This window comes from Caretta caretta, chromosome 6 (assembly GCF_965140235.1).
Source record: "Caretta caretta isolate rCarCar2 chromosome 6, rCarCar1.hap1, whole genome shotgun sequence".
Classification (NCBI taxonomy): Eukaryota; Metazoa; Chordata; order Testudines; family Cheloniidae; genus Caretta; species Caretta caretta.
The window spans coordinates 64228958-64512198 of record NC_134211.1 but is presented as its reverse complement, the minus strand read 5'-3'; the positions used below and the strand labels follow the sequence as shown (position 1 = coordinate 64512198).

The window sequence follows — 283241 nt, the reverse complement described above, 5'->3', positions numbered from 1 at the left end:
GTAGGGCAGAGATCACAGTCAATGACCCCCGTTCCCCACCCTCCAACAGAGGAGAAGATTATTCTGTCTCTTATTGGGCATCTGTCAGTCACTACTATCTCTGAATCTCCATGGCTTTCTGATCACATGGTCATTTCTTGTTCTCTGAACAGTTCCTTCTGTGCCACTGAGATGGAGCCACCAGCTGGAGCCTGTGTATATTTTTCTTTGTTAATAACTGGGTGGGCTTTTGTGTTTCTTCTACCAATGCTGCAGCCCTGTCAGTAGCATTCCGGATGTTCTCAAGAAGCATACAGCTAGTGTCCTCCCTGCTTTTGTTTATCTGCTGTTCCTCCTTTGGGACTGAACTCCAAGTGTGGTTATAATGTATGACCTTGGGGCAGATAGAATAGCTATTACTTTCTGTTTAGAAGCCAACGTTCTCTCTCACGTGCTATGGAGGTACCTGTCTGGCATTCTTATGATAATTCTTCTGTTCTATCTTTCTGCTATAGAACTATATTGCAAGCCTTTTTTCAGGAAGCTTGTTAGATGTTGGCAAGATTTCGTCCTTCTTCCCATGAATCCTTGAACTGATGACTCTAATAAAGCATTGTGAGGGTGTGATGATTCTCTAACAATACCAAGCAAGGAGCCCTGGAATGCCCAAAGGCTTTTCCCCACTCAAATTTTTGCAGTTTGTACTCCAATATTGTTAGCAATGTTGGGAACTTTAGTCTGGACAGGGTATCAGCTGCAGTCATCACTGTAATTACCATATCAATTAGATCTTCTCTGATCTAGTAAGAAAAGAATGACACAAGCCAGGTCATTTTTTCTGTAGTCAATGCATATCGTTAGCTATAGTTATGAAAACTATATGCATGGGACAACAGCGTAAGAAAGGGAAAAATACATGCAGATGCAGTAAGGAAAAGGGGAAATTAATAAGACCTGTAATGGAAGGTAATGCTCTAAGGAAGATATAAGCCTGTTCACAGTTTAAGATTTTTAAAGAAAATAATCCTCCAGCTCCATTTTCATGACACAGTTTATGAGCACAAAATCCCCTGCACAACCCATGTTTATATATACAGCATACATAGTGTATGTAAATGGTAGACTGTCTGTAACTTGAAGCCTTTGAATCATAATTTGAGGACTTCGGTAACTCAGCCAGAGGTTAGGGGTCTATTACAGGAATGGGTGGGTGAGGTTCTGAGGCCTGCAATGTGCAGCAGGTCAGACTAGATGATCATGATGGTCCCTTCTGACCTTAAATTGTATGAGTCTATATCAATATAATTATTGGAATATGCACCACAGCTAGCAGCAGGTTAAATGGCTGCAGTAATTATTTGGAAAAGGGATGAATATTTGGCAAATTAAATAGATGTGAGGTTCAGAACTCAAAAGACATATGGTATTTGTGGCCGGGTATAGACACAGTGCACAAATACAGTGTGCACTTCTGTAGCAGCTTTCATCTAAGGATCTCAACATGCTTTACAGATATTATCCCATTAAGGCCCCCAGTGTCTTTGTGGGGGAAGATGACTTCGGGGATTTCCAATGGTAAACACAGAGCTTTTCACTGAGCTCACTGGTTCAAATCCATTGACAGCGACGAAAATTATGAGCAGATCGACATTAGCATTCTGTATGTTAGATGCTGGGGAGCTGGTGTGATGGGTTCGGTCACAGAGACCCCTTTGGGGCTGTCACCTGACGTGCTGAGCCCATTTTCCCTGTCAGCTTGGGACTCCAGAACCCTGTTTTGTTGAGCCAGATATGCAAGCCTGCTGCAACACAGACCCAGGGTCTGAACCACATTCCCAAAGTTGCAGGCTTTAACTGAAAACCACTCAGCAGGTAATCCTGTCTCCAGCACCGAGACGCTCAGCTCCCAATGGGATCCAAACCCCAAATAAATCTGTTTTACTGTGTATAAATCTTATACAGGGTAAACTCCTAAATTGTCCGCCCTCTATAACACAGATAGAGAGATATACACAGCTGTTTCCTCCCGCAGGTATTAATCACTTACTCTGGGTTCAATAATAAATAAAAGTGATTTTATTAAGAATAAAAAGTAGGATTTAAGTGGTTCCAAGTAATAACAGACAGAACAAAGTAAGTCATCAAGTAAAGTAAAATAAAACAAAACATGCAAGTCTAAACCTAATACATTTAGAAACTGAATACAGGTAAATCTCACCCTCAGAGATGTTCCAATAAGCTTCTTTCACAGACTAGACTCCTTTCTAGTCTGGGCCCAATCCTTTCCCCTGGTACAGTTCTTGTTAGTTCCAGCTCAGGTGGTAACTCGAGGATTTCTCATGACTGGCAGCCCCCCTTGTTCTGCTCCACCCCCTTTTATATCTTTGGCCCAAGGCAGGAATCCTTTGTCTCTCTCTGGATTCCCACCCCTCCTTCTAAATGGAAAAGCACCAGGTTTAAAATGTATTCCAGTATCATATGACATGTCCTGTGAGACTTCATTAGCCACTTCAGGTACACAGGAAGGCTTGCAGGTAAACAGAGCCATTTACAGCCAATTATCCTAGTGAATGGGTGTCATCAAGATTCTAAACCACACTTTGCATAATTACAATAGGACCTCAGAGTTAACTTCATATTTCTAGCTTCAGATACAAGAATCATACATTCATACAAATAGGATGAACACACTCAGTGGATTTTAAGCTTTGTAATGATACCTTACAAGAGACCTTTTGCATAAAGCATATTCTAGTTACATTATAGTCACACTCATAAGCATATTTCGACAAACATATAGAGTGCAATGTCACACCATTGTCCTATACCATGAAAATATTCTGCATTTAAAATAAATTATGGTTAAACAATAAGAACATTCAAGCAGCAAAACTATCATCTTGTTTTAATGCTACGTCTGACAAATTCACAAAGGCCAGTGTGAAAGCAGACACTGTGTCTGTAAGTCAGGCCCTTCTATCTGTCTTTTTTTCAACTATGTGCTTTTGAATCTTTAGCCTGCATTGCCCAGAATTTTTTCAGAGTTACTTGGTGTTACTTCAGTATGTACTTTGTTCTGTGGTTTCATATTGTTCTAAAGCAAGAAGAATTTCAAGGAATTCTCCTAGCACCATTTATTGTAAACCTAGTAGCAACCCATTCATATTTCATAAGTAATTCAAGCCTTGCAATTCTGCATTCGTGTAGGGAGTGTACTCTCTGTGCATATACTTTAGAATTGTGCTTGTGGGGGACTGGTAATGGGAGATGGAGCTTCTCGCTATTTGGGTGCCAGTTCAAATACAGCACCTAGTGGTAGCGTCCAAAAGGTTGTTACGATCTGATAGCTTTTCAGCAGCCTCTGAAATGAGTTGAGAGTTGTCTGGTGCTTAATGGCAGGTGTATACACAAAAATCTACCACCTGTCTGACATTAATTGGCTTCCTTGCTGTGAGTCTCAGTAGACTGCCCAAGGATCTACATGGGCCACAAAGCCAAAGTTCCCTTTTGTTCCTAGGGGTGGTCCTTTCAAGTCAGAGTTTAGGTACATTTGCTAAACAGCTAAGGTGAGGCTTGCACTGCCACTGCTCATGCTGTACCTATTCTGTGGGTAGAGGACTTCAGTCTCCAGGGCTATCAAACCTATATCTTTTATATACTGAGCTGTTTAGAGCAGACACTGTCTTTTTTATTATATATATGAACAGTGCCTAGCACAATGGTGCCTGACTCCCGGCTGGGATTGCTAGGAACTACCATAATAGAAAAAAACAATAATAATTGTACCAGGAACAAAAATAATTAAATAACATGCAAATAACAGCACCATGAAGAGTGCCAGTTTTTATCTAGTTATTTATTTAGATTTAAAAAAATACAAAAAGTTGTCTGTCTTTTTATTATTCTAGGTAATCAGGGCTTGCTCATCATGGAGCTACTGCCCTTCCAAGAGTACACCAGAATTCTAGTGGTAGTTGATCTCCTGATGAAGATGGCACATTTTATACCATGTCGCGGCCTCCCCACCGCTCAGGAAATAGCCTGTCTATTCGAAGACAACATCTTTCACCTTCATGGGTTGTCCACAAGCATAGTATACAACTGGGAGTCCCTGTTCATTTCTTGCTTTTTGTGGGAATTTCTGCATCTTTTGGGCATCAAACCTTGTATCTCAACTGTTGAGTGAATCAATCAATTTCTGAAGCAGGACCTACGCTGCTTACTAAACTACCAGGATGATTGGCTGGAACACATTCCCCACACCGAATTTGCCTACAACTACACACATGCCCTGAATCAACAGACGCTTTTCTTCATGAATTATGGGCTCCACTCTTGGTATCACCTCAAAATCTTTCTCAACATTCACCAAGTGCACAGAGCTGCTGGAACCATTTTTATAGCGGGGGTGCTGAGAGCCATTGACTCAAACTGTAAACTCTGTATATAATGGAAACCACTTCAAGCCAGGGGGTGCAGCTGCACGCCTAGTTCCAGCACCTATGCAAGTGCATCAAGGACTCAAACACCAGTTAGAAGAGGCTAAGACAACATACAAATGCCATGCTGACACTCACCATCAGATGACCCCTAACTTCATGGTAAATGACAAGGTTTGGCTTGTGCATCCGTGAAGCTGGACCACAAGTACTAAGGCCATTTGCAATCACAGAACGACATAACTCAGTAATATTTTGATTGCAGCTGCCAGAATCCCTTAAGAGCCACCCTGTGTTCCACATCTCTCTCGAAATCTTTTGTTGAAAATCCCTTCCCACACTGCTCTACTCCTTCCCTGCCAATAACCATGCAGGACCAAGAGGAATACATGATCCAGCAGATTCTGGACTCCTGCCGAGTCCAGGGAAGACTCCAATATCTGATTGACTGGGATGGCTATGGCCTGGAGGAGCGGCCATGAGAACATGTGAAACACGCTCATGTCCAGAACCTCCTGCTTGCCTTCCATCGGGCCTACCCCAAGAAACCCAGCCCAAGTGCTCCTGAAGAGCAACCCCGAAAGGAGAGGGGTGCTGTCAGGGCGAGACCAGCTAGGATCAGCTGCTGGCCTACTTCTTGAATAACATCTCTATAAAGAGCCCCACTGCACTGCCTTGGAATTGACAGAGAAGCCTCAGCACCTCATTGGCTGTTTGTTTAGCAGCCCTGCTTACAGTCCTGGCATCCACAGGAGATCAATGACTGCTGAATGTGAACCACACCCACAGCTGTGCTTGCCCAGCTCTTGCTTTCAGCCCTTGCTCTAGCCTACTTCCAGTCCTTGGTCCTGCCTGGTTCCTGTCTTGCTCCTGCCTTGTTCTTGAACCTTCTCCTGCTCCACCTGCCACCCACACAGGCTTCTGACTTCTGGGTTTGATCCTCGGCTCCACCTCTGGCTTATGATTCTGGTTTACCCTACGTCTCTGACATTTAGCTTCTGTCCCTGTGGTACTGACCCTCAGCTCATTCCTGGACTCTAACCACCCTGGACCCAGCTCTAACCTGTAGGTTGAACTCTCATTTCAACCATTAGGTCTGACTGCCTATGGCCTGGTTGTCTATAGAAATATGATCTAGATTAAATTACTATAATATAGGTGTACATCTGGTTGAAAGACTGTACTCAAAGAGCAGTTATCAGTCTTAGAATTGAAGGACTGGAAGGGACCTCGAGAAGTCATCTAGTCCAGTCCCCTGCACTAATGGCAGGACTAAGTATTATCTAGACCATCCCTGACAGGTCTTTGTCTAACCTCCTCTTAAAAATCTCCAATTATGGAGATTCCACAATCTCCCTAGGCAATTTGATACACTGCTTAACTACCCTGACAAGAAGTTTCAATCTTCTCTCATAGGTCATGTTTTCTAGACCTTTGAATCATTTTTGTTGCTCTTCTCTGGACTTTCTCCAGTTAGTCCACATTTTTCCTGAAATGTGGCATCCAGAACCGGACACAATACTCTATTTGAGGCCTAATCAGTGCGGAGTAGAGCGGAAGAATTACTTCTCACGTCTTGTTTACATCACTCCTGCTAATACATCCCAGAATTATGTTTGGGTTTTTTTTTGCAACAGTGTTATATTGTTGACTCATATTTAGCTTGCGATCCACGATGATCTCCAGACCTCTTTCCACAGTACTCCTCCCTAGGCAGTCATTTCCCATTTTTTTATGTAACTGATTGTTCCTTCCTAAGTGGAGTACTTTGCATTTGTCCTTATTGAATTTCATCCTATTTACTTCAGACCATTTCTCCAGTTTGTCCAGATCCTTTTGAATTTTAATCCTATCCTCCAAAACACTTGCAACCCCTCCCAGTATGGTATCATCCACAATTTTTAAGTGTACTCTCTATGTCATTATCTAAATAAATGATGAAGATGTTGAATAGAACCAGAACCAGACCCAGAACTGATCCCTGGGGGACTCCACTCATTATGGCCTTCCAGCTTGACTGTGAACCACTGATAAGTGATAACTACTCTCTGGGAATGGTTTTTACACCAGTTATGCAGCCACTATATCGTAGTTCCATGTAGGTTTTATTTCCCTAGTTTGTTTATGGTTCGCTGTCAAACTGGGAGGACCCACAGGGGTTTGTCCTGGGTCCAGTATTATTCAATATTTTCATTAATTATCTGGATGATGGAGTATACACTTATAAAATTTGCTGACAACTTCATGATGAGAGGGGTTGCAAGCATTTGGAGGACAGGATTAGAATTCAAAATCATCTTCATAAATTGCAGAATTAGTCTTCAAATCAGTAAGATGAAATTCAATAAGGACAAATGCAAAGTACTGCAATTAGGAATGAACAATCACTTCCACACATACCGAATGGGGACTAACTGGCTAGGCAGCAACAGCTCTCCCTTGAGAACTAGCTTTGTCTTTCCTTTTTCATGCTGTCATATTTTATCTTCTTGAAGTACAGCTGGCTACCCTGTTTATGGCCCAAAGGAACTTACAATGTATCTGTAGCCACCTTCATGTTTAGCATGGAGATGTGGCCCACATCCTGCACTAGCCATTACAGTGTTGCCAGTTCTCACCATTTTATCCCAAGTGTTGTGATGCATAGTGTTTTTCTTAAAGCCCCAGCTCTGGGAATCACGCTGTTATGTGAGAATCCCAGCTTTGTGTTTTGGAAAAAGGATGTTTCTACCCTGTGTGTTGGTGGTGATTCAAGAACAAGAACGTGATACAAGAACACCACCAGCAGCAGGCAAACAGTAAGAACCTCCTTTTGTTAATTTTAGAAAACCTTGTGATGTGTGAGCCAATCTGGGATTTTTTTTTTTTTTTTTTGGATCCTGATTCATGAATGCTCAGGGGTGACAACACTCAGAGCCTCCTCCGCTGCCCCGGGGTCCTGCGTCCCCATGGCCCAGGCCGTATTAACCAGGGGAATTGCTCCATGGGATGCCAACTAGCCCCTGGCTTGGTGGACCCGCCCCCCTGCAGGAAGGCTGGGGCTGCTGGGAAGGAAAATGACCCTGTAGCGCGCCCAGCAGCCGGGCCCAGACGCCTCAGCACCCTCTAGCTTCGACTAGGGCTGAGGCCCCCTGGAGTCCTCCACCTTCCCTCCCCCGCGCCTGTGGCCGTTGCCGCTCTAGTCCTTCTCTCTATGGTTTCCTGCACTTCCTGCTCTCTGTGGTTTCCTGCGCGAGGGCAAACCCCGCGCTGGGCGGAAGTGCGCCGTGCTGGGGATCATGGCGGCGGTGGATATCCGAGGTACCGGCTCCCGCTCTCTGTTGATGGGACTGGAAAGCGACGTGAACGTGCCGGCGGGCCGTGTGCGCGGGGACGGGGGTTCTAACGCTGCAGGCTCCCTGCCCGGCCGCCGAGGCCATGGCGGCTGGGAGCTCTTCGCCGACGATGCGGGCGTACACTTTAGAGACGGCCCCTGATGTCCCGGGCGATTCGGCACATCCAGACCCAGGGCTCATCTATAAAGTACAAACCGCAGGGCAGCCGCTGGGCTTAAACGGCCCCTCCCCTTAAAAACCGCCCCCGGGGGGCCGACCCTGTTACCAGCCCCCAGCCCCATGCACCGACCCGTCTGGGGTGGCTGGAGCTGGCTGGTTAAGGGTTAATCTCCTTGGCCTTGGCGGCTCCTCTCCGCCCTGCTGGGGCTGGCTGGGGGAGCAGGTGGCGGGAGACGGGCGCTGTGCTGTGAGCACCCCCGGCCCCCTCGCCGGCCTGCCGGACAAGAGACTCCGCAGCACAGGATCTCTGTGGCATGTCTGTGCTGCTAGCTCCTGAAACGCCGCCTGTCACCCTTCCTGCCGTTACAGAGCTCGCAGGCAGAGCCCCGCTGCTCTCCCCTGACTGTTACTTCTGCAGGTCCGCGGTGATGGTTGCCGCGCGGCATGTTGTTATGTGCCTTGGTACTGGCATGTCGTCCAGGGAAACAAGCTGCAAGCCTGTGACCGGTGGCAATGAGAGACCTGCGTGATCTCTGTATCGTTGTCATCTCAAAGTTCTTTAAATCTCAGAAGACACTGAATCCCCCTCTCCACAAAATAAATAACTACATAGAGATGTAACAGTCCAGAAGCTCCTTTTCTCCCTTTCTCTGCATGTTACATCTTGATGCTCTTAGCATGGGGTTACTTTGCGTATAGTCATACCTTCTTGGAATACTGCCTTTCTGCAATCTGTAATACTAACCTTTGATTATATACTGACTTTTTACTGCAGGGGATCCCAGAATGACTTACAAGCTGTAGGCCTGGTTTTGTGGTAGGTTTTGTGGTAGGCCCTGTGCAAACAAGACTTCCACTGAGGTCAGTGGGAATCTTGCCTATCTAGGGACTGCAGGATTGTGCCCTAATTAAATGCAGAAATCACTCCACTAATTGCTGAATTTTAGCCAACTCTCTGTGATGTGGAGACTGGCAGACAAGCAATGCATGTCACCCTGCAACAGTGGGAAACAAGAAATTATGGGTTTACCCATGAGGCAAATGTACTCTAATTGAAAATGCAATGGAAAAAAGCAGACAGGACCGCTAAATGACTCACATGGCAAGCTGCTTGGTACTTGATGTGATTAAGCTGTTGTATTTCTGAAGTGCCCTATTACTTTGGTAGAAAAGCATTGTATTATTTGAGAAGGCTTGCCTTTGGAAAGAACCAATGAATGATATTAGATTAAGCTAAAGAGTGCTTGTATTTAGAATGTCTCCCTATTTGTTGAAGCTGTCCCATCCTAGCTACAACAAAAGTTGAGAGAAAAAAGAAGGTGGAACAGGATGGTGGAGGAGCAGTGAGAGCTGAAACCCCCACCCAGAAGTAGAGCTTCCCTGAATCTGTGAAGAGAGAGGAGCAGAATCTATTCTGAATTATGCTGTAGACTATCTTCATGAAGATCCGATTTTCCCTTTCACTGTTTATATATTGATGGGTGCTATAATGCCTGTCAGATTTAGTTCAGCGGATGAAGGATGGAGGGAATCTCAGTATTTCAAACCTGTGTGTTAGATCGATATACCATTCTTTTTGGCTTCTTTCCATTTCGTGACACAGTTCTGGAGCAGTGAAAAATACTCAGTATAGGACTTGTTGCCTGTCATTAAAGTTTTCCAAACATTCTGAGCTGACACCTCTGCTTGCATTATCTTCAACTTTAAAGTACTCATCTCTGTATATAGACTCATCAAATTTAAATCACAAGTGTTGAATCATGAATAGGGAATAATTGGCTAGGCAGCAGTACTGCAGAAAAGGATCTGGGAATGATAGGGATCACAAATTGAATATGAGTCAGCAGAGTGCTGTTGTGAAAAAAAGGCAATGTGATTGTGGGATGTGTTAACAGAAGTATCATATATAGACACAGGAGGTAATTATTCCACTCTGCTTGACGCTATTGAGGCTTCAGCTGGAGTACTGTGCCTAGTTTTGTGCAACACACTTTAAGAAAGATATGAACAATTTGGAAAGAGTCCAGAGGAGAGCAAGAAAAATGATAAGAGGTTTAGAGAGCCATGACCTCTGAGGAAAGATTGAAAGAATTGGGCCTGTTGAGTCTAGCGAAGAGAAGACTGAGGGGGACATGAGAACCTTCTTCAAATATAGAAAAGTATGTTATAAAGAGGATGGTGATCAGTTGTTCTCATTGTCCTCCAAGAGTAGTGCAAGAAATAATTGGCTTAGTCTGCAGCAAGGGAGATTTAGGATGGATAGTAGGGAAAAGTTTCTAACTATAAGGATAGTTAAGCATTGGAACAGTTACCTAGAGAGGTGGTGGAATCCCTATCATTCAAGGTTTCTGATAACAGGTTGGACAAATATCTGTCAGGATGGTTTAGGATGCCTCAGCATGGAAGGAGGGACTCTTGACTGCATCGCTACTAGCAAGCTGTCACAGTACTTGGATGAGATCAGCCCATGAATGAAGAACAGCTGGCTGAAGCTCAACTTGAGCAAAACAGAGGTCATGCTGGTGGACAGAAGAAAGTATTTTGAAGAATTTGCAGCCATGGTTCCGTCTCCCTTTGGTTGAGGGGTCACATTCTCACAGTTAGTCACTTCAGTCTGTAGTCTAGGAGTACTCTTGGATTCCTCACTGATGCTCACTTCTTACATAGCAACAGCCATGAGTAATGCTTTTTACCATTTCTGGCTGGCTAGGAGACTCTGTCCCATCCATACAGATGAAGACCTGGCCTTTGTCATGTCTTTGTCACTTCTTGGCTGAGCTGCAGCAATGCAATATACCTGGGCATGAAGCCTTTAGTATTTAGGAAACTCCAACTAGTACAAAACGCTGCAGCACATCTCTTCAGCTATCACGAGCACATCACACCTGTCCTCTGGCTCTCTACACTAACTTCCAATAGAATTTTGAATCAAGTTCAAGGTCCTCAGTCCTTATTTTCAAAGCACTCCATTGCCTGGGGCCAGGGTACCTAAAAACCATCTAAAACTCCAGGACAGATACTGTGGTCAACAATTTCGCTCCCCTGGCTTGATGGACCTGTCTACAATAAGAGTAAAACTCATCTGTGCAGGAGAGAGAACCTTCTCTGGGTGTGGTCCAGGACTGTGGAATGAACTCCCCCAGAAACTAAGGACTATCATAAATCTCACCTCTTTCTGCTCCACATGCAAGTGGCATTTATTTATTTTTAAAAACAACCTATGAAAACAAGACACTTCATTGCAAATGCTTCTCCCTGTGGAGAGAGGATGAGAGAACAAACAACTGACCGATGTGTAATCACAGTCATATTGCTTAATACACTATTGCAAGGTGCTCAGATACTGCAGTGATAAATGTGGTATAAAAACCTATATAGAATAGATTGACGTGCTTTCCAGTCCTACATTTCTATGATTCCATTAAAACAAGAAAGGGAGCGTGAGTAACGTTTGCGAAACTTATCTCACTTCAGTATATTACTTGTATTATAGTAGTGCAGAAAGTTCAATAAAGTGCAGGGGCCCATTGTAGTGAGTGCTGTGCAAACATAGACTACAAGACAGTGCCTGCCTAAAGAGCATGCAGAGTAATTAAAAACAGGATGCACCATGTGGAGAAAAGCACACAGATGGCCAGTGAGGGTAATAAGAGTCTATGGTTACTTAGACTAGAAATGTTAATAATTGTTCAAGTTTCTTGGGATACTGATGAACAAGAGTTTTTAAGAGTGTGGTAGAGGTGGGTGTAGGGAAGGAATTTGGAGGAGTCAGCAGAGGCTTAATAAATTGGTTCAGAGTGGGTGTTCCTGGGATATGGGTCAGTGTGGAAGAAAGTGCAGAGATGCTGGTGATTGTGGCCGGTATTGTTGACAGTGTGGTGAGGTCATGACACAACAGGTAAAATAGCATAACGGATAAAAAGGAGAAGCTAGGTTGTGAAAGGACCTTGAGGGTCAAGATTAGAAGTTTGTGTTTGAAGTCATGGAAAAATGGGAGCCAGTGGAATGACTGACTGGGGTGACAAGGCCAAATGGTGGGCTGGACAGATGATCTTAACAGTAGTTTGAATGGATCTGGATGAGGCAACATGAATATCAGGAAAGCCAGGGAGGAGGATGCAGTAATTGAGGGGGGGGGGGAAAGGGGCCTGGATGAGAATATTAATGCTGTGGATAGGGAGAACAGGATGGATCTTGATAATGTATGGAGGAAGAAGTGGTAAAATTTAGATTAAGTCTAGAAGGAGGGTGGAGTTGAAGACAAACTTCAGGTTACAGGGCTGGGTCACTAGGAAAACTGGTGATGGTGACAGAGAAAGTGGTGGAGGGGAGGGTTTTGGAAGTGAGATGAGGATCTCTCTTTTTTATCTTATTGTACCGCCATGGACTTCTGTGTCCCTTAGTTTTGAGTCTCTGTCTCACATTAAACTTCAAAGGTAGATTGAGAGGAATGGTACAGCCATTTGTTGGTTGAGATGAGGATATTCCTCAAACTCTATTTAAATGCATTGAATAAGATGCCTTTTTTGAAAAGACTGGGAATTGTCGTACATTTTTTTACACACACAAAAATGAAGATGTTCCCTTCTGAAGAGGAACAATTGATATATGGTATCAGGGTTGCTTTTTCCTAGAGGATGGCCTCTTGCATGTTATAAAAGCAATAATAAATGGACGACTCAGAAGTAATGGCCAGTAATAGTCTGGTCTGGAGTTGGAACTTTACATTCAGCTTTATGGCATATTTACTCTGAAGTTCCAGTCCTACCTGGGAGAAACTTCTGCAGAAATACAGTCGTCATTCTGGCACAAATGAGATTTTTTTCATGCTTCCTGAAAACCTAGATGAGCAGGTGTCATGCCAAGAATATGAATACTGAGAGGTTTGGGTACCTTATTTTCATTGAGATAAAGGCCTTGGCATATATATTTGGAAAGTATCTAGCATATTGTGGGTGCTACTGCAATATAAATAATAAAATACCTTTAGTACTGGAGGATCTCCTATGTTTATGATGAGGGGAGAGAGTAGTATATGTGAAATAACATGAAAACCTCATTTTTCCATTTTATGTAAGAACTAGACTAGTAGCTCTGAGATTGACAATGCAAAAATGAATTATTCATTTATGTTGTGTTAACCATGGTTTGCTGAGCTCCTAGGTTCACTTCATAAAAGATTCATAATATATTCAATGACATTTTGGATTTGAATCTTTCATTCCTTGTACATTCAAAACTTCAGCTGAAGTAAAACATCTACAAGGGAATGACTATAATTAGAGCTTTGGGTTTGCAAATAATGCAGTAGTCCCATTACATTCATAGGTTTCAATCCTGCATGCAGTTTTCAGTCACTTTTCCATCCATGCGATCTTTCTTTTTTCAGTGTAAAAATTGATGCCTTATCATTGTGTTTCCTACTCTCCCAGGAGTGGAGATTATTACGACTGTGGCTTAAAATTATTGAATTTCTAGACCCTTTAAATTTCATACAGCCATGGGAGGAGAGTCTAGTAAATGTTAGCACATTTATCACTTGACTACGGCATCTACTACTACTATCTCCACAACTTTGTTTGGTCTGGCATTTAATGCTGGCTGCCGCTTACTTATTAGGTTTTCTTTCACTTTCATAGTGAAGATCATGCTTAGTTTGCCCATTCCACTTGGCAAATGCTGCTGTTCTTAATCTAAACCATGTACAGTATGACCATAAGTGCGAGTGCTAATAATTTTTTCCCTACTGGCATTCCGAAGAAATAAAGGTGTCTGTGTATCTTCCATATCTTCATGTAATAGCCAACGGAAGAAATAAATTAAAAAAAAATTGATTTTTGTGGTCAAAATTTTGAATTTTAGGAAAAAAAAAATTTCATGAAAACCTTTTTTTTGACGTGTTCTAATTAGTAGGTCCTTAATTGGTAAGAATCCCTAACCGTACTGACTGTTTTGGTGCTAATTTTAATTTTTTCTTTCCAGATAACCTCCTGGGAATTTCCTGGGTTGACAGTTCCTGGATTCCTATATTAAACAATGGAAGTGTGTTAGACTATTTCTCAGAGCGAAGTAACCCATTCTATGACCGAACATGTAACAACGAAGTAGTCAAAATGCAACGGCTGACCTTGGACCACTTGCAGTAAGTTACTGTAAGGAACGCTGAGTAAACCTGAAAAATTGCTTTCTGGGTTGGTGATTTTCAACTTGTCCACTAAAGGGTGTCACCAACAGCTGAATTGAAGAGTGCAGGGAAAGTTGTGATCCTGCTTCTGTTGTTCCCTGTCTCTGTTCTTCTTTTGAGGTTGATTTACGCAGCCACTTGCAGCCGGGTCCTATCCTCTTTCAGATGCCAGAAGCAATTTATATTCTCCTAGTTCCTGTGGTGCCACCTGTGAAGCATTATAGATAGGATTTTGGGTACACCTGAGATTGCAGGTCTACAGAAATGTCAAAAAAGCCAGTTAGCTAGAAAGCTAATTTTTTGTGTGTGTGTGCAGAGAAGCTACCGACCAGGATAAAAACAGTGACAATGTTTGGGGACTATGACTCAGCCTAATTTTGTAATCAGATGAAGAGGATTAATTTCATGTCTCTTCAATGGGATCTACTGTAGTTGGACACTTAGAGCTTTGCCACAGAATTGTGTATAAGAGTCTACATTCCTGCCACATTGAATTAGGTGTGATAATTAAAACAGATACCGCACCATGGGAAGATTCAGGATGAGAAGTATGACTTTTAATTTGGGCCCGAGGGGAAATGAATGGGTAGGCCGTTCTAATTACCAGTGGCCATTTATCAACATCACAGCATGCAACTGGCTTTCTTTGATGTGGGGCCCTGGCAGGAGAGGGGCACGTGGAACTGCAGGCAGAAGTGAGGTGCATTGACAGAACTATTTGGGGACCTAGAAATAGGCTAGTGTGGGACAATGTAGATCACACTAAATGTTCATTGGTAAAGTTGTGTGCATCTGGTATTGGAGGGGAGGAGCCTTCACATCATCTGAATACATTCTGGTCAGTGCTGTTAGCCTGTCACTTCCATATGTAAACAACATCTGTAACTATAAGTTCCATTTTTCTTCCATTTGTTTCTTCTTCTGCCAGTAAGCTACCTATTTGCCAAGAGGTTGACTCCAGGATTTTTTAATGCACTGTGAGCACAAGGCTAGGTTTTGCTATTTATCTTGGAAAATCCTAATGCAAGAGCTTGTGACCCATCAAGGGGTGACCTTCGGGCCCTGTGATTGTTGTTTTGGTGGGCTTTCACATCCTATATCTTTAACTTTCAGATGAATGGTGTTACTTATTCTGGTCACTTGTCTTTTAGCCAAATGATTGGAGTGGAATATATCCTCCTTCATGCTCAAGAGCCCATCCTCTTCATAATTCGAAAGCAGCAAAGACAGTCTCCTACACAAGGTAAGGGCTCACACAGCTTTTCCCTTTAATGACAATGTTGGTGATTGTCTGCTCTGTGTGTTCACAACAGCAGGGGATTGCCCTCTGGTGGCAAAATACTAATAGTGCAATGAGAAAGTGCTGCTTTTGCAGTAAATTTTGCCAGGAGCAATTGGTAGTTGTTAGCATGCATGCTATGTCCTATATTTATGATATGCTGTACATAAGGTTTTCAGTTTAATTAGTTAAACATAATACTAATTTTTTGCTTGCCTGGGGCTGATTAGTGCAAATTAAATTTCATGCTAATCATTCTGAGTGATTATCATACAATTTGGAAATCTCTGATTTGTTAGTCTCTAAGGTGCCACAAGTACTCCTGTTCTTTTTGCGGATACAGACTAACACGGCTGCTACTCTGAAACCACTTATTAGGGTAAGGGGAACATTCACATTGCTCTTTGCATAATGCCATTTTTATTCTACAGCCTTGCCACTTTGTACTGTGAGCTTCTCAGACTGCACATGTTAAATAGGGTCTTCTAGTAAATACATGACTGGGAGACCTCCCAGGAAAGAAACTGGTGATTCAGTAGGTGATATTTCACCCTGAGTCATTAGTGAACCAAAGCACCCCAGTATATTAGAGGGTGCTGAGGTAGTGTAGATGCCATTATCTGATTAGACATAAAATCAAAGTTCTAACTCTTTGCGGTCATTAAAGATTCCATGGCACTTTAAGTGAGAGTAGAGATATTTCCACTGTGCCATGTCTAAGTTCCAGTTGGGATAACTACATTCTGTCTCCCTATTATATACAGTTGGATTCAGTATTCTTCATATCTTATCCTAAATGGACTTGTAGTGTTCATGTGAGCTGTTAATAAGTTTTTGCATCTCAGATCAGGATGAACTGTGTTCTGTATTTACTGTACATAAGCTGTAAAGCTCTTTGGGATCTTTTAGAATAAATGATAATGTAGTAATGTAAGGTTTTATTTTTGTTCTAATGAGAAAGGGCTTTTGTAATGGATTCATACCTTTCTATTGCTGCTCCTAATTTGCTTGGTTTCTGGCAGTGGCCTTAGTGTATTGTATTCATATTGGAAAAGAGCACCTGACTGCTTCTTAGATTAGATTGAATTTAAAATCTAAATTGAACCTAGATCTCTTGGTGTTGAAGGTGTGTGCCATAACCCAATGTATCACTTCACTGCCTCTGTTGTTCCTTAATATCCAACCTTTTAAAATCTGGAGTGGAGTTATGGCTTTTACAGTATAAACATTCAGACTTCAGCTGTGTAATTTGATCATTCATTGTAGGGAGCTTAGAAGAGAATGATTTAATAATACTCTTTTCAGTTTGTGCAAGATTTCATCGTTATATTGCTTAGTTCCCTGCCTTGGATGTTATCCATATTTTTGTAGCCTGGCACAGATTTTAGGATCTTAAAGGCAGATTAGCTAAAGAAGAGAGTCCTACCCTTCCCTGTGCTTATGAGTTTCAGAATAGGTAATCAGTATTCTCATGGGATTGCAGAAGCATCAGTTTCTTACTTTCCACTTTTAAAAGTACCTTGTCAAAGTATTTTAGGCCCAGAGTTTGATCTTTGTTAAAATGGTTATAATCTGGTGGATGATGTCCTCTTGATTCTAAATATTGTTTAAGGAGAAATATCAGTTGCTAATTTATTTGTAGTGGTGTTGTAGCTGTATTGGTCCCAGGATATGAATGAGACGAGGTGGATGAGTTAATATCTTTTATTGGACCAACTTCTGTAGGTGAACGAGACAACCTTTCTAGCTAAACCATGCCAGACCTGAAGAAAATCTCTGTGTAGCTGAAAAGCTTGTCTCTTTCACCTACAGAAGTCAGTCCAATAAAATATATTGCCTCATCCACCTTGTCTCTCTCAGTTGCTTTGTTAGAAACACAAGCATTGCTGCCCTGGGACAGGCTAATGAAACATCAAATCTGGAACTCTGGCTAAAAAAAAAAATCATACAGCTGACTATGGTGAGGAGTTCTTCCTGACCTCATTAGGTGGTCAGTTTGTGCCCTGAAGCATGAGAACAGAGAGTCCTTATAATTGTATCCTAGTTACTGAACCTACAAATGCTATTCTTACTCCTAGGTCTAATTCTTTAAGGAAACATTTTGTGCTATTTACCTCAGTTATATCCGACAGTAGGAATTCCATAGGTTAAGTGATACTCTTGCTGCATCTGTTGTCACAATGGGACTATGACAGCAGCTATCTGAGCTAGCATTGTCCTCCTTATCGTTGTGCCTGTACCAAGTACTCCAGAGAAGGAGCCCACCATAAGTTCCTCCTTCCTCTCTAAACTAGGTCTGTGCACTGATCATCTCCCTCCTCCCAGAACCATCTCTCACTTCACAAACCAGCTGAGAGCATGTGATAACCCTCGTCTCCCAAACTGATTCAGATTCTTCGCACTGGCTCTGGGGCAGTAGGTGATAATCAAAAACAAACAGAAATTTGTTATAATGGAGTCAGGGATTGAACTCCCTCCCTGTTAGAATGTAGCTTTATCACTGATCCCAGTGCTACAGAGGCTACTGGGTGGAGTGCACTTTCATCATCAACAAGAGTAAAAAGCAGGAATAATAGAGATCACAATGCTAGAGCGGATGGAAATAGCTGACCAGCACACAGTAACGTTGCACTGCGAAGGACACCAATGCAAACCTGTAAACTTATGAAAAGTGCAATTTTGTCTTTAACACCTATGTAGACCAATCAGAGCTGCAGTTTCTAAGATTCTTGCATCTTAAACTACGTGACATTTATTTAACCCTGTCAGAATTAGAACCTCTGGCCACGGAGAAGTGTTTATTTCAATCCTGATTCTTGGACCACTGAATTGTCTTTTCTCCTGATCTAACAGGGAAATTCTGCACAATATTTCTTTAAGGCAGGCCCCTTTCATTTATTTGCTTGCTGCTGTAACTTCAGAAGCCGTCATGGATGGGGGAGAATGAAAGGCAAAAGAACAACTTTAGAGACCCATTGTTGCAGCCGTATGGTTCCAGGGAAAGGGATGAACTTTCATGTTTGTCTTCTTGGTACCATACAGGATGGTAAGTTCTGAATTTCTCCCAGTCAGAAGAGCTGTGGGAAGCCAAAAGAAGCAGCTGTAAAGAAATGTGCTGCTTTTGTACTTTAAGCAAAAAAGCATTTCATTTTCTAATGTTTTGGGAAGAGAAAACTAGAGATCTACATTCACTTTTATTTCCTACTGTTTTTTCATTAGAGTTGTGAACATAAGAACTGCCATACTGGGTCAGACCAATGGTCCGTGTAGCCCAGTATCCTGTGTTCCGACAGTGCCAATGCCAGGTGCTTCAGAGTGAATGAACAGAACAGGCAATTGAGTGATCCATCCCCTGTCATCCATTCCCAGCTTCTGGCAGTCAGAGGCTAGGGACACCCAGAGCATGGGGTTGCATCCCAGATCATCTTGGCTAATGGCCACTGATGGACCTCCAGGAACTTATTTAATTCTTTTTTTGAACACTGTTATAGTTTTGGCCTTCACAATATCCCCTGGCAACGGGTTCCACAGGTTGACTGTGTTGTGTGAAAAAGTACTTCCTTATATTTGTTTTAAACCTGCTGCCTATTAATTTCATTTGGTGACCCCTGGTTCTTGTGTTATGTGAAGGAGTAAATAACACTTCCTTATTCACTTTCTCCACACCAGTCCTGATTTTATAGACTCTATCATAGCCCGCCTTAGTCATCCCTTTTCCAAGATGAAAAGTCGCAGATTTTTAATCTCTCCTCAGATGGAAGCTGTTCCATACCCTTAATCTTTTTTGTTGCCCTTCTCTGTACCTTTTCCAATTCTGATACCGTTTTTGAGATGTAGTGACCAGAACTGCACATAGTATTCAAGGTGTGGGTATGCCATGAATTTATATAGTGGCATTATGATGTTTTCTCTCTTATTATCTATCTCTTTCCAAATGGTTCCTAACATTGTTAGCTTTTTTGACTGCTGCTGCACACTGAACAGATGTTTTCAGAAAACTATCCATGATGACTCCAAGATCTCTTGAGTGATAAAAGTTAATTTAGATCCCATCATTTTGTTGGGATTGTTTTTTCCAACGTACATTACTTTGTATTTTTCAACATGTAATTTTGTCTGCCATTTTGTTGCAGCTATGGGCTAGGGGTAAACATTCACCTGTGATGGAATAGCAATGGGGGAAATGGAGCAATTGAGAGGGTGAGTTGCTGTCCTGTTGCTTCCTCCAAATTAGCACCTGAGCAAACAGCTCAGTATGACATCTGCATAGAGATACTGAGGAGGAGCTGCTGCCCCATTTTTTGCCCCTAAGAACTTCGGGGCAACAGCCTGATCCCTGCCCAACTGTCCTGAACCCTCAATGATCTGTTACCTTGAGTGAGTGACCAGGGTTCATATAGCAAGGGCACCAGCTGAGTCCTGGGGTTCCAGAGTAATTATAAGTGTTGAGAAAGATGGAGGAGCTCGAACAAACACAGGCAAGGGTCAGGGCTTTGGGAGGATTGACTCTCATGTCATCACTGCGACTATGACACTGTGCTAAGGCTGATAACATTGTTTAAAGGTAGTTGAGCTGTCTGGGCTCATCTACATGAGGTGGGCAGGGGATAACCTGCAGCTTTTTGATGCATGTCAAGTAACGTGCAGTAGTCAAGTTGCACCAATAGTGTGCCCTCTCCCAGTGTGCATCATTGTATACACACAGCGGCGGCTTGGGCATTCTCAGAGGTTATCTCATGGTCCTTTGATTCGCTGCTGAGCAGTGTGCATTCTGGGATTTTTTGCACAGGGATGCATAAGCAAAAAATGTTTTAAATGCCATGTTTCCTTTGTCTCCACTCCATACTTCCTTTCTGGGAAGGTTAGCACCATTTGCAAATTGGTGTCGGCCAGCGTGGGCCCAACAATGCTTCATGCTGGCCACTGCAAATCAATAGAGGCTGCTTGGGCTGTATTTCAGCACTCTGTGCTGGATGAATTTGCCTTTGGACTCTGCCCACCGTACCATTTAGCGGGTGATGTGGCAGCACTGGAACTTCAGCGGCGGAGGAAGCGGAATGGGAATGAGGAAGCAGAGGCACTGAGTAACTGATTATACAGGAATTATGCCAGTTCCTGGAGCAGCTTCACACCATGCAGTGTGGTTTCTGGGCTCAGGAAACCTGCATGGGTTGGTGGGAAACAGCTGCTCTGAAGACCTGGGATGACCAACCATGATGCGAGGGTATCAGGATTGGGGGAGGCAACCATTTTGGAGATCTTGGCTGAACTGAACTTGGAGCGGTAGCGTGCCAGCATGCAATACCCCATACCCATGAACAAGCAGGTTGCCATTGGTATCTGGAAGCTGGCCAACCCAAATGCTCCCGGTCAGTGGCCAACCAATTAGGTGTAAGGAGACTGACTGTTGGGGCCATTGTCATATGGGTATGTGATGCCATATATAAGGTGCTGTTGCACAGGGTTATAAAGCTTGGTAATGCTTAGGAGATTATCAATGGCTTTGCATGCATTGGGTTCCCAGAGCATATTGGAGCAATTGATGGGGAGCCATGTGCTTATTATTTGTGCATCCCACGTCTTTCTCTCCCCCACCCCAGATAATAATTTATAAACAGAAAGGAATATTTCTCAGTGGTGCTCCAAAGGCTGGTTGATCACATTGTCAGGTTTATGGACATAAATACAGAATGGTGTGGAAGGGTTCACGAGCTAGGCTCTTTCGGAACTCAGCTCTGTTTACGTTAATGAAGAAAAGACCATTCGCTCTCAGGATCACTATGGACATTAATGGTGCAGACATTGCTCTAGTTATCCTGGGAGTCCCAGCTGATCTTCAGCTTCCCCTGGTTAATGAAATGATTCACAGGCTGCCTGGATAGAAGGAAGGAACTGTTTAACTACTGCCTCAGGGTGGAGTGGAGTATGCATTTGGCTGTTTGAAAGGAAGGTGGTGCTGTTTGTGGAATAGATTGGAAGCAGCTGGGAAAAAAAGTCCCCTAACCTAGCAGCATGTTGTATTTTGCATAATATTTGTGAGAGTAAGGGAGAAAACCTTAACAATGGGTGGGAGGCTGAGGTGCAGAGACTTGTTTACTGGTTTGAGCAGCCAGCCAGGTGTCCAATACAAAATGGAAACAGCTGGGCAATATTGTCAGAGATGCCATTTGCTCTCATTTGGAATCCTAGGCCTGAAATTATGCAGCTGTATACCCAGTTGTTAACCCGTACCCACTCCCTCTAGAATGGATTGTGAGCAAGTCAGTGTTGTTCATGGCTGGTGGAGGTGCAATGTTGTGCCACTCCTCATTTTACCCTGTGTTTTTGCCTAGTTACTTTTGTAAAACCTTATGAATTCTATAAAACAATTTATTTCTGTATTAAATACTCTTAACTTCTTATGGATGAATTTTTCAGAGTTTTTGTTATTAAGCAATGTAGTATGTAACAAGCCAAAATAAAGGTTGAATTGAAATGATAATGAAAACGTTTAATTATGAAACAATATATTAAACAACAATTTATTGTCTAATAACTACAAGAAACCTTTAGTTAAAACAATAGTCAAACAACGTATCACGGTGCAGTGCAGGGCAAAAAACATGGGGCATGAAGTCATAAGTGAGTGTATGTCTTGCCTCTGCCTCTTCTTGTTTGTGGCCCTTCTGGAGTTGAATGGTGAGGCTTGATGTTACCAGGGGTGTTAGAGGGCTCAAAAGACCTGGGCTCCTAGGTGCAGCTATTCTCAGTACCCTGCCTTGGCTCTGTGAACGGAATGGCCCGTGGAAGCACTGCTCTGGGGAGTACAACAGGGAGGTGTTGCTTGTGTTTCCAGTATCCTGTATTGTCCAGGAGCTGCGGAACATAGCTGGGTCCCGGAACACTGCAGTGTCTGCTAACCTTGCGCGGCAGTGGAGCGGTTTGGCTTTGTACTGCCTCCAGGAGTTGCTGCTGCATTTCCTTGTCTTTTTTTTTAATGCTGTCTTTGGCCATGGCTGTGCTATCTCTGGCAACTGCCATCTCCTTTGGACTCTGCCAACCCTACCACTGAGCAGGTGGTGTGGCAGCAGCGGGAACTTCTGCAGCAGAGGAAGTGGGATGAGGATGTCCTTTGCAATTCCCATGATTTCTCTGTTTCCCTCTACACCTTCCAATTGTGCCTCCATCCTTCTGTTATTTTCAGGGTTTTTTGAGAGTCTGCAGTGATGTCCACAAACATTTGTCACAAGTTTTCTGTTTCCTCCACCTCAGGTTTGTGAGCTGCTCAGCCATTGATAAGGGCAGTGGCAGGTGCCATGCCTGTGAGTGTTTGTTCAAATTCTGGAGAGGCTGAGATAGCATTTTTTATATGCATTTTTGACTTTACCTCCCTGAGATTCTTACCATCTCTGAGGTTCCCCCAAGAGCGGGAAGTGGTGTGTGCATTTGGGTTTTTGTCTGTGCGGGATGTGCTGTTTGGCTTTGCTGTTGTGCCTTCGAGGGTGTATTGGCGTGGGTTGGGGTGGAGGGAGCAGTGTTGCAAATTTATGTTCCCAGTATGGTTTTGCAGCTTTGGTGTGCCTTGGAGGTGCCTATATGGTGTCAGAGGGATTAGCAGGGGGCATCTGGGGGTGAGCTGGATAGTAATGCCCCCTACGTCCTGTTTAAGGATAGCTTAACTCTGGGATGACTTTACACTGAGGTGAGTGACTAGGAAGCAGAAAATGCCCTTATTCAAAAAGGCAAAGAGCAGAACAGCAAAATACACAATGCAGATATTCACCAAGATGGTCCTCCGAGTGGAAGGGAATTGTGAACTACTCCTGTGGGGTAACCATGAAGCTGTTCCTCATTAGTGTCCAGACAAATGTGGAGCAATTTCTCAGTCATAGATTTTGCTTTATCTCCCCTGCAGACATGGTGAAAGTGAAGAGAAAAACAGGGTTCTGCAATGATTGTCTGAAACATTCACTGTTATCAGTCGTTATCTATGGGTACGTCTGCAGTGCAACACCCCTTATCCTTCCCCCTCCTCACCCCAGAGGAGCAAGTCTCAAAGCTTGGGTCAAATTGATTTGGGTTCACAGGGCTCAAGCTACAGGGCTAAAAATAGCCGCGTAGATGTTCCCACTCAGGCTGGAGCCCAAGCTCTGAAACCGAGCAAAGGGGGAGGGTCCCGGAGCCTAAGCTCCAGCCTGAACTCAAACGTCTACACTGCTATTTTTAGCCCCGCAGGTTGAGCCCTGCAAGCCAGAGTCAGTTGACCCAAGCTCTGAGACTTGCTGCTATGGGGTGTTTTGTTGTAGTGTAGAGGCACCCTGGGTGAGCCTGTGAAAAGGCATTAAGAGCTTTGTATCTCTACTGTAAAGGTTTTGTACTGTAATGTATTACAGAGCTTTTTTTACCTCAGCAGGAGCTGTGGTCTTTGTAACTTTATGGGTCTGCAGTGTCCATGTCTACCTCATGTAAACTGAGAATACGAACCAAATTTCTTTTCCCGTAACCAGTGTCTCAATAAACTTCTGAATTTTGCACAAAATACCATTTTCATTATTCAGTTCTGCCGCAGAAGGGGGCAGGGTAGAGGCTGCGGCTGTGCCATGCGGCTGGCCACCACTGTGAACTAGCTAACGGGGTTTTTGGGAGGAGTGGGGTGTTTGCTGGGTGAGGGAAAGGAAAACAAAAATAGGTAAATGGGCATGTGCACTCTATGGCGTGGGCCTAAAAATGGCCACTAGCCGGAGCTTTAGCATGAGACAGAGGCTGGTTGCCCAGCTGGAGCAGCCACCATTTTGGAAATGTGTATGGGGATGCTGAATGGACATCGTGGGGGGAGAAAGGAGGGCAGGTGGGGAGCCTCAGACTTGGAAAGGCTCCTAGCTCACATCTGCCTACAGTGCCTCTGGTCATGGGGCACCCAGAACAGAAGGTAGCATGGCAGTACAGCACAATTGTAAAGAGAGATACTTCCATGCTGAGATTCCCTCTGTAAGATCTGCCTCCTCAGTCCTGGCCTGAGTTGCTGCCTGGGACTTGGGGTTGGTTGCTGCAGGGTAGGAATCAGGCCCACCTTCTACCTGGTCGGTTTCAGGGTCCTGAGTCCTAAAAAGATCCTGGCTTTCCCAGGAAATCTCTACACTGGCCTCCTCATGCTCATCCTCTGATGAGCCCTGCTTGTTGCTCTCGGGAGAGAGGGGAGTGGCAGCAGACTTCACAACTTTCCTAGGTTTGGTGGTTATGTAGATGTTTAAAATCCTGTCCAACTCCTCAAAAAAATGGACAGGTTATATGTCTCCTGCCAGATGTTTTCCTGGCATCCCTGGTTTTAACACAAGTCCTCCTGAGCTCTTTGTTCCTTATCTGGCATTGGTTGGCATCCCAGTAATGATCCCTTTGGGACATCTGCTTAGCAATGTTCACAACGAGATCTTTATTCCAGTGGCTGGCCATAAGAGCTTTTAGCATCAATGCTTCTCCCCAGATGGCCATGAGATCCAGGGTATCAGCATGGCTTCAGGCAGCTCCTTCAGGCATATTGTAGGACTTCTGGAGTAATATCACAGTAATTGTGATATTCTCAAATCCAGGGAAATGGGCAAAATTTGGCCCTATACCAGCTTTAAATGGGGGAAGGGAAATCTGGTTAACTTGACACCAGAGCAGGAGAGGGCACACAGGTAAACAGACAGATCAGTGACGGTCGCCTGCAAAGCAGTGTGGGATAGCTGTTGGAGGACTGCCAAAGCAGTGCTCAGCAGCATTACGTGCACACAAACAATACACCAAACTAACTCTATTTGCAGCAAAGTTAGTGCACTTTGCAAGAGAACTCCAGAGTTTGAGATAAATGCAGAGTTAGTGTGCTATAATAGATTGTCTTGTGTATGCAAGCATTTTCAAACTGGATTATCTTGACTTAATCCGGTTTAAACCTCCTGTGTAGACAAGCCTTGTGCAACTTCAACTTCAAAAAACTTCAAAGAAACCTTGTTCGACAGTCAGGTTAAAGAATGCTGTTCAGACCCTGAAGGGATCACCTCCAACCTGGTTTAGCTGTAGTGGACAGGGCTTTGCAAGGTTTGTCGCAGAACTATATTAGTTGGGCCTCCCAGGAAAACCCACAGTACAAGGCCTGATTCCAAAAAGGTAAGTGTTTGCAGAGTGTGACATTTTCAAGCAGTAATGCTGGAAAGGTCTGAGTGAAAGTTAGGAATGATTGGTTTCCATGTTGTAGCTTATTGTTTGGTTTACTGGAATGGCAAAGGACATTTGAACTGCTTCCAGGAGTGCTAGTCTGAGTGCTCTCATGTGATACTAAAAACAGTTTAACTTTCTGTTAGTTGTGTTTGTGACAGTGGAACAGGAATATAAACTGATGCTTCCTTGTTATAAAATGGGCTTAATATTTGCCCTACTTCACAGGTATAGTGTGAGGCTTAACTAATTTTTGTAAAGTGCTTTGCTATACTTGGAGGAAAAGCTTGAAAGTTCAAATTATCCTGACCAGGTGAAACAAGTAAAAAACAAGTCCACTATGTGACCCGTGAAATTAAACAATTTTGTCCCTTGCTTACCCAGAGCTCTGCTTATTGACTAAACTGATACTATGTTCCTTATTTACAGTCATCCCATTAGCTGATTACTATATTATTGCTGGAGTGATTTATCAGGCACCTGATTTGGGATCTGTCATAAATTCCAGAGTGGTAAGTGTTTCTACTATGCATTTAGTTGATATAAAACAATTATCAGTTCATATCTGCTTTTATTTTACATTGTTCCCCCAACCCAATTCAAGAAATTTCTTCCCTGTTTTCTTCCATTTTGGGAAAACGAGATGTGTGTTAAATTTATTAATCTTATTTGGGTTATTGCTGATTATGTACTATATATATTGTATTACTTCTTAAACCTACCTTTGTACTTTTGAATAATTTAAGCACTATACCCAGATGTACAGACACTCCTTTCTTAATCTATGTATTATATAATTTTAACATTAGCGTTAATAAAATAAGATGACTAATCCAGTTTTTTATAACTACAATTCATTAAACCCTCTTCTTCCCTGCCCGGTCCTTCTCACTCCCCTTTCTTTCAATGTCTCTCCTCCCTTACTTTTTCTTTCCATTTAGCAGATCCCCTCTGAATTAACCTTCCCCTCACCAAAAAATAAATAAATTGTGGAACTAACATGCTGTTTGCTGCCATCGCATTGATTGCTCTGCTTTGCTTGTGTGTTCTACCCTTTCCCCTACCCTGTATCTGTTTTTTCTGTTTAGACTGTAAGTTCTTCAGGGCAGGGACGTCTACTACTTTGTGTGTGTACAGCACTTAGCACACTGGGGCCCCGTTCTTGGTTGGTTCTTAGTCACTAGTGTAATAATCTATTACTAGTAAAAATTACACTTTATACCGAGTACTCTACATTAGCAATGAAAGTGAAATGTTCCCAGAAGAGTATAGTGTGCCTTAATAGCTCTGACAGGCTGTTAGGGATGGAATAATCTTAATGGTTGAAAAAGGAGAGAGATTAAATTTTAAAATACTCAAAGGGACAATGTCAGGCTTAAAATTGCTAAAGAAATCTTTTAATCTAAGTTCCTAATTTAACTGAAAGATGTTAAAATGGAATTTGCATTTCACTATTGGTGCTGTTGGCACTTTTACGATCTTGGATACTAAAACTAAAATGGTCATTTTCACTTTCTGCTTTTCATGCCCTAGTATAAGTCTGCAAAACTTGTGTTGGATAGAAATATTTTTGAAAACTGTTTTCAAAGAATACAAAAATCACAAAAATATTTCTGTTCACACTAGGTTTTATAAAAGTCTGTCTTATAAACAAAATCTAAATGTTATTTCAAATAGCAACTGTAAAATAATTGCCTGATGGAGGGAAAAGCTACTTTAATGGTAAAACTACATTCCATAGTAGTTCACAAACTTGATTAGCTTTTTACCAACATACAGTGTTTTTTCATGTTCTACTCTATCAGTCACTATTTAGGTAATAGTATCTAGGCATAGACTTGGCTGTTCGTTTGTATTATATATTACTCTGTTAAATTCCAGAACATTTTCTTATGTTGACTTCTTCTGAAAGCTCACTGCAGTGCATGGAATTCAGTCTGCTTTTGATGAAGCCATGTCATACTGCCGATATCACCCTTCGAAAGGCTACTGGTGGCATTTCAAAGACCAGGAGGAACGAGGTATGATTTCTGGGCCCTCAGTGCATTAAGCAATTCTCCTTTTCTTTGGACTTAATACTTAAATTTTTAGCCAAAGTTTACTTTAGCATCCATAACTCCTATAACCAGTGTTCCCTCTAATTTTTCCCATGCATGTGCGGAATGAATTTTGTTATGTGCACCAGTATGGAGGTGATATGTGACTCTGGCTGGGGGTGTGGGCTCTGGGGTGGGGTCGGTGATGAGGGACTCATGGTTGGGGCAGAGGGTTGAGGACTCCGGCTTGGGGTCCGGGCTGTGGGGTGAGGCCACAGATGAGGGGTTTGGGGTGCAGGCTGCCCTGGGGCTATGGTGGGGAGAGAGGACTCCCCCCAGCTCTCTCTCCCTGCAGCAGCACCTGGGCTGGGGGGGAGAGGTGCCTCTCCTGACTGTGGCAGGTCCAGGGCTGCGGCCACAGGATAGCCACCTTGCCCCTGTCTGTGGCAGGTCCGGGCTGGGTTTGGGCCAGGGCACCTCTTCCCCCTCCATGGCAGGTCCGGGGCTAGGCTGGGTTGGAGCTGGGGCAAGGGTGCCTCTCTCTAGTCTGCAGTGGGGCCAAGCAGGGTTGGGGCAGGGGCACCTCTCCCCTGTCCGTGGCAGGGCCGGGCTGGGTTGGGGCCAGGCAAGGGGTGCCTCTGCCCAAGCAGATTTGGGGCTGGGTTGGGGTCGGGGGAGTGGCGCCTCTCCCCCGGCCGCAGCAGGTTGGGCTGGGGGGAGCCGGGGACGGGGAGAGGCATCTCTCCCCACCATGGCAGGTCTGGGGATGGGGGGGAGAAACATCTCTCCCTGCCGCAGCCCTGAGAAGAGAGAGAAGTGTGGGGAGGGGTAAAAGAAGTGAAGGAAAAGGTTAGGGGCAACACAGCAATGGTGTGGGCTTGAGGCCTAGCGTTGGCACCTGTAATTATTTAGAGGCACCATGCTAGGACTTCTGTGAGACTGGGAGGAAGTCTGCTTCACTCCCCTGCATCAACAGGGGTAAAAGTTGGGGCCTGGAGTAGGATAGAGAACGTTAAGCCCTGTATCAACAGGGCAAGCGAGTATTGAGCCCAAGGAGCGTTGACAGACATGTTTTGTTTTGTGGTTGGACTTTAATTTGGCCAGAGAGTGAAACCGTTATATCAGACGGGAGACTGAAGACTGAATTACCCTACTATAAGAGAGAAGACTGCAGTCCAAAGGGGAAATAGAGATAAACAGCAGGGGGGAAACTGAGGAATGGCCACACCCAGTGCCAGAAAGGACAACCCTCTACAGGAACGAAGAGCAGATAAAAGAGAACTAGAACTTCCATCATTTGATGTGATGTTGCATTTCAGCCTCTGTATATGATTTGCAGATAAAGCCAAACCAAAAGCCAAGAAGAAGGAAGAACCAAGCTCTATTTTCCAGAGGCAGCGAGTGGATGCTTTGCTTCTAGACCTGAGACAAAAATTTCCACCCAGATTTGTTCAGGTAATATAGTCATTTGTGTCTGCAGTGTTACTTCAGCATTAACATCAGGGCTCCTCAGGTGGACAACTTGTGGGACTTCACTGTACTTGGTGGAACGGTAGCATTGGTTGGAGTAGGAACTTTGAAAACAACAGGTTCTCTTAATGCAGAATGAAGAGGAAGATTCCATAGCATAGGTGAAGGAGTTACCCAAAATGTGCGCCGTAGCCTTGCAAAATTGCCATGAAAATTTACCAACCCAAGTGGATCAGGGTTTATCTCATCAGATGTCAAACCCTGCTGGCAACTCAGTTTTCCCATTACCACAGCCAAACAAAACTGACACAACTGATGTTTTGTATTTACTGTCACCTTCTGGGGACTGGTTTGTTGTAACATAAAACAGCTCAACCAGAAATTCTCAGCCCTCTTCTAGAGGCTCACTAGTTCATTATGCTCAGCAGTCCCTATTAAGAGCGTTGCTCCTGCCCCTCACTGCAGGTAGCTCCAGTCTGGCCTTTTTCTCTCGCTGCTTTGGAGGACTTCTTGGATCACCTGCGGAAGCTTTCCTTCAGGGCTCTCTTGCTGTCCCTGGCCCTCTCCCTGGGATGTAAGGAAAGTCTCTGCGTAGTAGGAACTCACACAACCTCCCTGCTCCTTTGTCTCTCCCTTAACTCGGCAAGCTCATTGAACTCAGGCTGTCCCTATTATCTCCCAGCATGCTCCAATCATGAACCCCCAACTCAATGCATTCATTCGGGGAGGTGGATTTAGCCTGGCACGAGAGCAGTGAGCCCCAATCCCCTTACAGGGCCAGCTCCCCCTGTGATACCAAGTTAAAAATCTACTCACCCACTCTTTACCAAAATGTCTGATGAGGAAAGAACTAACAAATGCAATTTATTTGCCTGTGGGGGAAAAAAATACTCTCCTGGACAAGTAGAACTTCTGCAGAGCTGGCATTGTGTATACAATTGCTGATTTAAAGAGACATGGTAAACATTTCATGAAAGCTGGTGATTCAATAGTTGGCATTCTTCCTGCTGAGTTAGTATTGAACCAGTGTCTCAGCAGCGTGGTGGAAGCCCTGCACTGGTGGAGGAAACTACCCTTGCTTGGATTAAATGTAAAGTAGGGGTCCTTCTAGTCAGTTTTTTTGGAAGGTAAACATTGTTAGCCCCACCAGGCTGACCAAATTCCATTGTGAATAAATACACGCCCCACATATTTGTAGTGAATTCTTCTTCTCTTCCTATCCTAAGTTGTCATTGCCACATTCCACTTCAGAAGTGGCTGCATTTTATCCATTGGTGAAGTCATTCCTGTAAGGAACTGTGGGATTTTTTGTGATGAAATGCCCTATAGCAGCAGTTCTCAACCGCAGATTGCATGCGGCCCAATTAGCACACAGCTGTGTGCTAAAAAATTGAAAAATTGCTGCTCTGGTCTGGCAGGGGGTGAGGCTGGCTCAGGGGGAGACAGCGTCTGCCAGTCTGCTGGAGCGCTCCTGCCAGCAGGGGGCTGGTGAGTGCTACAGGGGGGCAGAGGGCAATAGAGTGGATCTCTTGGCAGGTTTGTGGGATTGGGTTCTGGGCAGTGAGGTGGTGGGGGGCGCTGGAAACGAGGGGCTTATGGGGGTGCTCCAGCACCCCCAGGTTTTAGGTGGGGCTCCGTTCCTGGCCCTCTACCGGGGGTCCCGGCTGCCTGGCCCTGGACGGGGTCTGAGTCCTGGCTGCCAGGTGGTGGGTCCCGGGGTGCTGGCTGCCTGGCTCCAGGTCCCAGCTGCCGGCTGCCTGGCCCCACGCGGCGGCGTCCAGGTCCCAGCTGCCGGCTGCCTGGCCCCACGCGGCGGGGTGCCAGGTCCAGGGTCCTGGGATGCCGGCTTCTGGGTCTGGGATCCCGGCTGCCCGGCCCCACATGGCAAAGTCTGGGGTCTGACTGCCAGTTCCCGTGCCCAGGGCTCTACTCTCTGGAGGGTCTCTGGGCAGGGGGCACTGGGAATAGGGTACTGTGGGAGTTTTTAGAGGGGGTGTGCTATGGTTCTCAGCCTGTGGCTCACGTAACACAATGTGGCCCACATATGCAGCCCACTATGATAAATAGGTTGAGAATCACTGATCTATACAGATATAAGGACACACTATTAAATACAATAGTTCAGGCCCAAAATTTGACCTATTGTTAAAATAGTTAGGTGGGGAATCATCCTTTGGATTCTACATACCTGTTTATTCCCCTTCTTAAGCCCACCACTTAGTCACCAAGAAATTACAAAAAAGACAGTGTTTCTGTAAGACCTAAAAATAAAATCATTTGACATCAACAGAGAAAGGCATTCTGTAAGTGCACGGTCTCTTGCAAAAGGTAGATAAGTATCCCCTGCACTGAGGGATAAACTGATGTGCAGAGAAGTCAAATAACTTGTCCAATGTCAAACAGCAAGACAGAGTGAGTCAGGGATGGAAGATATGTTCTGTCTCACAGTCTGTTGTTCTAACTACTAGATGTGATGCCTCCCATAGTCAGTATTTAGCACTATTGTGCTTCACCTGTTGTCCCTGCAAAAGCAGATTCTGAACAATATTCCCAAAGCTGTTCGGAAATAATATTATTGAGGCACAAACTACTAAGGAAATGCGCAGCACAAATTGACTTTCCTGACTCAATAAAATATATTTAAATGTCCGAGGCTGTGGGTGAGCTGTTGCCATTATGCACTCTGGTATTTTGCCTACAGTTGCTGCAATGGCTAGTTTCTAACTACTGTAATTGTTATAAAACATTCTGGAATACTTTGAGGAAGGCAAGCACTGGATTAGACCAGATTCTAATCTACTTCCAAATTCAAATACCTTCTGACACCGTGGGAGAAAAATAAATGTTTGCTCAGTGGGAAAGAACTGCATTGGTAGGGAAGTGCATTTCAAATTCTTAAAGTGGTATTGAAATAGAATAATACTTTCATGGAACCTGTCATCGGAAGGTCTAAGTATTTTACAAAAATTAATTACACCATTCATGTTAGGCAGGTAATAGGATACACAGGAATCACTTCAACCATAACTGAAATATAGCCACCTCTGGAGTGGGATGCAACTCAGTTGCAGCAATGTTGTGCAACATTTTACATCAAGAAATGAAAAATATTGACCCTGCCCATTGTTTTAGTGGTTTATCTGATCAGATCATTGCAAAGAGTAACAAGACTGCAAGCAAATAAATAAAATTACCAAAAATAATTAATTACAGTCATAGTCAAGGCTTGAGCAGAGAGAGAGCATAATTCATGTGGGATGTCCTATGAAACATTCATAACAGCTATCAAATCCCCCCTCATTCTTTTCTTCTGTCCTGCAGAAGAGAAGAATGAGGGGGGATTTGATAGCTGCTTTCAACTACCTGAGAGGTGGTTCCAGAGAAGATGGTTCTAGACTATTCTCAGTGGTAGAAGAGGACAGGACAAGGAGTAATGGTCTCAAGTTGCAGTGGGGGAGGTTTAGGTTGGATATTAGGAAAAACTTTTTCACTAGGAGGGTGGTGAAACACTGGAATGCGTTACCTAGGGAGGTGGTAGAATCTCCTTCCTTAGAAGTTTTTAAGGTCAGGCTTGACAAAGCCCTGGCTGGGATGATTTAATTGGGGATTGGTCCTGCTTTGAGCAGGGGGTTGGCCTAGATGACCTCCTGAGGTCCCTTCCAACCCTGATATTCTATGATTCTATGAAACTACCTGCAAAGCCCCAAATATTAGCTAACTGCATGAGTCAAAAGAGTAGCTCTAGATTCAAATGGTCTGAACTCATTTTCTGTTCTTTACAAAATTTGATTCTCTTTTGCACTGGTGGATATGCAGACATCTTGAGCCATATTTTACAGCCAAGGAAAACAGGCATTAATGACTTGAAAGGGATAAGGTTCTTTGCATGACTGGAGAATAAAACATTTAATTTTTGTGTGCTGTTAATTTTCCATATGGATTAGAATTTAATTAGTGCTTCTGGAAGGCTTGCTCGTCACTCTTCTCTTGTTTGACATCGCCATGATGTTCCGATTCATGTGAGGCCTTTCCTCATTGATATCCCTCAGAAGCCCTCTTGCTGAAAGTATTCTACAGCAAAAGATGATATTTTAGTCAGTGCTAGCAAAGGATGATAATAACAAAGCTCCAGTTCATCTGACTTTCTTTTCTTCTTTTTTGATAGCAAAAGCCTGGAGAAAAGCCCATCGCAGGTAAGAGATCTCACATATTACAAGATTTTTAAAAGGAGCCCAAATCCAGGTGTGATATAGGTTCAGTTGTGAGGCTGAACTAACTAATGGGCTTGCTGCTGCTGAAATTGTTGGGAGTTTTGTCATTGACTAATATGAGAGCAAAATCAGGCTCAATATGGGCCTAATTTTTCTAGGTGCCGGATGGGACTTCACCTCTGTGCTTAGGCTGTATGATGTCCCATCCCACCCCTTGCCTTCTGGAGACTGTCCCCTGTGCAAGAGGCCCCACCCCTCTAAGGGAGCTGCTGAGCCAAGAGGCCCCAAATCAGGAGATGCTCTTGGGGAGACCAATGGCCAGGTTGATTCTGCATCTTGGTGATTTTGCATCAGGGCCATTGCAGGAGGGCTGCAAGCTAGGGCACCTCAAGGACTGCCTGAGGGGGTTGTGCTGGTGTTCGGCAACCTCAGAATAGGGAAACTGCAAGGTTTCTCCTCCCAGTCCCTGTACCGTGGCAGCCATGAATCTAGCCCTGAATGTCTCCTGCACAAGTATTGACTGGCTTCTATTCTCTTAAACTCCATTATCTTTTCAAAACAACCTGAAAAGAATTTGAAAAGAAATGTAAAACCCTTAATGCTGAGTTATAATTTATTTGATGGTTTGTTTTTTATTAAGTGGATCAGATCAAGAAGGAGCCAGAACCAGCCCCTGAAGCTATAAAGCCCGAGGAGAAGGAGACTGTAAAGAATGCCCAACAGAGTGCTGGCACTAAAGGGCCCCCAGAGAAACGGATGAGACTCCAGTGAAGGGATGGACAGTTCCATATCTCGATGATTCAACGTCTGGAGAAGAGTTTGCAAGTGACTCCTACTCCCCCTTATCTGTATTCGCACGTTCAGGATTGTGACACTGCAGGATTTAAAGCCCCTTGCAACAGCTTCTTCTCTCAGCAGAAACCTATTTAAAAAGCTGCCAATGGAAAGACTTGAGCTGCACCGGGAGGGGATTTTTCAGCCTTCTCCCCATTTTGGATGTTAGCTTCTGGCTGAATTTCACATGAATGCGTTTTGCAACTTCCTTGTAAAACTCCCCTTTTTTTTTTTTATGTCCTCGGGTAATTGTGTGTTCTATGTAAAAAGTTGAACTTTTTAATAAAAAGTTGAATTCTTGGTACACCAACATTTGGCTGTTGAAGTGCCTTTCTTGCTTACTCTCTTGATTACTTAGGAAATGGCTACTGAATATGCTGTGTGTGCTGGTAGTGGATTTCACTTGAATGTCAGGGTATACCATGATATTATGCATGTTAACCTTTCTTGAGGAAGGTGAGTGTTTCCTATGGCATTAAAGGATTTACGCTGCCTGCTATAAACTGCTGTGCCTGTTAGAATGCTGGGATATAGATCAAAAAAGTTGGGTAACTGGCAGGGCTGAATCCATGTAATTGGCAGTCAACCTTTAGTTTGCTCTCATTCTTTTAAAATATTTTTTGCCTTCATACTTACCATGCCATCCCATTTCACTTAAAGAAAAAGAATCACTGGCCTGTGTGTCTCATTTGTTTGGATAGAGCTGTCCTTGAAATCGCTTGCCCTTCTTGGTCTTTACTTAAGATTGTTTTAATTTATTGGATCACTCTAGCTGTTTTCTGAGAGGAAAAAGATTTTCCAACTTCTTTTCTCCTTCCTAGTCTTCTTACAGTGTAGTTGACAAGATACTAAACAGCAGAAGAGCAAGGACAAGTGCCCTAAATAATGGACAAAGTTTAAATGTCTCTCATGCAAGCTAGAGTGTGCTTGGATGGGCTGTAGTGTCAGACTCCCTGTCATAAGTATAAAGGAAAGGGTAGCAACCTGTATACAGTACTATAAAATCCCTCCTGGCCAGAGGCACAATATCCTTTTACCTGTAAAGGGTTAAGAAGCTCAGGTAACCTGGCTGGCAGCTGACCAAAAGGACCAATAAGGGGACAAGATACTTTCAGATCTGGGTGGGGAAAGATTTTTGTCTGTCTGTTCTGTGTGCTTGCCGGAGAGAGATCAAGAAAGCAAGCAATCCAATTCCATTAGAATTAGTAAGTACTAGCAAGGAAATGCGTTAGTTTACTTCTGTTTTGGCTTGATTTTTCTCTGTGCTGAGAGGAAGGTGCATTCCTGGTTTTCTTTTTGTAACTTTAAAGTTTTTGCCCAGAGGGAAATTCGCTGTGTTTTAAATCTGATTGCCCTGTGAGATTAGCTTCCCTTCTAATTTTACAGAGGTGCTGCTTTTACCGTTTTTCTTTCTAATAAAGTTCTGTTTCTTTTAAGAGCCTGACTGATTTCTCTATGGCCCTAAAACCCAGGGGTTTGGGTCGGTGATCACTTTGTAACCAATTGGTTAGGATATTATTCTCAAGCCTCCCCAGGAAAGGGGGTGTAAGGGCTTGGGGCAGCCGCGGAGCCAGGTGGAGGGAACGGGGAGCGATCCAAAAAAAAGGCACCACCCGCTGTGGCGCTTTTACTCACCCAGCGGCTCTCCAGCAGCAGGCTCTCACTCGCGCCGGGTGTCTTCCGCACTGGAGGTGCCGCCAAAGACCCGGAGCGAGTGAAGGTCCCACCGCCAAGGTGCCGCCGAAGACCCGGAGCGCCGCCGGGTGAATAAAAGTGCTGCTGCAGGGGAAAATTTAAAAGGCGCCAAGACATTGACAAGGCGCCACTTGTGCTCAGTGGGGGAGTGGCTGCTCCCCCGCTCCCCCCCTAGCTACGCCACTGGCTTGGGGGGGATATTTTGGGGGAATAGGAACTCCATGTGGTCCTTTCCCTGATTCTTTGTTAAATCATTTGGTGATGGCAGCGTACCCTCCAAGGGCAAAGAGTTTGTGCCTGGGGTAAGTTTTACCCTAAGCTGGTAGAAATAAGCTTAGGGGGTCTTTCATGTGGGTCCCCACATCTGTACCCTAGAATTCAGAGTAGGGAGGGAACCCTGACACACTCTCTCTCAGCTCTAGACTATCAGAGGCATGGGACGCTGTCAGTAACTGATGATCAGTTTTGATTGGGTAGCAGTGAAATAATGGAAAATATTTAGGATCATATGACACTGTCTTGACCTATATGATTTTGTCTGGTTAATCTAAGGTTTTAATATTCAATATGTTAGGATGGGGTGGGCAAACTTTTTGGCCTGAGGGCCAAATTTGGGTTGTGAAACTTTATGGAGGGCCAGGTAGGGAAGGCTGTGCCTCCCCAAACAGCCTGGACCCCACCCCCTCCCACTTCCTGCCCCCTGACTGCCCCCCTCAGAACCACTGACTCATCCAACCAGCTTCTTGTCCCTTGACCACCCCCCAGGACCCCACCCCCTATCCAACCTCACTGTCCCCTGACTGCCCCGACCCCTATCCACAGCCCCACCCCCTGACAGGCCCCCCAGGACTCCCACCTCCTATCCAGCCATCCCCTGACTGCCCCCCGCCCCGAACCTCCGCCCCATCCAACTGTCCCCTGCTCCCTGTCCCCTGACTGCCCCCCTGGGACTCCCTACCCCTTACCCAACCCCCCACCACCACCTCGCTGCTCAGAGCAGCAGGAGCTCGCAGCCATGCCACTGCCCTGCCCGGCAGGAGCGGCAGGCCAGAGCGTTGGCAGTGCATTGTGCTGAGGCTGGGGGGAAGGGGGGACAGCAGGGGAGGGGCAGGACGGTCCCGTGGGCCGTACTTTGCCCACCTCTGTGTTAGGATATATAGGGAAATATAGTTGCATTGTTGATATATCTATAGATATAAAATTGGCATGTTGATGTAGTGGTAGTTGGGAAAAATTCATTGCTATCTTAACTCCATTCAACCTGGGTTGAGTTTAGACTGTTACACTTCCTAACAATCTTTTTTCTTTAACATATGGATACTTCAAACTAGCATGAGCTTCTAATTAAAATGATAGAACTAATGCTAAAGAGGAGAGAAAGGTTTGTTATTCCTTAGTGTATTGGAAACATAGTTTGGAGACTTTTGTTAAATGGGTTGACATACCTAAAGAAGTGAATGCAGTTAACCTAATTCAACAACAGAAGGATTTGTGGTTCTTTTTCATGTACTGGAAGATTTACTTTGGATAGTGGGATGCTTAGAAGTCACAGTAGAATTTATTCCACTTTGATGCAATCTTCTGTCTATTCACTACGTGTCTTCCAGCTTCTGCAACAGGTGAACAGGGCTCTTAGAGAAAGACTCCTTCTCTACACAAACCTGATCCATCCCCCAAGTTACTACATTCTGTGCACAGAGTCCAGGGTCCTGTGGGAAAAAAAAATGTAATCGTGGAATACTGTGTGCACATGGGTGACTGAATGAGGGTCGCACAAGCAATCTAAATTCTGGCATCTCCTAAGTTTTGAGTGCTTGACTTTGCAAACTTAATGCTCTTTTAACATAGGGTTTGGGATATTTTTGTAACTAAGTGTTTTTAAAGATAAACTGAACACTCCAAAATGTGATCATGTGGATTCATACTGACACCCCCCCCCACCAGTTCATCGGCAGGGTAAGAACTGTTAGATCCACTGCATGGATCCCCGCCAGTTCATCCCAGCCCCAAACTCCTATCATCAGGCTTCTCATCCCAGTTCCAGGTCTCTTCCCTCACCCTGACTCCTTGTCAGATCTCTCTCCTTCCCTTACCCCACTGATTCCTGTTCCCAGCCTCCCTCCCGTTCAACTCCCAGTTTCCCATTTCCCACTCCCCACTAAAACTGCTTGTCCAAATCCACTTCCCCTGCCCAGATCTAGCTCTTGTCCTCTGCATTTGAGTCAGGCAGTTTCCTCCCTGGTGTCAGCATGAGGAACAATGAAAGCACAGGAGAGAGTTGCCCTGTTTTCAAGTTTCAGTGCCCAGACCTGGCTAGCCTAGCCCACAGCAGCAGTGGCAGTAAAAATCCTGCTGATCTCCCAGCAGTCCTGGGCTAGAGCATACTTGGTACAGACAATATTTGGGGAATCTAGCTGAGTAGCTCTAGGAAGTCTCTAATGAGCATGTGTGAACTGTGATTTTTTCAAGAGTTTATAGCTTTGCAAATTTTCATGGGGGTGGCAAAAGGCTTAGCCCTGACAAAGGTCCCCTCCCTACCAAATTTCATATCCATATTTCAAAGCAAGGGGACACTACAGCTATTTTGAAAAAGGTTGCCAGATTTTTTCAATGTAGGCAAAATCTATTTTTCTCTAACCGTATTGGAAAGAAATGAATTGTGGGCTGAAATTTTCCAAAATTACAGCTCAAACAGTTAAAGTTTGGCACAATTATAAGCAGCTGGAAACAGGGTTTTGTAATGGGAAGTGCCAGACAACCTTAAGCAGTGTTACTAACCTTGCCTATAATAAAGGAGCCAAAATTTAGAAAGAGAAATAATCCAACGAAGGTCCTGGAGAAGACCACTAAAAGTTGTTACAGACTTAAAGCCTGCATCCTGCTGAGAAGTGCTGAGCATCTTCAACTCCTCTCTGAAACCAGTGGGAAATCAATAGTCAACACCTCACAGAAGCAAATCATAAATACTACCGTGAGCTGGGCAAGCTAGCTGTGATTATGTACCAAGATAATCCATCATTTAATTAAAACGATGGGAACAAATTTGAAATACACAAGAGGGAGGCACTTTATATGTAGAACAGATGATGGCATGGTAGGGTCACAAGTTTGGCTAGACTGTATTATGGCTTCTGGCAATAAAGTCTAAACAGCACAGTAAGCCCTTCTGTATTCTATTTACACTTTATATTTTTGTCCTACTCCCATCTTCCTTTCCCATTTTCCCACTTCAAAATACATTACTTACTATGGAAACTATATAATTAGTATGGGTGGAGCTTACTGACAACCACGAACTCAGAATACAGTTCATTTTATATCATGGTTTGGGATGTAGATTGTGAATATTAATGGCGTTTGATTTTTCCTCCCTCTGTGTGGTATAAATAAATGTATATTCTATCTTCTATCTAGATTTATCACATTCCTCTTATTTATCTATTTGGTTTGGTTCTACTATAGACAGATTGCTTTTGGCAGCTTTTGCATCCCATCATATAATGTAAATCTTTGTATTTACATACAAATATTTGTATCAATGTTAAACAAATTACAGTAAATTTTTAAGGCTTTTATATTCATTGCCAGGACCCAAAGATTGTGAGGTTATGGTTTGGCTTGAAAGCTGTACTGTAACATATGGTCCAGTAAAAGCCATCCTGTAATACTGGGGAATTGTCCTATGAATGACTGCCCTGTTTGCCTGCTGCAATATAAGTAAGTTAGGATGAGGGCTGGTATAGCTGTTAAGCTACTGTGGGCTTGCTTGATCTCCAGTGGAAAAACAGCCCTCTTAATGAAAACAAAATTAACAGGCAAGAGTGGGTCAGTTTTCATCATGGCTAAAGGTTACCTCAAGATTACCTACTATGTATCATTGATTAATGATCTGGAAGAGAGGTAAGCAGTGAAGTACCAAACTCTGCAGATGACACAAGCTTATTTGTTAGGACCAGAGAGGACTATGAGGAACTTCAGAGAAACATAATCAAGCTAGGTGTATGGGCAACATACTGGGAAATGAAATTCAGTGTTGATAAATACAAATAAAGCACATTAGAGGGCGGGAACTAACTCATACACACAGCAAGGATCTAAATTAACTATAAACTGAGAAAAGGAAGCTGGGGATCACTGTAGACAGCCTAATGTACAGCTGCAGTCAAAAAGGATGTTCAGCTCCATAAGAAATGGGATAGAGAACAGTACTGAAAAATCATAATGCCATCATATAAATTATGTGCCTCATCTGGAATAGCATGTGCAGTACTGGTCACCCTCTGAAAAAGGAAGTAGAGGGAGCTCAAAGAAGAGAAATAAAAATTATTAGGGGCCTGGAAAAACTCTTATGGGAAGTGACATTAAAAACACCAGGATTGTTTACCTTAGAAAGCAGATGAATAAGAAGGGACTTGACAAAAGTATATAAAATAATGACTGGAATAGAGAAGATAAATCAGAAGCTTCTGTTCTCAGTCTTATAACACAAGAACAAAGTGACAATAAAAGCAGTCACATTCAAAATGAATTATTTAACCTCATACTGCAGGGTTTAACACGATCTCTAATGTAGAGATCTGGCAGAAACCTAAAAGTGGGGGGGAGGCAGGCAGACTACCCCACATTTGCCTACCATGGGGTTCGTATAACTTCCTCTGAAGTAACTGGTACTGGCCACTTTCAAAAGGATACCAGACTAGAAGGAAATCTGGTCCAATCCAGTATAGTAATTCCTATGTCACAGTTTAATAACTAAAGGCACTTGCTACCTGGGTGACATGTTCTCCCGTAACAGTATTTGTAGTCCCATTTACCCAAGAAACAAAGCACAGGGTGGAGCCCTAAATTAAAACTGAGTGTCATTACAGCTGCTTTTATCTTGTATTTTCTTTTTCCTAGCCATGCTTGGCTGCCATTCTGTTTCTTTACTTCTGGGTAGGAGTGGGATGTATGTAGCCACTTTGAAAAATGTGACATGGGGGAGTACTAATACAGTAATTGTATTTCCAACCCTTTTCATTTGCCCTGGAGTATCCCTTCGGTGACCCATCCAAGTTCATGCCTGGAGTGAGTGGGCAGCCTAATTTACAGTGCCAGCATCTAAGCTCCTGCGGGGCCGATTAATGATTTTAATTTACAAGCCTGGTAATACTGGGAGTTAGATTACATGTCCATTTTGTGAAAATGGTCCCTTTTTAAGAACGTTCAGTCTGTAAAACAAAAGTGTACTTTATATTAAAGCAGAAGAGAGCTTCCATTTCCACCAGTGAGCGCTTTAATTTCTTAGCCAATGACTTCCAGAAGCCAGGTTTACTTGTCAAGATTCTAATGAAATGTTTTCAAACCCTATTACTCTCATTCAAGTGATCCCCCAAAATTATTTTACCAACCAAATTCGCTTTCCATAGGTTTCTCAAGTGACATTAGATCAGATAGTGCAGTTAAACTCCAAGTAATGTACTTTCAAATAACTATGTAGAATTGTCTCTATTCTTTTGTCAGTAATGATATTTTTAGTGTGAGATTCTAAAGTTTATCTTTATATGGTATTTAAACGTACCTATCAGTGTGGTGTTTAAGCAGTGGTGAGCTGGAGCTGGTTGTTAAATTTAGAAGCCCTTTTAGAACTGGTTGTTCCGCGAGGGACAACAGGTTCAACACAGCCCTGGAGCACCGAAGGGGAAAATTTGGTGGATGCAGAGCACCCACTGGCAGCTCCCTGCCCCATGCCCCGCCCCAGCTCACCTCCGCCTCCTCCCTTGAATGTGCCGCTCCACTCTGTTTCTCCGCCCCCCCAGGCTTCCTGCGAATCAGCTGTTCCCAGGGGAAGCTGGGGCAGGCTGAGAAGCAGGCCACGGCTTCCCACTCAGGCCCAGGGAGGCGGAGGTGAGCTGGGGCAGGGGGGTGTGAGGAGGGCCGCCCACGCTGCAGCAGGTAACCAAGGGTTGGGGGCGCGCAGAGGAATCGCTCCTTGCCCCAGCTCACTTCTGCCACCCTCGGCCTGAGCAGGAAGCCACCACCTGCTTCTCAGCCCTCCCAGGCTTCCCGCCGAACAGCTGATTTGCGGGAAGCCGGGGGAGGAGGCGGAGAAGTAGAGCGGGGCAGTGTGTTCAGGGGAGGAGGCGGAGCAGAGGTGAGGTGAGCTGGGGCTGGGTGGGGAGCTGCTGGTGGATGCTCTGCACCCACCAAATTTCCCCCATGGGTGCTCCAGCCCCAGAGCACCCAGGGAGTCAGCGCCTAAGGTGCCACTTTTGATGTGATCAGTGGGGGAGCGGCCACTCTCCCTGCCCCTTAGCTACACTCCCCTGCCCCTAGGAGCCAGAGGGACCTGCCAGATGCTTCCTGGGAGCTGCCCCAGGTAAGCATCTCCAGGACTCCCCACCTCGCCCCCCGGCAGGTGCCTCTGGCTCTTAGGGGTGGGGTGAGCACCCACTACAGTGGCCCACGAGACCCTCCTGCCCAGTTCTGGGGGCAATCAGGGGACGGGGAGGGGAGTGGATGGGGCAGGGGTCCTGGGGGGGCATCAAGGAACCCAGGGGGTTGGATGGGGCAGGAGTCCCAGGGGGCAGGCAATGACCCCCTCGTGGCATGAGGAGGGAACCCATTGTTAAGATTTTGGCAGCTCATCACTGTGTTTAAGTACCAGAATGTAAGATCCTTGAGCCTGCATTCAATATTTCTAATGTCACAAAGTGTTAGAGAAATGAGCAAGTAGCTCCAGAATTTGTGTTGTGAGTCACCATGTATGTTTTGCATGAAAGATGAGAGAGCTATATAGTGGAATCTATGATCCCTGTTTGTGTCCACTGTGCTCTTAGATAATGACAATTCAGATTTAAGATTGGCTTTCCAAATCTTTCTTCACATAATAGTTATTTTGGTGGCTAAGCAATATGAAATTGAAGGTTAGTGTATTAACTGAGAGTCTGAGCATCAGTGTGTCTTACTGAATATATCATAAAATGGGGGGAATCCTCTTTACAGACACTACTGTGATAAGGCTAATGGATTCTGAGGTGCAGCTGAAATAAAAATAGATAATGGAGGCTGCATATTTTTCTTTTTCCCAACACTTCTAGGAATCCTCTAGGAGCCGCTATTTCCTCTTCATCACACTCACATACAACATATCTTAGCAACCTTCCCTTCTAGGCAAGGAAACTTAGGCGCCCACTGCCTCCACAGCCTGTTCACTATCAAAGCAGGTTGCTTAAAACCAGGTGTAAGCTCCCCCTCTCTCTTCCCCCAAACAAACTCAATCCCAGGAAGGGTAACATTTGTGTGTCTGCTTCTCACATTGATCACTACTGGAAAGCCAGATCTACAAAAACAGTTGTTAACCCTATTTCCATGCATGCAGTGTCCCCATTAAATGAAACTGATGAAGGTTTCCAGTATTTGAAGGGAAAACAGAAAAGGTTTACCTCCTGCCCCCCAAAACTGAAATACAAGTGGATGGATAGTTTTGGGAGGACAGATGAAAATATAATCAGTTTTGGTATTAAAATAAAAAAGTGAGCCTTCCCTAAATAGACAGTTGGTGTCTGAACAAGATCTTTGATGTGATATTGACTCTGTTCTTCTCATATATATAGATTTCCTAAGAAGCATATTCTACACCCATGGCTTCCTTCAAGATCCCCAAATAAGACCACCTTTTCCTGATATGCTATGGCATCAAGATAGGGTAAGGGTGAAATTATTTTGCTGCCTATGGAAACATTTATAAATAGACTTCACAGTAAAACTGCTGCTCCAATCTATTTACTGAGCTTATCATGATGTGGCTGACAGATGTGTCTTAAAGGGGAAATGTGTTCTTTTTTTTAAATTCTCTGTAACTTTAAATCTTTAAATCATGATTTGAGGACTTCAGTAACTCAGCCAGAGGTAAGGGGTCTATTTCAGGAGTGGATGGGTGAGGTTCTGTGGCCTGCAATGTGTAGGAGGTCAGACTAGGTCCTTTCTAATCTTAAAGTCTATGAGTCTGTAATCTAAACACAATTATGTAATCTCTTTGATATGACCTTGATCTACAGTAAATGCTCAGCACAATAACATCATGAACTATTATTCACCTACAAATGGATCAGTACCAACAATTTAATAGCTATGAGTTCAACAGCTGAACTAATCTTCTCTTGAGTTATATGTAGACTTATATATCAAAGTGAGGCAGAAAGTAATCACAAAAAGAAAAGGAGTACTTGTGGCACCTTAGAGACTAACCAATTTATTTGAGCATGAGCTTTCGTGAGCTACAGCTCACTTCATCAGATGTATACCGTGGAAACTGCAGCAGACTTTATATACACACAGAGAATATGAAACAATACCTCCTCCCACCCCACTGGTACCCGCACATGGTACCCGCATGGCCCCACAGTATGCCAACATTTTTATGGCTGATTTAGAACAACGCTTCCTCAGCTCTCGTCCCCTAAAGCCCCTACTCTACTTGCGCTATATTGATGACATCTTCATCATCTGGACCCATGGAAAAGAAGCCCTTGAGGAATTCCACTATGATTTCAACAATTTCCATCCCACCACCAACCTCAGCCTGGTCCAGTCCACACAAGAGATCCACTTCCTGGACACTACAGTGCTAATAAACAATGGCCACATAAACACCACCCTATACCGGAAACCTACTGACCGCTATTCCTACCTGCATGCCTCCAGCTTTCACCCTGACCACACCACACGATCCATCGTCTACAGCCAAGCTCTGCGATACAACCGCATTTGCTCCAACCCCTCAGACAGAGACAAACACCTACAAGATCTCTGTCAAGCTTTCTTACAACTACAATACCCACCTGCAGAAGTAAAGAAACAGATTGATAGAGCCAGAAGAGTTCCCAGAAGTTACCTACTACAGGACAGGCCTAACAAAGAAAACAACAGAACGCCACTAGCGGTCACCTTCAGCCCCCAACTAAAACCCCTCCAACGCATTATTAAGGATCTACAACCTATCCTAAAGGATGACCCAACACTCTCACAAGTCTTGGGAGACAGGCCAGTCCTTGCCTACAGACAGCCCCGCAACCTGAAGCAAATACTCACCAACAACCACATACCACACAACAGAACCACTAACCCAGGAACTTATCCTTGCAACAAAGCCCGTTGCCAATTGTGCCCACATATCTATTCAGGGGACACCATCACAGGGCCTAATAACATCAGCCACACTATCAGAGGCTCGTTCACCTGCACATCCACCAATGTGATATATGCCATCATGTGCCAGCAATGCCCCTCTGCCATGTACATTGGTCAAACTGGACAGTCTCTACGTAAAAGAATAAATGGACACAAATCAGATGTCAAGAATTATAACATTCATAAACCAGTCGGAGAACACTTCAATCTCTCTGGTCACGCAATCACAGACATGAAGGTCGCTATCTTAAAACAAAAAAACTTCAAATCCAGACTCCAGCGAGAAACTGCTGAATTGGAATTCATTTGCAAATTGGATACTATTAATTTAGGCTTAAATAGAGACTGGGAGTGGCTAAGTCATTATGCAAGGTAGCCTATTTCCTCTTGTTTTTTCCTACCCGCCCCCCCAGATGTTCTGGTTTAACTTGGATTTAAACTTGGAGAGTGGTCAGTTTAGATGAGCTATTACCAGCAGGAGAGTGAGTTTGTGTGTGTATGGGGGTGGGGGGGAGGTGAGAAAACCTGGATCTATGCAGGAAATAGCCCGACTTAATTATGTAAAGAGTTGTCACTTTGGATGGGCTAGCACCAGCAGGAGAGTGAATTTGTGTGGGGGGGTGGAGGGTGAGAAAACCTGGATTTGTGCTGGAAATGGCCCACCTGATGATCACTTTAGATAAGCTATTACCAGCAGGACAGTGGGGTGGGAGGAGGTATTGTTTCATATTCTCTGTGTGTATATAAAGTCTGCTGCAGTTTCCACGGTATACATCTGATGAAGTGAGCTGTAGCTCACGAAAGCTCATGCTCAAATAAATTGGTTAGTCTCTAAGGTGCCACAAGTACTCCTTTTCTTTTTGCGAATACAGACTAACACGGCTGTTCCTCTGAAACCTGTCAGAAAGTAATCAGTAACATTTGCAGGTGATGCATCCCACCAATTTGGCAGAGGGCTTTACCAGGGATTACTCCTGAGGGCACGTACGCAGAATTCATGTACCCCACAGATTTCTTTGCTTCCCCACAAAAAAATGACTTCTGATGGGGAAGCAAAGGAAAAGGCACAAGAGCAGTCATGCGCCAATCCCCAGCAGTGCTGACTGGTTTGTTTGGGCCCCCAGAGCAGCTGTTAATGATGTAAATCATCACCGGGGAGGAGGTGCTGGGCAGTCATGTGTGAGAGAGAAAGAGATACATTCTGTCCCTCTCACTCGCTATTGTGGCACACTTTGTATGGAGGGGAAGGGCTTTGGGGTGTTTCTGAGGAGGTAAGTGTGGGGCAAGCTCTGTTCCCCTCAGAGCAGAATGTAGCAGCTTGTCTGCTTAGTGAATTGTTCCCATTGTTTTTCTGAATTCCCCCAGGAGTATACAACAGATATAAAAGTTTTAAGGCTCCTTTACATTGCCAGAGTGGCATAAAGGACAGTATGGCCTAATAAATGCTTATGGGGCTCTAGTGATTAGAACTGGTCTAAATTTTTGGACTGAAAAAAATTCCTGTGAAAAGGTACTCCATGACCTTTCTGGAGATGGTCAGTAGCCAATATAAACTGTAAGTTTGATTCCCCAGCCCTTACTTGCTCTTCAGTTGCCTATGATGTAACATTGAGCATATGGCTGCATATATTTGTTGACTAATAACGAGAAATAAAGGGTCAAACCTAGCTACATTACTATTAGGCAAGAGGGTTTGGGGATTTCCTCCAATGCTCCCCACTCCCATTCTCCATTCATTGTATTGTAGTTTAAATAAATTACCAAAATAACTGAAACCAGAGTAATTATATTGCATTATTTTGACAAATAAAATATACAGAACACTGCAGAATTTTAAAATATTGTGTGCAAAATTTTTAATTTTTTGATGCAGAATTCCCCCAGGAGTAAGGGACTCTTTGATAACCTAATGCGAGGCCTAACCTAGCAGACGGATGCATTTAAAAAGAGTACTAGAGATATTGCCCTTCAGTCGAGGTTATATAATAGCACTTTGCTATTACAGCTACTGTGGCCTATATTACATTTACTCCAGAATACATAATCTGACCTAATTCTCAATTCTGATGTACAAAATGGGTAGTGGTGGAACATCAATTAAGGTACTGGAACCTCAGTAGAAGTGGAGAGGGTCCATCCCCTGCGCCTCCTCTCCCCCTGAGGCCCTGGCCAGGCCAGAAGTCAGAGCTGGGCAGTGGTGGGAGCCCCCCAAGGGAACCAAAGCCACTGTGGATAGCCCCGGACCCTCCACCTGCACTAGGGGGGTGCCAGGATCACCAAGAGCAGCCCACAGTCCGTATCCTTTCCCCACCCCATTGTGGCAAGGATAAGGGCTAAGGCCCACCTCAGCCCCCTCTCCCCCCCTTTCTAATTGCTGGTAACTGGACCCCCAAGGTCCCACCTCTTCCCCCGCAAGGCCTGACCCCTGCTCCACCTCTTCCCTCCAGGCCCCGCCTCCTTCTCCACCTCTTCTTCCCAAGGACTTGTCTCCATCTCTGGCTCCTCTCCACCTGCCCTAGGGTGACTATATGTCCTGTTTTGGCTGGGACAGTCCCTTTTTTAAACCCTGTTGCAGCCATCCCAACTTTTTTTTGGCAAAAGTGGGCATTTGTCCTATTTTGCTCTTGCCAACTGATCATCAGTTGGCAAGAGCAAACTGGACAAATGCATAGTTTTGCCAAAAAAGTGGGGTATGACCCCTAGCGGGGCATCGAGAAACATGCTGGGAGGGGGGGCGACAGGCAACGCCACCCCTGCGTGTGACGGAGGGTTTGGGAGAGTGCCTTGGGCTGGTCCTGCATGTGGGCGGGTGGCAGGGGGGCTCAGGCCAGCCCCACATGCGGGCAGGCGGCAGGAGGGCCTTGGGCCCGCCCTCCGGGCGGTAGGGGGTCCTTGGACTGGGCAGGAGGCAGGGAGAGCAGGGGGTTTCAGGTCAGCCACTTGTGCTGTCCCATTTTCCATTTGGGAAAATATGGTCACCCTACCCTACCCTTCTTCACTTGCTGGATTGTATCAAGGAGCCTGCCTGCAGGTAGGAGGCAGCCCCGGCTGAGCAGTGGCTGGTGCTGGTTAATGACCTGGTGCCTCACCTCGCCCCATCATAACCAGACTTTTGGTTCAGGTGCCATTTAGGATTGCCAGGGTTCCAGTGCCCTGAGCCAATGAAATGTGAAATTCTATAGAAAAAAGGTCTTGAAAGGTAGATTTTTGAGGGTTCTCTCACCTTCAACAATGTTATGTGAAATTCCAAAACTGCAAATAAATCAGAGAGAGCAAGCGCGCACACGTGTGTGTGTGTATGGTTCATTAGTAGCAACCACTACAGTTAGTCCAAAGGAGTATCAGGTGTAGATATGGATACATGCATGGGTGGCGGGTATCAGAGGCAAGGATAGGCTGTGCCTTCCCAAACAGCCTAGCGTAGCCCTGCCCACACTCCACCCCCAGGTCAGGCCCCCTCCTGAGGTTTACCGAGCACTGGCTGCTCTGCCTTGGCTGGCCCAGGCTTGCTGGGGCTAGCAGGCCTGCAGGAGTCAGGGCAGCTGGTGCTGGGGCCATGCCGCTGGGAGCACTGCTGCCCGGAGCTGGCTGTGCTGCCCAACCACCTGTAACACAGGGGTCCAGGAGCACTGCTGCCTGGCACACCGGGGCTGGGCACGACATCTGACCGCCCAGAGCACTGGGGGCTGGGAGAGCTGCTGCCCGGAGCACTGGGCCTGGCCGCACCGCCCGGAGCACTGGCACTGGGGCCTCACCCTGTGGCCACCTGGCGCGCTGGGGACCACGGTGGGGGAGCTCTGGGCTCCTGTGGGGGAAGACAGAAGGGGGGGCAGATGGGCACAAGGGGAGGGGCCGGGAGCTAGCCTCCCCCAACAGCTGGGTCACCGGCTGCCCATGGATACATCCATGTATGAAGATGTTGGTGCATTGCTGAAGCATCCGTATGTATATGGTGCAGCCCTAGTGTCCAGTTAATGCCTGGTTTAAAACAATTGACCATACTGGAGTTACAGGAGGCATTAATTTAGTCCACTAGGTTTTATAGGTGCTGGCTTGAAGCAGAGATCATCATATAGAGGGTTTACAGTTTGGTTCAGGCTCTCAGCAACCCCGCTATACAAACTGTTCCAGCCCCGCTGCTAGGTTTCTCAGGATCATCTTTTTTCTGTCGCCTGGGGGTGTCGTGTGCTGTCAAGAGCAGCCTCAAGCCCAGGACTGAGCTGGCGGGCCGGCCTAGCCCGCCCGTGCTTGCTGGAATGGGCGGCTGTTATTTAATGGCTATTTTTATTGGGGGTGGGGGGACGGACCTTTTTCAAACTGCAAATTGCTCCAGCCCCACCAGTGCCGTTTGCGTCTCTACCCGGGCTGCGGGGGTGCGAGCGACGCTGAGGGGCAGAGACAAGGGAGGCGAAGCCGGCTTTGAGGCTTGTTGCTAGCAGGGGCTGTTGATGAAAGCGAGGCCAGACCCTAGCTCCATGACAACGGGGTGGGGGCAGGGGCGTGCCTAGCCCCACCCGCCCGTGCTTTGCCCTCGCCACGCTCCGCGGCCCCCGGCGCTCTTGCCCCGGCTTCAAACGACGCCCTCCTGGTTCTCACCCTCACAATGGGGCGCGCGCGCAGGGGGCGTGGCCCGGCCCCGCAGCCGCTTCCCTGACGAGGCGGGGCCACAGCCGCCCAACGGTGCGATGGGGGCGGGCGGCCCCTGGCTGGTGCTGCTGGGCTTGGGGAGCCTGGTGGGTGGCGCGGTCGGCTCGACCCCACCCGGCGGCCGTGGCAACGCCTCCTACGCAGTGATCGTGCCGCGGCTGCTGGCGCCCCGCGCCGGGCAGGAGCCGCGGGAGGTCTCCTACCTGCTGGAGGTGGAGGGGCGGGGCCGCGTCGTGCACCTGAGGCAGAAACGGCTCTTCGTGCCCGAGCACTTCACCCTCTTCACCTACCGGCCGGGCGGGGCCCTCCAGCGGGACCAGCCCTTCCTGCGCCGCGACTGCTTTTACCGCGGCTACGTGCAGGGCAGCCCCGCCTCCCTGGCCGCCCTCAGCACCTGCTCGGGCGGGCTCCGCGGCCTGCTGCGCACGGCGCAGGCCAGTTACGAAATCGAGCCGGTGCCGGACTCCGCCACCTTCCAGCACGTGTTGCACCGGGTGGAGGAGGGGGCCACCGGCCTGCGGTGCGCCTTAACCGACCAGGAGCTGCAGCGCCAGGCAGCCTTGATCCCTGGCCTAAGGGGCCTGTTGGCCAAGGAAGTGTCCCAGGGCGACTGGTGGACGCATACCCGCTACGTGGAACTCGTCTTCGTGGTGGAGAATGAACGATTCGTCAAGTCAGGCAGCAACGAAACCAAAATCCTGCAGCAAATGCTGGACATAATCAATATAGGAGACACCATGTATGATCCGATGGGCGTGCGCTTGTTCCTTGTGGGGCTGGAGATCTGGACACAAAACAACCGTATCCCAATTAATAGTAGTGTAGGTGTGATGCTTGACAGTTTTAACAACTGGAGAAGAGTGGACCTGTATGACCGGCTGCGCCATGATGTAGCTCACTTACTCACATATCAAGGGTATGGAATAACCCTTGGGTTAGCATATATAGGAACTGTGTGTTCTCATCATTGGGCGTCAGCCGTTCTTTCTTTCAGGGCTCTTGGATTGTATTCTTTTTCCATTGTTTTTACTCATGAGTTGGGCCATAACCTCGGCATGATACATGATGATCGTTATTGTAAATGTAAACGCAAGGCCTGCATTATGGCTGCGACCCACAGCGTCACTGATCTGTTCAGTAACTGCAGTTATAACAACTATTTCAATTTCATGACTGGCGGTGCACAATGTCTGCTTGATCCTCCAGCACCGGGGAAAGTTTATACACGCAAATACTGTGGCAACAAGGTGGTGGAAAGTGAAGAGCAGTGTGACTGTGGCTCAAAATTTAATTGTGAAGAGGATCCTTGTTGCCAACCCGATTGTACATTGAGTGCAGGTGCAGCTTGTGCTTTTGGAGAATGCTGTGAAGACTGTCAGATACTTCCAGCAGGAACACTGTGTAGAAAAAGTACTACTGAGTGTGACCTTCCTGAATATTGCAATGGGACTTCACAGTGGTGCCAGAAGGATTTATATGTGCAAGATGGAGCCCCTTGCAAGGATGATGCCTACTGCTATCATGGAAACTGCTCTAGCCATGATCAACAGTGCAAAATGATTTTTGGTAAAAAAGCAAAGGTTGCTCCATTAGTTTGTTTCAGAAAATTGAATACTCAAGGTGACCGTTTTGGCAACTGTGGTCTTAAGAGTGATACTACTAAATATAAGAAATGTCAAGGAGAAGATATCTTATGTGGTAGGGTCCAATGTGAAAATATGAAAAGTGTACCATCTTTGGAGAACCATAGTACCGTACTTCAAACTCCAGTTGATAATAACTGGTGCTGGGGTACAGACTATCATCATGGGATGGATATAGCTGATATTGGAGCAGTGAGAGATGGCACATCTTGTGGTCCTGACAAGATTTGTGTTAACACAAGTTGTGTCACTGTGTCACTCCTGAATTATGACTGTAATATAACAAAGTGCCATAAAAGAGGAATATGCAACAGTCATAAAAACTGTCATTGTAATTATGGCTGGGCACCTCCAGACTGTCAACATAAAGGATATGGAGGGAGCATTGACAGTGGACCACCACCTAGGAAGGCCTTCTGGGGCAGTGCTATCGGAATACCAATATTCCTTGCTGTTACTGCTGCTGTTGGGATTGGGCTTTGTGTATATTATAAAGCTGTACTAATGCGATGGCTTAGAAGATCAGTGGCCAGATTCCGCCCAACACAGCAAGCAGATGCTTCCAGTGGGGGAAAGGGAATCCCCAGTAGCTCACATGAGACAACTGCTACTGTGTCAAAACCTGTGGTAGAGTCCACGGAGAATGCATGGGATTTTTTGTAATGTTAAATAATGTATAAACAATATATTTACCTCTTTTAAGAATAAATTCAGTCTGTAAGCATTGATACAGCCTTTTAAAATTGTGTCTTGAAGGACTTGGTCTCTGCCTAAGCTCAGGGAGTTAGGAAAATACTAGGAGTATCTATATAGCCCCTTTCATCTCCATGCTCTACAAACAAACTCTCACAATGCCTTGTGAGGTACGAAAGTATCCCTATTTTACTGATAGGTAAACAGACATAGCTGTGGTAAAGTAATTTGTGCAAAGTTACGCTTTAAGAGGAGGAAATATTTTGAACACTACCACATGCAACAAAAGATCAAAGGAAAAATTCTTGCCATTTTACATTCATTCACTGAAGTGACTCACTCAGATATGGGTGGGAAGCAGGCCTTCCACTCAGATGCACGTGTGTAGGGAGAGAAGAAGGGACCATAAATCCTAACCAGGAGCAGATGCGGAGAAGGAGGAAGATCATGACTGACCAGAAGCGTGTTCTTTGAAGAGTTGGGTAGCCAGCATTCTGCAACAGGAAGTTTTACACTTCATGGGATGGGAGAGACATAACTTCCACGTTCACAGCTGATAAACTTCTGAATGTTTGGAAACTGATCAGTAGCTTAGTTGACATCAAGCTTGACATTTCACAAAAATATCCTTTTTTGGGAATGTTCCATTACCTTTTGTGTGTGTCTGGGTCAGAAGCTCTTGGTGCCTTATTTTCAATGGGAGTAACTCTTAATGAGCATGCAAAAGTATAAATGAGAGCAGAATTTGGCTCAAGGTCATTTACCCCATAGGGTCTTATAATAGTGGGGCCTGATCCCCCTAAACTCGCCACACGTAGAACTCTCACTGAATTTAACAGAATTCTATCTACCTAAGTATCTACAGGGGCCCCTTTACTACATAATGTATCCTCAGCACTGTGGTGGGGTAATGAAAGTATTGTAATCTGCATTTTACAAATAGTTAAACTGAAGCATAGAGGCCGTGATTTACCCCAGTTATACAAGCAGTCTGTAGTACCACTAGGAATAGCATCCCAGGGGTCCTATTTTTATTTGTTACTGTATTCTTTATATGACAGTAGTGTCTAGAGCCCATTTTGAAAAAATCCCTGCCACAAAGCGCTAACAATATATGTTGAAGACCAGATACAGCAAGTAGTTATAACAAATGGGGTGTGGCATGGGAGGGCTGGGGGGAGGAACAGTAATACAAACTCTTTTTTCCAAAGACTGGCTCTGTGCCCAGTTTGTAGGTATTGGAGGAGAGCTTTATTTCTTATTTTGTTTTTTGGATAAATAAACGTATCAGTAGCAGTATGCCCAGCTGTTGTTTGCTAACAGAATACTACAAACATCATAGTAGAAACCTATACTCCTGAGACCCAGTTGTGTGCTCTAACCCCTAGACATTTCTATACACTTGAGCTATCCTCAGAGTGAGCTAAATAGTGCCCTCAATTACACTATGCAACTCCACTGATGTCAATATAGTTATAGAGGTGTAAATGAGGGCATAATTTAGCCCAGAATACTTTGTTTAAAGCTAGACTTGAAATGTGAAGCAGACAGGACAAGTAGGTCTGCATTTCTGGTTTCCTTGGTTCCCTTCTCCTTACTCCTCAATATTTTGTGCTTAGAGTCACAACCCATTAAGGTCTTTCAATTAACTTGAATGGATCAGGCCTACAGAGCACATTACTCGTATCCCCATCGTGGGGAATGCACCTGGGGTTTCGTGGAACACAAAGGCTAAGACAGCAGTTATACATGTGAGCCCAACTAACCTATCTGATATTTAATAAAAATTGCGTGCAGCAAGCTATGCCATCATTTTATGGTTTGTGTTCTTGACAATACCAGGGCTTCTGTTTCCACCTCAGTTACAAGTAGCTGGATGTTTCTGGAGGCTCCTCAGAGGCATCACGCTACCACTATGTTTTTTATGATATGAAGGTGTAAGCATAATTTCTGCCCAGTCTCAACACCAAATTCTGTAGTTTCACTTTCCTGCTCTACTATAATTGAATCTAGGCTAACATTTATTTTAAAAAATGGCTGCCTAATATTAGGTCCCTTAAGTCAGCATTTAGGCACCTAAATAAATGGCCTGTTTTTTGAAAGTGCAGAATACCAAGTGTCATAAGAACCAATGGAAGCTGGGTACTAGGCACTTCTGAAAATCAGGCCGCTTATTTCGGTACTTTAATATGCACAATCGGGTGTACATTTAGGCAGCCTTTTTGGAAAATGTTGGTCCTACTCTACATTTTACTGCTTAGGATTGACACTCTTTTGTCATGAAAAGCTCAAATACAATCATTTTGTCTCGCTAGAGCAAGGCAGTAGTAACCCTGCATATTTCTGCTGTTCCTACAATCCCCTTTTGGTTTTGTGAACACTAAAATAATCCCAACCAATATCAGGGCCTGTTGTACTAAGTATTGCACATACACATAGGAAGAGACGGTCCCTGCTGCAAAGAGCTTATCAGCTGAATAAGCAAGGCAGACAAGCTGGGAGAAAGGAATTATTACCATCATACCCAGTTTGCAGATGGGGAACTGAGGCACAGAGAGATTAAGTGACTTGTCCAGTCACAAGTGGCATTAGTGGCAGAACTAGAAATTGAACCTAGGCCTACCACGAGACCATCCTGCCTCTCAATATGAATTTGTTGCATGTTAAAGGCTTCAGAGGATTTTCTCATGTGGTTTATTTCACTGGAGTTTCTTTATAGTCTCTTCTCTATGGGGAGGCCTAAAATATGCACATCAGCTGGCCAAGGTAGCCAGCTGTGATCCTAACAGCAGACATTTGCACATGGAGAATTTTTAATTCAACTTTTTTATTGGACCTGAGATAATTTAAAGTATGAATTAATTCAGTTTTCATGAGGTATTTATTTACCAGCTTGTGACTGTTGCAGAGAAGTTGCAAATGTAGGTGAGTCAGAAAAAACTCTGTCTTGCTGTGACAGGGAAGTGGATCTAACTACCACATAGAGCAGGGGTGGCCAACCTATGGCTCTGGAGCCACATGCAGCTCTTCAGAGGGTAATATGCAGTTCCTTGCATAGGCACTGACTCCAGGGCTGGAGCTACAGATGTGAACTTTCCAGTGTGCTGGGGGGAACTCACTGCTCAACCCCCTGCTCTGCCCCAGGCCCTGCCCCCACACCACCCCTTCCCCCAAGGCCACTGCCCCTTCCCCCAAGCCTGCCATGTCCTCGCTCCTCCCCCTCCCCCACAGAGCCTCCTGCACATGCAAAACAGCTGATTGTGGCAGGCAGGAGGCGCTGACTGGTGAGGCTGCTGGCAGGCAGGAAGCACTGGAGGGCGGGAGCTGATGGGGGGCTGCTGACTTATTACTGTGGCTCTTTGGCAATGTACATTGGTAAATTCTGGCTCCTTCTCAGGCTCAGATTGGCTACCCCTGACATAGAGGTTGGGAATGGGAAATTGGTGACATTGATTGGATCTTCTGAAGCAAGCACTCTCCGGGGCAACCTTTGAAAGGAATACTGATGAGAGCTGACTCATCCAATACATCAGACCATTTCCTCTTCTGGGCTCCCTGAGTCAGTGGAGATCCAACTGATTAGATCAACTTGGGAGAGGAAAACAGGGCTCTAGGTGCTGCTACTCTGCCTAAGAGCAATTTTACACCTACTTCCTTCTTTAGCATCTCTCCTTTGACCTGAATTACCCAGCCTTCAAGGAACATTCATGCCTCAACATTCCATATGATAGCTTCCCAAACAAATCTGTCACAGAGCCTTCAGGCCTCAGCATTACATCCATTAACTCCCCAGTATTGCTCTAATTAGAACCCTGCAGATGGTACATAAACAAAATATGAAACAGTAAAAGTGTTATTTACTTTTTCTTTTGCTCATTTCCTTATTGTCCCCTCTCTCATTGGAGCTGGCCAGGAGTGAGGGGGAAAAGAGAAGATTCCAGTCTCTACATTATTTCTGCAATTTTGGACAGAAACCCAAAAACGCTCTTGTCTAAAATAGGGGGATATAAATGGTATACTCTGGTTTAAATGTTTAATGGTCATGAGTTTAGGATGGTTGCAATGCACACAGGTGATAAAATTGAGTGAGTTACACAGATCGTCTCAAGTGCTGCTAACACCTTCATAGCAGACCACATGGTCACCTACTCTCCACATGCCACATATTTTGTACAAGAAAAACTATTTTAGAAGCAATTTAGAGATTTTTTTCATTGTATTTTTTGATTGTATCTGATTTTTTAATTCTGTCTCTCCACCTGTAAAGTCAGACTGTGTTAACCTCATTAGTACAACTATACAGCCTTCAGAGAGAGGGGAAAAATATAACAAATATAGTTTAGAAAGCTTGATGAGGTATCCAAAAGAGCTTTTCTGTACATAAAAATGTAATTGTAAAATCTGATATCCTGGGACCAAGTTTAACAGGAGCCACTTGCCAATTATCCTGCAAAGAGATGACCCCCAACCATGGAAACTTGCATAGACTGAGATCTTGGAGTCCATATTCATTTTCAAAATATTTAAGTATAGGTGCTTCTGTGACAACTATTTCTGATTCTCAAAAGTTTATCTCTTGCCACTCATCCCCAGTGCCATTTCATACTGTCTTCAAGCAACATTCTGAGGGGAGCACTTAATTGTAACACATTAAGGATGAATTTACTTAACTATATTAACATTTCCATGGCTTTTTTATGAGCTTCTCATTTGCATAATTATATACCTCCCTTGGGTCCACTCAAACTCCTACTGTAGTGTATTTGCACAGTGCCTAGCATAGTGGGGTCCTGGTCCATGACAGGGGCTCCTAGACAGTGCAATAATACAAATCAATAATCATTAACAATAGTGGTGATTGGCCCACAATAACAGCCTAAGTAGAACAAAATTGAATAGAGTGGTAAGATTCACAGGAGGTAGGGCCTGTGCTGCAGTGAGCTCTGATTGGGGCCTTAAGTGAAAGACAGTCCACGCCCTTTACTCTAACTGGTTGTAAGAGCTAGAGAAAAGCAAACTGAGGTCCAGATTCTGGGGCAGGGATCCACTCATATGCATTCATTTTCAGGATTTAAACCTGACTTTGAAAAGTTTCTTGTTAAAATTAAGGATGTGAGAGCTAATTTCATTTCATTTGGAGCCCATCTGAAAATTATGAGTTGTAAGTTTAGAACAGAACTTGATGTTTTTGAGGTTCAAGTTCTGAGTGGCTCTGGCACTATTGGAGTTCTGATCTGCATATTTCATTGATGTTTTTTAAATATTTCCCTGACATCCCAGAATTTTTTTAAAACAAGTATCTTTACTGTTTTTTAAAAATATCACAGGCTTCAGTTTAGATACATATTTTAAAACACATTCCCCTGGGAAAACAATGGTTCAAATTAAGACACTGAAATGTTTGTAAAGCTTGGAAAAAGTCACAAAATCTAAACCCTTTAAAAAACTTGTTTAGCCCCTTCCTGTATAAAATTGCTTAATTCATTGATTTTTGAAAAGTATACAGTAGATATATTTAAAATAATTAATGGGGTTAAAACGAATGTGTATTAGATTTGCAGGATGGGGAAGATTTGGGATAATTTACCACTAAATCCAGAGGCAGATTCATTTTTTCATTTGAAGGTAGTTTAGCTTCGGACCCTGGTATGCCTGTTCATTTACCCCCACAAAACACATGGGTGGGGGTGCTGTGGAAGGAAACCAGCCAGAATGACAGGTTTCAGAATGGCAGCCATGTTAGTCTGTATCAGCAAAATAAATGAGGAGAACTTGTGGCACCTTAGAGACGAACACATTTATTTGGGCATAAGCTTTTGTGGGCTAAAACCCACTTCATCAGTTGCATGCAGTGGAAAATACAGTAGGAAGATATATACACACACAGAACATGAAAAAATGGGTGTTGCCATCCCAACTGTAACGAGACCAATTAATTAAGGTGGGCTGTTATCAGCAGGAGAAAAAAAAAGCTTTTGTAGTGATAATCAGGATGGCCCATTTCAAACAGTTGACAAGAAAGTGTGAGTAACAGTAGTAGTGGGGGGGGGGGGGGGGATTAGCATGGGGAAATTTTTTCTCCCTAGTATTACTCACACCTTTTCAACTGTTTGAAATGGGCCATCCTGATTATCACTACAAAAGCTTTTTTTTTTCTCCTGCTGATAACAGCCCACCTTAATTAATTGGTGTCGTTACAGCTGGGATGGCAACACCCATTATTTCATGTTCTCTGTGTAGCTATATCTTCCTACTGTATTTTCCACTGCATGCATCCGATGAAGTGGGTTTTAGCCCACGAAAGCTTATGCTCAAATAAATTTGTTAGTCTCTAAGGTGTAGGGTGACCAGACAGCAAGTGTGAAAAATCAGGACAGGGGGTGGGGGGTAATAGGAGCCTATATAAGACAAAGCCCCAAATATCGGGACTGTCCCTATAAAATTGGGACATCTGGTCACCCTACTAATATGCCACAAGTACTCCTCTCTTTTTTCCCAGCAAGAATGAAAGTGAGCGGTAATTCCAGATAAGGACTACAAATCCCAGAGATCTTAGCAGGGTCTCCTCCCGCCCCGTTCAGAGGCTGATGAAACTGAAAGTGCCGCAGTAGCGGCGGCTGCTTCAGGCCCGAGAGATTCTTTCACCTTCAGCAGCTGTGCGGAGAGGAGGGGAACCAGCGGGTGGCGGGAGGCAGACAAAGAGCGTGAGCTTTAAAACAGTGCGACATGAACGGAGGAGTGGATTGTGCCCTCTCGGAGGAAGTGATCGATCTCACCAGAGGACCATCAGGTACAGAGTTAAAGATGGGGGCGGGAGGTTGGTTTGCTGGATTTGTGTACTTGTGATCTGGCGAGGAGCCTGGTCCTGTGTAACTCACTTGGCTTCACAGCTGCCAGGAGAGATCCGGCCTGAGGCCTGTATAATCCTGGCACTAGTTTCTAGTAGCAAAGTCATTTGCAAATACCTTCGGGGTGGAAGAGAAATCCAGGCAGAAGGAATCTGTCTTGTTTGGTTTTAATAATACCCACAAAACTTTGCTTTTTAAAACGTACTTGCAGCTTCTCTGGATGCTCTGGGGGAGGGGCTAATGGTGCATTGCACTTTGATTCATATGCTTATAAAGAGATTTGCTCATTGCTCAGTTATATTAGCCTTGTACAGTGGTGTTGGCTTGTACTGCAGCTGAAAAGAGTCTATAAATACAGTCCCCACAATTAAAAGGGGCTGGGGCAGGGGAAGAGAATGCAGCTGGATTTTCTTCCATGGAAATACAAGTATGGCTCTGCTTTTTTTAAAAGGAAGAACTATGGGGTACTTGAGGTTTAACCAGATACTGACTCTAAACTGCAAAAAGAAAAGGAGTACTAGTGGCACCTTAGAGACTAACCAATTTATTTGCGCATAAGCTTTTGTGAGCTAGAGCTCATTTCTCACAAAAGTTTATGCGCAAATAAATTGGTTAGTCTCTAAGGTGCCACTAGTACTCCTTTTCTTTTTACGGATACAGACTAACACGGCTGTTACTCTGAAACCTGACTGTAAACTGTAATAGGGTTCTCCTACCCCCCCCCCCCCGGAGATATATTGTTTGTTTTTATCTCCTAGAAAACAAGGCTGAAAGGGAAGCCCTGGTGTTGAGCAGGCATGTAACTGTGTATTTGTGCTACCAAGCCATTAATGAAGGGGGGAAGGGGAAGAACAATCCTAGAGCTGTAAGATAATGCAGCCAGTAGTGAAGTAGTCCTACCTTGCTTGGAGAGGTGGGAGAGATGTTGCTGTTTGTTAATTCTTGGCACTTTGGCCCTGGTTTTTAAAGGTATTTAAGTGTTCCTGTACTCAGTGTTATGCCTAACTGATTTAGGAGTCTAAATCTCATTTCCAAAAGGGATTTAGGCACTGTCAATGGGATTCCTAAATGTGTAAGTTATTGGCAAATGAGATTTTAGGCTTCTAAATCAGTTAGCACAACACTGAGTGCAGCAACAGTCAAGTGCGTTTTAAAAATTCAGGCCTTTGGCTTTGTCCAGACAAAGACCTGGTCTATGCTACACAGTTCGGTCAGTGTAAGTTGCCTTGTGTCAATCAAGCTGTGGCAGTGTCTTCACTTAAATTTGGCTCCTGCTGATCTAAGTGTCTCTCTATGCCCATTTAGTAACCGCACCTCCACAAGCAGCGTAAAGTCATGGTCGATGTAGTTAGGTCAATGCAGTGTCAATGCCTATGTCGCTTGTTATTGGCTTTCAGGAGCCATCTCACAATGCCCCACACTGAGAATACAAGCGCTCCTAGTGCGGACGTGCACTGTGGATGCAAGGAGCCAAGTGTGCACACATACAAACAATTTAATAATTGTGGTGGCAATTTTTCCACTCAAAATTGCCCACCAAACTCCTTGTGGTAACCGTACAAAATACCCTCAGACACGCTGACTGTTGGGCTTTTCTTTTTTAAAGCCTTTATTTAAAGAAATTTAATAGTATGGCTGAAGTGTCAATTGCAGACAAATTCACCCGTAACCTACTGGTAGCATAAAGAACGTGGTGAATATTGAAGCAAAACATGACTGACATTCCCACAGCAGACAAGGCCCAGAACTTTCAAAAGTGGCCCCTGCTTTTGGGAAAACAGCACGGGTTTGTCTCTTAGACGTGTGGCGCACCCCCAGCTCCTGTGGAATTCAGCTGGCTGCACAATTGCTCTGCATTTCTGAAATGGACACACTGGGCACCCAAAGTCAGTGGCCACTTCTGAAAAAGTTGGTCAGGGTGACAATGTACCACACTAGCAGCTTTGTGTTTACTGTTGCTGTTTGGTGGGTTAACTAAGTAGGTAGCTAACTGTAGTGTGGGTAGTAAGGGAAGGGACAGGGAGTAGGGTGGAGGATACAGAAAAATTAGCTTTTCTATTACAGCCCTGGGTGCTATCACTGGGTCAATCAAACTTTTTTTTTTTTCCCCTTCAGAATGATTTTTTTAATTGCATGATCAAAACTGCAGTTAGCTATGTGCCTGACTCAAACTCCTTAATCCAAAGAGTCACAAATATTGGGGGAGTCTTGACTCTGGAACTGGACTGCATGGCTCAGGGCTCATCTTTAATTAACATAAGTATGAATGAAAATCTGCCAGACCTTCAATCCATACCAATGCTGTGTATGGCTAGTGACCGGTTTTGGCTCCAGTCATCCTTTGCAGAGACTGGAACACCCACATCTGTTGCAGGTGTCAGTGTTGTTTTTCATAGTGAATCTAGTTCCAGTGAAAGGTACTGTCTTGACACCCTTGAGAGATGAAGTCTTCTAGCTATCCCTAGAACAGGTACCACATAAGTAGCAGTAGTGAAAACTTCCCTCATCTTGTCCTTCTGGTATGCTGTGATCCAAAACTGAAGTGACTGACTACAGAAGGTGGTACTTCAGTCTCTGCAGTCAACCCCTCATGAGGGGATCTGAACATTTCAAAATCTTTTTTTCTTGATTTCTCTTGGTGGTACCATCCTACAGCCATAAGAACACTTCATTGTATAGAATTGAAGGGGAACAGAGTTTAGGAAGACTATAGAAAGCAATCATAACTTCTTCATGAATATATCAGAGGGATAAATACGGGAGAGGGAGAGGAATTATTTAAGCTCCGTACCAATGTGGACACAAGAACAAATGGATATAAACTGGCCACCAAGAAGTTTAGACTTGAAATTAGATGAAGGTTTCTAACCATCAGAGGAGTGAAGTTTTGGAATAGCTTTCCAAGGGAGGTAGTGGGGGCAAAAGATCTATCTGGCTTTAAGATTAAACTCGATAAGTTTATGGAGGAGATGGTATGATGGGATAACATGGTTTTGGTAATTAAATATTCATGGTAAATATGTCCAATGGCCTGTGATGGGATATTAGATGGGGTGGGATCTGACAGGTTTCAGAGTAACAGCCGTGTTAGTCTGTATTCGCAAAAAGAAAAGGAGTACTTGTGGCACCTTAGAGACTAACCAATTTATTTGAGCATGAGCTTTCGTGAGCTACAGCTCACTTCATCGGATGCATTCCACGGTATGCATCCGATGAAGTGAGCTGTAGCTCACGAAAGCTCATGCTCAAATAAATTGGTTAGTCTCTAAGGTGCCACAAGTACTCCTTTTCTTTTTGGTGGGATCTGAGTTACTCCAGAAAATTCTTTCCTGGGTATCTGGCTGGTGAATCTTGCCCATATGCGCAGGGTTTAGCTGATTGGCATATTTGGGGTCGGGAAGGAATTTTCCTCCAGGGCAGATTGGAAGAGGCCCTGGAGGTTTTTTGCCTTCCTCTGTAGCATGGGGCACGGGTCACTTGCTGGAGGATTCTCTGCTCCTTGAAATCTTTAAACCACAATTTGAGGACTTCAATAGCTCAGGCATAGGTGAGAGATTTTTCGCAGGAGTGGGTGGGTGAGATTCTGTGGCCTGCGTTGTACAGGAGGTCAGACTAGATGATCATAATGGTCCCTTCTGAGCTAAATATCTATGAAGTTAGTTCATGAGCACCACTATTTTCTGGATTTCCTTAAAGTAGAGGAGATATATATGTTTTTTGGGATTTGATTTTTGTGTTTTTTAAATGAGAGAGAAAGGGGAAGAGGAAATCTTAGGTTTTTAAACTCCCTACTGAAGGTAGGTATGACCTGAGTCTAACAAGTTTTCACATTGACTTATGGTAACAACTTGTTGTCACTACTAACCTGTCTAATATTTCTGTCCAGGACTTTGTACTCTGCTCATAACATAATATCTAGGTACCTGACCTTGAATATGGGCAATCTGATGGTCAAAAGATGAAAGACACCATATCTCCAGCTCAATTCAAGTGTGTGAGGCTGGTGTACAGTTGTTAGGCTTCTCCTTATCCTGGTTTTGCTTCAGATGTCTTAGCACTGCTGCTTTGGTGTCAGCATCAGGGCATGATTCAACCTGCTGATCAAATTCTAACTTGCTAGATGTATGCCTTGGGGCTCATGCTGACTTGCAGTTATTCTTGTACATTAGAGAACACTCTGACCTGAATTTATTTGCTAGCACTTGGTGTCTTAGGGCCTCTGGCTCTTAGCTATGATTGTTGATCCACTTATAAGGGATAGATATTTTATAGAGTTAAATAGCAAGATAATCTGTAGGGTCCAAGGTGTCTTCATTTCCTCATAATATCAAAGCACTTATCACATAGTTGATCATTCACTTATTTGGCAAAGTTCAGGTGCCTGTACAGTTTAATCCTTCTCTAAATATGAATGTTGACTGTGCTTGCAGACTGTTAAGATGGGTACAGTTGCATCTCTGGCAAAAGTTTGTTGAATAGGAAGAAGTAGTTAAAATGGCAGAGCAGTATGTTTACACTGCTCAAAAATCACATTTTATGGAATGCCAAATTATATTCTAGATTCATCTGGCAATATTTTGCCATTTGGTGTCTTTCTTAGCCTGTAGATCAATGTCAAATTTCTCTCCTTTGAAAAGGAAGAATTGTGAAACCTGCACCTGTTATGAATACAGTAGATTCTACTTAATAGCAACCTGGATATTAACAACTTCCAGTTAATAGCAAAATTTTCTTGTGAACCAGTTCTCTTCCGTTGATTATAATGTTGATGGGATTCAGATACAATAACTTCTCACTTAACATCGTCCCGGTTAACGTTGTTTTGTTATGTTGCTGCTTGTTTAAAGTTGCGCAGTGCTCCCTTATAACGTAGTTTGGCTGCCTGCTTTATTCACTGCTTGCAGGAGTCTCTGAAAGAGCAGCCCGTCCTCGTGGGGGTTTGGAACCAGGGTGGGCCAGCAGCCCCCCATCAGCTCCTCTAATTTCCCTGTAAGTAGGTGTGTGGCTGGGCAGGCGCCAGCAGGCTATCCATTGCGGGCAGTTCAGGTGTCCCGCTGCCATGTGCTGCTCCTGCTCTCTATCTTGGAGCAGCTCCCGGGGAGCCTCCTGCTTGCTGTGCAGAGGGGAGAGGGAGGGGGCGCTGATGTCAGGGTGTCTCTCTTCCCCTGCTCCTGTACCCCATCTCCACAGAGCTGGGGGAGGGGCAGGGGACACAACAGGCTGCTGCTTTGTCTGAACATGCTGATCTACTTAAAAGGGCAGCGTACTTAAAGTGGCGTCAGCGTACTTAAAGGGGCAATATGTCTCTGTCTCACACACACAGAAAAACACACATGCATCCACTGGCACTTTAGAAAGTCAGCGCCTAGGCAGCTGTGTATATGCTGCCCAGAGGAGGGAGTGGTGCGCTCCAGCAGGATAGCATGGGTTCATCATCCCTTTCAGTTTCCGCAGGGAAGTGTTTGCAGCCACTGCCATGCATCTATTTGTTTCCTCCCTCCTGCCTGACACCATGCTGCCTTGTAGAGCGTAAGGCTACATTAACAACAACGTGTTAAGCCTTGAGGGCTCAGCTGAGAGCTAGTTCATCATTTAGCAGCAAGGCATTCCTTGGGAAATATCCCACCCTGTGACTCCTCCAGCTCAACCAAGCTTCACAATCATCATCACTGTGTACAGTATTAAATTGTTTGTTTAAAACATATACTGTATATAATGTCTTTTGTATGGCGAAAAAAATTTCCCTGGAACCTAACTCCCCTATTTATACTAATTCTTATGGGGAAATTGACTTAGCTTAACATTGTTTCGCTTAAAGTAGCACTTTTCAGGAACATAACTACAACGTTAAGTGAGGAGTTAGTGTACTGGCAACAGCATTCTACTTATTAGCAATTTTTTTTTTTTAAGAAAGGCTCCACCTACAGGCAGGTTTGTGGGGCTGAAGGCAGAGAGGGGAGTACAGGGACCACCTTGCTGCCGCCCCACAAACCTGCTTGCTGCTGATGCTCAGCTCATCCCAGCACTTCCTTCTGGGAGAGCAGGCCTGCAAACTTGCCAGCAGAGAGCTCTTACCTCCTTTTGTAGTCCCTATGCGTGGGCAGGATTGGGGAAGGGAAGCTGTGGGCAAAGGGGGATAGCTGCAGTCCAGATGCTGGAACTGCATGGTACCTCTTTCTGTCCCTGTGCTCTCCCAACTGCACCCTGCTGGGGGACTCCATAAGGAGGGAAGTACTGGGATGTGCTGAGCTCCCTCATCTAGAGAGTACATGGAGAAGTATCATGCAGCTCCATGGGCCGCCAGTGCTCCCCATTCCCTGGAAAGCCCTGGCGTTTCAGCTGCATCCCTGCTGCTGTCCTACTCACAAGCAGGCTTGTGGGGCTGCAACCAGGGAAGGCCTGTCCCAGCACTTCCTTCCCTGGCTACTGCCTCACAAACCTGCTTGCCACTTATTGGCAACTGCTGGTTAATAGCAACTTTTTGCTGGCAACTGAGGAGCTGCTAATAAGTTGAATCCACTGCACTTGTTTCTGGTCACCAAAAATATCCCTCCTCCACATTTCCCAAACTGTGTCCTCTGATAAAAATGAGTCTTCTATATTTTGCCTTGATTGCTGAAAACCTACGAAAAATCTCACTTTTTTTTTTGTTCATTAGTGTTTCTATCACTAGAATGGGATCCTCTGATGTTTCTGGTAAATCTTATCTTCCTCTCAAATTTTCTCAGTCACTGATTTTTCTCTGTTCCCAGATTACTAAGCTTCAAACAAGCTGACAAAGCATTTCCCATGGTTTTTGCCACAAAGTGTGCGGTATCTCATTCAAGTATCTTTTAAACCAGACGTTAGTGCATTAGCAACATCATTGCCTCGCTTCTCCCAAACCCTGCTAGCAATTCCATCCTCTCCCCCATTTGTCTGAAGCTGACAGGAAAGGGAACAAAGACTGGGGAATGTCAAGGCTGCCATTAGTGTTGCTGTATTTATCAGCCTGTAAGGGCACTCTCTGAACACTATGGCTCACCCCAGACCCTCTGATCTCCTATAACTGAGCTAAAAAGCCACTTCCAAGGCGGAACAAGCTAGCTTTTATTTGCCATTCTGTTCACCAGTCTCCTGTCTCCTATTCCTCTACCCAGTGCATCGAGGGAGAAAGCATCAGCCTGGTTAAGTGTGCGTCTGGGACTTGCTTTCAGACCATGCTTGGAGTAGCTTCTAAGTAACAGGATCATGTCAGAAGGAGACTGTTTTCTCCCTTTCCTCCCTCAGATGTTTGGTATATCTGCTCCTGACTTCCCAAGTTTCATGCTGCTGGATCGTCTCTCTCCTTATTTATTTACAAATATTTTGTTGCATTGTGGTACAGACTGTGCTCTAGCAGTCTATGGGGCTCCAGCCTTTGAGTTCAGTCTGTTCTTCTGGATTAGACTAAACAACAAGTCTGAATCTTCCAATGCATTTTAATCTACCACCTGGTTACAGCTAGAGTTCTGTAATCAACTCTATTTTTAACAAACAAACAAAACTCCAAACTGCCTCAATCAGGCCATAATTTCCATTTCAATTTTTTGGTGTGGTTTGTTTTGTTTTTTTTAATCCCCTAGTCCTTTGAATTGATTTCCTGTCCTGTTTCAGATTCCAGGGACAATACAAAGTGCTTGCACAGTTGCTGCTGATGCTTACATAAAATGTGAAGTGGCTAAAAAGTCTGTCAATTCAGTATGTCCTTGGGTAAAACTCTGCACTCCAATACCCTAGGGCCTGATCCAATGACTTGTAAACATTAAATCATGGTTAAATACAGGACTGTAAGTTGAGTGATCTAGGCTCAGGTAACCTCTTGGTGCCTCAGCTTCCCCATCTATAAAATGGGAATAATACTTCCTCCCTCACAAAGGTGTTGGGAGGCTTGATTCATTATTGCTTGAAGCTAGACCTACAGAAGGGTCTATTGTGAAATGTAGAGTCTTTTTGTTGAAAAACAGTTAGTTATTGATGAGAAGGTGTCCTGGGAAGTGAGGACTGGAGAAGGTACTGCTGCATTTCCCCCCCCCCCCCCCCAACTACAAGAATGTCTTATCTACTTGACATTCTCTATTTCCTGTGTGTCTCAGGATTGGGCTTTAACATCGTTGGTGGGACAGATCATCGGTACATTGCTAACGACAGTGGCATCTACGTCAGCCGGATCAAAGAAGATGGGGCTGCCGCCCTTGATGGCCGATTACAGGAGGGAGACAAAATTTTAGCGGTAAGTCACTCCCTGGGAGGCATGTGTTTGAGGGATCAGGGAGAGTTTTGGCCAACAAGGAGATGAGATGGGACATTCTGTGGATCAGAGACCATCCTCATCCTGTTTTGCCAGAAACATTCCTTGGCCTCTAGGCTTGCATAGCTACGTGATGTGCATCTCAGCGTTTTTTTTATGGTACTGATGGCCTAATTATTTCCCCCTCTCCCCCCCCCCCCCCCATTCTGGTATTTCAGTACTGTAGCTCCACTGACTTTTCTGGAGTTGCTTGTGATTTATATCTGTGTGGATGGAGAATTCATCTTTCAGTTGCTAGGTTTCTCTCCCTGGCATACTAATCAGTGTTGTTGGGATTATTAACCCCCTTTGCTCAGGAGGAGCTGGGCTTCCTATGAAGGGTTTCACTGGCTGCTTTCCTTGCCGGCACCATGGTTAAGGTGGATCAAATGTGGTCTGAAGATTTTCTTCTACTATTGTCAGTGATACGAGGTGATAGCACTTTAACAAGCAAAGAAGAACAAAGACTTCAGCTAAAATATGATGCATCATTTGTATGTTTAATGGATTTTCATTTTTTTTAATTTATGTTCCTGTTTTAGGTTTATATAAATAAACTGAGTGGCTTGTGTAAGTTGGCGCTTGATTGCTGAACCAAAGAGTGATGTATAAGTACTTTATCTTAACAGTGTAATAATTCTGGATAAGCAGTTGAAGGATGTAAATTCCGAGAAAGGGGAGGAATAGTTCAGTGAGATCCAATGGGGTATAACTAGGAGTAATGGGATGAAATTTAGCAAAAAAAAAAACTTATGCTAAGTATCAGGAAATACTTCATGATGGTGAAATCCACAAGGCTTTGAAACATTCTTCTGTGAGAAGTAGTAGCAGCCTCATTACTGTAATTATTTGAAACTGGACAGGACAAAGCACCATGGAATATATTGTAGGTAGTAATTTTGCATAGATCCCCTGGTTGGGTTGCTTACCCAGTGGGTCTTATCCATTTTTTCAAACCTTTTTTCCAATAAAAGTGTGTTATCTGTGAAAGCCAATAAAAGGGCCAAGGCATTCACTAACTGAAGATGCAGGTTTTTATTTCAGATTGCATGTTGAATTTGTTAATCAATATTCATCCATTAAGCATTAATACATCACATGCCACAGCATTTGACAGTAGATTAAGGTCACTGTATAGGGCATTCAGTGATCCAGCAAGACACCTGCTCTCAGGCCTCCAGCTCCCTAGCCATTGCCTTTCTTAAGAGAGACAGGGGTCTCCATCTCCTTCTGACCTAGGTATTTCCAGACTGCATAGTCCCCTGACTATACTGTGGTGGTCCCAGTACAAACCGGTTTCCCAAGCATTCCTGTTTGCTTTCTCTTCAGAGATGGTGGACAGTGTGACTGCCCACAGTTATAGGTACCCCACAGCTCTCTTTGTATAAGCCTACTTGATTCTCCGGATAAGAGCACTAGAGAGAGAACCTACACACATACTAATACACTTACCAGAGATCACCCCAACCCTAACATGGGCTTTGGCTGGAGCAGTCCTTCTAAACCCCACCCAAGGGATTTCCTTGTGCTTCCAAGTTCATCTACAACTCTGAACAACCCCCCGTCTTATGTGGCCTCCATAGGCCTAATCCCTCCAACCCTACCCTAAGGACTGGAGCTTTCCATGGGTCCTGTCCATTAGCTGGATCAGGAAGAAGGCCCTGAGCCAGTTTAAAACCAGGCTGTTTATCCAAAAACACTTTCTGTGTCTGTGGGTTCCTGGAGAATCCAGTTTGAACTGGTATGTGTGCATCTGTCCAGGGGGATGGCTTCAAAGGGCTAATTACAGAGGGATTACATTCATATCCCCTTCCTCCTAGAGGAGTTATGTACATTTTTCACAATAACACATACACCGTTGTATTTTTAATACACAGGACCCCAAAGATATTAAACCCCATTTAATTAGGTTTAACTTTATTGAATTAAGTTCATTCAGGACACTGCAGGAAATTGTCCGTCACAGGTACGCTAAAAGTGTGCACATTCTAAAATTGGCAAATACTAACACATCTAGTCGACTTTCTTTTTAAAACTGCATATTTATCAAATGTTTAGTGTAAATGTGTATCTTTTGTCTATGCACAAATATCCTTAAATATTTAACTCATTTTTTAAACATGGTCTATCTTGAAGGAAATTTTCCAAGAATGGATCTGTCATAAATATAAAGGGAAGGGTAACCACCTTTCTGTATACAGTGCTATAAAATCCCTCCTTGCCAGATACAAAACCCTTTCACCTGTAAAGGGTTAAGAAGCTGAGGTAACCTTGCTGGCACCTGACCCAAAATGACCAATGAGGGGACAAGATGCTTTCAAATCTGGAGGGGGGTGGAAACAAAGGGTTTAGTCTGTCTGCGTGATGCTTTTGCTGGGAACAGATCAGGAATGCAGCCTTACAACTCCTGTTAAGTTAGTAAGTAATCTAGCTAGAAAATGCATTAGATTTCCTTTTGTTTAACGGCTTGTAAAATAAGCTGTGCTGGAGGGAATGTATATTCCTGTTTTTTGTGTCTTTTTGTAACTTAAGGTTTTGCCTGGAGGGATTCTCTGTTTTGAATCTGATTACCCTGTAAGGTATTTACCCTCCTGATTTTACAGAGGTGATTCTTTTACCTTTTCTTCAATTAAAATTCTTCTTTTAAGAACCTGATTAATTTTTCATTCTTCTTAAGATCCAAGGGTTTGGGTCTGTGTTCACCTGTACCAATTGGTGAGGATTATTATCAAGCCTTCCCCAGGAAAGGAGGGTGTAGGGCTCGGGGGGGCATATTTTGGGGGAAGACGTCTCCAGGTGGTCTCTTTCCCTGTTTTTGTTTAAAACACTTGGTGGTGGCAGCATACTGTTCAAGGACAAGGCAAAGTTTGTACCTTGGGGAAGCTTTTAACCTAAGCTGGTGGGGACCTGCATGAAAGATCCCCCTATCTGTACCCTAGAGTTCAGTGTGGGGAAGGAACCCTGACAGGATCAATGAAGGATAAAACGTGAGGATCAGTCTTAGGGTAAATTAACACATTCTGTTCCAGTTCCTCTTTAAAGGTGTGGTGTTCGTGTGGTGTGGGGTTTTTTGGTTTTTTTTTCTCCCCCTTTTTTTTCTTAAGACTTTTAAGAATCACAAAAGGTGTGTGTATGTGAGAGAGAGAATATATAGCTTTAAAATACATAACTTTAAAAAAAAAAAAAAAACAAACCATGTTAGGCTGTCATTAGATTCATTCCATCATAACCTTCTGTGGTTGGTTGGTTTTTTGTTTTTTGTTTTTTCTTTTTTTGCTTCCAGATAGCTTTTGCCACATCTCTTCTCTTTGGGTTGAAATTTCTCCTGCTCCATCTCAAATCTATGTTCAGGTTATTTGCAAAGTTTGAAGAAAACAGGTTGAACTGTCTTTTCGGTTATGCCAATGTGAAGGAAACTATATTTAAAAAAAAAAAAAAGACTTTGATAACTCAGATTAGCTCTTAAATTTCATACTTGACATGGATTTACTTCTCAGTGTTGACAAGGGTTTGTGAGGAAATTGGAGTTACAGGCAGATTCAGAATGACATAGCCAGTCTGTGTTGTACTTCATTTTCAGTAGATCCAGTTCTATTAGTTCCCCTCCCCCCTCAAAATACCATAATTCCTTTGACGTTGCTCTGCTCCTCCAAAAGATTTTTAAAAATCACTTATAGTAGAACCCATTTTATTTCAAGATGTTTCAGACCACTCAGCCTCAAAAACCACTCAAGTAAATACGGGGTTGGATAAGACAGGTAAGCAAATGGCAAGTAACTTTATAGCTGGATTGGATAAATGGAATTCTATTGTATTAAGCCCCTGCCTCAACTCTTGTATATCAGAATTAGAGGTAAACCCAAGCTGCAAAAGTTCAGAACCAACTTTGAACTTAGAAAAGTTTTAGCAATGCTTTGATCTGGGGTTTCGGTTTGGGATCCTCTCTAATTAGAATATACTGAGGACCTGCTTAATTGTCCGGTAACGGAAAGTGACTTTAGTGCCCTCTTGCATTTAGAATAATTCTGACTACCTAAACACGTGGCTGTTGTTTTGTTCTGCAGTGCTGAGAGAGAACTTTTGATCTCACAGCTACTAGTTCTCCTTTTTATTCCTGTGTTTAGATTAACGGCATGGACCTGAAGAACTTGCTGCACAAGGATGCTGTGGAACTATTCAGGAATGCAGGCTACAACGTTTCTCTGAAAGTTCAACACAGGGTGTGTATTGCCAGCTCCTGGTGGTTGTCCCTGAGGCCCTGCTACCATGGCTTGGGTCAGACTGAAGGAGAGTCCTTGTAGATCCCTGTCTGCTTTGAACCTCTGGAAATTCTGCTCTGCTTTCTACAGTGTATATGGTGATAGGGGGTGGGTGGGTTAGAGAGCATTGGTTTTGTATTTATTTAATGAATGCACCTTTCTGCTAGAGTGAACATTCAAGTTAATGAACATCAGCAGTATCCACCCATCATATTTAGTGATGCTCTGGAGGGGGCTGGAAAGTGTAGTATGGTGGAGTCCTGTGATCTTTTCTTTCCCACAAGGAGTTGGAGTGGTATGGTCCTGCCCTCTTAACCAGTCATTTTAACAGGCAAAATATGTCTCACTGGACAGTCAGATGAAGTCCCAAGTTTTCTCCCACCATCTTACATCCCTTCCCCCACAGACAACATGGCACCAGAGATTAAGGTATGGGAGAAGAGGCTGGGGCCTTGTGTGACAAGTCCTGATTCAGAATACAGCTCTATAGGTAAGGAGTAAAACCCCTCTAGAGGAGGGCTGGGTTGCACAGAAATTGGTGGTTGGATACTGAGCCTTTCATGATAGGCCGCTGATTCAAATCTGGCCCAGTCACTGGTGGTGGTGACGCTACAATCCGCAGGCTGTTTAGTACCTATGTGAAAAGAGTTACTGGACTCAGTGCAGTTCTAGTGGTCAGGTGTCCATGTGATTAAAAGCCCACCATGCTTGACATTCATTGTTTCCCTTGTTGGCAGTCTCAGCTGAGAGGCAAAAGACTCTCCAAAGGGGGGAGAGAGAGAGAACGCCCTTCTTATCCCTAGCTGTCCTCTCCAGGGTAGAGGCATATTTGTAGTGTCAGGAAAGAAGCCACTGCTGCTTCTTAAACTGCACTAGTACTAGCTCTGGAGACCGAGGAATCCAAAATCCACTGCTGTCAGACTGGCACCTCAGCCATCACGAACGTTGATTTAAAGGAAGTGCTGAACCATCACTAGGGCAGCTCTTGTGAAATAGTATGTGAACGGGTCATGCTGAATGGTGGTGCGTGTACGTATGTGTACCACTACCATCTGCTGCATGGAATCTTACCTGTCCCAAGTGTGTGTTTTCTCTCTAGTGACTGGCTTACAAAGAGGATATGGAGGCATTGATACTACTCCTAGCTAATGGAGGTTTTTCTTTGACTCTAGTTGCAGAGTCACACCTTTTGGAGCAGAAGGCTTCTGCAGTCTAACCCTCCCAGGCCCCAACAGCATAACAGTATGCTGATGACCATGTCGTTGTGCGTGTTTCTAGAACCACACATTCCTCACATAAGGTTGCTGTCTGTCTTGCCGCAATTACCACTGATTCTCTTCTTTCTGTTTTAGTTGCAGCCACAGAATGGCTCAGCTGGTCACAGAGGAGATGGAGAACCAGGTGGTATTCCCCTAGCTGTCATTTTGGTGCCAGTGTTGGCCATTATGGTGGCTGCAGCGTGGGCCTTCCTGAGATATCGACAGCGGATGTGAAACATTCCCCTCTGAAGATCTCTGTGCATATATGTATAATATACACCCACACACAGCTACGTTATAATTTAAAGAGAGAGTCAACAGTTGTATCGTGGACTAATGCCAGAAAGGATTGTTGCCTCTTATAAAGCTGCTGCTGATGTTCACTATGTTCTGATTTTCTTGTGGGGTTGAGGGAGGAAGGAAATAAATGGGGAGGTGAGATTATCGTGTGTAAACAAATGTGCCATTTTCACTGATCCCATGGCATTTTTGCTATCTCCTTTCTTGCACCATGAACTTTCAAATACTTATTCTGTATTTTAAGATGTGACTTTGGGTGTGTTTTAAGAACAAAACTTTTATTTTGAGAATTTCCTTATTCTCCTCTCATTCCTCTTACAACCAATGATCCACCTCTCTGAATCAAGAATGAAGAGGAGTGTGGGGGATAGCTTATCGTTTGGGTAGGGTCGGGAGCGGGCTGGTTAAATAAATGCCTTTGAGAAATGTATACCATCGATTCTGGTTTCACAGTTAAAGTTCCCAGAGGAGCTGCTGATGTAAAACAAATTATGCAATATCAGTGAGGTGTTGTACTGGTCCTGGAAAGGCAGGAGGCCACATCAGGGAGAAGGAGAGAGGAGTAAGGATAGAAGGCTCAGGAATGAAGAACCAAAGAATTGTAACAGGAGGCTTTCAACAAAGTGCTAGGATACTGGAGAGAGACGCCCAATAGCATCAGAAATGGCCCAATGAGGGGAGAGAGAGGCCTCTAAAGTAGAGGTGAACCAACAGCATGTTTAGTCTATGGAGCTACCAGAAGCCCATCTGTCAGGTTACAGAATAATTTTTGGAGGCAGGGGGTGGGAATAGAACACTCATTTTACCCAGACTTATTGCAGCAGCTGACCTGCTATCTGCAGTGTCGTGCAGCCTGGAAGATCTTAGCATGACTTGTTCTGTGGTCTGGTCTTGGTCCATCTAAGCCATTGCTTGCTTGCTGAGGCTCTGACATGGCTGCTGGGGAGTTACACCAATGGGCGAACCAGGGGATGGAGGAGGAAGATGCAGGCATTCTGTAGCCACACTAGATTCTTCTTTTGGGGGGCAGAAGGCAGACGGGGAAGGCTTGGTAAGAAAGGTGAATTGGCAAAAAGTCATGCCTTGCCACAAAGGAGAAAAACACCCCAGTAGGCTTTGTTGAACAGGTTGCTAGTTCTATAGCAATGCTGCAGGAAAATGAGCAATACCATGCTCCTATGAGAGAGTAAAGCTGGCTGGTTTCTAGACTGAAGGAAGCCAGAGTGTCTCTATTGGGGTAGCAGGGAGGAGAATACACACAGGATGTCAGTGCTTCAAGGCACTTTAATCTTTTTGTTTTTTAAATAGGCTGTAGAACAAGCCACTTCTAGGTATTTGATGTGGCCTCTGAATTGTGCTTGTTAGGCCACAGTGCCTGGAAGAAGCGTATGTGCTAGTGTGTTTAGTGAATAAGACTGTGCAGCAGGAGAGCATCTTTTCAAAAGCTGTGATTGAATGTTATCCGCAGGATTGTAACTCCTCGCTCTGTCGGGTTTTAAACACCTCAGTGGAGTAAGACCTGTTTTTCTTGTCTCACAGAAAGAATGTATTCTTTTGCAAAAAGAAAAGTGATATGTATTATCTGCATAAATGCCAAAAATCACATATGCAATATATGTATACAAACAAGAGAAACTGAATTGATGGCCCTCTCCACTCTTTACTTCTCTCATCCCTAACCTTCTTCTGTTTTTACAGGACACTTCGTTATACAAATATTTAGAATGCCACAGTATGACTAGCTGGAGATGTTCTCCTATAGTGATTAGATGAAAGCCCATGTGCTGTAGTATTTGACATTCCCATAGCATTGTGAAGGATCCTAGAGTGCTACACCAGCTATATACATAAAGCATCCCTTACTTCCTTGCACTCTCCTCCTTGCTGTGCCTGGAGAACTTTGCCCAAGGTTCCTAAGGCGAACCTCTGCTCTTGCCAAAAGTACTGCGAGATTGATTGATTTTTATTTATTTATTTATTGGCAGCTGTATGTGCAAAGAAGATGGTTTGTGCCCACAGTTCCATGGTTGATGGCTTGATTATGCATGCAAAGCAGATAAATGTGATTATCCACAAGAAGATGCCCAACTAACTCTTTGTGTGCACAATCAAGGCTGTACATTTTGTGAGTCTAGGTCTCTACTCGAACATTTGGCCACCTGTCCATGCAGAGGAAATGGAACCTCTTGTTATAAGGTGACACTTGCTGTCAGAATAACTTGGCCGTTTTGAATTTAACAGTTCTTCAGACAAAAATGTCCACTAGTAACTGGATTGATTTTTATACAGCACCGTTTACAAGTAGAAGCTACCCATGGAAAATGAAACTAGAACATTAAAGAAGTTACAAACTCTCACCAGGAAATAGAACCCAACTTTTCATATTAGATTGAAAAAGCGACAGTTTTATGTTTGTGAAACTTGCAGAGAGCATGAATCTATCAACTGGATGTTCAGAAGTTTGGTACTTCCAAGATAGAAATGGAAAAGCAGATGGCAAACCATTGCTGGAACAGAAGAAAATATATGGCCCTGCATCATCTGAAGGTAAGATGGTGTTACAGTCCATCACTTGCAGGAATTGCAAAATAATTCTTAGTTTGACCGGCATTTGTGTCAGCAGTCAATTGCATAACAAGGATCTAGATCACTAAGGAAATAAGCAAATAAGGAGATTATGTAGAGCAAAGGAGCTCAAAGTGTGACACAATGCCCTTCCTTCTCCTCCCTGTGGCCAAATGTGATCTGTGGAGTCTGAAATATGTCCTATGACTACTCTCCAGTTGTGTATCCAATACATAGACTGGCTTATAGAGAGTAATAGGGCAAGCTGAAGTTACACCAGGCATGAATTGGACCCATGAACAGAGTGCTGTGAACCGCCAGTTCCTGTGGCAGTTGCTCTTTTTCCTTTGGCTATTTTTAGTGAATTCCACCAAAAAGCAATTTCTGTTCATAAAAGATGAAGCAACTAAAAGCAGGTATGGGGGGGTGGGTCTTTAAATATGTGCCTTTGTCAGTTAGGAGCATCTATCTGGCTCCCAGTTATCTGCTAGGGAGACCTATCCGCTTCTGAATACCCGAGGGGTATGTTTACACTGCAATTAACCTGTGGCTGGCCCATGCCAGCTGACTCAGGCTTGTGGGGCTGCTCAGTTGTGGCTCTGGGACCCTGTGAAGTGGGAGGGTCCCAGAACCTGGGCTGCAGCTCAAACATTTACACTGCAATTAAACAGCCCCTTGGCCTGAGCCCTGTGAGGCTGATTCAGCTGGCACGGGCCAGCAATGGGGGTTTGACACCCTGAGAGTCCAAGGTATACATCTTCATGTAGTAGTCAAGAACGCTGACTGACCATCCTGGAGAATAGAATTGCTTGTCTATCCCCCAAAACAATTGCAACATGGATAGTGCTTGTGCAAGCTACACCTCCACTGACCTTTGCCAGTATGTGTCAAGCCAGAACTGTGGGGGAAATCTATAAAGGGAGCGAGGCCACGAGAGGAAACTGGCTTTATTTTCTGTCAGCCCTTGCCCTCTCTGCTGAGACTGGCTTACAAAAGTCTGAAGTGGTGTCAGTTGTGTTAGGGGTGTTGTGACATGAATGCCTGTCACAGAGAACTGGGTGGAAACCAGCAACTTCTTCTATGGTTGCTTACAAATTGAAGAGGTGTGGACTACACTTAAACTGAGACTGAACAAGCGATTAGTAGGAGCAGTGAAAAAGCAGGCATGTGAAGGTCGTCTGGTATCCTCCTCTCCCCTCCCCTGCATGCGTGCAAACACACGAGGTGAGCTTCAAGACAGTGAGTGTGTGGGAAAGGGCCATGCAGAGTGAGGCACTGAGGGGAGTGTCAATGCTCATTTGATCTAAGTGAGGCACCCAAGGAGCCGATGCTGAGAGAAGGTGCCCTGTTTATGTAAATTGTAAAGAATTTTTTTTATGCTGTGTACGAGGGACTCTGGCAAACTGTAAAGAAAGTGCTGTGTGTATTGATTCAGAGTTAAAAGGGGTGACGGAAGAATACTTTCTTAAACTGTTTTAAAAACACAAGCAAGAAAGAGGAATTGATTAGGGGAAATCCAAGGGGGCACATCTAGGAGTAATGCCAAGAAACAAGGCAACAGAAAATCTAAGGTTGACTATCATGACCAACATCTCAGTAAGATATATTAGGCTCTGGAATAATCACTCCAGCTGTGGTGGAAACCTGCTGACTGGAGTCATGTGACTTCTCAGACTGGGAGTCACTTTTTCACTTCCTTTATCAGTGAACAGGAATCTTGCTTCTGCCTACCTGGCTGTCAGCTCTAACACCCCCAGCATGTCAGCCCTTGAAGCACTCTCTTTGGGGCTAGGCCAGCCTTTACTTTGCCTTGCAGGTTAACAGTAGGTGCACCCATGTCCCAAAGTCTCTTTGAAGCATTCCCCTGTGATATCCAGCTCCTGGTGCTGGCTTCTCACAGAAGTACCAGACTTCTTGTTCCCAAAGGAACAGTGTACACACCAGCTTCTGAGATTCAGCTGAAGGCTAGCACTTATCTTAACACCACAGCACTGAGTTATATTAATAGTAAAAACAAATTTATTATCAAAGTCTAGAGTCAGGAGATAGTAAAGAGATTGAAAACAAGTGGCTGCCTATAAAACAAAATCACTTTCCAGAGAGTAAACATAACTAACAGGTTAACTTTTTGTATAAAGATTATCTCACCCAAAGTCCTTTTCAGCATTTTCAATCAAGGTTGAGATTCTTTTTTTCATGAAGGTAAATGCACTGCCCATTTACTTCGTAGATGAAGGATAAGGGGGTGTAGTCTTTGTCTCTTATTACCGCCCCCCCCCCCCCCACAAGTTCATTGTACTCAGACAGGATAACCACCCATAGCTCGTTTTTTTTTTTTTGGGTGGTTTGCTAATATCTGACTTAATATGTAAATTCTTTGGTGAACAAGCATGTGCAGACCAGTATTGGGATGTTCCTGTAACCTCCCTTGCCAGCTGGCATTAAGGGCCTATTGGGTCACATCATTTAAAATGACTGCACAAAGCACTGGAGCAGGTTGCAGGACCATTTTACCTCTGCCTCTAGTGGAATAACCCCACCCCCCCCTCTCTCTGTAGAGTTGCAGCTAGCTTCCTTTAACTTCCCTCCATCCATCCAAGCATGACTGTCTGTTACTGAAGCCAGTGGAAGAGGTGACAGAATAATTTTATCTCCATCCAAACTGGAGACCGCTGCTTTCACAGAAGTGAAAGGAAACACTCTGAGCAGGTCAAGTTATTGCTCTACACATTCTTTGTCCACGTTTCTCCACTGCCTACAGGGGAATTCAGCCCTGTGCCAGCAATAAGGCTGACCACAGGACAGAGGGGAGGTGGCTTGTGCTTCCACCATTTAGGGGCAGTCTCAGCCCCAAGTGGCCTAGAGCAGCCCTCAGGGCTCTCCAAACTGGGCCTGTGCCGCAGTGCGGAAGCACTGGAACGCAGCACTGCTTCAGCCACTCCTCCTCCCACTTATATGAGCCTCCAAAAGCCCTCTGCCCCAGCACACCCTGCAGGAGAGAGGGTGTGGTGCTGGCTCAGGCCTCTTACACTGGGAATTTTCCCTGTGTCTCTGGGTAGCTGTTTTGTGGCCCCTTAGCTGGTGCAAAGGAGCTTCAGGGCCACCATCAATGGGATTCCCTGAAGGAAAATGTGCACAGGTTTATAGTTCAGACTCAAAAAGTTACCCAGGAAGCTTGATGCAGAGCTGGGAACTGATTCTCAAGGATGGTGTAGGCTGGCAGGCTGTTTTACCACCCAGGGAAAGGAAGCAAACTCCATGGCCAAGTCCTCTTTAAAAGCCCTTTCCTCTGAGCCAGGTTTATTATTTATAACAAAGGAAAGAAACAGCTCAACTGAAAAGATGCTAGTCACAATCCCCAGAAGTTTTTCCTGGTCATAAAGAGCTGAGGAGGGAAGAGGTATTCTCTCCCCTGGACCCAGCTTCCTCTGTTTTATATACCCCACCCAGCCATGTGATAGGCAGGGATCCCTTAACCCTTTCCAGGCTACTGCTTTACTTTGTCTCGTTTATATATTACTCAAAGCATAGAGCTTCTCAGATACCTCAGTTCAAATCTCTACATCATTTACCCAACTCTAGAATGGGGATAGTAACGCTCAAGGTCCTTTGTCAAGTACTTTGATATCTATAAATAAATAACCACTATTGAACTCCAAAGCACTCCAAACTCCATGTTTGTTTGTTTTGTTTTTTGTTTGTTGTATTTTTAGAAGCGGCACTTGGGGTATTAGAGCTGTGTAGCGAAAGCTAATTCTGTCTCATGGAGGATTTTGGAATTAGATTTCACTCTGATTATGAAGGGAACTCTCTAAATTTTGAATTTCTCCATTAAAGGGAATGGAGCCCTGGCTCGGGGATGGTCTGAGTGGCTGGCTGCTCCAGGGCTACATTCCCTTGAAGCCTGGGCTACCAAGGAGCTGGGTGCACAAACTGACAGCAAACCAGGCAAGGTTCTGTCAGAGCTTTTAGCAAAACTAGGAGTGGCTACAAAATGGCCCGAATAAAGCAATGCTCTGTTAGCCCTGGTCTACACTAGGACTTTAGGTCGAATTTAGCAGCGTTAAATCGATGTAAACCTGCACCCGTCCACACAATGAAGCCCTTTATTTCGACTTAAAGGGCTCTTAAAATCGATTTCCTTACTCCACCCCTGACAAGTGGATTAGCGCTTAAATCGACGTTGCCGGCTCGAATTTGGGGTACTGTGGACACAATTCGATGGTATTGGCCTCCGGGAGCTATCCCAGAGTGCTCCATTATGACCGCTCTGGACAGCACTCTCAACTCAGATGCACTGGCCAGGTAGACAGGAAAAGAACCGCGAACTTTTGAATCTCATTTCCTGTTTGGCCAGCGTGGCAAGCTGCAGGTGACCATGCAGAGCTCATCAGCATAGGTGACCATGATGGAGTCCCAGAATCGCAAAAGAGCTCCAGCATGGACCGAACGGGAGGTACGGGATCTGATCGCTGTTTGGGGAGAGGAATCCGTGCTATCAGAACTCCGTTCCAGTTTTCGAAATGCCAAAACCTTTGTCAAAATCTCCCAGGGCATGAAGGACAGAGGCCATAACAGGGACCCGAAGCAGTGCCGCGTGAAACTGAAGGAGCTGAGGCAAGCCTACCAGAAAACCAGAGAGGCGAACAGCCGCTCTGGGTCAGAGCCCCAAACATGCCGCTTCTATGATGAGCTGCATGCCATTTTAGGGGGTTCAGCCACCACTACCCCAGCCGTGTTGTTTGACTCCTTCAATGGAGATGGAGGCAATACGGAAGCAGGTTTTGGGGACGAAGAAGATGAGGAGGAGGAGGAGGTTGTAGATAGCTCACAGCAAGCAAGCGGAGAAACCGGTTTTCCCGACAGCCAGGAACTGTTTCTCACCCTAGACCTGGAGCCAGTACCCCCCGAACCCACCCAAGGCTGCCTCCTGGACCCAGCAGGCGGAGAAGGGACCTCTGGTGAGTGTACCTTTTAAAATACTATATATGGTTTAAAAGCAAGCATGTGAAAGGATTACTTTGCCCTGGCATTCGCGGTTCTCCTAGATGTAGTCCTAAAGCCTTTGCAAAAGGTTTCTGGGGAGGGCAGCCTTATTGCGTCCTTCATGGTAGGACACTTTACCACTCCAGGCCAGTAACACGTACTCGGGAATCATTGTAGAACAAAGCATTGCAGTGTATGTTTGCTGGCATTCAAACATCCATTCTTTATCTCTCTGTGTTATCCTCAGGAGAGTGAGAGATAATTCATGGTCACCTGGTTGAAATAGAGTGCTTTTCTTCAGGGGACACTCAGAGGAGCCCATTCCTGCTGGGCTGTTTGCCTGTGGCTAAACAGAAATGTTCCCCGCTGTTAGCCACAGGGAGGGGGGAAGGTTGAGGGGGGAGTCACGTGGTGGGAGGAGGCAAAATGCGACCTTGTAACGAAAGCACATGTGCAATGTATGTAATGTTAACAGCAAGGTTTACCCTGAAAGAGTGTAGCCACTGTTTTATAAAATGTGTCTTTTTAAATACCGCTGTCCCTTTTTTTTTCTCCACCAGCTGCATGTGTTTCAATGATCACAGGATCTTCTCCTTCCCAGAGGCTAGTGAAGCTTAGAAAGAAAAAAAAAAACGCACTCCTGATGAAATGTTCTCCGCGCTCATGCTGTCCTCCCACACTGACAGAGCACAGACGAATGTGTGGAGGCAAATAATGTCAGAGTGCAGGAAAGCACAGAATGACCGGGAGGAGAGGTGGCGGGCTGAAGAGAGTAAGTGGCAGGCTGAAGACAGGGCTGAAGCTCAAATGTGGCGGCAGCGTGATGAGAGGAGGCAGGATTCAATGCTGAGGCTGCTGCAGGACCAAACCAGTATGCTCCAGTGTATGGTTGAGCTGCAGCAAAGGCAGCTGGAGCACAGACTGCCACTGCAGCCCCTCTGTAACCAACCGCCCTCCTCCCCAAGTTCCATAGCCTCCACACCCAGGCGCCCAAGAACGCGGTGGGGGGGCCTCCGGCCAACCAGCCACTCCACCACAGAGGATTGCCCAAAAAAAAGGCGGCTGTCATTCAATAAATTTTAAAGTTGTAAACTTTTAAAGTGCTGTGTGGCATTTTCCTTCCCTCCTCCACCACCCCTCCTGGGCTACCTTGGTAGTCATCCCCCTATTTGTGTGATGAATGCATGAATGTGAAGCAACAATGACTTTATTGCCTCTGCAAGCGGTGATTGAAGGGAGGAGGGGCGGGTGGTTAGCTTACAGGGAAGTAGAGTGAACCAAGGGGCGGGGGGTTTCATCAAGGAGAAACAAACAGAACTTTCACACCGTAGCCTGGCCAGTCATGAAACTGGTTTTCAAAGCTTCTCTGATGCGTACCGCGCCCTCCTGTGCTCTTCTAACCGCCCTGGTGTCTGGCTGCGCGTAACCAGCAGCCAGGCGACTTGCCTCAACCTCCCACCCCGCCATAAACGTCTCCCCCTTACTCTCACAGATATTGTGGAGCACACAGCAAGCAGTAATAACAGTGGGAATATTGGTTTCGCTGAGGTCTAAGCGAGTCAGTAAACTGCGCCAGCGCGCCTTTAAACATCCAAATGCACATTCTACCACCATTCTGCACTTGCTCAGCCTGTAGTTGAACAGCTCCTGACTACTGTCCAGGCTGCCTGTGTACGGCTTCATGAGCCATGGCATTAAGGGGTAGGCTGGGTCCCCAAGGATACATATAGGCATTTCAACATCCCCAACAGTTATTTTCTGGTCTGGGAATAAAGTCCCTTCCTGCAGCTTTTGAAACAGACCAGAGTTCCTGAAGATGCGAGCATCATGCACCTTTCCCGGCCATCCCACGTTGATGTTGGTGAAACGTCCCTTGTGATCCACCAGTGCTTGCAGCACTATTGAAAAGTACCCCTTGCGGTTTATGTACTCGCCGGCTTGGTGCTCCGGTGCCAAGATAGGGATATGGGTTCCATCTATAGCCCCACCACAGTTAGGGAATCCCATTGCAGCAAAGCCATCCACTATGACCTGCACATTTCCCAGGGTCACTACCCTTGATATCAGCAGATCTTTGATTGCGTTGGCTACTTGCATCACAGCAGCCCCCACAGTAGATTTGCCCACTCCAAATTGATTCCCAACTGACCGGTAGCTGTCTGGCGTTGCAAGCTTCCACAGGGCTATCGCCACTCGCTTCCCAACTGTGAGGGCTGCTCTCATCTTGATATTCATGCGCCTCAGGGCAGGGGAAAGCAAGTCACAAAGTTCTATGAAAGTGCCCTTACACATGCGGAAGTTTCGCAGCCACTGGGAATCATCCCAGACCTGCAACACTATGCGGTCCCACCAGTCTGTGCTTGTTTCCCGAGCCCAGAATCGGCGTTCCACAGCATGAACCTGCCCCATTAGCACCATGATGCATGCATTGGCAGGGCCCATGCTTTCAGAGAAATCTGTGTCCATGTCCTGATCACTCACGTGACCGCACTGACGTCGCCTCCTCGCCCGGTATCGCTTTGCCAGGTTCTGGTGCTACATATACTGCTGGATAATGCGTGTGGTGTTTAATGTGCTCCTAATTGCCAAAGTGAGCTGAGCGGCCTCCATGCTTGCCTTGGTATGGCGTCCGCACAGAAAAAAGGCGCGGAACGATTGTCTGCCGTTGCTCTGACAGAGGGAGGGGCGACTGACGACACGGCTTACAGGGTTGGCTTCAGGGAGCTAAAATCAACAAAGGGGGTGTCTTTACATCAAGGAGTATTTCAGGCAGGACTTCACAGAGGGTTCCAATAAGAAATGGTGCACCTAAGTTATCGTTCTTATTGGAACAAGGAGGTTAGCCTGGCCTCTGATTGATACATGGCTAGATTTACCTCGCTGCACCTTCTCTGTGAGTGACTGCAGTGTGACCTAGAGGAATGAGTCCCCTAGACAGGGGAGGAGGCAAATGAGTACAAAACAAATCTGGTCTATTTCTTGTTTTGACCCATTCCATCTATCTTTTACATCTTTGGCTGGCAGTAGACGGTGCAGAAGGACTGCATGCCATCCACATCTCATGGCTGCTCGGCAGAAGATGGTACAGTACGACTGCTAGCCATCCTCATCTCTTGCCTGCCTGGCAGAAGATGGTACAATATGACTACTAGCAATCCTCATCTCTTGCCTGCCTGGCAGAAGATGGTACAGTACGACTGCTAGCAGTCCGTGTCGCCTGCCCGCTCACCATAAGACAGTTCAATAGGACTGACAGCAGGACTAAAGAGAATGACCTGGTCAAGTCACTCCAAATTTAGTCCCTGCGCCCATGTCTGCCCAGGCGCTCCCAGCCGACGTGGCCAGGAGCACCTCGGACACGACGAGGACGACTACCAGTCGTATTGCACCGTCTGCTGCCAGAAGGCAATGGGTTGCTGCTACTGTGCAGCAAAGCCGTACCGCGTCTGCCAGCACCCAGGAGACATAGGGTGACAGTTACCTGAGCGGGCTCCATGCTTGCCGTGGTATGGCGTCTGCACAGGTAACTCAGGAAGAAAGGCGCGAAATGATTGTCTGCCCTTGCTTTCACGGAGGGAGGGAGGGAGGGAAGGGGGGCCTGACGATACGTACCCAGAACCACCCGCGACAATGTTTTAGCCCCATCAGGCATTGGGATCTCAACCCAGAATTCCAATGGGCAGCGGAGACTGCGGGAACTGTGGGATAGCTACCCACAGTGCAACGCTCCAGAAGTCGACTCTAGCCTCGGTACTGTGGAAGCGCTCCGCCGAGTTAATGCACTTAATGCACTTAGAGCATTTTCTGTGGGGACACACACACTCGAATATATAAAACCGATTTCTAAAAAACCGACTTCTATAAATTCGACCTTATTCCGTAGTGTAGACATACCCTTAGAAATTTTCTGTTCACCTTTAGTAATCAAGGTTCAGTGGCTTGGAGGGGATGCACTATGGCTTTGGAACCAAGAAATCTGGACTGTAGATTCAGCTCTGAGGTTTACTCGGGGTTTATTTTCCGCACTTTTTACCAACACTTAAAAGTGAAGCTAGATTGTGCATGTATAGCAAAGTTTTGTGTAGAGACCACATATATTTTTGTCAAGCTGTGCAGGGATCATGATTAGCTTAGGCCCTGCTGCTCATGCCTGTGATTGTTTGTTACTCTGGTGACCTGTTCATCCAGTGGTGTGTAGGTTGTCCTTTTTCATTTGTTTGTTTTTTTTAAGTATATGTTTACTGATCCTCACTAAATAAAAAAACAAGATGAACAGATAAACTTTGAAATCCCAACACAAACTTGGCTTCAAAAGCCAGTTAAGGTTGGTAAGTCACTTTTGCCAGGATAGCTTATTCCAATACAGAACCACACAACACTATAAAAGAAACAGAAATGATGTAGACAAATGCAAGTCATACATACAATTATATTATAAGCTGATGTGTTACACTTTTCCTGTTAACCTACTTGTGATATAACTGAAAGCCCTTGCATGGGTGTAATTTATAAAGTTATATATGGAAAAGTCTAAAAATTGGGCAGTAACAGACTGCAGATCTCAGGGATGACTGAAGCGGTGATATTCTAAACAAAAAGAGCTCTCCACCATGCTCAGGGCTGTTTTCTTCACTTCAGGCTGACTCCATGGATGTTCCAAGCTTCATAGTGACACATAGACCAAATCCTGGAATGTTCTTATATAGCGTCTCATGAAATAGCAATTGATAAATAGGATATATCAAGGGTTACCATAGTCGCTTAAGACAATATTTAGATAGTATAAAGCAAGCCCCATAATTGGTGAGACAGTTGTGCTGTGATAAAATATAAATTTCTTGATGAGCATAAAAGCTAGGAAAGGAATAAATTAAGGACATCAGATTTTAAGTGATTGAGTTTTGTAAATAATGCTTGCGACGGATTCGGTCAGAGACCCCCTTGGGACTGCCACCTGATGTGCTGAGACTAACTCTGAGCCCTTTTCTTGGCCAGTTTGGGCCTCCAGAACCCTGCCTTGCTGAGCCAGACACACCAGTCTGCTCCAACACAGACCCAAGGTCTGAACCACACACCCCAAAGCTGCGGACTTAACTGAAAACAGCTTAAGAAGTGCTCCTGTCTCCAGCACCCAGATACCCAGCTCCCAATGGGGTCCAAACCCCAAATAAATCCATTTTACTCTGTATAAAGCTTATACAAGGTAAACTCATAAATTGTCCACCCTCTATAACACTGATAGAGAGATATGCACAGCTGTTTGTTCCTCCAGGTATTGATTACTTACTTTGGGTTAATTAATAAGCAAAAAGATTTTATTTAAGTATAAAAAGTAGGATTTAAATGGTTCCAAGTAATAACAGACAGAACAAAGTAAGTTACCGAGAAAAATGAAACAAAACACGCAAGTCTAAGCCTAATACATTAAGGAACTGAACACAGTAAATCTCACCCTCTGAGATGTTCCAATAGTCTTCTTTCACAGACTAGACTCCTTCCTAGGCTGGGCCCAGTCCTTTCCCCTGGTACAGCCCTTGTTCCAGGTCAGGTGGTAGCGAGGGGATTTCCTCACGACTGCCAGCCCCTTTGTTCTGTACCACCCCCTTATATAGCTTTGGCAGAAGGTGGGAATATTGTGTCTCTCCGGGTCCCCGCCCCACCTAAATAGAAAAGCTTCAGGTTTTAGATGGATTCCAGTACCAGGTGACGTGGTCATGTATCCTGTGAGACCCGAAGCCTTCATTCTTCCTGGCCTGACTCACAGGAGGGCTTGCAAGTAAACAGAGCCATTTGTCATTATGCAAGGCACTGCATTTAGCCGTATGGAGTGGAAATCTATCAACTGCATGAAAAAACTTGTACAGATACAGACAGACATCATCTTCCTTTCCAAATGCAAACAGATGGACATAGTACCAAAAGGACTGAAGGTAAAAAAAATCCATTACAATCTACATACCACACAGACTATGCTGACAGCTTGTGCCACACGCTCTCAAAGAAACTGCAGAACGACCTGATCAACATCCTCTACAGCAAACAGGGAAAGATAAAGAATGAGCTCTCAAAAATGGATACTCTCATAAAATAACAACCTTCCACACAAACTTCCTCGTGGCTGGACTTTACTAAAACTAGACAAGCCATTTACAACACACACTTTGCTTCTCTACAAAAGAAAAAGGATTCTAAACTACTACATGCCACAAGGGGCCACAGCAATGGTTCCCTCAACCCACCCAGCAATATTGTTAACCTATCCAACTATACTCTTAGCCCAGCAGAAGCAGCTGTCCTATCTCAGGACCTCTCCTTCTGCCCCTCCACCCCCACGAACGTGATACAGTTCTGTGGTGACCTAGAATCCTGTTTTCGACTCAAGGAATATTTCCAAGACACCTCTGAACAACATACTAATCCACAGAGACCTCCCTACCAACACTACAAAAAGAAGGATTCTAGGTGGACTCCTCCTGAAGGTCAAGACAGCAGACTGGACTTCTACATAGAGTGCTTCCGCCGACGTGCACGGGCTGAAATTGTGGAAAAGCAGCATCACTTGCCCCATAACCTCAGCCGTGCAGAACACAATGCCATCCACAGCCTCAGAAACAACTCTGACATCATAATCAAAAAGGCTGACAAAGGAGGTGCTGTTGTCATCATGAATAGGTCGGAATATGAACAAGAGGCTGCTCGGCAGCTCTCCAACACCACTTTCTACAGGCCATTACCCTCTGATCCCACTGAGAGTTACCAAAAGAAACTACAGCATTTGCTCAAGAAACTCCCTGAAAAAGCACAAGATCAAATCCGCACAGACACACCCCTGGAACCCCGACCTGGGATATTCTATCTACTACCCAAGATCCATAAACCTGGAAATCCTGGGCACCCCATCATCTCAGGCATTGGCACCCCGACAGCAGGATTGTCTGGCTATGTAGACTCCCTCCTCAGGCCCTACGCTACCAGCACTCCCAGCTACCTTTGAGACACCACTGACTTCCTGAGGAAACTACAATCCATTGGTGATCTTCCTGATAACACCATCCTGGCCACTATGGATGTAGAAGCCCTCTGCACCAACATTCCACACAAAGATGGACTACAAGCCATCAAGAACACTATCCCCAATAATGTCACGGCTAACCTGGTGGCTGAACTTTGTGACTTTGTCCTTACCCATAACTATTTTACATTTGGGGACCATGTATACCTTCAGATCAGCGGCACTGCTATGGGTACCCGCATGGCCCCACAGTATGCCAACATTTTTATGGCTGACTTAGAACAACGCTTCCTCAGCTCTCGTCCCCTAACGCCCCTACTCTACTTGCGCTGTATTGATGACATCTTCATCATCTGGACCCATGGAAAAGAAGCCCTTGAGGAATTCCACCATGATTTCAACAATTTCCATCCCACCATCAACCTCAGCCTGGTCCAGTCCACACAAGAGATCCACTTCCTGGACACTACAGTGCTAATAAACAATGGTCACATAAACACCACCCTATACTGGAAACCTACTGATCGCTATTCCTACCTACATGCCTCCAGCTTTCACCCTGACCACACCACACGATCCATTGTCTACAGCCAAGCTCTGCGATACAACCGCATTTGCTCCAACCCCTCAGACAGAGACAAACACCTACAAGATCTCTATCAAGCATTCTTACAACTACAGTACCCACCTGTGGAAGTGAAGAAACAGATTGATAGAGCCAGAAGTCACCTACTACAGGACAGGCCTAACAAAGAAAATAACAGAACGCCACTAGTCGTCACCTTCAGCCCCCAACTAAAACCCCCCCAATGCATTATTAAGGATCTACAACCTATCCTGAAGGATGACCCAACACCCTCACAAATCTTGGGAGACAGGCCAGTCCTTGCCTACAGACAGCCCCCCAACCTGAAGCAAATACTCACCAGCAACCACATACCACACAACAGAACCACTAACCCAGGAACCTATCCTTGCAACAAAGCCCGTTGCCAACTGTGCCCACATATCTATTCAGGGGACACCATCACAGGGCCTAATAACATCAGCCACACTATCAGAGGCTCGTTCACCTGCACATCCACCAATGTGATATATGCCATCATGTGCCAGCAATGCCCCTCTGCCATGTACATTGGTCAGACTGGACAGTCTCTACGTAAAAGAATAAATGGACACAAATCAGATGTCAAGAATTATAACATTCATAAACCAGTCGGAGAACACTTCAATCTCTCTGGTCACGCGATTAGACATGAAAGTTGTGATATTACAACAGAAAAACTTCAAAACCAGACTCCAGCGAGAGACTGTTGAATTGGAATTCATTTGCAAATTGGATACAATTAACTTAGGTTACCTTGCATAATGACTTGGCCACTCCCAGTCTCTATTCAAGCCTATTTCCCCTTGTTTTTTCCTACCCCCCCCCCGACGTTCTTGTTAAACTGGATTTGTGCTAGAAATGGCCCAACTTGATTATCATACACATTGTAAGGAGAGTGATCACTTTAGATAAGCTGTTACCAGCAGGAGAGTGGGGTGGGGGGAGAGAAACTTTTGTAGTGGTAAACACCCATTTGTTTTCATGGTTTGTGTGTATAAAAAGATCTTGTGTACTTTCCACAGTACAGATAAAGTGCATCGGATAAAGAGAGCTGTAGCTCACGAAAGCTTATGCTCAAATAAATTGGTTAGTCTCTAAGGTGCCACAAGTACTCCTTTTTCTATTTGCAACAAATTGTCCCAGTTGATGGGAGCCATCAAGATTCCAAACCACCTTAATGGCCCACGCTTTGCATAATTACAATAAGACCTCAGTTATTTCGTATTTCTAGTTTGATACAAGAATGATACATTTATACAAACAGGATGAACACATTATAAGCTTTGTAATGATACCTTACAAGAGACCTTTTGCATGAAGCATATTCCAGATATATTATATTCACTCATTAGCATATTTTAATAAAATCATATGGAATGCAACATCACAATGCTACCTTGTTTTCATTTATCAACTTTACCTGTGTGTGTGTGTGTGTTTGTTAAGGTCTATGTTGTGGAAAGAAATCTAGACATGAAAACGCCTCTTAGTTTTCTAGGCAATCCTCTGCTAATTGAACCATTATTCTCTACTGGGAAGGCTAATAGAGAGTATATCCGGCTGTAGGACCCTAAACAATCTGCTCCAGAGGTAGTTTCTATTCTGAGAGAGAGTCAGAAGTTTAACATCAGACCCTGTGGGCGGCTGCTGCTATGTAAGGGCATATCTATACTAAAAAGGGGTGTGGTTCCCAGCTGGAGGAGACATAACCACCCTAGCTCTCATCAAGCTAGTGGACTAAAAATAGTGGAGCCATGGTGGTGTGAGTGACTTGCTGCCCTGAGTACATGACAAGAATGGGGGCGGGTGAGTCTTCCAGCTGTCTGTTACTCTGCTAAACATTCTTTCCCCTGCCTAATATGTGTGCTTGACCTACATTTTTTTCACTATGTTATAAAAGCAGTTGCCTTTGGAAAGCTGCTGCTGTTTTTGTTACTTGTCAGCAGATCATGATTTTCATTCATTCAGCTCTGTTCCCCCAGTGGGTTAGAGGCCGATCAAATGAAGGTGGTGGATTCCCAACCCATACTCTCAATAGGCTGCCAAACTTGTTGTCTCTAGTTTCTTCCTTTTTAGTCTTCCCCTTTGGAATGTACAAATGGGTTTGGCACTCTCTGCTTTCACGCGAGCTAGGCTACATTTAGCTTTAATCAGTTATTAAATGACCACTTGAAAGGCATGAGTTCAGTGCAGCTGCACTCTGGGGCTAGGTCTACACTAAAACATTTTGCCAGCACAGCTGTGTCAGGAGGGATGTGGAAAAAAAACTGCTTTCCAGCCAACACAGCTATGCTGGCAAAGCCATCGTGGATTTGCTGCTTATTCCGGCAAAAGAGCCTTTTGCCAGTATATGCTCAGTCTCCACTAGCATAGCTGTGCTGGTACAGCGTTTGTAGTTTAGATTAGCCCCTAGTCCATTTAGGACCAAGCCTGAGGCTACTTGATCATTATTAGACAATCAGTCTTCTCTGGAAGGCCTCATCCTTATTATAAACTTATACAGGGTGGTGGCAGAGATCCACTTTCCCTGGGCTAGGTGGCTGCCAAGGCATGGAATGTTTTAGGCCACAGCCCCAGAGAAGTCATGGTCATGTGTTTGATGCCGCCTGACTAGTGCTCTGGTGATGGGCCTGGGGCGAGTTCAGTGGCTTTGGGTAAAGATGATGGATCCAAGTAGTATGGAGGAAGTGGGGCTTTAGAAAGGCGACTGCCCTGCTGCTTTCTTCTACCACCTGCAGGACTGCGGTAAGGGCTATCCAGTGTTCTTGGATATTTGCCAGTTTTTATATGTTAGAGGATGAAAACCAAATAGTGAGAACCATGGAATTCAACAGGCTTATAACTGAGCGGAGTTTGAGATATACCAGAAACGATAAAGTGGCAGCTGCTGCTAACTGCCCCTAGGCCTCCTGAGACCAGCCTCCTGATGGTTACTGACCTTGGAGAAATTGGGGAGGAGTATAAGTAGCTCTTATTTGCACCAGCCGTGGCTGCTGGTCCTGGGATTCCTGCGAGTCGCCAACATCTGCTTTGCGAGATGTGGAGAAAGGCCTAAGTACCTGTGTCCACTTCTTCCAGCCTAATCATTGAAGTGGAAATGATGTGCAGGAAGTGAGGGTAAGGGGAAATGACAAGTATTTTGAAAAGTTTCAGAGTAGCAGCCGTGTTAGTCTGTATTCGCAAAAAGAAAAGGAGTACTTGTGGCACCTTAGAGACTAACCAATTTATTTGAGCATAAGAAAGGATATCTTTGTAAACATTTGATCCTCCACTTCCTTTCACCTTGAATAATCACTTACAGCAGTGCAGAATGTATAACTCAAGCCAGTCAAAAGGGCAGTATTTTCAAATACCCACTTTCAGATGTAAATCAGCATGTAAGGTATAAGGCAATGAAGAGTAGGACTTGCACCGGGCAGGTTAGCAACTCTTTTAGGTAGGATAATTGAGATATTAGGAAATCTGGCATTCAGCAGTTGTGAGTATTGGGGATTACAAGAAGGAACTGAAGATCACGTTAAAGAAATTCCTATCTTAACTGATGAAATAGTTATGAAACATATAACTTCAGTACAAAGAATATTTTGGATCCCAAAACAGCAAGATTAATTAGTAGGGTATCAGCAATGCAAAATAATTTTACACATTAATTATGTCTCATAATGTTGTAGGGAAGTGTTCCCCCCCATATGGTGAAAAGAGGGAGAATTAAAAAAATTGTATTTTCAGGGCATTGTGTCCATCTTTCTAAATGTGCAAATGCAACACAAAATAGAGACTGTTATGGGGAACTCATTGAAAAAGGAATGTAATTTAATTGATATTCCATGACCATAATGGTTGATGTCTTTTACTATGCAAATTTACACTCAAGCTGTGACAGTAAATGTGATATCTTCTTTGATTTTGATGAAAAAAAGCAATGTTTAGATCTAAGATGCTCTGAGGCTAGATCCTGTGGTTTAGCCAAGATCTGGGCAAAGGAACAATTTGGGATGGGAAAACAAAGGTCCCTAGTGTAATTAGAGCAGCCTTCAGACTGCTCTATTTATGCTGTGCTGCTTCACTGAGATCAGGGGCATACAGTAGCATCCTGGTCCTGCCACTTTTACTAGCCCTACTCCCTGTGGCAGAGGCGGTGATACAGGAGCTGCTAAGGTGGTCCTGCACTTATGCTGCTCAGTTCCATAGGGTATATAGCTGCTTTGCACCAACAAACCTACATAAAACAGTGTGTCTGAGAGTCCGGCCCTTGATCTTCAAGAAGAAGAGGGGAGAGTACCTTTTTACTCTTGCAGAATTAGTACAAAATTCAAATCTGCCACAGCTGAATGATTGTGTCCTTTTTCCTCTCTGAGTTTGTATTTTCTCTAGATGCTATGTCAATCTTGTGATTTAATTAGCGGTGATGGATGAAAATTCTTTGTTTAAATTATTTTAAGGGATATGATCAAATTGTACACTTCTTCCCACTAACTTTAATTAAATCGGAATGGAGTTGAATCTGTTTATAGTGAAATGATATCTTGTGAGGGTCCATGATCTCCCTTGTATCTTTCTTCTAATGTGTAAATATTTTAAAAATCCATTAACATGAGATATGAGAGCACCATACAGTTGAGTTAGATCAAAAACTCAATTCTGAAGTTGCCCCCTGAAACTAGAAGGTAAAAATCATAGACTCACTCTCCCGCAGCGCATACACTCTCTCCCCCCACCCCTGCTCCTTGTCACACACTTGCTCCTCCCTCCACTTCAGTTGAAAAGCGGCTGGCAATCTAGTAGGATGCCCATGGAACAATGGGATTGAGAAACCTGCATCATGTGATGCTATACCTGCCCCATGAGGCATTGCAAACCCTTCGCACCCTGTAGCTAGTTTCATAGTGGGATAGCTACCCACAGCGCACTGCTGTCTGTGCCTATGCAAGAGCTGCTAGTGTGGGTGCACTCTGCCAAGTGTGGACACGCACCAGCACTTTAAGTAAAACGCTTTAATTTAAATGGCATAACTTTTGGTGACAAAACTCTGCAGTGTAGATTAAACAATCTGAATGAAATTATGTTGCTCAGCCATATTATGATATGCTGACAGCTGTTATTGTTGGAGGAGCCGTTTCCTAAATGCTAGCTAGCACAGGTGCTTGCTTTCTCCTGGTCCCTGGGGTGCTCAACCCCCTGCCCCCCACTTTGTCCCAGGTCTCACCCCCTTTCCCCCAAGTCCCCACCCCGTGGCTTCCTGGCCAGTTTTGCCCCCTCCCCTGAGTGGGCCCCATCCCTGCTCCTCCCTCCCCCTCCCAGTGCCTCCTGTATGCCACGGAACAGCTGATGGGAATGGGTGGTAGGTGCTGGGAGGGAGGGGGAAAACTGGCTGCTGGTGAGTGTTAAGCACCCTCTAATTTTTTTCCGTGGCTGCTCCAGGGCTGGAGCACCCATGAAGTCGGTGCCTATGGTGGCTCATGCAATTAAGGGCTATCATTTGAAGGCCCTTTTCTTTAGCCACAGGTTTTCACAATGCAAAGTGTTCAGTAGTGGAAGATCATTGCCATTCATTCACAGCTGCCAATACCCATTGCAATGAAAGGGACACAAGTGACGGGTCACTAAGCCAGCATGCAGCGATGAGCTCTGTTGTTTTCCATTGGCCTAGCTGATTCATATGAAGTAATGCAACTCTATCTAAAAGAATGGACAGATGATGCAAGAATAAGTGAGACCGAAGTGTTTGAGTATCTTATCATTCATATATCTGCAGCTTTGCATCAAAATTCTCTTTCCTCTTCTCACCCAGCCTCCACTATGGCAGTTAGGCTGTATCTATACTGCAGAGAGTATACCAGTCAATATGCTGGAGCTTAGATGCAGCCTGCTCTGACAGAAGGAGTTTTTCCATCAGTGTAGGAACACCACCTCCCCCCTTCCCCCACCCAAATTAGCTATGTTGACGTTCTTCTATACTGGGGTTAATCAACACAGCTGTGTCAGTCAGGGAGGAGGGCTTTTTACACCCATGACTGAAGTAGTTATGTCAACCTAACTTTTAAGTGTAGATCAGCCTAAGATACCATGGTGATGGGCCTATTAGAAATAGCCAGTTGGCAACACCGTGGTGAAAATCCACTGGTCTCTAAGCTCTTTTATTTTCAGGGGAGGGAGGATTCCTCTCTGTCCCCCTTCCCTCAGAATTTAAACAAATTTTAAATAAAATTTCTCCCCCTCTGAAGGGCCTGTATTGGGCTGATCAACCTCTCAGGCAGAAGAGGACTAGCTGTGGCAATTCTCTCAGTAGGAACTGCTGGAGAGGACAACTGCAAAATAGAGATTTGGGTTCAAACTCTGCCCAAGTTCAGGTATATTTGGATCCAGGGTTTTGGTCAAACCCATCACTAAACTGAATAAAAACTTTAAAAAACTAAATAATGCTTCCAAACTGTAGCCTGGAAAAAAAAAAGTTTTTGACCAAAACTATTTGGTAAATTTCTGTCAATTTGCAAATAGTTTGTTGACTTCCAATTGCATTTTTGGCAAATTAATTGTTTGTCCAAAAAATGTCTCCCAACTGATTTGGAGGTTTCTTGTGTCAGGCAGGACACTGGAAACTCTACTTCTGGGCAATCACAATAAAAAGCTGATCAAGTAGCCCTTTAGAAGCTGCACCAAGAGAACCTATGCCCAAGAGGACAGAGATTTAAACGTGTCCTTCTAGAGCCCATCTCTGGGGTGGGAACCCTACCACAATAGCAAGTATTATGTATTGAATCTGGGGAACATCTTCAGGCAAGTTCTACAGTACGAAATTTCTGCTAGATACTTGCAGGTCATTCTCATTAACAACGTAGGCTTTAAGAAGACTCCTGAGGGGCCAAGAACTTATGTTGTCTGCTGAAGCCAAATTATGAAATACATCAGACACCATGGGCTTCTCCATTTCATTTCCCCAATGAGGAAAACAAACCCTAGATTTTTCAGGCTTTGGAGGCACAAATTGGCCATAGAGTCAAACCAGAGTATTGCTACTAGATAGGCTAGCTACAGAGAGCTGTTCTCCAGTGAGACTAACCAATTTATTTGAGCATGAGTTTTCGTGAGCTACAGCTCATCCGATGAAGTGAGCTGTAGCTCACGAAAGCTCATGCTCAAATAAATTGGTTAGTCTCTAAGGTGCCACAAGTACTCCTTTTCTTTTTGCGAATACAGACTAACACGGCTGTTACTCTGAAACCTGTTCTCCAGTGTTTCAGGAAACACAGCCATCCTTCAAAGTGACTCTTGGTTACAGCCCATTGCTATTAAAAATACAAAGCTGTATTGTGTTCAGAAAGTTAAGGGGGAAGCTTATTCAAACCTGTTGGATATTTAAACAGCAGTGTCCCCATTAGAGAGAGTTAGTGGTTGAAATGGCTAAGCAATCATTTCAAGAAGGCTATAGACTTAACAGAAGGGAAAATTAAGTCTTTAACTGGAAAACCTGTTAAGAGACTTGTATATTTTTAGCTTGCCTGCAGTTTGAGTGGTGTAGGTACGTAAGCCAAATTGTTACCTGTCCCTTTCTTGCTGTGCTCCAATTTCTATTGACTTTCAAGTTAACTGATTGCTCAATAATGAAACTGAATGGAACAACTGAGCTGTGGATGCTCATTTTAGAGTTGATGTTTAGCAATACAGAAAATAGTTTTCTGGTGATTGGTGGAGTTGGCTTCTGAATCCTGAACATTAGTTTTGTTTAATAACTAGGCAAAGTCATTGCCAAATTGCTCACTTAAAGCAAGTGTGATGGTGGCGAAAGTTTGTTTCAGGGAGGGGAAAAGCCTTCTCTCTCTCTCTCATTCTAAAACAAATTCTATTTAAAAAAGGGAGACACTGTGGTATATGTTGCTATGACACTGAAAGGAACATAGGATTTGCTATACTGGATGAGACCAGTCGTTCAACAGTGACTAGTACCTGATGCTTCAGACGAAGATTCAGGGTCCCCTGCTGTAGGTAGCTGTGGGATAATCTTCCTCAGGGATGTTTCCTCCTACTCCCCAAAAGGTAGAGGTTGTTTTATGCTCTGAAGCATGAGGGCCCTACTACAGATCCTCTAAGTCTTTTCCAGGATTGACCTACATAACTTTGTGTCATCTGCAAATTTTGCTACCTCAGTGCTCATCCCCTCTTCCAGATCATTAATTAATACATTAAATGCCACTTGACCTGATGTGGAAAGTTGAGGCACCCCACTATTAGCTTTTTTCCATGATGACAATTAACCATTTATTTCTATTCTTTGTTTTCTGTCCTTAGACGGTTTCTGATCCATGATGATACTTTGCCTCTGGCATCATAACTAACTACTTAGTAACATTAGTAGTCTCTTATGAGGGAATTTGTCCAAGACCTTCTAAAAATCTAAATAAATTATATCAACCAGTTCTCCTTTATTCATTGTTTTTTATTGAGACAGTCAAAGAATTGTAATAGATTAGAGAGGCATGATTTTCCTGTGCAGAAGCTGTGCAGGTTAGACCCTTTTCTATCATGATCTAAGTGTTTTATAAGTCTATTTTTAATTACCAGTTCGACCAGTTTATTAGGAAGATAAGTCAGGCTCATTGGCCTGCAGTTCCCCAAATCACTTCTAGTGCCTTTTTAAAATAATGGGTACATTTTCTACTCTCCAAGCCTCTTGAACAATAGATGATTTTAATGAGATTGCATATTTCTACTAGCAGCTCAGCCACTTCATACTTGAGTTCCTTCTGAAATCTTGGATGTATAAAATCTGGGCCTGCTGACTTGTTGCTTTTTAAATGATCAGTTCATTCCAGTACCTTCTTTTTTGGTAGCTCAATCTCTGATAGTACTGTCTCTCTGTTGTTGAGCTTGATGTTAGCTAAACTTATCATGTCTCATGAAATGAAATATCTTCTCCTGGTTGAGAGTGCTGGTCTCTCCCCCTATGAAGATCTGCTCCCGCTTGAGATTTGTGATCCCTTCTTCTCTCCCTGAATGCCTCCACTTGCTGGGAATCCTCTTCTGCCTGCTTTTGGTTGAAGTACTGAAGGAGGAGAACCTATAATGTCAGGAACTATATTTTTCATTGACATTTTATTGTATGTCAGGAGTAAGATCAAAAAAGTCCCCCTCTGAAAGTCAGCGTGTTTCTTTTTAAGGGACTCTTTTGAGCGGCTGGCAGTGATCACAGTGTGAGATCACAGATCGGTTTTGTGTGACTCTGTCAGCCTCTTGCAACTGTATTGCAGTCAAAGACATCCTTTTATAATTGACAGTGCCTGCAAAAGCCCAGTAAAATGCAATCTAATAATCTCACAAAGAAGGGAGTGGAATAACTCCCATCTTAATAGCTTGTGCTTTGCCTACACAGGTGTCAAGGTTCCTTTCCCACTCTGAACTCTATGACACAGATGTGGGGACCTGCATGAAAGACCCCCTAAGCTTATTCTTACCAGCTTAGATTAAAAACTTCCCCAAGGTACAAACTTTGCCTTGTCCTTGAACCATACGCTGCCACCACCAAGCGTTTTAAACAAAAAACAGGGAAAGAGACCACTTGGAGACGTCTTCCCCCAAAATATCCCCCCAAGCCCTACACCCCCCTTTCCTGGGGAAGGCTTGATAATAATCCTCACCAATTGGTACAGGTGAGCACAGACCCAAACCTTTGGATCTTAAGAACAATGAAAAATCAATCAGGTTCTTAAAAGAAGAATTTTAATTAAAGAAAAGGTAAAAATCACCTCTGTAAAATCAGGAGGGTAAATACCTTACAGGGTAATCAGATTCAAAACAGAGAATCCCTTCAGGCAAAACCTTAAGTTACAAAAAGACACAAAAACAGGAATATACATTCCCTCCAGCACAGCTTATTTTACAATTTTATTTTATTTTATATATTTTTATTTATTTTATTGGGGCCGGCGATTTAAAAGGGCCCGGGGCTCCGGATGCCGCTGCCACTATGGCAGCAGCGGCGTCCGGAGCCCCGGGCCCTTTAAATCAACATGGGAGCCCTGGGCGGCGCGGGCCAGCCGGACTGGAAGGGCTGGCCGGGGGACGCTGACCCCCCCAGCCCTGCCCCTTCCACCCAAGGTCCCGCCCCTTCCGGGGGCCAGAGCCACCCCGTACCGGTAAGTGGCCTCAGTTACTTTCACCCCTGCCTCTAGGCAAAACCTTAAGTTACAAAAACAGGAATATACATTCCCTTCCGCACATCTTATTTTACCAGCCGTTAAACAAAAGGAAATCTAACGCATTTCTAGCTAGATTACTTACTAACTTAACAGGAGTTGTGAGGCTGCATTTCTGATCTGTTCCCGGCAAAAGCATCACACAGACAGACCAAAGCCTTTGTTCCCCGCCTCCAGATTGGAAAGAAACTTGTCCCCTCATTGGCCATTTTAGGTCAGGTGCCAGTGAGGTTACCTTAGCTTCTTAACCCTTTACAGGTGAAAGGATTTTGCCTCTGGCCAGGAGGGGTTTTATAGCACTGTATACAGAAAGGTGAGGTTACCCTTCCCTTTATATTTATGACAACAGGTAATTTAAAAAAGCCATAATAATACCGTAGCAAAAGGGGTCTGGAACCCATTACAGGTACTGTAATCTGTTATGAACACAGAGCATGAAGTAATTGGGGCCAATCTGGTTATCTCCCCTATCTTAAGATTGTTCCATTATCGTCCCCAGTGCAAGGGAGGAGAGTATTTAAAGATAGTGGCATATAAAATCCTTTTATCCACAGAATGTCCTCTCGTATTCCTTGACTCAATCTATCCCTCTTTCAAATATCAAAAGTCGTGGTCATGGGAAGGCTGGAGGAAAATAAGCAGCTGGTAACCTTCCTAATGGGCAGGAATGCACGCTGAAGTCTCCATTGAATTCAGCAGCGCTGTGGAAGCTTGCACTCGAATGGATAACATTTGTGTAGAGTACAGTTTGAGCTTATAGTGTAGCTGGATTTAATGATGTGAGATATTACTCATGCTAAATTCTCTATCAGCGCCAAACAGTGTGGTGCATATACACCAGGACTAGTTTTTAAATGGGCTTCACTCATTCTTAAAAAATCATGTCCAAGCAAAGACATTGATAGAGACGGGCCTGAGCTGCAAAATTTAGGCATAAGTACCAATGGGGGTTTGGGGATTCTAGTTGGCTCACACATAAAGTGAGGCCATAATTGTAAAACTTGGATCTGGATTCAGGTCCAGTTTGTAAAACTTAGATCTGGGTCAGGATTTCAGACTTCCCAAGAACTGAGGGGAGTTTGGATATGAATATATTTGTTTCAGGGCTTGGTTGCAAACTCTCCTCCATTTCGGTTGCTTTGGGATTCTGTGCCAAACCCAGGACCCTCTCTAGATATAACAGCTGGTTTTTCAGAAGGCAAGCTGCATTATGTTATAACACATCTGTTAGTGTAACTACTGAGAGCATCTTCGTTTTGGATTGATCGCAATTTTGTTGTGTATATATAATGTTTTACAGACAGTAAGCTAATATAGTGGAAATATTTGGTATCCTGTCAAGATGTTTTCAGCCCCAAATTTAGGTTTTGTTAAAATGAACAGGATCTGAGAAAAGTTATTCATGATGTAATTTTACTAACTTTGATAGAAAGAATGAGGCCTTATATGATTTTGTGAGTATGGCACAATCCAAAAATCTGATCCTAATCCCAATTTTTGCCTGAAATGTAGGGGAAGTTTGGATCTGGATTTGAATCCAAACTCTCTTGTTTGGCTTTATCTGTCTAATAGTCTTGAAGGAGACCCTGAATCCAAATACCTCCACATTTGGGGAATTTCAGATCTGAACTTCAAGGCCTTCTCTAATTATTGACAAGATTTTAATGAAATAAAAAAAACAAAGCTGCATGACTACAATAACTTGAATTAACTCCTAGACTACTTAGTAGTGATGTTAGTCAGCTGAGATCTATGCTGGACGTGAAATGCTTTGAGTTCTCCGTTTTCATACAGGGTGAGTGGGATGGGAGCCATTTTTTCCCCTTCTTTTTTAGTAAAAGTTAAGTTTGGAGGAATACTAATTAAAGACCACAATTTCAGACTCTGTCTGAAAGCACAGCCTGCAGCAGAGCCAATCTCTGCCTCCGAGCCTGATTGGCTACAGGACCCGAATGACTGGAAGAGTCAGCAGACCAGCTCTTAAGTCCAGCAGCAGAGGCGATTCAGCAGCTGCTTGAAGCATTTGCCCATGACTGGGATAGCGCTGTCTCCTATGCCTGCTTATTCCAACCTCTCCTCTGTGTTGCCTCACTCCAGGTAACCCAGGTCTGACCCTCAGCTGTGAATCCTGACTTTGGCTCTGATGCTGGTTCAGGCTCTAGTACCTGACTACCAACTCCTGCTCCAACCATTGGGCATGACTCCTGCTCTAACCAGTGGGCATGACCATCCACATCCTAGTCACGGGTTGATGTTTGCCTTGCCTCTATTTGCATGCACACAATTTACATGTAAAGCTGGCTTGCATCTGCAAAGAGCAGGTGCACACAGTATAAAAATAGTAACACATCTGTGCACCAGTTGCAATTTGTACCTGCAACCTCCATTTGTCTGAGAATTGTTCCAATCAAGGTATTAGCATGGGCACAATGTGGGAGCAAGAGAGCGTGGGGGTATAGGCATGTGTGCACATAGAGTTTTGCAGTTGCACCAGTGGAAGCTGCAGGACATGGATTTAACCCTAAAGCCATATTCATGCTGCAGTTAGACCCATGATTTGTGTAACTGCTTGTGGACATGACCAGCTTAACTGGCTTCCAGTTATATGGCTTGGTTTGTGTCAACAGAACAGCTCTTCTGCCATCACAACACCTAGTACTCTGCCTAATTGTATTTTTTTAAGAATACATTCTGGGCAGCTTTCCCGGAGTGCCCCAGGAGCTCTTGTCAGCAGTAAGGGCTATGGGCATTTTAGCAGGCTCCTTCCGCCTCTGATCAGAGGACTCCTTACTCCAAACCCATAATCCCCCCTGCTGCAGGAGTCACAGTGGCCATCTTTTAGCAGGCTCCTTCCGCCTCTGATCAGAGGACTTCTTACTCCAAACCCATAATCCCCCCTGCTGCAGGAGTCACATCTGGTATCATGGATCCTTCCTGTCACTGCAGGTTGTCTCCAGCTTATCGATTTTCATGCTTGACAGTCTGGAAGCAGAGCAGGGCAGAAAAGGTAACAGCCTTCAGAGCACTCTGAGGTGAGACCTGAAAAGGAGATTGAAGTTTGTGCCTGATTCAACCTGAACTGTGAGAAGTCCAGACTCTGGGCCTGGCCAAGTTCCCTCCACTCGTGGGACAAAGTTGGGGTTGTCTGGGGACCAGTGTGCAATCAGTGAAGCTTTTACCAAGTGGGGTTTCCTTGGTTTTCTATAGAAAGAGCTGTTACCATACAACAGGGGGGATAAACATTTCAAAATAATTAATAACATTTTTAAATTGCACAAACTGGTCCAAAAAGCTGGGTCAAAGTGCAGCTATGCTGCTTGCCTACAGCTGATGGGTCCCAATTGGTGGTGGTTCTCACTGCGCTCAAAGTACCTACAGGAAGCAGGTTTGTGATTTTGGGGCTGGTAAGAGCCACCAGTTTGGGACATGAGGAAATAGAAATCATTGCTATTGCACAGGGGGTGCTGGTGACAGGAGATAGGGCTAGAATGCAGCCTTGCATCTGTGGCCTTGGACCAAATGGTGCCAATGTCTCCAACGCCACTTGCATTGTATAAGCTGGGAACAAATGGTCATGCTGCTAACACCCCAGCCAAATTACCTAAATACATTAATTGACTGTATAACAGTGTCCTTATAGATTTTGAATACTCTGTTTGTATGAGCCGTAATGAGGAAATGGGTCATATGCATTTGTAGGATTGAAGGGCCCTAATTTATCATCCTTGTTGGCGGAAAGGTGAAGGATTAAGTGGGTAACAGTGAGAACTCCCTCTTGCTCCTTGGGAGTATTCCTCCAAGTTAAGGTTGAGTCACGTTGTGGTGCTACTGTGGAAGGGAAGCTTGCAGAGTTGTTGCTTGGTCTGTGGACTTCCTTTTATGCAGCTATCACTCCAGCTTCTTTCCTGGCAACTGAATTCACATTTAGTAATTAACACCCAGAAACTTTTAATACGTGAATTATATCCTATTTTCTTGATTTGCAAAGCCTTATTATTACCCATGCCAGAGGTGCTATGAACTTGTACATTACATCAAAGCTTCAGTCTACCAGCAAAACAATCATGTTTTTTTTCCACGGCTGTAAATGTGGCACAAAAAAGTCCCTTCAAAAACGAACAAAAAAATAAACAAACAAAACTAGCAAGTGGTCTTCGCTGTAGGTAAGATCGTTTCAGACAAAGTCAGTAAGAAGAATTTACAAAAATATCTTTAAATCCTGCTCCATGCTTCAAAAGGATTTGGTAAGTAACTCCAGTGCTGTTGGTTAACTCAGGGTATAGACTCTTTTCCCCCGCGCGTTAAAGGGGTCTGAAAAAGTAGGTGGTTCTACTGCTTTCGATAAAAATGAAAGCGACCTCAGTTCTGTCCCCAGCTCTGAGATTAGTTCTGCCCCCTCAGCCTTCCCTCTGCTCCTCCTGCAGCCCCTAGGGCTCTTCGTTCCCTTTTCCCAGCCCCAGGGGCTGGGGCTGCAGCAGGGTGCCCTGGGAGACACAGAGGTTCTCTGCTGTCTCTGTTCCTCACAGGAGGGGAGGAGGGAGCTGTTGTGCTCTTTCTGCTCCCCCCACCCCTCCTGTGAGAATGGTGTGGGCTCCTAAAGGGATGCGGGGAGAGCTCTGCCTGCCTCCTGCAGCAGCCCTGATTGGCTGCTTTCCCCCACTGCTCCACCTCTTTGGGAAGAGCAGCCAGTTGGGGTTTTCCCTCAGACAAGGCCAGAATGTGCACCCCTCAGTGACTTGGACTAGAGTCATATAAATGTTACTTGCTGGTCTGTGACCCCTTTTGACCCGGCGCTTTTTGAGCACGACCTTTCCCAATATCCTTTTCCACAAATATACAGGCTGGTGGTGATCCAGCTTTTCATAGTGGGAGCAGTGCCATTGCAATTACCCAGGTGCCATGGAGAGCCGTGGCTGAGACTGGTTAACTGAAGGAGTGTTCAAAGTAATTAAGAGGCACTGAGGACATGACCCTATTTCTGATAACAGGGGGTTTCAGGGAACTGCTGTTTAGAAAATCAAGGTTGTATTAATCAAGTGACATTGATTTGCTTTGATATGATGTTATGCAATGTACAGTACCATAATTGTAGCCTGAGTAGGATCACTTTATGATTGCAATGAGGAGCTGATTGAGGGAACAGAAGTCTAGAAAAAGCAAATCACGCAAAAACGTTTTAAAAATATGAAATGTGCAGAATACTGTGGATTTTAGGGGTGGAATGTGAATTTGTGTAACCCAACATAACCCAATCTGCTCAGCATCACTCAGCTAACAGATCATCTCCTGGTGTACAAAAATCACATTTGAAAAATAAACACCCTAAGCGAAGAAAGATGGTGGCATAGGATGCAGTCTTTAGTCTTATGTTTTGCCTCCAAGGGTAGGTATTCAATGATTTCTGGGTGGGGAGTCTTTTGTGAGTTGTTTTAAAAGAAATGTATTAAAGGAGTATATGTGCCCGAGATTTCAGTGATCAGGAGCTTGATGTTGCAAGGTGCTCAGTACCTCCTGACAGATGGTGAGTGTTCTCAGCTCCCTCTGAGGGGTCCTCAGTACTTTGCAGAATTGGACCCCTGAGGCATCTTGGGCCTGATCTTAGACTCATAGACTGTAAGGTCAGAAGGGACCATCATGATCATCTAGTCTGACCTCCTGCACCTTGCAGGCCACAGAACTTCACCCACCCACTCCTGTAATAGACCCCTAACTTTTGTCTGCCCCAAATGATTTAAAGACTTGTACTACTGTAGTCAGTGTTGGTTTTGTCATTCACTTTGAGTACTGCAAGATTGGGCCTTTAAATTTAAAAAGAAAATAAAGATCAGGGGCTACAATCAAGTAGAAAAAAGATAGTTAAAAATGTTACTATTTCATAGGGTTGCCAACCCTCCAGGATTGGCATGGAGTCTCCTGGAATTGACATTGATCTCCCAGTGACTATTGAAAGCAATACGAGAAATTTTAATAGGATATTTTAAGAAAATATTACGTCATGTTGGGGGGGGGGGGGGAGGGATCTCCCGGAACAGCTTCAGTCAGAGTTGGCAACCCTACTATTTTCATTATTAAATACTTTAAAGCTATAGATATAAAAATAAGTATGAATATAATTTATTTAAAAAAACCCAAAGCATAAGTAAACTAAGCACCTTAACTATAAATAAGTGCTTATGCACTAGAAGCATGCTTCCATCTGATATGACATTTATTTTTTACTCCTGAGGAGACAGGTGATGAATCACTCATGATTTTTCCCCTTGTGAGGTACGTATAAGTCTCCTCATGAGTGAACGTAAATGTTACAGACTACTGTGTTGGAACAAGATACAAGTATTTTGTCTGGTGGGTATGGCTGATTCAGGAAATAGGCCTGTATGTGGTACACACACACAAAATCTACTCTGCTCCTTTTAACGCATCAGTTCCTTGGGTCCCAGTCCTACAGGGGGAGTGGCTAAATATCCTCATCTCTCATTGAGATCCAGGGTGTTTACTTGGGGGTTAGAAGTGGACACCCTACATTTGGCTCTCTGTCAGCAAACTGAGGTAGAAAAACACCTTTCTCGTTTCACCTCCAAAGGTTCAGAGGCACAATGTGAGCTGTTAGAATTCAGCTGCCCCAGGCAAAGGGTTTGTGAATATCCCCTGCTCTAGGACCAAAGGGGAAAGAGATTCTTAAAAGAGATGGCTACAGAAATGAGCATGTATCATTATCACCATAATTAAAACTCTAGGTGTGGAGTGTGGTGGCTTTAGTGTTTCATGATTACAATGGGGAACTGATAGAAATGGTAAGCTTCCCCATGTCTCTTAAGCCATGCAACTCCAGTCTCTTCTTCTGTGTCTGATCTGGCCCTCTGAAGGCTGATTTTTCACCCACAACTTAACACCCACAACTCTAATGAAAGTCAGTGGGAACTGTGGGGGATCAGCATCTCTGAAAAGCAGGCCCATCTTGACTACTCATTTGGGACTGAGCTTTCAAAATCACAAAGTAAATTATGTGAGTAGGCCCACTGATTTTTCAATGGGATTAAGTATGAGAGTAAAGTTACTTGTGGGTGTATGTGTGTGTTTTTTGTAGGATTTGGCATCTTTTGTACCTTTAATGTATCCACTAGTTTTTTGTTAAGAACACCAAACTCACTTCATTCATCCTCATAACAAAAAGCTAGTCCATTAGCCTACAGTGCCATCTAGCCTCCTTGTCTTCTCATCTTTTGGAAATTTCGTAAGTGTGGTATGAATATTTGGGAAGAAACATCTGATGATATTCATGGGGCCATTTCTTTCTTAATGAAAATATATTTATTAGTGCTAGTAAAAAAAATGTTTTATCAATATTTTGAAAAATGTTGACGCTCTATTAGCTGGTTGAAAAACAGGAAAAAAAGTGAGAAATTTACTTCAAAACTTTGAAATTTCTTGAGGAGCTCCTGTAATTCTCAAACTCCACAAATCTGAGCAAACTATAAGGAAGAAAGCGGACAAGGTGTATGACTATTTTATATTTCCAGTATGATTAATTCCTAAGTGCTTTACAAATGTGATAGGAATCACATCAGAAGCATCCGTCTCTGGAGTGGAATGGTGCAGTTGTTAGTAGCATACAACCATATTTCATAGCTCTTCATAACAAAAAAAAGCAGAATAATATCATATGTGAGTTAAAGTGAAGGGAGAATGTAGGGTGGGGGGTCCAAGATTAAAACTGTCAGATGACCCAGATTAGCATCCCTACTCTTGGGGGGGGGCGGCAAGTGCCACAAATCTTTTAATAAGTGGCCAGAAAAAAAGTGGGTCAAATACGGTGAAACAATCCACTTCTCTTCAATGCACTTATTTACAGTTCCAACGTGTCAGAATTAACTTTCACGTACCAATTAACAACATGTACATTTAATCAAGGATCCTTAATTTTCTGCAGTCCTGTGGGAACAGACATACACCTTTTCATCTTGTCTTCATTAGCCATAATGCTCCTCCATTCAGAATAGACAGAAATTAGCACACAGCCCTTTTCTGAACAGCTGCAAATGAAGGCTAAACCTGGCAGGGGGGCTGCGTCATATTTTGATGTAAACAAAATAGATAGGAACAGAAATCATGTGCGCACTGCCGCAGGCCCTCTCTGTTCTGTGGACTGTCTTCCAATTAGTTTTATATTGCAAAGTAACACTGCAAAATGATCTCATGAAAAACCGGATTGTATGAGACAGTGTTACTAGGACTCTTATACAAATTTCAGCTTCCATTATAGTGGTATCCACTAATGAGTATAGACAGATATGCTATGTACACCTGGGCACACAATTTTAACTTCCTGAGGACAATTCTTCCTTTGTTCCTCATCAGGGTCCTCTGCTGGATCTGTTCCTCCTGTCTAACTCTTCCTCCTGTATTAGTGGTCTTTCTGTATGGAAGCAAATCTAGCTGGTGTACTTTGGGTTGGCAGAGAACATCTATCATACAATCAATGTATGCATTTGCAAATTATTAGCTATACACCTGTCCACTATCACTGATTATACGTAGGCATCTATTAGAATTTCCATTATAAACCCTAGATGGCTCACTGGATTAATACAAAAGCCATTCAAAATTCTTGTAAAGCCAGACTAGTGCTGTATGCCCTGAGAGATGCTGTGAATCAATTCAAGGAGCTAGAAAATGAAAGCATAATCTCATTTGTTGCCCCTAGGGAATGAGCTGCATGCTTTCTGTGGGTAACTAATCAGAAGGTGAGGTACTTGTTTTGGGGGGAGATTAAACGAGGGCTGCCACTTTGTAAATATGGATCAGTATCTCATTCCCTAAAATTAAAGTGGTTTTTGTTTGTTTGTTGTTTTTTTGTTTGTTTGGGGTTTTTTGGGGTAAAATTGGAGGAAATATATGCACCAATTGCCTTTGACACAGGTTTACCAGCAGGTGGTGTTGGATAGGATATTTTAGCAGTCTTTAGTACATTGAAAGGCTTTTCTACAGTTTCTCTGTAGAGTGGCTAGTGCATCAACAGGGGTTCAATACATTATTGACCAAAGTCTGCAGCAGTTCAAAGATTTTTCATGTTATCTGAATGATATAACAGCTTTGTAGAAATCCATGGAAGGGCAATTGCGTAAATTGGAAAATAATCATTCAGACTAGGCTATGGGATGGTGTCACAGGGCTTCTCTGTCATTACCCTGTGTACTTCACTGCCTGGCCAGTTCATGTGGCAGCATGGTCACAAACACAAACCAGTTTGTTATCTTTCACCAAGGTGTGTATTCTTTTCTTACAAAGTAACACAGTATAATGCAGATTTAGGGCAGAAGGTTTTCCTCCAGCCTTTACTTGTCAGCCCAAACTCATTCTCTGAGCTTCCTTCAGAACTATCCCCTTTGCTGCCTATTCCTTTCACTTAGAGTCTCACAATTACCTGGTTAGCCCAGTGATTACCACCCAGGTGCTCATAATACCCCAAGGGAAAAGTTAACTCTGCCATCTGGGACCTGCAGACTTCTTTAGGCTGCAGCAATGTCAGGTGATCAGGGTGCTGCTGATCATGCCCTGTTAAGAAAGGTGAAGTAAATTGTATTATCTTGAAAAAATGAATTTGGACACCAATATGATTGTCAAGAAACTTATTCACTGAAGGGGAAAAAAATGGAGCTAGCATGCTACCTACCAATCTTACTGGACTGCAGCATTTCCTTGCAAAATGCTAAAGAAAAAAATCATTTTATGCTTGCCTGTGCTGGTAAAACCTCTTTCTCATACGTAAAAAATGAAAGTTAGGAATGGTCATGAGAATGCAAAACAGCATTTAATTCCACTAAAATGTTATCATCTGCACTCATGTTTTATGCAGAGATTGCAAAAGAGACTTTAGATGTAGTATTTGGACTAATGAAATTCTATTAATACAGCATAATACCTGAACACACATCCTTATATTTCTTGACTCAAGTCTTGGTATTTTTTTCTAGAAGCTACTAGACAGTAGCAATAGTGTATGATTTTGTTTCCATATCGCTATGATGTTGATTTAATAAATTAAGTGTCCTGTCTTCTGGAGAAAACACTGGTCTTTAAAATTACAGGGAAGGAGGATAAGGAGGAATTTGCTAATAAAGGAAAGTTTAGCTTGGCCTGATTCTATGCTCAGAAGAAGAAAGTGGGAAACATGTAGAGAGTCAAGTATAGCAGATGCTAGCTAAGCAGGTGGGAGACTGGTAAATCTGCAGAGATCAAAGGGACAGTGTTAATTTGAGAAGCTTCAAACACAAAGTCTCTGAAAAGGGGAAAGGATGGTTTTGTGGGTTTGGCACTGGGCTAGGACTGAAGAGATCTCTGTTAATTTGCTGCCTGTGCCACAGGCTCTGTATGACCTTAGGTGGATTACTTAACCCCTCAGCTCCACATCTGAAAAACAGGAAGAATACTTCCTTTCTCCCAGCCTTTGTTTGTCTTAGACTACCTTTACTTTACTACTTAGCTTTACTAGCAGGAACTGTCTCTTCCTGTGTATTTGTGCAGGGCCCTTTACAATGAGGACCTGATCTTTTCTGGGGCCTCTGGGTGCTTATCCGAAGAAGCAAGTGGTGAAAGACCCTCTAGAAATACTAAAAATATATCTGCTCAGTCCAGGGGTGGGCAAACTTTTTGGCCCGAAGGCCACATCTGGGTGGGGAAATTGTATGCAGGGCCAGGGCAGGGGGTTGGGGTGTGGGAGGGAGTGCAGGGTGTAGGAGGGGGTGTGGTGTGCAGGAAGGGGCTCAGGGCAAGGGATTGGAGCAGAGAAGGGGTGTGGGGTATATGAGGGGGCTCAGGGAAGGGGTTTTGGGTGCAGGAGGGGTGCAGAGTTCAGGAGGAGGCTCAGGGCAGGGTGTGGACTGTGGGAGAGGGCTCAGGGCAGGGGGTTGGGGTGCAGGAGGGCTGTGGGGTGCAACAGGGGGCTCAGGGAGCTGGGGTGCAGGAGGGGTGTGGCAGGGGGCTCAGGGCAGGGGGTACAGGGTGTGGCAGGGGGCTCAGGGCAAGGGGTTGGGGTGCAGGAGGGGTGTGGGATGCAGCAGGGGGCTCAGGGCAGGGAGTTTGGATGCTGGAGGGGTGTGGGGTACAGGAGGGGTTCGGGCTCTGGCCCAGTGCCGCTTACCTAAAGTGGCTCTGGGGTGGCAGTGGCGCTCACCGGGGCCAGGACAGGCTCATTGCATGCCTGCCCTGACCCCACGCCATGCCATGCCGCTCACCACATCCCTGCACGGTCCTGGGGGCGGGGAGGGGCACAGTGCTCCACACACTGCCCTTGTCAAGCCTCCAGATACCTCCCCTGAAGCTCCCATTGGCCATGGTTCTCCATTCCCAGCCAATGGGAGCTGCGCGGGGCAGTGTTTGGAGGCAAGGGCTCAGCCTCTGTGATATGTAGTGTGAATTATTGTTACCATGCAGTCTCTTTATCCATGAATTGTGATGGCTCCTTTGAAACCATTACAGTTTGTGCTGTGAATTCATAATAATTATAATATAAATTATATAAATATACATTATAATAATTCATAATAATAAGCTGTATGTAATTTTGGTGTTCAGGAGTGGGTGTTAATACAAAGGTTCAGCATTTATATGTCTATTTTCAGATTCAAAAAAATCACTGAGACCCCTTTTCATTTGGAGATATATATCTATTGATTTACAGCAACCTTATTACAATGCTGTGTTACAAATGAAAAGATAAAAGCCCAAACCTTGAAATCAGGAACCTGTATCTGGAATTAAAAAACAAAACGGAAACATCAAAGTCTGGAACTACTCAGTGCAGGTTTCAACCAGTGCTTAAGTTGTGATGAAAGAGGTGCTGGGGCTCAAGCAATTTTTTTACATTGATAACTGACACGGCAAGCCCAGAGGTGCCTGGGCTATGAGCTGCCAAGCTTAGAGGTGCCCTGCAAAGCCCTGGCACAAATTAATTCTGCCCTCTTATCCTCAACCACTGTCCTTCATTTAACTTTAAGCCACAAAATGTATCCCGGATAAAACCCTGCAAATTGACCCATAAACTGTGAAACCATCCAATAATAAAAGGCTGGGGACCTTTTTGGTATAGACCAGAGGCCACAACGTTTTACATATTGCCTTTCACAATGGTCTAGACAAACCATCCCAGTCCTTGGCTGGATATCCCACTCCCATTCACCCTTCCAATATTGGTCAGAAACCCCGTACTCAAGATTCAGGTCAGAGATCAACTAGCTCCGTAAGAGATATATGGTTGCACAATGGGAGGTGAATATAAACATCTCTTAAATAATCACAGTGAAGCCTGTAACACTCCAAGGGCCAGTCTACAGAGCTCAAGCACTGATCTATGAGGTGATTTACTACTGTAGATGGAATAAGTGAAACACAACATTTTGCTCCTTCACAAACACTGCAACCTTCCTCAGGAATCTGATGAAATGTTGCCTCCAGTTTTTAAACTCTATTTCATGCTGCTTTTAAAAAAATAGAATCCTGGCTAATGTACTTAGAATGGAATAATAATGACAGTTGTATGTAGGCAAGAGTATTACGTGGAATCCAAAATGACAAGTTGTCAAAAATAGTCATGGACAACTGAGAGGTGCACCTGACATGGTTATAAGACACATTAATGGTGGCTTGGTGGAACAGATGTAGAAAATTACTGAAGGCATCTTTTGCTACTGGTAACTGAGACACTATTATCTTCTCTGGATCTATGCATAAAGTCTCCCACAATGTTATGTTGTCCCTTTAGTTCCCAATGAAATAGCACACAAGTTTTTATAGTGTGCTGTAGTGCCATCTGGAAGGAACCTGAGGAAGACATCAAGTGAGCCAAATATTATTGTTCCTCTTCTCTCATCTACACTGTTAATCATATTAATAGGTAATTACTGAAGTTCATTGTCTGATTCTTGGGAGACAGGCCAGTCCTTGCCTACAGACAGCCCCCCAACCTGAAGCAAATACTCACCAACAACCACATACCACACAACAGAACCACTAACCCAGGAACTTATCCTTGCAACAAAGCCCGTTGCCAACTGTGCCCACATATCTATTCAGGGGACACCATCACAGGGCCTAATAACATCAGCCACACTATCAGAGGCTCGTTCACCTGCACATCCACCAATGTGATATATGCCATCATGTGCCAGCAATGCCCCTCTGCCATTTACATTGGTCAAACTGGACAGTCTCTACGTAAAAGAATAAATGGACACAAATCAGATGTCAAGAATTATAACATTCATAAACCAGTCGGAGAACACTTCAATCTCTCTGGTCACGCAATCACAGACATGAAGGTCGCTATCTTAAAACAAAAAAACTTCAAATCCAGACTCCAGCGAGAAACTGCTGAATTGGAATTCATTTGCAAATTGGATACTATTAATTTAGGCTTAAATAGAGACTGGGAGTGGCTAAGTCATTATGCAAGGTAGCCTATTTCCCCTTGTTTTTTCCTACCCCCCCCCCCGATGTTCTGGTTTAACTTGGATTTAAACTTGGAGAGTGGTCAGTTTGGATGAGCTATTACCAGCAGGAGAGTGAGTTTGTGTGTGTATGAGGGTGGGGGTGTGTGTGAGAAAACCTGGATTTGTGCTGGAAATGGCCCACCTTGATTATCATGCACATTGTAGGGAGAGTGGTCACTTTGGATGAGCTATTACCAGCAGGATAGTGAGTTTGTGTGTGTGGTTTTTGGGAGGGGGGTGAGGGGGTGAGAGAACCTGGATTTGTGCAGGAAATGGCCCAACTTGAATATCATGCATATTGTGTAAAGAGTTGTCACTTTGGATGGGCTATCACCAGGAGGAGAGTGAATTTGTGTGGGGGGGTGGAGGGTGAGAAAACCTGGATTTGTGCTGGAAATGGCCCAACCTGATGATCACTTTAGATAAGCTATTACCAGCAGGACAGTGGGGTGGGAGGAGGTATTGTTTCATATTCTCTGTGTGTATACAAAGTCTGCTGCAGTTTCCACGGTATGCATCCGATGAAGTGAGCTGTAGCTCACGAAGCTTATGCTCAAATAAATTGGTTAGTCTCTAAGGTGCCACAAGTACTCCTTTTCTTTTTGTCTGATTCTTGTTTTTCTAAAGAATTTGTTAGATGTTGAGATTGATTATTGTTTATTAATAACACCTTGGACTTCTTTGATATTCATGAATGGATAGTGCTATAGCAGTTTATAAATACTGTTTCAGTTTCAAGATACAGAAACTGAACCACAAAGTCAAATTGGCAAACTTGGCTGACTAAAGTTAAACACATAAATACAATTTTCCTGTTGGGGTATATCTACACTGCAATAATAGAGTGGAGGCACAGCTGAACTGCCTGGGTCACTTGACTTGGGCTGCAGGGCTATAAAATTGCAGTGTAAAATTGCTGGAGCCCAGCTCTGGGACCCTCCCCTCTCCTGGTGTCTAGGGCCCAGGCTCCAGCCCAAGCCTGAAAGTCTACACTTATTACTGGGAGAATTCTGTGCCACTGCACATGTGCAGAATTGATGTCCCCTGCAGATTTTTTCCCCCTGCAGAAAATAGATTCTGACAGGGAGGCACTGCAATTATATCTTTCAACCACCAGGGGCTGCTGTGGCACCAGGACAGAGGGCAGCCAGCCAAGGAGAGGGAGGGGGCAGTGGCTGTCTTCTCACACTGCCCTGGCACAGGATATGGCATGGGAGGGAAGATGGACAGAGCAGAGTACATGGGGCTGCTGGGGAGTCACCTAGACTGGGATTCAGAAGGGCTAGTGGGGGGACAGACTGGGGCAGGAGCTCAGGAGTTAGTGGGGTGACAGTATTGAGCCAGAGGCTGAATGGGAGTGGGGGTGCAGAGACACATGAGGATGGGGAGAGGAGAGGTGACTGAGTGGGGGTGCAGGGACACATGGGGATGGCTGAGTGTGGGTGAAGGGGTACACGGTGACAGGAACAGATGTGCCTGACTGAATGGGAGAGGCCAGGGTCTGCATGGGGAAAGAACCCCAACTGCCTAACAATCCCTACCCCCAAAAAAACTATTCCATATCTCTCCCACACCCAACAACCTCCAGGTTCACTCCCAGGCTCCTTCCCAGCAATTACCCCTCTCCCTCAGCTCCTCTGTTACCCCGACTCTCCTAAGTCTTTGCACTACTCCTGAGGGGTGCAGGAAATATGTTTCTGTATTGTAGTTTAAATGAATTATTACTCAGAGTTCTGTATTAATATGCCTAGTAAGGAATCTATTTATCAAAAAAACATTTCCTGAATCTTTTTTGTTGTCTGTATTGTTACAGACATACTTGCTTACAGGCATTTTGAAATAAATTACCAAAATTGAAAATCGTGTGATTATATTGTGTTATTTTAGCCAATAAAATATGCAGAATTTTAAAAGATTGTATACGGATATAGGGGGGCAGCTACCCCATTCCAGTAAAGAGGGGTTAAAAGCAGTCCTGGAGAGGGCTACGGCTGGGAAGAAGAGTGAAAGCGGCTGAGGGAGTGTCTGACCACAGCTGTGGCTGGCCCAATCAGGGCCCAGCTGACCCTGATAAAAGGAGCTGCAGGGCTAGGTTGTAGGAGTTTTACTCTAACTCTAGCGTGAGAAGGGCTAGCTGCCTGGGAGCAAGGTATCTAGAGCAGAGCAGAGCAGAGCAGAGCAGGAGAAGGGTAAAAGGGAGCTAGGGAGCTCCAGCCTGGTAAAACCCCATTTTGCAGACCTTGTTGAAGGCCTACAGAAGTACTGGGGCTGCAGAGATAGAGCCTGGGGATAGGACTTGCTGCCTTTGCCTAACCCCTTATCAATGATGAGTAGCCATTACACTGCAGTCTGCCACAGTGAGCGGGGGCTAGATGATGACTGGCGGTAGCCACTGAGGCAAGGTGGGTATAGAGGGTTGGGGGTTCCCCTGGGAGGGGAGACCCAGAGTGTGAGGGTCCTGCTGGGGAAGAACCCCAAGGTAAAGGGCACTGGGGTCAGTGGCAGGTGAGACACCAGCCTGCAGAGGGCATTCTGGGATGGAATCCTGATAATTCTCTGGATAACCAGCAGGAGGTGCTGTACCGGTGAGTCTCAACCTCACTACGACAGAATTTAATGTTTTGTCGGAGAATTTCTTGCAGGAGTACACACGGCAATTTTATAGCCCCACAGCCGAAGTACCATGAGCCCGAATCACCTGACCTTGATCAGCCATGCATTGTTTATTGCAGTGTAGATGTACCCTTCATGTAGTATGGGAACTCTGGCTGCTCGGCAACTCTGAAACTTGGGTATTCTTTATTTGCCTAGGTGCCTAACTATGAATTTATGTATCTAACTTTAGGCACATTTGTTTGAAAATTCTGGTATAAATTATTTGCTTGAGGTCAACCAGGCACAAACCCAGATCTCTTGAGACCCAGTCTCAAAGGTCCTATCCATGAGTTTTACTATCTCTTCATATAATACACACTATTCATCTAAATCTTAATGCATTCAATGGGCCCAAATCAGACTCTGGTTTTAGTGAGCACAATTCTATTGATTTCAGTGTTAATTTGAATTCAACCTGAAGTCAATGGACTTGCATCCATTAATGACTCCTTCTTGGACCAGCTAGTCCTGGAACCCACAAGGGGAGAGGCAATTCTTGATTTAGTTCTAAGTGGCAGGTGAATATCGCTGAACTGCTTGGTAATAATAGTGTAATTAAATTTATCTTCCTTGTGAAGGGGAAAATAGCAAAGAAACCCATCCCAGTAACATTTTACTTCAAAAAGGGGAACTACACAAAAAGGAGGAGGCTAGTTAAATGGAAATTAAAAGAAACCGTCATAGGAGTGAGATGATGGCAAGCTGCATAGAAACTTTTAAAAATCACCCTACTAGTCTCAAACTAAATGTATTCCAGAAATAAAGAACAAAACAAACCCCAAAATGCCACCATGTCTAAACAACAGAGTAAAAAATGTGGCTAGAGACAAAAAGACATCCTTTAAAAAATATGAAGTCAAATCCTGAGGAAAATAGAAAGGAGCATAAAGTCTGGCAGGTCAAGTGTAAAAGTATAATTAAGCAGGCCTAAAAAGAATTTGAAAAGCAACTAGCAAAAGACAAAAACTAACAGTAAATTATTTTTAAGTACCTCGTTTGGCTGGTTTCCTGCCTCTAAGTAGTGGGGATACTGGATGCTCCAGATGCTAAAGGACTACTCAAGGAAGACAAGAACATAGTGGAGAAGCTAAATAAATTCACTGTAGAAGATGTGAGGGAGATTCCTACATTTGAACCATTCTTTTTAGGTGACAACTCTGAGGAACTGTCCAGACTGAGGTGCTAATAGAGGAGGTTTTGTAACAAATTGATAAATTAAACAGTAATACATAACCAGGATCAGATGGTATTCACTCAAGAATTCTGAAGGAACTCAAATATGAAATTGCAGAACTACTAACTGTGTTACGTAACCTATTGCTTAAATCACCTCTGTACCAGATGACTGGTGGATAGCTAATGCAACACTATTTAAAAAAAAAAAAAAAGCTCCAGAAGCAATCCTGGCAATTTATAGGCCAGTAAGCCTAACTTCAGTACCAGACAAATTGGATGAAACTATAGTAAAGAACAGAATTGTGAGACATATAGATGAACATAATTTGTTGGGAAAGAGCCAACATGGTTTTTGCAAAGGGAAATCATGCCTCACCAACCTATTTGAATTCTTTGAATAAAACATGGGAACAAGGGTGATCCTGTGGATATAGTGTACTTGGATATTCAGAAAGCATTTGACAAGGTTACTTACCAAAGGCTCTTAAGCAAAGTAGGCAGATATGGGATAGAGGGAAGGTCCTCTCGTGGATCAATAACTGGTTAAAAGATAGGAAACAAAGGGTCATTTTTTACAGCAGTGAGAGGTTAATAGTGGTGTTCCCTTGGGGTCTGTACTGTGACCAGTCCTATTCAGCATATTCATAAATAATCTAGAAAAAGGGGGGGAAAGAGTGAGGTGGCAAAGTTTGCAGTGATACAAAATTATTCAAGACTGTTAAGTCCAAAACTGACTGTGAAGAGTTACAAAGGGATCTCACAAAACTGGGTGACTGGGCAACAAAATGGCAGATGAAATTCAGTGTTGATAAATGTGAAGTAATGTACATTGGAAAACATGATCTCAACTATACTTACAAAATGATGGGATCTAAATTAGCAATTACCACTCAAGAAAGAGATCTCGCTGTCAATGGAGATAGTTCTCTGAAGACATCCACTCAATGTCCAGCAGCCATCAAAAATACTAACACTGTTAGGAACCATTAGAAAAGGGATAGATAAGAGGGGGAAAATATCATGTCACTATATATATATCCATGGTACACCCACACCTTGAATACTATGAGCAGTTCTGGTCACCTCATCTTAAAATATATATTAGAATTAGAAAAAAAGTACAGGGAAGGACAACGATTATGAGTGGGGGTATGGAACAGCTTCCATATGGAGGAGAGATTAGAAAGACTGGGACTGTTCAGCTTGGAAAAGCGATAACTAAGTGGCATATGATAGAGGTCTAAAAAATCATGAATGGTGTGGAGAAAGTGAATAAGGAAGTGTTATTTACTCCTTCCCATGACATAAGAACCAGAGGTCACCCAATGAAATTAATAGGCAACAGGTTTAAAACAAACATAAGGAAGCACCTCTTCACAGTGCACAGTCAATCTGTAGAACTCATTGCCAGGGGATGTTGTAAAGGTCAAAAGTATAACTGGATTAAAAAAAATTAGATAAGTTCCTGGAGGATAAGTCCATCAATGGCTATTAGCCAAGACTGTCAGGGATGCAACCCATGCTCTGGGTGTCCCTAAGCCTCTGCCTGCCAGAAGCTCGAACTGGATGCCAGGGGATGTGGGTCACCTGATAAATTGCCCTGTTCTGTTCATTCCCTCTGACGCATCTGGCACTGACCACTGTCTGAAGACAGGATACTGGGCTAAATGGACCATTGATCTGACCCATTATGCCCATTCTTATGTTCTAATTTAAATCAAGCCCAAAATTAGCCCACATTGATTCCCATTAAAGTCACAAACACCTTCTGTTTGTTAGTAAGATGTTTTAGTACAACTGGAAAAAAAACACAAGGAAATGAAACAATAATAACTGTTTGAAGTCATTTTACGGAACTGATCTCAACTTACAAATGCAGGAAACTCAGTTCTGAGACTGGTTTCAGAGTGGTAGCCATGTTAGTCTGTATCAGCAAAAACAATGAGGAGTCCTTGTGGCACCTTAGAGACTAAGACATTTATTTGGACATAAGCTTTCATGAGCTAGAACCCACTTCATCAGATGCATGGAGTGAAAATACAGGAGCAAGTATAAATATATGAAAGGATGTGGGTTGCTTTACCAAGTGTGAGGTCAATCTAATGAGTTAATTCAATTAACAGCAGGATACCAAGGGAGGAAAAATAACTTTTGAAGTAGTAAGAGAGTGGTCCCTTACAGACAGTTGACAGAAGGTGTGAGTAACAGTAGGGAGAAATTAGTATTGGGGAAATTAAGTTTAGGTTTTGTAATGAGCCAACCACTCCCAGTCTCTGTTCAGGCCTAATCTGATGGTATCCAGTTTGCAAATTAATTCCAGTTCTGCAGCTTCACATTGGAGTCTGTTTTTGAAGGTTTTTTTGTTGAAGAATTGCCACTTTCAGGTCTGTTGTTGAGTGACCAGAGAGATTGAAGTGTTCTCCTAACATTCATTGTATCTCAGTACTACAAAGGTCTGTAAATAGCAAATAACCTTTCAATTATATTTGTTCACTAAAGGCAACCACATGAGATTAAGGATGGACTTTTAGCTTTAAATCTGACACCCCGCACTTCCCGTTTTTCTGACCCTTAATCTAATTTAAAAATAGAACCATTGGTTTAATTTAATTACAAGATTTTTAAAATCTAAATTATTATCTTTAGAAATGTCTTTAGGATAAAAATGAATCAAAGATTGCAAACCATGATCAATTTACTTTAAATCAATTTTAGTATTTCTAATAACCCATCTCTGTAATATGGCCTGCTCCAAAGTCTTTTCATTGACTTCAGTGGACTTCGATTCAGGCTCCGTCTGAGCAGCAGATATTGTGTATCAGATTATTTTATTAAGTAATATAGTATAGTGTGTAGATAAGCTATGTTACAAGGTGATGAGCCCATTTAAGAGGAAATGGGACCAGCCCCTTCTGTGCCATAAAATTAGCTCCTTCCCAACCTGAGGGGGTGGGGCTAAGAGGGATCAGTTGATGCTTTAATGGGCCTTAAAAAAGGACTCAGGGAATTCACTCTGGGAACAGAAAGATAGTGAGTAGGCATGCTGGTTCCTGTGGAAGGCTTTGAGGTGGGGTCCTGGTAATCTAGGAGAGCCAGTCTGATGCTGGGTGTTTGATACCAGAAGAAGGGGACATACTCAAAGGTAGCCCAGAAAGGGGCTGAGAACAGTGTGGTTTTAAGAACTGTTTTGTTTCTGGGACCTTCTTAGTGGAATCTTGCAACCCCTGCCAGGGTTAAGTTTGGTTGATGTGGGTGGAGGGCTAAGACACATGTCTAGCACTAATCTTTGTGTGGAGTTCATTAAAGAGCCCTGAACAAGAGGCACCCTAAGGAAGGGTGCTTACAGCCCATGAAGGGGTGCTTGAGTAGCAGGTGTCTTGTTACACTGAAACACTCAAGTTGTGTGATCCCAAGGACCTGTTGCCAGTTTAGCAGGAGTGTGATGGCTGCTTTTTGGGCCCTATCTCTTGTGAGGTTGAGTAAATAATTCTATTTGGAGCTTAGGATACGCAATAACTAGCAGGATAGAATCTTTAACTTTCATTGCATGATATTTAAAAATTTAAAGGTAAAGGGGAAATCCAATTCCAAGCTCTCAAACCAAGAATCGGAACTCAAGGAAGATATGAATGGGGGAAGGAATCTCTCCCCCCCCCCCCATGGAGTAGCTGCTACGGCAGTCCAGAGGATGCAGTAGGCCTGTGGGGTGTTTGAGTGCCAAAGGATGCAGATAAATGCCTACTGGGATTTTCAAAAGTGCCTAGACTCCCATTGAAATAAATCTGGACTCTGATTTGCCCTTTCTGAATGGAGTGAAGACTTCTGCAGAGCAGCAGGTCGTCTGACTCTAGGCCTTCCTGTGCTCTGATACACAGGAAGCTTTTATGGATTAAAGGGTATCCGTCCTCCATCTGCCCTGCCCTTTCTTGCACAGCAGAGGTGCATGGGTTCTTCTGCTAGGAGACTCTTTGAAGTGTAGAGGCAGGACCAGGATTTGTCCCTAAAGGCTCACAACTCTATTTGCTTGTACTTGTATCTTTCTAGAGGGATGACTAGAAATTGCTTGTTGGCTGAGAGTTTACAACTCATCAACTCTGGCCTCACCTCTACAGTCTCAGCCAGAGGGTGGCAACAGGTACATTTTAGGAATCTGCCTTTAGGCTGCACTCTTGAGTTCTTGTGCTATAGTAAAGCTGATTATATTTTAAAAAGTCCTTACTGCAGCAGTAACAGGAGCAGAAAACAGCACCAACAATACCCCCGTGATGTAAATTATCCTACCCAGAGGGAAAACGGTGGGGACTTTAAAAGCAAGGCTGCTGGTGTTGCTAGTACAGGCCAGTACTTCAAACTATCGGAAGTGTTCTGTCCTCCCTTGACAAGCTGGAACGTTGTTGATTTCCTTGCAAGCACTGGGGTACTTGTGTGAAATTGATAAGCTCAGCAGTCCTTAAACACACACTGAAAATACAACACTTCCCCTTTAAAATACAGTCTGGAAAAGGTGTTAAACATTAGGCACCTCTACTGAACCCCGTTTAACACAGAATTTGTGAAAGTTTCACCTCGAAAGAGAATAATGAAGGGTGGTTAAAAGATTTTAAAAGCAAATTATTTTTTCACCCCCCCCTTTCCCTAACACACACCGGGTTACTAATTAATGGCATAATGAACCATCTAGGCAGGCAGGTGCAGTACTTTGACTCCCAGGCCATCAGCACTGGGGATATTGTCACCCCAAGAGACCTTCTCGTTTATTGAGTGTTTCCCATGCGGCGGAGGAAAGCATTCAGCTGTTGCCTGTGGAGGGCCGGGGAATGCTGGGCTTTGCTGATGTAACGGGCTCCCTGCACTTTTCATTCAGATCTGGTTGGCTGCAAGCTGGCAGAGAGCCTGAGCGACGCCTCCAACTCCGATGAGGTCATCCCAGCTCCCTTTTTTGGCTACTACAGGCAAGGTCTGCGCTGCCTCAGCATTAAGGTCAGCTCGCTGCTCCCCCGGGAAAACTGATGCCTCTACGAAGCCCCCTGCCGCCCTTCCCCCAAGCCCAGCCCCCGCGATTCCCTTAAAGCCGGAGCCGGAGGGGATTGACCGCAGTGGATGTTCTCGTTTGCTCGGATTTGAATGCTGTTTGCGAGTCGGTTGCAAGAAATCGCGGAGCTGGTAGTGCCCGGCGCCCGCCTAACTAGGGCCAGGACTGAGGCAACTCCCGAGCTCGCTCAGCCCGCTCCTCAATTCGTATCCACCCCACCCCATCCCCGGGCGGGGATGCATCGGCCGCGCAGGGAGCGGCGCGGGCTCCATCAGCTCTCGGTCCCCGGAGACTGGCCCCTGCGGGACAAGCGGCTCCCGAAGTAGGGGTTGCAGCTCGCCCCACGCTCTGAGTGGCGGGAAGAGCAAGGGTTTCCCGCGCTGGGCGCGCTCCAGCCCGCCCTTCAGCACTCGCGCAGCTCCCTGCACGCCGGGCCGGAGACAAACTCCTACGGATGCGGTGGCAGAGTAACTCCAGGGCTCGCTGAGCAGCCCAGTGGCTGGCCTGGCCTGCGGCGCGTCCCTCTCCTCACCCGAGAGCCGGGCGGGAGCCGGAATCCCGCCGCAGCTCCCTGCCGCGGCTTCCGATGCCCTTTCGGCTCCGCAAGGCTTCCCCGCCCGCGGCCCCAGAAGAGACCCAGAGAGAAACTTCAGCACCCGGACAGCTGCCCTCGAGACGCGGGGACAGCAGCACCGCGGCGGGCTCCGCTCCCCGGCCCCGCCGGTGCGTCAAGCCAAGCCCGTCCCGGGTTTCGCTCCCCGCCTTTGGGAGCGGGGACCCCGGGAGGGTGAGGGCAGCGACCTGGACCTGGTTCCACCCGCGCCAGCACAGCGATGGGGAGCTGACCTTCCTCCGCCGGCCGCGCGGCTCCGCATTCGGGTGCTGCATGTCAATGCCTTCTTCGGCCGGGAGTCTTCGTCTCTTCCGCTAGTTCAACCCCCCTCTCCCCGCAAATTTTCTGGAGAAAGGGGGGCTGATATCTGTGCAAAGAGCCTGCCCTGTCTGTCGTCTGGATTGGCAGTGCCAAGGCTGGAGGGTGCCTGGGCAGTGTATTGTACCAATGCAGCAACCCCGGTGAGCTGCAGCGTTAGAAAGAAACCCAGGATTGACGCTGCTGTTGGGGGGTGAAAAAACACACACCCCCAACTTTGGCATCCGGGAAAAGCGTGTCTCTGCCCCCCTCCCCACCCCCCAGGCAAGCTTCTCTCTTCGGCGGCCATAGAAAGAAATTTCCCCTCCTATGTAGCTGAGGGTAAAAGCGTACCCGGGGGGCAGCGCCACATCTGGCAGGGATTTGAGGGTTAAAATCCAGTGTCCGCCGCAATCAACAATGGCAAATGAACCGGTGATTCTGAATGTTTATGACATGGTGAGTATGAAACGATATTAAGTTTGGGGGTGGGGGTGAGGGAGGGATGACAGCGTGCGATTGGTTGCAGAAAGACTAAGATGAGGAACGGGGCATCTAGACCTGGAGAGGCTGAATTTTCCAAGCTTGTCTTGTTCTGGATGACGGGGGTGGTGCTGGCTCTGGCTTTTTTTGCAGCACATCACAGCAGATTAACAGTAAAACTGTGCTGGATTTTCTGCAGATTAGGGAAATTGACTTTTCAATTTACGAAGCCCCAGCTAGAGAGAGAGGCGATCGCCTCTCCTATTCCTAGAACTAGATGCCCTTGACTTTCAAGGCTATCAAGCATCAGGCTGGAGAGAGAGCCCTGGGGGGAGGAAAAACAGTTTACAAAATATTCCTTTAATGTTGTTAAAACTAACAACCCAAATCCGAATCTCACATGTTTAGAACGGTTGAACAGAGGCTGTCATTAGGAAAAGGCTTGAAGAAATGACCTGAGTAATTTTTTTTTAAGGTGAATAGTAATTGCTTGAGTAATAAGCAATTTTAACTGATAAAGCTTCGGCAAGGGGGCATAGGAAGTGAAGTATTCTGCACTCCATGATCATGCCTGGGAATGTTCTCTTAAAGTTCACAGCATATTTAACAGCTCTCCTTACCATCCCTTTGTGGCAGAGGGAGGGAATTATTTGTGTAAAATCAATAAACAAAGCAGAAATCTCAAATACAACCTGTGCTACAACTCAAAACCATAAGAGGGCTTTGAAGAAACCATTTTATTTATGGTTCCCCCATACACTCATGAGAGTTGTATGCAGCTCCCTCTTAAATGATTGGCATTGAGTAGCATGCAGAGTGGGGACATTTTGATGGGGAAGCATTTCACTTGATTTGTCCTTTATAAGCCAAGAATGTGAAATTCCATCAGTCCCACAATTTTTAATCAACTTTCTGTGGAAAATACCACTTTATTAGGCCCAACATCTGACTTGATCATAACTATCCAATCCCACATTTTAAGAATTTATGGCATGATCCTTCATTTTAACTCCATACAGTGGTAATTAACACTAACTTTTAACAGAGTCCATGGAACATATAACACTCATATGCCAAATGAATTATGATGAGGAGATTCATAATGAATGCCAAAAATAGTAATAATGGAACACTTTAAATGAAGTGTTGGCATTTACAGCAAAGATTAAGTGATTCTCTGTCAGCTGGGAAGCCTTAAAGTACTCCTGTTGGGGGAGAAAAGTGCTATTTAAACTGTAACACCTAGATCTAAGGACACAGAGGAATCCAGCTAGACTACCTTGGCATATACAATACTGAGCCTCACCTGAAGGCTCTCTCTGTTTTATGAACCACGCTGACATAAATTCATTTATTTTGGAATGCACTCTGCTGTAATCTATGTTTAACTGGTTGGCAGCCCAAAACAGTGCCTTATTTGTGAGACTGTAGTAGGCATCATTCTATCTAATGCCTTGGAAAGGTGATGTGTCAGAGGATGGTTCATTCCAGAAAGATTCAGACCAACACCACCTCCATTTGGTTCCTTCATTTTTTTTTAGTAAGTGAATTCCCTGAGAAGGGTGTCAGCTTGACATCCCTGCAGGGTGAATTCTGCTGATTCTCCTTCCCAATGCTACAGCATGGGCAGCAGTGTAAGGTTTCCTTTGGTGCCCCATTCTCAGTATGCCTCAAACCTGAGCTGAAAGGATCGCCTCCAAAGGTGAGGGGAACCCAGTTTCCATGGCCCATTCAGTCCTTGATTGTTCTCCTGTGATTGTCACCAAAGATGATGCCTATTAAGGGCTTTTTTTTTCTCCACCAGTTTTGCATTGTGGTGTATATATATGCCTGTCCACAGGGAATTGGGTTGAGGCCACAAATTTAATTCAGACTGAACAAGTTCTGATCTCCACCAAACTGTGAAAGTCTCCATACCTCATTGTTAATCCCCTGGGTTACCCCTAATTTAATGACTTTACATACAAACCATTCTGATTTCATATTCCAACTGTTTGCCTTATTACTGAGTCGCATACAATTCAGTTTCTATATTATAACTGCTGGGGCTACATTCTTTTGACTGGTGCTATGATTTTAATGCCATACAGCATGGGATATGGCCATGCAGTTCATTCCATTGTGGTGGTAAGTTATGGTGCAGCAGGGAAACAATTGCACACATAAATAACTGTTTTAAAATTGGCATTAATAAAAGGGAGGGGAAAGGCAGCTGCGGATAACAATTAACTATAATTTAAAGCTCTGCTTTCCTGACAAAGAACATGACCCCGGTATGGCATCAGGGAGCACTTTAGCTACAGGAAAGCTTAGCTTTGGGGCAAAAGTTCAATTAAGAACCCCCTGTGCAGATATGAAATATCCACTTTGTGCAGTCTTGAGTATTGAACAATTATGGCCATTTATCTCTTACCCATTGTATATATACAGGGTGTCTTTGGAAAGTAATGCTGGTATTTAATGAGGTGCTTTGCCAAATAGCTGCAGTGTGTAGCTACGTTTAGAAGCCTTATTTTTTTTCCAGCACAAAATAATTGAGCAAACATTGTTCAGTGTTTCCAAGTACTCAACTTACTATCAATAAAAGCAATTCTATCCACCTACAATATGGATGGGGATTGTATTATATTTTGTCTCTGCCTAAAGAGCACAAAAAATAGGAGGATGGAGAATGTACCTATTGAGACAGAAAACTTTAAAAATAGAATAGGTGGGCTGTTGACGTAGTGATTTAAAAACATGAATCTAAAGTGATTGCATGGCTCAGCGCCTGGTCATGGGGTTCAGAACCTTTTAACCTCCACATGCCCAGTTTGAATCTGTTTGAGAGTGTAGTTGATGGATACATGAAATGAGTTGGTTTGTGCAAGTTCTGAAGGGGTTGGCTGCTGCCTAGATAGTACTGCTCCTTTAAAAGGGTAAATCAGGGCACCTTTCAGATTCAGATGGGGAGAAAAAAAAATAAACTGTGTAGTGCAGCCCAAACATTAGTGAGATTATAAAATAACTTGGTTCAACCAGTCCATCTCTGGGTCTATTGACTGTCTGGGAATTTCCTTTAATTATTTGTGGTTTATTTTGGGATGATCACCTAAATCAACATAACTAACTTTTAATAAAGATCAAGATACTAAATCAAAGATGTAAGATTGCAAATATTTTAAAGTGTTTAACTCTAACAGGTTAACTACATTGACATGCCAAAGCATTTCTCTAAAGAATAGTCAGTTTTGCACAGACTAAGGTCATCAGACAATCTCATAATGTTTTCAGTCAGTTACAGGGCACATGTCTGCTTTTAAGTTAACAGCTGTTCATGTATATCATTGCTCTCTTGCTTTATCTTTAAAATTGTCATGATTCTCCACTGCCTTGCACCGTGTGTCTAGCAGAAAAATGCTACCAATCTCGCCTGATGGCATTTGGTACCCACTGTGCCCTGGTGTCAATGATTCACCATTGCACTGCACCTGGTGTAATCAGGCCTGGTGGCTGCAGTAAATGTAGAGCTGTAACACTTGATCTCTGTATTTCCTGAGAGCGGGCCTGAGTTTCCTCTCAGTTACACTAGTGCCATTCCACCAATTTCACTGGAGTTACTCCTGATTCTCATGGGAGTAAATGAGAATCCAGTGTGTTCTAGGCAAACTTGATCTTACATTTTCCCCATAATCAGAACCTTCAAAATGGTAGCCAGAATGTAATTATTTCACTTTGGGGACCAATTGGCTTCTTTGCATTTTCCAGATATCCTTTAATCAATTGTAATCCAAGTGGCTGATAGTCAATTGATAACAAGGGGCTGACACTGAAAATCTATGCATAGGTCTCTCATTTGCTTAGCTGATTATAGAATGACAGTGTCTTTTATCGATGTTCTTATATGGCACCCATCACTTTATTTGAGTGGCTCATGAAATTGCAAAGCGAACACACACGTTTTTTCTCTCCACTTCAGTCAGCCAGGCCTAGGTGCATGTGTGTGTGTGTGTATGTATGTATATGTATATGTGTGTGTGTGTATGTATGTATATGTATATGTGTGTGTGTGTGTGTGTATATATATATATATATATGTGTGTGTGTGTATATGTGTATATAATATTTGTGGTATTCTTGTGGGAAGCCAGCACTGAAGAAGGGATTGCATATTGCTCTGAAGATGCTGAGGTTTGTGGTCATCCTCATCTTTTCCAGGAGTGAGTTCCAGCGTCACAGGTCAGTTGCCAAGAAAGCTCTGTCTTCTGTACATATGAATCTCACTCTTGTGTTCCATTGTTCCCATGAAACGCAGCTGTTGTGGGAAGTCATGATTGTGCAGGGTGAGGCAGTTTGTCAGGTTAGACTTGAAGATGAGAGCCAAAACTATGAGTGATGTGGTATTCAAAGGAAAGATAGTTAAGAGATTAACTCTGGGGTGATGTCGTCTCCATGTCCTGTGTTACTGAGTAAGGAGCTGCTGTTCTATACCAGTTGCCGCATTTTTAAGGTTGTTGGTTTCATATGTAGGTACAAAAAAATGCAGCAATCAATTCTAGAGGTCACAAATGCATCAACAACTCTGGCTAAATCTGAATTTGACACCATCGGGTGCAGTCTCCTGGCCAGCTGCAGGTGGAAAAAGGCATTTTTTCACAGCTATGGCTATTTGTGTCTTCAGAAGCCCTGAAGGGTGCAGGTGGAGACTGAGGGTGTAGACTGTCTAAATAATCTGAAGGCAGATGCCTCCAGTGGAGGATGATAGTTCTTTCCACACTACTCTTACCATTTTAGTCTTTCCACCATTCAATTACAGCCAGATATTCTTCATGGATTTGCATTGGATAAAATGATAGAATGGAACTAGACATCCCTCTTCTCTCGTATATTTGAGGGAGGAAATCAATCAAGGAAAGTAAAGAGAAAGCAATGTAACTGCGTCCCTTAGTTCAAGTAGAAGGAATCAAAAGCATGTTGGGTATCTGATCTAAACCTTACAATAATAAACCAATTAGAAGGCTAAAAGAGTAAGTGGCATGGTCTGTGTTAATGAGTCCAACAGCAAAATGTGTCCCTTTATGCAAAATAAATGGATTTTTGTTGTTTTAGCAACTGCCAGGAAATGTGCCAGCTATCAATGTAACAATCTGTTTTGTCAACAGGGTGACAAGTTAACTACCTGTCCATGGTATATCCAGTTATACATATATCTTCTAGCTGACTGCCATAAGCTTGTACACCAGCTTTTTAATTTCTTGCAACCGTTCAGCTTGTTTGGACACACGCGAGCTAGATCCACAAAAGGATTTAGGCACCTAACTACCACGTTAGGCCTAAATCCAAAAGTTAGATCCTCATACCACCCTGCTCCCACCACCCAACCCAAGAGGTGCTTAAATTTCTGCCAGTGGGCATGTGCAAAGCCATCTCAGTCCTGATGCCCAGCACCTAATCCCTGGCAGAATACTCAAACTAGGTGTTACCTCTACCTATATCACCAGAACTTGCACTAAACAATGGTTAGAGCACTCACCCAGAATGTGGGCGAGCCAGGTTCCAATCCTCACTCTGTCTGATGTGGAACAGGGACTTGATCCCAAGTATTCCACACCCTAGGAGAGCACCCTAACCCCTGGGCCATAGATTGTGTAAGTCAGCATAGCTCCATAGAGCAATGGGGTTGCATCAATTTATCCCAGCTAAGGCTCTGATCCCATATCTCTTTGATGGGAAAAAGAGAACTCAACTCTGAACTTCCCCAAAGTTTGGGGTGTTTGGATTTGGCATGTTAGAGAGGGAGGGGTTCAGGTAGGGATTCAGATCCAGGGGTTTGATTTTGGCTCATGTGTAATGTAGAACTTGTATGAAACACACACAACCTGAGCATCTGGCCCACAAAGTTGAGCTCCAGATGCAAAATTCAGGCCTGGGTTTATGGTTTGGATCTCCCTCTTATAGTTTCATTTATATCAGCATCTGGGAAGGTAGAGATTCTTTGAACATATGAGACAAATCCATGAAAGCAAGACGGACTTGCTCATACTCCATTCAGTCCTTAGCTTCTGTGCTATTCAGCAACTGGTAGTATTCTGCAGAATGGTCACCTGCCCACTAGCAACTGAACTGAAGCCACCAACTCATTGCCGATGGGCCCTGAAAATCATCGGATCTATCTCTTAATATGGCGATGTATGGTATATCTGGGTATTATCTGATAATTACATTGGGTCACTAGTGACCTGGGCTGAATTTAATCTGGTGTCCTAGCCTCTGTTAGCTACTCCTCAATTATCCAGTTTTCTCTTGTTTGATCAAGGCTGGATTTTTTTGACCTTCTTGTGCTCATCAAGAACAGGATGATGCAATTGTCTGAATCTTGAGAGATGGTTTGGGGAGGTGAGAGGGAGAATCAGCCACCAAAATGGATTTATTTGTCTGTCCAGGAAGGGGAAAGAGAAAAGTAAAGTTCCTGTGTTTTTTGTATCATTTCATTACTGAGCTAGCCTATATTGCTGGAAAAAACTGATTAACCATATCTTATGTAAATCACGTCTTCATGAAGCTGATAGATTTATTAGCAGGGTGAAGGCAGACACTTCCTTTTGTGGGTTCACATAGCAAGCCTGTGAATCGATGGCATTCCTTATGCCACAGCAAACTCTATGGCTGTGCACAATATGGGCTTTTTTTCTAAGAGTAGAAAACTGTTTAACTGATAGCTGGTAATCTAGGGTTCACTGCTGGGAAAGCAGTATTTATTTATTTAGCATTTTGTGTATTCACCGAGCCAAGCAATAGCATTCATAATGGCCAAATGGAACTCTTGGAGCCCACCGCTGAATTTGGTTCCTTGACAACGTGTATCATTGTTAGATCTGTACCACAGCTTGGATTGTCTCAAAGACCCCAACAGTGCTAGTTGGCTGTATGGAGGCCTCGCCAAGTTTAGAATGGGTTAAGAAGGGCCCACTGATGACATGGCAGGTCGAAGCTGAGTGGGTGAGCAGTAGGGTCTGTGACGAGGAACTGATTGGTGGTTGGTGAGAAGCACCAGTCTTCCTGCCACAGGGACTCTGCTATCACGTCCTGGCATGGCAACCTCAACCACAATGGGTGTTGTGATAAAAGATGTGTAGCTGGTGGGTTTAAAAGGTCTTTGAACAAGGGCAAGTTTGGATTAGCACGTATCTTCTCAAGCAGCTTGTCTGTTGCAATTTCCTTCCTGATATAAGGGGGAGCAATGTGGCTCAGAACTGGAAGTTCTGAAAGATGAGTCAGTTGGAGAGTTTCTGTGATATGCATTGTTGAGTTACATATCAACAAGTTTTGGTGTGTACCAACCGACTCCATCCTGGTGCACAGTACTCTGCTATTGAGTATAAGATGGCAAGGGCCGAGGCCCTTAGGGTTGGAGCATTTGCTCCCAATGAAAAACCTTCCAGTTTGCTGAGAAGGTTGTGGCATGTCTTGATCTTTGCTGCTATCTTGCTCAGGTGGCTTTTGTATGTCGGTGTTCGTTTGGGGGTCACGCCTAAGTAAACTGGGTAGGCTTCATGCTTTAGCCTCTGGCCATTCATTAGAAAGCTTAGTTCTCTCTTAGAATTGGCATGGTGTAGGAGGAATGTGCTAGAGACTGTCTTGCTGGTGCTAGGCTGAAGGCGCCATATCTTGCAGTAGTCGGCCAGCTTTGCAGCATCATCATTCAGGGTCTTCTCCAGCCCAGAGGAAGTTGGACCCTGTAGCCCGCAGCAGATGTCGTCTGCATAGATGAACTTCCATTACTGGGTTGGTGGCAGGTTCGTTGCCATATAGATTGAACAAGGGAAAGCAGTACTAGGGAAGGGCAAAGTGCTGCTGTGTTAAAATGTTCTCCTAGAGCCCCCCCCCCACTTCATTCTGGAGAAAAGCAGGCTTAGGGTGCTCAGAATGACAAAAGTATTGCAGCCTGTCTGGTAAGTGGCCCACTCCCTCAGTCCAAAATACAGGGCACTTATCAGACAGCCATGAAAGATCTGTCATTGGGAACAGGCTGGGGCAGATCTGCCAAGTAAAGACAGCATGCTGTGAACTGTGTGTAACATGGCTTCCTGGCCTTCAATCCCAGATCTGCCAGTTTTTTCTACCTAAGATATAAGATTTCCTTTTCTACTCTCCTCAACACCTTCTGCAAGCAGTTTTTATAAGATCTTGATGTTTTAAGAAAAAAAAGTTTTCATTACCAGTACTAATCATCACTGTAGGATTTTGAGTGTGTGAACAATTGGCCAGGAACTCTTCTTAGAATATAGCATGACCTGCATCTCAATAGGTCAATAGAAAGAATTTCCCCGGGATTTGTGAGAGAGAAAATAACTCTAGTTATATACTACCAGAGTCAGTTATTTGCCCAAGGCCAGAGAGTTTGAACCTGGTCTGTTTTTAGGAACTTCTGGTACTTCTTGGATGGGGCAAGCACTTAAGACCCTCCCTTTCCCTTTCCCTTTCCCTGTAATTATCTCCCCCACCACACACTATTTGATGGCTTCCTGAGAGAGAGAGATGGGACAGGAAGCCAAGAAGTTCTGTCTTCTGACCCTGACCCTGAGTGATCTTGGACAGTTCATGCCTTGTGAGATAGTTCCTACATGTTCTAGTGATATGAGAACAGGCCTGGGAGCTAGGCACTTCTGCGTTCCAATCCCAGCTCTGAGAAACTCTCTGGCCTACCCCACCCTGCCCTCTGGCATGCTTGCTGAGTTTAGTTTTGGTTTTAATGCTCAGTGTTCTTGGCTGTAATGTCATCCGCTATGCTGTTCATTTTAATTTTGATGGATATCCGTTAGCCAAGACAGCTGGCAGTTTTCCTTCTGGTGGCCACTTGGGATGCAAAATGGAGCAACTCCAATTTACCCCAGCCAAGGAACTGGCCGTGTGTGTGTGTGTGTTTGTGTGTGTGTTTGTATATATATATATACTTGCTCAGTTTAAGATTAATGAGGCCAACGCCAACCCTAAGTCATCCTTTCTACTTGGTTGCATAAGTTGCCATATGACTGTTGGATGCTGACGAGCTGCCTTACGGGCGCTTAATCATGTGAAATTGCAATAGAGTGAGTAATACGCACAGTATGTCATGATGGTTGGGAAAACTTAAAAACTGTGGGAGGGGCATCTTTGTGATTGTGACCTAGTTTGCTGTAATTTATTGTATATGAGTGGGTTTTTTCCTCCTTTACTTCAAGAACTCTGTCTTGAATGAGTGTTCTAGTGTGGGTGACACTGCAATGCCATTCAGTGGCCCGTCCGTCATTGAAAGAGAGATCACGCTTAGCAACACTGCCTGGCAACAAATCAGCAGCATTGTGTGCTATGGAAATGTCATTTCTGCTGAAAATAATTTGATATTTAAAATCATATGGGGAGGACTCTTTCAGATATGCAGCCCATGTACTGGCTCTCCCAAAACTGCACAAGCATGTACCACACGTGCAAAAATAGGTTGTGCACAAACAAATGACGTGTGTGCAATTTCCGTAGGGCAGATGTAGAGACTTTTTTTTTTTTAAGTGTATGTGTGTGAAATAAATATTTGATCATCATTTGGGCTGAACTATGCAACTCCCTGCTGGATTAGCTGTTTATCCTGAGTAATGCAGCTATTTCAAACTCATGCCAATAAAGCTTCCAAACCAACCCACTGTATATTCTCTAAGTGTAAATACTTAGAAATATGTCTGAAATGACTCCCCTAGGAGTGACCAATCAGTTTCTTCATGGACGGGTTCATCTAATAAAGATACAGCAGAACATACTCATTATGTTGGGGGATACTTTGGTGTGACTTCTGAAGACCGGAGGTTGCTTAATGGTACCTTGTATAAGTTTCACTGTGACTATTTCTCTTCCTCTCTCATTATTGTGTTTCACAGTGTAACATGATTTTATATATACAAACTATATGTTCCATACTGTAGATATATCTTAGCTCCTGTTTATCTTAGTGTAAAGGGGCTGGCCTTATATTCATACTATGGTATGTAAATTGCCCCATCTGCCAGTTCTGTCAATACCTGGCCAAAACCAGCACCTGCGTGCAGACTAAATGGCTAAACTGAACCCCAGGGAGATTTCAGTGATGGCAGGAGGAAGGGAAAAGACCTTGGAAAACCATGTCTCCTCTAAAGCATTCCCCATTATTGAAGGCATCTACCCTCAGAGGAAGTCAGTCCACAGTTTGGAGTCTTTTTGGCCTCCTTAGTGCATCTGAATTCCCAAATGGCCATGTCAGGAAACGACATGCCCACTTCAACTGTGTCTGGCCAGGCAACGGCGCCTCATCTTATGGGCCAGGGCAGACCTACCCACAGTGATCCATGAATATGTGACCCCCAGACATGATTACTGCAACTCAGATCTAGGGATGGTGCTGCACACCCTGAAAAAGCTCCCACTTTTGTTGATACAAAACATAGTAGCCCATTTGCTTAGGAACAAGTTACCAGGCACACATCGGCCCAGTGCTCCGCTCTTGATGCTGGTTCCCTATTGAATGGTCTCTGCCCTGATGTCCCTCTGTGGGATTGGCCCTCGCTCTTTGAGGGATCACCAATCTCTTTCCATAATCATGGTCTCCACTGGCACTATGAAATTGTCAACCAATAGGGGAAGCTCCTGAGCGTGGGAGAGACAACTTTCATGTAATAATATCAGGGCTGGACCTAGACTATGGAACTCACCCCTAGAAGAGATAAGAATGGCCATAGAAATAACAGCAAAACTCATTTCTTCCACTAAGCTTTCCCTCAGGGAGTTCACACCCACCCACTCTCTGTTTGCGTTTACTTGCTTATTTGTGTGTGAGAGACCAACACAATCTATAAACTAATTAAACTATTTAACCTACAGAGTGGGAGGGAAGAAAGAGAGATTATTTCTATTTTTATATACTTGGGAGGTGCTCTGACAAAGCAGCAGTGGGAGCCATGTAAGTACCTAGTGAGATGGATAGATCTGTGCCTGGTCTCTATTCCCACACTATGTTTCTGCCTCAGTTAGATGAATGTTTGCTAGAGATAAACAATTTATCATACAAATAAGCTCTCCTGATTACTGTATTTCATCTTTCGAGACACTTTTTCTCATGCTACCAATTTTGCATTTGGTACTTTGTGAAATTTCTCTGATCGTACTACCTATTAATACCTCACAGCCCTGCTCAGCCTCTCTTCCAGTAAAAGAGAAACAATAGTGTACGCAGCCACTGATGTGTAAAATCAATTTATCCATCTCTACAGAGAGAATAGACTATATACAGGATAATACGTTAAGGACAAACTCCTATCTCTGCATCTGTGAGGCACATCCTTCTTGTGAAGAGTGGGGGTTGGTAGAAAATGTTATGACATGAGCTTCTCCCTCTTTTTGCATTCTTCTGACAATTCAGTAGCCTTAGCCACTGGTTGAAAGAAATTTAGACTGTAAACTGTTTGGGGCAGGAACCATCTTTTAGTTCTGGTTTGTACAGCACCTAGCGTAATGGGTCCCTAGGCAATACCTTGGGGATTCCAGATGCTTTGGTAATACAGATAGTGACAGTTACATAAGAGAGATATCTGAGTACAATATTTCTTGCATACTGTAAGTAGGAGAGGGGGGGTATCGTCCTCTGGGAGCAGATACACTTAGACAAAGATTGTACATATTTGTATGTGCATATATATCATATGATGTAAATTCAGCTTTGGACAATATCAGTTTGTATAGCTTTCTATTATATAATGTGGTGTTCAACTAATGATAAGCAGGGTGTTGAGGCTATATGAGCAAGAATGACTTGGACACCTGTTTGTCTCCACTCCTCCCCCTCACCCCATCCCCACTTCTGGAGTAGCTCCCTGGACATTAATGGAGTTGCTTCTGAATTACACTGGTGTAACTGACACCAGAATCAGGCCCAAAGCTGTGAGTGAAAGAGGTTTAGAAAGGTGCAATGCCATGGTTTAACTTTGCAAATATATTCATGGAAACAACTTTCTCACAACCTTTCTCTTTCTCCCAGCATAGCCACTCATCCTCACAGCAACAGTGGAGAGTCACGGGAATCATCAAGCCCATCTCTCTCAATAGCTTATGTGGAAGACAGTGTCCTTAGGAGAGGTGAATGCAAAAGGGAAGTGCATCCTCCTCTTGGTTCATCTCCTCCCTTTTTTGTATTTATCTTTCCTTTCCCTTGTGTTTGTAAGACGTGAGCCAGTGAGAACAGGTGCAGCAGCTGGACCTGCCCCAGCATCAGCACAAATCTCCCTATAACCAGACACGAAGAGAGATTGCTGAATGTATAAATACCAGCCGCCTACCAAGTTGCATTTCTCTCTGGCAAATGGTGATCTCATCTTCCTTTTTAACCTGTTTATCTCATCATTGCGTTAGTGTTCAAGGGAAGTACTGATCTGCACTGGGATTCGTGGGCATGTGTTAATCTGGCACTGCCTTGCTGCCTCTTCCAATTCACTCCCCTCTTTCCTTCTTCCTTAATGAAGATATATGTTCAGAGGCTTCCTCTTTGCAAGATGGGAGGGAGGAAAGAAGATGTGAAATGTAAGTGCAAGGAGCCCAAATCTGAATTAGCAGATTGGGGAGGGCATGTGTGTTCTATACAATGGTGGTGCTAATTTGTAAGAAAATGCTTGTTTTCAGAGGGAAGGAAGGGCCAGAGAGACTCAACATATTCAGTGGAGGGGTGGCAATAAGGAGACCCTCTGGAAGATGTTTGGAGGGGTGCTGAGGGAGAACCCTTTGGAGAGAGTGTGAAGGTTTCTATAATTCAGGGACTTTTTGGGGGATGCCCAAGCACTTCTGTACATTTTGGATTATGAGCGAGTTTGCCATGGCAGCAGGCCTCCACTTGAGCACAGGGACAGAAAAAGTTAAGAGCTGTGTTAAATAGTGTGGCCTAAAAAATAAGGATGGGCAAACCTCCAAGTGTTTGAAGGCTCAATTCAGAGAGACCGGGCATGTCTGGGATACTTATCTGACCTCGCCCAAGTGTTTGGGTCTGAAAAACTGGGCAGGGAGCCTGGGAATCTCCTGAGGACATTGTCTCTTGTGTGGCTTCTGGTCAGTCCAGAGATAAAGTAAGAATGGCCTCTCTGGCATTTCTTATAGTTGGAGAGCTGAGACGTGTAGTAAAAACATTAAAAAAGGGGCTTGCTGTCATTCAAGTATTATGTGTAACCTAAGCAAAAATATATAATTTTAGGCAAATGAATTCCCTCATCTGCACCTGTGGAGAAAATGGCAGGAGGAATTCCGCAAAATGGCAGGAGGAATTCCCCCCAGAAAGGAATGGGCAAGGAAAGCTTTCATTTCAAGCTCCCATCTGGTAGACCACATGTGTGTTCTGTGAGTGGCTGAGAAGGAAGCTGTCCCTGTCATCAAGTAGTCAGGATACAGTTTGAGCAAAGGTTTCTAGATGAAATCATAATTGACCAATTAGCTCTTGCTTGCAAAAGGGATTTTCTTGCAATTATCCATGTCCAGTGGGGTGGAAATCCAAATCTCTCTGCCTGCTGTGGATTTGCTCTTCTAGTTCATCAGGATTTTTTTTCACCACCCACATAATTGTCAGGGCCAATTTTTCCCTGTTGCCACATGCTAAGGTTATAAAGATGATTGGTACTTCCTAGTAGCAGTGAAAAACATCTTTATCCATATCACTGTGTACTGACAGTTGCATTTTTTTCATTACAGTACTTCCTTCCCAAAGGGTGCACTCTAGTTGCTATTTCCAGAGCAGGTGTCTGCACGTAGCCTCGGCTATTCCACATCTCCAATATGTCCTCCCCTGTAATGCTACTATGTAAGGGCTTGTCTATACAAGCATCTTGGTTCCCAGCAGGCTGCTGGGTAAATCTATCCCGCGCCAACCGACAGTACACTAACTGTCCATACTGCTGCTGCATACTGAAAGTTTACTAGTCCATTTTGATCTACTCCCATTTCAAAGTGCAATTATCTGTACAATGGGGATAGTAGCGTTTTCCTATCTCACAGGGATGTCGTGAAGATAAATATATTAAAGACTGTGAGGTTCTCAAGCCCTGTGGTGGACAGGGCTAGCTAGAGCTCTATGTTGTATTCTTCAATGATTTATCTTCATAGTCAGGATATTTCCTGACCACATGGCTTTGAAATTGGTCACCATTTGAATGAGTGTTTTAACGTGTCTCCGTGTGTGTAACACATGCATATATAAAATTTGCAGGTAGCCATCTATAGTTACTTGGGCTTTGCTAATGAAATGAAATATGCAGTGAGTTGAAACTGTTTCCTCCCACTTCCTCTACCCCATCTCATCTGGGGGTAGTGAAGTAAAAAGCTCCCCCCGAAATCAAACTTCAGCTGTCACAAAGCCAGCAGTCCCCATGCCCTAGTGAATCTCTCTGCTAATGAAAGAAATAGAGGCTGCAGCTAAATGCTTCATCTGCCATATGCGGCCAAAGGCCAATGAAAACAAGGGCCAGGAGCAGGTGTGTGGGTTGCCTCCCAGAAAATTTGATATTGATAAAAGGAAGCTCTAGTAAAAGAGATCAAAGCAGCAATGCCAAGAGGAAATGAGAATCCCAAGCTCAAGTGGTGCTATATCAATCTTCCCACCCCTAGGCAAAACTGTGGGTGGGGTGGTGAGCTCTAGTCAAAAGAATGAGTAGCAATTGCTAATTAGAGAGCTTGCTCCCATGTCACAGAGTTGGAGTAGAGTTTTAAGGGCCTGATTCTGCTCTCATTAAATTCAGCTGGAGCAGGACTGGCCCTCAGAGTGCGGTTTAATTAAGAGCACTTCTATTCTCCAGTCTGGTAAGAACTGGTGGTATGCACTGGAAAATTAGCAATGCTTTGCATTTGCAGAATCTCTGAAGAAAGGGAGTGGGAGGAGAAGAGCCACTGCCTTGCATGGCAGGCAGCTGTAGCTCCTGATTCTTATGAGAATTACATGGATTTATGCAGGTATATTTTATATGTAATAATAGATAGTACTCAGGTAGCATTTTTAATCTTTAAAGCATTTTACAAATGCCCATCCCATGAGAGAGGGAAGTATTTTCCTTCCTGTTTTACAGGTGGGGAAACTGAGGTAGAGAGCGTTCCTTGATTTGCTAAAGGCATAGACTGAGTTGGAGCCAGCCTGGATTAAAACTTGGGAATTTCTGGCCCCCAGGTTTCATTTATTTTAGATTAAGGCCCAAGTATGAGTTTCATCAGTGGGGTGACACAATCTAATAAAGATTAGTAGTATTCAGAGCCATTGATTCACACACATTCTAAGCACTTGTATTTTTCTCCAACAGCCATTAAAGACAATTTTGTATTTGAAACGGTGGGAGGAAAAACATATAGCTTGTGTATATGTCTGTCTGTCATTACACACAAATTAAGGCAGATCTCTGATTATGACATTCATCTTGACTGGAGAGGAAATATAAGAGTGCTCATTTATGATTATGCCAGTCATTGGATATCTGTCATCTCCTCACTCACAAAGATAAATGTCCTGTCCGAGATCATCTATCATGGTTTTTTTTATACATGATGATACATACAGTGTAGCATACAGCTAACTGGAGACTGTGTACATCTTGGGATCCTAATAACACCATGGGAACAATGTAGAGTGAAACCTAAATTCTGTGCACAGCCTTATTTGCAGTGTGATCATTTTATGTACTTGATGGATCACCCAAGTAGTTAACAAGGAGAATCTTTTCCCCTCATTTAAAATCTGGTTCTTACCAGAGACAGCCTTTTGAGGTGTTCTGGCAAACTTTTATAAATGGGTCAGAGGATAAGTTTGTTTAATTGGAGTTTCTGCTGTGACAAGTGCAGACTTCAGATTACAAGACTGTTTGTATAATAAAGGTGAGAAGTTCTGTCCTGCTGTATCATCTAGGAGTATGGCATACCCTCCCATTTTAGAGTGCTTAAAAATGTACCATGTTATGAAATGATCCTACAGAGAGAGACAGACCAGGGAACAAATTCCCTAGGAGGGCTTGCCCCAGGGATAAGTGCATAGGATTTTAGTCTGTTTTATACATGCTTCCATGCACCATGGGGGTGTCTCCTCTTTCTCTCTTCTCCACTCCTCCAGAATAGTCCTAATTAGAGATGAGCCTGAACCAAACCAAACCACTGCATCAAAAAATACCCAAAGTTTGAGGAAGTTTGGATCTCAGTGCAAACGTTGTGGCTATTCTCTATTTTAGAGTTTACTAAATTGCCCATCTCTGCTAAATCCCTGTCTCTCTAGTGGGCTCAACCAGAACCTGAATCTGAACTCTGGGAAGGTTTTAGATCCATATCTGGATCTGAAATTTCTGGCTTGGACCCATCTCTATTTATAATGGAATGGTCCAGTGCTGGAGACAGCATTTCTGCCAAAGGCACTTGGCAAGGGCAGTGCAGAGGGGGACTTTTGGGGGCTATAGCCACCCCAAAATTTGCCTTAGCCCCTCCATAGCCAGACCTGCCAGTAAAAAGGTTAAACATGATGCAGAAATAAGGGTGGCACGGTATGGTATTGCCGCCCTTCTCTGCTGCTGGCGGTGGTGCTGCCTTCAGTGCTGGGCACCTGACCCATAGCCGCTGCTGTCCGGCTACCCAACTCTGAATGTTGGTGGTGTCCACGGCTGGTCTCAGCAAAAATGGTGCGAATGGGGGGTGAGGGGGAAGCTCCTTGTATAGTGACGACTGGAGTACGTACAGAGAAAAATTAGCAGGTGCTTAGCACCCACCAGAAGCCAACTCCCTCCTGCCAACCGCAGATCAACTATTCCATGGTGTGCAGGAAGAGCTGGGAGGGAGGGAGGAGGATGAGATGTGCTTGGGGGAGGGAGTGAAAAGAGGTGGGGGAGAGAGCAGGGTGGGAGTGGAAAGAGGTGGAGTGGGGCCTTGGGGAAAGGGGTTGAATGGAGGCAGGAAGGGGTGGAATGGGGGCAGGAAGAGGAGGGAGTGGGGCCTTGGGGGAAGGGGTAGAGTGGAGTGTGAGCAGGGGTTGAGCACTCCCAGGGAAATTTGGAAGCTGGCACTTGTCACTCTGTGCTGTTGCTACATTTTTGGGGGTCTTTTTTTTGGTAGGGGGCTAAGAGGTTACAGTACTGGTCTCTTCCTAGTAGCGAACTCTCTGGTTCAAGGCGCTTGGCCGTAGACTGCACGCACGCCTTCTTGTGAGACAATCTCTCTAGGTATTTACACTGTTTTCATTGCCGTGGGATCCGAGTGCCTACAATCTGTCGCTTCATGGGGCCAGCTCACTTAGCTGGGATGCATAGTTGGGAACTGAGTTCATGTGTTTAATAAACTTTACAAGCATTTTTAATGGTACACCTCTGAGTCTGCCTGGAGGATAATGATGGAGACAGTTAGAAGCACTCTTTACATTCTTATGTGCGTGAGAGGTGGAATTAAAGTTCCAAGTGTAATTTTTTTTAAAAGTGCCTGTTAGAGGCTATGAAATTGTTCTTTACATGAACTTTTAAAATTTCCACCTGCATAAATTTGTTTGATCCAGTAACAGCTTTAACTACATCTAAATTGACACAAATTGAGACAATAAGCCTGGAATTACATATTGCCAAGTAATTACGTATTACAAAGTGACATCTTGAAGTAGATCAGTAATGTGCCATATTATGAAATGCTCCTACAGAGAAAAGAGAGACATATACACGTGCCAAGGGACCAAAATCCCCCCGGCATAATGTCATTGGCTTTAATGGCACTTACAACAACAGTTGAACTTGGAGGACAGGGTTTTAGCTGGTTTTTAGTCCAATTTGCATTTTTAAATTAAAAGGAAATAGTCGCTGGCCTCTTCCCATCACTTTCTTCTCTCTCTCTCCAAAAAGAACTGAGGCACAGGCATTAATTGACTTCCCTAAAGACACACACACAGTCTGTGGCAGAGCTGGGAACTGAACATCGGTCTCCCAAGTCTCAGATGAGCACCCTAACCACTCAGACATCCTTTGTCCCCTCTACACTAATGTCTGAACAGGATTCCACTTTCTGAATGATTCCGAGTGCTATTTCTTCCAGAGGAATTGTCCTCTATTCCCATTTATAATAATGAATGGAACACAAGGGTTGTTCAATTGCCTGTCCAATTCTTATTCCTTCCTTTAACTCACATGATGATGGAAGGGATTTCTTATCCTTTTGTGATGACTATAGTCAAGACAACTTGGTTGCTATCTAAACTTTCTCCAAGTAGTCACTCCTGACTTCTGCTGAGTCCTTAGGGAGTTGCTTTATCTGGTTATCTTCTTTCCATGGTGTTGACAGGTGCCGCCTTTTTGAAACCTTAAGAGAGACTATTGTCCCTGATGAAAATCAAGGTGAATGTAGTAAGGCATGCAAGATGAATGCTGAGGCTAATGCAGGCTTGTTGCTGAGAGACTTGACTCTTTTCTTCTTCACTAGCTCTTTTAAGGCTAGTATTCCACCGATGAAATTAACAATCTCAACACAGCTGATGAAATTGAGTTTTTTGCTTTTTACTCGTATGCTCTTTTACTCTTGCCATCTGAGGGAGGCAAGTACCCTTTGGATGGGATCATGATATTCTTGGCAAAGGAGGCCAGTATGGTGTCCCTTTTTGAAAGGGTAACTACAGTAGATTGACTTCATTCTTTTGGACTTTATAGAACCTCATTATGTGTCTGTGTAAACACTTTCCCTTGCTGAGGCATTCAGTTTCCTTTTGACAGACAGTATGGATGTGTAGGTAAACACAGGCCTTTGAGTCAGGACGTCTGCTTTCTGTCCCCAAATCTGCTCCTGACTCACTGGGAGACCTTGGTCAAGTTGCAATCTCTCTGTGCCAACATTTTCTTGTTTTTAAAGTGGAGATTATAATGTTTTCCTGCCTCATGTGAATGTTGCAAAGCTTAACAAATTAATGCTTGCAAAGTGCTTTGAAACCCACAGATGGACTGCAAAATAGAGGTGAAAAGTACTTATTTAATCCCCTACTCTGAGTGAAAAGAACCACTGACTTTCTCAGAATTTATAAAGAAGCATTTACTTCAACATTCCTCTTTTCTGTCCAGGCTGGGAATTCTCCTCCTCTTTATGATTTCTCAGTATCTACCTTGGAGTAGCCTTCCTTTAGTGTCTCCTGAGAGACTAAATCAGAGAGCTCTGCTCCTCCTTTAGAGAGAGGCAACAACCCAGATGAGGATGAACCTGCACCTCCTGTCCTTAGCACTCTCTATCTTTTTATCTGGTTTTTCTTTCTTAGGTATTTGTAGCTCTGAGTCACTCGTTGCTGAATTCCCTTGGTTTAGCTGGTCTCTTTTTGTGACTCATCTCACTTCCAGAAATTCTCTCCTAATCCTCTCACAGGCCCAGTGCAGTGGTTCTTCAGAGCGAGGCTCTTCAGACAGCGTGTCTGCAAAATAATGCTGACAGGGACTTGTCCACAGTGGATCTGCATTTACCCACTCACTCCATAGGAAGACCAACTTTGCTGTAGCAGATAACACCATTGGTCTACCAAGTCCCATTCTCTAGCACTGGTCACAGCCTGATGCATGAAAGTGCTGCCTTCCTCCCTCCCCCACAAACACCTGGCTAATTACACAACTGTTTTTGTGGATGGTTTGGGGGACAGTCTCTTCTGATCCTGGCAGGTGAGCGCTGATGCTCTGAAGTGTGAGATTTGATTACACTTGATTACACTTCCCTTAGTACAGTGTAAACAGAGGTCAGAGTGTGACTGAAAAAATCGTGAGGCAGGAGGCTGAGCAGGTTTTCCATTACTCCAAGCCATGAAACTAATCTAGATGTCAATGGGATTGCAGAGGGGCAGGCTGCTGTCATAAAAAATAGTTGAGGAGGAAGATGAAGAAATCTTCTCTTAGAGGGAGACTTCAACTTGCCTTAAAAATAGATAGGCCCTACTGATAAGATGTTACATTAATTGTAAAACACTGGTCAGATGACAGCTCAGCTGACCGTAATGGTGAATAATTCCTCGAGTCCAGTATCTCTGTGCTGTGGAAAGATGGGGGTGCTGTGGAGCAATTACATGATGGATAATCCGCCTGTACCAGCTATAAATTCCCTCATTGGCTGGCCAAATTTATTCTCCTGTCTTCCTCAAACTGCAAAGGTAATGTAGTGACGTCTAATAATGGTAGGCAGGACCCATCATCTGCCGGCACTGCTCATCCGGGTCTGGGGAATGAGAAACTGCTTAGAATTGCAACAAACGCTATTGTTCAAGGGCTTCTGAGTGAACAACCTGAGCTTGAGAGGAAAGTTTTCACCTCCACCCACCACCATGACTGTGCAGAGTTCCTGGCTTCCCTCGCCTGGACGGTTCAGTGTCTGTAGCTTTGAAGGAGAGAGCTACCCTCTGAATAGCTAATGTCTCAGGTGGGCCTGCTTTGTCACTGGATCAGACGATTGGTGTCCTTTAGTTCAGCATCCTATTTTTGACTGATGCTAATACCTGAAGCTTCAGAGGAAGGCCAGAAGGCCCCATCATGTACCTATGTATGTGCATGGTAAGTGGCAGGGAGAATTCAGTCCTGACCCCCATTGCTGATCAGCCTACACCCTGAAGCACAGTATTTGATTACCCTCATTATAATACATAACCACAAATGGTGGTGGTGGCAGCCATGAAATATCCCAGTTCTTTTAAAACCCAAGATCACTTCTGTGGCCTACAGTTCCAGAGGCTGACTACATTTCTGCACAAAGCAGGAGTATTTCATTTCACTTGGTCTAAGTTTACTGACCTTAAATTTCTTTAGATGACTTTTTTTGTCCCCTTTTTAGGGGAGCATAAAAAGAAGGATTTAAGGTAGTTTTCATTCCGCCCTTGAATACCTTTATCAAGTCCCCTCTAACTCTTCTCTTCTTCAGTCTTGGGAGTTTACAATCTCTCTTCCCATGTAAATTTCATCCTATTGCTACTCATTGTCATTGCCTTCTCTGGACCTTTTCAGTCTTTGCTGCATCTTTCTTAAGATGAAGTGACCATGAGGCCTGGACACAGGGCTCCAAAAGAAGGGAAAAATAGCATTTTATTCAATAGGAGGTAATACTGCTCTGGCCTCTGCGGCTATGGATTTTCCCTTGGCAGCAGAATAAGTACAGTTCTGTTTTTCAGGAAGGAGGGCAGGTTTCATGCAGGGGATGCACACTCTGTACAGAGCATAGCTCAATTTCACAGCAAGTGGGGCCAGGACCCACGCAAAGTCAGGGCTGCGGGTACTGTGTTATTTTCTATCCCATTTTTAAAGTGCCCAGGAATTCCATGTTTTTTAAAAGTACTGCAGCTCTGCACAGTGGTAAACACTCCCTTTGGAGTGACAGAAGTTGATAACAGTGGTGTACAACAGGAGGCATTAAGCCTGAGTCCCAGTGTCCCTGAGCCATGGGACATTGCCCCTTCTATCACAGAGACTGTTCAGGATGCACATGATGGCCCTGTTAAGCAGTACTTCTGGTAGAATCATGGAACTGTAGGACTGGAAGAGACCTCAGTAGGCCATCTAGTCGAGTCCCCTGCACTCAAGGCAGGGCTATGTGATAACTAGACCATTCCTGACCAGTGTTCTCTCAAATTTTTCCCACCCATGTGCAGAATGAATTTTATGTGCAACAATATGGAAGAGATGTGTGACACATAACAAAATTCATGTGGTGGGGGTGGGACCGAGGGGTTTGGAGTGTGGGGGGAGGTTCAGGCCTGGGGCATAGGGTTGGGGTGTGAGGGCTTCGGCTGGGGGTAGAGATTCTGGGTTGAGGCCTTGGATGAGGGGTTCAGGACTGGGGCAGAGGGTTCTTGTGCGGGTGGGGGGTGAGGGTGAGGGCTTTGTGGTGGGGCCGGGGATGAGGAATTTGGGGTGTAGGAGGGTGCTGGGTGTTTTTTGTTGTAACAGAATGGGATCTTAAACTAATGTGATACCAAACCAGTGTCAAGGTGGCCAAACTTGCATCATCACTAAACACTTCTTGCATCTGTTGGCTTGGAAAGGATTAATTTATGTTTACCTTGGGTTAAGGTTCTGAAAGTGTTAGTGAATAACCTGCTGGACACCTAACTTGTGTCAAGTCCACCACTATATTAGGCCAGCAAGTGCAGTCTATCTAAGTAAAGGCAGAAGAAAGTGTTTCTCATCTTTCATCTGTCATCCCTGTTCTCTCCAAGAAGTTTCTGTGTTTATTATGTCAGGTTCTAAGGAAGTAGTCTGACACCTTTCTCTTTGCTAACATGCCCCAAATAAGAGGTGAGTGGCCAGGGGCCGATCGCTAGCAGACTCTGTCTGTGGCTCATTCTGCATTAGGGGACCTGAGTGCCTGCAAAAATCTACCCCATAGCAATCACTCCTTTTGTTCTACTCCCACCTTTTATGTATGGTAACGAGTAGTTAGTCAAACGAGTTGAGATTTGGGTTCAAGGTGAGCCCTCTGGTGCTAATCAATATAAAGCAAAATACATTTGTGCCACTATTTTTTCTGCTGTCCTATTATACTGGATAATTGCAGCCTGGGTGAAAAGCATAGGTAGGGTTTATTCAAGCCAGTAAAGACCCTTAACGGAATGGGAGGGAGTGTTAAACTCCTGTGCTAGCTGTGGGGAAGAGGGTGCAGGACCTAGAGGGTTGCGGAATCTGGGTTGGAGACTGGGTGAGAGTCTGGGCAGAAAGGCCAGCTGATGCGTTAAAGCTTCTTTCATCAGGAATGTAAAGTTTTAAACAGCGCCAATGTGACTTTCACCACTATCCCTGTCCTTTGTATCTCACTCGCTCCATTCCTGACATACCCAGCTGGTAACCATGAAAAGTCTTCATCCACTGCTCTAAGTCCTAAGCAGGGACCTCCTATCTTCCCCAGTCTCTTCCTTGTCTATTGCCACACCTCCATTGCCCCATCCAGTTTTCTTGTAAACCAAGGCCTTGTCTCTATCTGTCAATAGCTCTGATTCATCAAGGAGTGTAAATGCATTGGTGCTGATACTGACCCCTAAATGCCTATGTGCAGCTTTGCACCTATTTAATTAATCAGGATTTTTGCCTTGCTTCAAGTCCTTAATTTTTTTAAAGTTTTTCCACATGGGGAACAAGTGTGTGCATGTGTGTGGCCGCGTAAGGAGGGGAGTTTGAGATGTCTAGGAGTTGGTTGGTTGACTCTATGATGCTGAAAAAAGATGACCCCTTAAGTTAAATTTTTGAAAAAGTTGATTTGTGAGGTTTCATAGTCTATTCTAGGAGCATTACCCTCAAAAATCCAAGGGATCCTTAGAGCTCCCCAGAGCTGAGTTGCACAGAGTTGTAAATACCCCACCAAAGCCAAATGCTTGCTGCTGTTGGGGTCTCCATTACAGCTGGGCCTAATGTCAAGTTTCTGCTACCGCCTGGGGAGGCACTAGCAATTCCTAAACAAATTGCAAATGTGTGGTGGTGTTTTTTTTTTCAAACTGCAAACGCATATATCTATTTTTTTCTCCTTTCATATAATTCTCAAAGCCAGTTGACTCATTTTTGCTCTGTCATTCCAAAAATTATATCCAGATCTAGGTTGTGATTCCTTTGCACATGTAGCCCAAAACTGCATTGCTTTTTCTTTCATTGCAAAATTCCATCTAATTTCCTGTACTGTGGAAATTAAGTGTAGACAAGGCCATTTTAAATTTTCTTCCCAGGTTTCTAAACTTTTCAGGTCCCTTTGTATTATTTCTCTGCCCTCACTGATATCTAGAAAACCTTCTCATAAATGAGTCAGAGAATCTTGCAGCTCTTCCTTTTCTGTACCTTGTCTCCCAGTAGGATTAAAACCTGTAATTGTTAAACCTGTTACTGCTAAATTAAACCAGTTTTTGGATTAAAATGTGTTATGAGTAGCTTCTATTATAGTTCAAAAGTGAATTCCGTGAATGGTACAGGATAGAGAGCCCTTCAGACTGAAGTCTTATATATTTATCTACAAAGGTTATCAATATGCTTCAACCCAAACTTGAGAAGTCCGCCTTCCAGGGCTGCAAAGGGAATTCAGTGTCCCTAGGATTCTCAGTAGAGGGGCCAAGAACTAACTGGACCAACATCCGAGCCAAATTAGTGTGAACTGTGGTGGTTTTTCGAAGGTGGACTTGTCTCCACTAGAAGACTGGACTGAAGCCATCAGCTATTCTGCATATGCCACCAACTACCTATCAGATGTCATTGACTTTGATTCATCACTTGAACCTGAGGTGAAAGGCTCTGCAGCCCATTAACAATCCTTTCCCAGTTGTCTGTTGACTTCCATTTCTGACATTCTAAAAGTGTGGTTCCCAAGGACAGCAGAAGAGAAATAATGTTTCTGGGCCACCGACAACCAGATTTAATGTGTTCACCTTTTGTTTACAGAGAAAGAAATCATATAATGGTGGAGATCCTGGAAATGGGGTCTTGATGTGGAGCAATGAGCTTTCCTGGCTTGTCACCTGACTTAACACTGGAACTTCCCATGGCTTCTAGTCTAGTAGGACAGGCGTTTCTGTTCTTGTGTGACCGAACATTTTGGTGAATTCCTGTGGCGAATGAAGTTGTAAGAGTGGTGGTGATTCGGTTTGTGTGGTGCATTCTGTGTGGCAGAGTTCGAAAGACCTGGTAGCTCTTATGACTGCAGTTGTTTGGAGGCTGCACTCAAGAACACAGCTGTGGATGTCATTTGTAAATAAGGACCCACATATTTATTTCTTTGTTGTGGTTTGATGTTCTGATCCAATGAAAGTCATTGTAACAGATTTTTAAAAGTATATTTCGCTTATGGGATTTCAGGAGACTAAATAATTCCCAGTTGGAATGCTCCACTGAGGGCTAACATGCCTATGTCATGCAGCAAAAGCACTGTAGAGTACACCACACATTAGGAACCATGCTGAAGACTTAATGTTGGAAGTTGTCCTCCAACCAGGTAAAATCACATTTAGCTGTTGCATTGTGATAACAGAAGCAATTTTTCCCCAGGTAAAAATACCAAAGGGAGATCTCAGTTGTCTACTCCCTCCCGAAATATCCTTTTTTTTCTTTTTTCTTTTTTTTGACAGCAGCTATTAATAGTGTCTTACAATCTGTTCCTGTTTTCCAAACCATTAGGGAAAACAAGGTTTTATACTTGGTTAATTCACAAGCTTTGTACCGCTGGAAATCTGAGTAAAAAAATGACATAAGTCACAGATGAAATTAGCCTTGGATCTCACCCAATGGCTTGAGAGAACTTGCTAACATCAGACCTGCTATATAATGTCATTTCACATGATGGTAAGTTTCTGCTCCTAGGGCTTCTGTCAGGATTCCTTCCCCAGTCTGAACTCTTGGGTACAGATGTGGGGACCCGCATGAAAGACCCCCTAAGCTTATTCTTACCAGCTTAGGTTAAAACTTCCCCGAGGCAGAGATTTCTTTCTTGCTTGGGATCACTGTCACCACTAAGTGATTTAACAAACAATCAGGGAAAGGACCAGTTGGAGTCTTATTCCCCCACACTTACACCCCCTTTCCTGGGGAAGGCTTGAGCATATATCCTCACCAATTGGTTACAAAGGGACTACAGACCCAAACCCCTGGGTCTTAGAACAATGGAAAAATCAGTCAGGTTCTTAAAAAGAAGGATTTTATTTAAAGAGAAAAAGGTAAAAGAATCACCTCTGTAAACTTAGGCTGGTAGTTAATCTTACAGAGTAGCCGAAAATTCAAAGGAACCCCCTCGTAACTTTGAAACTAAGGCTAAACAAAATAGGGATAAACCTCCCTCTAGCAAAGGGAAAATTCACAAGTTGAGAAAACAAAGATAAACTAATATGCCTTGCCTGGCTGTTACTTACAAGTTTGAAATATGACAGACTTAGTCCCAAGAGCCAACAGCCACAGAAACAAAGAACCCAAAACAAAACCTCTTTCCCCCATCTCCCAGATTTGAAAGTAACTTTTGTCCCCATTGGTTCCTTTGGTCAGGTGCCAACCAGGATACTTGAGCTTCTTAACCCCTTTACAGGTAAGGAGGAATTTAGGCTACCCCCTATGGTTATGACCGCTTCAGGACTGGAATAGAAATAATGGTAGGATTGAAGCATATTAACAGAACTGTGTGCAAGCCCAGGACTGGAAAATTAGTGGATGATGCACATCAGGGCTGAGGTGTTTTGGCAGAGGTTTGTGGGGTAGCTTGTGTCATGCCTGCTTATAATCAGGGTAATCTTGCCTCTCCTTCAGAAGCATTACATTTATATCAAGGAAGTAAAATATTTTGTTTGCTTTTCTCTGTTTCCTCCTTCACAGACATAAGCAAGGGTTCTGGAAGCCATTAACCTATGTTGGAAATATACACTGGGTGAAATCATGGCTCGGGTGAAATCAATGGGAGTTTTGCCATTAATGTCAATGGGGCCAGGATTTCACTCAGTGAATTCCTGAAGTGGTATTCCCTGGTTTCCCCTCTGTCGTCTTCTTTCATGCTATCATATTTCACATCTGGATCAATACAGCCTAAGAACTGAATGTCAAGACATTACTTTAGCACTCCCTTGACTGGCCTACTGAATCAAACTGGTGCTGCCTTGACTAATGGCTTTTGGTTTTCACCTTCATGTCATTAATGGATTTTCCCATGCTTTGTGGTGTGTTTGTGACTACATCCATGCACTTAAACATGCAAGCATGTATATACACACTTCTCCCTATGTATACCACAGCATGTGCTAAATATCCTCCCATCCTTGCACAAAGCCTAAGCAAGTGAACTTTGCACAGAGGATCTAAGAGGGGCTGATGTGGGGAGAAATACTCCCTGCCAACCTGGTACCTTTCGTGGAACATCTGTGTAGCCAATGAACTCTAATAGCAGCTGGGAACCCCTGTGTGGCCCTACGGGGGAGAGGTTAAACCTTTGTATCTGCATATTGATAGGTTCTTTCTCAGTTTGCCCTTATCCAGGGGTGAAAGTAAAATTGAGCTCTTATGGGTACAGGGCATCAGGCAGAAGGGACGGGCCTGAGGTCAGCATCCCCCGGCCAGCCTATCTGCGCTGCCTGGCTCACGCTGCCCGGGGCTCCAGTGCCAATTTTAAAGGGCCATGGGCTCCGGCCGCTGTTGCTGTGGTAGCAGCGGTCGGAGCACCGGGCCCTTTTAAATCACGGCCCCGGGGCAGCTGCTACTTCTCCCCCCGCCCCCTCCCCGTCAGCGGCCGCGGCAGTGCTTTAACATCACTTCCCCTTTTTGCACCCCCATTGGCGGCCCTGTCGTTAGGGACCCAGCAGGGCTGCCAGTGGGGGGCACAAAAGGGGCAGCAACTAAAGCGGGCAGGTACTGGTGGCTACTTTTTACTGGTACGCCGTACTGGCGCATACTGCCTTACTTTCACCCCTGCCCTTATCATGCTACTGACTCCTGGAATTCTTCTCAACCTCACCCCTCTTTGTGATGCACTATGGAATTGTATAAGACCATCTATGCCTGCAAAGGAGGAAGGCTCAGCATTTGGCGCTCTCTGTGATTTGGCTCCTGATAAAAATGACTCTAAAACAAACCACAAACAGTTGCACAGATGGAGTCCATTTCAGAAGCTTGTGACACTTAGCAGGAAGACTCCAGAGGCTCAAGATCACTGGAGTGCAAGGTGGTCTGCCCAGGCCCCTCGTACCTCTACATGCTCCCTGCTCACCTCCAACATCCAGATCTTAGCCTTAGCTCTGCTCCCCTTTGCCCTTACTTATTCTCCACTTGCCATATGAAAGAAAGTTAAGGCAACCTTGTTAAATTACATTTGTATTGCCTCTTTAGTGTGAGGGGAATTTGACTGTCCACCAAACATGACTCTCCAGACAAAGAAATTCAGCCCATGGGATTGTGGGATACTTTTGGTGGACTCCCAGAACATGAGTCTAGTGGGGCTGCATCTACAATGTAAAGCAATAGGGCTTGAACCGTGGGTCCCAGTTTGACTCAGGTTTGGACCCTCCACCCCCAGGGCATCCTGGGAATGAGCCCTGGGTTAGCACAATTTGCGTGTAGATAGAAGGGGGGTTAGGCTTCAGCCTGCGTTTGAACCCTCGGCTTACATTGCAGTATAGACAAACCCTAAAGCAGGGGTCAGCAACCTTTGGCACGTGGCCCATCGGGGTAATCCAGTGGCAGGCCAAGAGACATTTTGTGTACATTGACCGTCCACAGGCATGTGGTTCGCTGTTCCCAGCCAGTGGGAACTGTGGGAAACCATAGGCCACAGGGATGTGCTGGCCGCCGCTTCTCGCAGCTCCCATTGGCCAGGAACAGTGAACCGCAGCCACTGAGAGCTGTGGGGAGGCTGTGCCTATGGATGGTCAACGTAAACAAAAAGTCTCACGGCCTGCCAGTGGATTACCCTGATTGCCACGTGCGGAAAGTTGCTGATCCCTGCCCTAAATAGTTAGCTAGCCAGACCATCCAGCATAGGAGGGAAGGAAATATTTCTGTGACTCATTGTTGAACATTAGATGCCGGATGGGGGGTAGTGGTCTGAGGTAAAAAAGCAGGGTTAAAGTCCATGATCAAAAATTGAGTTGCTGGCAGATGTGAGCAATGGTGTTAATGGGCAACTACTCCTGGGACCGGACCCCATGAGTGCTCTCATTTCCTTACACCTTGCAAAATGAGGTAATCTGTACTCACCTTCTCTACTTCTCCAGACCAGTCTTGTCTGCAGCGATCAAAATGTTGGTGTTTCTCAGTTTTTTACTTTTCTGAGATGCCCTCACGTGGCTCAGATCATGTCCCATTCAAATTTCCATTTCACGTCTGTAGCTGCAGACTAGAGTTGGGTACAGGGATAGGATTAGAATAAGAACCAGTTTGAACTTTCTCCCCAAATTTTACCAAACCAAATCACACTACAAGGCTTTTGGCTAGAGCTGGTCTCAAACCCAGCCTCTGGAACCAAAAAAATCCCTGAATTTGGACAGTGTTTAGAATCTGAATCTAGATCCAGATCCTATATTTACAGTTTGGTTAGTTTTCTCCACTGTCTCGGTTGTTCATTTTCAGGCTTTTCTCTGTGTCTTAGTTCCAGATGGGACTGAGACTGCCTAAATCCATTCACTTGGGATTTACTGCCCAATTTTGCAGACAACATGTAATAAAAGTATGAGAGAGCAATGTGCTAGTCAGAGACCAGTGAACATTATTCCCTTGACCTGGGGTGGGGTCACTGTGATGCTTCTCTGGACACTCAGGGCTGTTAGTCACCTTGATGCCACCTTCCTCCAGCATTAGTTCCCTAAACAACCAGCCTGTCAGCCACTCAAGCCTCTTCTCTGGGCTATACCAACGCTGATGATTGACAATAGAGGTACCCCAGCCTCTGAATCCCTTCACAGTGTCCCCTTGTGGTATCCAGCCACCAATCACTGGATATCCATAGAAATCCCAGATCCTCCATGCCCAAAGGAACAGTGTGCCCCAGTTTTACCTTAGACTGCTTTACACCAAGCACTTGAGTTCAATTATAAAACAAAAGGAAATTTATTTTAAGAAAGAACAGAGATTCAAATAGAAACAAGTGTGAGTGGAAACAAGTGGTTACATACAAAACAAATAATAGCACAAACTAGGGCCTAAGCTTACTAAGTTACCTTTCCGGGCTAATGAAATATATTCTCACCCCAAAGTTCAGCCTTTTGCAGCATTTACTGGCCCCAAGGAGCTAGGACCCAGTCTTTCATTAAGCAACCCCTGCTTATTCAAGGTGCCTCCTCAGTGAATGGATCCAGAGAGTCTTTCTTCACCCTGTTATATACTGAATCAGTCTTTTGTGTTTATTCCCAGGCAGGGCCATCCCCTTGCTGTCGTATTTTTCCTTTTCACTCCCAAGTGGTTTTGAGGTTTAGTTTATCTTTGATGGTTCTCCATTGACTTTTCTGGGTTGTTGTCAGTGCTTAATTTGTGCTAAGGCTTGCCAGGACTGAGCTGGTCTGGCACCTCTAGGCTTGGCAGTTCATAGCCCTGGCACCTCTGGGCTTGCTGCATCAGTTATGAATGTAAAAAAATTGCTTGAGCCCCAGCACCTCTTTCATTACAAATTAAGCACTGGTGGTTGTAATGGTGGATAACTGGGCAATACATTATGTAATTGACTGACCATGCAGGGGTGACAGCTGCCTCCCACCTGAATGGTCCATCACCGAGATATATGATTTCCTGATGACTCACTGTCACGCCAAGACCATAAGGAAATAATTTTCAATATAGTCACATTATTCCTTAAATATTACCTGTGCATGCATCTCCCAATGACTATGAGTATCACTAAGTTGTAAGCTTTCAGTAGAGCCCTCATAGGCTACCTCTTATGGATAAATTCCATGAAAGTGGTGTATTAGGTGTTGTGAGTTTGTCTCTTCCGAGGTAGGAGTTACTAGTAAAGAACAGGGAACACTTTGCCAGTTGGCACTACTGGGCCTTTGTGTCAGTTACAAAGACCAATAACCCTGTCATCTGACGGGGATCAGTATTTGCTGACTTAATTGATAGCTGTGCTCAATGGTTTGATCATTGGCCTGCTAAACCCAGGGTTGTGAGTTCAATCCTTGAGGGGGCCATTTAGAAATCTGGAGCAAAAACTGGGGATTGGTCCCGCTTTAAGCAGCGGGTTGGACTAGATGATCTCCTGAGGTCCCTTCCAACCCTGATATTCTATGATTCTGTTACACTCAGAAATGCAGACAGAATAGGCAAGTTTCTGTGTGCTTGTACAAACCAGATTTCAGATCTGACTCATTTGCTCAGCAGGAAAATAATCTGACTGATGTGCTCAGTGTAGAGCAGTCATGTCCCGAGATCTCCTAAGGACTGTGCCAAAGTGCCGGCAGGTGTTTGCTGCATGTTCAGCGTAGCCTTGAGACAGCTTCTGCAGCTCTCTGGAGACAGGGATGAGGTGAGGACAATGGTAACCCTTGCTGCAAAGCTGCTTTGCTTTTTGATGCCTCTGGATGACAATCATGGGGATGTTTTTTGTATCTGAAATAGTCATGGGCCCAAACCCAATCCCCATTCCAATAAACATTCAGGATTGAGGGTGTTTGAAATCTAAAGCTTGATGCAGATTCAGCCTCTTCAGATGACTCCTACTAGTATAATAGGCAGAAGCAAAGCACCAGGGCCAAGTTGCTGTACTTCGGGATTTTCAAAATCTTTATCTGAATTTTGAGGTTTGAACCCATTTCTAATTTAAAAACTTCCCCCTACTTCCAGGTTCCTTATTCCTCCAACCATCTGGGTTGGCAGAGCCTGCAAATGCTATGAGGCATTGTTGCTACTTAGCCTGAGGTGTGGAGGCAACACATGCCGTTGGACTGTGTGGCGAGTGACCCTCAGAAGGTTCAGAAATCAGGCTCAGTTCCAGGCCTCCTCTGAAGCTTAGCAGAATGAAGTGAGCATGTGAGCAGCCAGCCAGTGAGAATAGAGGAAGGCAACTGGGGGAAATAGGGGATGAAATTATCAGAGAGATGAACAGCAATTAGAGAATGAGGATAGCGTCACTTCCTAGGGTGCAATCCAGACCATTGAGGGGTTGTGTCCTGCAATCTTGGGTGCCTCACAATGCTTTGCTGTAGCTCCTCACCGGGGCCACTCACAACCATCCTACTAGCAAGCAGGTCACACCCTGAGTGTCTGTGTGCTAGACAGCCCTGGTTCAGCAGTTCTGACCTCAGCAGCCAGTCTACAGCCCTACTCTGGCTTCTACCAGCCTTCGTTACTACTTGCAGGGTGACCCCAACACACTCTCAGTCCTGAATTTTCTCCAAACTGTGTGCTCTGCAATGTCCAGCCCTGCACACTTCAGAGAAATAATATGGTTTGTGTGCTCCTTTAAGGAGTGAAAACACACCACTTTGCCACATTATCTGGAGCTGATGTTCATTTTAGTATGAACAGAACAATATTGGTTTAATAGTGAAACAAGTTTTTTAATAAAAGCAGATAGGTTTTTCAGTGAGTTGAAGTATAAGAGACAATGTTAGAAAGGGTTACAATCAAATAAAAATGAAAACACGCATCGAAAAGCCTAAAGATTTGATTCAAGGCTTTATTTAAGATGGTGTTTCTCACCAACAGTCTTCGAGCAAGATGGTGAATGATCCATTCCTTGGTCAGGATCTCTTCCAGAGGCCCATATGCTGGCGCCTTTGTCACCTTAGGTGAAAAGGTTTTTGCCTAAGCAGGTTTCTCACCTATATTCGGTTCCAGAGACTTCTGTCCGCCCCCGCCTTGGTTTAAGGACCCATCTTTCTCAGCCTCCAAAAGCTTTGGCCCCTTCTGTCTGTCTAGTGATGGATGCCAAAGATAGCTTCTGCCCTTGCTTATATCTCCCAAGTTCAGTGACCTTGCTTCATGAGGCAGGATGAGTAATTTTCTCTCTGTTGATACTCACACCTTCTTGTCAACTGTTGGGAATGGGCGACTTCCACCTTGATTGAATTGGCCTCATTAGCACTGACCCTGCAATTTGGTAAGGCAACTGCCATATTTGCATGTGCTGTAATATATATACTGCTACTGTATTTTTCACTCCATGCATCTGATGAAGTGGGTTTTAGCCCACAAAAGCCTATGCCCAAATTAAATTTAGACTCTAAGGTGGCACAAGGACTCCTTGTTGTTCATGCTGGTCTGTTCTTCCTGTGGGCTTCCCATCTCCCTATATGATTTCTATGTAAATGGGTCTTCCATTGTTTCTGATTCCACCATCTTAATGTATATAGGAGACAGGTAGATAACTGTGACATTCCCCACTGTCTGGGCAGACAGTACAGCCTAATATCAATGAATATCCATAATTCCTTACATTGTGTTAATACATACATTTCACAATTATATTAATCACCCGTGTGTCATCAGATTTCCAAAAAGACCTCACTCTCTATACTTTTATAATACAGTAATATTGTGTACAATCAGTTGATTATCATTTGAGGTTAACCTGCCTCTCCCCATCTTTATAGCCCAGTAAACCTTTGAAATGAATTCTTCTGAAAAGTAAAACCCAGACCAAGCTTCTCTCTCCTGCTGGAGGTAGACACCATGCATCTTCTCCCCCACTTGTTAGTGTGAGATTTGCCTCCATCCCTTGTTAGCTTGATGAGTCTGTTTACTATTTATATGTAAATTGAGGTAAACACACATTCCTTTGTTTAAGATAGACAGGTTTAACAACTCCCTGGTTCACACATGCTTTAGTTATAATTCCAGCATAGATTTGTAACTCTTAATACTCATGGTGTACATACGTTGCACACAAATATTAGTAAGTTGTTAGTTTTCAAATGGTACCTCACAAGGCATATTTTGAACAAAGATTATTACAATAGTGTGTAGGGTGTGAATACAGGGCTGCTTGGTGTCACAGACAGAAACAGAAATTGGTGGAGAAGAGTAGAAACTGTGGAATGGGACCACTACTGGGGGATCCTCCCTTCCTTCCCTAAAACAAGGTGTCTGTTGCTCAAAGGGAGGGTTTGCTGTTAATTGAGACCAAGGGGCACAGGCAGAAGTTCCCAACCTTCACTTAGCTCCAATCCCATGCTCTTAGGCCATCACTTCCATAAACACTGCACTTCACAAAGTTCAGTTAAAAAGCCTGCCTAATGAGGAGACAAATGGGGATTTAGTAATGGGAAAGGTGAAAGATGGGCTGAAGGACTACAGAGGCTCATGTAGTTTGCCAGCTGCTCTCCTGAAATGGGAGCATATGTTTTAAGGCAAAGATCTGCAAAGAAGGAGAAGCACTAGGGGCTTCCTCGCAGGGGAAACAGACTTGTAATGCCTGAGAAACTGCTAGTGAGGCATTTTGGAATTAGGGGTTTATGGTATTTGGGTTGAACCTCCTCCTAGTCACCTTTGGGACTGCACCTTGTATAACAATGCAACACTTTATATAGAGTTGCGGTCAAATGCATCTCGAGATATCTTACAGAGCTAATACAGTCAGTATTCAGTCATCGTCAATAATCCATAAACAAGTAGAATTCAGAATGTGGATTAAGTGTAACAAATCTGTGGTTACCTGCCAACTGTGAAGTGCCTACTCTGCTGCACATCATGGCCATGCAGACCCCACAGAGACAGAAGGGATACAACTTAAATATTCTGGCTTCAAAAGCACAGACTCCCTACTATGTGAGTTGAGAGAGAATCTCCTTTAGGTGTTAGCATTATAGAGTCTGTGACAAGTTGGGGGCAGTGGTACACATATACAAAACAGTTCATTACAGGATTATTCAGGGAGAGTGACAAATGATTGAGGCTAACTGTCCTAGCAGGGCTCAAAAAAACTCTGACCATGATGTTCTGAGTCACTAGGAAGTATCTGGAGGAGGAGAAGAGAGAGTAAATATGTGCTGGACTGTAGAATTCCTCTGCCCTTGGCGGAATGAAGATGTCCTGGACTTGGAAGCAATGATCTCATTTTCACTGAATTTTCTGAGGTTGATCGCTGATTTTGGGAATCCGTATGAGACCCCATTGGGCTGGTTTTGGAGCTGCAAATGCTCAGCCCTTCTGAAAATGGATGCATTTCATATGAGCTGGCACTATGTAAAATGTTGACCTTAACCTCACTGTGTTTTTGTTTCTCCATTTGTTCTGCAAAATTATTACCTATGTAGTAGCACAGATAGTGGGGAATGGTGCTTTATGGACATGTGAGAAGAGATTTTCCCTGCTCCAAAAAACTTGCTACCTAAGTGTAAACACAAAAAATGCCTTAATACAAAAAATCTAAAATGAGGAGCGTATTTACCTAACTCACATGGGTGTTGTGAGCCTAAATAAATTGGTGTTTGTAAAGTGCTTTGAAATCCTCAAATGGATGGGTGGTATAAAAATTGTTGTTAACAAACTTAACTCTGTGTTTACTAATGTTGTTAAAATGCAGAGAGATAAATGTCCCCCCCCCAACCCCCCAACATCCGCTGCTGTAGTAGGTTCTTGGTGAGCTCATAGTACAGAGCGTATATTTACATCTAAACCCAGGGGAAAGTCCAATACTGTGACGTCCAGATGAACAGTTTGTTAGGATATCACCCCATCAGTTGGGCAAGCACAGATCCCACATCTAAAGGGGATAGTATTCTGTCAGTGGAGAGAAAAAGAGTATTTGTGGCACCTTAGAGACTAACAAATTTATTTGAGCATAAGCTTTCGTGAGCTACAGCTCACTTCATTGGATGCATTCAGTGGAAAATACAGTGAGGAGATTTGTTTGTTTGTTTGGTCCTTGCTAGACTCCAGAGAAATAGCCTTGAGGAAAGGACACCAGGGTATATAATAGACCAAGGTCCTGTGTTTAGTTTATGCTCTACTAATGCTTCCAAATTTACCTTTCTTCTTACTGTAGTACTGGATAAATGAATACACCTCTACCTTGGGGATTGGAGTCTTCCACTCCGGCATCGAGATCTACGGCAGAGGTATGAAGCTTTCTTTTTAGTTACATCTGAGTCTGGGGGACAATCCTACTGATCTTACGATTTTTTATAAGAAATCCTGGTGTCCTGGTTTGTGCCTTTTGGGGTGAGGGGGCTCTGAGGAGTGGAAATTCAGTCAATTATTTTTAGACTGGGGTGTCCAAAGTATGGTATGCATCTCATGCAGTTCTATCGTGGACCTTGCAAATAATCTCCTTTTCAATGTAGACGTGCTGTCTGCAAAGCTAGAGTACTGTTTCTTGCCTGACATCCTGCTACAGCTTTGAAGAAGGGACTGGAGAACATTATAGGCAAAAGCTCTCCAGTGAAGCAAAGCAAAGAGACACGCAGAGAGTAGCTTTAAGGATAATACCGTTTCCCTTATTTTAATACTTTTCCTAGTTCAGTGTCTGAAGAAAGAATCCCAGAAAAATGGCTTTCTCACTGTCCAATTACATGGTCTCAGAAACTCAGTCATTTTGCATCAGCGAGAAAAATAAAATGTCAAAATTCAACCTTGCCAAAGACTTTGTTTCATAAGCCCCTGGAATGGCCTAAGGGGAAGGAGCACTTTACTAGCTATTTAAGTTTACCACAGAGTTTTTGGTAAAATATAAGTCAGCTCATTAATTTATGCAGTAGGGAGTGAAGCTAAAAATGTTTAGAAATCACTTGCCTTCACTGAGGAATCAATCAATATGAATAACTATTACATTGCCTTTTAAAAGGGCAGTGAGTATTTAATTCCAAAAAGGAAAGTACTATATGAATGGCTATGCTTTTATGGCATTTCTAAAGGTCTTTTATGAACAAGCAGAGCATCGTGACTTTGGTATCTGTCAGGGAGAGCAGGTAAGAGAACATCTAATAGTTGAGATTTTAAACAAGGAGCTTTCAAAAAAATCACATCTGAGATCCTCTGGAACAAGGTAGTTCAACAGATATGGCCATCTGAACTAGTCAAAATGCAAGTCACCCAGCAAGGTAGCAATCAAAGCAATGTGAAAGAAGTAGCAATGAAAAAATTCCCATGCAGGGAGCGGGAAAGAAGCCTCATAACAATGGCTTTTAAGAATGCTGAGTTCCTGGACAGAACTGTGGCAGGTGTGGCCGAGGAGAGCACAGGACAAATTATTTATTTATTTATTTATTTGTGTAGTGTCTAGGAGCCACTGGTGGAGGTACATACAGGTTGTGCAAGAAACAGGGATATTAGCAAAACAGCTATCAAAGCAAAGGAATCAAGGAGTACAAGCAAGAGTGAATAATTTGTGTTTCTTAGGATCTGTGTCCAAAGGCAGCGTTCATGAATAGATTTGGATCTAATCTCAAGATTTGCAACATTTGTTAAATTTAAAATTAATTTCAGGGGTAGAGGGTGATTATTTTGTAAAGAGACTTAAGAAGATAAGCCTTAGTCCTAATCTGGAGTAGCCCAGGACAGTGTTCAATAGCCCAGGGGAACAGATCCATTGCTTCAGTCCATTCAAAACTTACCTACAAAGGCAAGGAGCCTGTGGTGTTAATGAGACCACCGCAAGTAAACTAGACCAAGCCACAATCATTAAGATGGCCCTCATAGAACTGGATGTTGGCATGGTGTTCAACAGACAGAGCCTGCTTAGAACAGAGCCATTCCAGATCCTATTGGAAGAGGGGATGTACCCTATGTGTGCAGTACCACCTGGAGAGTGCCCATCCCACTGCTTCTGAAAGCGAAAGAAGAACTGGAAAGGATGGAGAGGAATGGCACAATAAAGGGCAGTAATGAACCACTGGAGTGATGTGCCCCTGTAGTGTCGTGAGGCAAGGGGGAAAACTATTAGCACAGATCTAAAGATGCTCAATGAAACAGTAAGAAGGAAAAGAGAGATTCTTCTCACCACAGAAGATACTATCCCCAAGTTAATGGGTGCAACAGTGCTCTCTTCACTAGGTTTCAGACAAGTTCCTCTCCACCCCAACAGTACCAACTTTTCTGCAAAGCCATTCAGAAGATATTGCTCTTTGCTACCTCCCAGTCAGGGTCACAAGCACCCAGAAATCTTCATATGGAAAAGGAGTGGGATTCTGCAAGGCCTGGAGAGAGTGGAAGCTTTTCTGGATGATGCTATATTTAACTCCTAGGAAATCACAGAAAGAACATAGCATAATACACTATTGCAACAAGTTCTGATGGCAACGTTACAACAAACCCAGCAACAGTTCTGATTGATAGAAGAGGGGGGAGGGCAGATCCAGAAAAAGTTTTCCAAAATTTTATTTAGCAAATTGGAGAAAATTCATACTTAACCCACCCTCAAAAAAACAAGCTCTTTATGAACTCCTTAAAACAAAAGTCTCTATGTGGATCTGGAGCCAAGCATAAAAATAAGCTTTTGAGGATCTAAAGAATCTATTAACCACATCCCAGGTACTGATATTTTATGATGTTTCCAAGTCTACAGAGTTCAGCTGCTATTGTGGGGTGCTAATAGGAGCCTTTAGCATATTGCTCCTGACGGCTTTCAGATCCTAAAACCGAAACAGGGAGAGAACATTTGGAAAGTATATGGGCATGTGGGAAGATCAAATGGTACATATAGGGTTGTGGCAGTTTCATGCTCAAGATGGACCACAAACCACTCAGACATTTAATAAACAGCAAAGATCTAGGAAAGGTGCCCCTTACATGCCAGAGTTTTCTCATGCATTATTTGAGAATTAAAGCTATTGTAGATATATACCATGGAAATACTTTGCGGTGGCTGAGAGTTGCCAGATCTAAGAGGCTTTCTTCTCTAACTGTTGGAATGCAGCCCAAAGCTTATCCAGCCTTAAACCAGGAGACCCAATCCTGATAAAACCATATGAGGAAGAATGTTGGACAACACCAGCTGTTGTCACTGGACGTAGCTGCAGCTTGAGATCCCACGTGACTGAAACTGATGAAAGTACTCAGTACAGAAGAAAAAGGCAGCACCTTTGGCTGTTGGAAGGAAGGTTCTAGACTGGAGCTCTGCAGTGAAGCAGAGAGAGAGAGAGACAGAATAGTGTTAGGGGTAATTTTGTTTTTCCTTATATGAATAAAGCTCCTTGTTCAGTGTTAGAAGAGAGTGTCTTTGTGATTTTTTTTTCTTTTTTTCCATTGCCACATGACCGATTACATGTTCCAGTATGCAATGGTCCATCTTGAACCAAGCAGCTTTTACAGTTGACTTGAGATGGAGCATGACATGATGGGTCCTGTAGTTTCCATAGGTCTGACCTGCATAAAGTGCAGCTGCAATTAGCTCAGTTTTTCTAAAAATCAGGTGGAGACTTTTGACTCCTGGTAAACTGCCTGTGTATCCTTCTGCTGGGCAGTGTTTGTTAACCCTCTGCTCTACTGAAGAATAGAGGAGTTTTTTTAACTGGGTGTCAGTCCCATCACCTTCCTATATTACTTTAGGATTTCTTCACCTTAGTAATAAGCTTTGCTGCCACCTTGACTTGCTGACCAAATCCATTCAGGCCAGCTCAGAGAGCCCCACACAGGGATTGCCTAGGACTATGGCCAACTAATAGCATTAGCAGAGATGGAGTATGATCGGGAATTGGGGTTGTGAGGGTATCCTGGGGCTGATATGTAACTGGAGTAGGAGGATGGATTTTAGTGCCTGACTGAAACTGACTCTGGCAACGGCCCTAACACCATTGCTGATGTAAGCCATGCAGACAGCTGCTGTGTACTTTCCCTGATACAGCCTTCATTTGATTACTCACAGTCTCTTTCTTTCCTTGTCAGAATTTGCCTATGGAGGGCATCCTTATCCTTTCAGTGGGATTTTCGAGATCACACCTGGCAGTGCGGTAGAGCTTGGCGAGACCTTTAAGTTCAAGTAAGGGCCCTTCTTCACACACCCCTCATCTTGCCGTCATCAATGAGCCTATTTAGGGTCAACAGATCAGTCCTGCCTTGCCATTTTGAGTCTCATCTTCCTAGTACCTGCTCCCACCCCCACCATGTTTCCACCTGCTCCTGATTCAAAAGCAGTCCAACAGGACTCTTGGTGTGGGTGACGGTTGTGCACAAGGACATAGGGCAGGATATCTGAGAGAGTGCTCAGCGTTTTCCTCCTCTGTTTTCAAGTGCAGTTTGACATGAACACAGTTCTTTTTTGTAATTTGGTTGTTTTCTTTTTGTGCTCCAGTTTTGCCACTCAGCAAAATTCTGAGACTAGTACCTTGGTAGCTGCTGCAGGGCCAGTAGAAGGAGCACAAGAACATCACACATTGCTTTTTATGCTTTCCACAAAACCAGGAGCTATTGGAAGTTTTCTCTTTTGTCTGCTTCCTATTGACAGAGTGGGAATACATTACTTTCTAGAGCAGAAGTGGGAGGATTTTAGATGCCCCATTATAAAATATTCAAGGTGATCAGATTTTGGGACTGTGGCTCAGTTAATGGAAGATGGAGCCTGTCTTCCCTAGATCACTGATTCAGATTTGGCTCAGAAGAAATTGACTGACTGCAGGATTTTACCCTCTGAGATCCATGGCCTATGTCAAATGAACCTTGTGGGGGTGGAGAATTTTCAATCCAGTTCTTACTGTCAGGAGTCCACATCACAAAAACCACCACCATAAATGGCACACTTCTTGGTGGTCTCAGCTGATGGACCTAGGACTGAATGGGAATGCAGCTCGGAGTTAAGGCAGTTTTGCAGGGTAGTGTGTAGGGAAGGTCTCAGTGCTGCTGCCTGGGCTGTACCTATTTTTGTGGATAAATAGAGGACATTAGCTTGCAGAGTTGTCATTCAGGAACTTTTCACTAGCACTACGTACATGTAAACCAATCCTGCCAAATTTAAATCCTAAATGACTTGCCAGTGTCTTGTTTTCTCTCTCTTTAGCCTGTGTCTATTCAACCTTTTTCACGGTGTCTTCCCATGTTTCCTGTTTTGTTTTTAAACTAGAGAGTCCGTTGCTTTGGGCACCACTGATTTCACAGAAGAGGATGTGGATAAGATTATGGAGGAGCTGGGCAAGGAGTACAAGGGCAATGCGTACCATCTCATGCACAAGAACTGCAATCACTTCTCCACTGCTCTGGCAGAGGTTGGCACAGCTATTTTCTACTTATCTTTACTGTTTCAAGACCCACAGCAATGCTCATGTGGGAACTGGGGCCAGCACAGCCATAACCAAATCTCTGATCTCTGGCTTTAACCCTCCTTGTGATGTTGCAAAAGTTCTTTGCTGTTCTTAAGCTTTCAAAAGCATGCAATCAGGATGTAGTGAGGTCCAATACAGCAGGTTAATCGCAAGTAGGTATTGTCTGTATTGCTCACCTATAACTTATGTATCTGTGGTAAAGAGGTGGGTGCTGAAATAGTGCTGTAGGGCAGGGGTACCTGCACTCTGGCACATTGTATTGGCTACTCAACAGAAACTGGAAGGCCATACTTAATTAGCATTGTGATACAGGAGGGCCAGGGACCAGTGGTAGAGTGCTAGAGGGGAAATATATAAGCTCAAGGCTAATTAAGGTGTGGTTCCCTGTAGACTAGGGAAGGTGGCTGCAAGTTAATTGGAGCACCTGCAGTCAATTAAGGCCCTGTTAGGAACCTAATAAGACTCCCTGCTTCAGGCAGACAGAGAAGAGGAAGAAGGAGAGAGGACTGGAACTTGGAGGTGTGCTGTGAGACTTGGAAAATCAGAGAACTGAAGTAAGGGGGACCCTGCCCAGTAGGGGAGGGGGACAGCCTTATGATAGTATGTAATCATGTAATTAAAGCCTGTTTTTTACTACAGGACCCCAGTCTCATTCAGTAAATGGGTAGTTACTCAATATTTCTTTTTATCCTCCGCATTCCATGTTTGACCCCAAGTCTTATTTACCACACACCATCCAAACCCTGCAATGAAGACTGATTTACTGATTTCCTCATGGACTTTTCTATGGCACTCAACACTTTAGTATCTGAGTGCTTCACACATATTAATTAATTTATGTTCACAACACCCTTATCTCCATTTTACAGGTGGGGAGCTGAGGCACAGAGCGATTAAGGTAAAACAGCACCCCCTAATTGTGGATGCCTGATTTGAAACACCCAGGACTTGATTTTTCAGAGTACTTAGCATTATAGAGCGCTTCATACGTTCAAAGCACAGCTTCAGTTACAGCTGTGAGTACTCAGCACTTCTGCAAATCAGACCCAGGATCTCAAGTCAGGCACCCAGAAAATGAGAAACACACAATTAGTGCCCACTTATGTAAAGTTTGGTTTAACTGACTTGCCCAGCACCATACAGGATCTCTGTGGCAGAGGCAGAGATAGACTCCAGTTCTGCAGTCAACTGCCTTAACTGTGAAACTTCTCTTTTTCTTCCTGCAATCCCCTACCTGATTCACTATATGCCTTCCAACTTTTGCAACAGATGAAGCAGAGATCCTATAGACAAAAGTCTCTGTCACTACACAGTTTTGATTGATCCCCACAGCAGGTCCATCTTGTGCATTGAATAAGGCAGGGGTCTTGTGGGAAAATGGTATAGAGTCATAGATTTTAAGGTCAAAAGGGACCATGATGATCCTCTAGTCTGACCTCCTGCACAATGCAGGCCACAGAATCTCACCCACTCAGTCCTGTAATGAACCCCTAACCTATGTCTGAGCTATTGAAGTCCTCAAATCATGGTTTAAAGACTTCAAGGTGCAGAGAATCCTCTGGCAAGTGACCCGTGCCCCACGCTGCAGAGGAAGGCGAAAAACCCCCAGGGCCTCTGCCAATCTGCCCTGGAGGAAAATTCCTTCCCGACCCCAAATATGGTGATCAGGTAAACCCTGAGCATGTGGGCAAGACTCACCAGCCAGCCACCCAGGAAAGAATTCTCTGTAATAACTCAGATCCCACCCCATCTAACATCCCATCACTGGGCATTGGGCATTTACTGCTAATAATCAAAGATCAATTAATTGCCAAAATTAGGCTATCCCATCATACCATCCCCTCCATAAACTTATCAAGCTTAGTCTTGAAGCCAGATATGTCTTTTGCCCCCACTGGTCCCCTTGGAAGGCTGTTCCAGAACTTCTCTCCTCTGATGGTTAGAAACCTTCATCTAATTTCAAGTCTAAACTTCCTGATGGCCAGTTTATATCCATTTGTTCTTGTGTCCACATTGGTATTGAGCTTAAATAATTCTTTTCCCTCTGTGGTATTTATCCCTCTGATATAATTATAGAGAGCAATCATATCTCCTCTTAGCCTTCTTTTGGATAGGCAAAACAAGCCTACCTCTTTGGGTCTCCTTTCATAAGACAGGTTTTCCATTCCTCAGATCATCCTAGTAGCCCTTCTCTGTACCTGTTCCAGTTTGAATTCATCCTCCTTAAACATGGGAGACCAGAACTGCACACAATATTCCAGATGAGATCTTACCAGTGCTTTGTATAACAGTACTAACACCTCCTTATCTCTACTGGAAATACCTCGCCTGATGCATCCCAAGACCGCATTAGCTTTTTTTCATGGTCATATCACATTGGCAGCTCACAGTCATCCTGTGATAGACCAATACTCCGAAGTCCTTCTCCTCCTCTGTTACTTCCAACTGATGAGTCCCCAGCTTATAACAAAAATTCTTGTTGTTAATCCCTAAATGCATGACCTTGCACTTTTTCACTATTAAATTTAATTGTATTACTATTACTCCGGTTTACAAGGTCATCCAGATCTTCCTGTATGATATCCTGGTCCTTCTCTGTATTGGCAATACCTCCCAGCTTTCTGTCATCTGCAAACTGTATTAGCACACTCCCACTTTTTGTGCTGAGGTCAGTAATAAAAAGATTTAGATAAGACTGGTCCCAAAACTGATCCCTGAGGAACTCCACTAGTAACCTCCCTCCAGCCTGACTGTTCACCTTTCAGTATGACACATTGTAGTTTCCCCTTTAACCAGTTCCTTATCCACCTTTCAATTTTCATATTGATCCCCATCTCTTCCAATTTAATAATTCCCCATGTGGAACCATATCAAATGCCTTACTGTGCTCATGTAATTAAAAGCGGTGTCATAATTGTGAGAACCAAAGGTTAATTTAGGAGGGAGCTGGTGATTGGCTGACACACACCCAGATTCTCAATGGTTCTGGTCCATGTTGCCTCTTGAAAGAGAGAAGATTCAGTATCCATTATATAAATTTTATTAGTATTAATAAACAAAAATAAAATCAAGGAAGCATATCGCTAAAAGGAAACTTCTATTAACACTGCTAAATTGAATTAAGAAATACAATTACCAAATTAACAGCAATATTGGATGGTAGTCAAATCATCAGATTTATTTTATACAACAGCTAATCTTATAAGTCATAAAAATGAATCTCAGGAGGTGGTTGTCTGTTTGGTTATAAGTTCCAACTAAAGAACTTCATCCAAGGCAGCGCAAAAGAAGAAATTTGACAACTCTTATTTACCAATTTACAGCCGACTGTTTTAAAGTGTTTTAGTTCTCTCTACAGAACGTGGAACATGCATTCAATAAATAGCTTTTAAGAGACTGAGTTCAGGGATGTTTAAACTTTCTTTCCAGTTCCTTCTCCACGTGACCTTTCTTGGCACTCTCACACACACACACACGCGCGTGCTCACACATGCACAGCCACGCTTCCATATTCTAAAACGCTAAAAAAGGCCTGGGACATCTTCCAATTAATAAAATAAGACAAAACCAGGAAAAGGAAAAATAAAATACTTAACAGGGTTTGAACTCTGTAGCGCTCACGGCCTTTGGACTAGGATGGAATAGGAGCTGGAGCTGCAGTCAGGGAACCAGATGATGATGTAGCTGGTACAGTGCTTGGTGCTGGGAGACTGGGCAAAAGTTGGTGGAGTCTTTGTTGTTCTCATCACTTCCTTTTCCCAAAGGTGGCCTGCTTTGTACACCAGGAATGTCAGTCTTCCCTCGGCTGGCTCGTTGAGCTGGTGGACAAAGGCCCATGGCTTTAACCTTCATTCTTATAGTTTCCGATTTTTGCTCACTCCACCTTACAGCACCTCCCCCTAAGGTCTTTCGACAAATCAGGCATGAAATATACCTTGATCAGAGGTTAGGTAATTTTTAGGCCAGCATCAGTTTGAAAAAGCGCTGCTTAAGCCAGCAGTTTTAAAAATATTTATTGTTGCATACCACAAGCACTATGGGGGTGAGTTTGTCACCCCCCCAAAATATCCAAAATGGAAGAGGCGCAAGACCCTTTTTGAGGAAGTTAACCTATCTCTCTCCTCCCTGACCCTTCAGGGCAGAAAGCCTTCGCTGACATCTTGTACCAACTTACCAAAAGTGAGGGCTCAAAATTCAGTAAAAATAGCTGGTTGCAAAGACCCGAGCAAAAACACCAGCTTCTCAACATCCATCAGCAACATTAAAATTACATGTGGACATCATCTGACAGATGTCTCTGACTTTTCTGGTAAACATGATAATTTGGCAACCTTCCTATTTTTAAAACGGGTGACAGGTCATGCAGCTTATCTCTTTGGAAATTTCAGTCTTCTAGGGGAAAGACTTTAAAGCTTCTTAAGATAAATCCCATTTAAACTAAAAATAATTAAAGTTTATATAAAGTCTGTATTTTCATATATGTTGTTTCTCTCTCAAATTGCACACACACAAGGGGGCCAAATTAAGGTTGTGCAGGCAACTTTTATTTTGGCATTTCCTAATTTTTGACTGCTTGACTTAATATTCTTTTTATGTGGGTTTTAATGTAACTTCCTATTAAAGGTTAATAATTAAACAAACTGAAAAAACTAATTCTATCATGTGGAACCATACTGACCACCCACGGGAGTCGTCAGCAGGGTTTGGATCTTTGCATTCACAGCAAAAGGCAGTAACTAGTAGCAGTAGTAGGCTGTTATCTTCTGTATAGACCAGTCAGTGGAGGGTGGCAGAGAAACACGCTTTGCCAGTAGGTGTCACAGACATTAAATTGTCTGCTCTCAGCCAGAGACTCAGGACTCCTGGGTTCAATTTCAGGTTCTGAAGGGGTATGTAATCTAGGTATTATAGACCCTTATGCCCCCAGCCTGTCTCTTTCCACCATACTGCTAACTATCACACCCCAAATCTCACCCTTCTGCTCTTATCCACCCCCAAATCTCCACCCACTCTCCTTCTATGCTCCTACTGCACCTTGCCTCCAGCTCTCCTCCCCTTATTCAAGCGCCTATCCCCTGGCTTCTGTCCCCTCACTCCTTTGAGACTATGTACCCTCCAACTTACCCCTTTTGCTTCATCCATCCCTCTCCCCTTCTGTTCTTATCCACCCCCACCCCCACAGAGGCTCTTCTTCATCTGAGGCAGACCACAGCATCTATTTAATAATGCATAGCTACATTATGCAAAAGTGAAGGACTGGAAGTAAAGAAGAATATACAAGAAAAAAATTGATGTGGGGATTTAGGTCAGCAGAATGTAATTACTTGATCAAACTGGGATTTGACTAGGGACACCAGGTTGAACACACAGCCCCATGCAAAAAATCCCCAGGGAGCTCAAGTGGGAACATGTGGTCAGGACTTCTCTTGATACCTCTCATCCAAGAGATGGCACTTTCAGGAGTACTGTGCCTTTACACCGCTCTTGGCATTGACTCACTTCTGACATGGAGGGAAGAGTGCTACCTACTGAATCATCAATGCCACTTCCTACAGCAGCTTGGCATTCCTTGGAGGCAGTGTGGCCTAATGGATAGTACATTAGACTGGGATTCTGGAGACCTTGGTTCTATTCTTGGTGCTGCTGCTGACTTGCTGGGTGACCTTAGGGAAGTCTCTTCACTGCTCTATGCCTCAGTTTCCACATGTATACAATGGGAATAATGATACTGACCTCCTTTGACTGGCACTTTGAGATCTACTTATGATAAGAGCTAGATATTACTGCTGCTTCTACTACTGCTTCTATTATTACTATCTGTCAGGCCAATACTACTTGGGATATTTGATGAGATCACAGCCTGTGGTGCTCTCCGTGCAGACAAAATCAGGGGTAGAACTATGAAGCTAGGGAAAGAACTATCTTATCCAGAAGGAGTGAGCTGAGACAGCCTAAAAGCCAGTTGGCAATGTAAGAGTTAATATTTAGTTTTCACAAACACGGTTGGATGAGATGGACAGCCATGTGCTAGCTGACTGTGTGTGGCCTTCTTAATTTCCTCATTTGGCTGTGGCCCTGTTAATTAGTGTCCATACAGATGTTACTCAGTTGGCTGATTGGCTGGAAGTTTGGAGGCTACCATCTGGTCACGTGGACTGAAGGCAGACTCCATGGCACGTTAAGCAGACAGAGGTCATGTTGCCACAGAGAGAGGACAGAAAGGAGTAGGAGCTCTGTTCTCCCCATGGAGGATGGGTTAGGTTCTGAGTCCCATCTTAATAAAACACCCACTCTTCCCATTGTTTGGGCTCAGCTGATTGATTGGGGTCCCTCAGACCGAAACCCAGTTACAATCTGAGATGGGCTTGAGCTACCACATTCAGATTTGGATCCAGTTTCTGAACACTCGATAGTTGAGAGAGAAAGGCGGTATGTGTGTTGATTTCAACCTCTCTTATTACAGTAGGACAGATTTACTTTTAACAAGGCCTCAGCTTGGCTTGCCTTGCCTTTTCATGCCCACGGTTGTTGGTGGATGCAAATAACTGTGGATGCAGTTGATGTCGATGTTACGGGGGCTTATTCCTTCACCCACTTACTTCCCTGGTCCTTCTCGCATGAACAGAGAGCAACAATACCCGAAGTCCAAAGGTGCAAACAATTCGATGTTTATTGGGGTGAACTTCCAGCAAGCATGATTCCAGTTTCCTTCCTTAGTGTCCCCCTTCCCAGCTCTGACACCACAGAGCCTTACCTGTGGCCCTGTTCCCATTCCTGCCCTTAGCAGGACATGATTCCAATTTCCCCACCCCCATTCCCTGTTCCCATTCTCCCCCCGCCCCCGGCCCCCCACTTCCTGATTGACTGCAGACTATATAGTAAAACTTGAGTTCTGCTTAGCTATACCTTAACCAATCATTTTACTGAAACTTAACTAACCAATCCTAACATATTGTAACATGATTATTTAATCAATTAGTTTACACCCAGCAAAATTAATTATACAGCAGACAGAAACAATCACAGAACCAGACAGAGATTATACAGACAAACAATAGGGAAATGGGGACTACAGTGATGGAAAAACAAAGAAATGAGGATTTCACATCCCAGCTATTGATAAGTGAGTTCTTGCCAGACAGGATGCTATCAAACTAAGTTTCCTTTTACATCTTCTAGGCACTTCCCTTTCTCTGGAGGCGATAGGCATTATCAGGACAGGATTGTATTCCTAACAGCCCAATAGCACCTTATTTCAATGTGACTAGTTTGGAATGTGAGGATGTGACCATTCGCTTCCCAGCTTATGGCTGCCTCTGCTGCTTAGCCAAAGATTTAGCCTAAGCACAGGGCCTCAGACTGTCATAGTAAGAGAAGGACCTTACACCGGCAGACAGTGATTTTGATTTTTTCTTTTATACCTCTATAACTAGCCAAGTGGTAAGAATACACCTACATTCTTAGAGTATAGGCCTTTACAGACAGGCCTGAATATCTATATCCTAACGGTCATTTACATGTCTAACTACTGGACTGCACCCGCATATTAGGCATCTAAATGATTCTAGCTTCAACCCAGATCCCACCTAGCTGCCCCTAGTGGTACCTTCATGGTTCATCTGGGAAGGGAGTGGGAAATTAGTGAATGTGGCAGCCTCCAGCAGAGATTTTCAGATGTGAATGTGCAAGCAAACTGCAACGTTATTGTTAATAACCTGATTCCCTTTCAAATTCTTCTAGGGCAGAGGCAAGTCTTAAACTGTACAAAAGTGTGCTCTGTGATCCCTATGACAGATCATGCATGACTGCTCCAAACTGTCCCTTTTGATGATACATCCTCAAGCTGATGTCCATATAATTAGGTACTGGATTGAGAACCACAAACTGGTTTTAATTTTAAAGGGCATTTATGTTGGAAGTACACTGCAGGGCTGCGGTGACAGAAGGGCCAGTGCTCGGTTCACGTATTGGTTCTTTGCTCCCTGGTCTTGAAAGGGGAATGATTTTCTTTCTGATTTGTGTGCGTAATTTATCTGAAGTGCCACAGAAAAGGTCACAACCTTCTGCATCTTGTAGCAGCCTCCCAGCCTGGAGTTATTTATCTGTCTTACAGTTGCTCTGAAACCCTCCTGCTGCTGCTTTTTTTAAATAATGGGGACAAGCAGGAAAAGGCTGAATCAGTCAATGCAACCAGGTCAGGTCTCCTGGGGCACAGACAGAGAATCCCTGATAGCTATTGGGCCAAACGCTGCTCACATATGCCTGTGTGAATGGGCAATAATTCTGCTTAAATCAATGATAGCAGAATTCAGCTGCGTGGTTGAGAAACTTGTTCTGAAAGAGCTCTCTGGGATGCTGAGGTGAGAGTTAAGCATCCCAAATCGCCTCCTAAATTATCACATAATTTTTTTTTAAACCTAGAGAGACTATTTAAAGAGACTAAAACTGATCCTGAAGTTAGCACATTTGGTTCAAACTCCCATGCGATTATTCTTTTGAAGTCTCTATATTTCTAAGACTATCTAGATTTGATTGGTAAAAATCACTTGTGGGAAGCAGTATCATCCCAGTGCCAGATTCCCTTCTTACCATGCTTGTTTTTTCCTTCCTTTTTCACCTGCTGCTGCCTTTTTCCTCCTTTATTCCTCCACTCACAAGCCAGTAGGTTCCCCATCTGTCAAGCATCATTACAGCGTGGGCTAGTGGAATGATTAAGTGGAACCTGGCAAGGTTCAGAAGTTTGGTTTGGATTAGCACCTTGAGGCTGAACTGATTATCTGAGCATGTTGGGACAAATTCATGCACCTTCACAGACTTCATTGGTGTTGCACTTTCTGACTCTATCCTTAGCAAAAAATTCCAGTATGCTCCTCTGAAAGTTTCCAAATGCTCCCTCTTCTGTCTCTATTGGATTTCTTTGGAAATCTAGGAACCAGTAGACCAAAGAGCTGCTTTGCTTTGTTCCAAAATTGGCCAAATGGAAAAGTAGTGTGGGGATGTGGAAAGCATCCATTTCCTTCCCATGTATGCCTTGGCCACCTCTCGACAGTCTATGGCAGTGTTAATTCTCCCCTCCCTATCTGAAATTCTTCATCATGTGATCACAGCTCCCTCACACCCAAATTGGATCAGGAAGTGGAGCCAAAGAGTAGTTTCCTAAATGGGCAGTGGGGAATGGTATTGAGGAATTAGTTCTCTGCTGATGCCTGATGACTCTGGAGTTGGACAGGATCATGGAGAGGGAATTTAGAAAGATACTTTGGTTGGTGGGTCATGGGTTTATGGAGCTGGTTCTAGGGATGGTGAACATAGTGCCCACTTTGGTGATCAAAGCTCTGGGACTAAGAGTAGTGGCAATAGTTACTTTTTTTTGTTTTGTTTTTTGTTTTTTAAAGGGTTGAAAGTGATGAAAATCTCATGGATGAGGAGTGTCTTCTTGGGGAGAATAAAAGGAAGGTGACTGAAGAAACTTGTGTCCTACTAGGCAGTTCTCACAATGTCACAAGACGAAGTTTGCTCAGACATGTTTGGGGCCATAGCTACTGGCTCATGCAGACTCTGGATTCTCACTATTAATTGGTAATGAGACAATACCTAGAGTTCAGAGGTCTGATTTAAAGAAGCATGCAAAAGCTTGGCTGCTTATCCGCCAGCCTTTGGGTGGTAGCTTCTTTTGTTTTATCTGTCTTATTCCATAAAAGGAACTTAATTGCTTCTCCTATTTAGTCCGGCTAGCACACTTCTCAGCCCCAGCTAGGTCTGTGGTTGCCCACAGATCAAAGACCGGCTTGCTGGCAGCTACCAACACCAACAGGAATGGAAGGAGAGTGCGTATGAGGTCAGCAGTTAGAACGGGAAATTGTGAGCTAGGATTCCCGTGTTCTATTTCCTCTGCCGCTGACTCACTGTGCGACAATGGACAAGTTTGCTAAACCTCTGTGTCTCCGTTTTCTCATCTGTAAAATGGTGATGCTAATACTTCCCTCTTTCATGGGCATAGTGTGAGGCTTAATTATCTGCAAAGTGCATCAGATCCTCTGACAGGTGCTGTAAGGGACAAAGTATATATTTTTTATTAGATAGCCTTAGTTGGCTGCCAGAAGAACAAAGAGAGAGACTCCTAAGCCCCTGAGCTGGTTTAGTTCAATCTGCAGTAAAATAGTTCCATGTCCTTACTAGGGCTGAACTGTATGGTGAGATTCCAAGTTTGTCAGAACCAGTTACCACTGAGCTTCGTAGCTAAAAATCTTTTTTGTGTTCTGGTTCAACAGATTCAGCATCACCTCACTCAGAGCATCCTGCTATGAGGGTTAGCCCAGAAGCTCACAAAGGCAGTTGGGTTCTCTGAACTTTGGTAAACATCCAAACCCCAAATGATTTGGGGTTGTCATCCTTGGCAACGCTTACTTTGAAATTGCTAAGATAATGGCAAATGGAGTCTGAATGAGGGATTATGCAGGGTATTGCAACCTGAGGGCTAATGTGAGTGTTAGCATGCAGGAGTTAAGCTAGCAGCCTAGTGGATAGGGTGCTGCTAGTGGCTGGTAGCATGTTAAGATTATCAAGATTATGGGGGCAGATGGAGCCAGCTTGGGCAGGCACATCTGATGAAAGCATGCAAATAGAATCTTAGTAGGAGGAGTCTGTATGCAGTGTTGTAGCCATGTCGGTCCCAGGATATGAGAGAAACAAGATGGATGAGGGTCCAATAAAAGATATTACAACTTCTGTTGGTAAGAGGGACAAGCTTCTGAGCTACACAGAGCTCTTCTTCAGGTCTGGAAAAGGTACTCCGAGCGTCACAGCTAAGTACAAGGTTGAACAGATAGTTTAGCATAAGCAGTTATCACATATTCTAAGGGACCATTCAAGGTGAAATGGCTCATTAATGCCCATGTAATCATAGCACAGAAAGTGGGGTTAGTGGGTTACAGATTGTTATAATAAACCATACATTCAGTGTCTGTATTAAGACCATGATTTTTAGTGTCTAGCAAAGTTATGAATTTAAGCTCCCAGGCTCGTCTTTTTAAAGTGTTGTGCAGGTTTCCTCTATGTAGCTGGAAAGCTTGTCTCTCTTGTCAACAGAGGTTGGTCCAATAAAAGATATTCCCACACTTACCTTGTCTCTGGGAAGTATCTGGCGATTCCAGATGCTACATGATTTTCAGGTGGAGCCATATCCAGATAGGATACAAGATTTTGTATCCCACCCCACCCCTGTAATTCTGGGCAAAGGTCTCTCTATTAATAGGTGGTGGTGTGTGCCAGGGAGGGGGGTGTAGGTCTGTCACTGGTTGATAGAATCATGCTGGACAGGTTTGTGCCCTATGTAATTGAAGCCATGGTGGAATGGGGGTTAAGGAGTCTTAAGATGCCTGTTATGTGATTTACAGCATTCCACAGAAGCTCATTAATAATGACATTCTGTATCCATAAATTCCTCCCGCAGTTTCAATTGGAGGTGATTTTTCTTTATTTCCTGCCATAAGGTTGTGTAGTTTTTCTGTTGAATACAGCAGCTGTTTTATTTCAGGTCTGGCCACAGTAAAGCAGTGAAATGAGCAGATTTCTAGGAATAGCTTCTATTATCAGTTTAAGTTTATGAAGCATTTTAGAATTCCTTGGGATGAAATATGCTATATAAAAGTCTAAAAGATTATTCTTTCATCACTAATCTTTACACTCTTGGCTGCACTGAATGATTCTCTCAGCTCAATGAAAATGATTAACAGATAAATGGCTCAGAGAGGGCAACAAAGATGATTAAGGGTATGGATCAGCTGACGTACAAGGAGAGACTAAAAAGATTAGAGCAGTTCAATTTAGTCATAGACATGAGGGCCAGAATGGACTATGATGATCACCTGGTTAGACCTGCACATCGCAGGCCACAAAACCTTACCCACTCACTCCTGTAATAGGCCCATAACCTCTGGCTGAGTTACTGAAGTTCTCAAATCTTGATTTAAATACTTCAAGTTACAGAGAATCCACCATTTACTCTAGTGCAAACCAGCAAGTGACTCGTGCCCCGTGGTGCAGAGGAAGTTGAAATTCCCCCAATATCTCTGCCAAGCTGACCCTGAGAGAAAATTCCTTCCCTACCCCAAATATGATGATTACTTAGACCCTGAGCATGTAGGCAAGACCTGCCAGCCAGACACCTGGGAAAAAATTCTCTGTAGTAACTTGGAACCCTCCCCATCTAGTGTCCCATCTCTTGTCATTGGGGATATTCGCTAATAGCAGTTGTGGATGGGCCATATGCCACTGTATGCAATCTCATCATGCCATCTCCTCCATAAATTTATGAAACTCAGTCTTAAAATAAGTTAATTATTTTGTCCCCACTTCTCCCCTTGGAAGATTTTTCCAGAACTTCACTCCTCTGACGGTTAGAAACCTTTGTCTAATTTCAAGCCCAAACTTATGGATAGACAGTTTATATCCATTTGTTCGTGTCAGTTTTGGTTCTTAACTTAAATAACTCCTCTTCCTTCCTGGTTTCAGAGTAGCAGCCGTGTTAGTCTGTATCTGCAAAAAGAAAAGAAGGACTTGTGGCACCTTAGAGACTAACAAATGTATTTGAGCATAAGCTTTCGTGAGCTACAGCTCACTTCATCGGATGCATTCAGTGGAAAATACAGTGGGGAGATTTATATACACAGAGAACATGAAAGAATGGGTGTTACCACACACAGTGTAACGAGAGTGATCAGGTAAGGTGAGCTATTACCAGCAGGGGTGGTGGGGGGGAACCTTTTGTAGTGATAATCAAGGTGGGCCATTTCCAGCAGTTGACAAGAACGTCTGAGGAACAGTGGGGGTGGGAATAAACATGGGGAAATAGTTTAACTTTGTGTACTGACCCATCCATTCTCAGTCTCTATTCAAGCCTACGTTAATTATATCCAGTTTGCAAATTAATTCCAATTCAGCAGTCTCTCGTTGGAGTCTGTTTTTGAAGTTTTTTTGTTGAAGAATTGCCACTTTTAGGTCTGTAATCGAGTGACGTTCTTGTCAACTGCTGGAAATGGCCCACCTTGATTATCACTACAAAAGGTTCCCCCCCACTCTCCTGCTGGTAATAGCTCACCTTACCTGATCACTCTCGTTACAGTGTGTATGGTAACACCCATTGTTTCACGTTCTCTGTGTATATAAATCTCCCCACCGTATTTTCCACTACATGCATCCGATGAAGTGAGCTGTAGCTCACGAAAGCTTATGCTCAAATACATTGGTTAGTTTCTAAGGTGCCACCACAAGTACTCCTTGTCTCCCGTCCTGGTGTTTTTCCCTCTGATGCATTTCTAGAGAGCAACCATATCTCCCCTCAGCCTTCATTTTGTTAGGCTAAACAAGCTAAGATCATTAAGTCTCCTCTTGTGAAGTAGGTTCTTCGTACCTCTGACCATCCTAAAAGCCTTTCTCTGCACCTGTTCCAGTGTGAAATCATCTTTTCTAAACATGAATTGCACACAGAATTTCAGATGAGGTCTCGCCAGTGCCTGGATAATGGTACTAACACTTCCCTGTCTCTGCTGAAAATACCTTGCCTGATGTATCCCAGGATTTCATTAGCCTTTTTCATGGTAACATCACATTGGCAGCTCATAGTCATCCTGTGATCAACCAATACACCCAGATCTTTCTCCCTCTCTGTTGCTGCTAACTGATACATCTCCAGTTTATAGCAAAATAGTCTTGTAGTTAATCCCTAAGTGGATGACCTGCACTTTTCTTCCTAGCTCTTTTACTACAGTTTTCAAGGTCATCCAAATCTTGTATGATATTATGGTTCTCCTCTGTATTAGCAGTACCTCCCAATGTTGTGTTATCTGCAAATTGTATTAGCACACAGCTACTTTTATGTGCCAAGGTCGTTAATGGAAGTGTTAAATATGACCAGTCCCAAGACCTATCCTTGAGGAACTCCACTCATAACCTCCCTCCAGGCTGACCGTTCACCTTGCAGTATGACCTTTTGTAATCTCCCCTTTAACCAGATCCTTATCCACCTTTCAATTCTCATATTAATTCCTATCCTTTCCTATTTAACTAATAATTTCCCATGTGGAACTGCATCAAATGCCTTCCTGAAATCAAGGTAGATTAGATCTACTACATTTTCTTTGTAGAAAATTGGTTATCTTCTCAAAGAAAGAGATTGTGGCAGACCAACATAATCTACCGTTTGTAAAACCCAATTGTATTTTATCCTGATTACCATTTACCTCTATGGATTTAACTACTCTCTCTTTCAAAATTTGTTCTAAGTCCTTGCTTGCAATTAAGATCAAACTCATGGGTCTGTAGTTTCCCAGTCACTATTTTTTCCTTTCTTAAATATATTTTTCACTTCTCCAGTCATAGGGTATGACCTCCCCCACAAGTTTATATATTCATTAAAAATCCTTTGCTATTGGGGTGGCAATTTCATGTGCCAGTTCCTTTAACATTCTTGGATGGAGATTATCTGGGTTCCCTGATCTGGTTCCATTAAGATGTTTGTTTGGCTTCCACCTCAGATGTGATGATTTCTGCTTCCATAACCTCGTTGTCATTAGTCATGCTGCCCGTGCCCCCAAGCTCCTCATTACCCTTATTAAAAAAAGGGAAAATATTCATTTAGGTGTTTGGCAGTGCCTAGATTGTCTTTAATCTTCACCCGATCCTCCATGCTTAGCGGTCTCACTTCTTCTTCTTTCCTTGTTTTCTTTTTATTTAGTTGGCTAAGGAATCTCTTACTATTGGTTTTAATTTTCTTTGCAAGGTCCAACTCTCCTTGGCTTTTGGCAATTCTCACTTTTCCTCTACACTTTCTGACCTCCAAGAGGTAGCTTTCCTTGCTGATCCATCCTTTCTTCTATTCCTTATAGGCTTTCTGCTTTCTCTTAATAACCTATTTGAGATGCTTGTTCATCCAGTTTGGTCTGGACCCTTCTCTACAAATTTTCCCCCTTGCTTGTGATGCAGGCTTCTGATAGTTTCCTCAACTTTGACTTAAAGTAATTCCAAGCCTCCTCCACATTCAGAAACTTGAGTTCTTCAGTCTAGTCCGCTTCCCTAACTAATTCCTTTAATTTTTTTTAATTTGCCCTTTTGGAATCAAGGACCCTAGTAGCAGACCTCTTATAAAAGAGATGATTAAGGGGAGGAGGGGATATGACAGAGGTATATAAAACTGTGAATGATATGGAAAAAGTGAATAGAGAAGTTTTATTTGCCCTTTTCCACAATACAAAACTCAGGAGTCATCCAATGAAATTAACAGGCAGCGGGTTTAATACAAACAAAAGGAAGTACTTTTTTCACCCAATGCATCATTAACCTGTGGAACGTGTTGCCGGGGATGTTGTGATGGCCAAAAATATAACAGAGTTCAAAAAAGAATTAGATAAATTCATGGAGGATAGGTCCATCAATGGCTGTTAGCCAAAATGGTCAAGCATGTAACCCCATGTTTGCGGCAACCCTAAACCTCTAAGTGCCAGAAGCTGGTAGGGGAAGACAGGTAGAACTTTCCAAAATGGCCCTGTTCTGTACACTCCTCCTGAAGCTTTGGTACTCCCATTATTCGAGGAAGGATTTTGGGCTAGATGGACCATTGGTTTGACCTAGTATGGCCGTTCTTATAATTGCCTGTGCTCACTCTTGGTCCAGCCTCAGTCCCCATCTATCCGCATTTGTGGGTAAGAAATTTGAATTAAGAACACAAACCCCTTACATTTCCATTTTAAAGTGGTCCTATTGTCCAGCAAATTATATGAAATTTGCAGGTATCTTATTAAAAACAAAGGCACATGTTCTCAACTGTCATAAATTGGCATAATCCCACTGTAGTCAGAGGAACTATGCCAATTTTCACCAGCTCAGGATCTGGCCTGAATTTTCCTGGTCATAGCAGCATGACATTTTTGTATGTGCAATGGCATGAAAACATATTCCTCTTTTGCACAGCTCTAGATGGCAAGGAAAAACCTAATCCTTATAACTAAACTTGGAAGGATTGGATTTTTATCAGAAAATGTCAATTTTACCATAAACACAGGCACAAAAATATTTCCATTGATGATAATTGAAATTTACAGATAGGCAAAATAAGAAAAATGCTGCTTGAGTTCTTAGTTTGATTTAAGGATATTTATTTTCTATATTTTGACATGTGATGTTGACAATTTCTGTTTCAATGGCTGTAAAGCTTTAACTTTTTGAATCTCAATAACTACATTCATTAAATAATTTATGGCCTGAGCCTCTATTGTTTGGACCCCCCATAATTTCCCACAACTGCGAAAATTTAAAATCATAAAAATAGAAGAAAATGCTTAAATATAAACACTGATAATAACCACCGAAATTACATGTATAAAAAAATCAAATTCTGCCCAGCCGACTTATAACAGAAGCCAGTTGATAAGTAAGAAGTGTCAGAAGAGTAAGCAAATTATCTAGGTGTGGCAGTTAGTTTTTGCAGGATTGGGAGTCTTGTTTGGGAGCAATTCCCCCCGCCCCCAAGAGCTGCTAGATTCTACCTCTGATCTTTCCCTGCCTCCCGCCACTCCACCAACCTGTTGCTTCTGTATAGTTGTTAGAGCAGAGCAGCTGGGAAAAGAAAAACTGGAGTGTCAGAGTCAACCCTTCAGGGAAGAAGCTCATCACAACACACAATGGGATTGGTCTAGAAGACATGTTCAGCATGGAATCCACACTCCAAGGGGTGAAACTCTGAGTTGTGGCTGTTCTGAGCCATTGGCCTGGCAGGAACACCCTGCTGCGAAAGAAGAATTCCTCTGTGCCCTTGCAATAGCTTGAATGAATTACAGTTATTCATCCATTTGGTATGATAACCATTATTCTAAGTGTCACCAGTAGTCCCAGTCTTAATTATACTCAGTCTTCCCTAGAGGGCCTTCTGTTATTAGGCCACTTGTTACCTATCTTGTCATCCTGAATCTTCTTGCTGTACTTAAATCCTAGTCTCAGTGACTTTCACACAGGGGAATATCTTCACATGGCAGGCTTGGTTTACAGCTGAACAGGTTGATACCATTGGTGAATCTGACTCCTTGTTTTGTTCATCAAGATGGCCTGTAGTCCAGACTCTCAGCCTTTGAGCATCTCAACTGGAGCCCTGTTTGGCTGGGCTGAAATAGCACTTCCTCACCCACAGCCCTAGAACCAGCTGTTTCATTTGACCCTGATTTTTTTTTTCCTGTCTCATAACTTCTCTGCTCATGGATTCCTATGTACATGCAGCTATATCCTCTAGCACGGGGACATAGAGATGCAACTGCCATGTTCCTGCAAGTAGGCAGAGGGAGTATGAGTGATGATTTGGCAGACCCATCATTTCTTCCTGCTCTTTCCCTTTTGCAACCTCCTTTCCAGGTTCATTTTGACAGTGCAGAGGGCTTGTTTCACTTTACATGAGGAAAGTGACTGGGATTCTAGGGAGAATCTCCATGAGGACCATGTCACACCCAGGGTGGACCAGAAAGTGATTGCACAGGGGAATCTGGGCATCTGGGCAGCCCTGCTTGCGCTGATTTTAAAGCTTCTCACCCCTTTCCCCACTGGCCTTAGGATATCAATTCCCTGAAAACAAGTTAACTACTGAGTCCATTCATACTCATTTACTAGTCTCAGCTGTTCTCTACACTGTGAGATGAAGGCCATTCACAGTACTGCTCCTTTAGTGCATGCACACTGAATGCAGTCTGGCCTGAGCTTTATGGTATGTTGCCACTCAGTCTATTTTGTTGATCTATGCAGGCTAGTTACACTCCCTGGGGTGTAAGTTCAAGTTTTTACACGGTAACTATAAAACAAATTTAGTCTAAACAATTAATTCCAACGTGAAAACTTTACTAAGGCTTTTAAGGAAACTAAGCATTCATGGGATAACAGGGAAGGTCTTCTCATGGACCAGTAACTAGTTAAAAGATAGGAAACAAAGGCCAGAAGTAAATGGTCAGTTTTCACAATGGAGGGAGGTAAACAACAAGGTCCTGCAAGGGTCTGTGCTGGGACCTGTACTGTTCAACATATTATTTAATGATCTGGAAAAGGGATTTGCCAGTGAAATGGCAGCACTTGCATATTCAAAATTATTCAAGATAGTTAAGTCCAAAGCTGACTGTGCAGAGTTGTAGTGGGATCTCACAAAACTGGGTGACTTGGCAACAAAATGGCAGATTAAATTCAACATTGATAAATGCAAAGTTATGCACTTTGGAAAAAATAGCAATATATAATGATGAGCTCTAAATTAGCTGTTATCACTCAGGAAAGTGGAAATTTGGAAAGTGACAGAAAATAAGACCAAAAATCTCATGCGCCACAATATAAATCCATGGTTTAGTGTGTCTGGTTCTGGTCACCCCATATCTAAAAGAATATAATGGAACTGAAAATGGTTCAGAGAAGGGCAACAAAGATGATCCAGGGTATGGAACAGCTTCCATATGTTGAGAGACTCAGAAGGTTAGGGCTGTTCAGTTTAGAAAAGAGACAAAGGAGAGGAAACATGATAGATATATAAAATCATAAATGAGATGGAAAAAGTGAATAGAGAAGTTTTATTTGCTTTTCCCCACAAACAAACCAAAGATCACCCAATGAAATTAATAAGCAGCAGGTTTAATACAGAAGAACCTCAGATTACAAACACCAGAGTTACAAACTGACTGGTCAACCACACACCTCATTTGGAACCAAAAAAATGCAATCAGGCAGCAGCAGAGACCAAAAAAAAGAAACAAATACAGTTCAGTACTGTGTTAAATGTAAACTACTAAAAAAATAAAAGGGAAAGTTTAAAAAAAAGATTTGACAAGGTAAGGAAACTGTTTCTGTGCTTGTTTCATTTAAATTAAGATGGTCAAAAGCAGCATTTTTCTTCTGCACTGTAAAGTTTCAAAGCTGTATTAAGTCAATGTTCATCTGTAAACTTTTGAAACAACAACCAACATGTTTTATTCAGTTACAAACATTTCAGAGTTACAAACAACTTCCATTCCCCAAGGTATTTGTAACTTTGAGGTTCTATTGTAGAAGCAAAAGGAAATACTTTTTCCACACAGTGCACAATTGACCTATAGAACTCATTGCCAGGGGATGTTGTGAAGACCAAAAGTATAACTGAGTTCAAAAAAGAACTAGATAAGTTCATGGAGGATAGGTCCATCAATGGGTATTAGCTAAGCTAATCAGGGACATAATTCTGTGTTTGAGGTGACCCTAAACCTCTGCCAGAAGCAGAGGGGAAGATGGGATGGATCTCTCAAAATTTGCCCTGTTCTATACACTTCCCCTGAAGCTCTGGATTTGGCTGCTGTCAGAGACAGGATACTGGGCTAGATGGACATTAGTCTGACCCATTATGGCAGTTCTTATGTGAAGTTGTTTTTCACTACATCTCAAGTTATGGTTTCATGCTTGAGTGCATGTTACCTTTCAGGAATGTTGTTTAAAACAAACAAACCTCATGTTAGACAACCAGGAAGTACGGAGTTCAAGTTGCACTTGTCCACAAGGTACCCAGGCTCCCGTAACTCTGCCTTCATAGAGATGCGAGGCTACCATCTTCCCTTCTTTGCATGCAGAGCATTAAAAGCACGCACCACAGAGCATTGATTCTAAAATTTAATCTATGAATGCCCAAATGCTAATTGTGCTGCGTTGTCAACACAGTAACTCTCTTTCTTTTCACATGTTTGCACAATAGCATAATCTGGCATATGAAGTTTGTAAAAGGAGACCTGCCAGTCTGTGTCTTCTGGCATCTGTAGAACTGGTTGCCACATTGAATCACAAGGCCTGGTTCTGAGGGCTTGATGAGAGCCATCTACAATGTACTGAATACCTTCACCTCCTTGCAGGATTCTGCCCTTAGAGTCTGAGTCAAAGCCCTTGGGAAGACTCACATTGACTTCATGAAGCTTTGGATCAGACCCTTAATGAGGTGTGGGAAATGATTGCCTTCACTGTGTTGTTTGTCTAATCAGAAATTTGTAAAATTCTGTGTGCATTCTAAGTATGATCCTAAAGAAGGTTGTGAAGCAGCGCAACAATTATATGCTTAATGTTGAAGCTTTCTAGTCTTTGTGGTCACTGATGAAAGGAAATTCTGTAGTGGTTGGATTAAGAATTAGGAGTTTCTGATTTCTGAGGGCCTGGGCATGGAGATAGAGTTAAGATGGTTTGGGAGTTGTGTTTGAGAAGTGTAACTGTCACTCTGCATTTTATAATGTGTGAAGATTGTACAGTGTTGTTCTTACAAACTCTTATTCTTGAAAGGTAATACACACCAAAACTGCTGAGATGTGCCTGCCTCAAGTGAGTCTAGAGAGTTTATTAGGCCTCCAACAAGGCAATGTAAGTCTGTCAGAGTCTGAAAAGGCTCAGACCTCCTGTTGTCTGCAGTCCCATCCCGCTGCAGGTGTCCTAAGGTTTGCAGGACAAGGACTTCCTTCCTCAGGGCCGGCTCCAGCTTTTCTGCCGCCCAAGCGGTGAAGAAAAAAAAAAAAGAAAAGAAAAACCCGATTGAGCTGCCGCCGAATTGCCGAGGAAGAGGGAATGAAGGACTCGCTGCTGAATTGCTCCCGAAGACCCGGACGTGCCGCCCCTTTCTATTGGCCACCCCAGGGACCTGCTTCCTTCGCTGGTGCCTGGAGCCGGCCCTGCCCTTCTTACAGACCTCCGAGGTCTGCAGAGGGAGGAGCATACGAAAATTGGATGGGGGGTGGGGTAAGATGAGAGGGGATAGGATGGGAGGAGAGTAGATGAGGGAGGCATTCCTCCTAGGATTTGCAGGATAGAACCTCCTTGCAGTGGCGAAGTTCTCTTTTTCATTAACAAGCCACTCTAGCCATCAGGTTTCACTTTAGATTGTATCACTGCAGGGGTAAGGACCAGAGACTTATTTTTTCCATTGAAGGGTCCATTGACATGCTATAGTAATCTTGCTGAGGTTGACGTTTCCTGTAGTCACTAAAAGAGAACGTAACGTTAGGTAGGTGAGATCATTATACAAAAAATGTGGTCCATGGTACTAGATCTCAGCTAGGTGACTCCAGTGAAGTCAGTTTTATCCCTCTACTATGTTCTCTCAGTCTATGAAGCTGTGATCAGTAATGTAGCAGAAGATCCTGTGGTCTGTTACTTGCCACTGATTCATAGATTCCAAGGCCAGAATGGAGCATTGTGATCATCTAGTTTGCCCTCTTGTATAACCCAGGCCATAGAACTTCCCCACAATAATTCCTAGAGCAGAGCTTTTAGAAACACTTCCAGTCTTGATTTAAAAATTGCCAGTGATGGAGAATCCACCAGGAACCTCGATAAGTTGTTCCAAAAGTTAATCACCATCACTGTTCAAAATGACAGGTTTCAGAGTAGCAGCTGTGTTAGTCTGTATCCGCAAAAAGAAAAGGAGTACTTGTGGCACCTTAGAGACTAACAAATTTATTTGAGCATAAGCTTTCATGAGCTACTGCCACAAGTACTCCTTTTCTTTTTACTGTTCAAAATGTATTTCCAGGCTTAATTTGTCGGGCTTCAATTTCCAGCCATTGGATCATATTATACCTTCTTTGCTAGACTAAAGATCCCTTTATTAAATATTTGTTTCTCATGTAGGCACTTATGGACTGCAATAGACTCCCTGCTTAACCTTCTCTTTGTTAAGCTAAGTAGATTAAGTTTCTTGAGTCTATCACTATAAGGCAGGTTTTCTAATCCTTTAATCATTCTTGTGGCTCTTCTCTCACCTTCCTGCTAACTGTGTTCCCTCCTTATCCCCATTCTCATGTTTAGGTCCCCAGTACATTTCTAGATATCCCAAATATCACAGGGGTATTTGGAGATATTGGTCTAAACCTAAATATCAGTGATATTTAGGGAACTATTCAGTTTGCTGCATAGTACCATTTAGGGACGATAGTTTCCTGTTGCGTTATTCCAAATGTTTTTTATCACACTTTTTGTCACTCTCCTATTGCATGTGAAGTAGCATTTCTGGCGTATGTGGGTCAGATTACCCAGCTGTCAGTTCCAGCAGTAGTAAAGGGTGTGGCTGCCAGCAATAACGTGCTTTAAGCACATGAAGGATGTTATAAATTTCTGCTATTTTCCTTCATTTAAATGAATTCAACTCGTTGGAGGATGGGAATTGGGCCTAACTTCAGGGGCTCAGAGGCCCTCTCTATTTCCTGCATAACTTGTAGATTGGTGAGCTGAAGCACTGGTGTGGACTTGAAAGCTCCACAGAAATAGATTCCAGACTGTCAGTTCCCATTTCTCCCTCACTTTTGGCTTCTGCTCTGTATGTCTGAACTGTGTTTCCACTTGGCTTCCCAGACAGCAGCGGGGCCATTTGCAGCTCTTAGCCACACACCCCAGAAGAACTTCTTCTAGTAAAGGGAAGCCACCTTCTCTACTGTAAAATGCCCCCTAGTGGCAGCAGTAAGTACACACAGCTGCTACAGAAGTTTCCTGCCTCAAATGGGGGCAATGCATGAAGTGTGCAGGTTTTAGTGTGAGCCGTTAATCCAGAAGGAAGATGGGGGAAGATGCAGGACGTACATGGGGATAAGCAGTGACTCTCAGTACCTACTCTCGCTAGCCCACAGTGTTGAATCTGTCTGTAGGAGCAGTGAGAGCCCCCATGACACCAAAATGTAGTGGCGCAAGAGGAATAGCTCAGATTGAATACAGAAGCTGTGGAAGGTCCAGGGCCAACAGCAATGAATGGATACAATTCACAGGGGTTTTGTATGAACAAAAAAAACTGTTCCTGGAATGTGTATTTCGGATTTTTTCTCTAGTAGCTGTACCTCTCAAATGGCCACTGTCTACACTACCAATTTGTGTCAACAAAAGTGATGTCAAACACCCAAAAGTCGACCTAATACAAATCACAATTTCATGTTCACACTTGCTCCCTCTGTCGGCAGATCGCGTCCACAGTGGGGGCACCATCATTGACAATGTGATCAATGTACTGTGGGTACCTATCCCACAGTCCTTCTGTTGCTAGGTGTTGTGGGATGACAGAGTGGATCGCGGTGCATCTTGGGACAGTGCTAAATGTCCCATGATGCATTACTTTTTCCCAGCACTCCATGGGCTTCCAGCTTTCTTTCACGGCATTTTTTCAGCGGCCCTTTGCTGGGCACCCCAGCATCTTTGTGAGAAGGGATGGATCCCCCACTGCTCTGCTAAGCTCTGTTAACGGTCATGAAGATATTGTGGATGGCAGTGCAGTTAATCATGAAGTTCCTAACTGAGGAAGACTCACAGGTGCCTGACATTCTGCGCGTTCTGGATAGGAGCAACTTTAGATTGCTTTTGGCATTCACAGAGCAGGTGCATAGGATAGACCATCACTTTTGGGCTCGTGAAACAAGCTGTACCTATCATATTGTCATGCAGGTGTGGGATGACGAGCAGTGGCTACAGAACTTCTGGATTCGGAAAGCACCTTCCTGGAACTGTCCGCAGAGCTGGCCCCAGACCTGCGGTGCAAGGACACCAAAATGAGAGCTGCCCTCTCAGTAGAGAAGCGTGTGGCAATCGCTGTGTAGAAGCTGGCAACTCCAGACTGCTACTAGTCAGTCGCGAATCCATTTGGAATGGGGAAGTCACCCGTTGGGGCTATGTTAATGCAAGTGTGCAGGGCAATAAATCATAACCTGCTACGAAGGACCATGACTGGGAAATGTGCATGAAATAGTGGACGGCTTTGGAGAAATGGGTTTCCCTAACTGTGGAGAGGCGATAGATGGCACACACATTCTAATTTTGGCACTAGACCACCTTGTAATGGAGTCCATCAATAGGAAAGGGTACTTCTCCATGGTGTTGCAGGCACTTGTGGATCACTGTGGGCAGTGATGTGGATCACTGACATTAATGTGGGGTGGTCTGGGAAGGTGCATGACACACGCATCTTCAGGATCACAGGCCTGTACAGAAAGCTGCAAGCAGGGACTTTCTTTCCTAACCAGAAGATTACAGGTGCAGGGGGTTGAAATGCCCATAGTGATCCTGGGGTACCCTGTGTACCCCTTATAGCCGTGGCTCATGAAACCTTACACGGGACACCTGGACAGCAATAAGGAGCAGTTCAACAACAGGCTCAGTAGGCGCCGGATGACAGTTGAATGTGCCTTTGGCATATTAAAGGCACGCTGGCGATGCCTTTATGGCAGGTTGGACCTTACTGATGATAATATTCCCGTGGTCATAGCCGCATGCCGTACATTGCATAATCTCTGTGAAGCTAAGGGTGAACTCGGGTGGAATGCTGAGGCAGACTCCTTGGCCACTGATTTTGAGCAGCCAGATACCAGGGCTGTCAGAGGAGCCCAGAGAGTAGCTATTTGAAGCAGGGAGGCTTTGAGGTAGCACTTTGACGTATCTCTCTGTCTTAATTGCTTTAATGTTACATTACATGTAGTTTTCCTAGGGGGCAATGGTGACATTTGGGGCCTTATATTCCTATAATAAAGTGATTAAAATGCCTGTGCATGTATTGGCAGTGCCTGCAATCTCATCTTGTACCAAAAAAAAGATGATTTACCATTATAAAAGTTTTCTTTTATTGCACAAGAAATAGCGCACACAAACATACAGATGCTTGGCGGGAAAGGAGGAACCAGGGAAGGGCAGACTTTCACAGCTGTTTGTAGGTCCAGCTATCATTGTGAAAGTTGTCCGAGGGGGTGGAGTGAAGAGGAAACCGAGAAGTCCCAGAAGGTGGAAAGAAATGAGCGGGAGGAGTTTGGCAGGGCATGGAAAAGAGTTCTGAATGTGCTGCAGTGGAGGTCAAGCGCTGATCTACTCAGTCTGCTGTATTATGAAGGACTTCAGCATCTGTTTGCTCCTCCATTACTTTAAACATCTGCTCATTAGCATCCTTAACAAATGCATTATTCTCTTTTCTGTCATGCTATTTGGCTTCCCAGCACTCCTTTCATTCCCTTTTTTCTGAATTGGAGCACTGCAGGATGTCCCAGAACATGTCATCTTTGCTGCCTCTTGGGCACTATCTTATCTGGTGGAGACGCTCGGCAGGGGTGCGTGGGGTGTTCCTGAAGGCCACATCTGGTAAAGCACAGGGGACAATGCACAGAAGCGAGATTGTTATATTTACACACAGCATTGAAACATTTCAATTAATACACTTTTTGCAGCATTGCTGTCACTTTCTCACTGACTCTAGCCAGGTACACATCTCTGCGAACACCCAAAGCATGGTCAGTGTTGGCGGGGGGAAGAAGGGGCGCTCCACATGGAGAAAAGAGCACACACTCCTTTGCAAGGGTCATGGTGCAGCATTCTAGGGAACAAATTCTAAAATTCTCCCATACTTTTCCACAGGTGGGGATAATTCTAGCAGACAACTCACTGCTAAGGGTAAGCTGGGAAACGAGGGTACATCCACTCCATGCTTGTGGCTTGCGCCCTGCTCCCTATGCTGCTCGCCTATGTGCCGCTTTGGTCTCCGCACAAGTGATTTCCATATGGCATGGGAAAGTTCCCTACAATGAGGGAAGGAACAAAGCTGCTTTGCCAGGGAACTTTAAGCAGAGGATTACCTAGTACCTCCAGGAAACTTTCTTCGAGATCTCTCTGGAGGATTCCCGTGAGATCTCAGCATGCATCAACACCCTGTTCCACCATATTGATTAGCTACACAGGGAAATATCCAGCTCACAGAAACCCAGACAGCCTCCCACATTTCTTTGCCCTGAGCCCACCTGTGCACTACGCAAGCCACAGCCACTTACCAGAAGTCTCATCTCCAGCTTCTGGCTCACTGCTGAGAGCAACTGCTGAGACTGGCTAGGTACCTCTGTAGTGGAGAACAGTTCCTGGCTGCCTGCCTCACTGGGCGACCCTGCTGGGAGCTGCACATCCTCATCTAACTCCACCTCCTCATCAATAACTTCTTCCTCTGGGTTAGGTCCTCTTTCCGCCATTTTTGTGTCCTCCAAAGTATCCACGGGGCTCTTGGTGATGGAGGTGGGGTCACCACCGAGGATAGCATCCAGCTCCTTATAGAACCTGCAGGTCTTAGGTGAAGCAGCGGAGCGACGGGTTGCCTCCCTCACCTTATGGTACGCTTGCATCAGCTGCTTAATCTTCGCTCTGCACTGCAGCATGTCCTGATCATAGCCCTTTTCACATAAGCCTCGATAAATCTGCCCGTAGATATCCCAATTCCTACGGCTCAAGCGCAGATGGGACTGTACAGCCTCCTCTCCCCATATCCTGAGCAGATCCAACAGCTCTGCTGTGGTCCAAGCAGGAGAGCGTTTGCTGCTATAACCTGCCATGGTCACCTGGGAAGATGCAATGAGGCCTCTCCATGCTGAGCCAACAGGAAATGAAATTTCAAAAATTCCCGGGGCTTCTATGAGGGAGGGACGGATGATTGTTTACCTGGCTGCAGGGCAGTGGAGTTCAAACTGCTGATCAGAGCAGTCAGGATGGGCATTGTGGGACACCTCCTGGAGGCCAATTAAGCAATGAAATGAAGTGTGGTGTCTACACTTGCACTTTGTCGAAAAAAATGTAGAGGAAAAAGACATAAATCTCTTGTGAGGGTGGATGTATTTTTTTTTTTGCCAAAACCAGACATTGTCCTCGACAAAAGTTGCCCCCCAGTGTGTACGCATTCACTGTTTGGGTTGACGAATGGCAGTTTTGGTGACACAACTTGGTAGTGTAGACAAGGCCTTCATGTAATGTTCCTTAAATTGAGCCACATTTGAGAGGTACCTTAGTGTTACTCAAGCTGTATTCTCTCTCAGATGGATGCCTAAGAATCCCCATGCTACCTCTTCAGAGTTCAGTTTGATGCAGCCTAGTCCAGCCCTCGTAGCTCCCTGTCTTCATTTTATGAGGGGGGATAAGCATCTCTACAGTCAACTTAAAGGGCTTGTTTAGTGCAACAAGGCTCCCTGTCCCAATTAGCAGAATCAGCTAGGAGCCTCAACTGCCTTCTCAAAGCCTCAGACCAGGGCCGGCTCTAGGTTTTTTGCCACCCCAAGCGCGCGCGCACACAAAAAAAGGGCCAGAGTGCCACCCCTTGAAAAGTTCCGCCTCAAGCACATGCTTGGTTTGCTAGTGCCTAGAGCCGACCCTGCCTCAGACAAACTGGAAGAAGGCAGCATTCCTTATTCCATCCACTTTTCAGTACTTCTGCTCCCAGGGACTCTGTAAAGCCTGACAGGAATCCAGATGAGGATTCACTACAGATCTTTTAAGTTTCCTAGGGCAGCCAGTCGGTACCTTTTGAAAGCATGATGTGTGTTTATTTTGACCTAGAAAAATCAAGACTAGTGTTTCTGATACAGGACAGTTTACCTGTTGTGTCTCAAAGGACTTGCACACAGCCCTCCACAGAAGGGAATGCCCTTCTTGGGGGAGAAAAAAGTATTCCGCATTGTCTGGCATGTGTGACACCCAGGAAAGGGTTACACTGCTGGAAACCGTGTCTGGCCATCAGGGTAGTTGAGTTGTTCTCCTGATGTAATGTTTCTAACTGATTATTCTGCCTAGGGAGCTACAATAGGCAGAGTTTCCAGGGATTCAGATACTATTGGAATTCTCCCTCTTCATTTTCCTTGTACAGCTTTAATTAAGTTCAGTTGGTCTAATCTCATTTTCTCTATTACCTCTGGACTGGTAAGTATTACTACTCCAGCCACAATACATTGCAAAGCAGGCAGCTCAGACCTAAGGAAAAGGCTGTACCACTGTTCGGATTTCCCAAAGTTCCCTTTGCTAGCTTGTTGAGATTCCTATTCCACTGTGGAATAGTAACAAGATGGCTTTGGTGGTTGTGAAGACCCAGACTGGCGTGTCTCTGACAGAAGGGGAACTACTCAGGCCTGGTCTACACTTAAAAGCTAGGTTGACATAGCTACAGCACTCAGGGTGTGAAAATGTCACATCCCTGAGCAGTGTAGTTATACCTGCCTAGCCCCTGATGTAGACAAGGCTAGGTTGATGGAAGGATTCTTCCGCTGCCCTAGCGACCATCACTCGACAAGGTGGATTACCTACGGCTATGGAAAACCCCTTGGTAACAGGGTGTGCTGAGTCAGGAGCTAACTTAGCACCCTGTCACTCCACTCCCCACCAGTACTGTATATATTAATGGGGACCTTACTGGAAGGCGGGTAGTTGACTGAGGGTGCCACTTCACTGAGGAGAACTACAGCTGAGGGTCTGATTGAGGGGGAAGCAACCCCAGCTCCTGGGATAAGATAAGCAGACAGGAAGGCAGTGCTGGGGAAGAGGACAGAGCTGAAGGAGGCAGAGATAGGCAAGACTGACTGCTGCTAGTACTGGTCCCTGCCCTAGAAGAAAGTGGGGAAGCTGGCTCTGGACTGTAAATGTATGTAAATAACACTGCAGGCTGTAGCCTGCTGGAAAAACACAGTACAATATGGTGGTGGCAAAGGAGACCTAGAGTGGTTTTGGTTTGTGATTAAAGCCTGAAAGGTCTCTCTCTGGATTGCCCCGTGACACCCTCCTGTCACATCTACACTACAGAGCTGCTGTAGCTGTACCACTGTAGCACTCCTAGTGTAGACGTGATCTTAGGCTTCATCATTGCCCTCAAGCTCCATAAATTGCCCTACTTGGTGAGTGATGGCCTGATGACCACGTGTCCTTAAGTACGTTTTACAGTTCCTCCTGGCTTGATTGATTTGCCCTGTGAAAAAGCTAATAAAAGCAAAAGCCCTCAGCATCATTTCCACTCAGGGAACGGCAGGAGCAATTGCCACAGTTTTCTTTGAGCTGCTCAGTGAAAGGAATCAAACAAAACAGCTGCTCCAACCACTCCTTCCTTCTGCTTCTCTTTTTCTAGCACTAATTCTCCAAAAGCTCCACGACTGTGTTAATTGTTCTAATGGTATTTTTGTGATTCCTTCTTAGCTTTGATCCAGCACCTTTCCCCAGAATTAAATGCACACTTAAAAAAAAGGCCCCTTATTTTATATATTCATTTTCCAAGGAGGCAGTATGTTACCAGAGCTACTGGGGCTGGAAAAGGGATTGAGGGGCATGCAACCAAAAATGGAGGCAAGGGTACTAGGTTTGGAGGTACTGGTCAGGGTTCAAGGAGATAGATGGGTAAAATATTTGCTTTTCAAAGGTGAGCGTTGGGCTAAATTTATATAATATAATTTAAAAAATGAATTTTCTTAAGATCCTGGATGGAACTAAAGTGACCTGCTGACAAAATCTTATTCAGTGGTTCTCAAACCGTGACTTGTGGATCAGTCTGGACTATAGATCCTTTCCTGTTAACTATTCTTAAATCCATGATGTAGGGATATGGTCCATGAGAAGATCTGGCAGTGGTGTTTAGAAATTTGGGGGGAGTGGTGACTCCATGAGGAAGTCACTGATGTAGGAATTTGTCCCCAAAATGAAAATGTAGAACATTACTGATTCCTACATAATTTGGGTGTTTACAAGTAATTTTGGAAGCAAAAGAACTACTCAAGGGACATGTATTCACTTCTCGGATGCTTAGTACCAGTGCCCTGGGTTCCACACACTTATCTCTAAACTTTAAAGTACTTCCACATGCTACTGTTATTCAGTAAAAATGTATTTGGACTCATGTCCTAGGGGAGAAAGGGTCTGTGTCACAAAAACAATCCCCTGAGCCATCCCATGCCATCATGCCAGATTTTGCGTGGTTATTAGCAAAGCAAAACAAAACATGGCAGTACACATGAGAGCATACACAAAACAATGCCATGCATGTGGTATGTGTAGGACCCACAAGACACTGGGATTTGTTCTTGGTGGTTTTTTTACTATTTCAGTAGTTTATTTTAAGGAAGAATGGAGGAGCTAAGAGTTACAATAAGAAAAGGACTTCAAGGTGCTATGGCATATATCTACTTTGTAAATTAATCAACCTGACTGCATCAATGTTACAGAAAGTGGGGAGCAGACAGAATAGTTCCTCACAATCATCCATTCACCTGGTTACGGCCAACTGTCAGCTTAATGAAGCTCAGGGCAATGTCAGTCCAAATCTTTTGGCATTACAGAGTGAAAATGGTATCAACTGTGTTCTGAGAGCTACCCGCAGGACTGGCTTTCTGATCTATGAGCCCCGAATAAGGAGAGAGCGGACAGAGGGGATAGAGCAGACAGGAGTAGTTTTCCCCACCTTCCCCAAACCTGCTGATTGAGGGACAGGTTGGGCTGGCCAGTCACTTGGGAGTTTGCCTTTGGCACCCAAAGAAGAAGCTTACATTGTTTGAGTTTATAGCTGGCTGTGACCTCAAAAGATAGCCCCTGTAATCAAACAGGTTTCAGAGTAACAGCCGTGTTAGTCTGTATTCGCAAAAAGAAAAGGAGTACTTGTGGCACCTTAGAGACTAACCAATTTATTTGAGCATGAGCTTTCGTGAGCTACAGCTCACTTCATTGGATGCATACCGTGGAAACTGCAGCAGACTTTATATACACACAGAGAATATGAAACAATACCTCCTCCACCAGCAGGACAGTGGGGTGGGAGGAGGTATTGTTTCATATTCTCTGTGTGTATATAAAGTCTGCTGCAGTTTCCACGGTATGCATCCGATGAAGTGAGCTGTAGGTCACGAAAGCTCATGCTCAAATAAATTGGTTAGTCTCTAAGGTGCCACAAGTACTCCTTTTCTTTTTGTAATCAAACAGGAATCTTCTGAGCACTGAGGAATCCAGACCATTGACTGACTGGGGGGGAGGAGGAGGAGGTGGTGGTTATAGCAGTCTCCTGATACACATGCCTTGGTGCTGGTAACAATGTTCCTTTTCTGTTTGCTCTGCAGATCCTGTGTGGGAAGGAGATCCCCCGTTGGGTGAATCGCCTAGCCTACTTCAGCTCGTGCATCCCTTTCCTCCAAAGTTGCCTCCCCAGGGAGTGGCTGACCCCAGCAGCCCTGCAGACCCACATCAACCTCGGCCTCCACAAGGAAGAGCAGGGAGACACGACAGATGAGGAGTCCCCATCCACTTCTGCCGCTCCCTCAGCCTCAGGCACCTCGCGAACCTGTAGGCATACCCGGGTCTAAGCTGTGCCCAACATGCTCCCTTCTCTCGCTCTCTGGGTTTCTTCTATTTCTTTCTCATTTCGTCTCTTACAGCAGCTTTCTTTCTCCCTCTTTTCTTCGCCCACGAACATTGAGGGAAACCCCCTTTAATGAGAAGACGAGCTCTTGATCCTTCTCGAAGGGTTGTCACTACTGTTGCTTGGCAAAATGATGCTGAACTATAGCATTGTGCTGACAAGTGTGGTGGCTAACCTGGATTCTCCTCTCAAGGCCCTCTGTGCTCCTTGATTCACAGAGAACTGTTGACTTTCTGGGCACGAGAGCATGGGACTAGAGGGGAACCATACCGGGAAGTTCCTTGGCTGGAACTGTTTTTATTCTTTTATCTCCCCCTCTCTCTACTCTCCAGTTCTGTCAAGGCTGCCCCCCACCTACAGCATACCTCCTGGACATTCCAAATGAAGGAAGCAGAACCTCAGTTTGACTTTCTCATCTCTAAGACCAGCAACAAGCTCCTACCTATCCTCTTTTTTGTAATTACCAGGTTTCTAAATCATTCGAAGGACAAGTGAAAGGTATTGCTGTTGTTTGAGCACCAGTTTTCTGTGTTAGAATTTAAGAGATTAGAGGACTGCCCCCCCCCCCACAACAATACCACAATTACCTAGAAAACAAATGTATAATGGTGGTTTTTATTTGGTTACAACAGGGGGCGGGGGTTACTGCTTGGGGGTAACTACTAAGTAGATGCAAAGGTGGCCTTTGATGGATTGGTTCTCTTAGTTTCCCAACCCAAGTCACCAGTTTCACATCCCTGGTTTACTATTTCCCTTCCTTTTCAGTGGGGTGTTAAATCTGTCTTCTGGCTGGCTAGCCTGCTGCCTCTGGCAACCTGTGTTTTGTGGAGGGACTTCTGGAGTGAGAGGATGGTGAGAGGGAATCCCTTGGGCAGACTGCTATTTCCTGCAGTCTTTCTTCACAGAACCAAACATATGGGTCCCTTGGCAGCCATCTACCCAGTCTACATTTAAAGCCAAGCCAGGAAGGCGAAAACTATCTAGACAGAGAATAAACCAGAAGAATTGACATTTGTTCCCCTGCCTCAGAGGCTGTTTTGGGATGGAGAGGGCAGCTTGGAATCCTGTCAGGAAGCAGAGGTTGCTGCCCCCTGTACATCCCCATGGCATCTTTTGTTACATAACACTCTCTTTATTTCAGTCATTTGCAATAGAACAGGGGCAAGGCTGGTTGACCAACCACCCCAGCATTGGTTCATAGATATATTATGCCCATGATGATGGTTTCTATGCTGGGGGGCAGGTGGAGAAGGGAGCAGGTATGCCAATTCCATTATTCAGTCACCTAGCCAGGAATTATGTTCAGTGACTACACCAGCATGGGAAGGGAAAATCTAGGTCCCTCTTCCCCCACCATGCAGCTATGCAGAAGAGGAAGACAAAAGAGCCTGAGGATGCATGTGTAATGTATTGATTTAGGGCCTGATTCTTGGAAGCGCTGCGCTCCAGCTGAAGGCAGGAGGAGCTATCGGTGCTCAGTGCCTCTGAAAATCAGGCTCTTAGAGTGAATAATCCTGTCTCCAGCAACAGTGAGAATAACAGACTGCTAATTACAAGCAGCCAAGCAAGCTACTCCATTAGCTCAAGTTTACAGAAATTGTGGGCCTGGTATTGAAAGTCCTGGGTTTGATCCCCACTGATATGCCTGGTGTCTGTACATACGTGGTCTCAGTTTGTTACGTGTGTGTGTATCCAGCACTCTATTATCCTGGGTTCCCGGTATAGTTGCATAGAGCCAGCATCACATTCTCTATTACCCTGGTTTGTTCCGCGGTGATTTACTACGATCAGCATCATATTCTCCATTATTCTGAAGTTGCCAGAGCTGCTGCCCAGACACAACATTACACAATACAGTACTGCGCACTCAGTTGTCCTGCAGTGACTCGTGTCACTGCCTAAACCAGTCATGCAATCTCCATTTTTCTGAAGTTCCCAGGATCTCTGCCAAAAAACAGCATTATGACTGCAGGTATGTGCAGTGACTGGAAGGAACTGAGTGGAGGTCTCCCGGAGCTTTCATTTGGCGAGGGAACATTGCAGTCATATTAAGAGGTAATAGCAAATAGTCCCTGATTGACTGCCATCCATCCATCACCCCAACCTGCTGTCTTGCATCTGATCTCATATGAAGTGTCACATTGGAAGTCCCAGGTGGAATCAGGGCATCGGTGACATACCTTTCCTAAGGGAACTGCTTTGTCTAAGGGTATGTTTACACTACGAAATTAGGCTGAATGTATAGAAGTCGGTTTTGTAGAAAGCGGTTTTATACAGTCGATTGTGTGTGTCCCCACACAAATGCTCTAAGTGCATGTAGTCGGCGGAGTGTGTCCACAGTACCGAGGCAACCATCGACTTCCGGAGCGTTGCACTGTGGGTAGCTATCCCGCAGTCTCCGCCGCCCATTTGAATTCTGGCTAGAAATCCCAGTGCCCGATGGGGCTAAAACATTGTCGCGGGTGATTCTGGGTACATATCGTCAGGCCCCCCTTCCCTCCCTCCTTCCATGAAAGCAAGGGCAGAGAATCGTTTTGTGCCTTTTTTCTTGAGTTACCTGTGCAGATGCCATACCACGGCAAGAATGGAGCCCGCTCAGCTAACCATCACCGTATGTCTCCTGGGTGCTGGCAGACCTGGTACTGCCTTGCTACACAGCAGCAGTTTGTTGCCTTTTGGCAGCAGACAGTGCAGTATGACTGGTAGCCATCGTCGACGTAGTCCTGGATGCTCTTTTAACCGACCTCGCTGAGGTCAGGGGCGCCTGGGCAAATATGGGAGTGTCTCAGCCGGGTCATTTCCCTTTTAAGTTTCATCTCATGGTGATTGAGTCCTACTGGCAGTGCACTGTCTTTTAATCAGCAGCCAGCAGAAGTTGATGGCCAGTAGTCATACTGCACCATCTTCTGCCGAGCACCCAGGAGATGACAATGGCTAGCGGTCGTACTGCACAGTCTGCTGCCAGCAAGATGTATAAAGATAGATGAAGTGGCTCAAAACAAGAAATAGACCAGATTTGTTTTGTATTCATTTTCTCCTCCCTCCCTCCGTGAAATCAACAGCCTGCTAAACCCAGTTTTGAGTTCTATCCTTGAGGTTTTGAGTTCTATCCTTGAAGGGGCCATTCAGTTTCTCGCAAAGCCACCCCCTTTGTTGATTTTAGTTCCCTGTAAGCCAACCCTGTAAGCCATGTCGTCAGTCGCCCCTCCCTCCATCAGGGCAACGGCAGACAATTGTTCCGCGCCTTTTTTCTGTGCAGACGCCATACCACGGCAAGCATGGAAACCGCTCAGATCACTTTGGCAATTAGGAGCACATTAAACACCACACGCATTATCCAGCAATATATGCAGCACCAGAACCTGGCAAAGTGAAACCGGGTGAGGAGGCAACATCAGCGCGGTGACAAAGAGTGATGAGGACATGGACACAGACTTCTCTCAGAGCACGGGCCCTGGCAATGTGGGCATCAAGGTGCTAATGGGGCAGGTTCATGCGGTGGAACGCCAATTCTGGGCTTGGGAAACGAGCACAGACTGGTGGGACCGCATAGTGTTGCAGGTCTGGGACGATTCCCAGTGGCTGCGAAACTTTTGCTTGCGTAAGGGCACTTTCATGGAACTTTGTGACTTGCTTTCCCCTGCCCTGAGGCGCAAGAATACCGAGATGAGAGCAGCCCTCACAGTTGAGAAGCGAGTGGCAATAACCCTGTGGAAGCTTGCAACGCCAGACAGCTACCGGTCAGTTGGGAATCAATTTGGAGTGGGCAAATCTACTGTGGGGGCTGCTGTGATGCAAGTAGCCAACGCAATCAAAGATCTGCTGATATCAAGGGTAACGACCCTGGGAAATGTGTAGGTCATAGTGGATGGCTTTGCTGCAATGGGATTCCCTAACTGTGGTGGGGCTATAGACGGAACCCATATCCCTATCTTGGCACCGGAGCACCAAGCCGGCGAGTACATAAACCGCAAGGGGTACTTTTCAATAGTGCTGCAAGCACTGGTGGATCACAAGGGACGTTTCACCAACATCAACGTGGGATGGCCGGGAAAGGTATATGACGCTCGCATCTTCAGGAACTCTGGTCTGTTTCAAAAGCTGCAGGAGGGGACTTTATTCCCAGACCAGAAAATAACCATTGGGAATGTTGAAAAATATCTATAGTTATCCTTGGGAACCCAGCCTACCCCTTAATGCCATGGCTCATGAAGCCATACGCAAGCAGCCTGGACAGTAGTCAGGAGCTGTTCAACTACAGGCTGAGCAAGTGCAGAATGGTGGTAGAATGTGCATTTGGACGTTTAAAAATGCGCTGGCGCAGTTTACTGACTCAGTTAGACCTCAGCGAAACCAGTATTCCCACTGTTATTACTGCTTGCTGTGTGCTCCACAATATCTGTGAGAGTAAAGGGGAGATGTTTATGGCGGGGTGAGAGGTTGAGGCAAATCGCTTGGCTGCTGGTTACGCACAGCCAGACACCAGGGCAATTAGAAGAGCACAGGAGGGTGCTGTGCGCATCAGAGAAGCCTTGAAAACCAGTTTCATGACTGGCCAGGCTACGGTGTGAAAGTTCTGTTGGTTTCTCCTTGATGAAACCCCCCGCCCCTTGGTTCACTCTACTTCCCTGTAAGCTAACCACCCTCCCGTCCTCCCTTCAATCACCGCTTGCAGGGGCAATAAAGTCATTGTTGCTTCACATTCATGCGTTCTTTATTAATTCATCACACAAATAGGGGGATAACTACCAAGGTAGCCCAGGAGGGGTGGTGGAGAGAAGCACCAGGCGGGGTGGTGGAGGAGGGAAGGACAAGGCCACACAGCACTTTAAAAGTTTAAAACTTTAAAACTTATTGAATGCCAGCCTTCTGTTGCTTGGGCAATCTTCTGGGGTGGAGTGGCTGGGTGGCCGGAGGCCCCCGCACCGCATTCTTGGGCGTCTGGGTGAGGAGGCTATGGAACTTGGGGAGGAGGGCAGTTGGTTACACAGGGCCTGTAGCGGCAGTCTGTGCTCCAGCTGCCTTTCCTGCAGCTCAACCATATGCTGGAGCATATTAGTTTGATCCTCCAGCAGCCTCAGCATTGAATCCTGCCTCCTCTCATCACGCTGCCGCCACCTTTTAGCTTCAGCCCTCCACCTCTCCTCCCGGTCATTTTGTGCTTTCCTGCACTCTGACATTATTTGCCTCCACGCATTCGTCTGTGCTCGGTCAGTGTGGGAGGACAGCATGAGCTCAGAGAACATTTCATCGCGAGTGCATTTTTTTTCGCCTTTTGATCTTTGCTAGCCTCTGGGAAGGAGACGATCCTGTGATCCTTGAAACACATGCAGCTGATGGAGAAAAAAAAAAGGGACAGTGGTATTTAAAAAGACACATTTTATATAACAATGGGTACACTCTTTCAGGGTAAACCTTGCTGTTAACATTACATACACAGCACATGTGCTTTCGTTCCAAGGTCACATTTTGCCTCCCCCCACCACGTGGCTAGCCCCTCCTCCCACCCATCTCCCCGTGGCTAACAGCGGGGAACATTTCTGTTCAGCCACAGGCAAACAGCCCAGCAGAAATGCACCCTATTTCAACCAGGTGACTATGAATGATATCACTCTCCTGAGGACAACACAGAGAGATAAAGAATGGATGTTGTTTGAACGCCAGCAAACCTACACTGCAATGCTTTGTTCTACAATGATTCCCAAGTATGTGCTACTGGCCTGGAGTGGTAAAGTGTCCTACCACGGTGGATGGAATAAGGCTGCCCTCCCCAGAAACTCTTTGCAAAGGTTTTGAGAGTACATCCAGGAGAGCCGCGAATGCCAGGGCAAATTAATCATTAAACATGCTTGCTTTTAAACCATGTATAGTATTTTAAAAGGTACACTCACCAGAGGTCCCTTCTCCACCTGGCGGGTCCAGGAGGCAGCCTTGGGTGGGTTCGGGGGGTACTGGCTCCAGGTGCAGGGTAAGAAACAGTTCCTGGCTGTCGGGAAAACCGGTTTCTCCGCTTGCTTGCTGTGAGCTATCTACAACCTCATCATCATCATCTTCCACGTCCCCAAAACCTGCTTCCGTGTTGCCTCCATCTCCATTGAAGGAGTCAGACAATATGGCTGGGGTAGTGGTGGCTGACCCCCCTAAAATGGCATGCAGCTCATCATAGAAGCGGCATGTTTTGGGCTCTGATCCGGAGCGGCCGTTCGCCTCTCTGGTTTTCTGGTAAGCTTGCCTCAGCTACTTAAGTTTCACACGGCACTGCTTCGGGTCCCTATTATGGCCTCTGTCCTTCATGCCCTGGGAGATGTTTTGGCATGTTGAAAACTGGAACGGAGTTCTGACAGCACGGATTCCTCTCCCTATACAGCGATCAGATCCCGTACCTCCCGTTCGGTCCATGCTGGAGCTCTTTTGCGATTCTGGGACTCCATCATGGTCATCTCTGCTGATGAGCTCTGCATGGTCACCTGCAGCTTGCCATGCTGGCCAAATAGGAAATTGAAATTCAAAAGTTCGCGGGCCTTCTTCTGTCTACCTGGCCAGTGCATCTGAGTTGAGTGCTGTCCAGAGCGGTCACAATGGAGCACTCTGGGATAGCTCACGGAGGCCAATACTGTCTAATTGCGTCCACAGTACCCCAAATTCGAACCAGCAAGGCCGATTTCAGCGCTAATCCCCTTGTCGCGGGTGGAGTAAGGAAATCGATTTTAAGAGCTCTTTAAGTCGAAAAAAAGGGCTTCGTCGTGTGGACGGGTGCAGGGTTAAATCGATATAACGCTGCTAAATTCAACCTCAACTCCTAGTGTAGACAAGGGCTAAATGTTTTACTAAACAGCATACATAACTAGGTTTATTTTAATCCAGGCAAGCTGCATTCTTCCTCCATTCAAGCCTTTGGGGAGAGGAGACATTCTTGAGGTTGCAGGACACTCCTTTGGTGCAAGCTGTCAGCACTATCAAAAGATTTTAAAAAATTGCAACGGGGACAAGAAGCTGGAAGAGAATCAAACCATCACTGTGGCTAATTCATAGCTCAGAATGTGTTCTAGTCCTCAAGACTGCTGCTTACCTCCCTACCCTGGCCAAGCTACCTGACCAACGGTGACCAGAATAAAGAAAGCGACACTGTGGAAATAAAAAGTATAATAACAATATTGTTACCTGTGTAATTAACCACATTTTAATGATTAAAATGGAGTTTTTAAAATCTAATGTATTGGTCCCCACTGATTCAGTTCGTTTATTTTGGGCACTTTGCTTACCCTTCAGAGTGTGAAATTAGACTGGTTGATTTCACTTTCTGGTTGTAGTCACTTTTACTTCCTATTTCTCCTGCACTGCTCAGTGCTGTTGTTTGGGCTCCTAACACTGTCCGGGAAGTTTCAAATACAAACATTTTCCACTGGAAAAAATATATATGTTTGTGTACATTTGGAAAATATTTTTATTCATAATGTTTTGTTGCTCCCCACCTCTTTTTTCACTTAATTACAAAACCTTGTGGCCAAAAATACTTGACAGTGTCCCTTTAAAAGGAAACTGAGAGGAGCCATCTTGGAACCTTGGGACTAACATCCGAGAGTGATTCTTCTTATAGAGGGCCTTGCAAAGATGAGGTGATAAGAGTTCAGGCATGGTTATATTAATGCTGGAATGAGAGAGAGAGGTTAGCAATAAACAGAATCTGCTCTCAGAAACTATATTTCAATAATGCCAGCTCTCCCGATTTGGGGAGACATTTCTTTCAGAAGGCCCCTGTCATTTGACTACTTCCCTCTCCTGATCTAGGATTTGGGGACCCCCAGCTCTGAAATGCTTAAAGATCATAGAAAACAATAGCTCTGCTTTTAGTCTTTGTCAGTTAATTCCGTGAATTTTGTACCACTGCATTGGGACAACACAGTGAAAAGTGCCAGTCCCAGCACCACAGAGGGCCGGGTTGCAGAGGTGCTCCCCTTCCTCACCCCCACCCCTCCCCAATACTTTTGGTTGGAGTTGTAAGCATTCAAGACCTTTGAAAATCAGGCCTGTATTTCTCTTGCATAGCTGATAACTTCAAGAAGCAATAGCATTTGTGAAGATGTCAGTCCAAGCTAAGCAGCCCTACATCTTCTGCAGTTGAGAAGTGGCGTACATGTGGCATTTATGGTAAGTGACTTGATGACCTTTTTAATTTTCAAGATTTTAGCCTGCTAAAAAAGAACAGCATTACTGATACTAGAGATGGAAATACCTCATAGGCAATCCAGCTTAGGGCAGCATTGTTCCCTACAGTATACTTTCCAGGGCTTTGTCTGATTTAAAAGACCCAAGCTATATGACTTCCATCATTTCCCATAGGACACGATTCCATCTGTCTCATTGTCAGGTAGGTTTTTTTGGTATTTAGCCTAAGTTTTTTCCTTTTCTTAATTTCATCCCATCACATCTAGTTATTCCCCTTAATATCCCCTTAAACAATTCTTCTTCTCCCTCACCTTTAGTGTTTGTACCCTTCAGATCAGTTCAATCATCTCATTAGATGGATTGGTTTCTTGGAGGATTTGGTCACTGAATGGAAACACCATTAAGGGGTTGTACACACTACCATGTATGTTCATATAATTTATGTCACTCGAAGTGTGAATAAACCACCCTCCTGAGCAACATAAGTTACACTGACAGAAGCGCCAGTGTGGACAGTGCTGTGTCAATGGGAGAGCTGCTCCCACTGACATAGCTACTGCCTCTTGTGGAGGTGGTTTTATTATGCCCATGGGAGAGCTCTCTCCCTTCAGCATAGAGCATCTTCACCAGATGTGCTACAGTTTGTTTTTCATTATATATTTGATCATCATGCATAGTTTGTTTATGCTTCTGGCCTGTCTAACATGGAAGAGCAAACAGGGCCCTAATAAAAGGGGAATCAACACTGAAGTGCAGAACTGTTTCTACAGTTTCATGTTGCCTCAATGAATCGGGATCCTTCTTACAACTATTATTTGTATAGTACCATTGATGTGTATGGTACTTAGTGGGCCAAATTCAGTTCTGGCATAGCTGCTCCCATGTGCTCCTTTAACAGTGTTGAATTTGGTCAAAAATCTTTGCCCTGTGGCATTAACAATCTAAGTCATGAACCTTAGCAGTCATTGGGAACTGCACCACGAGTTCCTTAGGAATAGGGCTGGGCCATGAGGGCTTAATCCTGCAACCCATAGCTTGTCACCTGCTTGGGGCAGGGGAATGTGACTTTTATCTGTCTAGAAAGCACCATTCTCACCTATGTTGCTGTAAAAATACTACTAGTATAAACAGTGACAGACTGCCAGGAGAATTGAAAGTCCTCAACACCTCTGAAAATCAGGCCAATTAGTTAGGAGCCTAAACATGGACTGAGATGCCTGACTTTAGATAGCTCTACGTTTGAAAATGTTGGCCTAAGTCAGTGGCCTGAGGTCACACAAGTGGGAATAGAATTCCAGAGTCTTGACTCCAAGCCTGGGGGGTGGTCTCAGTGATTACAATAGATCTGTCCATCTCTTCCTGCTAGGATTCCACTCAATAGTACTCCCTTCTTCACTCTGTATTTAGTCAGGTCTCCAGGCTGTCAGGGACCCTTCATATGGGACATTAAATTCCTTGAACTATCTGCTTGAAATTTAGATTAGCAGCTTAGTAGATTTTTAAGTTTCAGTGGGGGTTGACGCATCATGTCCCTCGCTGCCATGACCTGATGTAGAACTTCAAAGACAGCTGTTCCTTTTGAGCGCACCTCATCCCTTCAGTGCCCCCCCATGCAGCAGCTTCTCTGCTTGCACCTCCTGGTGGCAGCCTCTCCCCTTCAGCAGCTTCTTCCCTATGCCATTTTACCGTCCCTCCCTTCTTCTTGCCAACTGTGCTCATGTCTGCCACGTGTGGCTAGAGCTGGCCCTGTGTTTGAAGCACTTAGTAATTATTTGTAATTAATTCATTATATGATTCAGGGAACCAGTGATCTAGGTTTGCTGTGATGCTGTCCAGATGTTCAGGCTGTGCAGGTCTCATTTGATTACTAATTACAAACTCCCACTCTGTCCTTTTTCAAATCCATTGGTGTATACTGAACCCCTTTGCTGCGGTAGAATGCACAACACAATCATGTTCTTGGGCAATGCTGAGATTTTGCCAACACCTTATGGTGATACAACTCCATGGATGGCAGCACCTGAGACATTGTACACCAACTGCCTGGTGCTGTGTGGCAGCACACAAGTGGTACTCATAGAAATTCATTGTGGTTCTTAATCTAAACTAAACTGCACACTCGTGCCATGATAACAGCTTTGTTTTTGTAGAGCCTACAGAAAGTTACATACCTGTTGTTTTATTACTCATGGCTGTGCTGATTCACGTGGCAAAAATGAAAAACTCTGGTGGCAGCTGAAGCCTGAGGACTGCATTAGTCAATGAGCTTTAATAGACAGTTAAACATTATGGGAGAAATTCTGCCCTCAGAGGCAAGAATGATCCGCCTATGAAAGCCAGCTGGGGCTGCACATGCACAGTTTAAAGCAATGTTTGGCCAATTGACAACACACCTGTAACTTGTCCTTATCTGGTTGAAGACAGCGCTGTTTTGAACATCAAATGATGGCCAAATAGTGTTGATTTCAGGTATAAATAGTGCAGGCAGGTGCTGTACATGTTTCTCCTCCCTGGGTCTCCTAATGCACATCAATCCTGACCTGGAATGCCCTCTGCTATTCCAGTCCTGTTCTCCCTCGCAGCTCTGCCAGTGCACCGCCTTCCTCCTGCACTACAGCACCTCCTAATCCCATCGTGTCACCCTCTTCTAGCTTTATCAGGGCGGCTCAGTCCTCTGTTGGCCCAGTTTGGTGTGATTTACAGTCTGAATCAAAGTGTGATTCATGGGACAATGAATCCACCAGCACAGAGAGCTGGGAGGAAGGAGGACTGGCCAATCCTGTTGTACAGTTGGGGGAGGGGGGGGTCTTATCTGCATTGCAAAACAAACAAACAAAAAGCCCCAAACAACCAATTGTGCTGATTTGGTTACAGAAAGGCACCCCTGTGCCAGACCAGACAGGGGTGCGGAGACACATTGTTAGCTGTTACAACCACTGAGATTTAACCCCCTGGTGTCCAGATACAACCCACATTTAAAAGCTGACCATGCCAGTAAGTGGGTACAAACTTAATTAAAGATTTGTGTGGACAGGGACTTATTTACTCTCTGGTACCCCCTTGCCACAGCTGGCAGAAACTTTCTGCAGCTTTCTGAGGAGACAATGTGAAGCAACGGCACTAATGTTTGACACCATCTAGTGGTGAAACAGGAAGTATACTAGTACAATCAACAGGTTAATTTGCCCAGTTCCTAAAGTCCCAAATTTAGCTACTGGAGGATAGGTCCACCAATGGCTATTAACCAAGATGTCAGGGATGCAACACCATGCTCACGGTGTACCTAAACCTTTGCCTGCCAGAAACTGGGACTGTATGCCAGGGGATGGATCACTCGATAATTGCCCTGTTCTGTTCTTTCTGTTTGAAGCATCTGGTACTGGCCACTGTTGGAAGACAGGCTTTTGGGTTAGGTGGGCCATTGGGCTGACCCAGTATGTCCATTCTTATGTTCAGATGTGAATAGACTGCACTGATGTTTGATGCCATCTTGTGGAGAAACAGGAAGTATACTAGTACAATAAACAGTCTAATTTGCTCTGTTCCTAAGATCCCAAATTTAGCTACTGAAATACTCCATTGCAGTGGAGTGAACCAGGCACATCCACTCTTGTGAGTCCTAAGCTACATGAAATGTTCAGATGTAGTGGTGTTATCCAAGAATACATTCCCTCATGGCTCCCACCCTGAGCTACCTGAGTGCCCATCCTAGAGAGCAGTGATAGGGTCTAGGAGGCCTAGAGTCGTGGAGGTAAGACAGTGAATTCTTTGCTAGCTTGAGGCACACAGGCTTTTCAGACTGTGTACATAAAAAGCTATTGGAATCACGCATATCCATTAACTGAAATGAAAACACGTCAACAAAATAGCATCAGTATTGAAAAGCAAAGCAGAATTTACAAACTCTATTTAGTTGTAATAGGGCGATACCTGTAACAAAGGTAAGGGCTGTTTTAAAATATTTTTAACATGCTAATGCCCCTTTAATATGTTAGTATCTTCTTGAACACCATCAGTGCAATTAGCATGGTACAGAGCAGAGGAGAAATGTTCCTTGGCTCCCAAGATGGTAATAAAGTTAGAAGGAAAGCAAACAAAACACTCAAAGCTCTGCATGACCCTATGCTGGAGCTGGATGCAGGACAGCACCACGTTCTTTTGTAGTTGTTATGAGTGAATCCCATCACTGGAGTTGCTGGGAAGTTAGGTCTGTAATGATTCACAGGGGAGCCTGCTCCTGTGCTGGTGAAGGTGCAGCATGAACCCAAGAGACAATGGGGCAGCTTCACGCACCCTCGGAAGTTTGCTGAAGTTCATCCTCTGTGCACCCAGCTTCTCCATCAGGGCATTTCCACTAATGTGACTGAACTGGGCCTGCAGGGGGCCCTGCTCCACAGTCTGCTCCCCAGCATAACAATTTGCTGATTTGCTGTTACTGATCATGCAAATATCTGCTGTAGCATCCTCAGTTGGGAAGACAGTGTGCTCCATGCTGTTCACGGGAAGCAAATCAGAAGCGAGAAATGGGCAGAATCTGTGTGTAGGGAAAACCTGGATACACAGGAGGGTCAAGCAGTTAGAAGTAGGGAAGAAGAGGTGCAAAATCAGGGATGGGTAGCGTGATGGGGTGTCTGCCCCACCCTGGCATGCAATGGTTTTGTAGAGCCCTAAAGAGCCTGCACAGGAAGTAGCCAATAAGAGAGGGGCTGTGAGAAGCAGCCAATCAGGGCCCAGCAGGCCCATATGAAAAAGAGACACAGGCAATGCAAGGCTAGTTTCTCCCTGGAGCTTAAGGAGGGAGGACTAGGTGTCTTGCAGATAGAGAGAAGCTAGTGCCCTGGACAGAGCTATGCTGGGCAGGAACGGGGAGTAGAGGGAGCTCTTGGCTGGTTGCTAGGACTGGTATCCTGATGTGAGGGTGAAGAAGGTGCTGGGACCACAAGGAAGTGGCCCAGGAAAATGTATTGAGGAGTTGAAGAGGGTGCAGTATGTTACTGCCATCTATAGAGTCCCTGGGTTGGGAGCCAGAGTAGTGGGCAGGCCTGGGTCCATCTCACTTGCCGCTGGGGAAGTGGCTGGATAGTTGACTGCAGGGCCTCCAGAAGGTGGGGAGCACAGATTGTGACATGGCTGGAGGGCTTTCATAAAGAGGATGCTGAGGTCCTTGGAGTGATGTAGGTTTGAGAGCAGACATGATGGCACGCGAGACACCATTGGGAGAAGATGTACTGACTTGCAGTACTAATCCCCGAGACAGCCATCAGGAGGCACCAGTGTGGTGAGTGGAGCCCCCATCACAGGTAGGGTTGCCCATTTTGGTTGGCCATATTCCTGGAGGTTTCATCACATGACATAATCTTCAATTAAAGATCATCATAGGACTGGAAGGGACAGTGAGAGGTCATCTAGTTCAGTTCCCTGCACTCATGGAAGACTAAGTATTATCTAGACCATCCCTGACAAGTGATTGTCTAACCTGCTCTTAACAACCTCCAATAGTGGAGATTCCACAACCTCTCTAGGCAATTTATTCCAGTGCTTAACCACCCTGACAGTTAGAAAGTTTTCCTAAGGTCCAACCTAAACTGCCCTTGCTGCAATTTAAGCCCATTGCTTCTTGTCCTATCCTCAGATGTTAAGGAGAACAATTTTCCTCCCTCCTCCTTGTAACAAACGTTTATGTACTTTAAAACTGCTATCATGTCTCCCCTTGGTCTTCTCTTCTCCTGACTAAACAAACCCAATTTTTTCAATCTTTTCTCATAGGTCATGTTTTCTAGACCTTTAATTACAAGTTTCAGAGTAGCAGCCATGTTAGTCTGTATCCACAAAAAGAAAAGGAGTACTTGTGGCACCTTAGAGACTAACAAATTTATTTGACCATAAACTTTCGTGAGCTACAGCTCACTTCATCGGATGCATCATCAGACCTTTAATTGTTACTCTTCTCTGGACTTTCTCCAATTTGTCCACATCTTTCCTGAAATGTGGCACCCAGAACTGGACACAATACTCCAGTTGAGGCCTAATCAATGCAGAATAGAGCAGAAGAATTACTTCTTGTGTCTCCTGCTAGTACATCCCAGAATATTTGCTCTTTTTGCAACAGTGATATGTTGACTGATATTTAGCTTGTGATCCACAATGACTACCAGATCCCTTTCCACAGTAATCCTTCCTAGGCAGTCATTTCCCATTTGGATGTGTGCAACTGATTGTTCTTTTCTAAGTGGAGTACTTTGCATTTGTCCTTATTGAATTTCACCCTATTTATTTCAGACCATTTCTCCAGTTTGTCCACATCATTTTGAATTTTAATCCTATCCTCCAAAGCACTTACAACCCCTCCTAGGTTGGTATTATCTGCAAATTTTGTAAATGTACTCTTGATTCCATTATCTAAATCATTGACGATATTGAATAGAACTGGACCCAGAACCGATCCCTGTGGGACCCCCTTGTTATGCCCTTTCAACTTGACTGTGAACCACTGATAACTACTCTCTGGGAATGGTTTTCCAACCAGCTATGCACCCATCTTGTGGATGGGGGAAAGCGGTACACGTGGAAAGCTTTTGTAATTTACATTTTTACATTCTATTTTTTTTTCATTTTATGACACAAGTTTATTCTTCAGGCTCATATGCATACCAAGGCTGACTGATTTCCTGAGTTGATGTCAAAACTTCTTCAGTTTCTTTTGATCCGCCAATGGGGATCGCCTTTGTCACTGTTATTTTGCTTCTCTATGCTATACCCTAATGCTTTTTCATATCATCACTTGTGTGTAGAACTTGGTTCCCAAATTCTCTCTGATGGACAAAAGGACCTAGATGGTTTTGAGAATCCCCCTATAACATTCAGTGCCATTTTGGACTTCCAGTAACATATGGTTCCCCTCCCACACACACACTTTTTAATTTAAAATGTATTAAAAATTCTTATTTCTGTAAGAAATCCTGCAGACACTGAAACACACGCTATTCTTCTGTTATTTCATTTGCTGCATACATACATGTCAATTTTTCTACTGAATTGTTTAAATTTCTAATTGCAGATTTAATTTTATAATCTTTTATGTTTGCTGCCTGTTTTGTTCTGATACATTTCAGTGATGTTCTTCATTCTGACATTTACTTTTTGCCAAAATCAAAGACATTTTTACATGAATTATTCTGTTACTCCTTTGCATTGGTTGGGCAGGGGCATAATGTTGACCTCACCTAGTTTACCCTGTGGTGAAACTAAAGTGCCTTGTCTCCCCATTGTTTTTAATGGAATAGCTAATGGGTGCTAGCTACCCCACAGTTAAAAACACACCTTGTTAGCAGTGAGGTCATAGACTATAACGGTGACTCAGGTGTTATGTGCACTATTACTGTTCATGTCATGCCAACTCTGATACTGGGGTAATACTGCTCCTTTGCTATCGGAGGTATGTGCCTCCCCAGGGCTGAGGCCTCCAAGTCGTGTAGGTGACAGGGCGAACCAACTTGAGCATTTTAAATGAAAGGAATTAATAGTCTTCCCCCCACTTCAATTACCCTTACTCCCTCCCCTTTGCTGAATAAGGGCTTGTCTACATGGACACATTAAAGTTCATGCTCCACAATCCCCCCTTTCACCTGCCACCTCCGCCCACCCCTGGAGAGCGGCGGGGCCGGCCGAAGTTGCTCGCTGCAACAAGGGGAACCTCCCTGCAGAGCCTGCTACCTGCCGCAAATTAGACCGGAAGCAGTTTAATGTTACACCGCCCCCCCCCCCGCCGCCTCCTCTCCGAGCAGGGCTGCTCCGCAACGGGTGCTGAGGGCCGGATGCAGGTCATGCTGTGGCTGCGCCTGCGCTGTGCGTGGCCCCTCCCTGTAGCGGGGCGGAACCAAGTTGCTCAGGGCGCGGTGTCCGCGGGGGGCTGGTTTTGGAGAGGACCGCGCCTCCAGAAGTGCTGGTGGAGGCGGGGCCTGATGCAGGAGGCGGCGGCGCGGAGCCTGCGGCGGGGCTTGGAGAGGCTGCGACCCCTCGCGAAGAATAAGACGTTGCGGTACGGGGTCCCCATGATGGTGAGTAGCGGGGGGTGGGGCCCGTGGCGCTGTCCCGGGCCGGCCGGCACTGCGTGCTGAGGCGAGCCGGGGGGCGCAGGCGCGGGGACGCGCTGTGCGCGAGGCCGCCCGCGACCCCACTGTTGGGAGGTTCCGCCCGCCGGTTCTGAGGAGCCGGCCCAGGCCGCGTCTGGGTGGGGGCGTTACTGGTTCGGTTCCCGGCCCCGCCGCTCCGGTCTCGGGCGTGGGGGAGCCTGGCTGAGGGCGACGTTGCCGCGCTCGGGGCCTCGCTCCCGACTGGTGCCCCGCTCAGGGGGCGCGGTCTTCGGGCACCTCACCTCCGCCCGAGGCCGTTTCACGCCGAGCCCTGCTGCGAGCAGACCGGTGGCGGGGAGCGCTGGGGTCCCCTTGTCCGCTTGCCAGTGCTCGGTGCGGAGCCGGGTCGCTGCTGGCGGGGCCCTGCTTCCCCGGGCCGCGCGGCAGCTGCCGGCTCCCGCTGCTGAGAGCGGACAGGCCGCGCCTGAGCGGGCTGGGTCGTGGCATGCTCCTGCTCGGCCAGCGGACACGGGGAGACGTTAACCGGCGTGGGCAAACCCCGACTTTTTTGTAAAAGCCTGTCAGAGCGCGCTCTTCAAAGACTGCGCTGTGGGAAACTTGGTTTGTTTAAATCAGGCGTTTAGAAGATGGTGTTGCTGGTGTTCGTTCGTTCATTTACAACCTTACCTACACCTACACGAAATAGGTTTCAGAGTAACAGCCGTGTTAGACTAAACTAAACTAAACTAGTTAGTTAGTCCAACTAAAACCCCTCCAACGCATTATTAAGGATCTACAACCTATCCTAAAGGATGACCCAACACTCTCACAAGTCTTGGGAGACAGGCCAGTCCTTGCCTACAGACAGCCCCGCAACCTGAAGCAAATACTCACCAACAACCACATACCACACAACAGAACCACTAACCCAGGAACTTATCCTTGCAACAAAGCCCGTTGCCAACTGTGCCCACATATCTATTCAGGGGACACCATCACAGGGCCTAATAACATCAGCCACACTATCAGAGGCTCGTTCACCTGCACATCCACCAATGTGATATATGCCATCATGTGCCAGCAATGCCCCTCTGCCATGTACATTGGTCAGACTGGACAGTCTCTACGTAAAAGAATAAATGGACACAAATCAGATGTCAAGAATTATAACATTCATAAACCAGTCGGAGAACACTTCAATCTTTCTGGTCACGCAATCACAGACATGAAGGTCGCTATCTTAAAACAAAAAAACTTCAAATCCAGACTCCAGCGAGAAACTGCTGAATTGGAATTCATTTGCAAATTGGATACTATTAATTTAGGCTTAAATAGAGACTGGGAGTGGCTAAGTCATTATGCAAGGTAGCCTATTTCCTCTTGTTTTTTCCTACCCCCCCCCCCAGATGTTCTGGTTTAACTTGGATTTAAACTTGGAGAGTGGTCAGTTTGGATGAGCTATTACCAGCAGGAGAATGAGTTTGTGTGTGTATGGGGGTGGGGGGGATGTGAGAAAACCTGGATTTGTGCTGGAAATGGCCCACCTTAATTATCATGCACATTGTAGGGAGAGTGGTCACTTTGGATGAGCTATTACCAGCAGGATAGTGAGTTTGTGTGTGTGGTTTTTGGGAGGGGGGTGAGGGGGTGAGAGAACCTGGATTTGTGCAGGAAATGGCCCAACTTGATTATCATGCACACTGTGTAAAGAGTTGTCACTTTGGATGGGCTATCACCAGCAGGAGAGTGAATTTGTGTGCGGGGGTGGAGGGTGAGAGAACCTGGATTTGTGCTGGAAATGGCCCAACCTGATGATCACTTTAGATAAGCTATTACCAGCAGGACAGTGGGGTGGGAGGAGGTATTGTTTCATATTCTCTGTGTATATATAAAGTCTGCTGCAGTTTCCACGGTATGCATCCGATGAAGTGAGCTGTAGCTCACGAAAGCTCATGCTCAAATAAGTTGGTTAGTCTCTAAGGTGCCACAAGTACTCCTTTTCTTTCTACAAGAAATAGGTTGACCTAGCTGCATCGCTCAGGGCTGTTAGGCACATAGGCAGCCCACCCCTCACTATAGACGCTGCTAGGTTTATGAAAGACCTAGTTACCACCCCTCAGAGGGTATGTCTACTCTATGAAATTAAGTCGATCTTATAGAAGTTGATTTTTAGAAATCGTTGTGTTTGTCCACACTAAGCACATTAAGTCAGCAGAGTGGGTCCACAAAACCGTGGCTAGCTCAGCTCACTGCTGCTGTTGTGAGCATTGCAAACACCTCGCGCGCTATCCCGCAGTATGCGGTCACGATAGTGATGGGGACATGGACACAGACTTTTCTCAAAGCAGGGGCCCTGGCAATTTGGACATCATGGTGGTAATGGGGCAGGTTCATGCCTTGGAACGCCAATTCTGGGCTTGGGAAACAAGCACAGACTGGTGGGACTGCTTAGTGTTGCAGGTCTGCGATGATTCCCTGTGGCTGCAAAACTTTCGCATTTGTAAGGGCACTTTCATGGAACTTTTACTTGCTTTCCCCTGCCCTAAAGCACGAGAATACCAAGATGAGAGAAGCCCTCACAGTTGAGAAGCGAGTGGTGATAGTCCTTTGGAAGCTTGCATCGTCAGACAGCTATTGGTTAGACGGGAATCAGTCAGTTTGGAGTGGGTAAATCTACTGTGGGGGCTGCTGTGATGCAAGTAGCCAACACAATCACTGAGCTGCTGCTATCAAGGGTAGTGACTCTGGGAAACATGCAGGTCATAGTGGATGGCTTTCTGCAATGGGGTTACCTAACTGTGGTGGGGCCATAGACGGAACCCATATCCCTATCTTGGGACCGGAGCACCTTGGCAGCCAGTACATAAACCACAAGGGGTACTTTTCAGTGGTGTTGCAAGCACTGGTGGATCACAAGGGACGTTTCACCAACATCAACGTGGGATGGCCGGGAAAGGTGCATGATGCTTGCATCTTCAGGAACTCTGGTCTGTTTCAAAAGCTGCAGGAAGGAACTTACTTCCCACACCAGAAAATTACCTTTGGGGATGTTGAAATGCCTATAGTTATCCTTGGGAACCCAGCCTACCCCTTAATGCCATGGCTCATGAAGCCATACACAGGCAGCCTGGACAGTAGTAAGGAGCAGTTCAACTATAGGCTGAGCAAGTGCAGAATGGTGGTAGAATGTGTATTTGGTCGTTTAAAAGCTCGCTGGTGCAGTTTACTGACTAGGTTAGCCCGCAGTGAAACCAATATTCCCATTGTTATTGCTTCTTGCTGTATGCTTCATAATATCTGAGAGAGTAAGGGGGAGACGTTTATGGCAGGGTGGGAGGTTGAGGCAAATCGCCTGGCAGCCGATTACGCACAGCCAGACACCAGGGCGATTAGAAGAGCACAGCTGGGCGCCCTGCGCATCAGAGAAGCTTTGAAAGCCAGTTTTATGACTGGCCAGGCTATGGTATAACAGCTCTGTTTTTCTCCGTGACGAAAACCTGCCCCCTTGGTTGACTCTACTTCCCTGTAAGCCAACCTACCTCCACCCTTCGATCATTGCTTTCAGAGGCAATAAAGTCGTTATTGTTTCAAAATCATGCATTCTTTATTAATTCATCACACAAATAGGGGGAAAACTCTCAAGGGAGCCCGGGAGGGGTGGGTGAGGAGGGAAGCACTGGGTGGGGTAGTGGATGAGGGGAGGAGGGAAGGACAAGGCCACACTACAGTTCAAAACTTATTGAATGCCAGCCTTCTGTTGCTTGGGCGGTCCTCTGGGGTGGAGTGGCTGGGTGCCCGTAGCCTTCTTGGGCATCTGGATGAGGAGGATATGGAACTTGGGGAGGAGGGCAGGAGGTTATACAGGGGCTGCCGTGGAGGTCTATGCTCCTTTTGCCTTTTCTGCAGCTCCACCAGATTCCTGAGCATATCGCTTTGCTCCCCCATTAGACTCAGCATTGCATCCTCCCTCCTCTCATCATGTTCCTTCCTCCTCTCATTGCGTTCATTTAACGCTTTTCTGGTCTCTGCCATTGTTTGCCTCCACACATTCTGCTGAGCTCTTTCAGTGCAGGAGGACTGCATGATCTCTGAGTAAATTTCATCGCGAGTGTGGGGTTTTGGTTTTTTTTTGCCTTCCAATCCACGCTAGCCTTTGGGATGGAGATGATAGGGGGAGCATAGAAACACTTGCAGGTGCAGGAGGGGAAAAAAGGGAGAGTAGCATTTAAAAAGATAAATTTTAGAGAACAAAGGGAAGACTATTCACCTTACTTAGCACGTGTGCTTTTGGTACAAGGTTGCATTTTGCCTCTTATATTGAGTGCCTGCCGGTTTGGTGTGAGACATCATACATGCTCGGCTGGGCAACAGAATTTGGCTTGCAGGCAGGCATGGTAAGGCAAAGGGTTTTGGCTTCTTCAACATCCATAATGTGGGAACGGTTTCAAACGGCAGTGCCCTCCTTTTCCATACCAAGCAAAGCCTGTTGGGTTGGCCATTTAAAAGGAGGGGCTGCGGTTTTAGGGTGAATGTGCAGCACAACCCAACCCCCACCCCACCCAATTTTCTGGGATGATCGCTTCACTCCCCCAACCACGTGGCTAGTATCGGGGTAGATCTCTGTCAGCCAAACGTGAACAGCTCAGCATGAACAGGCCTCCCGCCACCGGGTGACTAACAGCGGGGATGATTTCTTTTCAGCCAAAGGCAAACAGCCCAGCAGGAACGGGCACCTCTGAATGTCCCCTTAAACAAATTTCCCGTATTTGAACCAGGTGACTGTGAATGATGTCACTCTCCTGATGCTAACACAAAGAGATAAAGAACGGATGTTGCTTGAATGCCACCAAAGCCCGGGCCCATTCGCTGCAATGCTTTGTTCTGCAGTGATTCCAGACTACTTGCTACTGGCTTGGTGTGGTAAGTGTCCTACCATGGAGGACGAAATAAAGCTGACCTCCCCAGAAACCTTCTGTGAAGGCTTTTAGAGTACCTCCAGGAGAGCTTCATGGAGATGTCCCTGGAGGATTTCCACTCCATCCCCAGACATGTTAACAGACTTTTCCAGTAGCTGTACTGGCCGCAAATGTATCTCAAGTCTTCAGGGCAAATTAATCATTAAATTCGTTTGCTTTTAAACCCTGTATTATATTTACAAAGGTACACTCACCAGAGGTGCCTTCTCTGGCTTCATGGTCCAGGAGCCCGCCTTGGGAGGGTTGGGAGAGTATTGGCTCCAGGGTGATGAACAGTTCCTGGCTGCTGGGGAGAAGGGATTCTCCGCTTGCCTGCTGTGCGCTATCCTCAACCACCTCCTCCTCCTCATCATCCTCCTTGTCCACAAAATCCTCATCCCTGTTGCGTGAGACTCCCCCCTTGCAAGTGTCCACGGAGGTAATGGGACACTACCATTAGTGGTGGGGTAATGGTAGGGACGCTCCTTAGAATTGCATGCAGCTCATCATAGAAGCGGCATGTATGGGGCTCTGACCCAGAGCAACCATTTGCATCCTTTGTTTTTTGGTAGGCTTGCCTCAGCTCCTTAACTTTCATGCCGCACTGCTGAGTGTCCCTGTTGTAGCCTCTGTCCATCATATCCTTGGAGATTTTGGCAAATATATTGCATTTCGTCTTTTGGAATGGAGTTGTGCCTGCACGCATTCTTCTCCCCATGCAGCGATCAGATCCAGTATCTCCCGTTTGGTCCATGCTGGAGCTCTTTTGCCATTCTGGGACTCCATGGTGACCTGTGCTGATCAGCTCGCCACGCTGGCCAAACAGGAAATGAAATTCAAAAGTTCCCGGGGCTTTTCCTGTCTACCTGGCCAGTGCATCTGAGTTGAGAGTGCTGTCCAGAGCAGTCATAATGGAGCACTCTTGGATAGCTCCCGGAGGCCAATACCATTGAATTGCGTCCACCCCAAATTTGTACCCAGCGAGGTCGATTTTAGTGCTAATCCCCTCGCCGGGGAGGAGTACAGAAATCAATGTAGAGACAAATTCATTGTGGCTGAAAGGAACCACCTAGAAGCATCTACATAGACATTCTTTGCAAGAACAACGAGGAGTCCTTGTGGCACCTTAGAGACTAACCAGTATATTTGGGCATAAGCTTTCGTGGACTAGAACCCACTTCGTCAGATGCATGGAGTGGAAAATACAGGAGCAGGTATAAATACATGAAAAGATGTGAGTTGCCTTACCAAGTGTGAGGTCAGTCTAACTAGACCATTCAATTGACAACAGGATACCAGGGGAGGAAAAATAACTTTTGAAGTGGTAATGAGAGTGGCTCATTTCAGACAGTTGACCAGAAGGTGTGAGTAACAGTAGGGGGAAATTAGTATTGGGGAAATTAGGTTTAGGTTTTGCAATGACCCAACCACTCCCAGTCTTTATTCAGGCCTAATCTGATGGTGTCCAGTTTGCAAATTAATTCCAGTTCTGCAGTTTCATGTTGGAGTCTGTTTTTGAAGTTTTGTTGTTGAAGAATTACCACTTCTAGGTCTGTAATTGAGTGACCAGGGAGATTGAAGTGTTCTCCTACTGGTTGTTGAATGTTATGATTCCTCATGTCAGATTTGTATCCATTTATTCTTTTGCGTAGAGACTGTCTGGTTTGGCCAATGTACATGGCAGAGGGGCATTGTTGTCACATGATGGCATATATCACATTGGTAGATGTGCAGGTAAACGAGCCCCTGATGGTGTGGCTGATGTGGTTAGGTCCTGTGATGGTGTCGCTTGAATAAATATGTGTACAGAGTTGGCACCGGGGTTTGTTGCAGGGTTTGGTTCCTGGGTTGGTGTTTTTGTTGTGTGGTGTGTAGTTGCTGGTATCTGCTTCAGGTTGGGGGGCTGTCTGTAAGCGAGGACTGGCCTGTCCCCCAAGGTCTGTGAGAGTGAGGGATTGTCCTTCAGGATAGGTTGTAGATCCTTGTTGATGTGCTGGAGTGGTTTTAGTTGGGGGCTGTAGGTGACAGCTAGTGGCGTTCTGTTACTTTCTTTGTTGGGCCTGTCCTGTAGTAGGTGACTTCTGGGTACCCGTCTGGCTCTGTCAATCTGTTTCTTCACTTCACCAGGTGGGTGTTGCAGTTGTAAGAACGCTTGATAGAGATTCTGTAGGTATTTTTCTCTGTCTGAGGGATTGGAGCAAATGCAGTTGTATCTTAGAGCTTGGCTGTAGACAATGGATCGTGTGATGTGGTCTGGATGAAAGCTGGAGGCATGTAGGTAAGTATAGCGGTCAGTAGGTTTCCGGTACAGGATGGTGTTTAGTGCTGTAGTGTCTAGGAAGTGGATCTTTTGTGTGGACTGGTCCACGCTGATGTTGATGGTAGGTTGGAAATCGTTGAAATCTTGGTGGAATTCCTCAAGGGCCTCCTTCCCATGGGTCCAGATGATGAAGATGTCATCAGTGTAGCGCAAGTACAGTAGCCGTGTAAGGGGACGAGAGCTGAGGAAGCATTGTTTTAAGTCAGCCCTAAAAATGTTGGCATATTGCGGGGCTATGCGGGTAGCCATAGCAGTCCCACTGACTTGAAGGTATAAATTGTCTCCAAATCTGAAATAGTTGTGGGTGAGGACAAAGTCACAAAGTTCAGCCACCAGGTTTGCCATGACATTATCGGGGATACTGTTCCTGACGGCTTGTAGTCCATCTTTGTGTGGAATGTTGGTGTAGAGGGCTTCTACATCCATAGCGGCCAGGATGGTGTTTCCTGGAAGATCATCAAAGGATTGTAATTTCCTCAGGAAGTCAGTGGTGTCTCGAAGATAGCTGGGAGTGCTGGTAGCATAGGGCCTGAGAAGGGAGTCTACATAGCCAGATAATCTTGCTGTCACGGTGTCAGTGCCTGAGATGATGGGGTGTCCAGGGTTCCCAGGTTTATGGATTTTGGGTAGCAGGTAGAATACCCCTGGTCAGAGCTCTAGGGGGTCTGTCAATGTAGATTTGTTTCTGTACTTCTTCAGGGAGTTTCTCGAGCGGATGGTGTAGTTTCTTTTGGTAATCCTTAGTGGAGTCAGAGGGTAATGGCCTGTAGAATGTGGTGTCCGAGACTTGTCTCAGAGCCTCTTGTTCATATTCCGACCTATTCATGATGACTACAGCATCTCCTTTGTCAGCCTTTTTTATTATAATGTCAGAGTTGTTTCTGAGGCTGTGGATGGCATTGTGTTCTGCATGGCTGAGGTTATGGGGCAAGTGTTGCTGCTTTTCCACAATTTCAACTCGTGCATGTCAATGGAAGCACTTTATGTAGAAGTCCAGTCTGTTTCGCTCTTCAGGAGGAGTCCACGCAGAATCCTTCTTTTTGTAGTGTTGGTAGGAAGCTTCCTGTGTGTTAGTGTGCTGTTCTGTGGCTTGTTGGAAATATTCCTTGAGTCGGAGACTTCGAAAGTAGGATTCTAGGTGAGTGAAGAATAGGATGGAAAATAATCCTGATATTTTGCCATTATATAGATTGATGGTTTCAGGGCTTGGGAGCTGTGCTCCAGCTCCAGGCAAAAACCTGTAGCTCCCCTGCTCTGGAGCTGCTCTGAGGGCTCCACTCCAAAGCCCTGGATGGTATGCCCTCACCCTGAAAACTTTGTTCAGTTTTGGTCAGCACATCTCAAAAAAGCTAAGATAAAGTAGAAATGGAAGAGGATCAGAGAAAGGCAACAGCAATTCTTAGCCCCACAGCAGGGCTTCTGCCTGAGGAGATACTAAAGTATACAATTTAATCCTTTCTACAGTGGAGACAAAGAGGTGACCTGATAGAGATACAGTATGTAAACAATGATGTAAAGAAGGTAAATCGGGGGCTTCTAATTACCCCCTTTTCCTTAATGCAACAACAAGAGGAAATTTCAAATAAAAGGCAATACATTTAACACTAATAATCATGGCTCTTATCCCTGGGGATGCCTTTTTGTTGGTTGGGGAGTGGGGGTCTCCTACTATATCTCTTTCCTAGCCTTCCCCCCTTTAAGTTTTTCTCCCCGTGTAGATACTCCAGCGCACCTCTCTCTTGTTTTCCATGGCTTTCCAAAGCAGGAAGAGAGTGGTGAAGATATGGTCCTTGTTAGTTTCACAGCTGCTCAAGGAGTTCTAAATAGCATCAGTGAAGCTGAACAGAACCTTATTATCTTCACACTTATACTGTTTGGGAAGCTAGGAGCAGCAGCAGCAGAGGCACTGGATCCGTGTGCATAGTCAGGAAGATACCAGCTGTGAACTGTCTTTGCAACCAAAAAGAATAGATGCTTTAATTTCTTCAGAAGTTGTTGGTACATAGCATTGGCCTACTGTAAGGAAAACTTGGAGTGTTGCTTCCTGTGCTATACTTGCTCTGTTGATAAAAAGAGGTCTTCAGTCATGAGGACTGTCAGGCCTTTCATCAGCACTAAATTCACTTAAAAATACATTAAAACTATCTTGAAATGCACCTCATTTGTCTTTCATTTTACAACTTGAAGTTTATCTGCCACTCTTTCTGCAGATCTGAGTGTTAGAGACAGTTGGTTTTATTTATATAATATAATTTTGAATAAAGACGTTTGTATATTTACCCATTTTCAGGGTGAATTTATAATTTTGATCTGCTTTGAGTCAGGTTTTCTTCTTTAGGTGATCTTTAAAGCCTCAAATGATCAGCCTCTGAGAGTAACATGTTCATCAGAGGCCTCAGTCACATTTTCCTAGCAGGAAAGGGTGTTTTCTTTCCAACACCAGCTGGACTGTAGAGTGCAAATTAACAAATCAATGGAATGAACAGGGACAGATCTCTTCTCCCACCCCCCAAGATAAATCAGTGAATCTCATTTTCTTTAATTCTACAAACTTGACATGCGGTGATACCAGTGCCTGGCATAAGGCAACATGTGCCTAGGAAAGTGATGTAACCTGGCATGAAACCGCTTTTAACAGCTTGAATGCTAGAGGGTGTAGAGTCCTGAAGCACTAAGATGGTAACATCTGTTGGAATGAACTCTGCTGACCTTGCAGATATAACTTGCTATTGTGAGGAAGGAGGTTGTACCCACATGTGGTGTACTTATTTTTATTTCCTGCTGTATCCATTATCTCTCCCTTTCCTTTTGCAGAAAGGTACAGGGGGAGTAACTCTTTCATTACCACCTGCAGGTTATCATGCAGTCCTGTATGACACTTGGCTCTCCGTTAGAGGAAGGGTCCTAGCTTTCAGTGTTGTTTCTTATTCCACAGACAACTCTGTCTGCCTGAGTAGGGATGTGTCTGTCAGTGTCCCATTCCTCCTGTGACACTTTCAGATGATACTGTGCCAGCAAGGCTCTTTGGCACCACTGCCAATGGAGTTGGCACCATACACTCTTCTGAGACACTGAGCATGTAAGATTACTTCTCCAGTGCAATTAACACATTTAAAGGTGACTGGAAATGCTTTTCCTTCAGACAAATACAGATTGTTTTTCCAAATTATTAAGAAAATACATACTCAGACTTAAAAATTACAAATAAATAACATGTTTTAAAATTAATGTTGCAAATCACCTCCCCCTACGCTCACGGTAGTAGCCAAGAGTCAAGTTAAGGGTTCTTCATTTGTCTGCTACAGCCAATGACTTTCTAAGCACCTAAAGCTGTGTAAGGAATATAAATGTTGAGCTTCTTATGATTCTTCTTGCTCTTCCATCAGATATTGTAAGAGGAAAAACAGGAACCTGAGGCTCAGAACTTGAGTCATAGCGGGTAGACCTTTTTAAAAGAATAAATGGACACAAATCAGATGTCAAGAATTATAACATTCATAAACCAGTTGGAGAACACTTCAATCTCTCTGGTCACTCGATTTCTGATCTCAAAGTGACTATCCTTCAACAAAAAAACTTCGAAAACAGTCCCCGTCCCCCCCGTCCTGTTCCTCAGACGTTCTTGTTAAACCCTGGACTTGTGCTGGAAATGGCCCACCTTGATTATCATACACATTGTAAGGAGAGTGATCACTTCAGATAAGCTATTAGCAGCAGGAGAGTGGGGTGGGGGGAGAGAAAACCTTTTGTAGTGATAAACACCCATTTTTTCATGGTCTGTGTGTATAAAAACATCTTCTGTATTTTTCACAGTATGCGTCCAATGAAGTGAAGCTCACGAAAGCTTATGCTCAAATACATTGCTATTTTAGTCTTCTTAAAACAATTTCTCCCAACCACTGATTCATATGCTGTCACTGGTATGTGTCTGTGGCTATTATTTCAAGCACTGCTCCTCTAATCGAATGATGAGATGAGTTTGTATATTGGGTCCCTGCTGCACCACCGCTTATAAACTCTTATTCAGCTGCATCCTTTCTGGAGTATGGCACTGCTCCATGTGAGATCATCCTTTGAAACAGCCTGTGGTATGCTGGAAGCTCGTATGTGCGCACCTGAATGGTCTGCTGTGGCTGGTACGGCTTTGGTCTTAGTCTGGTAAACTAGTATGGCTGCTGGAATTAGCTGACCTACAGTGTCTTTCCTTAGTCCTTCAGTGGGTTGATTTAGGTCTAGGGCATATGTGTGAGAGTTTCCAAATGAATGCCTTCCCCCAAAAAAGCAATGTTCTTTGATTCTGTGAATAAAACCCCAACTTCATTTTGAATAGATTGTGTATGTGTGAATTTAGTGATGGTAGAATGTGTAGACTGACAGTCATGTAGACTGAAGTCCTCTGTTTATCTTCAGAAAAGATAGACCAGCATGCCACTGCTCATGTTGTATCCCCCCCCCCCGCCAATTTCCTCTGTTCTGCCCTGCAATATGTCTGAGTCCTCATCAGGTGGAACCACAGAGAGGGGCAGGAGGTTAGTTCTGTTCCCATGGCTCATTAAGTTTTTATCCCTGTCCTAATACTAACAACTGGGGGACAGTTAATTGCAACAATGATGGTGGCTTCTTTGTGTTTTTTAATGTAGCTATTAGTCTAATGGTAACTGAAGTTATACCAACATCTTTTCATGCTCAGAGACCACCAACAAGTGATCAGATGGAAAGAGCCTTGGTCACAGTAAATCTTAGCTGGATTTGCACCTATGATCCATGGGTGGCAGTAGCCTTAGTTTTTAAAATGCTACTAGGATTACCTTTTTTTAAGAAAGGGGTAGTGTTGTTTGTAACAGTAAGCTGGGCTTGACCACCACAGCATATTTGTTCTCCAAACAGCTGCAGCTGCTGAGTGAAATTCCCTTGTCACCTGACCAGTCCAAGCACTGTGTATAATGCAAAATGACAACAGTCTGGTTGAAAAAGCCCATTTTTGCTAATGCTCACGCAGGAAACAGCAACCCATATGTTCCTTTCTGTGTTCTGAGATTGGTTTCTACTAAATGCCTTTTCTGCATTCTCCCATGCATTAAGAAACGGACATTTTAATAAAGGAGATTTTTTTTTTTTTTGCCAAAAAAAATACCGGGCTGTCTAAAGAGTGTGACAAAACAGAGCTTTACAATGTGGCTCCCAGCCATTCGCATCTTAAATGTTGTCAGGCGTCACCAGTATGATGCTCTGCTCTGTTCAATGATAAGTCAGCTGTGTGTGTGTGCGTGTGTTCCCTCTGTGTGCTGACCCGTCTCTGCGCGGATAGCTGGCACAGCAGAACCCAAGAGAAACCCCGAGGACCACAGACTCCAATAAGGTACGAAGATGCCAGGCCAGGTTTATTGCCAAATGAAACACAGTCTCTAGCTCCCCGGATCAGATGTCTACAGTTCTGCTAGTATATATGTGCTCCCTGACAATGGACCAGCTCAGTCAGTGGTGGGATTCTCCACTGCCACTTATGCCAGACAAAGACATCCACTCGGGTGCATTCCTATACACAGGTACAAACAAGTTACACATCACTCCCGACCTATTGCAGTACAACCGCTTTACGTGCTGCCTCTCTCCCTCTCTTGTGTGAGGAGAGTCTCACTCCCAATCCACTTCTCTGTCCCATTTCTCTTCACACTTGGATTTTGCACACAAAGTTTGACTGGGTCACCTCATATATATCTTGTATTTCCTTTACTACTCCTACTTGCCTGCATTAATGGTGTGGCATGTTTTAATCTATAGTGACTAAATGTTACCATCTGGAGGCTGGAGTTGGGAGTCTCAGTAAATTTCCCATTTAGACAACTTTCATGGTACAAAACCACCACTACAGCCGGCACTAATTGTTAATTATTAGCAGTCACAACATAGGGACCAATGATTTGAAATGTCCATGGAGACTAAACGGCCTTGTCCTAGAGATGTGTCCTTCCAGTTCCGAGTTAAACCAGATAGCTGTTTTGGTGGGATGGAAGCTTGCAGTGCTGCTGCCCAAGCTGCACCTGTTTAGTGGATAAATAAAGGGCTTCATTCTCCAGGGCTGTCCAGCGGCACCTCTCTCCAGCACTGAACTGCGCGCACACAACAGTTTTTAAAAAAGAAAACCCCCAAAACCTTTTAACTCTGATCACTGCAAACCAAAAAGAAAATATTTCATATGACTTCCAGTTTGCAGTTGCACAATGCATAGCTGGAGGCTTTGGCAGCAGCTGTCTTAGAGAAGAGGCTTGAAAATTATCATATTATCGCTCCAGTAATATATTTCATAACATTTTCCTGCTTTCTTTTCACCAGTGCATGATCTGAGTTGCCAGCATTGAATATTGTGATGTGATTAATTTAGGGATTTATGACAAAGGGAATGTAATTTTGTAAGTTGGCTTTCACAATCGGTGCTGCAACAAGAATGAGTTTCTTTAACAATGGGGATTCTATAATATAGCAAATTGCTAGGCGACGCCAGACAAATTGCCTCTTGTTATTTTGCTAACCTAAGAGACTAAAGGTGGCTGCTTTAGATTGTTCAGGATAACTCAGGGAAGTGCAGTAAGTCAGGGAGTTCTCACGCCATCACAGGCCATCAGTGAATAGCTCAATTTTAATTGGTGACAAGCACTAGCATCCTCCATCTGAAATACAGCCTTAATAATCAGCCCGATGCCATCCATAACTGTTTGCATAACACAGTTCTCAACGGAGGAGTGAATGGGTAGATTTAAAAAAAAAAACCACGAAACCTAAGGAGAACTTAATGTCAAGTTTTTTTGCATAAAACACTTTTATTGAGGTTGCTGAATTTGTGTGACATGGTACTTTTATGTCACATTCTATCTTTTATTCTACTTTGCAACATGTTAGTCTTCTGTTCATGCGTGATTATGTTAAAATGATTAGTTATTTTATATGTAATCATCGATACATACAGGAATAATCCAGTTTGGAACGATTAAGAGGGTATTTATGGTAGCAGTGCTACTAGTATGCAAAGTACTGTATAAATGATAAATATTTTTATTTTTAAAGCTGACCTTTTAAATGTTAAAATAAATAAAAATCACCATTAAATCCGTATGCTGAATGCTTCAAAATAACTAGTTAGAGGGACATTTCAGCATGTAATGAATTCAGAACCTTTTTTACTTCTTCTCTTGCAGTCTATAAAGTGTAAAATATTAATTGCTTTCTCCCATTAAAAATAATACAGGTTTATCTGAGCTTTTCCAAATTGATTCTGTTCTCCAGCTGGGCTGTCCACAGCATAGGGTATGCTGGGTCATCTGGTTAAATGCGAGGCAGTAATTTACAGGTTACTAGAATTGGGCTGAGTAAAAGTTTGTTTTATTCAGGGTGGATAAAAATCAATGGATTTAAAAAAAAAAAATCAAAACTCTTTTTTTGATCAAATGTTTTTTTCCTCAAAAAGCATTTCAAGATGATATTAAGATATCTCATCATGGAATAGGGATTATAAATTCTAATTCTATAGTATGAGACAATATATTCATGTAATGTTTAAGAAAAGTTTTGTAAATGTGTTCCAATAGTTCATGGATTGGGGGCCCAATCTTATGGGGTTCCAGGGGCTTCTGTGTAGATTCTTTAGGTTAATCTTTCTATCTACCCAATGGGGCTCAGTCTATACAATACCATCAGAGATGCTTAGTTTTGCAGTTCTCAAACTCTGGATTTGTGTGTCCAGAGATAACATGCTTGTTAACAGCAAAAATGTTTTAAAATAAATAATATATAGAGGTGAGAAATAACAGACCTCACCCCTATTGTCCCTCTGCAAATTTGTGTACACAGAGTCAATCCCTTATCTCTCTCTAAAAGTGCAAAGTTTCAAAAAGTTGAATGAATAGAAGATTGTTGGGGGTGAAATAGATGTGGAGAAGGAGAAGAAGTCTGGAGATAAATGTGAGAAGGAAGGGACAGGCAGTAGAAACAAAAGTGAAACTTTGAGCAGCATATTCCAGAAGTCTTAAGGTTAGGGTTAGGTTAGGGTTACCTGTGGGTTAGGGTTAGGTTAGGGAAGACAGGCATGCTTGCAGAATGCAAGCAGTGCAACAAAGAAATGCAAGGCCTGGTTGCCCATATGAAACAACATCATGAGAAGTGTTCCTTCTCAGGAGGAAGCTGCGTTGAAGATGATGAAAAGAACATGTCTGAACGTGGAGGATCTTCAGGTTGGTAAACTTTTTTAATTTCATACTTCTTTCTTAAGGACTAGCTGTCTTCCTTCTGGACTATTCTTGAATTCTCATGTTTGAACAAAAAAATATAGTTGTTACTCTAGAGTACTATTATTTTAGATGCAGTTGTGATAAAAAATAAATAGCTGAATTAGGCAGATCTTCCTTTTACAATTTCACTTTTAAAGTAGTACTGAGTGTCAGTGAATGCAGTGAGTAATACTAAATGAGCAGTATGATGACAATAATTAAATAACTGCATTGACTTACTTTGTTTAGGAGAATCCATCCTCAACATACAGGATTTGAAGACTATCCACCTTCAAGATCACCATCATTTTCTATAGTTTCAGAGTTATCTGCCAATGATAGTGTTTCGGTCACATCATATATGTCACATAGCCACAGTCTATCACTTGGAGCAAAAAGGAAAAAAAACCTCCATCATCCAGAAACAACCATAGATAAGTTTGTGATAAAAGCCAGCAGATTACAAAAAGAGGTAAAAAAAGATGAAAAAATTGCCCGGTTTGTTTGTGCAACAAACTCTCTCCTTTCTGTGTGATTGAGAACCCACACTTCATTAACATGGTTCAGTCATTAAGACCAGGATACAGTTCACCCAACAGAGCAGATGTCGCAGGCAAATTGCTGGATAAAGTGTATGAAAGAGAAATTGAGCAGTGTGCAAAAGGTCTAGCGGGTGAAATTGTTAACCTGAGTCTTGATGGGTGGAGCAGTGTCCACAATGATCCCATTGTATATGCTTGTGTGACAACAGAAGAAGGGAATGTCTTCCTTAGAGAAACAATTGATACATCAGGAAATGCACACACAGCAGAATACTTACAAGAAGTAGCAGTAAAAGCTATAACAAACTGTGGAAAATAAATTCAAATGTCTAGTACGCAGCTTGGTCACGGACAATGCTGCAGATGTATCCAAGATGAGAAGAAATTATTTAGAAGGGAGTCCCAAGTTAATAACATACGGTTGCTGTGCTCATTTGATGCACCTCCTAGCCAAAGACTTCAGTGTTCCAGAAATAAAGGCTAATGTTGTTGAAATTGCAAAATACTTCCGTAACAACCACTTTGCAGCAGCTGCTCTGAAAAAAGTGGGGGAACCAAGCTAACTCTCCCACAAGATGTGCGATGGAACTCAGTAGTGGACTGTTTTGAGCACTATATCAAGAACTGGCTTAATCTGATGAGTTTGTGAACAAAATCATGAAAAAATAGATGACACTCTCAAAGCCAAAGTTCTCAACAGTGGGCTTAAGAGAAATGTTGAACACATGCTAAGTACCCTGAAGCCTCTTTCTGTAGCCTTGAACAAAATGCAGGGAAATAGCAGTTTTATTGCCGACGCTGTTGAAGTTTGGAAGGAACTGAGTGAAATCTTAAAAAGAGAAACATTCAATGACAGAGTTAAATTACAAGCATTAAGAACACGAATGGGACAAGCATTATCTCCAGCTCATTTTCTTGCAAATATTCTCAATGCCCAGTACCAGCGTCAAACCTTAACTGCTGAAGAAGAGGAGTTGGTATGACATGGACATCCAGCAATCATCCCTCCATGATGCCAACTGTAATAAACTTCAGAGCTAAGGGTGAACCATTCAAGAAATATATGTTTGCTAATGATGTTTTAAAGAAAGTCACACCAGTGAACTGGTGGAAGTCACGCAAGCACTTGGATTCAGAGACTGTTGAAGTGATAATCTCACTTTTAACAGCAGTAGCTCCTTCTGCCAGTGTAGAAAGAATATTTTCTTCCTTTGGACTAATTCATTCCAAACTGAGAAACTGTTTGGGACCTGAAGAAGCAGGAAAGCTTATTTTTCTTTTCCAGATTATGAACAAACAGGAAAATGAAGGTGAAGATGACTGAGTTTGCTGCAGAAGTCAGTATTTTAAGTTTTTCATGTTGACCTAGCTGACATAGTCTATTTAATTTTTGAAAAATTTTGAAATTTTTGAAAAAAATATTTCATTTAACTATTTTAGTTTAAAACCATTTTAAGAAAAACAAACCTGATTTTAAAAAACTTGAATGTTTAAATTCAAAAATTCATATGCTTGTTTTGTTAAAATATTATGTTTGCTGTTGAAGAAAAAATCCAGAATAAATAACGTTTTTGTTTTAGTTAAATAAAACAATTTAAATGTCTGTCTGGTCACGTTCTCCTCCTAATACAGCATGGCAAGAAAATCCTCCAAATATTAATGATTAACCTGTTGAATTGGAGATAGTTCACCTCCCAATGACTTCATAAATATCTGCTTCATTTACCTTTGGTAAATGAAATAACCAGTCAATCATTCATTTTCTGATATAGCTGTAAAACTAATCTGAAAAATTTTCAAAATAAATCTGTTTAAAAATGTATAGTGTGTACCTTCTAAAAATGAAACCTACATCTATCTCTGAGTTGTGAAGAATATGTATTAAGGTTATAACAACCAACAAGAATGCACTTTTATGTAGAAATCCATGATTAAATCGAATCTTCCTGACTAGTGATTTAAATCATGATTTAAATACATTTGGTTTAAATCAAATCCACCCTGGTTTTAATTTTCAGTATGTACTTAATTACTGCTCCTCCTTCAGGTGCTTGGCATTATATACATAATTGTAATACTGGTAAGAATTATTAACAACTATTATTAGTGGTGGTAGGAAATATTTATATTATTGCACACCCAATGGTCCCTGTTAGGGAAGGTGCTATTTCTGATTTGGAAATCAGAAAACAGAACCAAGCAGTCTGGTTTCACTGTCCAAACTGTGTGAAGAGCAAAAAGTAAAACAGAATTTAAACATTCCTTAGATTTCATAATATAACGGTGGTGTCAGTAAAATTAGGGCAGGTAAAGGTTTGGAACTGTATTCTAAGCAACAGAGTAATTTAGTCACACCAACTGAGTCATGGCTTCTCTCTCCACTGCAGAGACTACTGGCTGGTGGTTGTTTTGTGGTCTGAACAAACAAGTAATGTGTATAAGTCTGAAACCACCAATCTATTTTGCTTCGAACCTCAAGTTAGGCCTATTATTATTATTATTTTATTTATTTAATACTGTAGTGCTCAGTGCTGTACAATATGTGGAGGAAGACAGCATCTTGGTGTTACAATCTAAATTAGGTAGTACAGTTCAGATACTGAATTTTAAGAAAAATAGATAATCTAATCACCAGTCCCCTTTTGTATATCTGAGTGTATGTAGCATTTTTGTTTATCATGTACTGTATATAGTTGAAAGTATGCTGGGTAGTATATAGTAAATGGTCTCTGCCAAACAAGTAACCGGTCAAAATCAATACAGAACAAGACAAGACCGAACATACACACGTGGTATGACTATTGTTTCATTAAATCTTGAGCGTTTTTCCATGCTTATGGCACACACAAAGGGTGATTATTAAATCTTATTATATACAATGTTTTGATGCAGCAAAGTAAGAGTGTGCGTTGTCATTTCCTTTTGGTTAAAGAGTGGCTTTACAAACCACAGTATATTGACCATTCTCAATTTAGTAGGGCTTGGCTTATGAGGAACAGGCTAACTGTAAGTCCTTTTCTTAATGTGAATAAGACACAAAGTGAACATGTGTTATATAGTATAATTTTATGAGTGTTCGTTGCTGGACAAACTAATGCTTAATGGACCTAACAAGACTAATTATTGCTTTCTGACTGGATTGACAACTGGGTACCAGATACTTTTCTAGTGCAGCTGCTTCGGCCCTGCATTCTTCATACTGTATGGTTCCAGCTGGTAAACTATTGTGTGTGATAGCAATAAACTTCTTGAAACCACTCTTGTGGTCTGTTCATTGGAGCTTTAAGAATGTGAGGTAAATCATTGGGCTGTTAATTAACACAGTAGTCATTACCCATGAAAGAGGACTGGTTTCAAAGGAGATTCTTCTTTTAATGAGAATAAATGCTGTGACTCAAACCAGTTTGTTTAGTTATTTCCTCATCCTGTGAGATGCTCAGTGCTTCATGCAATCGGACTCAGGTCATCAAATACATTGATTCTTCTTGTTAATCACCAGTGCCATATTTAGGGAAATCTTAAAGCCACTTTTAATCAGCATGTTGGGTTTTTTTGTTTTTTTCCTTCTCCTATCTTATTACCAAAATATTTGTTAGTGAGCAGAAGCTTTTCCCATACAAATCCCTGCTTTCTGCAGTATGTGTGTTTTGTTGATCCAGCATCTGTGACGACAACATAATCACTTCCTTGAATGGTGGAATCAGAAATCTGGCCCCCAGTTTGGTTCATAATGGTTCAGGTTGTTAGCTACTGAAAGTTATTTGCTACCACTTGATGGTTTTTTGATTCGCTTTTTGAAATGAGTTGTAGTTCTGGGTCCAGTTCCTATCAGGTAGGTGTCCATATCACAAAAGCCACTGCTACATGTGGCTCTAATTGTCATGTACATTCACAGCTTTATCCAAAAGATCAAGACAGAATGAGAATGTGCAGACTTAACTCCTTCTAGAGCTCATTGCCACTTGCCAAGGGGTGCTCATTTCTATGGCTATCTAGAAGGCGTCAGTTTCCAGTGCTACCAATCTGTCACTTTTGGGCTTCTGAGGGGAGGTTCTACCTGTTGCTGTTTCTGTTGTGGGGCAGCCCGACTTCTTCCAGTGGAAAATCAGTTTGGCCAGCACCTTTCAGGAGGAATAAACTGTGAAGAAAAGTCTGTTTTTTTAAAAAAAACAGAACAAATACTGCATCATTGAAATAATCTGTCAGGGGTAATGTGCTAGTTAGGAAGGACACACACAGTTTCTCTTCTGGGGTCCTCAGAACATCCCCCTCCCATTGCCTTCCTTAGACATGTCTCTCTTTGAAGCCTGTTGCCCTCCCTTTCTGTATGTCAGCCAGTAGGCCTTGCCAGAGAACAGCAGAAGGAGCATGTCAGGCCAGAGCAAGAGTCAGAGCTCTGTTCTTCCATGTGGCAGCTAGATTACTTAGCCAGCCCTTAATGCTGTTCTTGATCTTTAGGTTTGTCTGAGCATGGCAGGGCTGTCTAAAGGTTAAAATAGATGTTTACGCTTTGTGACGTCTCTCTGCCTGTCAGAAGAACAAATCATTTCATAATTTTCTTCATGCTGACATGAGACTCTGCCTTGTCTATTTTTTTCCTTTATTCTTCCTTTTCATAAGCTTCAGGGGTGTGGAGGGAACTCCAACAAAATAAATGGGACAATAATGAAGATACAGGTGCAGTGGGTTTGATTTCTTCAGTGACATAATAAAGGTCAATAGGCCCATTGTTCCAATCTTGCTGGTTTGTTCCAGAAACTTAATTGGGTCCTTTTTATGCCCAGGCATGAGAATAAGCCAGCTGGGCATTGTTACTTCCCTGTTGTTGGTATGAAAATAGTGAGAACAAATCCGGTAGCAGTGTCCTCTGCTGCTGACAAATCAAGGAGCCATTTGAAAAAAATTATTTATGAAGATTGTAAAGGTGAGAGATGGGGAGGGAACAGGCACTGAGAAAATATGAGTTCCCCCTACACTCCTTTATGCATAAATTAGAAACTTGGTGAGATCCATAGACAGGCTATTATGGATGAAAGCTCTGATGCCCCCTGCTTATCAGGTGATGCACCTCTTTGAGTCTTTTTTTCTGCCTTGGGAAGAATGTGAGGCCTCATGACACTTGCAATGAGTGAAAGTCAATGTTCTCTTGTAGTAGTCCAGAGTGTTTTGTACTATGCTGTCTCTAAGTGCTTTTTCTTTGTTTAATATTTCAGCTCCTGATTATTGGTGGGTCCTTTGGTCTCCGTGAGTTCACTCAAATCCGTTATGATGCTCAAAAACTCCACAGCAAGGTAAGTTAAGTTGTTTGTTGGTTTTTCAAATCTAGAGAGCACCAAAAAAATGGCAAGGACTGGAAAAATAGTATGATTTGGTATTTGTAGCGTTCCTAGCATAGTGTGGCCCTCATCCATGGTTGGGGCTCCATGGGAGGCACACCACAAAACAAATAATGATGATAATGAAACTTTCCAGCTTTTCCGGGTGGCAGGTTGGAGAGCAAAAGTAAGATGAGTGGTGCTACATCTTGCATGGCTAAGCAGAAGCCCCTCTGACTGATTAAAGAGGGGCAGTGATGAGTTACAGTGAAGGCGGGTGATTTTGCCAGAAGGATGATGGTTACAATGGCTCTGTTTAGACCAGAAAAATAGGTGGTGTTTTAAAAGTTGCTAGCTAACATGTTTAAACCAACATGTTTTTAAATACCACTTAGTGCCTAGGATAGACAGGATGTTACTCCTTAAAAAATGGTGTTAAATGGTCCTGGTCAACCCAAGGTGGCAGTGAGGCAGAGTAGGAGGAGCCTAGGGTTGACCAAGACCAGCTAACACACTTTTTAAAAGCATTAAACCATCTCTCATGTTATAAGTGGTGTTTAAAATTTGGTGTTAATCAACATGTATTAGTTAACACATTTTAAAATGTCACTTATTTTCCCAATTTAGACATACCCACTGAGGGTTGCTCTAGTGTCCCTGAGGGAGATAGAGGGCCCTTCCCCTCCCAGTCTTCCCGCATATCTGAAACTTGTACTAAAGGTATGGGGGGAGGAGGGGAAAGAATCTTTCCTGTAATGTAACTGAAAACCCATAACTGGGGGGAAGTAAATGCTCAATAATAGTAAGATATTAGTTATGGAATCTTTCACTGAGTACTGCAGAAAGTGGTGCTGGTGATTCACTGAGTGGCACTCTCACTTCTGAATCATTACTGAATCAATGCCTCAGTTTGTGGCTGTGACTGGGTCCCCGGAGTACAACCTGAACTGTGTGACTGCTGAGCCCTTCAAACCCACCAGCCTGGGCTGCCTCTCACACTGTGATGTTGATGTCAAGTTACAAACCTCTGATAGGCACTGCACTTACACAGACATCCAGAGGCAGGGACACACCCAACTGTGTTACATGAATGATCTTCCAGCCACTCATGAACCGTCAATAGTGAGGCTCTAGGCAGTTCCCCCCCAGCTTTGCACCCCAGAACTGTATTGTCTTGCACTGGTCAGAAGCCTGGCCAGTATAAGTTAATTATGTAGTTCGCCACTCTCTCAATGTGCAATGGACTCTCACTAGCCTTTGTAAACTGAGCTGAGATTTCCCAAGCACTTCAACCAAAACACACTATTTTAGGTAAAATATAAAACAGGTTTATTAACTACAGAAAGATAGATAGATTTTAAGTGATTATTAGTAGGCATAGAGATCAGAGTTGGCTACTTAAGAAACAAAAATAAATTCATAGTCCAAAAAGAAAAGGAGTACTTGTGGCACCTTAGAGACTAACCAATTTATTTGAGCATGAGCTTTCGTGAGCTACAGCTCACTTCATCGGATGCATAGTCCAGGTTCCTCAAATTAAGCAGGATTTGAATCAAGCAGTGTCTCACCCTGACAGATGGTACAAGCAGATTACAAATCCTCAATACACAGACTGGACTCCATTTCCAGCCTGGAACCACTCTTCTGCAGTTCATAAAATTTGTCCTCCGGGTATTGCATTGCGAGGGAGGGGGCAGGAGGAGTGGCCAAGTGATTATGTCACTGTCTCTCTCATTTCCTTTCAGCTTGCTGGAAAGATCTTTGCTGTGATGTGAGTTACTCTCTGAGAATTCTCTAGGATAGTGGATTCTTTTCTTGATGAGCCATTAATGCTGTATGACTATTGATGGCTACTCCTTTGTAACTGAAAGGATGGTTGTGGGTGTTCCCACCTCACAACATATTTCAGTTACACATACAGTAATGCTTCATAATTTCACATACAATGATAGTACATACAATCCAACAGGATATTCAACAGATCAAGACTTTTTGAATGGTAGCTCACAATATATACTTTATACAAAACATATCATACTCATATCACCATGGTGAATATGGTGGTTCCAGAGTGCTACTTTGAGGTAGAGAGTGTCATAGTGGTGCACAGTCATTCTGCTGCTGACTTTCCAATGAGATGTAGAAATGAGCTTTTAACCCTTTGTAATCATTAAAGATTCCATGGCACTTTTTGTAAAAATCATTGGATTATTTTAAGAGGTGAAGAACAGAACTTGGTGGGTTAATGTAGCTATACAGCACCTTAGCTCCATTCCGATCCTTGGCTGCTCTAGGCCCTGGAAAAGCCCTTGTAACTCAGATGACTCTGGGGTCAAACACAACCTCCCTGGGCTGTCATTTGGGAGGCAGCTCAGCGTCTCTGCAGCTCTGCATGGTACGGTCCCGCCTCCAACATACCTCCTGTATCAGGTTTTGCAAGGGGTTCTTGAAAGACAGACTTACAGCTGTGCCTGCATTGGAGGGATCCTCTGTCAGTCGGTCCTAAGCTTTTATGGCCTCTCCACACCTCTCTGCCCCTTTTATCAAATACAAAGGGGTCACGGCAGGGGTGAGGATCTCACCATTGTATTCACCTCACTGTCTTCACCAAATGCTGACAGTTAATTTTGGCCTCTGTAATGTCCAATACTAGTTCTCTGGTCCATAAAAAGGGTGGGATAATTAATGTTTGTGATACTCCTTGTCCCCATTTTTCTAATAAGTGAAAGCATCAATGAATCACACAGTAGTACAGGAAGGCTGAGGGGAAGCTTGGACACAGAGGAGTGTCCACCTGAGCTCAGGAATCTGAGAGCGGACAGCTGGATTCTACTGAAATCTGTATTAGTTAAGGCAGATGCATCTCTCTCTTGTGTTTTTTCCCATATAATTTTATTCAGAAGTAGAAGATAGTTACACAGAACAATATAGTTTCTGTAGAGGATTAAAAACACAGATCTAGGACTGGTTATGGACAAACCGGTCGTAACAATGTACTCCATTGGTTTCTGTTTTTATGTCCATAAAAAAATAGTATTAAGAACCATTTTAACGTATAAACTAAGAAAGGAGAAGGGATACAATCTATTGCAACCAATGAAAAAGAAGCAAACCTTTTTTAGAAGGAACAAAAAAATTCAAGAAAAGAAAACTAAATTTATATAGTATAAAATCCATTGACAAGCCTAATGATTATAGCATCTGTTTCATTTGTCACTCATTAATTTTGTTTGTATTACAACAGAATAAGCTGTTTTTGTAAAGCATACCTAGAGTGCAAGTCTTCATCAGGAGAGCAAGTTGTGGGTAGGTGACTATTTACAAATGTAAATAAACATAACAAAATTATTAGGACTTTTTTGCAATTTCTCCCCTGGAAGAATAATAACCTGCACTTGCCTTCCGTATGAAGATCTTAAAACTCTTTAAAAACATTTGAATTAATTAAGCCTTTTGTGTTGTATTTAGATGGAATATGTGGTCCCAAAGAGTCAAAGGTATTAATATGACATTGTAACTGTCCCACCTTAAACAATTTTAAACAAGGTTTGGGGTTGGGTATACAGAGATCTCAGCCTGCTTAGAACTGTGGCATACACATTAGGAAATTCATGCCAGAGGTTAGAAATTTATTAATTGAAACACCCAAAAAGGCAAGAATCAAAAGGCAAAAAGTCTTACAACTGAAATTGAGTGATTATATAAAAACTATCAGTCTCTCTCTCTTTAGAGGTTAGAGTGGTTAGAATCTCTTCTTCTGTCAAACATTCCTTGGTGGGGAAGAAAAGATTAATTCTGTTCAGTTTTGATTCAGGTATAATAGTCACTGTCTGGCTTTTGACAAGACAGACTAACAGAATGGGAGAAAAAGATAGGATAGTAATGATCTGAAGATATAGGGTGGTCATGGACAGTTGCTTTGGGCTGGCAGGTGAGTCAACGATATCCGTTGATCTGCATCTGGCTCACCTTCCTGGTCAGGGACATTGTGGTCAGATTCTTCTCCTTCACTGGTCCTTCTCAGGCTAAGCAGAGCTGAATGGTGTGTCTCATCTCACCATGCTGGTGTTGTGCAGTGTAACTGATTTCAGGATCAGGTGAAAAGCCGAGAGAGAGAGGACAGGAGGAAGAAAGTTGGGGATGTAAAGGGACATACCAGGAAGGGGAATTCAGAGCAGTGTCTCACAGGTATCAGGTTTGGGTCCTTGCTGGTACAGTGGTGATGATCAAGCATCCCCAGGGGAGTATCAGGGTTTGGTGTCATAGCAAAATCTTTCTGTCACAACTGTGGTGTTGGTAAAAGGTCCTCCCCCGCCCCCTCCCTCGGACCTCTCTCTAAGGGCTCCAAAAAGATGTGATGGGTGGAATAGCGCATTCTCGCATTATTTTGTCCACCAATTAGGTCTAATGTCCAAAGAGCCAATTTTGTTCCATTGATTTCCAGTCCCCTACTCGTCTTGTTTACCATTCATAATCTTAGCACTGTCCTTGAGTGGTATCAGTAGACCCTCTCTATTTATTTAAATTAATTCAATTTTTTGTCTCCTTCTTAAATCTTTTCTTAAATAATTTTATGTAACAAGTCATTGTAACAATTCACAAACCTTTACTCACTTTTCACCAGTTAGACTCACAACTAAAAGTTGCTCTGCTAGGCCTCAATTACAACAAGGCTCACAATCCCATCCTGAGGTAGGGCAGCATTATTATCTCTATTCTACAGATGCAGAAATTGAGGCTTATAGAAATTAAGTAACTTGGCTACGTTCATATAGGGGCTTTGTGACAGCGGTGGGAATAGAATCCAGGAGCTCATTTCTTCCCACCTTTATCTCAGCATGGAGATGCATAAGGCCAGGATACTGTGAATGGGAGCATTGCATACTAAGAGCTGTAATCTCAGTTGGGTCCACTTTTGATTGTATTCACAATGAAGCAGCTACAATCTTCTCCATTTTGTGACAATTGGTACCGCAATTTGGTCTCTTGGCAATTTTCTGATGCAGCCCTTGGTTAGGCATGGTTTGGGCACCTCTGTTGGAGGGTCTCCCTCTCTGCGGCACAGTAAATTTTTAATCCTAAACTGTAGCACCAGGGTAGTCTCCTTATCCTGAATAGGATTTGTCTACCTGTTTTGTTTTGTGTTTTCCAGTGTGACCACCACTGTTGCTGAGCTAACCGGAAGCCAGATCAGAGTGAGGGCTTTCACTCCACAACAGTATTTGGGAGGAGTCTGCAATAGAGCAGCTGGCCTTGGTGCAAGAATAATGCAACTAAGCACCACTTTCTTTTCTACTGTTGTGGTTTAATGAACAGAAGACCCCATTAAAGACATTCCTAAGTTATTAATACCTTTCTAGCTTGTTGTCCGATACCAGGAGTTGGGAAGAAGGTTAGTGTGTGACATTTGTGCATTTGATAACGTATTGCCATGCCAGCTGAAATGATGGGCTGAGCAGTAGTGTCAGTGTGTGTCAGTTCAATGGCTGTTAATGTCCCAACAACAGATGTTATAGCTATTTAGAGTAACTTCTTTGGGTTTCAGAGAGTAGTAAAAGCCCATCCTTTTCCTCAGCAAAAACACATTTTAGAGTGAGCTGAGCCATTTAAATTACCCAGGAACCAGATAACTAGATTACTCACATTATGTCAGTACCCTGAACATTCCAATTTGTTTATTTACCATGAGCCATATGTTGAGGTCCATAATCCTGCAAACTCCAACTGAAACCAATGGGAGTTATGCTTGAGTAAGGACTTGAGGATTTGGCCTCCAGAACCGAAAACTTCCATTGACACACACACAATTTTTTGCAATAAAAACCCAGATGGCATTTAAATTGAACTCCTGTTAGGTTGCCTAATCATTCCCTCTTCTGGGAAGATTAGAAGCAAAGCAAAATTACTAATAGAAAAATAAATATCTTTATGCAGAAGTCCTATAGAATTTAATGGAGATGAAAGCAATAGCTTTGTATAGAAATTACTCTTAAAAACCCTATAGACTTTGATAGAAAATGAGATCCTTTCTAGATCATTTTTATTCCAACCAATATATTCAGTTCAATAGTGAAACTTACTCCTGCTATATAATTCTGCTGAATCCTTTAAAAACTTTATAGAGAAAAATTATTCTTCTCTATTAAATTCCAGAAAACTTTTCTGTAAGGACAGGAATTTGAACCTGAATCATTTTTAATAGATGGGTACTGTAGACATCCAAACCATGACATACATTCTCTGAAGATCAAATTTTTGGACATCGAAACAGGAGACATAGGAGTATCTTTCACAGCTGTCCTGTTGGCCATTTAGTTACTATACTGTGCTGTGGGAGATCCAGCTGTGATTCCAAATGCCCCATTCTATTCTATATAGGTTTTTATACCATGTACATCACCATTGTAGCTGAGCACCTTCCAATAGTGCATCAAGCAATGTTTCTACTCATCTGTCACATGTGTGTTCTATGTGGTTCCACTGGTTATTGCCCCTGTAAAGGTCAGCAGCTCTACTGCAACTCCTCCCAATGCTATTGTGGAGTGAAAGCCCTCGCTCTGATCTGGCTTCTCCTTAGCTCAGCAACAGTGGTGGTCATACTGGGGAAAAAAAAAAAACCAAGAGGTAAACAAATCCTATTCAGGATAAGGGGACTACCCTGGTGCTACACTCTATGATTAAAAATTTACTGTGCATCACAGTGGGAGACCTTTCAACAGGGCAATCTGGAGGGAGTAGTTTGCTGTAGAACTTCACTAGATGTCAGTAAAAAAACCATTTTTACTTATATACTGTGCAGTGAGCTTTGTAGAGAGTATGGGTTTTTCTCCCCGTCAGAATAGCAGGAAAGTGAGCCGGTTTAATAACAGGTCTAATTCCTTTAACACATACTTCTTCAGGAAGGCATTACCATTTTCATGAAGTATGTTTTAGGATGGCAAAAACATTACTTTCTTAACACATCTGTTCTTTTAAAAAAAATCAACTTCCCCTCCTTTTTAGACCCATGCTTGATCAGGACGGGTTCTTATATCCTACTGAAGTCCATGAGAATTAAGCTTATGCTGAAATTTGAAGCACATGTGTAATTATTTTCTGAATTGGGACTTTAGAAGAATAAACTTCAAGGGCTCTAACAGGCATACTCCATTGTCAAGTACCTCTTTTAAATGAGTTCCTTTGCATATCTGCATTGCCTAGCTGCACAAAAGATAATGGGCCAGAACTTCTTGTATGTGGGGTCATTACTTTTGCTGCATTGTCAGTGTAATCTGGTCCCAGCTTCAGTTAGCTGACTCATGGGGGAACCTATCAGTGCAAAGGTGGTCCTCCAGAAGCATAGAGCTAATGTAAAAGGCTCTTATACCACTCCCCTTCTTTGCAGCTCGTGTGGCAGTGCAAAGGGGTGTTGTTGGAGGCATGGGGACGTAGCCAGGGTGCTCCTGCGCCGTGCTTATCTTCGGCTGTATTTTTATCTCCTGGGATTGTTTGCTGTGAAAGAAAATTAGAGCAGCCCTTAGGTTTCCCTATAACTTGGCAGAAGGGAACTGGTGCTGTATAGAACGTTAGCATGATTAAGAGAGTGTAAACGTGAAATTTATGCCATATTTGCACCTTCTCCCAATTGCTGACTTGTACTGTGTGCACTTAGGCTTTAGCTGTGAATCTGACACATACATTAAAAAGCAACCTTTTAATAAAAAAATTATGAAAAATGACTCTGGGAGAACAGCGTCCAGGCTAAAAGATGTTTTTTCAAACTGCTAGCCCTGCAAATTCGTGCTGGGATCTGGGGATGGTTTCTTACATATAGTCACTAGTAATAAAGATTGTCTTCAGTGACACGTGTTTCTCCATTGCCTTCACAAGGCTTGTGCAAGTGTATCTGATTAACCCTATAATTAGTGCTTAGGAAATCTGTTGATGCACAAAAAGGAATGGAATTTCAGATCACTCTCTCTTACCTGTGTTAGCTCTGTAGGGATAGCGGGAATGCAAAATTTTTTTTGGGGGGGGGGGGTCACTAATGAGCAGATATGTCTTTGAAAACACATTTTTACAGTCATTTTTCAGAGTGGAACGTTAGGTACCTTTGTATACCCTAAAAAAGATCAAGCGTTTTAACAATAGTAGCCAGATACCAATGATGGGAAAATTAGAAATGCATAAAAACAGATTTTGAAAATATGTCCGACAAAAATTAGCAGCAAAAGGAATTTTGTAGAGAGGTTTGTTAGATTAACAAAGAGTACTTGCAGATAAGATAGCATATGGTACAATCAACATTTAAAGATTTCTGTTTTTAGAAGGAAATATGAATGAATTTTTCATAAATTATACCCACTTTGTGGAGACAAGGAAAAGAGAGAGTTTTTGAAGCTCTGCCTTATATAACATTTCCTTTCTCTCAGCTGATACCCTAAGGGCATTCAGTTTAAATCCTGCACTTCAGGCTGTTTAAGTGGTTTGTAACAGGACAGGTACAGCATATTAAAGAGGCTTTACAAAGGCACCTTGAAGAATTGTCTTTTAATATTTTAAAGATGGGTGTCTTACTTTTCTCGCTCCCTTTCCCCTACCCGTCACAATTTTATTTTATCTGAGTCATCAAATTCTGCTGCAGCAGAGCTCCAGAGTAAAATCCTACTGCGGGTTGTGCTATTTGTGAACAACACAACAGTCCACTTTTTGGCCTCAAAGGAAAGCACATGTGCCTGTTTTTTATTTCCTCTAGATTAAAATGAGGGTTAAGAGCATCAACTTCCTTGATGAAAAAGGCAGGCTGAACAACTCTTGTCTTTCTCAAAATGCCTTGTGCTGGAGTATTGTGAAGTTGTGGCGTTCATGGTCCGGTCTGCCTAATTCCTTAGAGAGATCTACACTTGCTTACATGTTTAGAAGGGGATCACTTGAAGGGCCAGAAATGCATGAAAAAGTGCACAAAAAGGTGCAGCAAGTTCTTTCCTTCATACCATTGGAGCTACAGAAAAATCAAGGTGTAGCAAAGCTCAGGGGACTTGGCTTTAAAAGCTCCTTTTAGAGAGCTACGTCCTGCTGTTTCTGATCTGGGAAAGATGCTTGGACAGTGCTCGGAATCTGTTAACCTTCAGGGCATGCTGCAAGGCCCACCTTTTCTCCAAGGCATTTGGGGAGGGTTGAAGGTCTTATTTCATGTATTGGAACATATTTATTATACACCGGAAAGAACAGTCCATTGTATTGAAATGTTACTGTGAAATTAAATGTATTGGCTAGGTGCCCAGAGCTTGGGAAGGGGGCCTCTAGTTTTGTTTATATAAATCAATGTGCACCTAGAAATGAAGCAGAATGTGAGGGCCTAGAAAGAATTGATTAATTGCATGAGAACTTTTTTTTTTTTTTTTAAGATGAGGGCTGACAACCCCTGCTATTTCACGATGGCCGATGTATGTGAGAAAATATATACACATTTAACTATTATGCCAAACAGATAGAGGGTGCTCAGGTAGCAGCCAAAACACCCTCCACCTATCCTCTATTTCAGACTCTTAGGGCAAATCTAGCAATAAACTAAGTAGGGGGCAAATAAACACTCTCATTTGTGATCTTCAGCTTAGTATATTTTTTAAAATTGAGAGAAATAAGAAAAATAGCACCCACTAGTAAACTGACCAGGTCACAGTTAGAAGGGTCATAAGTTTTTTTATCTTGGAACACGAGTTGATCCCGTCCCCATCTATGGTATTGCTAATCTGGATGCTTATGGCAGGGATTCTCAATTTCTTTCATAATATGGACTGAAATTTAATAAATTGTATCATGAACACTTCCTTTCCCATTTCTGATTGTACAGACCACCTACCTTTCTATTCCTGACCACATAACACCCCTGCAATTACAGCAGATGTTCACATGGAAAAATAATAGTAGGGAAGAACTTAATGTATTTTTAGCCTGCCTCAATGCAATTTGACAGCTGGAAATAAGGAGGAGTGCTGACACCACTTGACCAGCAGTTCTTGTCAGATCACCAGTGCTCTATGGCTCACGTTTTGAGAACTGCTGCCTTATAGGGTTTTATATGCTATTTTCTGAAACATGAGCTTGGCTGTTGTCAGATATCAGTTGGACTACTGGTCCTTCCTTGTGTGGCAATTTCTGTGTTCCTGTGTAGACCTCTTTTTTTTTTTAAAGAGTTGAGCCTAAACCATAAAGTTCAGATCTGGATCCAGAAGTTTTTGGTAGTTGGAGGTGGTCTGATCTAGGGTGATGAGATGGGCCCATCTCTATATTTTACACATCTGAAATGACAAATATTATAATAAAACCAAAGAGTATTAGAAAGAACTGTAGGTAAATGTATTTTACAAAATGTATTTTGTAAATACCTTCTCTGTCTTTTTGCTATATTACTTACACCCTCACCTGCTGTTCCCTTGCCTCCTGGGAAGTAAAATAGCATCTAATTTAGTTGCTTACGTGTAATTATACATTGCACTTTTAAACTCTGGGATTTATCCCTTCTTGCCTGTAGCTTTTAGATCTGCTCATAAACCACAGTTCATTAGCCTGAAGTCAGAGATCCTCGTGAAGAGGTTAGAGTGTATTTTTTCCCCCTCTCCTTTTTCAAGAAAGATCCAACCTGGCTGGATCTCTGAAATGAACTGCTGTTTTGCCTTTTATAGGAGTAGAAGTATGATGTGTGAGCTTCAGGAAGCTGTTTTCCCCACTCGTAAGGCTTCAATTGTTGCTACTCTGGATTATTTCAGATAATAAAGTACTTTGGGGGAAACAGAATTCATCTGGTTCCAGTGTACGTGGTCACTCTCTGGGCCGTGCCCTGGTGTTATACATACTCCCAAAGATTGTGTCCCTTCTGCTGGTACTGGAGTGAGCAGGTAAAAAGAACTTGGTTTAAACCTTGTTCAGTAAATCCAACCACAAGAATTTCTGTTTACAGAATGAAAGTTGAAATCCTCATATTTTAATAGTTAGTTGTAAATAATTAGTTTTAACACACAAACATCTTCTGCTGACCTTCTGGAAATGTTTTATAGCCCATGAAGTTCTGAAGGTCAAATATTTGGTCAGTGCTTGCCAATCTTTGGATGTAACTGTACCAGTTTACCATATTAAGCTCTAGTCAACATTACAGCTACTTATGTTAAAGGGAGCTGGTTCCAGCACAGTTGAACTGAGTTTCATTTTGTAGTGTAGGTGGGCCCTTAACGTTGGTCCCCAAACTGTCCTAAGGCCTAGATCTGCACCAGAGCCCCTAACCGGAAATGATACATATGCGCACACAAATAAATAGTTACAATTACAACTAGAAGAAAGTGAGTTGCTATTGTGAAAATTCATTTTTAAAACTCCAGTTCTAGGCTCATGTTTATAATTGGTGATTGTGATGCTACTCTGAACATTAGGAAAATAAAACCTTCCCTTTCATCCTTTCTGGATGATAAATGGAACTAATGCTGCCGATCTGCTTTGGATTCCTCCACCCAGTGTCAAAAGTCTTTTTTTTTTTTGGAAAGCTACCTCTTCCCTAGCCCTTGAGGCAGGGCCATCCCTAGGGGGCATAGGGGCGGAAATGACATCACTTCCGGGACCGACCGTGCTGGGGGCAGGTAGGGGAGGATGGGGGAGGCGGTGTCTCCCTAAAAGCCATGCGTGGCCCTGCCCACACTCTGCCCCACCCCATCCCAGGGCCCCGCTTCGGCAGAGCCACTGGGCTCCAGGGGACTGGTGCCACACCGCTCACCCTCCTGGGGCTGGGGAGGCTGCGGTGGTGCTGCCAAGCTCTCTTTCCCTGCGCACTCTCCCTCGGGTGGAAGGGGCGGGGACTGAGGGTAGCCTCCCCCAGCCAGCAGTTCACCTGCTGCCCATGCAGTGCCAGCCAGTCGCGCCAGCCCATGGGGCCCAGAGTGGTCGCCCAGATTCGCCGTCCCTTAGGGACAGCTCTGCCTTGAGGTAAAGTTAGCTGCATGCACAAATTTCACAGTCATCTCTTTGAGACTGTTTTATTTATTACTAGACTAAAATGAGCCATGATGTTAACTAAGGATCAGCGTAAAGTGTTCAGCTTGGGAGTGTTTTTAGTGGCAGCACAATTAGATTTATACTTGTGCCAAACAACTTCTTGTCACAAACAAACATTTCCTTCGGTTCAAAAGTACATGAAGAGGCCAACGCTCTAGTAGCAGCATGTTGCAGGAGACCCTGGGCCGACAGGGATTGCAAGCAATGAAGTGCTTCACATTGCTCCCAAGTGACACCCTTCCTCCGCCCCCAAAATCTGGCCAGTACTTGGAAGGGCATTTATCAGCTGACTCCAGCTGAATAATGGCTGTCTTAAGCTTAAGAGTGGGGTACAGATTTTTAAATGTATTATAGATACCTAAAGATGTAGATGTACCCAGTAGGATTTCCAGTGTATCTAGGCACCTAACTCCAACTGATGCTGGGTGCCTGGGCAGTTCTGTAAATCCTGGGTTCCTGTCTGTACTTTTTAAAAATCTGGCCTGGGTTACTGCAGTTGAGTGTTGGGAAAGATAAAATTCAGAAAGAAATGGGAGGGTAAATTGAGGCAGGTTTCTGGGGAAATAACTTGCTCTTTGATGATCAATTTTTTTAGGATTTTTTTTCATTTAAATAGTTTGAATGAGCCAATACAGTGCAAAATACTCTGGCAAATAATGTTTATAATTTGAATGGGTCTTATCTATAAGTAGGCATTTAAAAAAATACTTCCCAGAAAAATAAAATACAAAGCCTGCTTTCTACCTTAACCCATCTTAAAGGATTCCCTGAGGATTTGAAGGAATCCTCCAGTGACACTGGATATAGGGACACTATATCTCCTAATCCACCACTCCTAACCCATGGTACATGAGACACAGATTGTCAAGGTGCAGGAGGAACCAGACTGTGGCCACTAGAATGGCCCATAGGGGCTTCTGGTCAGCTGGTGTAATGCACAGCAGCCTCCAAGGCCAAGAAAGCAAAAATGTTGCATAGCTACCTTTGTGCATGCCCCCTTCCTTATCCAGGTGTGGAAGGATGGACTCCTGGATTTGATTTTTAGTTTCTCTCAGCTGCCAGGCCACTGCTGCAAACTCCAACTGGGATCTGAGAATTCAGCAGGGCTTTGTCTGCATCATAACATATCTTTGGGTCTGCACCCCAAGGGAGGTGGACACCTGAGTGCTGGGGCAAGTCCCTTTAAAGCTGAGGCTTCACAGAACTGATCTCAGTGTCTTTTGTTCTGCAGTTGGGCATGGCCCAGCTTGTGTGTGTGCTGAAGGAGGCATAATAGAATAGCTTGGCTCAGTAAGACAGGTAAAAAGGGTACCCAGGCCGGCATAATAAACAGGCTCAGTAGTATCTAAGCACATCAGGTGGTATCCAAAGGGAGGCAACCTGTCTCACATCTGCTTGAGGAGTTTCAGGTTGCTTCTTTGGCTGACCAGATTTATTTTGGGCAACGTTTCCATTACTGACTCAAGCCAGTTACAAATTTGCAGGATTTCTGTGTCTTAGACTTTAGATGCTCCCCTCTCCTCCCTCAGGTGGAGAGGAATTAATGCACAAGGAAGTGGGCTAAGAGCAGAGGGCACTTGGAGTGGAGCAGCAGCAGTGCTCCCCTGTGTTTTCACAAGTGTAGCCATGCGAACTAGAATCACTAGACATAAGTAAAATAAATCCGATAAATAGAGGATATTGAGATGTTTATGGTAAAAGTCAAAACAAAAATAATCGTATAGGTAAATTTTGTCTGTCATAATTGAAATAAAAACACAGATTTAGCTATGTAGGTACTTTTATGGTACTCACCACCATGATATCTGAGTGCCTTTCAATTACATGGAAGTCCAAGAGCAAGCAAAACTCTCTACCCCTCTTCTTCCCCCTTCCTCCCCCCCGCCGCTCCCTTCTCCAGCTGGAGGAGTAGCTTGAAAAATATAAGAATTAATTTCCACCTTCCCTGTGTGTGTGTGTGTGGACTATGTGAAGAGCTATTGTGAGGACACTAAGGAGAAATTTGCATTTAGTTCTGAATAACGTGCGGTCCAGAGTTTTTTCTTCTTGCTCCAGAGAGAGTTCTTTCTCCCGCACTCACGATCAATGGATTCATTGCTTTGGTGGAACATAGCCGTTATTGGAGGTCATGACTATAGAGAGAGGCAGTTTTTCCAGTCACTAGGGCCATTTCCATGGAGCACTTTCAATATCATCAGGACCGAGACTTTGAATTTGACCCAGTGTCGGTGAGGAGCAGTGTAGGGACTGGAGCCTTCTCACAGAAGCCTGTTTTGCTCACTGGACAGGCTTCTGCATTTTGTACCAGTTTAAGCTTTTTTAGTCTGTCTGGCTTAATTCCTGGATGTAATGAGCTGCAGTAGAGTGTGGAAGTCACAAATACGTGTATTACTGTAGCTAGATCTGTGACTCATGCAAAGGGACTAAGGTCTGATGTACATTTAAAAATTAGCTCAATCTAGCTACATCCTGCAGGGCTGTGAAAAATTCTGAGCACTGTAGTTAGATTGACCTAATTCCCAGCGTAGACACAGCTAAGTCGATGGAAGAATTCTTCTATCGACCTCATTACTGCCTCTTGGAGAGGTGGATGTATTGTATTGCAGAAAAATTCCTTCTGTTGATGTATAGAATCATAGAATATCAGGGTTGGAAGGGACCCCAGAAGGTCATCTAGTCCAACCCCCTGCTCGAAGCAGGACCAATTCCCAGTTAAATCATCCCAGCCAGGGCTTTGTCAAGCCTGACCTTAAAAACCTCTAAGGAAGGAGATTCTACCACCTCCCTAGGTAACGCATTCCAGTGTTTCACCACCCTCATAGTGAAAAAGTTTTTCCTAATATCCAATCTAAACCTCCCCCACTGCAACTTGAGACCATTACTCCTCGTTCTGTCATCTGCTACCATTGAGAACAGTCTAGAGCCATCCTCTTTGGAACCCCCTTTCAGGTAGTTGAAAGCAGCTATCAAATCCCCCCTCATTCTTCTCTTCTGCAGACTAAACAATCCCAGCTCCCTCAGCCTCTCCTCATAAGTCCTGTGTTCTAGACCCCTAATCATTTTTGTTGCCCTAAATGTAGATGTAGAAAGCTTCTACGTTACAGCATTACTGTGACAGAGCTGCAGTGCCATACCTGTGCCGCTGTAGTGTAGACATGTCCTAAGTCTTCTAGCCATTTACAGTTGGTAATGATAATTTTTCACAGCCACAGCTGTCTGAGCATCTTTAGGATCTTAGATATGCAAGAGTACTCCAAGGCTATATAGCGACTTTACAGTTGGCAGTCAGGTGCCTTAGATCAAGGGGAATATTATGGAGGAGACATGTTCTCTGAGCACTTGCCTCTTCCTACCTGTACCAATTCTATCATGCCTGGGTTCAATTTTAGCCTGCTGCTCTTTATTCAAGTGGCTGATCTGTGCTAAGCATTAGGAATGCAGTGGGTTGGTTCTGTTTACATCTGATGTGAAGGAGATGTACAGTGGGATATTATCTGTATTTTGCTGACATTTTTAAGTGTGACACCAGCTCCCACAGTGTCTTCATATAGATATTGAATAATATCAGGGAAAGGATAGAGCCTTGCAGGACTCAGCAAGAGAGCACTTTCAGGGCAGAGGAATAGTTGCCCATTACACCTCTCTGGGTTAGATCTGAAAGAACTCAAACCATTTTAGGACATTTCCATGGACTTGTGCTGTTCATTTGAGCAAAACCATCGGTCTAATGTGTATTGACTATTATTATCATTTCCACATTTGTTTGAGACCAAAGCAGATATTGGAATGGGGGGGGGGGGGGGGCGGGGTTGGCAATGGGACAGCTAATACAGTGTTGCTGGAGTGGGAAATGAGAAATTTACCTCTCCAGTATCAAACCTTCACCTGCTTCCTGAGTACCAATACTCTTAGCATCCAGCTGTGAAAACCCACCCCTATGCATTGCAATATAAACAACAGTGGTACACTGAAAATTTGTGGGCAGAGTGACATAAACTGCAGGTAATATAAAATTAAGTAACACAAGGGTTACTTTAATGTACTTTTTTCAGAGTAACAGCCGTGTTAGTCTGTATTCGCAAAAAGAAAAGGAGTACTTGTAGCACCTTAGAGACTAACCAATTTATTTGAGCATGAGCTTTCGTGAGCTACACGAAAGCTCATGCTCAAATAAATTGGTTAGTCTCTAAGGTGCTACAAGTACTCCTTTTCTTTTAATGTACTTGCAGAGCAGTGAAGGAGTGGGAGGGCATTGGTACCACATAAGTCCAGGATCCTTGCTGTGTAGCATAGTTCTAGTGCATCATATAGGACATGAGGCCTTGGTTCATGGTATAGCTTGGGCAACAATAATGCAAGCTTCACTTTGCTACACTGCCACATGTACTGTATCTCACCCTGTTTTTCTGTGGTTCAGTCAGTCTTTGGCCTCTCTTCTGAGACTACCTACAAGGGTGCCATTTAGGGCTAATTGTGATGTAGACCTCTGGCCACTAGAAATTAAACTGGAACACGCAGCTCATTGCTCATAGGTCACTGAACAGAGAGTAACTACTTTTGATCACTGAACTGAATCACAATTGAACCAGGGACCTATAGGTGAAAGAATCATCCCTGTACCAGTCCCCTTAGCCATCCAGTCCATTCATGTTATTTTTATTTAAGGACTAAAAATGTAGTTTCTGTTGATCTTTTTTTATTTGATTGATTACCCTAATTAATGTATCTGAATAGCATGTATCAATTGGGGGGCGGGGGGTCTCACTTGGAGAATGAATACAGCTCCCTCCAGGGGTCTGAGCTATGCAAAACCCAGTTATCGTGGTCTACTGGGGTTCATACTCCTTGATTTTCTGTTCAAGCACCCAAACTCCAGTGAAACTGGCAGAAATCACCCAATTTTATCTGGTTTGGGGTCAAAATTAGGCAGAAGCAAAAAGTTTCACATGGTTTCTACCACATAAATCAGCAAAAGATTTGCAACCCTGGCCCGAGAGTTGGCTTTGTAAATCAAAATGTGTTACATGCCTCTTCTGCAACCTCAAGTCCTGACAGCGGGAAGCCTAAATAGCATGACCACATCTTTCCCCTTTCCTGTGGTTGAGATTCGATGAGGTGGTCAAGCTTTAGATTTAAGCATCTAGGGATTGATGGCAGGGCATTTACAATGAGGGGCCCTCTAGTCTGCAGTTTTTTCCCTCTGCTAGTCTGAAAGAACTAGAATCTGTTGACCTTTGTTCTATACAGGTTCATAGATTGCACCCATCACCATGGTATCTGGGCAATGCAAGAACTATCTCTGTTCTCAGCGTTTAGTTTTCTTTTAAAAGAAGATTGAGAATTGTTTTTCTTTCAAATTTGGGTATATTTTATAAATAAACATTTTGGATGTCTTCTCCATTTGCCTTACAGATGGATCCAGCTTTGGAAGAAAGAATCAGAAAGAATAAGATATCATTGGAATCTGAATATGAGGTACTGTAGGCTTGTTGCTCAGGGCTTGTAGCCTTGTCTTGCCTACCCTAGCTGTTGGTCAGGTGTGCCTGCCCATAACTAAAATTAAACTAACTCTTTGCCTTTAATTCACTGCTGTCCAGTAAAACTAAGTTTTGTTTTCTTTTTTTGGTAAAAGATTTTGAACATGCAATGCTTCTTTCTAAACACAGCCCTGATGTCCAGTTGCCAAGTACAGCCCTACAAATGAAGCTAACAGTTTCTGTGGCTAGCCTAGTCTGTAAAAGTAAAGCTAAAAATGGACTTGGATAGAATATGTGCATGTCAGCATTTATGCTACATATCATATGATGAGATCCTTGTGAGAAATGGCAGCACCATGTGACCACTTAGCTGACCCTACCCATTAATCTATCTGCCTCCATAACTACTACTTATATTCCAAACATCTGTGCAGTTTTCAGACAGTTGCCATTTTCCCCTTTGTCCATCAAAAAATATATATATATCACACAGAAATATTTCCTCCTTTCTCTCAAATGTATTTCTTCCCACAATTACACTGCTCTGAGATGGAGCCCTGAGCTAGCAACAGGTTTAATGTCCAGTATCTCATAAGTCTTCAAGGCTGGAAATGAGTTTATCCCTTAGGAAAGCTGCAGAACCTCCTTTTCCAGAGATAAAATGTTTTTCAGGCTCAGTCCCTTAAAATTATGACACTGATGTGTAGAAAGGTTTTTTAGGTAATTGTAGAGTTTTATAAAATTATCTGCTCATTAGTTCTGCACTTGCTTTGTTTTGTTATTGAGTGGGGAGAGAGGGATGAAAGGGCACAAATAATTTGGGGTACAATTTTTTGCGTACAATTATCTGCAGGTGAAATTCCTGACACATGGGTGTCAAGAACTTGATTGCACCCTACTTAAATATTCAAATGATTGAAACTAGGGATGTAAAAGGTTAACCGGTAAGCATTAGGCTTACCGGTTAACCAACCTTAACCGTTAACCCCTGCAGTCCTGCGCTGGCGGGAGGCACCCAAGCCCCAGCTGTGTCTGGCCAGCTGGCCAGAGGGGCCCCAGCCCCAGCTGCTCTGGGCCAGCCGGCGGGACCTCAGCCACACCACGCCAGTGGGACCCCAGTCCCGGCCGACCAGAGAGGCGCTGGGATGTCTGGTGGGACCTCAGCCACACCAGGGCGGCCGGCTGGAGCGGGCCTAGCCCTTGCTGTGCCAGCCCCCCGCCACTTCGGTTAACCGGTTAATTAACTGATATAATTTTAATCATTTAACCCTGGTTAACTTTTTAAACCGATATTTACATCCTTAATCGTAACTGGACTCGCTAATAAAACCGTTCTATCACATCATCCCATCCATCATGAATTTTCTGTATCATAATAATAATAATATATTCTTTTTTTGCTTTTCTAACATAAGGACACAGATTGTTCCTCTCTAGTATGGTAAAGTTGTTAAATTAAGATGACTGGAAACAAATTTGGGGCATTACACTTTTTACAAATAACTTGTTTTATAGTGTTTAGGGGGCAGAAAGCTTCATACTCTGAGTATGAATGGAAAATCCCAGCCTGAAATTCATAATTTACAATCCACTAACGACAGTTCCATTTGCCTTTTGGGAGCCTTTGGTCTTGTACGCTCCCTTATATGCATTATAACTCTGGTTTGATTTATTTATGTGAAAGAACCACAGAGCAATGAAAAGAACAGTCTCTGTCCTTTTAACATGATACGTAACTCTAAGCTCAAAATGGAACTGTACGTGTGCCGTACTTCCTTTCAACCACAATTAAGTACATAGTTGAAGGACAGTATTTAATCGGCCATAATTGCTCTGACTCTTGTAGGAGATGTCAGAGTTAATAAAATGAAAATGGCATAACAAAATCTTAAATGCATGTTCAGATAATTCTTGTGAGGCTCATTCCCGATAGCAGAAGTGACTGAAACATTCTTAATTTTTGGTTTTTTTCAATCTAAACTGCAGATGAGCCCCAAGCCACATAGTTCAGATCCAGATCCAACCTTTACCAAACAACACAGCATTCAGATCTTGCATTCCAGTGTGTTTGATTATAGAGAGAGGACCAATACATGTCATTTGGATTACATCAGCATTTGAAATTTCTCATAATTAAGGTGGATTCAGATCAGTTTGGGGCCCATCTCTATTGTCAAAATGCAAATATATAAAAGTATGTAATTATAAAAACTTTACTATGGTCCCAAACCTGCTAGGTGCTGAGCATCCTAAATTCTCACTAGAGTGCAAGTTAAAGGAGCTCAGTCCCTCAGCAGGGTTGTATATCACCTCTCAGGATTGGGCTGTATCAGAGTGTTTGACTATTTAATCCATTGTTTCCTCTCCATTCCTACTAAAAAAAATTACTGGACAAGTCCTTTGTCATCTCTCTCCTTTAGTACAGTAAACTTTCTCCTCTGTGGACCCTGTATTCTACCTTTTTCCTATACTACTTCCTAGGCTACCCAAAATATGGCTGCTTAAGAACATCTTATTTTATATAGAGAGCTACTTGGAGGCTTATAATAATATAATATATATTATATCTAATATAAAAGGACAGTAATAGTAAAATGCCAAGGGCCCTAAAAGGTTGCATAATTATTATGTAATACTCAAAGGAGAAGGGCATTATTTTACAATCTTGCTATACTAACAGCATTATTTTACATAGCTGCTGTTGAAGACAGCTGTCCTTTTATGAAATTTGGCTGTCTGATGTGTAAAAACCTTCCGTTGACTTCTGTTTCTTCTTCTTCTCGGAATATATGTGTTGAATTATTTTAGTATTCTGAGAATACTGCTTAAAGCTTACCCTACCATCTTTTGGGTCCTGGCTCGCAGGGCAAAGAGATTTCCAATGTACTATAACATTATATCCTGACTCAATATGAATTTGGTGAGTTAAGATATCATCAAGTCATGATTTAAAGTGACAAGTTTCATGTAAAGACATTTTTTTCACTATAGCTTAATAGTTGTGTGAAGTTCAGTTTATCCCACATAGGAGCACAGTTGGTATTGCTGTTATTTCAAGGACTGCAGTAGGGGGCACTATTTGTGTGTACAGTCTATACTGAAGTGTTAATCTCTCAGGTCTATCATTGGTTCCATCCATCTCGTGCTTTGAGATGTGCCAAAGGAGCAAACTTTCTTTACACATGTTCCCTTTTGCTCATGCATTCCTCTCACACACACTTGTGTTCTCACAGAGCCAGCTAGTCCTTGCTCCTCCCATTTAACTAATAAATCATTGCCCTTTCCATAGCTGAAACTGGTACTAATGTGAATGTAGTTCCATGCTTGAGTCTTGTAGAACAAACTGTAAAAAATGCAAAGTAGTATATAACTTGTGCTAAGACACAGGTCTAGAGTATTTTTTTTAAGTGCTAAAGTGGCAAAATTCTTTCTAATAATAATTTTTGTTTCTACAGTATCTTTTATCTTCTAGGATCTAAAGTGGTTTGCAAATGTAAAGGGTCACAGTCAACTTTAATCACAATTCTGTTTGAAATTGTTTATTTACTAAATTATGTGTTACCCTGAGGATTACTATACCTGAAAGAGATTTGAGGAAATTTTTTTTTTCCAGATTTTTGTACTTTGTAGGCAGTCACTTTCAGTGTCCCTACATTGAGGCCTGGATCCAGCACAGCACTTAACTTAAAGCCTGTGCTTAACTTAACTTACAGGAGTACTCCCATTGAAGTCAAAGTCTAAAATTAAGTGCGCACATAAATTTGCAGGATTGGGGCCTTACTTAGTTTTCCCCAATTATTTGTGTGAGTCTTTCCAACAGCAGAAGAGAAGAGAGAAAATATTTTTAAATTGGAAAATATGATTGTAACCCCCCCAAAAATGGTAGGAAGAGGGACTCAGGAGCATGTGAAGAACCTGAAAATACTTTTAGCATCCTCTCTCTCTCTCTCTCTCTCTCCTTTAATTGACTAGATTTCAAGTTGACAGTTTTCCTTTTAACTAATTGACTGCAAATGCATAGTTGCAGTAAGAATTTTTCAAGACAAAACACAATTAATTACCTGGGGTGGAATTTAGCAAAGGTATCCAGGATAACAAACCGGGTACTAAAGGGCTCTTTGGTCTAACAGAGAAAGGCATATCAAGAACCAGTAGCTGGAAGCTGAAGCCAGACCAAATTCAAATTAGAAACTAGGCATAAATTTTTAACAGTGTGAGTGATCAACCACAGGAACAAACATCCAAAGGAGAAGGTGGATTCTCCATCTCTTGATGTCCTCAAATCAATACTGGATGCCCTTCTGGAAGACATGCTTTAGTCAAACTAATTACTGGGCTCAGTACAGAGATAACTGGGTAAAACTTAATGGTCTATGATATACAGAAAGTCAGATGAGGTGATGGTACTTTCTGGCCTTAAACTCTGTGATCTATGAAACCAGATACTGATCCACTTCCACCTTACATAGTTTATTAGATCAGATAATAAATCTGCGTGAGGAAATATGACTGAACTCCACCACATGCAATGGGTTCACATCCCCTACCCAAATCATGTCCCATACTTTGCACAATGGAACTGCATCAGTTCTGCTGCATGGAGGGACCCAGGCATCCATGGAGGAGGGGGCAACATTTTATCCCTGGGTGAGGAATGTGTAACTGTTTACTTTTCATGTGAGATTGCTGGCAAATATTGCAAAATTATTAAATGGCATCTCAGTCTTCAAACAGCTGAGCAAGAGGTTTGGGGGGTGTGGTTTGGGAAGGCTGCTTCCTACACAAGATGTCTTGTGAATGAAAAGAAATATTATACGTATTATCTCTGCTAAGCTGGTTAGTGCCATTTACATCTCTTAAGAATTGACTTTGGGTCTGGCCCCACCCCCAGCACCAGAGGGGGTCCCGGACCCCCCGCCCCCCTGGCACGTATGTGCGCACACACATGCCCAAGTTTTAGTCATGGTGGGGCTTTTAGTAAAAGTCATGGACAAGTCATGGGCCCATGAATTTTTGTTTACAGCCTGTGACCTGTTCATGACTTTTTCTAAAAATACCCGTGACTAAAACGTAGCCCTAATTATTAGTCTTTCACATACCAAGACTAGCAGTAGGTATGACACCAAGTGGATTTTAGTTAGGACAGTTTTTTTGTTTAAGTACTGTATTTGATGAGTGAATGTACAATATATACATAAGTTATCTTGTTCTCCCTTCCCTCTTCCTCTTTCAAAAATCTCATAAACCTGCGGTTCAAGATGTGGGTCATAGGAAAAGGTCAAAGTATTACAGGAAGGTGAAGCTGGGCAGCAATTATGGCACAGGCTCCTAAAATAAATGCTGGCAATAGAGCCTTAGTACAAGGAGGAAGGTTCTTGCTCTCCCAGCAAGACTTCTCTCTGTTGAAAATGTTGGCTTATCCAAGCCTTTGTTTCCATTAGGCTAGGGTACACCACCCAGAACTTAAACTAATGGAGAGAGCAACTCAATGTATTAAGAGCAGGGCATGCCAGAAAGAACTTAATGTTCTTGTACCGCACATTCCTGCCAGGATGCTGGTTATTATCTATAAAGCCCTAACTAGCCTAGGGCACAGCTAGTCAAGGCACACACTCTCCCTTTCTGACCTGCCACCCAACCTGTGCTTGTCCTGAACATTTAAGTTAACCATCCTATAAATGAGGTTTGTGGGGGCCAGGATTTCTCAGTAGCTGGCCCTCACCTCTTGAATTCACTTTGCTAGATATTCACCTAAGCCCCAATGTGGCCACATTCATAACACCGTATAAGACGTATCTCTTTGTACTAGACTTTCCATAAGTGCCAGCTCTTTCTTCACTTGCTGAGTGTCAGACTCCTTCTGATCTCTGTCCTTAGTGCTTAGAGTGTCATTGGCTCTCCTTAGATAAATGAATACCAACCCCCCGAGAAAAAGTTCTAAGCCATCTACAGTGTTACTGTGATCGGGATCATACAAATGCCTGAAATAAATAACCTCCTCTTTCCCCTTCTTCAAAATGGAGCTATCCATAATGGTTTGCAGTTCATCTGCTCCTCTTGGTGCCTTTATCTCTGTGTCACAGGGACTGGTTGGTTCTTACCACATTTCAGTGCCAGCATTGTGCATTATCTCGGTCACCAGAGAATACAGTGGAAAAAATTTGCCCCTGTGGGGAATCACTAAGTCTTTGGTATAAAGTATCTTGCAGGAAAATGTTTAATGCAGTGTATGGGGATTTAGCCACGCAGCTAAATCTCTAGGCATTCCCCTAATTGACTGCCCCTCAAGGAAATGCACCAGGGCCGCTAGTTCCACATAGCTCAGGAGCTATCATTTGAGCAAAGGTATAGAGTGGTCTTTCACGGTTGTTTACTTGTAGTTGTGTTACCATGTTCATTCTTTACTCTTTTTTGTGAACTCCTTAAGCATTACTTTGAAAATGTATTATTCTAGTGAGTTTTGGCCGTGTCCACATTCACAGTTTTATTGTTGCCCTGGATTTGAGGGGTATGTGTACCCCAGTGTGGCGTTGTACCCCATAATGCTTTATGGGAATATGACATAACTGGAATATGTTTTATGCTACATGTGCCATGTAACATATCTCTGTAAAGCTTACAGTCAAAGCAAGATAAGGAGCAAGTCTTCTCCCTGGTGCCCACCCTGACAAATTCAGCTGACTGCAGGAAACCTCCATAGAGGAAAGTGCTGGAGGAATCTGTATTCCTTTCCCCACCTAGGTCAGGAGTAGGACCCGAGGTGCTCTCCAGATGTTACTCCATCCATACAATTAGACTATGTCCCTAGCCCCCATTCTCCTACCATGCTCATCCTGCAGTGTATGGGGAATGGGGAAAAAACCAGAGAAGCTGCACAGCAGGGGAGCCTCATGCTTTGGCTGACCCCACCCCAAATCTCACAGCACATAGCTACATAGAGAGTACCATGGAGGTGGACTCCAGGCAGAAAGAGAACACCTTTCAAACTTCTGCCCTGCTGGTTCTGCTGGAAGGGGGCCCTTTCAAGTGGCAAAACACTGGCTAGGATTTACTTCTAAAAGTTTTAGTACAATATTAAGATGGCAAGATTAAGCACTCAAAAGTAAAGACATTTCTTTGCCCTGGTGCACATGCTGTAAATTTTATGGCACACCTCAGTGACAAAGAGCAATACTACTTTTCTTTCTGAGCATTTCTAAGGTCTTGTATCTTAATATGCTAATCTTCCATAAACAAGGGAATGAGGAAAAGAAAATATTACGTATCCTAGTTAAGGTTGGAACTCACTGAATTTTCAGTGCTTGTTCTTGCAGATTTAACATAATGTTAATACTATTTTACTTTTAATTTTCCAGATTTTTTTGTTTAAGGAAAGAAGATAATGTAGAAGTAAATGGCCATGTTCTATCGGCTTTACTACTGGAACTTGTGAATTCTTTGAACCAATAAATACACACTTAACTAGCTGTGCATACAGAAGCAATGCATGAATGGCCCTTCTGCCTCTGCTGATATCCTGCAGTGTGCGTGGGTTCTGGGGCCCTCTGGCCAGTACAGCGTGGGGTTAGTTTAAAAATGGAAAGGCTATGTAACCCACAGATTACTGAGTGCAATAAATACTCTGGCTGTTAAATAATTTGCATCTCCATACTACCATCCATCCAAGGCTCTCAGAGCAATTTACAAATATTAACTAAGCTTTACACATTCTTGTGAAGGAGGGATGTACTGCCCCCATTTGAAAAATGGAGAAATTGATGCACAGAGATAATAAGGCACAGATTGTCAAAGGTATTCAGGCTCTTAATTTCCACTGATTTCAGTGGAAGTTAGGAGCCTAAATACTTTTGAGGATCTGGGCCTAAAGTGACTTATCCAAGCTCATGTGCTGAGTGAGATCCTGTCCCATTGAACTTAATGGCAGAAGTCTCATTGCCCTCAGTATGATCAGGATTTCACCACAAGTCTTCAGCAGAGCTGAGTAGAGAACCCAAATCTCTTGGATGCAGAGGCCATCGTCTAGAGTGCGGGGGAGGGGGAGCTAAGTCAATCTAAGTTATACAACTTCAGCTACGAAAATAGGATAGCTGAAGTCGACATACTTAGAGCTACTTACTGCAGTGTCTTCACTGCAGAAGGTCAACTGCTGCTGCTCGCCCATCAACTCCGCCTACGCTTCTCGCTCCGGCGGAGTAGCAGAGTCGATGGGAGAGTGCTCAGCGGTTGATTTACCGTGTCTTCACTAGACTTAGGCACCTAAGTCCCAGTTTTAGGCTCCACCACAATCTACAAAAGTCCCACCAAATCCTGTAGGTGCCTAAACTCACTTAGTATCTAAATTTTCAGGGTAAAAGTTCCCTGGCAGGTAAGTTTGTGCCTCTGGGTATGAGCACTGCTGCTTCGTGCACTGCTGCTTCCCCCTAGGTGCCTAGTCGCCTATCTCCCATCTAAGACCCAGTACAATCCATGAACCAGGGGAAGATAGGCACTAACTCACTCATGGGGCCCAATCTGGTAAGCATGCTGAGAGGCTGCCCACTGGCTTGGGTTCCATTGAGAACTGGAGGCCAGGGAAAGAAGCGGTCGTGGTGCCCACCTTATAACTTTTAGCTCAGTAGTTAGAGCACTCACCCGGAATGTGAGGAAGAAAGGATTTGAACAGGCGAGCGCTCTAACCACTGAGCTGGGGCATATTCTTATATAGGGCTCCCTCAGTCTCTCCTCTTGAAGCTGTTCTGTGTTGCATATAGTTAGTCACAATGCTGTAACATGCAGCCGGAGAGCGCAAGAATGACTTTGTAACCTGGTGGACGGCACCCATTTGGGAGGTGGGCGACCCAGGGGTCCAGTCCCCCTGCTCTAATAACTCTTTAATTATCTCCCATCAGCATCTTCCACTGGCTCTCTGAGCCGGCTCTCTGCCTAGCCTGCTGACTTTTGTGGATTTCCCATCTCTTCTCATTCGTTGTATAGGGAGCATAAGCACCTAACTCAGGCTCTGTGGATTGCAGTGCTGTTCCAGTAATTTCTAGGTGCCTAACCTAGAAATGCTGTAATGCTCAGCGTCACACGGCCCAAGTTCCTTTGTAGATCCAGGTCTAAATCCTGTGCTCCAATCTCACAACCATTCTTTCCTTCACTAAATAAAAACCTTACTTCAGACTTTGCATTCTCTTTCCTTGCAACTTCTTCAGCTCTTGTCACCTTGCATTATATGTTAACAACATAAAACTACAAAGAAACACCCTCTGGTTAAAAAGAATTACTCCATGCAGCTTTCCAGTCTGAGCAGGATTAATCACAGATAATAATTAAATACGATTAATTAAATAATTAAATCACTAAACGAATGTGGCAGCAAACTTTTCTAAGGAAAATAAAAAGAGCAAAGAGCTTGCATTGTGAAAGATTTCATGCGAAAATATAGCTTCATGAGTGCAATAAGGTGGAGTTTTTAAACACCCATTTTAACTCTCTCCCCCTACATCTATACATTACAATAGGGTCTTTCATTACATGCACTATAGCCCCAGAAGTAATTTGTTGCTCTGACACGTACAGAGCTGATTTGATGCAGTTCTCTTCCCTGCTCCTTTCAACTGTGAAGATACTCTGCCCTTTGTGATCTTTCCATCTTTATCTGAAATTTTACATGCCAGTTACCATAGTGATGGGCAATAATTGCCCCTTTTGATTTGTTATGGATAGGTATTTCTGGGGTGCTCATCACCAAAGTATCTGAGCATTTCACAAGCCTAATGAAGTAAGCTTACTAACACCCTCCTCAAAGAGGCAAGTTTTTATTGTCTCCTTTTTACAGGTGAGTTAGTGAAGCACAGAGACACTACAGTCACAATTGTTGTAAATGACCACTGATTTTGGTGGCCAACTTGAAATAACTTGGCCTGAGTTTTCAGAGGTGTGGAGCGCTCCCAGGTCCAAATGAATTTTTATTGACTTCAGTTTGCTCTTTGTGGTGTGGAGGCTTGCCCTCCATGGACAACGTATACCCAAACTCACAAGGTAATGATTTTCAAACAACATCAGTCTGGACCAGATTTGAACCAGTGAGCGAATGACTCCCTAGGCCACTTCCTGTCCCTTATACCATCCAGTATCCCTAATACTGAAACCTGCTTAACAGGAGTTTTATAAAAGCAAAATGTGTAGTGAGCAGCTGAATGCTTTTTTAGCCACATCACCTATTCACAGAGCTGCAGCTTTCTTCTAGTTACAGCTTGTTGTCAGCCAAAGACTTTAAAGAGGCATTTTTAGCATTTTAGAAACAATCAGTCGGTTTGATATACTACCTTGTTCTAACTTTAAACAATTAATTTTCAGTATCCTTTGGGATATTTGAGACAAGTAGCAAAAGGGATGTCAATCTGATCTGGTTAAATCTCCTTCAATGATTGACTGTTTAGTGGATTGAATAGTGCAGGGGATTGGCAGCAGAGTAGAGCTTTTCACCTCTAGACATCCAGTTTGTATAGTTCTCAAGTTGGGAGTGGCTGAAAGTAGTTTACCAGCAGTATGTGGTACTTCTGTGAAATTTGGTGGTCTCAGTCTTGGTCCTAATGGACAGGTGTCCACATCACAGCTAGCACTAATTGGCATTCTCAGCAGAGAAGCCAAAGACTGAGTGAACTTGGGGGTTGAGCTACCCTCTCACCCAAAGATGTGGTCCTGGTACAACATGGTTGTGTGGCAATCTGAGGGAAGCTTGTAATGCTGCTGCCTGTGCTCTTCCTATTCAGTGGACAGAAAGAGGACTTAACTCTTCAGGGTTGTTCGGCTTATTTAAGAAAAATAAAAATAGCACAGTAACAGTTGAAGGCCAGATTCTCTATTGCCCTGCACTGATGCAATCATTTACAAAGTGGGCGTGAAAGGTTCTCACCATTGTGTGTGTGAGTGGAGAGTTCTGGTTTAGTAGAGTTGTACCCAGACTTTGCACAGATGTAAATAAGTACAGGTGTAAATAACTACATAGAGAATCAGGACTTTTTTCCAGTTGTAACAGGGTCCTCTGCCCACCCCTCTTCCTGGGGCCCGCTGACTGCCCCAATAAAGCTCAGAGAGGCTTCCTGTTATGTAGCACCCATGGCTTTATTTTTACACACACAAACACACTTCTCCCACCACCAGTGTTGAACTATTTACAAGGCTTACAGGGTTAGTTCCCTCTTTGGCTAGCAGTCAGCCTGCAGCCAGGAAACTGTCCGTTCTCCTGGCAGCCCCCCTTCATACTGGCTCCTAGCCCTTATAACTGCTGGCCTGTCAGTCCCACAGGTGGAGCCAATCCCCAGGCCAGGCATCATGCCTGTTACACCAGACCCAATCTATTTCTCTTGATTGGAGCTGGCTGAGCAGGGACTAATTAGGTACTTTTGCAGCAGCACCCTGCTACACAGGTCCATTTTCATAGCTGATGTTCCTTCTTACCTTTTACCTGAATAAAAAAGGACCCCTTTTTAAAACTTTTATGACATGATCAGATTTGGGAAATTTTATAGCCTGGCTGTTCTGAAGGAATAATTGATGGGACACATGTCCCTTCTAGACTGATAATAGACTGATGCATGTCCATTCTAGACTGAGGGAATCCCCCCTGCTGCTGGCAGCTGCTGGGAGCAGCTGGGGTCCCTCTTGCTACCTGCGGCAGCCGGGAGCTCCGTGGATCCCCGCTGCTGCCCGCGGCCCATGGAAACAGCAGGGATTCCCTCTGCCACTGGGTTCCACCCTGCAATCCATGAGGGCGGGGAGCAACAGGGGGTCCTCTTGCCACCCACGGTAGCCAGAAGCAGCGGGTCCCCCCTGCCACCTGTGGTGGCTGGGAGCTGTGGTGGTACTCCCAGCTGCACTGTCTGAAGTCACACATGTCTTTGGAAGTCATGGATTCCGTGACCTCCATCACTAAATCGCAGCCTTAATAATGGTTGCAGATTCTGCCATGTGTTCTTAGGAAGCTACTCTCCCTAGATTTGCAGTGAGGCATCAAATGAAATCTTTGTTGTGAATGTCACAAACTATTAATGATCTTCATGAATGTAACACCTGAGCAAACAAATGTACGATTTCCCTGTGCATTGATTAGATTTGTAACTCAATTTTATCTGACAAGTATAAACTCAGTAGACCTCATCAATTGTATAGTTTAATCTACTTATTTACACTGACTATACCCATCCCTTGGATGTTAAGTCCTTCATTATGTAATTCATAATGTCTTTTTCAGGAACCCTGATACTGCTAAATTTGGAATAAACACTGCCAAAATATTTTCTTGTTTTCATTTCCTTAGATTCTGTATATATTTGAAACACCCTGTGCTGTTGGCAACCCTTTTTCTTGAGAGTGACCCCTTCAAAGCCTTCCTAAGGTTTCCAATACAATTGAGTATGACCTTTAGTTAAAGACTATCCTCTATTAGGTATTCTGCTTGTGTTGGTCCCTTAGGCAGTCTCTTCAGATACTGTAAGTTTCACTGTATATATTTCACTTTCAGTAACTGCTTATTGAAAATATCTCTGAACATTTCTAGAGCATGCATTGTGTACAGGTGCACTGTATATGTGTTTTATAAAGTCAGAATGCTTTCCCTTTGTAAAGCACAAGGTTCTTTGCAGTGTATTTTCTTTGAATCTTCCATTTGAGTCAGGTGTTAAATTCTGTCTCTTGTAATCAGAGTGATGGCTGCTGATGCATGGGATAATGGGCACCTTCCCTAAACTCCCTCTTCTCCTCCTCCCCAGTCAGTTTAGATTTCTTCCAGTGGAAATGAAAGGCTGGCTAATCACAATTTGAATAAAGTAGCAAGGACAGTTTTCAGGAAGTACTTATGCTAACTCATTCCACTGTATGAAAAATTCAGCTGCTGCTACCTCATATCAGAAGTCTGGTGAATGTATACGCGTGCACAAGTGTTTTCTGTGTGATCTTGCTTAATTTATTTGAAATCTGACTAATCTCATTGAGATTTCTTCCAGTTATAGAAGTGTCATGAAGGTTTTACATAACATGAACCAGTAACAGCAGGCCTGTCCTGTTACAGCTGCCAAATTTTTTTGTGACCCTTATTCAAGTTCCTCATTATTTGTCATCCCTATTGACAGTAGGCAAATTAGAATGCAAGCTCTGTAGGGCAAGGGTGGTGTCTTCTGGTGTATTTGTAAAGTGCCTATTGCAGTGAGGCCCCGATCCTGATGAGGGGGATGGGTCCAGCAACAGGCAACAGCCTTGCGTGGGGGGAGGGGGAGGCCTCAGGCAAGCGGCTGGGGTGTCCTGTTTTCTCTTTGGCAAGTGTGGTCACCCTGCAACTCCCAGCTGCTGTGGGTGGACAGGGCACCCCACAGCTCCCAGCCACCATGGTGGTGGGGGGAACCATGGAGCCGCAGCAGCAAAAGTCACAGACAGGTCATGGCTTCCGTGAATTTTTGTTTATTGCCTGTGACCAGTCCATGATTTTTACTAAAAATAACCAACACAAAATCTTACCCTTAATCATTGATAACATACAATCTTCTCTACTTCGGTAACACTTGGAATACAGTGTGAACCTTTGGGATGATGTTGCAAACTCCCTCACATATCTGCTGTTAGCAGATGTGAAGCTCCATGTTAGGAATTTACTGAATACAGAGAGTCTATGCCTTGTGGGAAATGGGACTTCCATTTCTCAACTAGCTGCACTGTGAAGAGGTGGGTCAAATTTTGGCCTGGTGTAAACAAGCAGAACTCGCATTGTCTTCAGTGGGAGAGGCACCTGCTTATACCAGTGTGGGACTTGGTTCAGAATGTGCTATCTCAAGGATAAAGTGGGGAGAATGGGAGGTGGAGAGCAGGGGCAGTAACTGAAACTAAAGTAGATAGTCAAGGAGAAGACATGGGATAAGCAGCTACTTCTCCACTATCTGTGTGCATTAAACTAAAGGAAGAGTCAGCAGAGTTTGCTTCCAGCTTGTTTTCAGTAACTGTGTTGAAATTAAACTTTGCACTAAAATGCACTGGATGCAGAAACTCTCTTGGCTTCTGTCTTTTACTGTTGTAGTTCTTTGACATGGGAACTGGAGAGGCTTTAAAAAATAGTCTGCAAAGGTTCTCTCGCTTCTCTATGGCGAGAACTGCAATACCCTGTGCCAAATGCTGTCTTGTGCGTTGCTACAGCCATACTCCTAGGGGACTCGCAGCATCCCTTTGCCTTCTGCAGCAGCAGTACATGGCAGGGGAGGGCAGGAGGGTGTTCCTTTTTTTACCCAGTCACAGGAATGCATGAAGAGTCCAATTGTGGATGCCCTTGAACAGCTGTACTAGAGGAGGGTGGGGAAAGATCCTGTCTGGTCCCCAGAACACCTGTGTGGGAAATCTAGACATTAGGTGCTAGGCTCTTTGGCCACTTAAGACACCCCGGGCCTGTCTCCACAATGCATTAGTCTGTACTAGTGTGTTGCGCACTAACTGGCCCACGTGGACCCTGCTAGCATGCCCTAAAAGTTTCCTAGTGCATGTTCATATAGTCCCATTTCAAACAGTACTGCATTAACACACACTAAGAAGCTTTTAGTGCATGCCAGCAGGGTCCACATGGGCCGGTTAGTGCACAACACGCTAGTGCACACCCCTCAGTGTGAACTAACATGCCATATAGACATGGCCCCCAGTGTATTCCTCACCCCAAAGGGGGACATAGGTAGGTGGGTTGGGAACATGGCTATAGCCCCATCTCCCATTTGTGGCTTCTGGAATTAGGAAGCACATTCTGGAAAGCCGTGCATTCTTCTCTTTTATATGAAAGTAGTATGGAGTGAAGGGGATCATGCTGATTCTAACTCTCCCTGAGGCCATCTGCCCTGCACAGGCAGAATACCTCTGGACACCAATGATCAGACATTGTCTTCTCTCCCTTACTTCCCAGAAGAGTAGTTCCTTCTGCAAAAGCCAAATTTTGGTTGTGCTTTGGCAGCTTTCTAGACCTCAACACCAGAAATTCCTGCAGTCAAAGGGCTGACCTGAAAAATAGGGTAGATTTTAAAAAGAAAAGAAAAAGTTGAGAACACTTTCTGCCCTGTCCAATGGATCTCTCTTCCCTAGATATAGAGGAGCAATTACAGCTACAGTCATCATAGCTTCTGATGGCATTTAATATGATATATCTCCGTTCTTTCTCCTGGTCTGTATACTTTTTTCTCCTATAGAATATCATTTGGTCCTGGGTGAAAGTTAATCAGCCAGTGGATGACGTTACATTTGTGATATAGGAAACAAGCATATTTGTAAGAACTCTGTTTAAAGCCAGGCATTCATGCCCTAACATAGCTTTATGTTTATTGTTTATCTATAGAAACTGAAAAGCTCTGACTTTGATGACTGGAAGAACATCAGAGGGCCCCGTCCATGGGAGGATTCCAAGTCTTTTCAAGAGCAGCAGCAACAAGTTCTTCATTCCAAGCCATCTTGACTGTGTGTGCTCACTCCAGTGTCTTGATAGAATCACTGTTATGCCAGTGACTGGACTTTCTTGCTTTCTAATCCTGTGTCCAGGGAGAGACATGAGTGGGGAAAAACCAAGTTGACAGGTGGTTTACTTGAGATCAATTTGAGATGAAATGTTAAATAAAGATCTTTGTTCAACTGCATCCATTTGCATGGAAGCCCATAGACTGTGTATATTAACTCTTAATAAAGATCAGCCCATTCTTTCATTGAGAATGTCAGTGTTTTCCTTCAGTATTTTTAATAGCTACTGGTCACAATCTTGTGTGGGCTTCAGTGAGGACTGATATCTAGGAATTCAGCCTGTCAGTAGCACAAGTTGTCACCCTTATGAGAGCGGTGGTTCTGAAGTCTAGATGTGTGTGACCAGATACATGTTAGTGCAGAGAGCGCCTGTGTGATCTCAGGCTCAAGGCTTTTAAACGTGGGAGGTACTCTACAGGCTTAAGAGCTGTTAAGGAACAGCATGCACATTTTTGGATAATAATGCTCTTATGTTTTATTTCCAGCACCTTGCCAGTACACTACTCAGTTCCAGCAGTGTCAGCAGGTAATGGTTTCAGTAACATTTGTTTAGCTGTGGTCAGATTTCTGTAATCACTTTATCGATGTGCTGTAGCAGGCAGCAACTTTCCCTGTGGAACATTTCAGTTTAACTAAGAAGAGCTCTTCCTCTTTAAGAGCCTTGCTGGTTTTTATGTGAGCTAGCAGAGCAGAGTGATAGAATCTTCTTGACCCCATATGTGGAGTGCAAAATCTCCCTTGGACTATTATGCACATATATATAGATGTAGGGAGATTGATTACCTGTAATTGGCTTTCTCTGTAATCCTGTTTGTGTGAATCTGTGCCTTAATGCACTAATATGTAGAAGCTTCTTAGTAAGTAGTTATGGTAAAGTTTAGAACTTTCTTACAAAGAATGACAGGTTTCAAAGTGGTAGCCGTGTTAGTCTGTATCAGCAAAAACAACGAGGAGTCTGTGTGACACCTTAGAGACTAACAAATTTATTTGGGCATAAGCTTTCGTGGACTAGAACCCACTTTATCAGATGCATGGAGTGAAAAATACAGGACCAGGTATAAATACATGAAAAGATGTGAGTTGTCTTACCAAGTGTGAGGTCATGGCATAGGGGCATTGCTGGCACATGCTGTCATATATTACATTGGTAGATGTGCAGGTGAACGAGCCCCTGACGGTGTGGCTGATGTGGTTAGGTCCTATAATGGTGTCCCTTGAATAGATATGTAAACAGAGTTGGCCCTGGGGTTTGTTGCAGGGTCTGGTTCCTTGGCTGGTGTTTTGTTGTTCATCATCTGGACCCATGGGAAGGAGGACCTTGAGGAATTCCACCAAGATTTCCACCCCACCATCAACCTCAGCCTGGACCAGTCCACACAAGAGGTCCACTTCCTAGACAGTACAGTGCTAATAAGCGATGGTCACATAAACACCACCCTATACCAGAAACCTACTAACCACTATACTTACCTACATGCCTCCAGCTTTCATCCAGACCACATCACATGATCCATTGTCTACAGCCAAGCTCTAAGATACAACTGCATTTGCTCCGATCCCTCAGACAGGGACAAACACCTACAGGATCTCCATCAAGCGTTCTTACAACTGCAGCACCCACCTGGTGAAGTGAAGAAACAGATTGACAGAGCCAGAAGGGTACCCAGAAGTCACCTACTACAAGACAGACCCAATAAAGAAAGTGACAGAACGCCACTAGCCATCACCTACACCCCCCAACTAAAACCTCTCCAGCGCATCAACAAGGATCTACAACCTATCCTGAAGGACAATCCCTCACTCTCACAGACCTTGGGGGACAGGCCAGTCCTCGCTTACAGACAGCCCCCCAACCTGAAGCAAATACCAGCAACTACACACCACACAACAAAAACACCAACCCAGGAACCAAACCCTGCAACAAACCCCAGTGCCAACTCTGTCCACATATTTATTCAAGGGACACCATCACAGGACCTAACCACATCAGCCACACCATCAGGGGCTCGTTTACCTGCACATCTACCAATGTGATATATGCCATCATGTGACAACAATGCCCCTCTGCCATGTACATTGGCCAAACCAGACAGTCTCTACGCAAAAGAATAAATGGATACAAATCTGACATGAGGAATCATAACATTCAACAACCAGTAGGAGAACACTTCAATCTCCCTGGTCACTCAATTACAGATCTAGAAGTGGTAATTCTTCAACAGCAAAACTTCAAAAACAGACTCCAACATGAAACTGCAGAACTGGAATTAATTTGCAAACTGGACACCATCAGATTAGGCCTGAATAAAGACTGGGAGTGGTTGGGTCATTGCAAAACCTAAACCTAATTTCCCCAATACTAATTTCCCCCTACTGTTACTCACACCTTCTGGTCAACTGTCTGAAATGGGCCACTCTTATTACCACTTCAAAAGTTATTTTTCCTCCCTTGGTATCCTGTTGTCAATTGAATTGTCTCCATTAGACTGACCTCACACCTGGTAAGGCAGCTCACATCTTTTCATGTATTTATACCTGCTCCTGTATTTTCCACTCCTTGCATCTGACGAAGTGGGTTCTAGTCCATGAAAGCTTATGCCCAAATAAATTGGTTAGTCTCTAAGGTGCCACAAGGACGTCTCGTTGTTCTTGCAAAGAATGTCTATGTAGATGCTTCTAGGTGGTTTCTTTCAGCCACAATGAATCTGTCTCTAAGGTGTTGCAAAACACATGTAAAACTCCTCTTCTGAAGAGCTGAGAAGTTAAACATGGGTCAACAGAAGATGTCACTTTCAGAGCACTCCAGAGACAAGTACATGTAAATCTCCTCAAAACTCAGAGACATGCTCTCTTTAAATCCCTTCCCCAGATAATGTGTCTAATGCACCTGGAATGTTCTTCTCCCATCCTGTGTATCATGCACCCTCCCTCAAAACCCACTTTTCTACAGGCTCTCCAACAATGAGCTCCATTCCCATGCCACACTAATGAAATCTACATTCATTTTGAAGAGGAACTAACATGATACATGCTGCCTGAAATCAGTGAGGTCTGTTTGCATGCCAGATTTGAACTTTCTGCCATATTTTAGTTATCTGTGAAAAAATAAATTTGTGATCAGACTGGGAAATAGTGGGTACGTTTCTGGTCTCATTTGCACTAATGCAGCTCATCCCGTCCCTTTTTGACGTATATTTTAATCCTCACTTGGCTGCCAAGTTCCCCAGATAGGCCCTAATCCTGCAAACATTAAAATATATTGTACTTGCATAAAGTTAAGCATGTGCATAAATGTTTGCAGATTTGAGACCTGAGTTTGCAGATTTTTCTGGACTGTCTTCTGTGTGTTTCCTGTGATGCATTTATCATACTTACAGTTGCTATAAAATAATAAATGTATTATTTTTATTATATTATACCTCAAGATGGCTGAATGAAAGTTGCTCAGATTTTTAAAAAATTTACCTTGGAGCTGAGATGAATGGAATTGGAATGTTACAATTTTTTTGGAATGTTGTGGGAATGTTTAAACAGTGAATTATTACACAGTGTGCTTTGCTATTTGAACCACAAAGGTCACTCCCAGGGACTGCTGTAATAATGGCTCATGCCTGTAAGCATCATCTTTCTTATTGCATTTTATCTTAAATAATTTCAGCTTTTATCTTTCATTTATTCAAATAGATTCATTTCTTCTGCCTCTCTCCCCTTTCTCCCTGTGAAGAATCCTTCATGACAGCAATTAGAAATGGAAAAGATTTATTAGACCCTCTAATCCATTACATGCATGTACAAGATACAGTCTTCTGAGAGCAATTTAATATAGTTTTCTAACACATACAACACTTGATCTGGCAAATGGAAGGTGTGAATTCCCAGAGAAGCCAGGTTTACACGGTGATGCTGGCAGACCCGGTGCTGGCTCATTCTAAGGTCCTTGGCCTCAATGAACTCTTACAAATGCTGGTTTATTCTGGTTCACCTGTGGGTCAGCGGTATCAAAATAGATATTAGAGTTATAACTTTATGGAATACTTGTAGGATGCTGCATGTATTAATCCTAGTTATATTATCTTCGGTATCCCATATTATAAGGTACTGTTTAAATATAAAAATGTCTAAGACTGTAAATTCCCCAGTCAGGGGAGAAGAATTACAAAGTGTGAAATATTAGTTTACCATAAGGGGTGTTATCTCCTGCCCATCAGGAAGGGCTATTGAATCCAAGTGGGCCCTTGTGGAACAAAGGCTTTGTTGATTGCGTCCCTCCTCCCTCCCCCGCCCCATCCCATGAAGTGGTTGCATGCAGGAGCACTCATCCCATCAGCTTGGATTCCAGGGTAGGGGGGATAAAAATCCCTGACAAGGACAAACTGGATCTTTTATACTGTCTCAACTCCAAACATAAGCAAGAGATCCCAATGTTGTTTGGCATGGGTCAGCCCTAAAGGACATATTGAGATGTTTGTTGTAAAAGCTTATATTACCTTTTTAAATCTAAGACTGTAAATTCTTATGTATGTATGTTTTAACCTTATAAATAACTCATTTCTTTTCTTAGTTAATAAATCTTGAATTAGTTTATTACAGGATTGGCTATGGCATTGTCTTTGATTTCAGCTCTGAGTACTAATGACCTGTGGTAGGTGACTGGGACTGGGAGCAACCTGAACATTGTTGTGACTTTTGGTGTAAAGTGACCATCTATCACATAGTCCAATTTACCTGGGTGGCAACATAGTCCCCCGGGCATTCCAGTCTATCTGTGACTCCATGGTAAGACTGTTATAGACTCATAGACTTTAAGGTCAGAAGAGACCATTGTGATCATCTAGTGTGATGGGCCAAGGCCAGATGGCTATAGAAAAGTAATGGGAGATAGATATATTAGCTCCAGTCTAAACAAATCCCTGGTATCAGGATAAGTGAAATGGCAGCTGCTCCAGGTCAATTAAGACACCTGGGGCCAATTAAGAACTTTCCAGAAGGCAGGGAGAAGGCTAGGTTGATTGGGACACCTGAAGCCAATCAGGGGCTGGCTGAAACTAGTTAAAAGCCTCCCAGTTAGGTGGGTGTGCATGTCAGGAGCTGTGGAAGGAAGTTGTGCTGTTGGAGAGACTGCGTAGTACACACCATATCAGGCACAAGGAAGGAGGCTCTGAGGTAAGGGTGAAGTGGAGCTTGAGGAAGTGAAGGCTGCTGTGGGGGAAGTAGCCCAGGGAATTGTACATGTCATGTTTCTAAAAGGTCAGCTACCCTAGCTGATACTATTAGGGTCCCTGGGCTGGAGCCTGGAGTAGAGGGAGCCCCCCCCCCCAACCTTTGCCCCCTGATTAATCACTGAGACTGGGAGACAAGAGACTGTGCAAGGAAGGATAACTTCTCCTCACCTCCCTCGCTTGCTTATGATAAAAATGGCTCAGTAGACTGTGACCCTTCTCTCTAGAGAGAGAAGGGTTGCGTGGAGGGTCACAGTGAGCCTCTGAGGCTAGCAAAATCTGCCAGGAAACGCGGGACCCACAGAGGCAAGGACCAGCTTTGTCACACTAGTCTGACCTCCTCCACATTGCAGGCCACAGAACCTTATCCACCCACTCCTGAAATAGACCCACAACCTCTGGCTGAGTTCCTGAAGTCCTCAAAACATGGTTTAAAGACTTCAAGTTACAGAGAATTCACTATTTACACTAGTTTAAATCTGCAAGTGACCCATGCTGCAGAGGAAGACAAAAAATTCCAAGGGTCTCTGACAAGCTGACCTGGTCTCAAATATGGTAAGCAGTTAGACCCTGAGCAGGTGGGCAAGACCCTCCAGGCAGATACCTGGGAAAGAATTCTCCACAGTAACTCAGAGCCCTCCCAGTCTAGTATCCCATCTCTGGGCATTGGGTATTTTTGCTACTGACAGTTCCCAATAGGCATATGCCATTGTAGGTAGTCCCATCATACCATCGCCTCCATAAAGTTATCAAGCTCAGTCTTGAAGCCAGTTAGGTTTTTGCACCCAGTGCTCCCTTGGAAGGCTGTTCCAGAACTTCACTCCTCTGATGGTTAGAAACCTTTGCCTAATTTTGAGTCTAAACTTGTTGATGGCCAGTTGTTCTTGTGTCCACATTGACACTTAACATAAATACCAGAAAGGGAGAGTTATTTATCCCTCTGATGTATTTATAGTGCTTTAGGAGTTCACACTTGTTACTGAGTTCATGAAATCCAATTACAGAACATACAACCAGTTTGGGCTTTCTGCCCTTGTCTTTTAACAGTCTGCCCTGAGGTTGGCACTCACAGCTGTAAGCCACTCCAGACAGCATGACATACACACTAGTACCTCAAACTAATCTGTTTCTCCACCTACTCTAGAGAACCAGCTAACCTGCTGATACTCTCTCTACATATATCATGCATTAGGCTCCCATCTATTTATCCCTAAGGCTGCTGCTGTTTTCCCTCTTTGCTAGCAGTCGAAGGATGCACATAGGATTCTCTGCAGCTGTCTAACGTTTAAAATGTCGTCATTTTCCCACTCTAAATGGATGCTTTCCTTCATCACTTTTAAAAGACAGCCACTGCTGGCAAACAAAACCCTATTTAACCTTCATGCATTCAGTGCACTCTTGGCCTTACCTTTTCTGCCCATTCAGTGATCATCAAGAGACCTGGGTGATGACAGAAGCTGCCTTCTCCCTAATCTTTTCAATGGTGTGTGTGCCCACAGGGGCTGGGGCACCAAAATACAAGTTTGCCTAGGGTGCCATTTTCCCTAAGGACATGTGAGGAGGCATACTAATCTATTAGAGTTCTTTGAAGGGGTCAACAAATGTGTGGACCAGGGTGATCCAGTGGACATAGTGTATTTGGATTTCCAGAAAGCCTTTGACAAGGTTCCTCACCAAAGGCTCTTATGTAAATTAAGTTGTCATGGGATAAGAGGGAAGATCCTTTCATGGATTGAGAACTGGTTAAAAGACAGGGAACAAAGGGTAGGAATAAATGATAAATTTTCAGAATGGAGAGGGCTAACTAGTGTTGTTCCCCAAGGGTCAGTCCTAGCACCAATCCTATTCAACTTATTCATAAGTGATCTGGAGAAAGGGGTAAACAGTGAGGTGACAAAGTTTGCGGAGGATACTAAACTGCTCAAGATAGGTAAGACCAAATCAGACTGTGAAGAACTTCAAAAAGATCTCACAAAGCTAAGTGATTGGGCAACAAAATGTCAAATAAAATCTAACGTGGATAAATGTAGAGTAATGCACATTGGAAAAAATAACCCCAACTATACATACAATATAACGGGGGCTAATTTAGCTACAACTAATCAGGAAAGAGATCTTGGAGTCATCGTGGATAGTTCTCTGAAGACGTCCACGCAGTGTGCAGCGGCAGTCAAAAAAGCGAACAGGATGTTAGGAATCATTAAAAAAGGCGATAGAGAATAAGATGGAGAATATCTTATTGCCCTTATATAAATCCATGGTACGCCCACATCTTGAATACTGTGTACAGATGTCTCCTCATCTCAAAAAAGGTGTACTGGCATTAGAAAAGGTTCAGAGAAGGGCAACTAAAATGATTAGGGGTTTGGAACGGGTCCCATATGAGGAGAAATTAAAGATAAAATCATGAGTGGTGTGGAGAAAGTGAATAAGGAAAAGTTATTTACTTGTTCCCATAATATAAGAACTAGAGGCCACCAAATGAAATTAATGGGCAGCAGGTTTAAAACAAATAAAAGGAAGTTCTTCACACAGCGCATAGTCAACCTGAGGAACTCCTTGCCTGAGGAGGTTGTGAAGGCTAGGACTATAACAGGGTTTAAACGAGAACTCGATAAATTCATGAAGGTTAAGTACATTAATGGCTGTTAGCCAGGATGGGTAAGGAACGGTGTCCCTAGACTCTGTTTGCCAGAGGGTGGAGATGGATGGCAGGAGAGAGATCAGTTGATCATTACCTGTTAGGTTCATTCCCTCTGTGGCACCTGGCATTGGCCACTGTCAGCAGACAGGATACTGGGCTGGGTGGACCTTTGGTCTGACCCAATATGACCGCTCTTATGTTCATTACCCTCACAAGTAACCCAACTGTGGCCCAAGGAAGGGGAGGGTCCTAACTAGAACAGAACAAAACATAGGGTGAAGCACACCATGGGCAAAGGTGCAGTAAAGAAAGACAATGCAGTAATGAAGAACCAGAGATGAGAAAGGCTCCTGCAAAGATAAAAAGTGAGGGATACAGGGACAAATACAAAGAATAGACTAAAGACAGTAGGAACCCAGACCCTGAAAGACTGAGTGCTTGGAGAGCCTACAGAACAAGGGAAGGTGCGACAACAGAAATTGGTGGCAACTGAGAAGGCTTTACAAGAAGTCATAGAGGACATTCAGTTCTAGAAGGAAAAGTTTGGAAACACCATGGAGGAGAATGGTAAATTGCTTCTCGTGGTGGGCGAGTTGGAGCAGGACCTGGCAATGTTTGGGGAGAAGGCACCCATATCTCCGAGGGATGCAGTCTTGAGGGGGACAATGTGTGATGGGATAATCACTCCACATTAGTCTGAAAGCATTAATGACGAGAAGGGGGCCAGTTAACTTGATAGGCCACACCTGAGGGGAATTATGCTGGATAAGCAGCCCCTGGTTGGGAATAGAGACCAGCTGAGAAGTAACAGGCAGGGCTATGATAAAACCAGGAAGTTGGCAGCAGAAAGGGGCTGCAGCAAGGGAGCCTGCAGCTACTCTCTGGACATTAGAGAGGGAAGGAGGGAAACCTAGGGGAGAGGGTGTAGGAGAAGGCTCAGGAAAATGGCAGCAAGGCTTAAGATCGTGCAGACATTGGCTTTTGATTAGAGGATCCCTGAGCTGAAACCGAGCCTACAGACTGGGCCTGGATTCCCATACCAGTGGCCGGGGAAGTGGCACCATCTGGGCAGTGAAAGAGAAGATTGACAAAGACAGTTGCTCAAGGGTGCTGGAACAATTTGTATAGTGGGGGTGCTGAGAGCCATTGAACCAATCTGTGAACCCTGTATATAATGGAAACCTCTTCAGGCCAGGGGGTGTAGAAGCACCGCCAGTATCTGTAGTTCCAGCACCTATGCAAAAAGAAAAGGAGTACTTGTGGCACCTTGGAGACTAACAAATTTATTTGAGCATAAGCTTTCGTGAGCTACAGTTCAGTTGCATTTGATGAAGTGAGCTGTAGCTCATGAAAGCTGATGCCCAAATAAATTGGTTAGTCTCTCAGGTGTCACAAGTACTCCTTTTCTTTTTGTGGATACAGACTAACACGGCTGCTACTATAGCACCTATGCAGTTGCTATGGAAAGACTTTGATACTCTGGAAGGGTGAAAGGACTATAATGACCTGGCTGAAGGGCCACGCCACAGAGAGAGAGAGAGGCAGGCTGCAGGACCCATGAATGAGCAGCAGACCATGAAAAAGCTAATCCCCAGAGCAGCCAGGGGGAGGAACCCTAGTGGAGACTGGGACCCTGTGACAAGGCCAAAAAAAAAGACCCCAGTGTGATGGAAACTATTTTAAGGCCTAGCTGGCTTGTGTTTAATGCAAAAACAGTGGAAGGCTTTATATTCCATTGTTAGTTCTCTGAGCCTCTTCCCCCAGGTCCTTTAAAGCACTGCCATAGACTGTAGGGCAGGATCTGGGTAGGGTTACCAGGTGTCCGTTTTTTGACTGGAACACCCAGTTGAAAAGGGCCCCTGGCGGCTCCAATCAGCGCTGCCGACTGGGCCATTAAAAGTCTGCTCAGCAGTGCTGCGGAATTAAGGCAGGCTACTCCCCACCTGTCCTGGCTCTGCACTGCACCCCCTGAAGCAACCAGCAGGTCCGGCTCCTTGGCAGGGGAGCCATGGGGCTCCACGTGCTGTCCCTGCGCTGAGCACTGGCTCCACGCTCCCACTGGCTGGGAACCGTGGCCAATGGGAGCTGTGGGGGTGGTGCCTGCGGGCGAGAGCAGCACGTAGAGCCACCTGGCACACTTCAGCCTAGGACCCGGACAGGCTGGCCGCTTCTGGGGCGCAACATGGAGTCAGGACAGGCAGGAAACCTGCCTTAGGCCGCTGCTGACTGGGAGCCACTGGAGGTAAGCCCGTGCCCCAACCCTGAGCCCAAAACCCTTGTCCCAGCCCTGAGCCACCACAAACCCAGAGTGCCCTCTTGCACCCTAAACCCCTCATCCCTGGCCCCACCCCAGAGCCCACAACCCCAGCCGGATCCCTCACCCGCTCCTGTATCCCAACCCCGTGCCCCAGCCCAGAGCCCCCTTCCACACTCTGAACCTCTCTGCCCCACCCCTCAGCCTGGAGCCCCCTCCTGCACCCCGAACACCTCATCCCTGGCCCCACCCCAAAGCCCGCACCTCCAGATGCACCCCAACCCCCTGCTTCAACCTGCAGCTCCTTCCTGCACCCCAAAGCCTTCATCCCCAGGCCTATCCCAGAGCCCGCACCCCCCCACCCCAACCCCCTGCCTCATCCTGCAGCCCCCTCCTGCAAACCCCTCATCCCTGGCCCCACCCCAGAGCCTGTACCCCCAGATGGAGCCCTCACCCCCCCTGCACCCCAACCCCCAGCCCAAAGCCCCCTCCTACAGACTGAACCCCTCTTCCCTGCCCCCCAAATCCTTCATCCCTGGCCCCACCCCAGAGCCCTCACCCCCAGTCGGAGCCCCCTGCCCCTGCCTTCTCCCGCCCTGTGAACCCCTCATTTCTGGCTCCATCCTGGAGCCTGCACCCCCAGTTAGAACCCTCCTGCACCCCAACCCCCTGCCCCAGCCTAGTGATAGTGAGTCAGGGTGGGAGAGAGCGAGCCACTAAGGGAGGGGAAATGTAGTGAGTGCTGGGGAAGGCGCAGGGCTAGAGTGTTCAGTTTTGTGCAATTAGAAAGTTGGCAACCCTCGATCTGGGTGGTGGTATTTATTTCATTTTTGTGGCTCTGCTCTGCAATGAGGTTTAGATTTGGTGACACCCAAAGCAATGATGATTTCATGTTGGCAGTAAATAATCATTACAAAGGTGGAGGAAGATCCAGCCCTGTCATCTTTTATTAAGATGTAGCATGCAATCCCAGCTTTGTCCACTCCTCAGGTAATCTGCCAAAGCTCTCTGCTCTGGGAGGGGACCCACAAAAGAGCCTGGGGAGTGGAAATGCTGTCGGATTGCATGGGCAGGACTAAATGAAATATTGATCTCTAAGTAAAATGATTTTTTTGCCAGCAGATCTTTTCTGACCTAAAATGATGAGTTTTGCCTCGAGACCATCCCTTCAGCGAGATCACATGTTGCATAAGCAATAAGGTCAGAGCCATAGGCTTAAAAGTCTCATCCAAATCAACAGAATGAATAACTCAGAGATGTCTCATTAAGACTGTACATAGCACTGTTGGGGTTCCCCCAAGACCTCGTCCACTCACTTTTCCAACAATTCGCTTCAACTCCAGTCTCATCACTCAGGTTCTTTTATTTGGCACTCAGCAAAGTTATGCTGAGTTGATCAGACTCCAGCATAGAAGGTGGGTATATGGCATATCACATCCAGAGTTACACAGCAAGCCTCTTCCTTTATATATATTTATACATTGCATCACATGTTTTGGGATTGGCTTGGTAACTTTGCAGGAACCAACCCCTAACAGCGCACACTGTCCATGCATAGCTTATTCTTCACCTCATTTCACGTTCCTGGCTTATTTTATCCATTATTATCTTGTCCATTGTAACTGGCTCCCTGAGTGTTTCCCCCTTATCTTAGCTAGTACAGGCATTCTGTTTCTAGCCAGCTGAGTCAGACTTCCCTAATCCTATCTCCCAGAAAATGAGGCCTTACCCTTGTTCAATTACTCACGTCAATGCAAGCATCACATTTTGTGCATCATTTCTACACCCTCTGCATTTTACCCAAGAGAGAATTTTTGCAACCCCAAATGTCCAGCAGTATTAAGATCATGACATAACCTTTTTTTCAATATATCCAGTACAACCATTTGATGCCTGTATCTATCACGTGCTAATTTCTCCCATCCCCTACACAATATTTCGTCTTGAAAAGCCAACCCTTCCCACTGTGACCGGAAAGCTTTTACTGTGGTGTTGTGAGGGGACATCATTCCAGGGTGGCTGCGATTGCCAGTTGATTTTTCGATCACATGCTATCCTGATGTCAGGATCCTCTCACTGGGAAGCCTGTGCCCCAACCCTGAGCCCAAAACCCTTGTCCCAGCCCTGAGCCACCACAAACCCAGAGCCCCCTCTTGTACCCTAAGCCCCTCATCCCTGGCCCCACCCCAGAGCCCACAACTCCAGATAGCTCAGTGGTTTGAGCATTGGCCTGCTAAACCCAGGGTTGTGAGTTCAATCCTTGAGGGGGCCATTTAGGGATCGGGGGCAAAAATTAGGGATTGGTCCTGCTTTGAGCAGGGGGTTGGACTAGATGACCTCCTGTGGTCCCTTCCAACCCTGATATTCTATGATTCTAAGCTTTTAGTTGCTCTGGGTCCATTCCTGCATCCCCGTTGTTTCAGTGGATGAACCAAGAACATGAATGCTTCTGCGAATCCGAGGAAGAGAGGAACATCCATCCCCTGATAAATTAATTCATTGTTCTCCTGATTGGGGCAGTGTTTGCAATTAGCCTCCTGACAAGGCATCATCATTACTATGTGTAGGGTCAGGCCCGTGTGTGATTGCAAAATCATAGTATGCAGTTTTTCCCAACCACCTGGCAAGCTGTCTCTCAGGATTCCTGAGTCTAAAGAGCTATTGCAGAGAAGCATGGGCTGTCCTGACCACAAACTTCCTCGCATGCAGATAGTGATGAAAATGTTCTATGGACTTAACCACTGCTCGGAGTTCCTTTTGGGGAGTGCAGTAATTTCTCTCAGGAGAACTTAAACTATAATAAGATACCACTCCTTCAAGCCCTTTGTTTTCTTATTTGAATGCTGCTCCCAAACTGTAAGCACTAGCATCTGTGTCCAGTACAAAAGGGACACAGGAATAGTACAAAGGGAACTGTGGTTGCTAAATGTGATCTGGTCAATCAGATAAATACTGGTATAGAAGGAAACTACAAGGGAAGGGAATGAAGGTGAGCACCCAGAGTTTGTACAGGACTTATTCCAGCACTTAAATGGGAAACAGAAGAACAGCTGCACATCTATAAACAGGCTCATCGCCAATTCACCCTGGAAGGCATCTGGGTATGCCCAGAACATAGGCCTCTGTAGGACCTCTGCCAGTTCAGGTGTGGTTTCTTCTTTCCTCTCCTCCTTGCTCTTAGCTGTGACCTGGCCAGCTCAGATTGATGGCTTGTCAAGGGCTTGTACCAGGTCTGGATAACTCAGTCTGTTCTCTGGGAGTAAGTTCTGCAGCACTGTCAGTGTTGGGATGCAGTTAAACCTCCTTTCTGTCCCTCCTCCCACCCATTCATTTGGCCTATAATGTTGAATTCATCCAGATAAGCTTCCCAGGGAATTTTTTCCCCTCAAATTAAATGATGCTTTTGCATCATTTGAGCTGGGACAAGCCAGCCTCTGCTCTCTGGGCCTGCGTGGTTTACAAGCGGGATAGAAAACAGTTGTAAATGTCTGGGCTTACCCAAGTCCTCTGTCTGGATCACTTACTCATCCAGGCAGCTTCATTCCACTGTGGCCTGTGACCCTTTGATTTCCTTCTGGAGCTGAATTTTCAGCTCCTTTAGTTCTTGCTGCAACTCATCTACGTTAGCAAGTTCCAAATTGGCCAAAGCGTATTTGGTTTCCACTGTTTTAGGGCAGAACTTCTGTTCTATGGCAGTCAGATGGAAAGCCCCACTGCAACACACTCTGGCTGGGATGGTAAAACTGATTGATTGAGGTGCCTGCCAATCTGTCGTCTTGCTCTGTAGTTGCTGCTCTAACAGGGATCCCATCTCAGCCTACAAGCCCCTCTGAGCCCTGTCTGGGAAACCTCCAGCTCTTGTTTTAGGTCTTGTCTTTATTCCTGCTGGCCGTTTCTGATTTCTACAAATATCACTGTCGTTTGTTCTGTCTTGGTTCAACAGGAATACCAGCTCATAGTCACTCTCCTTGGAAGCTGGATCCTGCTCCTAACACTAGTGTTGCCCCTATTTGACCCAAGCAGCTAGTCAAAGATTTGTTCTACTGTGTTGCAAGTTCAGCCATTTCCCTGATATTGGGTAAAGGAAGGGGACAATAAAAGGAAAAGATGCTATCCTAAAAGATGCATTTTAAAGAAAATCAATGTTTGTTGGGTAACAGGAAAGCTGGAAATTATATTAGTTTATTCACAAGAGAGGGTGACTAGAACACAAGTCAATGTGTATTTTTAGCCTCTCTTGTAAGTGTCACCTTTCAGAATCAAAGCATCAGTGCACTAGCGCTGAGGAACTTGGGACAGGACACATTCTCCCAAGAGAAATGCCATGCCCAAGGTGGATTGGCTGAGACATGCAGGCCAGGGAGCAACTTTACAAGCACACGCCCCAGCAGACTTGTCTCCTCCCATCTGTAGATTTCCTTCCTCTTCTCAGATCCAGACCCCCAACCGGCCTCCTCCCTGGTGCGAATTTCCCATCAGACTCTTTATATACCTGTGAAATCAACTGTATCTGCCTGACTGGGACCAATTTAAAAACTGTCCAACCAGACAAAAATATAGACCATGTACAAGATGGCTTGGGGTTCTTTCATCATCTCGGCTCCCTGGGCTAGAGCACACCTGGTTATGTCCAACGGTTAGACAGCCTTGCAGGAGAGAGTCAAACAGGAACTACTGACCAAACCATAATGGAAGCTATTAAATAACTTTTAATTCATTTGATGTCTTTCCAAAGTAACTTAAATCTAAGGCAGCTTGAGAGAACTTTTCTCAGCATCGAGTCTCATCCCTTTAATAATTATCATTTATTGGCTATTCTTCTCTGTGGTCTCTGTAATCTAAAGTGACTTTCATTTGGAGAAATTATTGACTAGTATTCTGGTAGGAAATAGGAACCTCTTTTCTAGGGAGGCAGGGAAAGGGTCTTGGCTTTGCCATTGGTTCTCTGGCCTGGATCCTCAAAAGTAATTGATTTCAATGAGCTTTAGGTACCTAACTACCTTTGAGGATCTGGGCCTCTGTGTGACCATGGCCAAGTCTCTTAATGGCTTCCTCTCATCTGTAAAACTGGGATATATCTGTCCTTATATGACTTGTCATCTTGGAAGCTCTTCAGTACAGGGTCTGTCTCTTTTTACATGTTTTGCACAATGCCTAGCACAATGGGCATCTACTCTGTTACGGCCCCTTGGTGCTACTGTAATATAAATTGATTAATATTAAAGCCCATGTATGGATAAAGGCATGGAAAATGCAGTGTCACAGAAGGTGGGTAGGTACCGGTGTGAGCAAAGGGGATGTGGAGCATAGAAGACAGAAGAGGCTACTGTGACTTAAAATTCCTGTGAGCTAGGCTTTGTCTCCTTCATTTAACCCTCCTTAACATTAGATTCCCAAGCAAATGCCTTCTACTACAGCCTATGAGAATGATGCCCGTGAAGGCAGGACAAAGTGCTCTTAGAGCCCTGTTAAGACCCGAACACCAGCTGAAATGGCTCTGGCAGGGCCACTGCAGAAGCCGCCATATGAATTAAATGAACTATTTTTCACTCATTTCTCATCACTTTGATATTCCTAACAGCCTGCTGCATGGGCTGTTCTCATCTCTCAGTGGGATACAATTGACTAACCAGGGTTTGATAGGATGGGGCCTTGGTTGCTAACAGGACAATTCATCGCCGCCATTCTCTCCCCTTGTACATATCACCGTCTTCAGTGTGGATCACGATTTGTTTCCTTTTTTTGAGCAAAGACAGTGCCTGACTGATGGATGCTCAACTAATGCCCAAACCAATTAAACAGGCTTAGTTATTCATATGCTTCTGTTTCGGTGTCTGTGACAAGCAGACAGCCAATTGATTGGGCAAATCTTGTCTTACCCTGTCCCTCCCTTAGCTTTGTTCTTCCCCTGAGCAATATCAAATCCCTCCTCTGTTGTACTGGTACAAGCACAGGTGTGATGTTTCTTCCATGTACCAAGCTTTCAGTCTCCTATTCATTCTGCCTCCTGCTGCACAACTCCCATCTATAAGACTAATTAAGCTACAGAGCTGGCTCTTTATGTTTTTTCCTTTCCCAGAAACGCTGAGGAACCAATATTCTTTCCATGCCCACTAATGAGACAGAGCTGAGATGCCCCTGATAAAAAGGGGAATATAGAGCATATATTTCATTCAGTGACTCTTGCACTGCAGAGTTCCCCCAAATCTGCTATGCAAAACATCGGTTATGCTGCAGCTCCTCCCCCCCCCCCCCGGTCCCCAACTAACTCCCGCTCCCCCTAGCAACAGTGCTAGTAAATAAGAACTTGGGGTCCTAAAAAACAAGCTGCTACCACTTCAGGCTTGTCAACAGGGTGGGCTAATGTGATCTACGGGGTTGTGATTTCTAAAGCAGGCAATTGTGTTGCATGTTAATTGGTCCGTGTTGACCCCGGCTGAGCCCAGGGAAATGCAGAAAGAAAACAAACTGCACCCACTGGGGAAAGCTAGATTAGTTTGGGATGCAGTTTGATACAGCAGCTGGGGGCTTGGACTGGGAGTTACAAGACCTGTGTGTTCTGTTCTTGCCTCTGCCACTGACCTACTGTGTGACCTTGGGCAAGTCACTTCGCTTCCATGTCCAGCTCGTCAGGTCAGGGACACTCTCTTACAATGGTCAGGTCTTCCTGCTAAGACTTATGTATGTGCTTACCTTTACACACTGCAAGTATTCCCATGGAAATCCATGATGCTGCTACCTGTGTGTGCAGTAGAGCTGGTTGGGACTCTTCCATCAGAATAACTTTCCAAAGGAAAATGCCCTTTTTTTGCAAAATTGGAAATGTTCACAGGAAAACTTCATTTTTGCAGAAGAATTTCAATTTTCCATTGGAACCGCACCGCGGCTACCCACCTGAAAGCTCCCATCAATTCCATTTGCTGCTGCAAGGAGAAAGCAATTTTGACACTGGCCTTCCAGGCAGCCAGTGAGAGCCACAGTGGGCCCTGGCTCGCCACTTGGCTACAGCCTAGTTGCCTCTCCAGCAGGTGGGGAGGCTGGGAGGTGGAAAGCCTGGGTGCTCTGTCTGACTGTCCGCCAAGGAGGCCTGTGTGCAGGCAGGTAGTGGCACTGACAAGAGCCTTCCAGGAGGGGAGGAGCAGAGCTGTCATGATTTTCCCAGTCTGAAGACACATTACAAAATTGGGTAACTATTATTAACCTAATCTTCTAGATGGAGAATCTGGGCCCAAGACACATTAAGTGATTTCCCCACATGGACACAGCAGGAGTTTGGCAGAGTTGAGCCCTGATACTGAAAATACTTATGTATGAGCTGAATGGGACTACTCATGCATTTAAAGATGTGTGTAATCCCACTCAAAACGTTAGGTCTGTGTGTAAGTGTCTGTAGGACTGGAGGGCTAGGTCTGCCATTTCCCAGTCCTCTCCTCTATCAGCTAGTGAAAGCTACTTCTGCTACCTTATTAATGAAGTGCTCTGAATTCTGACTGAATAAAATATTCAGCCGTCATTGTGTGCATGGATTGGAGGGTGGCATGATAAGCAGGCCTGTAGGAATATGTTACTGATCTGAGAAGGCACTACAGAATCTGGTAACATTTCAGAGATCCAATCACAGTGGAACTAGCTTGTTAAAATGTTGCATGAGTACAAGGCATAGCTTCCAAATGCCCTTCGCTCACAGACCTTTCATCAAGTACCATGGGTCTGCTATATTTCTCTCCCATTCTAGAAGAGGTTGCACATTTCTCAGTCCAGCTGCTTGTGTGTCCATATCACAGCAATCACCACCATCACTGGAAATATTAGATGTCTGGGTGGCAAGATCAGCAGAAAGTCCAAAGGCTGAATGTCCCTTGGAGACCAAACTCCCTGCATATTCCTGCTGGTAGTCCCCCAAATCACACAGGTGGGACAGCATGGGGAAACCTTGTATCATCTCACCCACTGCTGTACCTGCTTTGTGTATTACAAGCATGATTAGCACCAACTCTAATGATGTTATTTTGCTCTAGATACCTCCCTGCTAGGGCTCTATCTACTAAACAACCATTTCACATGAGCACCCAAACAGCAACAGGGTGGGAATTAGGATCAAGCCTTTCCTGACCAGGATCAAATCTGAACTGGTAACATAATAACAAAAGGCCCTGCATCTGTTAATAATTCTCTGAATTATCCAATCCCCAAATGATCTATTCTGTTTCAAAGGGAGATGTCACCCACGCACTAACTCCTTGCCTCTCTGTGGCTTTGGTCATGCTGCAGCACATGTGCTTAGTCAAGAAAAGATAGCGAGCCAGATAGAAATATATTCTCTTGTCAAGAAAAAAATCCTGTATAATAACCTTTTGGAAACTTCCCCCGTGCCATTTTCGTGGTCACACTTCTTGCCTCTCTCATTATGTCTCCATGACCCATATTTATAAAGACAGGTAATGCAGGTTAAAGAGCTATAAGCCATTCAGTATTTGTGTGATTTAAAATCTAAGAGACAGGTTCTGGGGCTGCTTAACTTTTTCGTCTAATGACTCACACTTCTCTTTTCAATGCCAATTTGCCAAAGTTCAGGTAAGACAATTTAATTTCTCCCCATGGCCACTCTATTATTTGTTATAGAGTATTTTGGTGGCTAGCTTTCCTTCCACCAACCCCCTTTTCTTCTGCCAGCTTTTGGGCCTGATCCCTCCCTGCCATGCAC

General features: G+C 44.1%; 6 protein-coding genes across 8 annotated transcripts; all 6 read left to right on the top strand.

The window, feature by feature from the left end:
- The first annotated feature begins 7580 nt into the window (after positions 1-7580).
- MED6 (mediator complex subunit 6) lies at positions 7581-34411 on the top strand. Of its 2 annotated transcripts, none has more exons than XM_048854259.2 (8): positions 7581-7718; positions 13895-14054; positions 15248-15339; positions 25978-26060; positions 27461-27569; positions 28924-29039; positions 33220-33247; positions 33906-34411. In XM_048854259.2, exons 1-8 carry the CDS (start codon positions 7697-7699, stop codon positions 34034-34036), a joined length of 741 nt encoding a protein of 246 aa, XP_048710216.1. In that variant the 5' UTR covers positions 7581-7696; the 3' UTR covers positions 34037-34411. The 2 variants fall into 2 exon arrangements, with proteins under 2 accessions (XP_048710216.1, XP_048710215.1); XM_048854258.2 differs by lacking the exon at positions 7581-7718 and adding an exon at positions 8759-11244.
- A 14968-nt stretch (positions 34412-49379) lies between these two features.
- Positions 49380-53748, top strand: LOC125638954 (disintegrin and metalloproteinase domain-containing protein 20-like). Its single transcript, XM_048855275.2, has one exon. The coding sequence runs from the start codon at positions 49651-49653 to the stop codon at positions 51916-51918; it is 2268 nt and encodes a 755-aa protein (XP_048711232.2). The 5' UTR covers positions 49380-49650; the 3' UTR covers positions 51919-53748.
- A 4771-nt stretch (positions 53749-58519) lies between these two features.
- Positions 58520-74566, top strand: SYNJ2BP (synaptojanin 2 binding protein). Its single transcript, XM_048853182.1, has 4 exons — positions 58520-58738; positions 66911-67047; positions 71229-71324; positions 72716-74566. The coding sequence occupies exons 1-4, from the start codon at positions 58675-58677 to the stop codon at positions 72854-72856; spliced, it is 438 nt and encodes a 145-aa protein (XP_048709139.1). The 5' UTR covers positions 58520-58674; the 3' UTR covers positions 72857-74566.
- A 3220-nt stretch (positions 74567-77786) lies between these two features.
- On the top strand, positions 77787-81573 carry LOC125638025 (uncharacterized). The gene is made up of 2 exons (XM_048853178.2): positions 77787-80448; positions 81034-81573. The coding sequence occupies exons 1-2, from the start codon at positions 79893-79895 to the stop codon at positions 81186-81188; spliced, it is 711 nt and encodes a 236-aa protein (XP_048709135.2). The 5' UTR covers positions 77787-79892; the 3' UTR covers positions 81189-81573.
- A 39016-nt stretch (positions 81574-120589) lies between these two features.
- On the top strand, positions 120590-200987 carry LOC125638026 (deubiquitinase DESI2). Of its 2 annotated transcripts, XM_048853179.2 has the most exons (6): positions 120590-122001; positions 152796-152940; positions 157402-157474; positions 161238-161331; positions 162409-162550; positions 193477-200987. In XM_048853179.2, exons 2-6 carry the CDS (start codon positions 152887-152889, stop codon positions 193717-193719), a joined length of 606 nt encoding a protein of 201 aa, XP_048709136.2. In that variant the 5' UTR covers positions 120590-122001; positions 152796-152886; the 3' UTR covers positions 193720-200987. The 2 variants fall into 2 exon arrangements, with proteins under 2 accessions (XP_048709136.2, XP_048709137.1); XM_048853180.2 differs by lacking the exon at positions 152796-152940 and having other exon boundaries at positions 120594-122001.
- Positions 200988-209740: 8753 nt separating this feature from the next.
- On the top strand, positions 209741-264605 carry COX16 (cytochrome c oxidase assembly factor COX16). The gene is made up of 4 exons (XM_048853181.2): positions 209741-209998; positions 231305-231382; positions 248840-248902; positions 264245-264605. Exons 1-4 carry the CDS (start codon positions 209756-209758, stop codon positions 264359-264361), a joined length of 501 nt encoding a protein of 166 aa, XP_048709138.2. The 5' UTR covers positions 209741-209755; the 3' UTR covers positions 264362-264605.
- Positions 264606-283241: the final 18636 nt, after the last annotated feature.

Bases quoted from the DNA above. Each gene is read 5' to 3' on its own strand.
- COX16 (XM_048853181.2), top strand. From the start codon at position 209,756: ATGCAGGTCATGCTGTGGCTGCGCCTGCGCTGTGCGTGGCCCCTCCCT. The intron at 209,999-231,304 runs GTGAGTAGCGGG...TTAATATTTCAG, and splicing joins GGTACGGGGTCCCCATGATG to CTCCTGATTATTGGTGGGTC. The intron at 248,903-264,244 runs GTACTGTAGGCT...GTTTATCTATAG, and splicing joins CATTGGAATCTGAATATGAG to AAACTGAAAAGCTCTGACTT.
- MED6 (XM_048854258.2), top strand. From the start codon at position 11,133: ATGAAAACAAGACACTTCATTGCAAATGCTTCTCCCTGTGGAGAGAGG. The intron at 11,245-13,894 runs GTGCTCAGATAC...TTTTCTTTCCAG, and splicing joins GCTTAATACACTATTGCAAG to ATAACCTCCTGGGAATTTCC. The intron at 15,340-25,977 runs GTAAGGGCTCAC...CCTTATTTACAG, and splicing joins AAGACAGTCTCCTACACAAG to TCATCCCATTAGCTGATTAC.
- LOC125638026 (XM_048853179.2), top strand. From the start codon at position 152,887: ATGTTCAGCGTAGCCTTGAGACAGCTTCTGCAGCTCTCTGGAGACAGG. The intron at 157,475-161,237 runs GTATGAAGCTTT...TTTCCTTGTCAG, and splicing joins CATCGAGATCTACGGCAGAG to AATTTGCCTATGGAGGGCAT. The intron at 161,332-162,408 runs GTAAGGGCCCTT...TTTTTAAACTAG, and splicing joins GGCGAGACCTTTAAGTTCAA to AGAGTCCGTTGCTTTGGGCA.
- SYNJ2BP (XM_048853182.1), top strand. From the start codon at position 58,675: ATGAACGGAGGAGTGGATTGTGCCCTCTCGGAGGAAGTGATCGATCTC. The intron at 67,048-71,228 runs GTAAGTCACTCC...TCCTGTGTTTAG, and splicing joins AGGGAGACAAAATTTTAGCG to ATTAACGGCATGGACCTGAA. The intron at 71,325-72,715 runs GTGTGTATTGCC...TTTCTGTTTTAG, and splicing joins CTCTGAAAGTTCAACACAGG to TTGCAGCCACAGAATGGCTC.
- LOC125638954 (XM_048855275.2), top strand. From the start codon at position 49,651: ATGGGGGCGGGCGGCCCCTGGCTGGTGCTGCTGGGCTTGGGGAGCCTG.
- LOC125638025 (XM_048853178.2), top strand. From the start codon at position 79,893: ATGATGGAGTCCCAGAATCGCAAAAGAGCTCCAGCATGGACCGAACGG. The intron at 80,449-81,033 runs GTGAGTGTACCT...TTTCTCCACCAG, and splicing joins AGGCGGAGAAGGGACCTCTG to CTGCATGTGTTTCAATGATC.